Source organism: Hoplias malabaricus, chromosome 1 (genome assembly GCF_029633855.1).
Source record: "Hoplias malabaricus isolate fHopMal1 chromosome 1, fHopMal1.hap1, whole genome shotgun sequence".
Taxonomy (NCBI): Eukaryota; Metazoa; Chordata; class Actinopteri; order Characiformes; family Erythrinidae; genus Hoplias; species Hoplias malabaricus.
The window spans coordinates 9,774,800-10,059,466 of NC_089800.1; the positions used below are offsets into that span (position 1 = coordinate 9,774,800).

At 39.5% G+C, this 284,667-nt stretch overlaps 24 protein-coding genes and 1 long non-coding RNA gene across 39 annotated transcripts in view; 7 read left to right on the top strand and 18 right to left on the bottom strand.

The window, feature by feature from the left end:
* Window positions 1-2,973, bottom strand: part of rnf6 (ring finger protein (C3H2C3 type) 6) — a 7,103-nt gene extending 4,130 nt beyond the window's left edge. The window contains exons 1-4 of the mRNA XM_066646217.1: window positions 2,838-2,973; window positions 1,074-1,229; window positions 748-867; window positions 1-402 (exon numbers count right to left, since the gene is read on the bottom strand). The exon at window positions 1-402 is cut by the window's left edge and continues 4,130 nt beyond it. Coding sequence (XP_066502314.1) covers window positions 1-402; window positions 748-867; window positions 1,074-1,221 — 670 coding nt within the window. The 5' untranslated portion in view covers window positions 1,222-1,229; window positions 2,838-2,973. The remainder of the gene's footprint in view (window positions 403-747; window positions 868-1,073; window positions 1,230-2,837) is intronic.
* Window positions 2,974-4,749: 1,776 nt separating this feature from the next.
* On the top strand, window positions 4,750-15,143 carry cdk8 (cyclin dependent kinase 8). The gene is made up of 13 exons (XM_066676233.1): window positions 4,750-5,934; window positions 10,220-10,295; window positions 10,828-10,938; window positions 11,037-11,177; window positions 11,979-12,036; window positions 12,187-12,318; window positions 12,692-12,835; window positions 12,953-13,022; window positions 13,138-13,210; window positions 13,293-13,390; window positions 13,679-13,757; window positions 13,844-13,999; window positions 14,289-15,143. Exons 1-13 carry the CDS (start codon window positions 5,807-5,809, stop codon window positions 14,412-14,414), a joined length of 1,392 nt encoding a protein of 463 aa, XP_066532330.1. The 5' UTR covers window positions 4,750-5,806; the 3' UTR covers window positions 14,415-15,143.
* A 1,473-nt stretch (window positions 15,144-16,616) lies between these two features.
* wasf3b (WASP family member 3b) lies at window positions 16,617-33,413 on the top strand. 2 transcript variants are annotated; one of them, XM_066646241.1, is made up of 9 exons: window positions 16,617-16,696; window positions 26,044-26,201; window positions 27,658-27,792; window positions 28,312-28,465; window positions 29,330-29,447; window positions 30,107-30,288; window positions 30,528-30,785; window positions 31,209-31,522; window positions 31,653-33,412. In XM_066646241.1, the coding sequence occupies exons 2-9, from the start codon at window positions 26,069-26,071 to the stop codon at window positions 31,808-31,810; spliced, it is 1,452 nt and encodes a 483-aa protein (XP_066502338.1). In that variant the 5' UTR covers window positions 16,617-16,696; window positions 26,044-26,068; the 3' UTR covers window positions 31,811-33,412. The 2 variants fall into 2 exon arrangements, with proteins under 2 accessions (XP_066502338.1, XP_066502346.1); XM_066646249.1 differs by lacking the exon at window positions 16,617-16,696 and adding an exon at window positions 22,862-22,978 and having other exon boundaries at window positions 31,653-33,413.
* Window positions 33,414-34,175: 762 nt separating this feature from the next.
* gpr12 (G protein-coupled receptor 12) lies at window positions 34,176-39,604 on the bottom strand. Its single transcript, XM_066646259.1, has 2 exons — window positions 39,531-39,604; window positions 34,176-37,934 (listed from the first exon to the last, which is right to left on the bottom strand). The coding sequence occupies exon 2, from the start codon at window positions 37,919-37,921 to the stop codon at window positions 36,896-36,898; it is 1,026 nt and encodes a 341-aa protein (XP_066502356.1). The 5' UTR covers window positions 37,922-37,934; window positions 39,531-39,604; the 3' UTR covers window positions 34,176-36,895.
* Window positions 39,605-48,534: 8,930 nt separating this feature from the next.
* usp12a (ubiquitin specific peptidase 12a) lies at window positions 48,535-54,540 on the bottom strand. Its single transcript, XM_066646271.1, has 9 exons — window positions 54,252-54,540; window positions 52,740-52,820; window positions 52,423-52,636; window positions 51,381-51,613; window positions 50,858-50,934; window positions 50,659-50,742; window positions 50,306-50,503; window positions 49,959-50,037; window positions 48,535-49,287 (listed from the first exon to the last, which is right to left on the bottom strand). Exons 1-9 carry the CDS (start codon window positions 54,297-54,299, stop codon window positions 49,186-49,188), a joined length of 1,116 nt encoding a protein of 371 aa, XP_066502368.1. The 5' UTR covers window positions 54,300-54,540; the 3' UTR covers window positions 48,535-49,185.
* Window positions 54,541-60,310: 5,770 nt separating this feature from the next.
* Window positions 60,311-63,062, top strand: rpl21 (ribosomal protein L21). Its single transcript, XM_066646284.1, has 6 exons — window positions 60,311-60,390; window positions 61,423-61,501; window positions 61,612-61,673; window positions 61,853-61,965; window positions 62,340-62,490; window positions 62,939-63,062. Exons 2-6 carry the CDS (start codon window positions 61,435-61,437, stop codon window positions 63,026-63,028), a joined length of 483 nt encoding a protein of 160 aa, XP_066502381.1. The 5' UTR covers window positions 60,311-60,390; window positions 61,423-61,434; the 3' UTR covers window positions 63,029-63,062.
* Window positions 63,063-69,551: 6,489 nt separating this feature from the next.
* gtf3ab (general transcription factor IIIA, b) lies at window positions 69,552-71,828 on the top strand. The gene is made up of 9 exons (XM_066646320.1): window positions 69,552-69,750; window positions 69,952-70,046; window positions 70,117-70,213; window positions 70,455-70,543; window positions 70,616-70,689; window positions 70,768-70,851; window positions 71,019-71,251; window positions 71,354-71,407; window positions 71,483-71,828. The coding sequence occupies exons 1-9, from the start codon at window positions 69,634-69,636 to the stop codon at window positions 71,624-71,626; spliced, it is 987 nt and encodes a 328-aa protein (XP_066502417.1). The 5' UTR covers window positions 69,552-69,633; the 3' UTR covers window positions 71,627-71,828.
* A 409-nt stretch (window positions 71,829-72,237) lies between these two features.
* On the bottom strand, window positions 72,238-94,627 carry lnx2a (ligand of numb-protein X 2a). 2 transcript variants are annotated; one of them, XM_066646298.1, is made up of 11 exons: window positions 94,496-94,627; window positions 89,926-90,448; window positions 85,050-85,273; window positions 84,443-84,583; window positions 83,834-84,033; window positions 82,490-82,867; window positions 81,238-81,405; window positions 79,932-80,109; window positions 79,327-79,552; window positions 73,864-74,022; window positions 72,238-72,716 (listed from the first exon to the last, which is right to left on the bottom strand). In XM_066646298.1, the coding sequence occupies exons 2-11, from the start codon at window positions 90,327-90,329 to the stop codon at window positions 72,581-72,583; spliced, it is 2,214 nt and encodes a 737-aa protein (XP_066502395.1). In that variant the 5' UTR covers window positions 90,330-90,448; window positions 94,496-94,627; the 3' UTR covers window positions 72,238-72,580. The 2 variants fall into 2 exon arrangements, with proteins under 2 accessions (XP_066502395.1, XP_066502405.1); XM_066646308.1 differs by lacking the exon at window positions 94,496-94,627 and adding an exon at window positions 93,289-93,829.
* An 8,977-nt stretch (window positions 94,628-103,604) lies between these two features.
* pdx1 (pancreatic and duodenal homeobox 1) lies at window positions 103,605-107,858 on the top strand. The gene is made up of 2 exons (XM_066645025.1): window positions 103,605-103,992; window positions 107,548-107,858. Exons 1-2 carry the CDS (start codon window positions 103,605-103,607, stop codon window positions 107,856-107,858), a joined length of 699 nt encoding a protein of 232 aa, XP_066501122.1.
* A 7,365-nt stretch (window positions 107,859-115,223) lies between these two features.
* Window positions 115,224-115,845, bottom strand: LOC136701413 (uncharacterized). The gene is made up of 3 exons (XR_010803798.1): window positions 115,779-115,845; window positions 115,545-115,683; window positions 115,224-115,338 (listed from the first exon to the last, which is right to left on the bottom strand). It is a non-coding gene; the product is annotated as an uncharacterized lncRNA (long non-coding RNA).
* A 5,719-nt stretch (window positions 115,846-121,564) lies between these two features.
* On the bottom strand, window positions 121,565-123,779 carry urad (ureidoimidazoline (2-oxo-4-hydroxy-4-carboxy-5-) decarboxylase). The gene is made up of 2 exons (XM_066644644.1): window positions 123,582-123,779; window positions 121,565-122,515 (listed from the first exon to the last, which is right to left on the bottom strand). The coding sequence occupies exons 1-2, from the start codon at window positions 123,754-123,756 to the stop codon at window positions 122,169-122,171; spliced, it is 522 nt and encodes a 173-aa protein (XP_066500741.1). The 5' UTR covers window positions 123,757-123,779; the 3' UTR covers window positions 121,565-122,168.
* Window positions 123,780-124,050: 271 nt separating this feature from the next.
* Window positions 124,051-137,530, bottom strand: flt3 (fms related receptor tyrosine kinase 3). 3 transcript variants are annotated; one of them, XM_066678268.1, is made up of 24 exons: window positions 137,456-137,530; window positions 137,113-137,198; window positions 136,152-136,285; window positions 134,742-134,863; window positions 134,150-134,270; window positions 133,368-133,516; window positions 132,721-132,857; window positions 132,487-132,625; window positions 132,103-132,280; window positions 131,925-132,022; window positions 131,649-131,754; window positions 131,178-131,365; window positions 130,970-131,067; window positions 130,595-130,727; window positions 130,388-130,492; window positions 129,771-129,881; window positions 129,378-129,534; window positions 129,122-129,216; window positions 128,439-128,545; window positions 127,207-127,329; window positions 126,759-126,870; window positions 126,426-126,525; window positions 126,028-126,133; window positions 124,051-125,477 (listed from the first exon to the last, which is right to left on the bottom strand). In XM_066678268.1, the coding sequence occupies exons 1-24, from the start codon at window positions 137,487-137,489 to the stop codon at window positions 125,289-125,291; spliced, it is 2,928 nt and encodes a 975-aa protein (XP_066534365.1). In that variant the 5' UTR covers window positions 137,490-137,530; the 3' UTR covers window positions 124,051-125,288. The 3 variants fall into 3 exon arrangements, with proteins under 3 accessions (XP_066534365.1, XP_066534361.1, XP_066534370.1); XM_066678264.1 differs by having other exon boundaries at window positions 129,122-129,219; XM_066678273.1 differs by lacking the exons at window positions 137,113-137,198; window positions 137,456-137,530 and having other exon boundaries at window positions 129,122-129,219; window positions 136,189-136,247.
* Window positions 137,531-138,899: 1,369 nt separating this feature from the next.
* Window positions 138,900-156,745, top strand: pan3 (poly(A) specific ribonuclease subunit PAN3). Its single transcript, XM_066646409.1, has 18 exons — window positions 138,900-139,556; window positions 140,947-141,068; window positions 143,009-143,081; window positions 143,166-143,236; window positions 143,775-143,919; window positions 144,454-144,680; window positions 144,770-144,874; window positions 146,479-146,536; window positions 147,250-147,411; window positions 147,686-147,802; window positions 147,899-148,000; window positions 150,422-150,587; window positions 151,571-151,658; window positions 151,759-151,898; window positions 152,668-152,797; window positions 153,669-153,733; window positions 154,258-154,396; window positions 154,811-156,745. The coding sequence occupies exons 1-18, from the start codon at window positions 139,220-139,222 to the stop codon at window positions 154,949-154,951; spliced, it is 2,388 nt and encodes a 795-aa protein (XP_066502506.1). The 5' UTR covers window positions 138,900-139,219; the 3' UTR covers window positions 154,952-156,745.
* A 285-nt stretch (window positions 156,746-157,030) lies between these two features.
* flt1 (fms related receptor tyrosine kinase 1) lies at window positions 157,031-189,372 on the bottom strand. Of its 4 annotated transcripts, XM_066646347.1 has the most exons (31): window positions 189,304-189,372; window positions 188,505-188,712; window positions 184,248-184,335; window positions 183,772-183,983; window positions 182,334-182,458; window positions 179,609-179,771; window positions 179,359-179,495; window positions 179,043-179,214; window positions 178,814-178,931; window positions 178,400-178,569; window positions 177,934-178,081; window positions 172,619-172,736; window positions 171,929-172,037; window positions 170,981-171,280; window positions 169,447-169,593; window positions 168,598-168,729; window positions 165,005-165,108; window positions 164,723-164,858; window positions 164,483-164,587; window positions 164,129-164,242; window positions 163,685-163,773; window positions 162,767-162,905; window positions 162,442-162,539; window positions 160,281-160,403; window positions 160,054-160,165; window positions 159,725-159,824; window positions 159,478-159,583; window positions 159,136-159,230; window positions 158,974-159,040; window positions 158,729-158,820; window positions 157,031-158,287 (listed from the first exon to the last, which is right to left on the bottom strand). In XM_066646347.1, the coding sequence occupies exons 2-31, from the start codon at window positions 188,560-188,562 to the stop codon at window positions 158,104-158,106; spliced, it is 3,861 nt and encodes a 1,286-aa protein (XP_066502444.1). In that variant the 5' UTR covers window positions 188,563-188,712; window positions 189,304-189,372; the 3' UTR covers window positions 157,031-158,103. The 4 variants fall into 4 exon arrangements, with proteins under 4 accessions (XP_066502444.1, XP_066502437.1, XP_066502461.1 ...); XM_066646340.1 differs by lacking the exon at window positions 189,304-189,372 and having other exon boundaries at window positions 188,505-188,775; XM_066646364.1 differs by lacking the exons at window positions 157,031-158,287; window positions 158,729-158,820; window positions 158,974-159,040; ... (16 more) ...; window positions 172,619-172,736; window positions 189,304-189,372 and adding an exon at window positions 174,459-175,982 and having other exon boundaries at window positions 188,505-188,775.
* An 841-nt stretch (window positions 189,373-190,213) lies between these two features.
* LOC136668697 (suppressor of tumorigenicity 14 protein homolog) lies at window positions 190,214-203,109 on the bottom strand. 2 transcript variants are annotated; one of them, XM_066646375.1, is made up of 19 exons: window positions 202,974-203,109; window positions 201,524-201,704; window positions 201,161-201,288; window positions 198,694-198,761; window positions 198,259-198,452; window positions 197,994-198,104; window positions 197,682-197,901; window positions 196,964-197,106; window positions 196,760-196,857; window positions 196,454-196,563; window positions 195,803-195,936; window positions 195,366-195,470; window positions 195,046-195,156; window positions 194,400-194,513; window positions 194,089-194,208; window positions 193,228-193,411; window positions 192,625-192,896; window positions 191,434-191,570; window positions 190,214-191,096 (listed from the first exon to the last, which is right to left on the bottom strand). In XM_066646375.1, exons 1-19 carry the CDS (start codon window positions 203,058-203,060, stop codon window positions 190,929-190,931), a joined length of 2,685 nt encoding a protein of 894 aa, XP_066502472.1. In that variant the 5' UTR covers window positions 203,061-203,109; the 3' UTR covers window positions 190,214-190,928. The 2 variants fall into 2 exon arrangements, with proteins under 2 accessions (XP_066502472.1, XP_066502477.1); XM_066646380.1 differs by lacking the exons at window positions 201,161-201,288; window positions 201,524-201,704; window positions 202,974-203,109 and having other exon boundaries at window positions 198,259-198,447; window positions 198,694-198,751.
* A 1,754-nt stretch (window positions 203,110-204,863) lies between these two features.
* tmprss7 (transmembrane serine protease 7) lies at window positions 204,864-218,437 on the bottom strand. Of its 2 annotated transcripts, none has more exons than XM_066646390.1 (19): window positions 218,394-218,437; window positions 217,908-218,077; window positions 216,293-216,494; window positions 215,789-215,919; window positions 215,626-215,693; window positions 215,151-215,344; window positions 213,876-213,911; window positions 213,540-213,768; window positions 212,256-212,380; window positions 212,065-212,177; window positions 211,465-211,571; window positions 211,187-211,323; window positions 209,579-209,686; window positions 209,100-209,207; window positions 208,670-208,786; window positions 207,116-207,314; window positions 206,564-206,832; window positions 205,693-205,829; window positions 204,864-205,149 (listed from the first exon to the last, which is right to left on the bottom strand). In XM_066646390.1, exons 2-19 carry the CDS (start codon window positions 217,980-217,982, stop codon window positions 204,985-204,987), a joined length of 2,520 nt encoding a protein of 839 aa, XP_066502487.1. In that variant the 5' UTR covers window positions 217,983-218,077; window positions 218,394-218,437; the 3' UTR covers window positions 204,864-204,984. The 2 variants fall into 2 exon arrangements, with proteins under 2 accessions (XP_066502487.1, XP_066502494.1); XM_066646397.1 differs by having other exon boundaries at window positions 218,278-218,396.
* A 1,618-nt stretch (window positions 218,438-220,055) lies between these two features.
* spata13 (spermatogenesis associated 13) lies at window positions 220,056-242,227 on the bottom strand. Of its 3 annotated transcripts, XM_066646434.1 has the most exons (15): window positions 241,990-242,227; window positions 241,824-241,912; window positions 234,782-236,314; window positions 232,632-232,673; window positions 231,424-231,882; window positions 228,401-228,545; window positions 227,885-228,009; window positions 227,307-227,486; window positions 225,753-225,938; window positions 225,024-225,203; window positions 223,531-223,763; window positions 222,242-222,371; window positions 221,527-221,899; window positions 221,218-221,292; window positions 220,056-221,100 (listed from the first exon to the last, which is right to left on the bottom strand). In XM_066646434.1, exons 2-15 carry the CDS (start codon window positions 241,830-241,832, stop codon window positions 220,919-220,921), a joined length of 3,852 nt encoding a protein of 1,283 aa, XP_066502531.1. In that variant the 5' UTR covers window positions 241,833-241,912; window positions 241,990-242,227; the 3' UTR covers window positions 220,056-220,918. The 3 variants fall into 3 exon arrangements, with proteins under 3 accessions (XP_066502531.1, XP_066502524.1, XP_066502517.1); XM_066646427.1 differs by having other exon boundaries at window positions 241,824-242,227; XM_066646420.1 differs by lacking the exons at window positions 241,824-241,912; window positions 241,990-242,227 and adding an exon at window positions 237,569-237,671.
* Window positions 242,228-242,857: 630 nt separating this feature from the next.
* On the bottom strand, window positions 242,858-245,497 carry c1qtnf9 (C1q and TNF related 9). Its single transcript, XM_066646465.1, has 3 exons — window positions 245,305-245,497; window positions 244,218-244,280; window positions 242,858-243,627 (listed from the first exon to the last, which is right to left on the bottom strand). The coding sequence occupies exons 1-3, from the start codon at window positions 245,495-245,497 to the stop codon at window positions 242,858-242,860; spliced, it is 1,026 nt and encodes a 341-aa protein (XP_066502562.1).
* A 1,777-nt stretch (window positions 245,498-247,274) lies between these two features.
* On the bottom strand, window positions 247,275-249,865 carry tagln3b (transgelin 3b). The gene is made up of 5 exons (XM_066685339.1): window positions 249,787-249,865; window positions 248,543-248,763; window positions 247,939-248,113; window positions 247,724-247,826; window positions 247,275-247,575 (listed from the first exon to the last, which is right to left on the bottom strand). The coding sequence occupies exons 2-5, from the start codon at window positions 248,720-248,722 to the stop codon at window positions 247,434-247,436; spliced, it is 600 nt and encodes a 199-aa protein (XP_066541436.1). The 5' UTR covers window positions 248,723-248,763; window positions 249,787-249,865; the 3' UTR covers window positions 247,275-247,433.
* A 1,775-nt stretch (window positions 249,866-251,640) lies between these two features.
* abhd10b (abhydrolase domain containing 10, depalmitoylase b) lies at window positions 251,641-254,220 on the bottom strand. Its single transcript, XM_066686440.1, has 5 exons — window positions 254,106-254,220; window positions 253,216-253,399; window positions 252,925-253,036; window positions 252,473-252,610; window positions 251,641-252,311 (listed from the first exon to the last, which is right to left on the bottom strand). The coding sequence occupies exons 1-5, from the start codon at window positions 254,197-254,199 to the stop codon at window positions 251,970-251,972; spliced, it is 870 nt and encodes a 289-aa protein (XP_066542537.1). The 5' UTR covers window positions 254,200-254,220; the 3' UTR covers window positions 251,641-251,969.
* Window positions 254,221-255,803: 1,583 nt separating this feature from the next.
* LOC136668756 (acyl-coenzyme A thioesterase 9, mitochondrial-like) lies at window positions 255,804-265,869 on the bottom strand. 2 transcript variants are annotated; one of them, XM_066646444.1, is made up of 16 exons: window positions 265,748-265,869; window positions 264,457-264,545; window positions 263,898-263,924; window positions 262,972-263,017; window positions 262,594-262,764; window positions 262,293-262,330; window positions 262,105-262,188; window positions 261,906-262,009; window positions 261,318-261,391; window positions 260,615-260,682; window positions 260,407-260,518; window positions 260,205-260,295; window positions 259,212-259,297; window positions 258,975-259,062; window positions 257,939-258,089; window positions 255,804-257,836 (listed from the first exon to the last, which is right to left on the bottom strand). In XM_066646444.1, exons 1-16 carry the CDS (start codon window positions 265,759-265,761, stop codon window positions 257,778-257,780), a joined length of 1,302 nt encoding a protein of 433 aa, XP_066502541.1. In that variant the 5' UTR covers window positions 265,762-265,869; the 3' UTR covers window positions 255,804-257,777. The 2 variants fall into 2 exon arrangements, with proteins under 2 accessions (XP_066502541.1, XP_066502552.1); XM_066646455.1 differs by lacking the exon at window positions 263,898-263,924.
* A 972-nt stretch (window positions 265,870-266,841) lies between these two features.
* sat1b (spermidine/spermine N1-acetyltransferase 1b) lies at window positions 266,842-269,541 on the top strand. Its single transcript, XM_066677874.1, has 6 exons — window positions 266,842-267,091; window positions 267,451-267,502; window positions 267,630-267,713; window positions 268,404-268,505; window positions 268,744-268,784; window positions 269,122-269,541. Exons 1-6 carry the CDS (start codon window positions 267,026-267,028, stop codon window positions 269,290-269,292), a joined length of 516 nt encoding a protein of 171 aa, XP_066533971.1. The 5' UTR covers window positions 266,842-267,025; the 3' UTR covers window positions 269,293-269,541.
* Window positions 269,542-271,802: 2,261 nt separating this feature from the next.
* apoob (apolipoprotein O, b) lies at window positions 271,803-277,092 on the bottom strand. Of its 3 annotated transcripts, XM_066678108.1 has the most exons (9): window positions 276,946-277,091; window positions 276,180-276,284; window positions 275,862-275,981; window positions 275,660-275,692; window positions 275,517-275,571; window positions 274,756-274,851; window positions 274,513-274,604; window positions 273,960-274,080; window positions 271,805-273,276 (listed from the first exon to the last, which is right to left on the bottom strand). In XM_066678108.1, exons 1-8 carry the CDS (start codon window positions 276,970-276,972, stop codon window positions 273,997-273,999), a joined length of 612 nt encoding a protein of 203 aa, XP_066534205.1. In that variant the 5' UTR covers window positions 276,973-277,091; the 3' UTR covers window positions 271,805-273,276; window positions 273,960-273,996. The 3 variants fall into 3 exon arrangements, with proteins under 3 accessions (XP_066534206.1, XP_066534205.1, XP_066534204.1); XM_066678107.1 differs by having other exon boundaries at window positions 271,807-274,080; XM_066678109.1 differs by lacking the exon at window positions 274,756-274,851 and having other exon boundaries at window positions 271,803-274,080; window positions 276,946-277,092.
* Window positions 277,093-277,441: 349 nt separating this feature from the next.
* On the bottom strand, window positions 277,442-278,836 carry LOC136710731 (arylamine N-acetyltransferase, pineal gland isozyme NAT-3-like). The gene has a single exon (XM_066686517.1). The coding sequence runs from the start codon at window positions 278,446-278,448 to the stop codon at window positions 277,597-277,599; it is 852 nt and encodes a 283-aa protein (XP_066542614.1). The 5' UTR covers window positions 278,449-278,836; the 3' UTR covers window positions 277,442-277,596.
* A 5,509-nt stretch (window positions 278,837-284,345) lies between these two features.
* Window positions 284,346-284,667, bottom strand: part of cul1b (cullin 1b) — an 18,563-nt gene continuing 18,241 nt past the window's right edge. The window contains exon 22 of the mRNA XM_066676245.1: window positions 284,346-284,667. This exon is cut by the window's right edge and continues 354 nt beyond it. The gene's annotated coding sequence lies outside the window, so the exon portion shown is untranslated.

A 284,667-nucleotide genomic window follows, 5' to 3' on the forward strand; every position in this document is an offset into this window, starting at 1 on the left:
GAGGCGTTATTGGGGGAGTTGTGCTGCTGCGTGTACGCCGAGCCTGAGCTCTTCTTCCTAGGGTGGGTCGGGTCGTAGAATAAGGGGCTGGATGTGGGGCTGAATATGGCACAGTCCTCTGGGGCACACGTATAGATGCAGAAGCTCGTGGAGGAGGAGGCACAGGGAGTTCGACAGGATCGGATGCGTCACTGTGCTCTCCAGGCTCAGGCTGCTCGTGATTAATGTTGATTTCCAAGCTGAAACGGAACTCTCCACTATTTGGGTTTGTGCGGCTGACGGCGCGCCAAGTCTGGTTGCCACTCTGTCCGCTGCGGGTGGCGTTACCTGTGCGGCGAAAAGTGTTCAACCACTCCAGCAGTGAGTCTCCGTTAGTACTTTCTGCACCTGGCTCAGCAGCCCCTGCAACACACACACACACAAAAGTGACTTTTTTTTGCCCAAAATAATGAAATGTGAAGTCAATCACTGAACCTAATTTTTGCAAAATTTTATCTACTGTTTAACTGGATAATTGATTAAGCTATCAATCCTTACTTAAAGAATAAATCAAACTACATTTTGTCCTTTGCTATTTCTTCTTGCTTTATCCCCTTTATGGATCTCAACTGCTGTATTTGCTTAAGTAACTTAGAGACACTAAGTACTCTAAGTTGAATTATCATGTCCAAACTTTCACAAATCCTGTCCTTTAATGGTTTACAAATGTTAAAAGAATGCACCCTAGAAACTAGCAATGAGACTTACCACTGCTGCCCTCTTGTCCTGTCTCGCTGCTCTGAGGACGCGATTCAGAGCGGGGCTGGGAAGACACACGTTCTTTTGCCCCATCCAGACGTTGCCTCAGCTCCTCAGCTGTGACTTCACCTACACATAAGTGAATGAAGCCACCATCCAAATATTAACATATGTAGCAATGTCTTTTAATGAGGATTTAACCACTTAAATGGGTGCTTTAAGCACAGGTTTATAATAGTGAATTCAGTACAGTAGCTTATTAATCTTGACCAGGAGACCAGAAAGGTATCCAGCTATCACAACGTCTGTAGCAGTGTGCATGAGTATGAAATTACCAGGTGTGCCCAGGAGGTTGCTGTCTCTCATGAGCCGATACTCCTCCTCGCTCAGTTCATTGATGAAATGATAGTAAGCCTCCTCCCGCCGAAGACGCTCTGCCTGACGGCGACGTTCATCTCGCCCGCCGGGAGGGTCCATCGCCATGGAAACCGCTTTTTTCAGTCATCCCACAAACAGAAAAGCATAATGTTACTGCCAATCTAAGTGCACTTATCTGCCCATGACTGTGAGTAAAATTTAGGTTTCAAAGCCTTATATTTATGAGAACCTAAACTAATATTTTTTAAGATACTGATCATGGCAATGTGTGGGTGATCCTCATAAAACTACCACATATCTCTAGAATAAAAGCCAATAAACATATATACACAAATACATAATTTTCTTGCAGCTGATATTTAGTCTGTCTGAAGAAGAATGCTTGCTGCTAAGTTTCTTCTCAATGCCCACAGCCACCACATGGGTTTGTTAAATGTGGGCAGTTTACCTGATTTAACTCAATTAATTAGTTAAAACAGGTCTTAAATAGTACCTTTGATTAATAATGGCCTTTCTCAAGGAAACTCTTCAAAAGAGTGACATGCAAAATCACTACTTTTTCATATATTATTATCAACTATAACACATGCATAATACCACATCAATTACATCTGTATGTGTGATTTTGACACATTTACGGAAAAACAAATTTCTAAATAATAAACGAATTAACCAAATGAACATAAATCAATCAAGCCTTAATGTAAACCAAAAGGTTATTGCACATGTTAAGATACATCAGAGGACATAATCCTGTGGACACTGTGTTTCTAAATTTTAAACATTTCGAGTTTATATAAAATCAGTGCTTATTGTATCTTATTTAAAGGTCATCCCCATCCATCTATCAGACCACTAATAGAGAGGCAGTGTGTGACATTTTTTGACAACTGCAATGGATCCTACATGGCTCTATGTGCAGAGCTAGGAAAAGTCTAGAAGCTGAAGATGAGGCAGCATTATTCACTCTGAACACAACACACTGCTGACACAAAAAAAAAACAATTCCTTAACGTCATTAGAACATTAAGTCTTATACAGTCACCATTAAACAGAGCCTGCAACACAAAATGTACGCCATAACAAATGCTAGTCAGTCTAAATAACATTAACAAGTCCTTAAAGCTTCATTCTCATCAAAACGACACAAGTTTGACCACAGCGGTGTATGAAGTATTAAAAATCGCTGTTCTGTTTCTACAGTTTTACTGTCTGTGTTATAACACACGGTAGGCCGGGGCGAAGAATGCAAAGCAAGGCAAAGCAAGCGGAGCAACACGCTGACGTCGCCAGACCCGTGAACCAATCCGCGAGCGAGCAGCGATAGTTGACAAGTCCGCTGGCCAATCATAAGCCTCCGAAGGCGGGCAATGAGAAAGAAAAGTCGAGGCAACTGAGACACAATGAAGAGGCGCCGACTTCTCCGTTAAAACGTTGACAAAACGACGTTTTAGGCCCGACATCAAAATGTCGCCCCACTTTCGTAAGTAGACCGCAGACGAAGTCGAATAGCGAGCTGTCAGTCTTTCTGCGCAGCGCGATTTGTTGGTGTCGACAGATAGCCGCCGCGCTAACCGACGGAGAAGGAAAAAGCACTTTAGACATGCGTTTCATCACAAACGGAGCTCAGCGTAGAAACCCAGCTCAGAACGGCAGACACGCCGAGGCGCTTTTGGCGAGAAAATGCATCTCTGAGGAAGCCCAGGTGGTTATTTCAGTACCTGAAACAGCAGCTGGAATATGGACGGGTCTCTGCTCCTCTCCGCTCTGATTACAATGTAGTTAAGATGGGACCAAAACGGAGCCACACTCACTGCCATCCGGACGGAAACCTCCAGCTTCAGCAACACACGTTCCTCCCCACAGTCCACACATTGCATCATCTTTAATTTAGGATCCAGTCCTGGATTAAACATGTAAAGTCCCATCCTTATTCATCAAAATCACTTACAATTTAAAGTTATAAAAAAAATTATAATAATATATAAAAACTAAAATTCAATAAAGCCTTAAAAGTTACTTAGCTGTAACTCTAACTCTGTAAACCTTCTTCATTCAGTCAAACTGAATGAAATTAGTCCCCAACTAGACAACCCCACCACACAAAATTTCAAGAGTGGTTCCTTAGGTTTGTGACATAAGAAACCCTAGCTATCTAAATCTGCTTGTCTGTTTCTTCTCATCACTGCAGATTAAAAATGGAAATGCCATGGTGCTGATTGCTTATTTCAGGTACAATGTCTTCTAGGATATAAAAACTTGGTTTGCATTTGAGGATGTCTTTAAATCCAACATATCAACATTTACATGACAAAATGGGAGATTCAAAAAACAAGGCAAATAAACAGAAAGAAAGAAACAAACAAAAAATATATGAATTAATCAAATGGGTTGATTCTGTCAAGTGTTAACAATTAAAAAACTTGTCTTATATTTATTTATGTTTAATTTCAATTTAAGATTAATAAATACAGAGCCCTACTGATGAGGTGTGTGATATTTACATTTTTCATTCATTTCCATACCCCAAGTATTATTTGCATTGTGTTCCCACTCTTTATTGGTTCTCGTGTATTTTTAAGACATCCCCATACCTTAATAAAGTTGTTTAATAAGAAAGACATAATTAAGTCTTTCTCACATATTTTGAAGGAGTGTGATCAGTAGGACTCCATGGGAAATGTTTTCTCAGTGTCTCCCCCACTCCCCACCATTGCTTGTCCTCAATTACTCATGTAAGTAGCTGATCTTTAATATGGACATTTTTGTAATGTAATACATATTAATAAAACAAACAAAGAAACAAAAACATTAATATACATAGTCCATATGCACTACAGAGTGTGACTGTTGACATAGCTTCTTCACTGAAATGTGTGATAGATAAGGTCAGGGCCATGACTGTATGATCAGAAGACAATTCATTTGTGATACACTGGTTGCTGCCATGAATCAGTAAGATGTGAGAATGAGGAAAGCTGAGTTCACCATTCCAGTGGTGATATCAAGAAAAATAAGTGGTTCCCATGCTTTACTAAGTAGTGGCAATTAAAGATGTTCAAATGGATTGTCTCATATTATATTCTCAACTTGCTAAATTGTGTCTTTGACTTTCTTTTCCCCATGCCTTACTCATTCATAGTAATGCATTCATTTTAATAAATAAAGCATATCAGCAGCACTGCACTGTAAAATTATCATGTAATAACTGCATGCAATATATTGTTTAAATTACTACATCTTTCATCCACTTTTCATTATTTTTGTCTTTTTTTATATTTTTGGAGCACTTATATGACTATATGACTTCCAGACAAACACCACGAGTATTTTCTCTTAAAGTTGGTGGGTAAGATCATTTAATATGGTGTGAAGTTTAATTTTTACATTCTAAATGCTTTATGAAGGTGATGACGTTTAGAAGAATGAGATTTAATTTCCTAATGTTGGTTTTGTGAAGAGTTAACATCCACGTGGTGCCTCCACAAAGCACCAGTCTTTTCATTAGTGATTAGAGATTCGATTCAGTACAACGAACCGATTCTTTGAAGTTGTCAATTTAATTGAGTGGCCTGATTCAGCGATTCCTTCGCTAATCTTAATCTTATCCCTTCCACATTCAAAGTGACATATATCGAGCGTTAGACTTAGATTTGGCGAGTAATGCTTAGAAATGGTCTACTATAACATTTATTTCCATTGGATTATATGTAGTAAAATCAATTAAGTGCAGTAATTGATTAGGAGCCCACATATGGCCATCACAGACGTATCATTTGGTTGCTGGATCATTATCAGAGCTGCAGTGACCGACTTGGTGGCGGTGTGTTAGTGTATGTTTTGGTGAGTGAATCAGACACAGCAGGGCTGCTGCAGTTTTTAAACACTTTCTACACAGTGTCAAATCTAGGTACATCTACATTGGATGCCCACTTTGTGAATGTAAAATCAGAGATAGTAGCACATGTGCTACAGAATTTGTGTTGGTCGTCGTCATCCGTGGACACGCTGTTAGAGGTGTTCAAAAACTTTATAGCACTGCTGTGTCTGATCCACTCGTATAAGCACACCTTATCCACCACCACGTCACGGTCACTATAGTGTTGAGATTAATGCGCCAACCAAATAACACCTGCCCTTTTCTATTGAAGAAAATGGGCTAAAAGTATTCAGAGCAATATATAGCATACATGTTATAACTGTAGAACCACAAAGTGCTCCTGTATGGGCAGTGGAGCTGAGAGAATGGGCAATGAGTGTAGTATTTAGCTGATAGATGTATACGATGTGTGAGACGAGATCTATCGCGAATTGCTTATTACAATGTTAAATGGATTCCTTGTAAAGAGTCGATTTACGGGAACCGATTCGCAGACGAGTCAAAAGTCGCTAGTTTTCATCTGAGCGACGGTTTTGCGACACTGCCGTACGCAGCTCTCCCGAGTGAGATACCGGCTGCGAGAGAATAAATAAACGGGATTTATTTCCACAGCAGGAAAACATATGGTGTTTCCCACCGTTAAAGCACGTTAAAGACACACCATTCCCCCGTATTCCCGCCGCCGGAGGTAAATGAGGCGTGAGGGCGGGCGGCTGAGTGAGTGAGCAGCGCTCGGAGAAAAGTTGCAGTGAAAAAAGGAGAAAACCCCCCGCACAGATCGTAAAAACCAGCCGAAATACAGCCGGGAACATGGACTATGACTTTAAAGTCAAGCTGACCGGAGAGAGGGAGCGTGTGGAGGACTTGTTCGAGTATGAGGGCTGTAAAGTGGGGCGAGGGACATACGGTCATGTTTACAAAGCCAAGAGGAAAGACGGGTGAGTCTCAGGCCTTCACACCCTGCCTCCTCTCTCTCTGTCTGCCTGTCTCTTTCTCGCTCTCTCAAGTTTTTCTCTGTCTTTTATTCTGTTTCTCATTATCTCTGTCGTTCTCCCTCTTTCTGTCTCTGTCTGTCGCTCTCTCTTTGTCTCCTGTCTTTCTGTCTCTGATTCGGTCTCAGTCTGTCTCATTTTTTGTTCTGTCTTTGCATGTCCCTCTCTCCATCCCTCTGTCTCTTTATCTTTTTCTTCTGTCTTTCTGTCTCTGATTCTGTCTCATTTTCTGTTGTGTTCTCTCTCTCTCTCTCTCTCTGACTGTCTCAAATATCTTAATTAAAAAGATAAATAAAAATACACAGACTGCAGGATTCTCCAGTTCACTCCAGTAGTGAGATCAGTCTGATGTCAGAGTTGTATCTGGGGGTATTAAGTGCAGTGAAGTCCTGCTCGGATTGTACAGTAAATGCCCCTTCCATCTCTAAGGTGTTGTAAACTTGTCAGTTTCCTTTGCATACAACTCTTTTTTTTCTACCCTTATTTCTTGTAGCTCCTGTAAATTCTTGTAGCTCTTTTAGCGTTCCTACAAAACATAGGATTTCCCAAGTGAATCAGTGAATCTACAAGTATAATCAGTGTGGTGTAAATTTATGTTGCCTCTTAGCATTTGATATTAATGAAAATTAAATCCCCCTCTGCAAACCAGTCTCATCTCAAATTTTTTTATTGTAGGATATTTCCAAGGTATTAAAGCCTAAAAATCCCCTCATGCATTAAAAGCAAAAATGGCTTAAATGTAACACTGTACATTTGTCTTTATTCAGTACACACTGATATATGAATGTGTCATTAGTCCACAACCCTCCACCACTTGACTGTAGCTTGGAATCCCCACACTGCAAGTTATTGGGATTGGTTCTTTAGGTTTATGAAGTATGAATACGTCTTCAGGTGCATGAACAGAACAACATACTGATATGACAACAAGGTAAAAACGTTGTTTGTTTGGATTTTTAAAAATAATTAAAAAAATCCACTTTCGGTGGTTTTTCAGTTGTGTGCTGTCTGGTTGCAGCATGTGCATTCCAGTGGTCAAATTAGTGCAATGTCAGCAGTATAAGCAGTGATGCTGCTATAGAGACTACAAAAGTATTTTCTGACTGTCTGTGCTGATAACAAGTTGGGTTTTGTGTTTTTTTTTCTGCTCCCACTTCAGCGGTTTGTTTTAAAATGTCTCATTGGTTTTTAGGTTTCATAGCTGTGAAAGCATTGGCTTTCTCTGGTGTCAATGGTATTGTTAACTTGTTGCTGAGACTTTGTAATGCATAGCTGTAAGAAAAAAAGGAGGTTTCATAATTTCAGTCCATTTATTGGTGTTATTGCTGCAATTAGCTGCATTGCACTGGCCTTCTGGTGCACCTCTGGCTGTTAGAGGTTCAGTTTATGCACTCTGTGTGTCCTTGTGCAGCTCAAATGAAGTTGTTGAGACAATAACAATGTCTCTGTCCCCATCTGGTCTCCTGGTGGCAGTATATGATATTTCAGTAGTTTCTTTAAAAGTAGGATTATCAACCCTAAGTTCACCCCTTCAAGCAAATGATTTTCTATTTTGAATGTCAACATTCATAAAGGTAATGATCTAAAATATTACTGAACTCCCCATACAGGCGGTCGGAGACCTTGCTGATGGCTAGTGCTAATCCTGAGGTGCTTCGGTGATGACTTGTGAGTGCTTGGAGTGTTTCCATTAGTGACAGATATCTTGTCATCCACCCTCAGTGAAAATGACAAGAGAAACCATCTGAATTGACACATACTGGATCAGTGTTTGATGTTTTGTATCCATTGTTATTATTCAAACCAACATAAGACCGTACATACATGTACAAGCATGTATGCTGTAGTGTGCAACAGGCTGATGATTGTACAATGTAGAAAGTGGATTGAGTTATAAGGAGACTTAGTATGCCTCTTGATAATTCATAATTAATAAATGATGTCATATGATCAGATCAATGCATGCAGTCAATCATTAGTGCACAACAATTACTGTAGTTGTCACATACCCCCAAGTTTCTGCGCCCAGTGGTTCCGGGTGTGCTCTGGACCCACTTTGGCCCTGAACTATATAAAGTGGTAACAGAGAATCAATAAATAGTTTAGGTTAGGATTAGGCATAATATAATGTAGACATTTTCTCCATGAACTGGAAAGTGGAGTGTCTCTAGGGTCACAATTTCCAACTGCGTCAGCAAAGACAACACTGTTCTGACCCAGTGAATGCTTTGCTTTTATTTGATTCATTTGATGGGTTTATATAACCTGTCACAGGTTTAAAACCCCCTCAGACTATTGTTTTCGCAGTCCAGGGTAGGAGATAATATATTTTAGGGGACAGTTTTTTCCTCAGTCTATTAAGATTCATGGCATATACACAATACATTTATTTAAAAATATCCCAGCGAATGTCATTATAATATTATCAAGTGTTCCAAACTGCTGAATATTGTCGACTCTGTTCTGTTGGAAATGTATGTTGGATGAATTAGGAGAGAGGTGAGCAATGTGCCAGAATATATCACAGTCCTTGAAGGCATTTCATGCGAAATACATAGAACAACTGTTTTTTTTAGCAGTCTACATCCTTTCAGACCCAAAATACTGAGGACACAGCTGTATTTTTTTCAGTTGTGCAAGAGTGGATTTTTTTTGTTGTGTCTCTTAAAAATGAAAGCTTTAAGTGATGGGGAGAGTTTATTGCTCTGCAGTAATTACAGTTAAACAGGACTGATTATTTCTGTTCCCTTTCTTAACTTCCCAGAAATACTAATCATACCATTTACTGCAGTATTGACCATCTCTGTGATACTGTCATTTGCCATAGCTTCTGTTGGAAGCTGGCAGTCCATCATTCTGTCTACAGAGGAGCACGTTCACACTTGGAGGTCAAGGTCAGCGGGTGGGCAAGTTAAATATGGGGGTGTTACTGCCCTTTGCACCTGGTTATTTTGGACAGGTTTTTAGACCCTCATATATACTCATCATTGCTTCCTCAGTCAACTTTGCACAGTTCCACACACGATGAAATGCTACTGATCAGCCCATGAGTTGATTTGGTTTTGAGGCAGCATTGCTCCGTCCAAAGCTCGGCCATTAAAAGTCCAGACAGCCTGGCGGCCGGAGACTCATTAAGACTCTTAAGAGTTTAAAGATGTTTTTGTTCACCACAGGAGCTGCCTGTTTACAGCTAATTTGTTCTACTGCAATTGGATTGGTCCCCAGGACATAACACTAAGGGCCATTTCTGCTTGGGCCACATCTCTGCACAGATTACCTTGCCACCAAGTCTGGGCATCTTTTGCTGTCATGGGGTGGTTTGTCATCCACTGCCTATGAAAAGAACTATGGGGCAGCCTAACAAATTTTAACTTATCTTTTTCATATATAGTGAGGTTTGCGGAAACAGTTCTGGGTGCAGCTAGCAGCTCTGGGTCGTAAGCTTAATAAAGAAAAATATCAGTGTTCAGCAACATGTAATAAAAATCATCAATTTTTGCTTTGCTGGCTTATGTACAAGGTTATATCCAGCAACCATTTATTTTATGATTCTTTTTAAATGACAAAAATTCAATACGTCTTGCATCATAAAATGCTGACTTTTGCTGCCTGTTTTTTAAATCTCTTTGGCTCTGGCACTGTTTCACCAGCAGGCAGGAAAATATCAGTGTTTCAACCCCTCTCCCACCTCCTCACATATAGTCAACAAAAATACTTATCTAGCTTACAGACCCTCCCAGAATTACATCATGGCACCACATGCTGACTTGTTATCATATTCAAAAATGTACATAGGGAGAATTGACGTTAAGAGTGTAGTAGTGGTCCAACCTGTTACTAATGCTTTATTTGAGCAAATTATTGTAGAACAGACATTGTTAACGTATTTATTTTATTTTTTTATAAAAAGCATTCTTTTTTACAGATGCAGACTGTAATCTTTGCCAATGTGTCTTTGAAACAATCCCCAAAGATTTCACAACTCCATATGATAAGAAGTTGCTCAGATTTTAGTATTGAATTACTTAAGTACTAATAATTCCGATTAAACTGGGGCATCATTATTGGAAAATAGCGATGGAAACCTGTACTATTTCTGTTTGAAGGGCTTGAGACATACTCTTGGTGCCTTCCTGTAAGCCATCTACACTTCTGTTGTAGCTAAAGCCTGTTTTTTGGGGCCTTGGTAGTGTAAGCCAGTGATAACTGAGGCCCTATTCTCCGTTTGCAGGAAGGATGATAAAGACTACGCACTGAAGCAGATTGAAGGCACAGGGATCTCAATGTCTGCATGCAGAGAGATAGCTGTAAGTTTTGTTTTACGTATTCAGCATGTGGACATGTGGGGGCTTTACAGGGCTTTACACAGTTTCAGAGCCTATATTATGAATGGGTGATTCAGTGCAAGTAAATAGTTCTTGTATTTTGAATGTGTCTACTTCTTGATTCGTCATTAGTTGTCATGATGTAGTTATGTGCCACTGCACTAATTTTGCAATACTTATAACAAAGTTTATTTCCAAATTTTTGAGTGTACGAGCAGTGTATGAATGAGTTATGCTGTAATTATGGTACATTTTTTTAGCTTAGTAAGGTCTGCATTTCTTAAAATGATTAGATTATTGTACAGCATTTGCTTAAAAAATGTGTATAACTAAGTGGCATAACTAGAAGCTGAATGATAAGCCTACAAATTAAGGGGATTAAATATTTGTAATGGTATTAAATGATGATTTTTGAGATGTTTTAAGGAATATATAACATAGAGATTTGGCATAAAAATCTGCCTGATCAATATATCTGAACGTCACTAAATGTATGTATGTTTGTTGCCTGCAGCTTCTTCGTGAACTGAAGCACCCTAATGTGATTTCACTACAGAAGGTTTTCCTGTCACATGCAGATCGCAAAGTGTGGCTTCTTTTTGATTACGCAGAGCATGACCTCTGGGTAAGAACACGCACATACAGACAGACAGCCACACTATACTGGTTTCCTGGATGACCCTGCTCTGTGTCTGTGTGTGTCTGTGTGTATGCACCCTTTAGCACATCATCAAGTTCCACAGAGCCTCCAAAGCCAATAAAAAACCTCTGCAGCTTCCGCGAGGGATGGTGAAGTCTCTCCTATATCAGATCCTGGATGGCATCCACTACCTGCATGCCAACTGGGTCCTGCACAGAGACCTGGTGAGTGTGTGTGAGAGGGAAAGGGAAAGAGATCTGCTATTAACTGTTCTACTTGCCAAATTCTCTGCTTTTGTTTTGAAATGTTTTGAAAGAAGTGATGATGAATTGCTGGAAATGTGTCAGGAAGGTTGTTAATGTTACTCACTCACCTCATATAATAAATGATCTTGGCCAGAAAAAGTTCTGTGTCTCGTTTTACCCGATTAACTGGAACACTGCTACTGAGAAACAGTTCAAGCAGAAATATTCAGCTTTTGAAACTTAGGTGTTTTTCATGATGAAGGCAAGCCATGCGTTTGATTTAGCAACGGCTGTCATTCTTGCAGTTACTGACAAATTTTTGAGGCAGGCAAATCATCTTAAGGGTTCTTTGGATCTTAAGTCTTAATTTGTCTGAATTGTAATATAAAATAAATTGATCTCAAAACAAAATCTGAACAAGCAGGGAAACGTTTGCTTGATCCACCAATGAATCAGATGCTGTTCTAATGCACAGTATTTCAGTGTCATGACCACATTTGTTATTTCTCTTATCACTATGCAAACTATTTTAACCATTTGCTGAGTATTTATATTGAATATCAAGACAGACATTAAAGGGACTTTTTCGTTCGTTGTATTTTACTTTTGGGCACAGGGTGTGTTATGTCAATCTAAACGAGCCGCTTTTTATTACTCATTTTAAAGAAAAAACTCTCCACCAGTGAGCATTAGTGATGCAAGAGTTTTACTGAAAAGGACCTACATGAGACTAATGAAGTAAAATATTTAAACATAAACCACTTTTTCTTTCCCATCCAGAAACCTGCAAATATATTAGTAATGGGGGAAGGGCCAGAGAGGGGTCGTGTAAAGATTGGTATGACATCAAACATTTCATTCCTTCTATTCTCTGATTAGAAATGATTCTTTTTTAAATTTAAATACAAGTTAATTTAAATACATCTGTGACTTTGACTCCATAGTAATATTGATGTTTCTAAAAATAATAATTTCTTTCTGTTTGTAGCGGATATGGGGTTTGCACGACTCTTTAATTCACCGCTGAAGCCTTTAGCTGATCTGGACCCTGTGGTGGTCACTTTCTGGTACAGAGCACCAGAGCTGCTGTTGGGGGCCAGACATTACACCAAAGCCATCGGTGAGTGTGTTGGTTTTGGTGTCTGTTTGTCATAGTGCTGTGCAATACACTGGTCATAGTGCTGTGTATTGAGTCAGTAGCAGAGCTGGCAATTCCTGGTTGAAGATGTTTACACATAGAAGGAATTTGTGTCTGGTTATACACTTCCTCATAAAGCAGAATAAGAACCCACAGCATATTTGCAGACATGTAGGGAGCTGTTTTGTATATTTCTATGTATGTAAACTATCTCAGATATAGAGGCATTAAAATACATGTATGTATTGTTTATGTATATACATGTTATTGCAGTATTCCACAATGCAGCATAAAATCCCTCAAATCACCAGTGATATTTAAATAAAATGAATCACTCTCCATTGTTTCTGTTCAGATATATGGGCGATCGGCTGCATTTTTGCTGAGCTCCTGACTTCAGAGCCTATATTCCACTGTCGGCAAGAGGACATTAAGACCAGTAACCCATACCATCATGATCAGCTGGACCGCATCTTCAATGTCATGGGCTTCCCTGCAGGTAACCTGGCTTATAGATTGATACTGAATGTTCATAATCCTGTTGAAAACAGCTTATTGCTTATTATTTGCTAGTTATTTGGTCACTTCAAGATTTTAATTTCATTCACGCTACCAGACAAAGACTGGGAGGATATTAAGAAGATGCCAGAACACTCCACGCTGATGAAGGACTTTAGAAGGAACACGTGAGTCTGTGTTTTTCATTGTATAAATAATATTTAAGACTGATTTTAGACATTGACACAATTTTGTATTTGTCTTCTACTTCCTTTTTAACAATGCTTCCTCCATTTGTTGTAGATACACTAACTGCAGCCTTATAAAATACATGGAAAAACATAAAGTCAAACCAGATAGCAAAGCATTCCACTTGGTGAGTTGACCCCAAATCATTTGAATGGTATGACAATTAAAAGTAGAAAACAATTAAATAATTTATCTATTTTTTTTTTTAGCTTCAAAAGCTGCTCACTATGGACCCGATTCGTAGGATTACATCTGAGCAGGCCATGCAGGACCCATACTTTCTAGAGGAACCTTTACCAACCTCAGAGTAAGTAACTTATGCAGGATCAGTTACCTGCCTTTAACTTCAGACCTGAGTTCACAAAACCTGAGCTGGGGTTGGCTCCTCAGATAGAACAGCAGAGTTGAAAAGGTCTCCTTAACCTCACTTGTCCTTTCGAGTGTAATTGGATTCATTGTTTGCCTCTCTGTGTCTTTGTTTGCTGCAAGTTACAGAGCTATGACTCTGTAGCTAAGCTGTTATAAGCAGACTTCTATCCATAATATATTTACTGCACAGTAACACAAACTTTTGAATTTCTTGTTTGCTTCTTAGTGTCTTTGCTGGCTGCCAGATCCCTTACCCCAAGCGAGAATTCCTGACGGAGGAAGAGCCTGAAGATAAAGCAGATAAAGTAGGAAGGTTATCAGTATGTGTTTGAGCGTTTGTCAAAATATGTTTTTATACAGTGGATAATTATACATTTATTTGTTACTGCAGAAGAACCAGCAGCAGCAAGGGAACAACCACACCAATGGGGCGGGACACACAGGTAACCCTGACAACAGCCATGCACAAGGCCCACCTCTGAAGAAGGTGAGAGTGGTTCCGCCCACCACTACCTCAAGTGGCCTGATCATGACCTCAGACTACCAGGTAAGGCATGCCATCTGCAGCTTCTAGGCAAATATGTTATTAAAGAATTGAAAAGGGCAGTTAAACAGTGTTGATACATGGCTTTAGTTGCTAAACAGGGACAGAAAAGAGCTAAAAACTAAAATTAATACCAAAGCTAAAATACATTTTTTATTTGTGCTATTCTATTGACTTAGTATTTAGGTTTCATTATGGCTCAGGATGTATCACATCGTAAAAAGTGGTGCTGGATTAGATGAAAATGTGTGAAAATTATTTGATTGTAGACTGATTTATTTCGATGTTGTAGCGTTCAAATCCACATGCTGCCTACCAGAACCCAGGACCAAGCACATCACTGCCCCAGAGTAGCATGGGCTACTCCTCTACCTCCCAGCAGCCGCCACAGTACTCCCACCAGACCCACCGCTACTGAGCCCGCCCACGCCCTCTTGGGCCCAATTGGGAGAATGTACTGAGGGAGGTGGGCGTGTCCTTGGGACATAACCGCGGCCACCCCTACCCCATGGGCGCTTGTCATGTAGCGTTACCATAGAGACACCGCTGAGACAGTACAGTAACTAAACACAAACTAACTTAACAACGCATCCCATCAGCGTAACAACAGAGCTACAGTGCAACACTATCCTCAGCTGACAAAATGAAACCCAAGAAAAGGAGAAAAAACTGAGGCGGGGAAGAATACATGTTTGTGCCATGGGTCATTGTTGCAGTCTTCACTGAGATTCTGTGACCTTACGAATATAAAAAAAAAAAAGGAAAAAAGATAAACAGCAGAAAAAGAAACAAGCAATCTCACCATGTGGTACTGGACAGCTGCACAAAGAAGGGAGACTGGTTTGGATTCAGGTAGACCTCCCTCCCCTCTATTACAAAAGCAACCCCCCTAACACCAATCCCACCTGCCCTTCATCACTCAAGTCCTACGGCTTCTCCAGGACTAAAGCTGCTATGTGACTGCCAGCAGTGACGGAACGATTGTCCGTCATTCTGTCTGTCTGTGTCTGTCTGTCTGTCTGTTTGTCTGCCCACCCTTACACAGGTCATTGCTGGGGACCGAATTTTCTGTGCTGGAGCTGCTGACTGGAGCATGATGAATGCATCTAGTGCCCCCTGCTGCAGAGCAGTGGTAGTGGCCTCTTGTGGGGGCGGGGGGTGGGGGGCTCTGGGGGGGTTGGGGGATGGGAGGGGAGGGCAGGGGGAGACAAGACAGAAACTTGAGTTTAGTAGTAATAATTTAATGTTTTGGCTTTGTTTTATGTTAGGAAAGTTAAGCAGCTTCCGTTTTTGCTGTGAGAGCAGCGGTTATGTGCAGTGGTTAAGCCTTAGAACTTCTTCATGACAAAAAACAGTTGTGTGGACAGCAGATTGAACATGCATTGTACTGTATTGTAATGAAATATTTTACATGAAGCAAGTATCCTGACAATAAAGTTGGAAATGTTTAAAATGAGATGCTGTAGCTTGTGTCTGTGTGGAGAAATTTTTTTTTTAAATGTGCTGCCAGTTAAAGAAAGCATCTTCAATAATGAATGACCCTCTTCATTTTTTCATTTTTGTGCTTGTGTTAGTGTTACTATGTCCATGGATTCAGCTCTTTTAAACCTTGTTTGACAGGTGGAGGGTCATCTTAAATGTTTTAAGCTACAATGTTTTCCTTCTTAAACATTTTGAAAACTAGCCAACAGAAAAGTAAGACCTCATCTCACCTAAAACACAATTTACCCAATGATTTACCATTATTTTATCAATTATTTACCAATATCAACCTTCTATTGGGACATTTTGGGTAATGGGATTTTAAGGGTGCACACTAAAACTTTTCTTTGGCTAAACTGGAAGGTCATTTGGGATTTACCTCCTTTTAGCCTAAGACTGAATGTGTCCAGAAACAGGCTATGAAAAAGTTTGAATGATCAAATATTCATTACTTTTCATTGTAAAACCTAATGGAGTTATATGAGTTCTGTATTGAGTTAGAAATAATTAATTATTTTATACTCTCTTTGGGACATCTTGGGATGTGCAAGAAAAGGGCTGCTAAATCTATTCCATTTGTTCATGAACAATGTGGATGGTGGTAGTTAGGTAGGGAATTTACTTACTCCTTTATGTTCAGTTATTCCTTGTTTTGGGAAAGATAATTAATTTTATCTTCTTGATTTAGGGCCTGGACAATCTGGCAATGCACAGTGTAGTGGTTTAGAAGCCCTTAATAAGCTTTGATGTTCTGAAATCACAATATGATTTTGTATATGGGGTGTGCAGGACTTATAGAGGAGATATTGGACTTAATGTTTGCACACAGTTTCAGCTACATTTTAAACCGGTTTATATAACAATGAACCGACTTAAGTGGTTTTATCTAGTTATTTAAAATGCCCATGTTTCCATGGGGCGGAAGGGTTCCATAAATACAGTGAAACCGATGAGCTAATACCCGCCTTCCAACAGCGCCCTCTCTTTCACGTCAATCGTTTCGATCTTGCATCTGATTGGAGGAGCCCAAAAGACGTCACGCGATAAATCCGGCTTTCTCGTTTTTGATTGGCGGAGGTCGACGTTAAGCCCTACCCCCGAATGGATTGTTTGGAGTGGTAGGGATTGAAGCGGGACACACAGGATGGCAGCGCGGACCCGAGAGGTTTGTCTGTGGACATGTGGTCGAAGTGAATTTTGAGAGTGAAAACCAGCTTGGTAAGCTATAAAATACATTTATTAATTTATTAATCTAAAATATACATTTAGAAGCTTGGTATGACTGTGAGGTAATTGCACTTCCATGGCTGTTTAAATGCCTGGGATGGCACAGCGTGTGGCATTTGTGTATATTTCTGGATATCTGAGTAATGAGTGCGAAGAGTGAAAACAGAATGTTTAAAATGTCCCCAGTCTTTACTTCATAGCTGAAAATGCTGTAAGGAAAAGTTCCCTACATGTCGAAGCTTCTTAGTAATTTTGGTTCAGAACTAAAGCAGAAATCTGGGTCATACACAGAGAGCATGGTCGACTTTAACATTGATGTGAGCTGACAGCAAAGTGATATCGAATTTGGCCTGTTTTTCATCCTGTGTATAATTACAATACGTTATATACCATGCATGCTTTTTCCACACCTCGTTTTCCTGTCCTTTAAGGGGAATTTCACCATATTTTGTTGAATTGAAGCAAAGAGGCAATTCAGATTTTTCCCCAATGCTTAAAGAATCCACCAATTTAGCCATTTTCTGTCCAAAATTGTCAGTGGTTCAGCAAATCTTTCACCAATTTCTTATGTAATGTTGATGGTATGGGCCTGCCAAGAAAAGGTTTTCTTTAGGGACTGGATATAACTGACGTGTGTGTGTGTGTGTGTGTGTCTTAAAATTGTTAGGTAAAACCTCCTGAAAAAAGTTAAAATAAAAATTGCAGCTTTTTAACTTAATGTAAAGTGCCATGAGTTTCATTTGAGTTTTTGCAACTCACTCTACAGAGAACCTTTCATAACTTTATGGTTATTCCCATATTAACTGTATTTTCACTTTTAAAGACCTGACTCAGGTGTTTGCAGTATATTTATAAGCATTTCCTCTTATAACATAAGGAAGCATTTAGAGACATAAAACACTTTGGTCATCTGGATCCTATCACCACCACAGTAAACACCCCTAGAATCTTTCTAGACCTAACTTTATTTTACACAAAAACTCTGGATTCATGTTCATGTTGTAGGTTCACTGGTTGTTTTGGGCTGTAACTTAAGAGTCATTATTTGTGTTGTAGACATCATGACTCCTGATTCCCTTTACCACTGTGGGGAAAATTGTGGTTTGTAAGTTTCTTAATAATGGCACTTTTCAAATACCTCTACATTCCTTCATAAAGACAGAAGTTATACAGAAATTTGGGAAAGCTGGTAAAATTCCTTTTTTAAAGGACTCATGAAAACTTAGATCGTTCTTAAAGCATAAACATTAGTAGTTGAATTTTATGCACAAATATGTTACCTTTGATTTCTTTAGGGAAGAAATGAGGTTGGAGAGACAGTGTGGAAAGGCTGCATCATGCTCAGAGTTATCTGTGTTGCAATATTGATGGGATTTTATGAGTACTTGACTTATGAATAGGTAATAGCAGCTTTCATACATTCCTCTCTCTCTTATTCCCACTCTCTTTCTCTTTTTTCTCTTTGCTCCTTAATGGAGCTGCTGTGGGAGATGATGCAGAATGAGCATGGCCTACTGCCACACACACAAACACACAGGATAGATGTGATTAAGTTACTGTTGGTGTTAACACCCTAAAGGTTGCAGTTTCCCAGACTTGCCATTTTGCATTCATATCATGTTTGTGCGCTTGTGATGGTGAACCATTTTGGCAGGTTGTGTGAGTCCAAAGCAGTGAAAGAGATGGACTCAAGGCTCAGAGAGGAAGAGGAGGAGGAGGCAGGAGCTCCTTTCTTTTATTTTGAAGAGAACATACAGAGCAAGGGAGTGAGGAAGGGAGGGGTTGAGGAGGTTGGGGGAGGGAATGCTCCTCTGTTGCCGTGTGAACGGGCCACTATTGTCCCGGCAACCTTTCAGAGTGGTTTCCCTGAGGTCCCTGACGCTCACCCATCCCCCACAAACCCCTCTGTCCCGCACACACAACACAAGCCAACTCGCCATCACCGTCCCATCCTGCCCAAACACATACTGCTCTAAAACACACTCCACTTCTCTTCAGTGGCCTACTTTGGGACACACTCGCACACACACATGACACAGGCCACCTCACCGCTACTCTCTTGTCCTGCCAAAACGCATAAGACATAAAAGTTATGGTCCAATTCTCTTCCACAACACACATGATAAAAACCCAAGCAGTCCTGTTCTATGTAAAACATGTCACATAGTGATCAAATACACCCAGGTTAACGCTTCAGCAACCTCATGAAACACATATAGCATTTTTTTACCACAAAAAAAAGAACTTATTCTTGAGTATTACAGCACTGTGAAGCGTTACAATGATTTTGAAGCTGTCATTTTAAGGTAAAAATGCTACCTAGTGTTCTTTAAAGTTTGTTTTCTAAAAGCAACTTAAATAAAGCTAGAAAAGTACCACCTGAAAAAAAAGTTACTTAAGTAATGAATTACTTCTAGAGCTGCACTATAACTTCTTTCTCCATCCAGGGACTGTCAGCACAGTCCAGTTACATTAGGCGGCTGTTGCCCATCATACTTTAGTTACTTTTAGTTGTTAATCTGATTAAACAGATCAATAATAATATTGTCCATTGAGATATTCACTTTGATTTATTGTGATGGTACACTCAAACACACACACACACGCACCTCTGAGTGAAATGCGATGTTGGTCATCATATTGTCTCTCTCAATCAAACTCTTAAGCACATAGAGGCCAATATATCACTGGTGCTTTACTCTTTCTTTAATTCTCTCTCAATCTCTTCTTCTTAGTCCCCCCCTCTCTCTTCTGTTCCTTCCTTTCACTCTCTTTTCTTTTTCCCTTTTCCTTCTCTCTTTTTCTGTCTCCTCTCCCCTCTCTCTGTGTCACGCTCACACAACCTTAATCAAAGTCTTAAGAACAGAAGCTGACATCTCATTCTCTCTCTCTATCTCTGTCTATCTCTCTCTCTATCTCTCTCCCGCTCTCTCACTTGCACACGCTCCAGTGCTCTGGTAATTTCAGTGAGCTGTAAAATAAGAGCGGCTGTGACCACGCTACTGTACACACTGTAGTCACTGTGGAGAAACAAGGCTCTTAATGAACTCTTTCCAGCGCTCGCACAGATTCATACTTCATTACACACTAACAACACAAATGTATGTGTGAGACCTGATTAACCTTTTCTGGCTCTGCCCACAAATGCTTTCTTTCATAATTACTGTTGCAAAGTTGGACGGGCCTAATAGAAGATTGGCTCACATTAAAATGAATGGGAAACGTGTCATTTAATTTTTGACAAGTGTTCTGTTCTTGTTTTTTGAACCAAGAGTTTAATTTTGAAACATAAAGCACAGCTTTCTTCTCTGAAGTTTAAAATTGCTATTGTGGAAATACAAGGTTTAAAAACCTTGAAAACGAAGGTTTGTGAAAACCGCTGTTATAAAACCATGCAAACTCATCATTTCTTTTTACAGTAAATGGTCCTTCTCCATGGAAACAATTCTTTGTGATTTTGAAGGGCCTTTTAAAGTGGCTTTCTGATGTTAGTGTTGCTGCTCAATGGACCACTGTTTGCTCAGAATGTGGTGTTAAGGTCTGAGGCTCTGAGTAGATTTAAGGCCGATAGACTGTGGCCCTTGTTCAGCATTCACTGCTGTGCTGGACTCACCTTACCATATTACACTGACAGATGTACACAAACAGAGAAGGTTGCCGGCTGGCCGCTCACATTGGCATTGGGCCAAGATTCAAGGTTGGGGCATATTGTGGTGGTTTTTTTTGTCATTGGTTATTGTCTTTCTTATATTCTGCAGCCTGTCAGGTTTTTTTTTACCTTGTTAAACTGATGTTAAACTTATGATGGGTTTTCCTCTCTAAAACATTTTTTGATTATGTCCCTGCAGTGTGTGATAAACTGAATACTGACCAATAATATGTTTATTTTCTCAACCATTCCAAAGCCTCATAAATGTGAAGTTGATGGGGGTGGGGCGTGGGTGTGTGAGATGTAGATGAGCTTGTCACCATTGTCCAATTGACCACATGCCTGTTGTTAACCAATGGATGTCTTTGATATTAGAATGGCTTTAAAGTCTTCAGTGGGACGTATATATTTACGTGTGTAGAATATATTACAATCGACAAACTTGATCAGTCCAAAAGTTGTCCCCAGTTGTGTATTCTTTTTGAGAGATCAGGTTTGTTTGTAAATAAGACTGCAGTATGTTCGGATGTGTATTAGCTAAATGTGTTTTGCTGTGAATGTAGGTGGGTTTGTATGGGTGTGTGGGTGGGGGTGCACTGGGGTGTTTGGGGTGTGATTTCAATGTATTGTTCTGGCCCTTGGGGAGGACAGGAAGTGGGAGATGTGACACGGAGAGGAAGAGGATGCTGGGAGCTGGGTGTGGAAGAGCATAACAGGAAGCAGGAAGAGGGGCAGATAAGATGGTCACTGAGATGCCTTGCCTTCATCCCCCTCTCGGCTTCTCTCCCTCATCATCCTGTCTCAACCTCCCACAGCCGATCACGTGCCACATGGCCTCTCAGCTGGCCATTCCCTCCACAGGGGTCAATATTTCACAACCCACAACATTCCTCATCTCATCCAGTTACACCCTGACCACTAGCACCGCAGCTACAGACTCACTGGTTAAAAATACATCACCTACAGAACATTAGAATTAAAATTTGAATTAGAATTAGAACAACAGGTTTGGTTTAATGTTGGTTTAATTGTTTGATCTTGGTGTGTTATACTCTCTGTGTCTGATACATTTATTTTTACCTCATAAAATATTAACGTCTAATTAATAGATTTTTTAATTAAGCCAAATGTTTATGTTCAATTTTTTTTTTTAATTTGTGATTTCATAAATCATTGAATCGGTTCCTATAGAACTGTAATCAGAGAGAAGCTGAAAGAGTGTGATTTGCAATGTTATTTCATGTGTGTTTTGCTAATATATGCACATCGTGTGAATTCCCTAGAACTGGACAGCCATAAGGATGACTGGGATTAGTTTGGCTGTATCTTCTTTTCGTAATGCCCCGTAATCCCAGCGATGTGAGTGTGTTCCTGTCTCCTTGCCAAAGCTGTGCAGGACTGGTGTGTTTACAAATTGCTGAACATGTCCCTGTCACCAGATGTGTGTGTTTGGGTGATGGATTTGTGGGGGCAGTTGTTTTGAAGTGTGACAGAGCTCTCAGGGTTAAAAGGCCACTCTCCTGTGATTGATGTGTGATTGTGAAAGGAGTGGGGAACAGCTGTGAGGTTTGTTAAGCTGTAGCTCGTAAAACCCAATAAACTGGATACTGATGTGTGGAAATGAAAAATCTTGGCTAGACTACAGTTGAAATTGAGGACACATTAAGCACAACACTGAAAAATGGGGTGTGCATGTAAATGTTTAAATATGAAAAACAGTTTATTTATCAAAAATTAAAGTATATTTCAATGTTTATGTATAGATGTTGATATTAAAACCTTCTGAATTTCACTCAGGGGCGGCATGGTGGTGCAGCAGGTAGTGTCGCAGTCACACAGCTCTAGGGACCTTGAGGTTGAAGTTTGAGTCCCGCTCCAGGTCACTGTCTGTGAGGAGTTGGTGGGTTCTCCCTGTGTCCGTGTGGGTTTCCTCTGGGTGCTCCAGTTTCCTCCCACAGTCCAAAAACACACGTTGGTGGGTGGATTGGTGACAAAAAGTGTGAGTGAGTGTGTGTGTTTCCCTGTGAAGGACTGGTGCCCCCTCCAGTGTGTATTCCTATGGAGAGAGATTACTCTCAAAATACTTTACAAATGCGTAAGTGTTAATACACAAATTAAACACAAGTCACAAATATGTTTCACTATTAACAAATGAACACATCCCAATCTGTGTTTCACAGTCTGCAGTTTATACAAATATCACAATTTTATCTTAAAATAAATACATTTGTTTAAATTTACATTGCAAATATTTGTAAAGTCAAAGTTTCGAATTTAAAATTTATTTGTAAAGTGTAGAATCTGCGTTTGTGAATCAAGTCACACATGTGTTTTCTGTGACTTGCATTAGTTTATTTCCTCTCGCGGGTTTTTGGATTGCGAGACTTTCTTTTCGCGTTTCACCCGCTCCAAATACAAATGCAGCCTGATCCACAAATGTGTCCAGCAGCCGAACAAGCCGGATACCCCACGGCTACGAAACATAATATGCGCTTCTCATTGGTCATCACTTGTATTTAGCCAATCAGCAACCAGAGTTAGCTGTCTATCAGTTACTGCGTCAGCCAATGGAGTCGTAGTCCCGCCTACAGGGGGTTGTTTAGCTGCGGCCCTGAGAGCAACAGGTCAGTCCTGAGACACTGGGTAAAACAACAGTGCCACCTAGTTGTAGGTTGTTCGCCTGCTGGTCACATTTGTGGATCAGGCTGCATTTGTATTTGGAGCGGGTGAAACGCGAAAGGAAAGTCTCAAAATCCAAAAACCTGCGAGAGGAAATGAACAAATGCACGTCACGGAAAACACATGAGTGACTTGATTCACTAACGCAGATTCTACAGTTTACAAAAAAATTTAAATTCGAGACTTCGCCTTTACAAATATTTGCAATGTAAATTTAAACAAATGTATTTATTTTCGCATAAAATTGTGATATATCTATGAAAACCAAAAACATGTATTTATGAATGTGACTATATTTGTACAAACTGCAGACTGTGAGACACGGAGTGTGATGTGTTCATTTGTGAACAGTTAAACATATTCGTGATTTGTGTTTTATTTGTGGATTAACATTTACGCATTTGTAAAGTATTTTGAGACTAATCTCTCTCCATATGTTCCCGCCTTGCACCCAATTATTCCAGGTAGACTCTGGACCTACTGCGACCCTGAACTGGATAAGCAACTATAGATAATGTATGAATGAATTAATTAATTTCACCCAGAACTACCTTTTTTCTTTGGGCTGGAAATTATTAAGTAGCTCAAATTCCAGTGTTGTCCCTGGTGTTGGATTCGAAAGCTCTGTGAGCCAGTGGCATTTTGAACAGCCTTGACTAGTGGTTGACACTTGGCATTGAGTGTGTGTGTGTGTGTCTGTCTGTTTTTTTTCTGTCCTAGTTAAAGTTATTTGACAGGTTCACCTTGTACCTAACTGATAAAAAGCAGTTCATCTCTCTCTGAGAAAATATGTCTCCTCTGTATTATCACATAAAGATTATCACACAAAGATTCCTCAAGCCTCTGTCCTGGGATCTCGCTAGTTCATTATCAATTATATTATTATTATTTCAAACTGGATTTCCATTGCTATACACATGACACCCACAAATCAAACATCCATCCAACATCAGAAAGACAAAAAGTCATTTAGAAACATGTGCTGGATGAAACAAAATGTTCTTTTGTTAAGCAGCGATGACTGAGCTTATCCCTATAGGCTCCAAATTCAACCCTCAATAAAGCTGGTTCTTTTACTCCTCTGTTCTAGGCTCTAGCTGTGTCTTCCTCCCTCAGTTCAAAATCTGAACTTTAGCCTTTTCCTTGAACCCACGCTCTCCTTTGTCTGCTCTATTTTAGCTTGCACAATATCTGACCATGCTTTTCTCAATCTGCTGCTGAATCTCTCACTCACACTTTTATCTTTGGCTGACTGGACTATTGCAACCCTGTCAGCATCAGCTCATCTTTCCTTCACAGACTTAAGGTGGTCCAGACTTCTTGTCTCTAAGCTTGTTTTCTCACTCACATCATCACACCACACCCATTCTGCAAAATCTTCACCAGTTTCCTGTAAAGTACATCATTTCAAAATTCTTCTGCTCACATACAAAGCTCTCTACTACCTCACACCTTTTAATCTGTCTGATCTCATTCTCTATAAAACTGCATGAACTCTCGGGTCTGCTTCAGCTTCTTCAATTTTAAAATGTATCTTTATTTTTTTTTTTCTTCTTAGCTTTCAACTTTACAGTCTAAGGTCTTAATTTATCTCCACTTCCATCGTGGCCTGTCCATATTCTCTTTAATGTTCTCAGCTGTATTATTGTACCTTTTTATTATTTGCCTTTTTGATGCCTTTTTTCTGTGTATTATCTGTCAAGCAAAAACAATATTTAGTACATTTTTATAACTAGACATAGTGCTGGGGGCAAATCAATATCACAATTAATTGTACATTTTACCATGATTCCCATTAATTAATTTTTTTTTTTTTTGTATTTTTGACTCATAGTTAAGTGACGAGGCTTGTACTAATAAATATGATTCAGTGTTAAAGCTGGGATATTTTTTCTTATGTTGCTGGGAGCTTGTTCCTCTCATGTTTTCTGAGCACTGTTTATATTTGGTGTGGGATTGTGCTTTGGTCGTTGAAACTGTAACATAGTGTTTACATTTGACTTTGTGTTCAGTGTCGTCTAAATTAAAGTCACAACACAACACGTCCAACTCACAGACACTGTGTTTTTCTTTGGTACGAGCTGCTTGAGTCGCTGCTCGAGTCGCTCGATCTGTCTCTGCGTTTAGGTTGCTTCCATGTGGCAGATAGGGGGCAGAATCACGTGACTACAGCTTCGTAGCTTGGTTTAAAGGGACAGTACATGAACACACAGTGGGGACATAACAGAATAAAAATAATGGGTATAAATGACATAGACAAGATTATGTCGATTAGAAGTTCTGAATGTCGATTTCGATTAATTTCCAATTAATAGCCTTAACTAGATATAACATTTTATCTTTAAAAACTAATGCATGTTACATTTTAGTAACATTATACAGTGTGTGTGCAGATTTGCTACTGTCATTCTTTTTTGCTCACCTCTGTCCAATCCAAATGTATCCGATAATATCATTCATTCATTGTCTGTAACTGCTTATCCAGTTCAGGGTCTACCTGGAATCACTGAGCGCATGAAGGGAACACACCCTGGAGGGGGCGCCAGTCCTTCACAAGGCGACACACTCACACACACATTCACTCACACTCACACCTATAGACACTTTTGAGTCTCCAATCCACCACCTGCCAACATATGTTTTTCTTTTTTTTTTTTTTATTCTGGACTCTAGAAGGAAACCGGAGCACCCGGAGGAAACCCACAGGGCAGGGGGAGAACACACCAAACTCACAGACCTGCTGCGGCACTGTAACGCCCACTCTGATAATATCAGCCCAGTGAAAATACAGATATTTGTGGTTTTAAAGTTTGAAATCATCAACTGCTTTTTGTACTGTATGAACGTTTACCGGTGGAAAAATAGCCACATATTTTACTTTAATTAATATAGTACATATAATGTTAAGAATGTTTTGTAGTTTTTCTCTTAAAGGTTGTGATCTGTCAGTGACATCCTGTGTCTTTTATATGACCTGTGTGGTTTTTTTTTTGGTTTTTTTTACCTCCAGGTGTGTGCGTGTGTGAGGGAGAACCATGCCTCTGGTGAAGAGGAACATCGAGCCCCGGCATCTGTGCCGGGGGGCACTGCCGGAGGGCATTGGAAGTGAGTTAGAGTGTGTGATGAACAACACACTCTCAGCCATCGTCCGCCAGCTCAGCAGCCTCAGTGAGTACACACACACACACATATGGGTGTATATATATGTCATATATAGGTTATTCCTGTGATTAACCCGTACTAATCACCAGTACTAATATTGTGGATTTTTTTCATTATTCAAATTAGACTACTAACCAATCACAGATGTTTTGGGTGCTTGAATGAAAAAAATTGAACTCATCAGCTGCTCTTTACACTGTGTGACCACAGATGAATCAGAAATGAAGGCGCTATTTAAAGATATGTGCTTTGATGTATTGTATTGTCGTTTCTTGACACTGATGAAAGGAATTTAGAGGAGGCCCCCCATTCTGTTAATACAGACAGTGAATATGTATTTGATGTAATACATTCCTTAATGTGCAACGTAATTAGAAATATATGTATCACAAACAAAATAATTCAACTCTCATATTCTAAAAATTAATGGTTAAGGCCTTCCTATAGTGTGTTTGTTTATTTAACTTATCATGTTATACCTTACAACTAAACCATCTGCTTTGCATCATCTCTATATTTAAGTGATTTTTTTAGTGTGTGCTGTAGATGCCTGTAGAGGGCGTGGAGAGGAGAGGAGAGGGACTTTCAGCAGCAGCTGTGTGGGTTAAATATAAATGACTGAGCACAAAGGCTGGGGTTGGAGGGGGCACACAGAGCTCTGTGTGTGTGTGTGTGTGTGTGTGTGTGTGTGTGTGTGTGTGTGTGTGTGTGTGTGTGTGTGTGTGTGTGTGTGTGTGTGTGTGTGTGTGTGTGTTAGAGTATTGTAGTATTTGTAGTATTGGCATTTAAGCCACAGTGTGCTTTGTGTGTATGTCTATATCTTTGTGTGTGTGTGTGTCTGTGTGAGGTCTCACAGGTCATGGCCTGTAGAGAGTCAGGCCATTCTTCCTTCCTGTAAATGTTTTCCCAAGACTGTTCTGCTGCACATTGTTTTATTCTGCTTCCATTGTTGGTTCTGTCATTAATTTCTCTAAATACACGCATGTTCTTTTAATACACACTAGCAGTGTAAATATACATCTGGAACAGGGGCTGGGCAGTGTCTGACATGTCTGTGGACATTATGGCAAGGACCACAATATCATGACGTGTTTCCTCAATTTATAAAATGTATTTTGGTTTATCTTTTCATTTAGTTTATAGATTGAGTATTTAGTTTTTAGTTTGCTTTGATAAGTTGAAACACCAAAAACAATTAGTGGTTCGATGTTTTACAAAACACTATTAGTAAAATCAGGATGAAGCAGTTTCCGAAGATGAATGTGCGAATGCTATCATGTTCATATCATGTTATACACACTGCACTGTACTTAAACAGGACAACAATGCTGTCTTTGTCAAGAACCATGCTGTTGGTCAATGTTGTTAAAGTACTGATAATGACAGCTCAAGAAATACATGTATGTATATGAGATTTAAATGTATGTAACATGAATCTTCCCCTTGTGTTTCTGTGCTGTAGGTAAGCATGCAGAGGATATATTCGGTGAACTTTTTAACGAGGCAAACTTGTTTTATCTGCGTGCGAGTTCCTTGCAGGATCGAATTGACCGCCTGGCCGTCAAGGTCACTCAGCTGGACTCAACAGTGGAGGAGGGTGAGCCTTCTGGGAAGCTAAAGCTGCGGCTCATCACTCAATATATTACACGTCCAGCTCAATATTACGGCTACAGTTACACAGTGTTAGGCCAGTGGTGCTGGACACCAGAGGGAAAAATGCATAGACTAAATTTATTCCCTTCTCTCTCTTCTCTTCTTACTTTTAAGAATTAGCAGCATATTTATTCGACTACTACACCATGCAGTCCTGTGCAAAAGTTTGCACACCCCATGTTTTGTATGTTTTCTAATGTTAATATGTCCTTAGAAGAACGTAGCAGCCATGCAAATAAATTACAGCACCTTTTTGGTCATTCGTGGACATTTCCTACTGTTTTTTTTACTGTATATTTTTGCCCTTTCTAGTTCTCTATTTTTCTTTCAACGAATATTTGTGTTTACTTATGTATATATTCTAAACTCCCTGTTTCTTATTCTGCCTTTGCTCTTGCTCGTTCTATCTTTCTATTAAAGTTTATCTGTCTCTCACTACTTCTCTGTGTTTGTGTGTGTGCAGTCTCTCTTCAGGACATTAACATGAGGAAGGCCTTTAAGAGCTCTACAATTCAGGACCAGCAGGTGGTGTCCAAGAGCAGTGTTCCTAACCCTGTGAAAGAAATGTACAACATAAGCGACAAACCCCCTCCCCTCAACATCCTCTCACCTTACAGGTGTGTCTTACATCTTCCTAACATCCACTCAGTGGTGGTCATATGGTGGTCTCATTCTGTTGATGCATTAAGACTGATGAATATATGGATAAAATTAAACATTGTCTGTGCGGTTGTTATTGTACATTTTACATTATGTGTTCAGTCCAGTTTGTTTTTTTCTAGTTTTCTATACGCTATTAAAATTGTTACACCCTTAGTCCTAGAAAACATTTTCCTTTAGAATATTTGTTCCCAGTGAGGAGACACGTCTCTTGTCCTTCAAAGCCTTCGTCCCCTCCCTGCGTGCAGTTAATTCAGCTAATTCTTAAGTAATCATACTCTTAGATACTTACACACTTGAATGCCACTCTAAAGGAGCCACTTTCAGATTCTTACACTTACATCTGGATCCTGAGAAATGCTTTCATCCTGCTCCTGAGAAATAGCAAAGCCTGAGAGAGTATGGACGATGGAACTCAACATCAGAAAGAATATAGTGCAGCAATGAATATGTAAGCATGGCAAATGTAGTGCATATGCAGGTTGACTCTCAATGCTCTGAATATTCATAAATATTTGATGCATATTTAATGGAGACTGTGGTGGTGACATTGCAGAGGACAAACGTGTTTGTGAATACATGTAAATAAAGAATCTCTCTCAGGACATTTAGAGGAAAATAAACATGTCATGTTTATTACAATGTGTATGTGTGGCTATAAATTCAGTCATTTAGAGACAGATTAAGGTCTGATAGGTTAAACTAAGTTAAACTCTGAACAATCATGTACAAAAACAATGAAATGTGGAGAAGTACAGATGCAAATGAGATCAGGTGCACTACATAATGACTGGCTACTGATATTTTTCTCTCAACTACAGGGATGACAATAAAGAAGGGCTGAAGTTTTACACAGATCCCTCCTACTTCTTCGACTTGTGGAAGGAGAAGATGCTGCAGGACACTGAGGACAAAAGGAAAGAAAAACGAAGGCAGAAGGTTTGGCACATGTCTTTCTGTCACTTCTATCCTCTCATTTCACTTTACTGGTGAATGTTCCTTTCAAATACTGATGTATTATATAAGCCACACACCATTATTTAATAATGCATTTCTAACATTCAACATAACTTACTTTAAAACCCTTTACAGATATTTGAGCTTTGAAATACACTTTAAAAGAATGTGTTTTTAACTTTCAGTTATGCAATAACATTACTAAAACACGTGTTGATAGGTCGATTGGCGACTCAAAAGTGTCCATAGGTTTGAGTGTGTGTGAATGTGTGATTGCACTATAAAGGATTTGTGCCCCCTCCAGAGTGTGTTCCCACCTTGCGCCCAGGTTCTGGACTCTTCGCAACACTGAACTGGATAAGCGGTTATAGACAATGAATGAATGAATGAATGAATGAATAACATCATTTTCCAACAGTTTAAAAAAAAAGAATGAGAGGACAACAGTGGGGAGTTATAGGAATAGCACATAAGTGATTGACTTCAGTCTGAAATTTTGGGTGGTTTCACATGTGAACATATGTGTTGTGTTAATGGCATTTAAAAACAGTGGTATTATTAATGACGTGTTAAAAACACTGTTAATAAAGCATTAACGTTGTTGGCACGAATATTAACACCTCTTATTTGAACTGGCTCAGGAGCAGAGGCGCTGTGTGGATGGCACTCTGCAGAGAGAGGTAAAGAAAGTGCGGAAAGCCCGAAACCGCAGGCAGGAGTGGAACATGATGGCATTTGATAAAGAGCTGAGGCCTGACCACCGACACACCCACTCCCTGCACAGAGGAGTGTCATCTGAAAGCTCTATGTCACCAGAGAACAGGTCAGAGAAAAAACAATAATATAGCACATTATGTATTATCTAATGTGTTATATTATTTTGCATAATCATACCATTATATCAGCTTATGGTGTTAAATTGTCAGCAGGTGGTGAATTGCAGCACTACTCCCATCCAAGCTCTGGCTTCAGAAATGTTAAATACTTGTCTGTATATTTTACAGTGCAGGTTGCATAATAATGGAACTTTAATATTCTCACTGCCTTTTGTATCATTTGTAGGGCCCATGGTCAAGACCACCTGGACCATGGATATCTGACCATGCCCAACCATGCTGGCCACGCCCACACATATTCGGGCCCTCCCCCCAGTATGGCGGCGCTCTCGGCTCATGCTCAGATGGGCATGGAGCAGGATTACAGGGCGGGGTCTATGACCTATCGCTCCGGCACATTGGGTCGCCCACATCAGGCCCCGCCTCCTCCTCCACCCACAGAGACAATGAATGGCTCCATGCCTCTCCCACCTGTGGACTACAGGTTACTCCTTACTGTTTTAAGCTTGTACTGCATGGCTACTATAAACATCTGATTTAAACATTAGAAATATGTGGCTATATATAGAAAATATTTTGTTATGCACAAAATCAATATAAGCCGCTTATTTTATGCAGATTTTTAAAAAATATAAGGTTGTACCTGTTTTAATCGTCGTTAAAATATGCAAAATTGTAATTCCAAACTAATCCCAGGGGTCAGCACCCAGAAATCTATGGACAGTAATGTCTGTGCTGCCACCCTGTGGTGAAAATAGCAGTAGTGACTACAGTGAAATACCTATCACAATGGTCTTTTCAAAAATATGCTTATTTGTTGACAATAAAAAAACATTCTGTTTCAAATGATCTTGTTAAAAAACTTTGCAATTTAATTGGCACTGATATGTTTCATCTGTTTCCACAGTATGAATTACATGAACTCTGCACCACCACCTCCACCAGCAGCTCCTCTCATCCCATCAGCCCAGACAGCCTTTGCCATGCCTCCCATGGGCCAAATGCCACCTCCAGGTCATACAGGACAAATGGGTGCAGGCACAAACTACATCTCACCTGCTGCTCCTTCCTCTGGACCTGTGGCTGCTCCTCCTCCACCAGGACCCCCACCTCCTCCTCCCAGCACCACCCAGTCCATCACTCCCAAACGGCCATCCGTGCCCAATGAGGCCCAGCCCACTAACGATGCTCGCAGCGACCTGCTGGCTGCTATACGTATGGGTAAGATACGTGTCCATAAAGCCAAGCTATATTAAAGATGTTCTTTAAGGAAACAGTCCATAAAATTTTGGTTGAGTAAGAAAATATAAGTACTGTTAAAAATAAGGCACGTTTGTTTATTCTTGTGCAGGCATTCAGCTGAAGAAGGTACAGGAGCAGCAGGAGCAGCAAGCAAAGCGAGAGCCCGTAGGCAATGATGTGGCCACCATTCTGTCCCGCCGCATCGCTGTGGAGTACAGCGACTCTGAAGATGACTCTGAGATAGAGGACAATGACTGGTCTGACTAGAACACATGGGCAAAAACATAGTTCTCATACAGACACGCACACAGCCTCTCTTCCATTTGCATTAACAATACAGTATCTACAGCACCTAGATATAACAAGTGCTTACACGTGTGAATACATCCCACATTATGATGCCTGCCCATAAGTTTAATTAGAGCTTAGATTAATAGCAACTTTTCCTTGATGTAAAGTTTTTTTGTTCTTTTCTAATGATTTTTAACAAAATTGTTGTGAATAGTAATATGGATGTAGTGATTAGTGAATAAGAGTATGGTCATGATGATATGGTCTGATGATCCACACTGGGACCAGTTCGGTGAGGCTGGGGACTGCATGAGAAATAGCTATGCATGGAGAAGTACAGGCTGGAGGTCATTTATTATATACAGCTCACACAAGCACACTGAGGTGACTGATTGCAGTCTCATTGGTAAAGCTCACTCTCCTCTTCTCAATCAGTAACTTTGGAAGCGGAGGTAACTGTGTGGAACGATTGGAAGAGGGTTGGCATGGTGATGAACGTGTGAACTCTGGTCTCATGACAATAAAAAAAAAAAATACAAACAGACTAAAATGAATCACGTTGCATCTGTTCCTGACTGACCGGACCCTCGTCATGGAAAGAAGAGAGAAGAGACTTGCAGGACTTGTGTCTCTATGGAAACAGTACAACTGGGATGCAGATCTCCATGGCAACAGTGGAGCGGAGGTAGTGAGCCGAGCCACACACGCGAGTGAATAAACAAGCAGATGCAGAGAGTTATTTTTAATGCACAGCACATTCTTTTAATACAAAAATTAACAAGATCTCTTAATTCATTATACTAACCAAAGCAATAAAAAGAGAACCACTAACACCTTGGAAAAATATACAACACGTTCACACAAACATCTTACAATGTCTCAGTTGATTAGTGCATGTTGATTATCGTTTTTTAAATAGTATTTTGCAGATAAGTAACTTTGTGCCATTTCTCATCAAAAATAAAGTGCATTTCACAGTTAAGACTACGCATACATCTAAACAAGATGCTGTAACTATTGCACCCGTCCCATTCCTCGGGTCATTCAGGAGGTCTAGGTCAATGCAATTTCAACAGTAGTCCATTCAGCAACTGTATATCACAAAAAAAATTTTGGCTTGTGATCACAAGTCATTATTCAGTCATTACACAATCCATTGTGACATCACAAGTGACTATGCAATTAATTGTGACATCACAGGTCAATCTGCGCAATCAGTTTGTGACATCGCAAGTCAATCTGCAGTTAGCAATTAGTGTATTACAGCGCACAGTCCTCTACAATTGGTTACAGTCCTGCTGAAATCAAAGATACAGTTTGCAAATGTCCACTTACCAAAACATCCTCTGCCTGTTAGGCAGTGAGAACTTGCTTGATGTGATGCCATAATGTGACATATACTCAAGTTTTATATTATTAACATCACAGGTAATATAGCTCTCATCAAACACTAAAGATTTAATATAGGACAGGATCTGACCATCCTCATCCTGACTCTTCAGAAACACTCGTCTCCTTGCCTTACTTCCTTCGTTCATGTATGGACTGCTGTACATTGATCTCCCCCACACAACTCAAGTCAGACACAGATCAGCACTCACGGAGAAAAGGAGGCAAGGACGAGAGGTTATATCGGGTGAGCTGGGTCACTGCCCAAGCTCAATTGTTAGCAAGGAGCACCATGACTATGATGTCACATATCCTCCCCTGTTGTTGCATGCCTTATTTACAGGATCAGCTCAATCGATAGGACACCTTAGCAAATTAACAAGTAATTATTAATCCTTTTAATAATACATTCAGAAGAGGCTGTACAGCGCATCAAAATGCAAGACGGCAATCTCACAAAATTCAGGTGAAAACGAGGCCAAGGAACAAAAAATAGAAACTTTCAATTAATATAACAAAATAAATTCTTCTTCATTAGCTCAAAGAGTTAGCTCCCTTTTTATTTGCTCTGTTTTCACACAGAGACCTGACCAATCAGCACTGATGCTGGTGACATCCTTTTGTTATTAAAATATGGCCACAACTTACTAAGACACTGAAAAGAGACTCTAAAGAATGGGTAAGGCATGGAAATGAGACCATTAAGAGAGTTAAGTCGTGGCGCTTTAGTGAGGTGTCAGTCCCAATGCCTTAGTAAGTTATGAACACTCCTTAGGATTCTGCTTTCACACATTGTAAAGCTGTGGCCCCTCATTATAATATAAGAAAGGATGTCACCACTGAGGCTCCATCACATCGTCACCATAATATCACTACCATTGTTTAGCTCATTTGCAGCTCATTAGAAGAGGTCACTCAGTTCAAAGGTCACATGGGTATGTCATACCTGAAGGCAGAGGGAAGACTGCTAGCCTTTTAACCCCATGCAGGTTTATGGGAAGCAAAGGAGACGCTTCCCACCTGACTACCGCTATGTCCCTTCAGGAGTGTGCCTGTGCACCTCACAGACTAATCACACACGTACATACGCACACACACACACACACACGCACACAAATGCATGCACGCCCACATAACCATGCAACTCACGCGCAACAATACCAGTACACACAACACAGGTTACATGAAAGTGTCAAAGGTTCACAACAGCGAATGCACACTGCTGAGTACATCACATTGAAGGTATTCATTGATACCGGAGCCTAAAACACCTAGGCTGAGCACGGACCCACTTTTCAATTCATTTTCATGGACACGAACATGAGGCAGTGGATTCGTAGTTGCAATTCCAAGGCTTCAGAGAGTCAACCTGTCCAGTTCACATTTTTCAAATGAAGTAGCCCTCAAAGCCCTTGTTCTAGTTTAAGCTGCTTTGATATTTTAGGACATTTCTGAAGATTCAAAAGAATATTGTAGGTGAAAATGGTCACAGCTAACTCTGATTTTCAAGGTGGTCGCTTTGCTGGGTGAGGCTGTTATTGCTGCTAGAGTATTGCTATAATTTGGTGAAACACTCAGGAAGAAGTTATTGCTCACTGATGGAGTCTACGGTGAATGCTTAAATGGATTGTGGGTACTTGGCATCGTAGAATAGGACTTAAAGAAATTGCCAAATCTAATTTTTTTCTGCTTTTCTCTGAAACAGAATGACTGCAAAATTGAAAAAGATGGCAAAAATAACACAACTTAAAGACGGTTGTGTTGCTGAATTATTTCTGTTAGATTTATCTTGTTTTACACTGTGTGCTCCATTCTTTAGTTTAACAGCGCATATTTAATTAAAACAAACCAGCAACAATAGCTCTGGAGTACATCCATGTTTCCACCAAACTAGCTCCATACACATCGTACATAAAAGCAGCTAACCACAAGGTTGCCATATTGTAAAAAGCAGAACATTATCTTCCTCAGCACCTGATGAGTTTCAAAGGAAGACTAATTTCAGAGTATATTTCTGTATTGATGTTGGTTTCGGCCATTTTTATAATTTGGTCATTTGCCTGTTAATATCTTTCTCCCCATGTTTGGAATCATATGCAAATTTCACCAATTAAACTGACACCAATTCTGTTCCTATAATTGAATGCACCCATTTGTATACTGTATGGTCACTGATTCATGATCGTTCGGCAGTAAAGTCACTGCGTAACATGAAAAACAAAAACACATTGTACATTCAGATCTGTCCTCATGTGACTGAATAACTTAACAAATTTGCACACCGTATGCCAGCTGTTTAGCTTTTTGCCCCATCATCTGTGTGCAGAGGTGGATTTAAATTACAGCGCACTTCACAATCAGACCCCAGGTCGTTTCAGCCCTACATTTATGCATGAGGATGCAGATGTAACTGATTAGGTTATAAATCTATTCTCAATAAAGGCATCAGAGGGTGTGGTGTTCGTAGAGTGGCTCTCCTTCTTGGTGAGGGTTATTGTTATTGTTAGCTCTTCATGGTTTTCTGTGCAGGGAGAGCATGCCGTAGGTAAAGGGTTTACAGCGGAAAAACACAAACGAGCCAGTGAGATGAAGCGAGCTGCCCTGCCTGGGTTATTTTTAGCTCTCCATGGTTGCTTGGTTTTCAGCACACGTTCAACATGCAGCAGAGAGACAAGAGGAGTGAGCCCATGCGCCAGTCCTCATTCTCTTTCTCTTTCTCTCTCTCTCTCTCTCTCTCTCTCTCTCTCTCTCTTTCTCTCTCTCACACACACTCTCACTGTCTCGCTTTCTATTTCTTCTTCTTACCTTATTCTCCTATCTCCCTCACTGCCACTGAGGCCAAGTCAAACAGACAAGACCCCATGCTGGACAAAAATTATCTACATATTATATACAGCTGTTTGCCACGAGACACAGACATTTGATTGCTGAGGTCTGCGATAAGGAAAGGTCGCGTGGCAGTGGTTCGAAGAGACATTTACAAGAAGGGGAAGACACTAGGACTCCATGCACCCTCAGGGCGTAGGCTTTAGACCAGTCCTATTTGAGCTGGATTAATTTCATCTGGGCATCTGTCCTGTTATATAGACCAGCATTGCACCACCTTAGCCACACCGGTCACGATGCTGTGTTCTTAGTAGCAGCAGTGTTTTTACCTGTCCACCATTGTGTATACAAACATGTAGTTTTAAAGAAGCTACCTCATCCCTCAACCATCCCTCTGTGTTTTAATCAATAATAGTCCTATTTTATTTCTCAGGATCGTGTGGCAATACCTGTTTATTGACCCAGCTGTGCATCATAATTGTTAATGTGCTTCAGCTGGCGCCATCCAGGCTACGATTTTCAAAATGGATACGGGTGTTATTTGATGAAGCTAAACACACACTTCATCTCACATGAATCAGCCAGTCAAATAACTTTTCACAACAAAAGCCCTCCTGGTAAAACAAATAGTGTGGACTTTCTGAGATTGATATAACCCTAATAAATAAAGTTCTGGTATGACCAGTTTAGACGGGACTTAAAGATGGTGGCAATCACATTACCTCACTCCTCCATGTAAAACTAATCCCATCTAAATAGTAGCTTGAGGTGCTTTTCCCTATGTGGCTGCAGCTCCAAGGCCATGACCACAAACTTCCCAAGACATAAGGTGCCACTGGGCTAGGGTTAGACATCACTAGGCGTCCTGGCTCGTTGAGCCATACTGGCTGGTACACAGCCACAGCAGATCATCCACAGTGCCTTCTGGATCTCCTGGTTACGGAAGGCGTAGATGACAGGGTTGATGACGGAGTTGTAGGTGGCAGGCACCAGCGTGGCATAGGTGTAAAGCGGCGGGTAGGTGTAGTCGGCTACAAGCGAATAGACAGTGAAGGGCATCCAGCACGCAGCAAAAGTGCCCAGGATGATGGCCAGGGTGGAGACACCCTTGCGTGTGGTGACGTAGTGCGGCGTGGCGGCCAGAAAGTGGTGCTGCAAGGCGATCTGATGGGCGTGGCGCATGACGATTTTACAGATTTGCACATAAAGCTGCAGCATGAGGCCGAAGAGCAGCAGGAAGGACACAGACAGAACGGCCACGTTGTTCTTGGTAAGCGGCCACACCACACTGCAGGTGGCCTCCTGACCCAGGCAGTTGACCCCTGTAATGGGCAGAAGGCCTAAACAGAGCGAGACCCCCCACAGCAGCACCAGCATGGCATAGGTGAAAGCAGCCGTGCGCTCAGAGTTGTATGTGAGCGCATAGTACAGAGACAGGTAGCGGTCAATAGTAATGGCCAGCAGGCTGAAGACCGAGGCTGAGAAGGAGGCCACCACAAGCCCCACGGTCAGCAGCTGGGCTGAGTCTGAGCGCAGAAGGTAGGCAAAGGCAAAGTGCAGCACCAGACCCACACCTGCCAACAGGTCTGCCAGAGCCAGGCTCCCAATCAGGAGGAACATGGGAGCCCTCAGAGCAGGGTTCTGCCAGATCACCAGCACCACCAGAGCATTCTCACAGGCGATCAGAGTCCCAGAGGTGCACAGCACTATATCCCAGGGGTTCACCAGCAGCTCACGAGGAGGCTGTGGGGGTAGGATTGCAGCTGGAGGAAATGTCCCGACCGTGATGTTGTCCATACTCCCACCACCGCTGCTGACCCACAGGGGGTCAGGGGTCAACCAGCCAGGGACAATCGATACCTCCTCACTCATTGTACCTCCTGACCTGAAATAACAACATGTACACACAGGGCATACAGCATGAATTTAATAATAATAAATACAATATATGGTTTCATGTAGTTGCATGGCATTTGAAGAGAAAATAAAAGTGATAAGAGAACTGAGGGTTGTAACTAATCTCCAATAATTTTCATGTGCAGGTTTGTCAATGCTGATATATACATTGACATTTGATATATAAAGAAAAACTAGTATGGGCTTTACAAAATGTAATTTACTTCTACTGAGTGCAGTGAAATAAATAAAATCCAGTTATAATTTATTGTAATCGCAATATTCTACAAAATAAACGCTACTATAGAATATCAAAATAACACTTACTGAGTGATTAATCAAATTAATTAACTAAAAATTCACATTCAAGTAATTTAAATAAGATATTTCAAAATTTGCTAAATTAATGTGCAAGATAAAGCAACTGTATTCACCAAAATGATTACATTATTCAGGATATGAATATAGCCTGAAATAAAAAAAACAAAAAAACACTGGGGTCATGTGAAGGCATATTTATATGAGCTGTAATCCATTTATCGATCCCTAATGACATTTCACACTTGCTTATTATGAAAGTGGTTAAAAATTAATACACACCTGAGTTCATAATGAAGAGTAGACAAAAGAATGAGGGTTATCTACAAGAGCAGGGATTCAACTATTCATCTGTATCAAATAAATGTATATATAGTGAGGGTTTTAATGCGATATTCACACCATATTTCAAATAAAAGTCAAATTAACATTGTATGTACTGAGCATATTGACACATCTAAACATGTTGCTTTAAACGTGGCTTGTGAGCTGTATTCATTATCTATGTTGTAAAAGGTTTAGAAATGCTCCTGTTTATGCTTATACAATCTCATAGTTGTAAAAAGAATAGAATTTAATGGAAAATGGGGCGACAATGAACATGCTTTAAAATTATCAATTTTATCATCAGCAATACACTGGTTAATATCATTATGATTGTTATTATCACCACTGTTATCAGTGTTGACATAATTATATTAATCCTAATAATCGTGTGTAATATGTTTACAGTGATAACAGGCCATTTTTCCTCCATTGTTTAACTAACAGTAGGGCCTTTATTACTATTACAATGCATTTTACCTTATGGTGCTGCCTGAGATATTTCACTGAAAGCCAACTCACCAATATCTAAATGTAAAACTAGGAGCCATCTTAACTCTCTTGAGACAGATGGACAATATAACATATATATATATATATATATAGTCCATGATCACATATATTCTTTGTATAAATGGAAAGACTGAAGGCCCTACAAAGCAGGTATAAAGCAAGCATCAATTTGAAAACCAAGTTAAAGCCTCATGTTAAGCCCTGCAGCACTACTACACTGCACCCATGCACAAACATCAGTGTAAGCACCTACAAAATCTGCCTCCATTATTTTAAAGCCTTTCATCTTTTAAAAACCACATATCCGTGAACATTTGTGCTGTTAGTTGAAAAACGCAGCCCCTAATATCCCAGCTCTTATAAACGGATCTATTGCTCTTTTCCTCCAAATCCTCAACTCTTCCAGTTGTCCAGCACCAGTGCACTATACCTTTGTTGGAGAGGTGACCGGTCAGATACGCTCTGTAGCTCGGTGTCTCTCCATCATGCAGTCGTTCCCGTTTCTCTCACACGAGTATCACCGCCGCTGCCGCCTGCAGGAGAGTGGAGGAGGATGGGGGGGATGGGGGTGGGAGGAGGAGGGGTAAAACTACCCTTATCTCCAGTATTGATGGGAAGTTTGAATCGTTTTACTGAACCGATTCTTTCGAACGTTCCTTTGAATGACCGAGTCGTTTTGGTGTCAGGGTTGGCTTCAGTGAAACGAACCGACTCAGTGCCTCCAACCGATTCTCGGTGAATGCAGATAAATGATACATGCACAGAAAGAGGGTTTAGGCTTCAAAAACAAAGACTGGATGAGTACATGAAACTGTCCACATATGAGAGTGTGAAATAGTCCACTGGTGTGGGTGACTGGGTCAACGTGTGAAACTGTCCACAGGTGTGAGTGATGGGGTCCACAGGTATGAGTGTGTGATGCCTTGCTCTAGGGGTGCTCTGCTCAAAGTGTATGGAGATAACACAATAGTTCTGTTAATTTGAAAAAAAAAAAATACTGAAAAAAAAACCCCTGAAATTTAACGTTTAAGTCCTGAGATTGAACTTTGAAAAATCCATCCATTATCTGTAACCGCTTATCCAATTTAGGGTCGCGGGGGGTCCAGAGCCTACCTGGAATCATTGGGCGCAAGGCGGGAATACACCCTGGAGGAGACGCCAGTCCTTCACAGGGCGACACAGACACATTCACTCACACCTACGGACACTTTCGAGTTGCCAATCCACCTGCAACGTGTGTTTTTGGACTGTGGGAGGAAACCGGAGCACCCGGAGGAAACCCACGCGGACACGGGGAGAACACACCAACTCCTCACAGACAGTCACCCGGAGCGGGAATCGAACCCACAACCTCCAGGCCCTTGGAGCTGTGTGACTGCGACACTACCTGCTGCGCCACCGTGCCGCCCCACTTTGAAAAATACTGTATTCAAAATTAAAATAGCATAGGACTAATTTATTTCAATTTATATAGAATTTGGTTTTGCTTCTGGAATTTGTTTTCAATATTTTATTTTCATTTTTCACTTTCATGTATATTTTGATATTTGAAGTCTTATACACACTGAATACAGAGGAAAAACACAGCTACGGAAAGAATTCAATTTAAGCACCATTTAAAATGGAACGAAACATCAGACTAAGAAGCTGGGGAATATGGAGTTATTTATTCAGACTATTTACCTTCTTGCTGCGGATGGAACAAATGCTACCACAAGCTAAGTCCTGTAGGGAAACTAAAGTGTGGCTGTATGGCAAACCATTTTAGCCTAAAATAACACCAGCGATACAAGTCAGTTCTCACTAGTAAAAATTGAATTTTCACTATTAAAAGAGATATTTGTACTAGTAAGTATTGAATTACAGAACTCTCAAATGTAATTAAAGATATCAAAAATTACATTCTTACTAGTGAAGATGAACATTACTATGCAAAGCCATTTTAGCTTTTAATAATTTTTCTTGATATCAAGAATTCAATTTACACATGTGAAAATTCAATTGTTACTAGTAAAAAAAATTTTTCTCTTACAAGTAAGAATCTTACAATTCTCTTACAAGTAAGAATTTAAATTGCTAGTAAGGTTTCAACTGTCACTAGTGCAGTAATTCTTGATATAAAAAATAAAAACTTCACTAGTAAAATTCAATTCTTGATACCAGAAAATAGATTTTCTCTAGTAATATTTAATTTTTTATATAAAAAATCAATTTTACTAGTGAAAATTCTATTTTTACATTTTTACATTTAGTTCAGAACTAGTAAAATTATACATTTCACGTGTAATATTATAGATGTTACCTGTGGGATTAAAAAAAAAAAAATGTTTAAATTGTTTTCACTAATACAATTTGTAGTTGGCCTTTTTACTAAATATGTAATTCTTACCAGTAAAAAAAATAATTCATGCTTCTATTAATTCAATTTTCACTAGTATAAATTCAATTCTTACTAGTATAAATTGAATTTTGCTAGTGGAAATTGAATATTCTTATTAGTAAAAGTTGTTTTTTGATACTAGTTTACTAGTGAAAAGATATTTTTGATTTTTGAAATTGTAATTTTTGATTTCAAGAATTTTTACATGTGAAAATTCAATTTTTGGTATAGAAATGTATGTATTCACTAATAAAAATGTAATTGTTGATATCAGAAATTAAATTTTCACTAGTGACAATGGAATCTTACTAGTAAGATTTTAATTATTACTAGTAAAAATAGCTTTTGAATTTTTCCACATGTGTAAATTGAATTCTTTATATCAAGAAAATACAATTCTTGATATCAAAAAATCTATTTTTACTAATGAAAATTAAATTTACATGCAGTAATTCAATGAGAACTAGTAGAATTTTACATTTTACACGTAACAATACAGGTTTTACTTATGGGATTTAAATTATTACTTTGTAAAAATTGTAGCTGTTATTTTTACTTGTAATTACTTGAATTCATGCTTTTATGAATTACATTTTTACTAGTAAAAATGTCATTCTTCCTAGTATGAATTTATATGTATAGTATTTATTTTTGATATCAAGAACTCATATATAAAATATTCAACACATTCTAGCAAGCGTCTTCATCCTATCTGGTGCTTTCCTTAGAATACATTTCAGTATAAGAGTCACTTATGGTGTGTCTACAATTATTTAGTGGGTACAGCATAATGTACTGGCTCTGTTATATATATAGTTTTGTTTCTGAGCGGCTCTGTGTAGCAGCCTGTTGTTTAGCAGAATGAACGCTGCATTGCTTCTAGTTGGTGAACTAGTGAATAGTGTGTGAACTTATTTTATTTTAGACATTTTGTTTCCTTCTTGTTTAATGGCGGCATTTGCACTTATGCACGATAAGATGCAAAAATCTGAGAAATTCCAGAGATGATTCTAAACTGACCATCACACTCTCTTGATGATCTTTCACCCAGCACTTACCTCACATAGACACCAGCCATTTCCCTCCCATGTCCCTGACATAAATATTCATATGAATCCTCCATGAATAGCAAGCCCTAAAACCTCTAAAATTATAACTAGTACAAATTACTTGATACAGATATCTTGATTGTAATTCATACTAGTCAAATCTAAATTGCAGATATCTAAAATTACATTAGGGCACTATGGAAAGCCATTTTAACTTAAATTATTTTTTCTTGAACAAGAATTCAATTTACATATGTGAAAATTCAATTGTTACTAGTAAAACTATGTTTACTAGTATGAATTTAAGGCTTTCATTTGTCACTAGTGAAAGTATAATTTCTGATATCAACAATACAATTTTTATTAGTTAAAATTTAATTCTTATTAGTGATAATTCAAGAGTTTCCCCATTCATTTTAATGGGGGAAACATTTTTACTGGTAAAAATTCAATTATTGGTATCAGAAATAAAATTTTCACTAGTAAAAATTCAATCCTTGATATCAGAAATAAAATTTTCACTAGTAAAAATTCAATTTTTGATATCAAAATATATATTATTTATACAAAATAAATTTATACAAAATAAATTCTTGGAATCAAAAAAATAAATTTTTTACTAGTAAGAATTACATTTGCACAAGTAGAAATACTAACTACAAGTTATTGATATTGATTTATTGTTATTGTTTTAATTTGATTAATTTGGGGAAACTCTTGAATTATCACTAGTAAGAATTACATTTTTACTAGTAAAAATTGTAATTGTTGGTATTATAAATTAAATTTTCACTAGTAAAATTTCAATTTTTATTTTTATTTTTTTTATTTTTACTAGTGAACATTTCTGAAATCAAGAATTTAATTTTTGCTATTAAATATTAAATTCCTGATATCAGAAATTAAATTTTCACTAGTGACAATTGAATTTTCACATGTGCAAATTGAATTCTTGATATCTAGAAAAAAATTATTAAAAGCTAACTCAATTAGACATATCTTGAATTAGCATTTTTATTAGTCAGATTTAATTATGGATATGTGGAGCAGGACTTCTTACTAGTCAGAAATGCACTGTAGATATCTGAAATTACATTTGTAGTAAAAATATAATTGCAGATATGAGAGGGTGAAATTCAGTGTAAGTCAATGGAGAATTATGACTAGTGATTATGACATTATGGATATTTAGGTGTGTATGCTTACTAGTAAAAATGTGATTATTAATATCTGAAATGGGAGTTGTTACTAGTAAAAACTACATTGGAGAGATCTTGAATTAGAGTTCTTACTAGTAAAACTGGCGTTAGGACTTGTATAGCTGGTATCATTTTAGGCTTGCCATAGTGGCTGTGCTCAGTGCAGTGTGAGTGCTCAGTGATGTTTGCCATTCAACACAGTCAACACTGAGGAAGGTTCTCCGCCTTCTTTGGTATGCTGCAAGTCATTATGCCACACCCCTTTTAGCTGATGTCCCACCTCCCATGGCAGAATAGGGCCAAAAATCAGAAACTGAAAAAAGGATCTGAAAGTGAAATAAGGATCTGTAAAAAAAGATATGAAACTTAAATCTGAAAACATAAAATCTGCAACTTAAAAGTATAAGACGATTATAAACTATATAAAGGTAACAAATCAAAATAAACAATTTATTTAAAAAATTCCAGAAATTAAGTAAAATTCTATTTAAACTGAAGAAAAATCGTCCTATGCTTATTTTAATTTTGAACACCATGTAGTGTTTTTCAAAGTTAAATCTCAAGCTTTGAACTTTCAGTGAACCCAATATGGTGAATGAATGAATGAATTAATTAATTAATGAAAATTACACTTATAATCTGAAATTCAGTTAACAGTTATAGATAGATTGAACACTTCTTGAATCTCTAATTATACAGCTTCTTATCTGTCACATTAAAGTCAGCAGCTATAGTTTGCTAACTCACTAACAGGTAACTTTGACAGGACTACAATTTCAAAATGTAATTCAAATCTCTAAAATACTTATATCTAAATGTATCTTAAAATATGTGAAGATTTAAATGTTTAAGACAAACATAATTCCAATAAATGCTAACAGGTAATTTAGTATATTCTGTGTTTTATGTTGTTACAGTTAGAGGTTAAATTGTGAAAGATTATAATTAGATCTGTATTAGAGATTTTCAGTCTATATAATATACACGTACACATTTCTAATTATAGAGAAAATGTTTATTCAGCGATTGATTCAGCTGGATTTTTTATCGGTTAGATTGATTCACTGAATCGATTCACTGAATCACTGAATTCCAGAAAGGAGTGGTTCACCGTCACCTTGTTGATGATAGACGAAACCGTTGCCATAAACGAGCACACACACACACACACACACACACACTATGGAGATAAGGAAGAGACTCTGCTACTAATATGAAGATTGAAAGTTAGATTACATGCAGTTAATCTCACACACTTATTCTTATATTCTTAACTAAATCCTTATACAATTTCTACAAGTGTTTTTGTTTTGTCTATTATTCATATGACTTCAGCATTCACAATTCTATAGTTATTTTCTTTTAAATATATGTACTCGAATTTTTGTCCCTTACGCTGAGATATGAATAATTTGTACTTAATAGTGCATAGTAGGGGTGGCACGATGGCGCAGCAGGTAGTGTCACAGTCACTCAGCTCTAGGGACCTTGATGTTGTAGGTACAAGTCCCTCTCCGGGTGACTGTCTGTGAGGAGTTTGGTGTGTTCTCCCCATGTCTGCATGGGTTTCCTCCCACAGTCCAAGAACACACGTTGGAAGGTGGATTGGTGACTCAAAGGTGTCCGTAGGTGTGAGTGTGTGAGTGAATGTGTGTGTTTTGCCCTGCAAAGGACTGGCTCCCCTTCCAGGGTGTGTTCCCGCCCAATGATTCCAGGCAGGCTCTGGACCCACAGCTACCCTTAACTGGATAAGCGGTTACAGATAATGAATGAATGCATAGTGTATGGCTGAGTAGTGCATAATGTTGTATAACTTGAGCAGTAGTAAGAAGTATTTGTATTTGAGAATACTCAGAAAAGTACAAATCCATAAAAACTGTAAGTACATGGAAAGAGATGAAGTAGTTATACCAATCTCAACAAACCAGTGCTCTAGGTTTCAGCATGTCATGGTTTTTGTGATGTGTGTGTGTGTGTGTTTGTGCCTAGGCTAGAGCGTTTTTTGCTAAAGTCAAGCATCAGATTGCACCTTCCCTGAAAGTTGCTCACTTCACAACTCCCCTGTGACTGCTATTCTGAGACTGAGCTATTAACAGCCGGCTGATCTGTGTCATCCACTTCTCCCCCACTGTCATCCCACTTTCTCCTCCTTGTCTCCCTCCCCTGAAAGCCTCAGACGCCCTGTGTTTGTCCCCACCCTTCTGTCTGGTTAGACTCCATACGGTGTTGTGTCACAAATCTACATGTTCTCTATCTCTCAGAATGTCTACAGATCAGTACCACCACATAATCTGAATAGGTAGAACAATACCTGTGCCTTAAAACACATATCTTGCTGTGTACCATAAAAAAATTGACTCAAGTGCTCAAGTAAATAAATCAAACAAATTGCATACAGTGCAATGAATTCACTTTGTTTACTGACAAAATTAGGGAAGGCTTTTTACCTTTTTTATAGTCACTACTCAAAAAGGGGACTTCATTAATCAAGAAGAATTACTATTATTGAAATAAATCCTTAAAATTAAGTCATGAAGATGCACACGTTCATAGAGTGCTGTTACATATGAAATTGAAACATTTACAGAAAATTTAAAGTGATAGTGATAGGAAACAGATGACCAAAGCGTTTCATGCCTCAAAGATCTGTCACAGAAAGTCTAACAAGCAGTGAGTTGAGACACGCTGGATCAAGGATGACCAAGGTGAGGCCTTGAGGTTGAGTCATCCGTGGACAAGCCAAAATGTAATTCAGAAAAGAGCCAGCTCTCTATCTATCTGCTGATGCAGACCTGGGACAAAGTGGGTGGAAACTGCAATTGAAACTGAGCTAGAGCACCTCAGTCAAGAACGATGGCCAGACAACAGCATCGTTCTAAAATTTTAAGTGTGGTTCCTTATGCCCTGCAGTCCTCCTCCTAGACTTCAAAGACTGCAAAAATAAAAACCTCAACTCTGGTGGGTCCTCATTTGTTCTTCAAAAATATTGGGTACAAAAGCTGCAGTAGTTCAGTTTTTTTCCTCCAGAGCACTGCATTGTTTATTGTGAGACGTTGCCTTGATGCTGACTGGTTTTTAAGTGCTGACACTTATGTCAAGATGTTTTAAGTATGCTTATATTTTAGGAACAACATGTTCAATGACAATTTGTTTTGTAAAGCTTTTTTTGAGGCGTGTTGTCAGCTTAAGGGCACTCAGAGGGCAGATATGCATGCCCCATTGAATACCAAAATGAAATAGGACCCATCCTCTCACAAGCCAATGTAAATGAGGACTGCAGGAGGACAAGGGTGCAGTCTCAAGTGTGACACTCATTACATATTTCAACCTCAATACTCAGCAATAACATCAGCAATTAGTAAACAGCAACATTTGTGACTAAATTCAGTAATATCAGGGGTGAACAATCACGTGTTTTTATGTTTGCATTTTCAAACATCTAATTTGGTTGATTGCTGGCTTTTATTAGGAAACTTTTTTAAAGAAACACTGGTTATTCATTCATTATCTGTGACTGCTTACCCAGTTTAGGGTCACAGTAGGTCCAGAGTCTCCCTGGAATCATTGGGCGCAAGGCGGGAATACACCCTGGAGGGGGCGCCAGTCCTTCACAGGGCAACACACACACACATTCACTCACACCTACAAACACTTTTGAGTCGCCAATCCACCTACCAACACGTGTTTTTGGACCATGGGAGGAAACCGGAGCACCCGGAGGAAACCCATGCAGACACAAGGAGAACACACTAACTCCTCACAGTCACCCGGAGCGGGAATCGAACCCACAACCTCCAGGCCCCTGGGGCTGTGACTGAGACACTAGCTGCTGCGTCCACCGTGCCGACCAACACTGGTTATATGTTCTTTATATAAATAACTTTAAGCAAAGCTTGCCTTTTGTGGCATGAATGCATGCACTGATAAGAAAAGCACATGTATATGAACATGGAAGTTGGAACATTCAAATGCACGGCATGTTTACAACAAAAATAGTAATACAGATCAGCCAAAATAATACATTCACAAAATTGGAGTGCATACCCCAAAAAAGATATGTAATGAATTAATTAATTCATTCATAGTCTGTAACCGCTTACCCAGTTCAGGGTCGTGGTGGGTCCAGAGCCCACCCAGAATAACTGGGCGCAAGGTGGATACACACACTTGAAGGGGTGCCAGTCCCTTGCAGGGTGACACACACTTTCACTCACACTTATTACTCTACTTACCAACATGCATTTTTGGACTGAGAAACACACGCAGACACAGGGAGAACACACTAAACTCCACAGTCACCCGGAGTGGGATTTGAACACACAACCCTGGGACCTGGAGCTGTGTGACAGCGATTATTATTATAGTATTATTATTATTATTAATAATAATAATAATACTAATAGGGCGGCACGATGGCGCAGCAGCTAGTGTCGCAGTCACACAGCTCCATGGACCTGGAGGTTGTGGGTTTGATTCCCGCTCTGGGTGACTGTCTGTGAGGAGTTGGCGTGTTCTCCCTGTGTCTGCGTGGGTTCCCTCCGGGTGCTCCGGTTTCCTCCCATGGTACAAAAACATGTGTTGGTAGGTGGATTGGCGATTCAAAAGTGTCCGTAGGTGTGAGTGAATGTGTGTGTGTGTGTGTGTTGCCCTGTGAAGGACTGGTGCCCCCTCCAGGGTGTAATCCCACCCTTGCGCCCAATGATTCCAGGTAGGCTCTGGACCCACCACAACCCTGAACTGGATAATGCGCTTACAGATAATGAATGATTAATAATAACAACAATAATCTGGACATATGTACGTACTATACACTTTATTTCTTTTTTCTTTAAAACAGAAAATTATTTCACAGGCCATCTCAAGCAAACCCTCACATTAACCTGCCAACACCTACAAAACTGTATCAAAAGTGCACCATAGTGTTATACATATTTTCAGATTCAATCTTTGTTTTTCACCTATATCAGGAATATTATAATTTCATAATATTTATACAAATACCACTTTGTACAAGGTAGAAATACTTAACCCACAAAGCCCCAGTAATTTTTTATGAGCTTTTAGCCCCTCCCTTCTCTTTAGGACACACCCCTATATCCCCATGCACAAGCCTTTGGTCAAATCAAACTCACAGGCTTTAGAAAGGTCGCAGCATGATTGGACAGTGGACACCTGTCATATCTTACAACCCATTACATTAAACACATTTCTGCTGATGATGACTCTTATCAGTGGGATGAAAACATTCTCACAACGTATACACAACCTTTACATGACGTTCAGACAACCCTGTAAGTGCGCAGTGTCCAGCAGACTTGCGGGGAACTGGGATAAGGAAGAGTGGGTGAGAGGAAGGGTTTGGCAGAGCTGTGCCAACTGAGCTAGCCTGCTCAGTACAGATGCAACAGGCCAGGCCTGTTCCCCACTGTCCATGAAGGGTCACACTTCTGAACAACCTCAGTCTCTGGACTGATAGAAGAGAATGTAGCCCGACTCAGAATTCTTGGAAATTTCAGAGGTAAGTCCATAGAACTCCTCAATTGCCTGGGCGTCAATTTTCTGTGGAGAGACACAAACTATTATCACTCAAAATAAATGCACATGCCATAGTAATTTGAAAAACTGGGACATATCAAGGGTTTAAACTAGGATTTAAGACGTGGGAGAAGTGGGAGAAGACGAAAATTTGGCAACAATCTATTTTCATTTATTTATAGAGTCTTTGGCACCAATATTAAATAATAACTTTTTTTTATATAAAGCTACAGTGTAACTATCATCAGTAATTACACACATTTAAGACCTTTACACTATAAATAGATCATTTACTTAGATAGCACTTTATACAGATTTGTATTTAACATTTACAGCACTTGGCGGACAGGCTTCTCTAGAGTGATTATAATGTAATTTTCTTGATAGCCCATTTAGATTTAAACCTTAGTCTGTTGCATAGTGGACACGGGTTCTTACCCACAACACTACACCAGCTGCTTATATTTTAATAGGGCAGAGGCAGTTGTAGGTGACCAAAGGTTTTCTGTAGTTTAACAAATTAAAATATAAAATTAATTCCATAAAGAATTTGTAAAGTATTTAACATTTTCTATTCAACTCACAGGAGCTCCACTGCTGTTCACACTAGCTCTGCTCTGGTGCATTCTACTCTATTTAACCCCTGTATATACTGACTTCATTACTTGTACACACGATTAGATGATCCAGCTTACCTCTACAATGTCATCATCAAACAGCAACCAGAAGTCATGACTCTTTACAATAGCAATGTAGTGTCCACGATTGGGGCCACTGTAAACACAATCAGACAAAAGAAACAACACATCAGGGAAGAACTACCAGCTGGTTATGGCTCAGAACACTTGAGCCATTCTAGAGGTACACAATGCAGCCCCAAAACACTAGAAATCCTCCCCAAAATTTTGTTTTAACTACAGGTTTGAGGTAATATGAAAAGCTAGACAATTCAAAATTTCCCAGGGGAGGATTTTTAACTACCCTCATATGGTTAAATCACAATTATTTTTCTTTTAAATAATAATTAATAATTCAGGCTAACCTTCCACAATGTACAACCACAGCGACCAGGTCATACAGCCTCTCCGGATTGGTTGCATCTCCGGATGTGTTGAAGAGACGGAGCTCCAAAGGGAAGACCACGCGGTAACTTAGTTTAGTGTAGCGCTGAAGCTGCTCCATGTACTTAAATCTCTTCAGATGCAGGGCTAAGATCATGGGCAGCTTTTTCACCCTCATTCTACATATGAAGATAACCAAACCAAATAGAGACACAAAAATAAAATTCCTTATATTCGCCAAATTTAGTTTTAACATGATCAGGCAGAGCAATGTACAGTTCATTACTGTTCAGTCAAATCTGTTGTAGACTCTTTTCAGAGGAGGAATTCTCACCTTTTGTGTGCCTCCTGTTTACTTCTACATTCCTCACAATAGTATTTGTATTCACTGCAGAGGGTCTCAGTGTTACTAAAGCCCCTATAGAAACAAGTAAAAAAACATAGTTAGCACAGGGCTGGCCAAGACAAGGGGTGTCCTGATATGTGTGTGTGTATATGTGTGTGTGTGTGTGTGTGTGTCCTGAAACACAGACCTGAGGCAGTGTGTGATTGAAGTGTTCTGCTCAACATCAACAGACAAATCCAAGAAGTCCTCATCTTTGCTGCTTATCTGTAGGACATTAAAATAGAAACACAACATAATGATAAAGCCGGTTAATGCCATATGTACTGACTAAATTAGATTTAATTTATTTTAATGGAAAAAACGGTAGTGAACAGAGAGGTATTACACATTTACTAAAAGACTATGTCTACCATAAAGAAAACAGAACTCAATTGGGACAAAATTTGTTGAAAACATGATAGCAGTTTGTATATTTTGTAGGTTTTCTATTTTTGAAGCCACTGTCAACAATTACTTCACTGATTAGTAAAACTATATGTCAAATGACATTTTCTGAGCCAAATATTTGGGTTGTATTTAATTTAAAGTGTTTTAAAATTAAGACATTTCTAGCATATACAAAAAATCTCTTAAATCATACCATACTTAAACAATATGCATTTTCATTGTTTCTGCCAATAAAACTCAGAAATCATGATCAAGGTGATTACCGTCTCACAGGTGAGGCAGCGCGTCTCATTAGTCAGCGTGCCCTGGAAGATCTCGTGGACCCAGGTGGTGGCAGGTGGGGTACTGTTATTCTTCTGGGATTCCAGCGTGCCATTGGCCAGTTTCCCATTCTGTTTGTCCTGCTTCCTCTCCTCCTGGAGTAGGTCAGCAATAGTGTTCAGCAGGTAGTTCAAGAATTCATGTGCATCCTGCTGCATGTAGTTATCAAACAGCTCTGTGGTGGGGAGACATGAGAGGACATTGTTTATAACATACTGCGGCATTGTAATTACAAAACCCAGTGGTTAACCTTGGTTAATAAACCTACACAAAAACAACAAGTAAAAAAATATCTGCCTGCTGCTCTGTGGGGCATTAACACAAACAATATGTTTCCTGGTAATTAAAATAGATGCACCAGAAAAAACTACTCTCTGAGGAGAATCAATACAGAACAGACAAGAAAATGCTTATTGTCGAAAGTACCCCTTCAATACATTTAAGCAGTTTATAAAATTCAAATATTACATATAAATATTACACACACACACACACATATATATATATATATATATATTTAGAGACAGGATTCCTAACAACTAGCCCTAACCCTGGCAGACCACCAGAACTGTCCTCATCAAATAAACATTACATAAAACAAAAGTTTCTCTGAGAAAATCAAGCACTGGGAATACAGACAAATAAATAAATATCACAGATGTTATGTCTGTCCATTGACTCTGAGACAACAACACAGCGCTATGTACTCAACAGACTTTCTAATTAGAAATTAAATATATAAATAGTTGTCTTTGGCTTTTGCACATTACTGTATGTATAAACATTCATGGCCAGAAAAGCCAGATTCTGGAAATAACAAAAGATAACACACTTCATCCATACACAAATCTGCATTTTCGGCATTAAGCACTAATACACAATCAATATACTTTCACTTTAACATGCCTATTTCTAATTCTTGCTTATTCTCCTCACAATTTTTCTCTATAGTTTCATCTCCATCCATTCCCCAGTCTCTCTTACCATTTTCTTTCCGTAGCCTTGTGATGAATTTCTTCGGAGGGATGACTCCCACTTTCCTCTTCTGATTGGCAATGCTGTGGAATAGATCAGCCAGGCAGGTGAGCAGGTTCTCTTTGCGGCGAGGCTGGCTCCTGTATGCCAGAATCTTCTCTCGGAAAGGCCGGCAGAAGTAAAGAGCCTGGAGCACTGAGTTGCAGTAGCAGGTGTTTCCAAACTGCAGGTCAAAACCCACATGTAAACAAAGATCCAAACAGAGCCAAAGGGAAACATATTTAGCACTGTTGAAAGATGGTGGGTGACAAATGTTTATGTCTTACATTGACCAGTCCAAAGTAATGCTCGTTGACAGGGAACTGCTCCGAGCCAATCTCTTTTTCCAAAGCGGAGGCATTGGCGCCCTGTAACACAAACACAAATATAACTGCTTTATGAGAAGGAAAAGCTTTCACCCAATAAAATAGACTCTGCATCCAATATACAGACAGTAAAATGCACTATTAAAATTTTAATTAAAACATGAGGTGCCAGTTTCTCAGACATAGACTTAAACTAGTATTAAACTGAAATGCAAGGCTAATGGTGTTTACTCTTTAGAAAATTCTTACTTAAACAGGAAAATTGGGCCTAAGGAATTAGTGGTACAGTGGCTCTGCACATGTAACATCACACAAAAAAATAACCATCCTTCAGTATCAGCACCAAAATATGAGATGCAGTTATTTACATGACCGAGATTCCTAAAATCTGACTGTAGTGTAAAATTCATCTTCCTATTCTGTGGTCACATTTATGCACCTGTGGTCACAGATTTACTCCGTCAATTACATACATTTCAAAGCATACTACCTTGAAAAAAAAGCCTTGATTTTGAAAACAGTTTTCCCGTAGCATGAAAATATTTTATCATCATTCATTTTATACTATTCAGTCCATAATGTTCCATGGAAACAGAGCTGCAAAAAAGGACATACAGATTTTCTAACCAGCGTCTGTATTGGGCTAATACTGGACTGCAACAAAAGTACTGATTTTTGTGATGTCACAAATATCATATATCCACATCCTCAACCTACAGCAGTTAGCACCACCTATTCACACTGACGTTAAAAGGAGTGTTTCAGCCTAGACAGCTTTATGAATGAAACGCAAAAACAACCACAACCTCATTTACTTACATCACACAGAACCCACTGGGATTAATAAACATTCTGTTTAATTCCAATGGATAAAAGCAGGCTGGAAATTGGCATTGTACAAAAAAAGCATTCCTATTAATTGGGGAAGAAATAAGTGTGTGATTTGGGCCCTTTAAAATGCTAATTGCTGTATCGAAAAGAGCCTGTCAAATTTTGCAGTTATTATGATGTCGGTATGTCGGTTTTACTGTTATCTACTACTACACTGTAGGTAAACGAGAATTATCTCATATCTTTGTCATTTAAACTGACTTTTGAAGAATATATCTCTATCCTGTCATTCAGTTGTCCAACGTAAAGCTAATACAGCTCAAGCTGAGGAGCTAAAACCGCAGAGCAGCGCTTTGCGGTTACTGGGTCAAATAAATCACACACGGATGTAAATTAAGGAACATTTATGAAACTCATTTTGCTGCAAAATCTGAGTATGGTTACGCTTTTCTATGAAAAACATGAGAGGAAAACGTAGTTCGGAGCAGCAAAACCGCACAATCTGGCAACCCAGAAGAGCTGAACACCGTTCTGACCTTTCTTAAAGCCGAAATAGCAACAGCGAACGGTTATGCGGTGAATACTGGATCTCTACAGACCACAGAGAAGAATCGGGCAGAGTTCAATCTAAATTCCACTCACCATGGTACAAAAAGAGGCGAATTTGGAAACTGTCATTAGGATTTCCATTCGCCCAGCGCCATCTTCCACCCAAACGCTGCACCGCGGAGGCGAAGACGACCCGCCAGGTCTTAGTGCTCGAGAGTCAAACGAATAAACAACAACTAAACTCAAAGAGATCGCAATACACAACCAAGAAGCACATAAAAACGACAACTATATACGTCCGTAAGCAGCATATTGTTTTTAAAAGCTCAATCCGTGGCAGTAACTACTGGTATTCAACTCGAAATTCAGATTAAAAACTGATTCGATTCATTTGAATCCCGGCGATTCGATACATTGCTTTACTTTGGAGTCCGCGTCGGGGAAAAAGTCACGTGACAAGCCCGAACAAGGTCTGGGTATTACGTCACAGTCTTCAAACCGTTTGGGTACGTGCAAAGAGATGTTGATTTGTGTTTTTTTTTTTTGGTGGGGGGGTTATATTCTACACATAACTCATATAACTTGGCCTGTCCAGAGGTACACAGGATCACATTCCGATTGCACAATCCTCAGCAATGATCTTAAATTGGCTAACTGAGATATCTTCTGGGATATTCCATGAATCAGGATTTCTAATTTAGCCAGAAAACCGAAACCAAAAATCTGTCTAATTGGAACGCCCCTCTTTTTCTATTGGGCAGCCTTGACCTTGGGCTTGTCTATCTTAAAGAGGGAAACTGCACAACAAATTCTTTAATTAAAATTTAAAATGTTAAATCAACACTATTAGTGTTAAATTAACATTGTGTTAAATTTGAATACCCTTTAACATTGCTAAGATTTACACAGTGACTTTTGGTCTAGGAACAATGGACAGAATAGGAAAGTGGGAAAATGTTTGAAAACTGGAATCTGGTACGGGAATGGCTGTTTTAAAAAATCCCTGAAAATTGATGGGTGCCTGTCCATTAAGCCCCACCCAATGTAGCTTTTCATTTGAGTGTTTTGGTGCTATGAGGTTTTGTTATTGACACTCCCTACCAGTGGTGGACAGTAACAAAGTACTGTACTTAAATAGTTTTTTGTGTATCTGAACATTACTGGAGTATTTCCATTTTGGGCGACTTTTTACTTTAACTCTACTACATTTCAAAGTCAGACATCTTACTTATACTTCACTATGTTCTGAAAATCTGCCGTTCCTTTTGGTTTATGTGTGAACATGTACGTCGTTAGACCTGTTTTTGGGGGCTGTGGATAAATGGTCTTTATATGTCGTCTGCTGGATGCATTGTGCCTGTGAGTCCAGTGAGTCCATGTTTTTGACAGTGTTTTCTCACTTTTCAATTTGTGTTCATAATGTAGAAGTCGTACCCATAATAATTCAAGTCTTTATGATTATATTTTTGAAGTTACATTTGTAAAGAAAAACGCACACAACAGACTTTTGTCTCTTAAATATTTACGTAGGAATATAGATGAGCATGCACACATTTATTTTTGACAGTAATCTTACTCCATATGTGTCCTGGAGAAACTACATTTCAACACATCACAGATAAATTTTTAAATCAAAAATCACATTAGCTATTTTCATATAGATTAACATTAATTAGAGTGTAAGAGAAATATGAGTCCTAAATAAACAATTAATTCTATGAAATTTTGACTGGACATCTGGTAATGTAATGGGAATGGACTGTCTTTCAGACTCTTAGACCAATAAGGTTCTTTATAGATCTTATTGTAATTAATGAACAATTAAAAATAATAATTATTTAAAACTGGTAATACAGCATTTGCAAAATACATGGACAAATTATGCTAAAAGGCTACTGACAGTCCTGATGGCAGTTGAATTAATAAATGTCTGACAACAAAATTCTTTATCTGATTGACTATGGTCGAAAAGGATTTACAAGTACACACTATTCCCCCAGCCTCTGCATTATTTTGATTTCAGAAAGTTGGCAACCCTATGCACACAAGAAAATCTAGTGAGTTTCCTGACAGTGAGTGTAATTTCAAGACAAACTGAAATGCAATAGTTGAAACAGCATTATGCTAGCAGAGGAAACCTGATGATTAATGAATGTAAAGTAAGCCTGCTGAAAAAGCCAGTTAAAATGTTCATGCATTAAACACTGCAGTATTTAGGGCAGACTGAATTGATGTTTATGTCCTATAGTTGTTCATTAATTGTTGTTCAAAACTCGGTTTTGTTTTTCTATCTGTAGATGATTATTCAAAAGCTATTTGTGGCTTTACTTAATCTGTACCTCATCAAAGAAATTTGCTGCTATGAGGCAATTACCCCAGACCCCCTTGGTTGAAGCTTAGCCCCCCTAATCATTAATCACAAGTGACGGCCCTGTTTGTGAATAAAATCCTAATGTGTGAACAAATCTCCCTGCTCTGCACATATCTCAGCGCAACAAGCAGCGGCACCGTTGCTAGGAGACGTACAAACACAGCCTCACTAAAACAACTGAAAATGTTTCTCCACTTGAAACCAAGAAATACCTTTATGAATTAACTAAACGATTTGTAATGTGTAGTATTGGGCTGTTTTGAGTCATCAGTAAATAATATTCATTGATTTACAAGGTTTATGTTTCTGTAGATGTCACAAATCACTCACCGAGTGTGAGAGTCAGCTGAAGATTTATTAAACACAATATGTGAAGCGAGGTGAAAACCACAATAAATACTCCAAAACACAAAAATCAGTACAGAGAGTTAAACAAGTCCAAAAGAAAAAATTTGTATCAGGCAAAAAGACAGAAAAACAAAACCGTTGCCTATTTAAGAAACAGGTATCTCAGAATTGCAGAAATAGCTCAATCTATACTCTGCAACTATGTATACAAAACACAGAGGAACACTATGTAATATTTTACCATAAAATTGCAGCTTCAAAATTATTGTGATGCTTCACTGACCTGTAATAGGGAGAACAGAGCCTCTGTTGTTACCATCAATGGGCCACACTGTTCAATGGTCTGGGCTGTCTCACTGTGTTCACCTATCAGCCCCTGGTGGATCCCATTAGGACGCCAGTTTTTCAACCCCTCCGCTACTCACCTCTGGCACTGTGAGACAACATCTCAGCAGAGCTCCAGCACATGCTGGCAACTGACATAATTAAAAAGGTGGATGCATCACCCTGGATTTCCAACTTGATGGTGTGGATCTAGGAGGCCATTATCCTCAACGGGAGGAAGTTTGTATTTGCTGCAACCACTATTGACTATATGTTGTTCCACCTCTTAGCAAAGGGCATCTACCCTCTTCATTCTAACACGGAGGCCATAGGTCTGATCCCTAAACCCACCACGTCTTCTCAGGTTGCCTCCTTCCTGGATATGATGGCATAATATCTCAGTTTCCTGCCATAGTATTCAACCAGGACAGCCCACCTGTGAAAGCTTTTGAAGCAAGATGAACCCTGGCCCTGGATACGATCCTGCTCAGATGCTGTGCGTTTGGCTGAAAGCCCAATTAACCTCACCACCAATCTTAGCCCACTTCGAGGCAGCCCTACCCTCGTCACATGCGATGCCACGTGCTGATGCATGGTGCTGTCCTGAGACCAGGTACAAAGGGATGTGGAGAGGCCAATCGCTTTGGCCTCTTGTGTGCTCAGAACAGAGGTATTCAGCCGTAGATCGAGAGGCTCTAGCATGTCTTTGGGCACGTGTACGCTGGCACATGTACTTATATGGCCCTGAGTTTTCTCTACAGACGGACCATCAGACACTCACCACCCTTCTGTCCACGTCAGGCACTGGTCACAATCCACTCTGCCTTCGCTGCTGGGCTGACCACCTACAACAGTATAATTACTGCCTGCTATTCACAACAGGCAGAGACAATGTCGTGGTGGACTTTCTATCATGATCAATCCCCAGCTCACCCACTGTATGGAAACCCAACCAAATGAAACTTAGCGAGGCCGTGTCACTGCAAGAGCCTCAAGATGACTCAATGGCCGATCCCATTCTCTTTTAGCTTTCCACATACATCAGACAGGCCTGGCCTCATTCGGTGCCTGCGGAACTGTCTTTGTATTTCAGGGTAATACATGAGTTGTCCAGTTGAAATGACACCTGTGTTCTGAGGGGGCTCTGCACTGTGGTTCAGAGTGTCCTACATGCTTATGTTCTTGCTATGGCCCATGAGGGTCACTTGGGCATAGTCAAGCTCAAACAATGAGTTCACAATGTTCTGTGCTGACCCAACATCGACAAGGAAATTGAATCCCTGGTCAGGGACTGCACCGCCTGTCTCCTCAGAGGAAAAACCAGGGCACCTGTACCCCCCCCCCCCCCCTTTGCAACCACAGAACTGGCTGTCTCGCCCCTGGGAGCATTTGCAACTTGACATTTGCGGTGAGCTACATAGTGTGCCGCACCACCAGCGATTCCTCATTATAACATACAACTTTCATTCAAAGTGGCCGGAGGCAACGCCGGTAGGCAGTGTCACAGCCTAGGCCATAATCAATGTTCTGGACTCGTTGTTTGGTGGATGTCCAACCACACGTGCAGCATGAGTCCTCAGTGTCTCAGGATTTCCCCATCCTGCCTGAGGTTGGGGAACCCGACTCTACTGATGTGGTGGCACAAGAGCCGCACCCAGTCTTCACTCGTTTCATGCCAACAGGCTTGCAGGAGTATGTGACACTTGAGTTCCACACTTGATTTTGGGAAGTGGGGGGGAGGGTTATATCTCACACACACATAAGTTCAACACAGAAGCATAACTTGGGCATAAAACTCAGGAGATAGTAGCCTCTGTTGGTTTGGAGGGCCGCACCTTGGGTGTATATAATACTTGATATAACATCATTTGCATTTAATCTTTGGCCATTTCTGCTGTGTTCATCAGTGTCAGACTAATTAATGACATTCAATTACAAGACTTGGAAACGAAGAGTGGCACTAGAGTCTTTTCACCTACAATGTGTTAAGCATGAGTTTAGTTACAAAAATGATAATAGGATATTGAGCCATAATACGTCATCCATCCATCCATCCATTATCTGTAACCGCTTATCCAATTTAGGGTCGCGGGGGGTCCAGAGCCTACATGGAATCATTGGGCGCAAGGCGGGAACACACCCTGGAGGGGACGCCAGTCCTTCACAGGGCAACACAGACACACACACATTCACACCTACGGACACTTTCGAGTCGCCAATCCACCTGCAACGTGTGTTTTTGGACTGTGGGAGGAAACCGGAGCACCCGGACGAAACCCACGCGGACACGGGGAGAACACACCAACTCCTCACAGACAGTCACCCGGAGCGGGAAACGAACCCACAACCTCCAGGCCCCTGGAGCTGTATATAATACGTCATGGTATTTTTATTTTGATCTTAAGTACATTTGAAGGGAAATACTTTTGTACTTTTACACAAGTGAAAATCTACAATGAGGACATCTACTTTTACTGAAGTAGTTTTACCTTGAGTATCTGTACTTTTATTCAAGTACATGGTTTGTGTACTTTGTCCACCACTGATAATAAGGTGTGGGAATGCAATATTTAATGAGGGAATTACTTAATATGTGAGCATGACTTAATAAGGTGTGGTTACGACTTAATAACGAATGGGAACAAGTTTACAAGACGTGGGAACGCGATTTGTAATTGACATCAAATTGTTCCCTTGCTTATCTCATTGCTATACCCTATTAAATAGTTCCCATGCACTATCGACCAGTGTTGCCACACGTCCTGTTTTTCCCGGGACTGTTCTTTTTTACTGTCTAATTTCACTCACACTCACACACTCACTCACACTCTCTCTCTCTCTCTCTCTCTCTCTCTCTCTCTCTCTCACACACACACACACACCTTAAGTTTTTTGTTTGTTTGTGTGTTTTGTTTTACCATGTTGTATAAAGTCGTTCCCATAGTCGTATAAAGAATAAATATCTCATTCCCACAAATTATTAAGCCGTTAGAGCATACTAAAATACATATTGAAGGGATGTCACCAGCATTCCAGTAATCGTCGTTGAGGTGAACACTGTTGGTTGATTGTTATGGTTTTTTTTTATTCAGGCAATTGGCGCAGACTCCTTTGGTGCTGCACAAGTCACAGCGGCAGGACCCCTTCGTTCTCTTTCTGCACTTACCCGCCATCTTGCGAGTTACCGGGGTAAGGATAGCTCCGGGTTTTCTCTGTAAAACACGTTTTTTTGTACCGTAAATGGGGCCGTGATGGTCTGTATGGGTCGTGTATTTGTTTCTACGGTGTATGGGTTTGTATGGTGCGGGAGGAGTGTATTTTAAACAGTAAATATGGAGTTCGTGCTTTTCGCTATTCGCGTGGCTCACATGTGGCTCCAGCGAGAGGCGAGACCAAGTTGAGGGTTATGCTATAAAACACGGGGAAACGTCTTCAATCGTAGCGACAGTGATGAACCTATATGTTTGGTACACTGCACAGTATATAGAGATTCCTAAAAGGCGACTGTAATATGGATTCGGTGACTCGTTCTGTAACGTTTGACACAGTTTGATTTGGAGTGAGTGTTAGTGTCAGTATAGGCCCGGTTCTAATGTATGTCTGCCTAATACTCACTTTTAATCCCCCATACAATAGGTTTGATCTGATCTTGGTTCCTGCTGATGAATTTGTAAATTAAAACGGTTGTTTGAGCGCACGCATTGCTTCGGCAGCAGGTTTTTGGGGCTGTTCCCCAATGAATGTTGAGTACAGCAGCAATCGATAAGAAAATTATTTAGAAATGGGCGATTATAGTTTAAACAACCAAATTCAGCAGATACTCTGTAAAGATTTAAGTGTTTGAGTGGACAAGGTTTGGAAATGGAAGTTAGCGATATGGTAAACTCTCAATACGTTTCCTCGATGCCCCCTATCTTGCCGCATTAATGAATGGCCAGAAATATGGATGTACAGTTATTTTATAGTGTTTTGAATACAACACTACCTAATCGTGATATTGTATGCTCATCTGCAAGGACACTTCCTAATCATTTTAAGTGTTGACTTCTAATACACCCAGAGGAGCACATTATTTATTATGATGTCCACTTTTTCTTCTTCTTTCTCTGCATGATTAGGACAGACAAAGTAATCCTATACAACTTGCTGTAGAAAATTTGACAACATTTATTTACATGAAATATATGCATATCTGATTATCGATGGTTCTTTCTTATGCAGTAATCAAGCACCATGACGAACACAAGAGGCAAGAGGAGGGGAACCAGGTACATGTTTGCCAAGCCATTCCGCAAGCATGGTGAGTTATTCTTTTAAAAATCAGGATTAAATTTTGCCTTTAGTGAAAGATTGTTTAGCTGATGTAAATCTGTTAGCAGGAAAATGAAAATTTTCTTTTTTCTGCTGCAGGCCCAATTCCTCTGTCCACTTACATGCGTATCTACAAGAAAGGAGATATTGTTGATATCAAGGTGAGCATCTTTTGTGACTGATGTACTCAAAAGCTGAAATTGTGCATACAATCATGATATAAGATTTGATGCATTTAAGTGTAGTTTTCAAATGAACTATTTTAAGCTATCAAGTTATAAAATATGGGAAGTGTTGATCTTGTACTGCTTTGTAACTCTGAAAACATGTATTTTAATAGGGCACAGGAACCGTTCAGAAGGGCATGCCTCATAAGTGTTACCATGGAAAAACGGGACGTGTTTATAATGTCACACAGCATGCTGTGGGCATCATTGTGAACAAGCAGGTCAAGTAAGTATCATTCTGGAATAGCCTTTTAATGGGTGGTCATTGGATGAACTAATTTGTGCAAATTGTAGCATTTTAACTGCAAGGACTTGCTTCTTTCAAGTTTGTACAAGTGTTAACATTTGGTGCTGCAATTTTCAATTTCTTTTTTTTTTTTTTTATGCTTTTACACCCCATTTTCACTTTGCCATGAGGGCATCTCTGTGTCCTTTGTGGTCATTCTTGTGGGGAAAAGCAGTCAACCTTAAGCACCCTGGTCAGACTGCCTCATGTCTACATCAGATTGTCGATAAGGGAACATTTCTTTGAAGTCAGTCTTGAATGACTTCACATGGGAGTTTATTGGAGAATATTGACTTATTCTGTTGTTCTTCAAGGGGCAAGATCCTGGCAAAGAGAATTAATGTGCGCATCGAGCATGTGAAGCACTCCAAGAGCAGAGACAGCTTCCTGCAGCGCGTCAAGGAGAATGAGAAAAGAAAGACGGAGGCCAAGCTGGCCAATACCTGGGTGGAGCTTAAACGTCAGGTAGGGCCAACCTTGTCATAATTTTCTCAACACATCAAGCATCAATGTTTTGCTAACCCAAAAGAGAAGACCAAAGATTTAGGCTTGTCGTGGTCAGTCCCAGTCCAGGAGACCCCTTGTTTGATATCCTTACTTGCGCTCTCTCTCTCTCCAAACGCTTGTGGCTGATGTTCAACAGTTACTAATTTTGTGGAGGGTTGGGGGTAATGTGTGGTAGATTGAAGAACAAGAAAGCAGCAAGTCCCAAATTTTTTATTTTTTTAAACATTGGCTTAATGTATTAAAAATATTGAATTTCTTATTAGGAGTTTTGCAGGAACTTCTGTATGGGCCAAACTGTAAACAGGCTGCTTTGCACTCAGCGCTCTTCTGGTATTTTTGAATACACTAATCCATGTTGGTCACTAATTTTTTTTTTTTCTCTCTCTTGTTTTCTCTATCGTTATAGCCCCAGGCCCCACGTCCAGCCCACTTTGTCAGCACCAAGAACAACGTGCCCCAGCTGCTGGAGCCCATCCCATACGAGTTCATGGCATAAACCTGCTTACAAAATAAAATTGTTTATACACAAAGCCTTTTTTTTCCTTGTGGGTTTTTTATTTTTAAAAACGTTAATATTAAATGATATAGGAAGGTATTAGTACAGATTACAAGAAGGCTTAGAAATTGTAAAAATTGATCAGTTTTGAGGAAACATTTTTACTTTCTTTGGATGTGATTTTGAAGTCTTAGATCTGTGCTCTAAATTTTAAAGAAGAAATGGTGCGGCAAGTACAGAATATGTTCAGTTATCATATACAGTTACCGCTAGAAGCCCCAAATTAAATCTTGTCTAGGGGTAAATTGCATCACATGTACTCATTTTGTTTAGCTGATGGTATAAATAATTTTTTTATATATATATATATTATATAATTTTTTTTTTTGTGGTTAAAACAAAGTATTTTTTTTTTCTTTGAATAATTTCGGACATTGGATGTAAAGAGCCTTCTGGAACTAGTTTGCAGTTTGCCCACTTTTCAGTCTCCTCAGTAACACCAGGTCCTTGTTTTAAACATCAGATAGTTTTGCACGACCCTGGTGAATTTGCTCAGGTATGAAAGTGCTAAGTATGAGGGTTATGTGGAAGAGCTGAAAACGTTTGCTTTTCAGGTTTTTCCCACACGAGATCGTTCAGCATCCAGTGAAGAAGGCAGTATATCGCACTTTGCAGGTTTCTGTAGTGTTCCTCCAGTGTACACTAGGGGGTGGTGTTGGCTTAAGGTTCATGAAGCAGAACGGACGTGAGAATGAATAATGTGCAAGTTATGAACCAGGTACTAGTTTGTCATTTTCCTGAAAGTTCTCGAAATGATGTGCAGAAAAATGCAATGTGGCTTCCAGTCTTTATGTGAAACACTGCTTCCAATTTTGAAATGAACTAATTATGAGATTAAAGTGGCCAATTGTCCAGTTTAGGCGTGCCCCTCCTTTGGTGTGAAAATGGCTGCTTCCTATAAATTTTAACATTAGAATTAGCCAAAATTTGCACTACATAATATGGTCAGTACATCATGAGTAAAGGGGGGGGGGGGGGTGGGGGGATAACAAGGCTCCCTTGCTACACAGTTGGGCGGTTACAAATGAAGAGAAAAAAAGTGGGGTGAGACATGAGAGGTTTAGTACCTCTGTGTTAAGGTTGTATTCTTTATTTTATTAATTTATTTTTTAAGGCTGATTTTCTAATGCTTGCTGATATGCTTGTCTGCTCTTAGTGTGGGCACACTTCACGCACCAACCTCTAAGGGTTTTATGTGTGTGGTGTGTAAGTAAGGCCCACCTTGCTCTGTGTAACCAGAGTGAATGGCTGACTGGATATCTGACAAATGTGTTATCTCATCCCACCTCAGTACTTTACACAATATTTACTTCAATTAGGGCCAGTTTCCTAAGATAGGAGTGAGAAGGGCCTCATGTCATATTCTAACAGCATAATCGCAGTTAGGGAAATAAAGTCCATAATATCCAGCCTTTATTGCAACCAAACTGCTATTGTGTCTCAGAACAATTTAATCCATCCACCTTTACAAAATTTGAACATAAATAATTTAAATGTACAAAACTTAGAATCTGAAAATATGAAATTATAGATGGATTTATTGACAGTTTTTAACAGTTTTCTCAGATTTAATTGTGTTTATTATTTATTTATTTAATTATTATTATTTTTTTGAGTATTTCACATTCACTTGGTTTACACTGTAATCTTTAAGTAGAAACTTTCTTTAATGCAGTTTCAAAGGAATATTTTCAGTTACCATGGATACACTTTTACCACTACATCAAGCTCATATAAGAGAATCTAATGGGCATGTGCAGACATTATCACATGAACAGGATTGTTATTTTTTTTCAGGAAAACTATTGTAAAACAAATCAAAAGGATTGCCCGTTTAATCAGCTGTATACTATAGAGACTTGGATAGAGACTAAGCTTGAAAAGACTGTATTCCTTTAATGTGCTTGACCTGGATTGATTGCTATCATAACATAATTTCTATCATTTCTTCTCCCATAACACACAACTGTGTTCACTGGTTTGTCTCAGACTTTGGTGGACACAAAGGCCTTAGATGATAACGTGTAGGGTCAGTATGTTTGCTGAGAATGTGCAGAAATGACCAGATAACCTCCCCACAGTTTTTGTCTATCCAATCTTTGCAGAGGGCACACGATAGTGTCTCTTATGCTATCATGCTAGTGTTGGTATTTCTGTATATTTAACCCATATAGGTGCAGGTGACTGGGTCTTTTAGAGTCAAAAGCCAATGCAATCCATCAACATGTGACATGTTGGCCAGGTATTGATCAGAGATGTCTAGATGGTGTAAAGATTCAGCTCAGTTGTACTTAACACTTGTTATAACTAAAAAATATGTTTTGAAGGGAAAACAAATGAAACTGGCTTGCAAAATATGGTATACATTTATTTTCCCTCAGTGGGGTTGAAACAACTTAAAGATGATTTAGCCAAATAAAACAATGATAACCAGTAGAGTTTATGCTGTAAAAATGTGCCTTTTGTATATTTCAAATACTTTCACATATTAGTCTACTTGGAGTGGGGCAGTCACACAGCTCCAGGGATCTGGAGTTTGTGGGTTTAAGTCCCCCTCCAGGTGCTCTCGTTTCCTCCCATGGTCCAAAAACACACGTTGGTAGGTGGATTGGCAACTCCAAAAAAGGGTTCATATGTGAGAGTGTGTGTTGCCCTGTGAAGGACTGGCACCTCCTCCAGGGTGTGTTCCTGCCTTGCGCCCAGTGATTCCAGATAGGCCTAAGACCCACCATGACCCTGAACTGGATAAGCGGTTATAGACAATAAATGAATGAGGATCTACTTGGATATCACTGAATGACTGATCCATTTGTGTACGATTCAATATCAGCAGCTTATGGACTGATCTATGCTGTATTGGATAAATACATTTATTTTCGTTTTGAGAAATATCATCTGCAAATCATTTTTAAAATTTTAAAAATATTTAACTGAGTGATCATGACAGCCAATAGTGAACGTGTGAGAAGTGTGTGATGGGGTTTTCTCCCACAGTGGAGCCATAGGTGCTGAGAGGCGCTGACTCATAGCAGTTACTGATTGAATAAAGCAAGAGCAAATAGACTCAGGGGAAGAGGAGAGGTAGAGAGAGAGAGAGAGAAGCAGAGAGGGAGCGAGAGAGGGCGATGGGGAGTGGATGAAAGCAGTCATGCAGTGTGAGCTCCTTAATCATTGCCTGCTTGACACTCACAGATTGAGGCCTTCAAGCAGTGAGGCAGCCATATCGACCTGCCGTTACACATTAACCACCAGGGCAAGCAAACATGCAACATGGCGATAGCAGAGACTAGACATAACGCTGTCTTCTGTCCCTCTGAAAGTTCTTCTGTCTCTCTTAGTCACTACACAGTATGGCTCTATTCAGCCCCACTTCAGTTAAAGATAGCATTACTGACTCCAATTCAGTGTAAGAGTTTTTAACTTGACTAGCCTATATGAGCACAATACTGTCAATATATAAAAACAGAATGGTAACTGGTTATATTTTTGTCAATATTTTCCACAGGAAAATCACCAAGCCATAGCTTTGCATTTGTCCTATGTAAAAACTTTTTAATAACTTTTAGCTGTTAGCATTGAAGCTTTAGCACTAAATTACAGAAGCAAAATCTGGACACACAAGAAGCCTGGATATGTAAGAAAACTGGATATGTCTGATAAATGTGGAAAAGTATATACACTTGCTTTCCATAAAGTTTCCTTTAAATGGCTTACATCCTACTATTATAATCCATATTTTTGTCTTTTTGTAAACTACCTCTGGACAATTGACCTCTGGCTATGTTCAACATTGTGTCTCTTTCAGAAAATTGTATTTCTGAATGATTGAAACACATTTTCTTTTTATTTCAGTTATTATGAGCAAGGCAAAACTGCTGTACGCCTGTAGATGTTTTAAAAAGTTGTAGGTGAAGACAACTTGATTTTCATCACATAACAAAAGCAACTAATCGATTGTTTTTCAGTTTAGTTTCCATATGATTTATGATCCATACATTCTCCTCTGATAATGTCCCTTTAGAGTCTTATCCAGTTGGAAAGGAACTATAAGGTTAATGCTGAGATTTGTCCGAAGCCTAGTTCTACAACAAGTTCTACAACAACAACACATACATGCCATGGCCAGGAGCCAGTGTTTGTCTTTTTTTTATTTGGCTTGTTGTTGGTTATCAGTGCTGACCACGGTCATTCAGATACAGATACAGAGTTTTATTGATCCTGTTCACAGTCAGTGGAAGGGTTGGAAAACTGCAGGGCCGGATGATGAGGAGGAAGGGTGGGGATCAGATAGCAGGATAGTTGACCTCTGTGTTAGCCAGTGTCAGATGAATACAATGTGGGAGTTGGGACTGGAGATGCCACTGAGACCCAGACAGTGGAGTGATGAAACTAATGTACTACATTTTGATTACTCTTCAGCTATATTAGCCTCCTCACTTTCAAATCAGAGAAGCAAAATCTGGACACCAAAGGTTCCTAGCTGATTGACTATACCTGAGTACATCATTAATGTTCCCACACACTTTAAAATGCAGTGTACATTTAAAATTTTGTTTTTGAAAATTGTAATTGCTGTGGTCAGTCAGTATTTCTTTAACTGTTAAGCCCCACCCATTTTCGTTCAAGTTGTGAGGCACACCGCAGCGAACAAATCTGAACAGACAGCCAAAACACAACAGTTTGCTTCATTCTGACATAAAGTGACGTTGGAAAATCTCAAGTGCAAAAAATTACAATTATACAATATGGCAGTTAAAAAAACCCTCAAAAAACATAAGCAATGAAAAAATATGTAGGACATAGGACCTGAATCTACCTATGGGAAGATTAATGGTAACTGTATAACAATGCAATGAGAAGTAATGCTGATTTTAAGGTAACAGGCAGGGCCATTTTGGGACATGGCTTGAAAATGCAAGTAATGGAGCAGCCTTGTTACAAATCAGAGATATCAATAAACTCTGCTGGCCACTGATAAACAATGATTAGTGTCATAAATTCCATGTGTGTGTGTGTGTGTGTGTGTGTGTTTGTGTGTGTGTGTGCGTACGCGTGAGTTTGTGTGCTGTATTATGAGTCGGTCAAGATTGGCAGCCATTCAGACACAGCCTGGAACATTCATACTCGACCAGGAGCCATTTCTGACAGTTTAATACTCTCATCCATCTTTGTCAGACAATCCCAAGGACCTTCATCCCCAATCACACCATTTACAGGCTAGTGACGACTTTGTGGTGCCACCCCTCACAAAGACTACAGAAGGATTTAAAGAGAGGAGAAATCTAATTTTAAACAGGCATTAAATTACAACTTACAAACACACCAGAACACTAGAAAACAATTAAACTGTCCCAAAATTTGAAACTGTTTTCAAATCAACTTTTCAAACACTTTTCTGTTTAATGTTCTACATTTTAAGACAATATTCAAGTAATTAAGTTAGTTTTGTTTTATTGCTGTAAGCTGGTTTTACATCACACAAAATCCTGGTTTCACCCAAACCGGTCCCATCACGGACACTTGAGAGCATCCATTTATTTGTGTGTGTGTGGGGGGGGTATATGTGCTTTTAGGTCCTTTACGTCTTTATTTGCCACACAAAACATGGGAATTTATTTTTTATTTCATCCGAGAACTTACATTTACGTTTCGGCATAGCTGCTCGAGATGAGGGTAGGTTCTCGAGCTTTGCTTGACGTAAACAAGGACTACTGACGTGCAGACTGACCAATTAAATGTTTACAGAGAAGCTTATCTGTAGCTCTACAGTCAGACCGTGCAATCAGAAGATTTTAGGCTACTTCACCACGCCCCCTTCTTACTCAAGCGAACCAATCGGAGTAGGGGAGGGCGGGACTAGTTTGTGAACGAAACGCTTCTCGAAGTTCTATGTAAGCTCTAGAAAAACAAAATCCCGGACGTTTGTGAAAACACTTTTTTTAAGTCTAAAAAAGAGGACATGTCCGGGTAAAAGAGGACGTCTGGTCACTCTAATTTATGACAATCCACAATGGGACCATGTGCCTCATACATACAAGTTACATGGACTTAATTGTTTTATGTATAGAAAAATGAATAGCACCAGTATTGCTATTGAAATACGATTTCTATTATTTTTATTTTATTATTATTATTATTATTATTATTATTATTATTTTTTTTTTTACGAACGATCAACACTATTGCTCTGCCCAGTTATTTTACGTCACGCCAATGGGCGTATCACGGGTGAATCAAAGTTGTTCATGATTATCAATAAGATTAGCCTAAAATCTTTCACACATTTTGAGAGATTTGTTCATAACCTGAAATTCATCACGAATATGTTGATCGACTTTATTTTGTCAGCTCATATTTTCTACGTTTTGCTTGTTTTCGATGTCTGTTCTTCCCCCCGTTGTCCTAATGGTACGATCCACTAACTATAAAAGAAGGGGGAAGCGAAGCTGTCATTTGTAGGGGGAGTAAGGGAAGTATACCAACTGATAGGGAACGTAACAGAAAGCAGACAACGATTAGTTGATCAAAAATAGAGACCCATCAAAATGGGTGAACGATCAAAAGACCCGAATAAGAGCTTTGCGTGTTTGTACTCTGACTGCAAGGCTTCTTTTTCAAAGTCCTGGAAACTGGAGGCTCATTACTGTAAACACACAGGTTTGGTGAGTGAGGGAGTATGAACACAAGGGCAAGGGCTTTAATACACTAAAGGTCTTTTTTCACAAATAATTTTTTTAGGCTGCATTAATGCTATTGTGTGGCTCAAGGTGCATTAGTGCCCAAACATTTGCTTGCACCTGTAATTACCTGGAATGATGCTGAATGATAACTGGATCCTTCTTGGTGTTTTTCTGTTATTTTAGAGACCCTTCGCGTGTGACAACTGCACCAAGAGCTTCTGTACCCGTTACCAGCTGACCCGGCACCAGCTGAGTCACAGTGGAGAGAAGCCTTACCTGTAAGTCCTTGCTGAGTCTCTACTGGTTTGTTTCTTTAGATGCACATTAATGAATATTTTTCACGTGCAGGTGTTCTGTGCCTGGATGTTCAGAGGCCTTTTCCTTGAGCTCCGGTTTAAAGAACCATACAGCAAGGGTGCACCAGCACAAAGAGAGGCACTATGTGGCAAGTAGTCCCTATACCTTGTTACATTCATTTCCAAGCAGGTTGTTTTCAAATGGAATGAAGAAATTCAGTTAAATGTCCAAGTTCAGCTTGAGCGTATGAGTAAATGTATCTGCCTCAGAGTATTTACATGGTTTGCCTTGTTCATTGTAGATCTGAATTTTTTTCACATTTGCTCTTAGATCATTACTTGGTTAACTGTTTTATGCTAATCTGTATTTTCTACTTTATCAATCTGTAGTGTAACTATGAGGGTTGTGGCAAGGAGTTCCGCAAGAACAAACATCTGAAGACTCATCAATGTGAACATTCAAATACACTTCCATACGTGTAAGTCAAAAACCCTTACAGTATGCTTTTGCATCTCTGTTGCCTTTTACCTGCTCTCTCAAACTCTTACAGATGTCATTTTGAGAGCTGTGGAAAGAAGTTTGCTGCCTCCCAAGTTCTTAAAAAGCACGAGAAAGTGCATAATGGTAAATTCCAAAAGGAAAATCTACTTTTAATGAGTATTTTTCTAAATATTAGGATTCATTAATCTTGTGATGTCAAAGGTTATCCATGTGCTGAGGAAGGCTGTCCCTTCAAGGGAAGAACATGGACAGAATATCTGGCTCATAGGAAAGCAGAGCATAGAGGTAAGCAGGAAAAATGGAAAGCAGTAGAAAGTGGCGCGTAAGGGCAATGTCAGTAACGACAAACCTGCTTGAGAGTAAATATGTAGGAATGTCCATCCATGTCATGGCTAATTAACTTTATTTAGGTTAAATTAACATTTTGTTTGCTCCCTTACATGTCTTTACAGAGATCTTGCAGTGTGATTGTTGTAAGAAGGTATTCCATGAAATCTGGTTCTTGAAGAAACATAAACAATTTGTTCACTCTGGTGAACGCCGTATGTTTAAGTGCACCAAAGAGCAGTGTCAGAAAATCTACACCACACACTTCAATCTACAGAACCACGTCCTTCTAGACCATGAGGGCAAGCGATCCTTCATCTGCAGCCACGATGGATGTGGCAAAGCGTTTGCCATGGAAGTGAGTGCTCATCATGCACACCACCTTATTGATGGAGAAAAATGTATGGCTTTTTTTTTTTTAATCAAATCAACCCAGAGTTGAATGTTTTCTATATTTTAGGAGTCTCTGAAACGACATGCGGTAGCTCATGATCCAAAGAAGGAAAAACTGCAGGTAAACATCTTTGAAAAGAATTTGAATATATAGAGTGGGTAGAAATTGTCTAATGCTATGACTATCTATCCCCAGAAAAAGAACAAAATCAAGAAACTTCCAGCAATGACAAAAGTGTCAGATGATTCTGAGCTGTCTACATGTCTGCAGGGTGTTTCTATAAGCAAATCCACATCCCAAAATATGGCCTTGACTGCTCCCAAGAAGGCCACTGAATAGCACTAACCCTTTAGTATTAGTTCTCAGTTTCTGCAGTTGATTTCACCATGCTCAATAAACCCACACTTCTCTGCACCTCTGTCTTGTATGACCTTGAATATTAAGGTGATATTTTATCATTGCTACGTCTGTTGTAAACATGCTAACTACTCCAGCAATATGTCTACAGTGAGACAACTCAAAAACACTGCTCCTGAAAGGGATAGTAGGTACTTCTCTACTAATCCCAGTGTCTGCAGGATAGCTGCTTTATATGTGATGTTTTAATAAACTTAGGGCAGACAAAATCATGGGTTTAATGAAATCAGTAAAGCTGACGCAGAGAAATGTAGTCCACTACAAAGCCCTTGTGGGTTTTATGTATAATTAAAAAAATCTAGCTCCAAAATAGCTACAGAAGTGGGGTGAGGACTTCTAACTTTCAGTGACAGTTAATGTAAGTAGAAGAACACGAAGGACAGCTTTCATGGTTAAATTATGTAGTGAACTAAAAACTAACAATGGAGATAAGATTTTTCTTTGGAGAGACATGTTAAATGTATATATTTTTTGAGACATCATTGAAGACATACACAGGCACTCAAATCTGATAATGCATGTTTTCTGTGGGAAAGAGTTATTTATTAAACACTGTACACATACACTTAAACACTCACTTTCTTCTTCTCTCACATTCACTCACACAACATGTAGAGATAACATATATCTACATATAAAACCCTTGGCAGCACAGACCATTGGCCAGCGGTGTGGAAGGCCTTAAGGCTGCTTTCTTGAGGGGTGTGGCCTCATGGGCATGGCAGGGTTTTCTAAGGCCTGGTTTATTCAGCATTGAGTGAAGCATTCAAGTTCCAGACTCACACTGACAGTATGATGCCTCCGTGGCGGAGAAGAGGACGGACTGATGGACAGGGGACGGGTCAAATGCTGTAGATGAAAGTTTAATCTGTGGCATTATGCCAGGCTGCCAGGCCAGGACACTACTGTTAGTGCCAGGCGGCTGCGCTGCTCCTTCAGCATTGGCACCAGCGCTGAGTGACTCATCCCCGCTGTAGGCAGGCCATTCACCGCCACGATCATGTCTCCACACCTGAGACCAAAGACAAAAACATGACTCAGCATCAGACAATTCAATGACCTGTCAGTGTTTATCAGCAAGAGTGGGAGGTTCATTCAAAAAAAATTTCACCTACAATAGACAACGTAACGTGCACTAAGAGTTTCTCCTCTTCAGGGAAGGTTTTACATTATGGATTAGATGGTATTCAACCACAAGATCATTAGGGAGATTAGCTCTGGATCACAGACATAACTCCAAATTATATATAAAAAAACAGCTTGTGGGTATTTCACAAAGCAGGATTTCTCACTTTAGCCGAATAAGTTTTATAACTTTTTATACTGCTATGTGTCTGTTTGTCCTTTGATGTTTTATTGTTCTGTGTTATAATATTGGTAGCTCTTTGGGTCATTGAAAACTGCTTTATAAGTCACATGTATTATTTTTATTATTATTATAAGCCCAAAGTCAAGCCTATCCAGTAGCAAAAGAGCTTTGGCATGTGCTTGTGGGGCAGTCGTCAACTTTTGTCATTCATTCATTCATTATCTGTAACCACTTATCCAGTTCAGGGTCACGGTGCGTCCAGAGCCTACCTGGAATCATTGGGCGCAAGGCAGGAACACACCCTGGAGGGGACACCAGTCCTTCACAGGGTAACTCAGACACACACACATTTACTCACACCTACGGACACTTTTAAGTCGCCAATCCACCTACCAACGTGTGTTTTTTTTTGACTGTGGGAGGAAACCCACGCGGACACGGGGAGAACACACCACACTCCTCACAGACAGTCACCTGGAGGAAACCCACGCAGACACAGGGAGAACACACCTCACAGACAGTCACCCGGAGCGGGAATCGAACCCACAATCTCCAGGTCCCTGGAGCTGTGTGACTGCCCTTGAACGCTCTTGCTAAATATATATATATATATATATATATATATATATATATATATATATATATATATATATATATATAAAAAGTTGAATTTATAGAAAAAAAACTCAGTATCTTTGAACCAATATATTTTCTCAATGATCTACACATCACTTATGTTAAAAAATTTGCTTATTTTGAATTTTAGTTTCTTCAAACATAAAAAGAAAGTTGGCCAAAGTAATGTATCTAATAAATGTTTGGTAATTGCATTTATGAACTGTTCACTCACTTCAGTCGGCCATCGTAGTAGGCGGGTGTTCCTAAAACAATGGTTTTAATGAAGAAAGCCTGATTGTTGTGGTTCTCTTCATAGCCTCCAACGATGCTGAAGCCCCAGCTGCCAGGGTGACTTCGACGAAGGACAATCTCGTGGCTACTGTGCAGGTAACTGGGCCCCATAACGAGAAAGAGAAAACAATATGGCGTTAGTGTACATTTGTGAAAGAACAAAAAAAGCTCAGGCGTAGTGAAAGAGGCCAAGGAATTTGGGTCGAAGAAAGAGGGGTTTAAATCAGGAAATGAAAGTCAGGTCCACAGATGGACAAAGAAGAAAGGACAGCTGCAGAGGAGGAGGGGAGGAAAGAGGGAAGATTGGATGGAGAGGCTCTGGCACAACGACAAGAGAAGGGAAGGAGACAGAAGGACAGGGAGGAGAGGGGGATGGCGGAAGAGAAAAAGAGAGAGGAGGAGGAGTGAATGAGAGGCGGCGGGGATGGTACTGAAAGCCCTCTGTGTTCCAGTATCAGCTTGAGCACTAGAGAGAGAGGAAGAGTGGGAGAAAGATGGAAAGAATGGGGACAAAAAAGGAGAAAGGGCAAAAACAAACAAATAAGAGAAAGGATAAGGAAGGAAAAGAGGAAAGAATGCTAGAGGGATGCACAGAGATGGGGAGACAAACTTGAAAGCAAAATAGGGAAGTGAGGAAAAAAAAGAAACAAATTAGAAGACAAGACGAAATAAGAGAGGAGTGTGTGTTGGATTATGATTTCACATTATGCCACTTTCAGCTGATGATCCAACAGTACCGGTACCGGAATAATCCCTCTCTACTCTGATCAGAAGTGAACAAATCTCCTTGGGACTTAAGCACAGATTTTATACCAACGTTCCTCTTAGTGCTCTTAATTAAAAAAAATAAAAACAAAAAAACCCTCCACCTCCAGGTTCCTTTTAGTCTGATGGCACTCTGCTGAGGACATGTGACATAAGTAGGTGAACTTAAAACCTGGCACGCTCTGAGCCCAGGCCATGGCACTTTCAGCGGTGCGCAGTTATTTGGATCGCTGTTCTCCAAGGTGAGGTGGCTATTTTCAAGCATCCCTAAGGAGCAATTGTTACTGGTCCAAAAAAAGAAACGCACAGCTCGGAAAGTACATCCTATTAAAGAACTGTCTCTCAGCCACAGATCTGTGCCTGTGTTCCTGCTTTCAGGATCCTTGACTGTACTCTCATTAATCTAATTATTTTCATCACTCTTTTAGCATTCCTTCATTAAAGGAATCAGATTGCGAGAAATGGGATTTACACTCAGCGGCACAAAATGCACTGGTTCTATATTGCTTATGGTTTAACAGTTTTAAATGAATTTGGTTAGTTTTATAAGAATATGAGAACTTCTCCTCCTTGGATCACCACCTTAACGTGGTGGAGGGGTTTGCGTGCCTGCGTGAGCCTAGGAGCTATGTTGTCGGGGGCAATAGCCCCTGGTAGGGTCTCCCAAGGCAAATTGGTCCTAGGTGATGGGCCAGACAAAGAGGGATCCATAAAGATAAAGACACAGATGAAAAAGACAACGAGGACACAGCCTCCCTTGCCCGGAGCAGGGTTACCGGGGCCTCACCCTGGAGCCAGGCCTGGGGGAGGGGCTCCTTGGCGAGCGCCTGGTGGCCGGACTTTCACCTATGGAGTCCGGCCGGGCTTAGCCCGAAGGGGATACATGGGTCCACTCTCCCATGGGCCCACCACCTGTGGGAGAGGTAGTAATCCGGGTCTGGTGCATTGTGGATCGGGTGGTGGTCGGGGTCGGGGGCCCTGGCGTTCCGATCCTCGGTTACTGAAACTGGCTTTTGGAACATGGAACGTAACCTCTCTGGTGGGAAAAGAGCCTGAGCTGGTGCGCGAGGTTGAGAGGTACCGACTAGATATAGTTGGGCTCACCTCGACACACAGTATGGGCTCTGGAACCAATCTCCTCGAGAGGGGCTGGATGCTCTTTCACTCTGGAGTTGCCCAGGGTGAGAGGCGTAAGGCAGGTGTGGGCTTACTCATAGCCCCCCGGCTTAGCGCCTGTACGTTGGGGTTTACCCCAGTGGACGAGAGGGTAATTTCCCTGCGCCTTCGGGTTGGGGAAAGGGCTCTGACTGTTGTTTGTGCTTATGCACCGAACAGCAGTTCAGAGTACCATGCCTTCTTGGGGACCCTAGAGGGAGTGCTGGAGAACACTCATTCTGGGGACTCCATTGTTCTGCTGGGGGACTTCAATGCTCACGTAGGTAATGACAGTGAGACCTGGAGGGGCGTGATTGGGAGGAACGGCCCCGCTGATCTGAACCCGAGTGGTGTTCAGTTATTGGATTTCTGTGCTCGTCACAGTTTGTCCATTACGAACACCATGTTCGAACATAAGGGTGTCCACAAGTACACCTGGCATCAGGACACCCTAGGCCGCATTTCGATGATCGATTTTATAGTCGTATCATCTGACCTGCGGCCATATGTTCTGGACACTCGGGTGAAGAGAGGCGCTGAGCTGTCAACTGATCACTACCTTGTGGTGTGTTGGATCAGATGGCGGGGGAGGATGCCGGACAGACCTGGCAGGCCCAAACGTGTGTTGAGGGTTTGCTGGGAACGTTTGGCAGAGGAACCTGTCAGAAAGATCTTCAACTCCCACATCCGGCAGAGCTTCGACTGCATCCCGGGGGAGGCTGGTAACATTGAGTCCGAGTGGGCCATGTTCCGGACCTCCATTGTTGAGGCGGCTGAACGGAGCTGTGGCTGCAAGGTTGTCGGTGCCTGTCGGGGTGGCAATCCCCGCACTCGGTGGTGGACACCCCGGGTGAGGGGGGCTGTCAAGCTGAAGAAAGAGTCCTATCGAGCCTGGTTGGCTCAGGGGACTCCGGAGGCAGCCGACAGATACCGAGGAGCCAAGCGGCTCGCAGCCTCGGCAGTCGCTGAGGCAAAAACTCGGGTGTGGGAGGAGTTCGGTGAGAACATGGAAAACGACTTTCGGTCGGCTCCGAGAAGTTTCTGGCAAACCGTCAGGCGACTCAGGAGGGGAAAGCAGTTTTCCACCAACACTGTATATGGTGGGGGTGGGGAACTGTTGACCTCGACTGGGGACGTCACCAGACGGTGGAAGGAATACTTCGAGGATCTTCTCAATCCCACCGGCACGTCTTCCGCAGAGGAAGCAGAGCTTGGGGACCCCGGGGGGGGCTCGTCTATCACTGGGGCTGAAGTGGCCAAGGTGGTAGGGAAACACCTTGGTGGTAGGGCCCCGGGGGTGGATGAGGTTCACCCCGGGTTCCTCAAGGCTCTGGATGTTGTGGGGCTGTCCTGGTTGACACGTCTTTGCAACATCGCGTGGACATCGGGGGCAGTGCCTCTGGACTGGCAGACTGGGGTGGTGGTTCCCCTTTTTAAAAAGGGGGATCGGAGGGTGTGTTCCAACTATAGGGGGATCACACTCCTCAGCCTCCCCGGTAAGGTCTATGCGGGGGTACTGGAGAAGAGAGTCCGACCGATAGTTGAACCTCGGATCCAGGAGGAACAATGCGGATTCCGCCCCGGTCGTGGAACACAGGACCAGCTCTTTACCCTCGCTAGGATCCTGGAGGGTGCATGGGAGTTTGCTCAACCAGTCTACATGTGTTTTGTGGATCTGGAGAAGGCATTCGACCGTGTCCCTCGGGGTATTCTGTGGGGGGTGCTCAGGGAGTATGGGGTACTGGGCTCTTTGTTACGAGCTATCCAGTCCCTGTACAAACAGAGCAGGAGTCTGGTTCGTATGGCTGGCAGTAAGTCCGACTGGTTTCCAGTCGGAGTTGGACTCCGTCAGGGCTGCCCGTTGTCACCGGTTCTGTTCACAATTTTTATGGACAGAATTTCTCGGCGTAGCCAAGTGGCGGAGGGTGTCCGGTTTGGTGGTCTCAGGATCCCATGTCTGCTTTTTGCAGATGATGTGGTCTTGTTGGCTTCATCGAGCCGGGACCTCCAGCTCTTGCTGGACCAGTTTGCAGCCGAGTGTGAAGCGGTAGGGATGAGGATCAGTACCTCCAAGTCCGAGTCCATGGTACTCAGTCGGAAAAGGGTGGAGTGCTCTCTCCAGGTTGGAAGTGAGATCCTGCCTCAAGTGGAGGAGTTTAAATACCTCGGGGTCTTGTTCACGAGTGAGGGAAAGATGGAGCGTGAGATTGACAGGCGGATCGGTGCAGCGTCAGCAGTAATGCGGGCTCTGTACCGGTCCGTTGTGGTGAAGAAAGAGCTGAGCAGAAAAGCAAAGCTCTCGATTTACCGGTCAATCTACGTCCCAACCCTCACCTATGGTCACGAGCTTTGGGTAGTGACCGAAAGAACGAGATCGCGGGTACAAGCGGCTGAAATGAGTTTTCTCCGCAGGATGTCTGGACTCTCCCTTAGAGACAGGGTTAGGAGCTCGGACATCCGGGAGAGACTCGGAGTGGAGCCGCTGCTCCTCCACGTCGAGAGGAGCCAGTTGAGATGGTTCGGGCATCTGGTTCGGATGCCTCCTGGACGCCTTCCTGGAGAGGTGTTCCGGGCATGTCCAACGGGGAGGAGGCCCCGGGGCAGACCAAGAACACGCTGGAGAGACTATATGTCTCGACTGGCCTGGGAACGCCTCGGTATACCCCCGGAGGAGCTGGCGTCGGTGGCTGGGGAGAGGGAGGTCTGGGTTTCTTTGCTCCGACTGCTTCCCCCGCGACCCGGATCCGGATAAGCGGTGGATAATGGATGGATGGATGGAATATGAGAACAGCCTTAATCATGTGGTTCTGATGATAATTCTGATAAGTTGGGCACATAATTTTAGCTAGGGTGCAAAACTCATTCATTAATTCATCCATTCATTCACTGTCTGTAACCGCTTTTCCAGTTCAGTGTCTGAAGCCTACATGGAGTCACTGGGTGCAACGTCGGAAAAAAAAAAACCTGGAGGGGGCGCCAGTCCTTCGCAGGCCAACACACACACATTCAAACCTATGGACACTTTTGAGTAGGCAATCCACCTACCGACGCATGCTTTTGGAGTGTGGGAGGAAACACCAAACACTGCACAGACAGTCACCCGGAGCGTGGCTTGAACCCACAACCCCAGGAACCTGGAGCTGTGTGACTGCAACACTACCTGTTACATCATTGTGCCGCCTTAGAATGCAATAACTAAAAAAGGAAATTGCTTTTAATTTGCTGCCGTACGACAGGTCTTGGGATCCTAGGTTTGATCCTTTCCTTGAGTGAACTCATCTTAAGGTCTGTTTTTGGTTTGTTCTCCTGTGTCCCTGAATTCTCAGCTTTCCCTCCCAAATATTAAAATAGTGTGTGTGTGTGAGACCTATGACATTCAATGTCTCAGGGTAGGCTTCAGACCCAGTGTGACCCGAAACAGGATGAAGCAATTATAAAAAATGAATAAATTAATATATTTTCCTAGCTTGTGCTTGATTCTCACCTGGGGAGGCCAAGCCACATGACCCAGGATGGCGACCAGCTGGCGTCATAGTCACTCTCGTGGTGAGGCAGCAGTCCCTCTTCAAGACCTGGCTCATCCACTGTGCTGACCTCCAGCACTCGCAGCTGCACAGAGGAGGAGGCAGCACTGGACTTGAGGGTACCCACTGCTTCACTGTGGCTCAGACAGGTCAAGTCCTGACCATTAATGCTCAGCAGCACATCCCCTGAGTAGAGAATGAAACTAAGACCATTTAGCTAAGATAAACAAACTGACTCAGCAGATTAAGGGAAAAAAAAACAGATACACATAAATCTTTTCACAATACCCCAAATGTTGATTATCTGGAAGAAGCCAGCAAAACCACATTTTATAAGTAAGAATAATAGTAGAATAAATATAGATAACAATATGTTAGAACACGTTTACGTGAGCTTTAAAAGATGACTTCAAATGTTTTGATACATAGAAGGTAATTGTCAGCTATATTAGCTTCATTGCTTTAATTAAAATCTAAAGAAGCAACTTCAGGAATCTGACCGCACTTGGGGTAATGATAAAAACTGTGTAAATTAGATATTTAATCTAATTGTTCTGTCTCTAACCTCGTTTGATTCTGCCGTCCCGCGACAGGCAGCCGTGAGGTTGGACGCTGGTCACAAAGATGGGCAACTCCCCACTTTTACTGCCCCTTCCCCCAGCCACGGTCATCCCCAAAGACTCATGGGGCTCTTTCTTCACAGTGATGTGTTTCTCTTTGCAGGTCACACACTGAGAGAGGTCCTAAAACATACAATGTAAATCTTTCCCAGACCTGAATGTAAACAGAGGGAAATCCTTTTCCTTAAGTGGCATTGATCCTGACTGCGATGGGCTTTCGGAATGTTATTCCTGTTATCCCTGGCGTGTCAGCACTGCCCGTCCACACAGTTGATTACATCATTGATCCGTCCAATAGCAGTAATTAATACTGTGGGCGTAAGTTCCAATAGCTCCTAAAATTGGGGGGTCTTATCTAGGTTTACGATAAAAAACAACTTTGATTAGGAAGTAAATAAATATATTTGTTTTGCTATTTGTTGCATAATTTTTAAAATATAAATTCCATTCTAAATTTCATATATTCTATAATTCATTCATTCATTATCTGTAAGCGTTTATTCATTTCACGGTCACGGTGGGTCCAGTGCCTACCTGGAATCATTGGGCACAAGGCGGGAATACACCCTGGAGGGGGCGCCAGTCCTTCACAGGGCCACACAGAAACACACACACATATTCACACCTACGGACACTTTTGAGTCGCCAATCCACCTACCAACGTGTGTTTTTGGACTGTGAGAGGAAACCGGAGCACCCGGAGGAAACCCACGCGGACGCGGGGAGAACACACCAAACTCCTCACAGACAGTCACCCGGAGCGGGAATCAAACCCACAACCTCCAGGTCCCTGGAGCTATGTGACTGCGACACTACCTGTTGCGCCACCGTGCCGCCCATATTCTATAATGTACTTATATAATAAATATGCCCATTCTCACACTGTAACACAGTACTGTAACATGGTGGAGTTTATATGCCTTCTGCTGGCTGGTTAATTAGATTTATTGGTCATTTAACTAGTAGTTGAAACTGGTATCTACACTGAAAATGATGGAAACAACCTGAAATAGCATCTAATGATTATTTCAATATTGAAGTAATCCATTGAATGTTGATTATTTACCGCAACCCTGAATGGATTAAAAGATGAAAAAGATGATGATGATGTTGAATATTTGATTGCTTAATTAAGGTAACCTTTATGCCTTTTGCTATTTGCTTTAAAATCCCACACTAAAAGCTTAACATTTGAGCAGTACTCAGCATCTACAGAGCAATATAATGTATTATAACTATTTCCTCACTCACCCTGTGGGTGGAGGAGCGAGTGAGTTGTAGACTGGGTGCTGGACTTGGAGCAGCCGTGCGAGGGAGCGGTAGGAAGTGTTCGTGGCACCAGCTCTCGCGACCAGTGTGTACAGCCATGGTCTGCTTGGCTGGTCGGCTGATCAGAAGGTTGACCCTCTCTCCACTAGCCTGGAGGACAACGGACATTTAGCTATCAAGACAACATCAGCAGCTAATTTTAATATACATAAGGTTTAATCATTTAATGCTGAAAGTCTGTAACGGTTGCTTCTAGCGTGCTACTGTCGCTGTGTGCTCCAAGCAGAGAGACAGACAGACTGACAAAGACAGAAGCAGGCCACCCAGTCACCAACCGCATCCAGAACACAGCAAGCAATTCTCAAATCAGATTTAACTTCCCTTCTTTACCTGATCGGATTTGGAAGCTAAGACAAGCAGATCGCATGTGATCTTTTGCCAAACTGGCCTTGCAGCACATAACATAAACATGATCCAAATGAATGCTGTTCATGAGATTTGTATGTAATTTTCGGGGATTAGTCAAATGAAAAGAAAACCTGGCTTGGCAGCTATGAGACTGATGTCTACTGTATTTACGCAGAAAATTTAAGAGCACAACTGCCTAATATCTGTCATTAGTGTAAACAACCCAGGGTCCTTAAATGTCCTGCACATGACATGAACAAGTTAAATCTGCTGCTGGGCTGCAAGTCGATAATGAATTCAGTATTAATCCCATATGCAGGGAAAATGATTTTTTAATTATATAATTTTTCAAAATATTTTAGTTGTTTTGTGACTTATTCTCATAAGTGAAAACTTCAATATAGCAGTTGTATTTCTTAAATACAGCAATGTATTTGTCTGCAGACGTTCTAATTATGTGCTATTTATTTTGAGTTTAATATAATAATAAAAATATAATATAAAATAAATAAATAAAATATGTAATTAAAAAAATGAAAACCACACAAATTTCCCAAAAATGCAATTTTTTTACAATGAAATGTGTCTTCTGCATTTAACCCATCTGTGGCAGTGAACATACACACACACTAGTGCACGGGAACACACACCCAGAGCAGCGGGCAGCCATCCCCGACGCCCGGGGAACATTTGGGGGTTCAGTGCCTTGCTCAAGGGAACTTCTGCCATGGATGTTCCTGGCAGTCCTGGGGATCGAACCGGCAACCTTCCGGTACCAAGCCCGGCCCTTTAACCATTAGGCCACTGCTGCCTGCTTTCTCTGTACCTGTATGATCTGTGCAGCCTGCTCTGGTGTCCCATGTCTGAGGTCATGTTCATTGACGGCAAGGACCCTGTCATTGCTGCGTAGTCTTCCGTCTTTGGAGGCCAGTCCCCCATCCAGCAGGTCCAGTACAAACACACCAGCCTCGTCAGTGCGGCGCACCAATTTGATACCGAGCTGCTCACTGGACTCTCGTTTGTGCAGCGTGATGCGGAGGCTGGCTGGGCTGCCCTCAGGTGAGGGGGGAGCAGGGGGGACCGCGGGAGGTCGGGCTGTACAGCGCCGCTCTCTTAGCACCGTCAGCTGCAGCGTGGCACAGGGACGAGCCAGAGTGGAGCGTGCAAAATTATGAGGCGTGTTACTGATGTCCACATTATTCACCTACACACATGAAAAACAACAGTAGGTAATTAAAAAATCATAATTGAATGTAGAGTTTACATATTTCTTCCTTAAATTCCTTCTGACATATTTAGCATGCTACATATTTTCAATATTAACCTGTTATAGCACAATTTCAAAGTGACAAAACGACTATGTTCATTTTAGTAGTTGTGTAATTCATTCATTCATTCATTATCTGTAACCGCTTATCCAATTCAGGGTCGCGGTGGGTCCAGAGCCTACCTGGAATCATAGGAATACACCCTGGAGGGGGCGCCAGTCCTTCACAGGGCAACACAGACAACACACACATTCAATCACACACTCACACCTACGGACACTTTTTGAGTCGCCAATCCACCTGCAACGTGTGTTTTTGGACCGTGGGAGGAAACTGGAACACCCGGAGGAAACCCACACGGACACGGGGAGAACACACCAACTCCTCACAGACAGTCACCCGGAGCGGTGTGACTGCGACACTACCTGCTGCGCCACCGTGCCACCCTAGTTATGTAATTCTTGTAGTTTAAATGTTAAGGTGGCTCTTACAAATTTTATATATTTGCACTTACAAAGGAACCCAGTTATCAAAATATCTAGACATTGTGTGTTATCTAGCAATTTTTCTGAAGCTATATATAACCACTGAAAATGTCAGGGTTCACACAGTTGGAGTTATTTTATTGTCTAATGAATACAATACAAAGTAAGGAACACAAATTTGTACAATAGCATTTTATGCAGCTCTGAATAATTGTGAAGGTCAGATGGTAAAATGTAGTAGGACAAAGAACAAATATTGCTTTAAATTTAATCCCAACATTTTCTTGCCCTCTCCTTGCATTCAATATTCAAAATAAAATAGGTAACTGAGATTAAACATCAGAAAAACTACATTTAAAAAGCTATTAAGCATCCTAACAGTTTGCAAACCATGAATGCAAATGTACATAGTATTACCTGTAATATTTGGTCACCAGCTAACAGCCTTCCATCCCGAGCGATAACACCATCCCGGTACACTTCTTGGATTACAATATTTATGAGGGGGGTTTCATTTCCCCCAACAATACTGATACCCAACTCTACGTAGGGGTTAGAGCGATGTACCTCAATGGTGGTGATTTCACCTTCAGGCAAAGAGGGCAGCTTCACACATCCTAGGAAAGAGAAACACAGCGTTAATCTTAAATATCACCTACTATCCACAGTATACAATAAAATATTGAGTCTGTATGGATATTACATGGAAAAGAGCAGCGTGGTACATTTAACTTCAAAATAAAAACTTGCAGATGGCTGTAATAAGCAAATGAGCGTCTTAGCAATTGTAATATCTTATATCTTGGCTAATAATAGTATATATAAGATGAATGAAAGTATTCAGCTAAACAAAATTCAATCAATTAATTTTAAATTAGTATTGCAGGCCATTCTTTAACTATCTTTCTTTACTGATTCACAAATGCACATTCTATATCACAGTTAAAATATATAGAGATATGCAAATATGTGCAAATATCTAATAGAACCTAATATGAAACAGAGCAGAAGACAGTTAAATCATACCTTCTTCTGCTGATAAAGGCAAAGACTCAACAAAATCCCAGCCAGAGGAGGCAGAGCTTCCTGTCCGGAGCAAGTGGATGCAGGGGTTACTAAGAGGTCGCTTTACACGGGTTGCTGGGACACACTCCAGACCAAGAACACCTGAAAAAACTGAGCTATGCAATCACACATGCATAAAGTGCCTGACAAAAGTTTGGTGTCATTTTCAGTGTTATACAGAATATAATATTTTTCCACATTTTGACTTTTACACTTTCCTTGTGAGGAAACTAGATTTCAGTTTTTCAAGGAAATCTCATGAGATATTTTTTACATGTCTCCCAAGTTCACTCTTGGATGTATTTTCTTCTTCTCCAGTCCCAGCCTAACTAGGCCTAACTAGGACTAACTAATGTCTGTACAGGACTTATTGCTATTGGAGGAGGGGTTCATTGTTTTGAGCAGAATAATATGGATTAGTCTTTGAGATGCTAAACTACTGAAACCAACAGAGATCACATGCTCATTAGTATCTAGAACATTTTGGTAAAAGGAGGTGGTCAACAAGGTAGTCAAACATTTGACTAGCAGTATATTGCCAGTCATGGTCAGTGCGAAGGTAACTCACTGTCCTCCTCTGTGCTCTCCTCAAAGGCCGGGTTGTCCACTCCAGGCTCATCTGTCCACATGGTGATGCTGCTGCAGGCGTTGGAGCCGACTGGAGGAGACGAGCCGCTCTCCCTCAGCTCTGTCTGTGGAGACTTGGATGGGTCAGTCACCATCGCTCTGTCATCTACACACTCCACCCGTGTAGCCTCCACCACTGCCCTTTGACTCTGAGTCCCGGGACACCTAAACACACACAAACACACATATAAACACTTATTTTTATACAGTGTCATGGTCATGCATATACAAAAAAACATCCAGGAAAAATCCACTTAATTGTTAATGATTTACGGCTAAAAACATTCCCCACAGGAAGCAAACAACTTATTTTTACCATAAGCGCATATGAGATATCCAGTAAATATACATTTTTGTACAACACTTTAAATAATGTTCTTGCATCCACATGCTTGCTTCATCATTTGTTAATTTTGTCAGCAGTAGGACAGATGTGAAGACTAATTAATCTGGGTGCATTCACTACTGTGAATTATTCAGTACCAACAACAAATGTAAAATGTAAGTTATATAAATTTGAACCTGACTATGTGTCCTTGAAATTTTGAGAGCTTAATTAATTAATTATTCAGAAAATTAATACATTAATAACAAAGTGACAAGAGGCTGATTCCAAGAGCTAGAATTTAGTGCTCTCCTCTTATACCATTTAACTCCAAAGAGTCAGTGTAAGGAGTGAGGGAGCACGGTGGGTCCTTGTTCCATTCCCGTAGGCAGGATTTACACTTTTCATTTACTAATAGACACTCGAGTCTCAGTCAATTAATGGAACCGGTTAATTACTCAGTGCAGTGAGTGGCTTATACAGCCACAGTTTATTCTCAACACTTTATGTCACCATATTAAATACAAAATATATATATATGCATGCCAAATAATGTCAGGACCATAAAATACAACAATGGGTTAATAAAAAATGAAAAACACTAAAGCCAATTGTTGGTGTGTAATTCATATCAGTCAATTTCATATCGTTCACCAGCACTGGAACAAAGTCCAGAGTGTGGTGGCAGGTGGTGGAGAGTTTAAAAGCTAATACAGAAGCCACATCATTGGCACATGACACTGTGGAAACATAATCAACATCCTGTTAAATAATTTTTACACCATCATCCAACTTCTCTTCAATGCTTTGAATTCAACAGACTGTTTTGTTACTGTGCCTTTAAGACTGATATATATTAATAGATCTGCCCTGATTGGCTGCCTTGTACTGTGCTCCTTTTATAATAATTAAATTAAATGCAGTCTGAACAATTTCAAACAAATTTCTGTCTGAACAATTGAAACAGATTTCAAATTTTTGCCGCTTAGCTTTCATAAGGGTCTGAGAAGCTTGGTCCCCCAAAACAGGAGCAGGTTCCATGTTATGGCTGCTTTTCTCATTGTGAGTCTGAATAATAGCTGTTTAAACCATTGTTTGCAAATGATCCTAAACAATGTGTTTAAACGTAGTTGGCTAATGCATTCATAGTGAAGGCGGTGTACATGAAACTCAGGATCTTAATCCATTATTGTTTTCAAAAATTCCCTGCTCCTTTGTTCTCTGCATGTTAAACCGAGCTCCTGGTAAATCCTATGTGATTTCTGCGGCCTTGCAGCAACCAGGTCATGATACTATGGCCTCAACCAGAGGGAAAACAAAAACCCCCATGAGCTCACACATCTTGAAACCGGATAATAAAACACAAATTTATAAGGGATCTTTTTATAAGAGCCTTGGCAGATAATTTTACAACCACCAGTAAGTTATTACTTAAATGACATTGTAATTTTACAGTTTTCTGGAAAGTCATTTTTCATGGTGAAGGTTTTGTTTTTTTTGGAATATACATCCTTGAACGTCCACTTGGAAAAGCAAGTCATTTTAATGTCTGCAAACTGAGGAATCTTAAAGGAAGCCTACAGTTTATCCTCAGAGTCTCCCAAATGAATCCAAACTCAGCCACAGACTTTTGGCACAAACCCCTGAGGGATCTGTGCCAGCCACAATGCAAGCCAAACCTAAGCATATCCAAAACCACCACAGCTCAGTTCATGCTGCAGCCCGACTGCTGATCCAGAAAGCCATCCAACTAATCTGACAAACTACTCGTATAAACCACAGGGCCCAGCCAAACCTCATACAAACTTCCAGCGTGATTTTAGCCACTCACCATAGCCCCGGGTTGCCCTTGGCAGTCTCGCAGAAGAAATGGTTGAAAAGATCTCTGGAGTTGAAGTTTCCCAGCATGGCTGCTGAGAAACATGGGCCAACAGGGAGCCAGCACTTGCCGCAGGAGCCACTAATCTGCCGTCACATGACGGAGGGGCAGTAATCCCCTGATGAGATGTCAGATCAGCCCTGGTTTGGCCTCAGCTCGAGAGTAAGCAGCAAGACTGATACCCATTCGCCACTTAAAGACATCGGTGGAGCCCCAGAGCTAAGAATGTTCCCCTCAAACATGTAAGGCAGGAAAATGATGTGATAAATACCGTCACTTTCCAGAGTGTGGGGAATGCTTCTTTGAAACAGAATGACTGCACTGATCATAAACAATTTCCAATATTATGGCAGGGACATCTCTTAGTCAAACATATTTGTCTTTGAATACCTCCATGAAGTGAAGGACAAGCTCCCATCACAACAAACCTGCAGTAAGAAACCAGTGGCAGTAATGTATTATGTATTATGACATCCAACAGTAGATAATATTAAATGACAACATCCTCAAAATCTGGAGAAAATACTGTTACGTCTGTTGCACTATTTTGCTAATTCTTTCAACTGTTAAACCCCCAAAAACTGAAATATCACCTTGTGTATTTGCTATAAAGATCCCTAGCCATGTATATGCATCTGAGACTGAAACTCAAGATTTACTCCCTCCACATGATGCACTACACTCCACTGGACACAAACTTCTGTTTTAGCTGTGTATTAAAATACCCCCTTCAAGGTAAGTGTATGTTATCACACAGCATGTGCACACTCATGTCAGCACTAATGTAGTGGGTGATGTCAACAGCTTAGAGCAAATATCACATCCCTCCTGAGAACTGTGAAAATAGCATCACAGAGGTTGCATAATACTCGTGAATATTTTACAATATCTGTCTTCTGTGCACAGTTAAAGAGTGGAATGGCTCTTTAGAAAACGTGACAAAGCAGATTTCTCTTCTTGCTGCACTGTAATTTAAATATAATACAGTGAATAAAAATGAACACAGTAGCAATAATAATTATCATTAATAATCAGACATTAAATAATAATAGCAGCATTAACAAGAGTGGTGCTGGGATTATATACTAATACAATATGTGCAGTGCACCCTGTAAGGCATCTTTGGGTAGATTTGCAGAGGTGCAATATATAATATAAATGGGATATATCATTATTATTACTTATACAGTCTTGTGCAAACGTCAGAGACTACCATTTACATGTCATTAAGATTGTCACTAAGCTTTCTCTTTTTTTTTTCAACCATTTTCTTATGATCTGAAACATTTTCAGGGATGTTGAGGCCAGTCTATGGCTTGATGAACACCCCTAGCCTCTATGTTAGATTCATTCATTCATTGTCTGAAATCGCTTATCCAATTCAGGGTCGCGGTGTGTCTGGAGCATATCCGGAATCACTGGGCCCAAGGCGGGAACACACCCTGGAGGGGGCACCATTCCTTCACAGGGAGACACACACATTCACTCACACCTATGGACACTTTTAAGTCACCAATCCACCTACCAATGTGTGTTTTTGGACCGTGGCAGGAAACCAGATCACCCGGAGGAAACCCACGCGGACACGGGGAGAACACACCACACTCCTCACAGACAGTCACCCGGAGGAAACCCACACAGACACAGGGAGAACACACCACACTCCTCACAGACAGTCACCCGGAGGAAACCCACGCAGACACAGGGAGAACACACCACACTCCTCACAGACAGTCACCCTGAGGAAACCCACACAGACACGGGGAGAACACACCAAATTCCTCACAGAACGGAGCAGGACTCGAACCCACAACCTCCAGGTCCCTGTAGCTGTGTGACTGCAACACTGCTGGGCCACCGTGCCGCCCTTATGTTAGACTTTCATCTTTTCATGTTAGGTTTAATCTTTTTTGTTTATTTGTCTGCTTCCTTTTCTCAGCCACAGTATTTATATATCCACCTCCTTTCAGATCCATAAGCTGCACTCCAAAATCTAAGCTGCAGGTTTAGAAAGCCACAGTTTCTTTGTCTTTACATCACTGAACGCTGTTATCTAAAGTATGAAGGATTCTTTGGATACAGTTAAGAAATGAAATCTTCTGGCAGAGACATTTGGCGGATGCTTGTCATATTTTTACATCCTTCACTTAACTACAATTAATTGCATAAATGTGTCACAGAGGAAAAGATACACTAAACACTACATTATACACACTGTTATATACATTTGGAAAATAAAGTGTTAGACTTTTTTCTATAAAGGAGTCCAGGGAGAACTGTTGTACAGAGGACCTGTCATTATGAGCATTTATCCTACTGATGACTTGTCCTACTGAGGACCTGTCCTTATGAGGCAGCAGCCTAGGCTTTGCAACACAGCTAGACTTCCCACAGTGAAAGACTGGACAGAAATAGTGCAGCTTAGTTTTGTCCTGTTTCTCAGAGATGAAAGGTCATCTAAGGGGAAATGTTTGATAGTTTGTTCGGCGAGGCAGGGTTGTTAAGAATCCTGTTTTAATAAAAAGTCCACTGACAAATTAACAGAGTACTGTAAGTAGTTATATAACAAATAAGGGACATATGATTTTTACATATAACAGTGTGTGAGAGCACCTGTGTTTGAGATGAGCCTCCAGGTCACAACGTGGCATGCTGAGTGTGCAGGCCGGTGTGAGAGGACAGGTGACCGAGAGTTTGTCCAGCAGTTTGTGCACCAGGATACTGGAGCGTCTGCAGCCGTGCAGCTGCAGCCGAGCCCGGTCCAGAGGACAGAAGTCTCGCTCCTGCAGGAAGCTGCGCAGGCACCTGGCACAGAATGTATGACCACAAGGTGTGTCCAGCGGCTGCACCAGCGGCTGCAGACAGATGTGGCACACCAGGTCATCGTCCACCTCCAGGCGGTAGTTGTACAGGTGATTCTCCCAGGAGCGGTGGATCTGACCACATTCTGGACACAGAGCATCCAGCAGAGCCTCACTGACCACTCCAGCGTCCACACCTTCACCCAGACTGCCCATTGCTTGCAGGCTTCAAATACACACTCGAGTGTTTGTACAAGGGGGCGTCCGACTCATAGGCCTCAGTAGGAGTCAGGCAGAGGACGGCCGCCCCCCAACAGACAGAGCAGCATCCCCCCCTGGAAGAGCAGGAAATTGGATTTGATTAGATATTGATTAAATAATCAGAAACAAGACAGAAAAATTAGACACCAAAACCGATCAGAACAATTAAGTTGAAAATTATGCTTTCATATAACTTCTCTTTTATGGCAGAGAGACAGAGAGAGAGAGAGAGAGAGAGAGAGAGAGAAAGGTTATAATTTCTGATACAGAAACAGGCTCAGTTTGCTTGTGTGTGTGTGTGTGTGTGTGTGTGTGTGTGTGTGAGGTTACTCCTCTATACTAATCTGACAATGTAATCTCTCTCTCTATCACCCACTCGATCCTTCCAATCCACCAGAGAGGGACTTGCACAGGAGAGAGAGAGAGAGAGAGAGAGAGAGAGAGAGAGAGAGAGAGAGAGAGGGAGAGAGAGAGAAGGAGAGAGAGAGAGAGAGAGAGAGAGAGAGAGAGAGAAGGAGAGAGGGAGAGAGAGAGAAGGAGAGAGAGAGAGAAGGAGAGAGAGAGAGAGAGAGAGAGAGAGAGAGAAATTGCACACAAAAGATACTGGATAAAAGAAGACAGAAGAGAAAAAAGAATACAAGGATGTGTAAGAAAGAAAGAAAGAAAGAAAGAAAGAAAGAAAGAAAGAAAGAAAAAGAAAGAAATTATAAATAACAGATAAATAGCAGGCCAGATAATGACAGAGAGGGGAAAGAAGTGAAGAAGACTTTCAGGGAATGAATGAATGAATGAATGAATGAATGAATGAATTCTTCTGGACTAATTGGGAGTGTGAAACTGAAAAAGAGTAAACATTAATACAGCCAGATAAGTCTATCGTTCCACACACATCATTAAATCCTATCTTACAACAAATAAGTAAAGAATAACATATTACTTTGTATTAAACATCTATTTCAGAGTTGAATTAACCCTTTGTCTTAAAATATTTAGAAAATAGGCTGAGTTGCCTGAGTCGGCACCACTTAAAAAACAAGTATGCAGCTAGACAAGTTTTCCCATGCCGTACTCACTCAGGTTGCTGAATTGTGTCAAAACGCTTAAAAAAGGAACACTTGGCAGCAATCTTATCAATGCTTCCGGTCCAGTATTTACATACATACAAGATGAGGTTCATATTTTTTCTTATTTGGGATAGACCTATAAACACATTTGAAATCACTGATAAATATCACATTATTTTTTGAGAGTTTTTAATAGTTTGGTTCAAACAGAGCAAGAACAACATGGTTTCTCAGCTTTATTGTCTACTGTTCATCGCCAAACTTTCATAGGATCCATGAGCTGATTGGCTAGTTGTACCGGAGGGCAAGGCTGTAAACTAATAACATGTCTATGGACAAGTGTGACCTAAAAGTTGTGTGTGTGTGTGTGTGTTCCCTGCCAAGGATGGGTTAAATACAGAGTCCACATTTCATTGTAAGGCTGGGCTATGAATATAAATGCACGTTCCACATTACAAGCGTTCTCATACATTTTTTTAACCAATGGACCATATCCTCCTCTTTTATAATGTCTCTAAATTCTTTCATCTCACAAAGCCTGCAGCCTCAGTTATTCTAACAGAACTAAAGACACTCTTTTTTTAAATAAACATTCGATTCTGTATCCCATTACTGACAATACACGAAATATGGTTTTAAAAATGTTATGGTTTGAAGTTTATCGTAATAATGATACAAGCACTACCTATCACCCATATTTCTCTATAGTGACCAGTAGCCTTCATCTTCTCTATCTCTGAGCTGCTTTCAAGAGGCAGAAAGGACATGTGCTGTGTCTGTGTCTCTCTGACTACCTGTCTCTGTCTCTTTATCTTTGCAGCTGGATATGAATAATTCATGAGGACACAAGGCTCCTCTGTTTGAATAACAAAGCCCTGTCATCATCTCATCACACAAACACACGCGCGCGCGTGCACACACATGAGCAGAGTGTGCTGCAAGTGCACGATGGCCTTGAGCGTGTTTTGAACACCAGCATGGCTCTGCATTGTTGTAAAGGAAGCGCCACCAAATGCACTTAACTCTCGTCCTCTTTTACGCAGAGGATGGCACAGTAAGGGATTCCGTTACATAAGTGAACAGGAACATTTAATGGTTCTTGGGTGAGATCCAGGAGAAATTATTTGTCCTCTTTTTTTTTTGTCTCAGCCAGCACTTTCTTCAGGGAGGATGTGTCTGGATAAAGGCTGAGCAACAGTCACAGCTCCAAGGCCGCTGTGTTCTCCTTGTATCTCTTTGTTTGCCATCAGTCGAGGCTTCTGTGCATAACGTGTCTCTATACATAGTATCACGATACGACCTTGAATTATTGTGCCACACTGTTCTGTCTGTTTTGGATTTTTAACAGACTGCAAAAATCCCCAAAAAAGATCATTCCATTCCTGAGGGCAGCACCTTTGATAAGACATTCCAGTGGAGTATTAACTGTGCCATACTTTCTGGAGCATGGCCTACAGTGAGGAGGAGATTGGAGGTGTTTTGTCTCAGTCAGCAGAAGAAAGAGGACAAGGGTGAGAGTAAGAACGATGTAAAAATAAAAAAGGAAAGACAAAGGACCACATAAGTCGATAAAGTGAAATAAGAAAGAAAGAAAGAAGTAAAGAAAGAAAAAACTGATGGATAGGCAAGTTATGAGAAATAGCAGAGAAAAAGTGAATGAAAAGGGTAAGATAAAAATGGAAAGCTTGGCCAGGCAAGAGAAAAACAGGCTAAGATACAGTAGGAAAGAAAAAAAGTAAGACAGCATGACTGTAGCAGAATGCTTAGTCTGTTCTGAAATATCAATAGATATAAAACTACCAAAAAAGCCACCCTCAATTCCCAGGTAGGTCCTCAATATCAGCACATACCATATGCCACTGTGGTAAAGAACGGCATCTTTGGTGGATGGACTACGGTGATGATGTGAAGATTTAGAGCAATTGTCTTAGTCAGCAGCAGAAAGAGCATCAGAAACACAGCAGGATAATGACGTATGACGTCAGAAGTCCATTGGAGGATGTGGCTGAGTGGGGAATGGAGGATGTGTCGCCAGTCACACAGTCTCCATTCTCCCAAACACACAGTGTCCATTCACCCAAACACACAGTGTCCACGGCATCCATTCCCTTAAACACACAGCCTCCTCTCCTCAGTCATACAATATGTTAGCATCACTGACAAGCTTTATCCTGTTCCACGTCCATGTGCCCAAAACAAATCTTCTAGATATATTATTGTTACTGTTTTACACCTGTCCCTAAACATACAACCTCCATTCCACAACCATTCTTCAATAACACAGCCTCCTTGTGCAATATTTTCTCATCAGTTACAGCATTTTGTCCAATTCACACGTCAGTCCCTTGTAATACATTCTCATAGTGCAACATTTTATTATTACTGACAATGTTTATCTGGGTTAAACATGACAAGCATTCCCCTAAACACCCAACCCCCATTCTTCAATAACAAAGCCTCCTAACGTGATATTGAAGCAATACTGCCAAGCTCTATCCAGTGCAGCCTCTATCCCTTTAAAACACAGCTTCTAAATGCCATATTTTAGCATTACTGACAAGCTATACCCAGTACAGATATCCACTCCCCATCTTAAACAATCCCTTAATCTTACAGCCTTCATTCCCTACCACACAGCCCATTCATCAATAACAAAGCCTCCCAATGTAATAATGTAGCATTACTGACAAGGTTTATCCAGTTCAGCCTCCATTCCTCCCATGCAAATACTCACAGTACCATTATAAATAGACTCCTATAGCAATGTTTTAACAATACTGATAGAATTACTGACAGGCTCTATCCAGATTAGAAATCCCCATCAGATACATTGCCATAAACATATAGCCTCCATTCCCTTAAACATACAATCATCCATGTAGCCTCCATTCTTCAATAACACAAACCCAAATGTAATGAAACTCAATCACCATTCTGCCATTCTTCATTCTCACTTATCAGTTTCAGTTCCCCCTATCAGACATTCTCAATTCTCCCATCACAACCATTGTCATCCTCCAGTCTATCCTACTACTCCTCCTCTTCTCGTCATCATACCTCTTGGTTCTGGCACCAGGTCCCGTCCTCAGTCACATCCACAACCTCAGCGCTCAGCCGCCGCTCCTCCCCTCAGGTCTCCCCCGCTCTGCTGCGTCCGTCTCGGCCATCAGCTCCCATCGGATCCGCTCCTCACCGCTCCGCTCCTCCAGCCCTCTCTCTTCTACAGCGGTGTGCGGTTGAGAAAGAATCGACTCTTTGGATCGACTCTTTATTGAATGTTGAGAACAGACTAATTACTTCTTATTGGTCTACTACTTTTTTCCCCAGGAAAAATGGTTAACTTGTAATGCTGCAGCCTACCATTGCCCACTTCTTCAGATTTGTAAATCTGTAAACGTGTCTGTATTTATATTTTTTTGGTGAACGATACAAAAGCAAATCCTGATTAATCTCCTAATATTTTGATTTTATAAATCACTCAGCCATGTGTATATTCACTTATTACAACTTTGCACACTAGAGACATAAGATAGGAGTTGCACATGTGAACGGGAACTACCATATACAATCTGTTACAAGTTACTGAGTAAAAATGTCTTAGGTTTTCAGTTACTCTCGGGGTGATTCATGTGGAACTACCAATGAACGCAGAGTTTGCACCCAGTTTATTTAAAAATATACTTGGATATTTTTATTTAAAATGAAATGGGAATTGGACTAAAGAACTGCCACTGAATGAAGGGTCTGTTAGTAGTTAAAGAGTCGATTCTTCTAGATGAGTCGAGCTGAGCCAACCGATGCGATGAGCCGAGAAACCTCTATATTTTCAACCTGATTCAAACACGACTTACATGCTTACATTATCTCTCATATCTCATGACATATAAATTTTTAATATTTATATGTGAATTAATGTCATTACTTTTGTGGCAAATTGCATTCAATCCATGTCGCATTTTGACCAAGAGATACAACAGTATACCTATGGGTCCTGATAGGGTCCTCACCACAAGGACATAGTTTGTAGTCCTTTGTAGTCTTTTTTAAGTCTGCAAAAATAGCAGTAACTCGATATAAATTCACGTTTGTTTCGTTCATTCGGTGAATGGATGCGAATGAGGAAAGCCAGTTGGAGAGGTAGGTAGTTTTAAAACACCTCGTTGTGCTTTAAAAGGCTGGTTTTATTTAGAAACTCGGCTTGCAGTGCAAGGCTAAACCGCGTTTACTGGATAGCTTCATTGCTATAACGCAGAGACAATTTGAATTTTCATACGTTAAATTTTACATATATATATAACACAGAATAACGTCTGTAATTTCCCTAAATAGATTTTATATGGTTTGGTCTTTTAAACTGCCTAATTTCTGGTTGTGTAACTATATTCACAAAAATAAATATCAGAGCTTCAATTCTTTCTGAGACATAAATAGTAACGTTAACATTGTCGTTTACTATTCCTTTAAGATTGATCTATGTAAATGACATTTGTTCTGATTGGCTGCCCGGTGTTGCGCTTCATTGTCACGGCTGTCAAGAATAAAACTCTCACATTACAACTTTAGTATTAATATATACGTTTTATTTAGTATTAATATATTTTTGTAGGGCGAATAGGTTAACACATGTAATTGCATCAATTTTTTCTGACGTCACAAAAACAGTGAATTAAGAACAGTTTGGGTTTGTAGTGTAGAAAGTAGAAAAAAGTGTTTCCCTGTGGAGGATCTGTTTACTTATTTTACAAAGAAAATCAACAGAACATGACCTATGCTTAAACTCTTGAAAATAGCTAAAATTAATACAATATATATGTATATAATTTTGACCTAATGTTGTTCCATTTTTGTTGATTTTTTAATGTAATACACTGCTTAATCACAGCAGCTGTTCTTTACATTTTGTTAAAAATAAAATTTTAACAAAGAATAGACAATCAATCAATGGCTCCAAAATTAATTAGAATAAAACCTTTTTACATTGACTTCCATTGAAGTTTAAGGATTTTTTTTCCCATTCTCCTATAAAGTTGCTATTTTTGACATACAACACCAATTCCATTGAAGTTGGGACGTTGTGTAAAACATTAATAAAAATAGAATACGATGATTTGCAAATCCTTTTCAACCTATATTCAATTGAATACACTACAAAGACAAAGGATAAATGAATAAAGGGCAACAAAAGACAGTTGGAAAGTTGGGAAATGCTCAAAAAACACCTGTTTGGAACATGCCACAGTCAGAAAACCAACATTGAATGCACATGACGTTCAATCCCTCAGGCAGCACTACATTAAAAACCGACATCATTCTGTAACGGATATTACCACATGGTAAACCGTTGTCAGTGAACACAGTTTGTCGCTCCATCTACAAGTGCAAGTTAAAACTTTACCATGCAAAGCGAAAGCCATGTATCAACAACACCCAGAAACACCACTGGCTTCTCTGGGCCCGAGTTCATCTGAGATGAACTGACATAAAATGGAAAAGTGTCCTGTGATCTGATGAGTCCACATTTCAAATGGAAATTGGAAATCATGGTTTTCCTTCGGGCCAAAGAGGAAAAGGACTGTCCTGACTGATATCAGCGCAAAGTTCAAAAGCCAGCATCTCTGATGGTATGGTGGTGTGTTAGTGCCTATGACATGGCTAACTTGCACATCTGTGAAGGCACTATTAATGCTGCAAGATACATACAGGTTTTGGAGCAACATATGCTGCCATCCAAGCAATGTCTTTTACATGGGTGTCCCTGCTTATTTCAGTAAGACAACGCCAAGCCACATTCTGCATGTGTTACAACTGCATGGCTTCATAGTAAAAGAGTGTGGGTACTAGACTTGCCTACCTGTAGTCCAGACCTGTCTCCCATTGAAAATGTGTGGCGCATTATGAAGCGCAAAATACAACAACGGAGACAACTGAGTAACTGAAGTTGTACGTCAAGCAAGAAGGGGAATGTATTCCACCTATAAAGCTTCAACAATTAGTGTCCTCAGTTCCCAAACACTTACTGAGTGTTGTTAAAAGGAAAGGTGATGTAACACAGTGGTAAACATGCCCCTGTCCCAACTCTTTAGTGTTGCAGGCCTCAAATTCAAAATGAGTGAAAATTTGCAAAAAAACAAACTTTATTCATTTGAACATTAAATATCTAGTCTTTGTAGTGTATTCAATTGAATATAGGTTGAAAAGGATTTACAAATCATTGTATTCTGTTTTTATTTATGTTTTACACAATGTCCCAACTTCATTGGAATTGGGATTGTACATGTTTTCAATATATTAATACATGTAACCAAGTAAATGTCACCTGCCTCTGGCACTGATGCACTGTGGGGGTATTGTATGTGTAAATAATGGAGTGTGTTCTTGCCACTGAGGCAGATGATACCTCAGGCACCTGTTTCTGAGTTGTAGTCAAAGAGCAGCTGGGGGCCAGTTGTTGATGTCAGTAAGAAGTGATGACTCAGCTGCTCGACCGGGTCAGGGCAGGACACACATATGCCTTCATTTCCTGTTGTCCATTATATTAATACTGTAAAATATATAATGAATGCACTTTCCTTCTGCCAGACGGGCAGTGGAGGAGCTCCTGAAAGAGGCCAGTAGAGCCAGAGTCCGGGCAGAGACCATGGGGCCAGCCGGGTGGTGAGTTAGGACACTTCATCTTATGTCTGCAACCTGTGATTATATTTCTTCCTTTATTTCCATTGTTTAATAATTATCATGAATTTAAGATTATAAACAACTCTTACTAACTATTTGAACAAGGGCACATTGTCAATGATACAAAACACAGGGTAGCACACCTTTTGCAGCGGTCTGTTAAATATGTGTGAATTAGAGTGAGTCTGTGAGTGAGTTACAAGCAAGTTCCATGAGACATTTCACTTGTGGAAAATACAAACTTCACATCTGAAGAATTCAAACTTGCAGACGTTGGAACATTGGGTTTAGCTTTTACTTTTTAGCTCATATATATTTTACTTGATGTCTTGTAGGAGGAAATGCCCACTAGGAAGCACCAATAAACGTTTCCTGCTCAACACACTCCGTTCTTCTGCTGTGGAGCGGCGTTCTGGTGGTTCAGCAGCTTCAGTGAGGAGAGGAGATGAGAGCAGAAGGGACAGAGAGAAACATCGGCACAGTGAGGAGAAAGAACACAAGAAAGGACACGGTAGCTCTCGTTCTCCATCAGACAGACATCACACCACTTCCAGAAGAGCTTTAACTTCCAGAGGCCACTCTCCTCATCAGTCAAACAGGACGAAGTCTCGCTCTCGCTCACCTGATAGAGACCGCGCGGTGGATGGACAATCCAGGGACAGGACTCAAAAAATAAGTTAGAATGTTTTTTTGCAGATGGGATGGAGAGTGGTCTGCTGGGCAGGTGGATGATGGTATAAGTGGCCCATGGACAAATCTTCTCATCTGTCTAGATTGCTGTCTACACTGCAACATGGAATACCTAACTTTTTTTCTGGGTTATTTTTATTAAATTTTTTTTGGGAGGTATTTCCTTTTGAGCCTTTTTGGAAATTTACATTTTTATTGAGTAGTAATAAAATATCTAAAAGCGATTAGAAATAAACAACAAAAATGCAGTTGATGTGCACAAAAGTTATTGTACACTGTAAAAATACCACCTGTTTAATATGACATACACAGGTTCAGTTTAGATGAGTCATTTTGGTTTCATTTTCGGAGTAGCATCAGCTCATTGTGTTCTCTGCAGATGTACATTGCACATTTGCACACATTATAAAAACCAGACTAAGCAAACAGTACCAAAAAATTTGAAATAATTCAGTAATCTTTTGGTTTGTTGGGTTTTTTTATGCTGCATATTATGGTAATTGTGTTTAAAAAAACAATCAAATCGTTCAGTAACCTGATTTAAGCATTCTTTCAGTATTTCGTTAAATAGGCAGTACTTAAATTGTGTTGATGTCAGAAACCCCTGTTTTATAAGCTCTTTATGGGTTTGTTGCAGAATACAATATAAATAAAGTCTTCATATAACAATGCCAGGAGGTACTTAATAGTAATTGTCACAATCACTAATATGATTTTAGGTGGAAGGCAGGTCTTTTGCTGAATTCTTTTAAGAATTGTTTGAAAATAAATAATTACGTGATCATCAAAGATAAACAGAACAACTTTTGTGATCTAAAAGCTGCCCCACTGAGGCTTATTCTTTAAAGATTTGTTCTCTTCTTACAGATTCTGCAACCTCTGTCAGATGATGTGATTTATCACACTGTTATGCTCCTTCCATGGACAACTTTGAATTCAATTTAAAAGTCATTATCATTGCTTTTACATTACTCTCTGTTGCTCATTGTTTGCCCAGGCTTTCGTTGTCGCCACTAGGTAAGCAGGTTTTATCACCTCACACTGACATGGCTTATGTATGTTCTCGTCACACTGACGGAGCGCTTATTGTCTTAAAAGCAGATAAAAAGCTTTCTGCGTATCCCGTCTGCCCACCGTTCAGCTGAAGAATTAAATAAAACCAAGACCTTAGAGAGAAATGGTTTTAGTTCTCAAACCACTTGGTCACCAAATGTCATGTACAAATGACTGTAACAGTAGGTTTATTCGCTACTTTGTAAAATTAATGTTGTTGATTAAAAGTTATAAAAGTATATAAACTCATTTTATAGTATGTGCATTAAGCGGCTATTTCTGAAGTTTTCCAGAATAGAAATAGTTTTTAATTTTTGCTATAATATAAACACTTTTATAGTACAAGTGACTGTTACTAGGACTGCACAGGGAATAGAGGCCAGGTTGGAGTTGTTATAACCACTATGTTGTATCCTGAATCTGGGAAGAAAACTGCTTGTGAAAAGAAAAGTGAACTGTCCCAGTTCTGTTTTCAGTCTTCTAGTGTGTTGGCTCCCTGGGGATAGCTATAAAAAGTTCATACTATAGACAGTCCATGGCTGATACAGATTTGAGGCAGGCCACCATTCTAAGTAAGCATATTTAAATTAAATTACTGTCTGTGAGAGAATTTTTTGTGAGAGTGTTAGTAACATTATAATTAACACACACACACACGTTCTGAGAAGTAACTGGGAAAAAAGCATTGGATTACATTTTTCAAATAATTACCCCCAACTTCAAATAATAGTACTTAAACTTTCACAGTCAACACATGTGAGGCCCATAGAGACAGCCCATCTGGGTACCAGCAAGTTTCAGCTGTTCATCTTGTACATATTCAACCATTGTGAGCCTCACAAAGGTGTGCTGGCTGTGTCTTTTTATACAAATAAATATCATATTTTTTCACAAGTGTAAAAGGCTATTGTTTAGTTAAAACATTGCTTTCAAAGTACAGGCGGTGTAATTACATCCTCAAATATACAGCATGGACTTTAAGGTCAAAATGTGTACCATTTATTTCAAAAAAAGTTTTAAAACAGTCTACATTGATTTTCACATGGGAAATAAACATATACTTTTCTAATGTAACTGCAATACAATATGGTTCAGTTATATTCAACTTAAAATTCTGAAAAATTGAATATTGCCCCTTCATTGGTTAAAGGGGTAGCTTCATAAATCTGAATTTGAATTTGAATAAATCAGAATTTGAATATTAATATTTTAATTCTTTATAAAAACCATATTGAATATTGCTACTTTATAGTCCTTTAAATCCAATTTCATTTTAGAATTCTATTTAAGATGCAATATTAATATTCAAATTCAGATTTGTATTCTTGGTATGCTCCGGACCCACCGCGACCCTGAACTGGATAAGCGGTTACAGGCAATGAATGAAAGAAATTCAGATTTATGACCGCATACGTCTAACTCTGTATAAATCTAAATCCATCCTGAAAAAATGTTTTACGTTTTTTAAATGTTTGAAAAATTTGAAGTGTAATTTGAATATGGAGAGTAGTACTTATATATGTTTATCATTTGTTCATTATGTTCCAGTGCGTTCTGGTACAATTCTCCATTTTCTTTGCATTCTGGGTGACCCTACATTACACATCATTTAAGACCATTAGACCTCTTATAACTTCCATGGATATCCCATCAAACTGCATCTAACTCACGCTTCATAAACCTCATTGTCCGGCTCCAGCATTGTGGCAATCGTCATGGATAACTATTTCCTTCCCTTTCAAAACGAAAGTCATATATAAACACCATTAAGCGTCGTTCCAGGGCCTGGTGTGAGAGGAATGGGTTTGCTCGAACTTTTATGGCTGAGCATGAGAGGCCCATTTAGATATGAGAAAAAGTGCCATGATTGCTTTTGAAGAGGTCCATGCAAACACAGCATTGTATCACAGATGGTCTCGAGGCAGGCAGACACGCTTTTAAAGGCCAAGCGCACTTTCAGTGATTTTCAGACATTGTAATGTTCTTTTCATATGTACCTGTTTTAAGTTATGATATCTTGGAGTTGGAAATGTGATTGCTCAGCACATGCACCTCATGCTGAACGTGTCCAGCCTGGCCTAATTGAGTTCCCTTTCGCACTCCATGATAATTGGTTTACACCGAACATCTTGGCTTTATTTAACTATGAGAGCTTTAGGTTAATGGAGCGCGAGGCAGGCGTGCCTAATGGCAGGTAAACCTTAAGGCACTGGGGAAACGGCGAGAGAGGGAAATGGGCTCTGCTGATTGTTGCCAACATCCATAACACACCCCACATGGGACTGAGTTAAATGGGGCATTTCATGTGTGCATTTTGGGTATCTCGCGCCAGCATACTCGTGACTTGTCCTGCTTTCTTCTAAAACCTTGTTTTACCGTGTTGCAGTGTTTGTTGCGGTTTTTATAATGCTGCTGTACATGTCTTGAATTGATCTGTGCTCCTCCCACAAAATTGCTTACAGAATGTTGTCAGAAGTCCTTTCAACACGCATGATTCTAATTTTCCAGCTTAGGTTTGGAATGACAGCATTTGGCAGACTGACTTATAACTGTAAAAAAGATGCACAGGTAGGCTAAGAAAATTGTGGGAGACTTGCTCAGGGAATGTCATCTCTGTAACATGATGTTCTTGCCCAAGCTGGGAAATGAACCGTAGTGTACCACAGGAGGGGCAGTCAGTGTTATTTTACCACTTCAGTTTATACTACCATGCTATAGACAATAAAAGACAAATTACATAACATTATTTGATAATGTTAGCTAATGTAGAGAACAGTAAAACTCTAAGAAACTAGTGTCTCCTTACAGAGGGACCCCTCATAACATAACATTTTATATATCAGGTTTAATATAATTTCTACACATAAACTCCCACTCTGAACTTAAGAATCCATCCATCCATCCATCCATCCATTATCTGTAACCGCTTATCCAGCTAATTATATTTTTTATTTTAAAAATCCAAGAAAACATAGGTGTAGCTGCTGTCAACATGTAAAGATGAAACATTTACATATACTTGTGTGATAATTTTTTACTGATGTTGACCACTTTGCAACAAATTTTTCAAAGGACACATTTGTGGGCGGAGCTTGGATAGATTCCTGGATCTGTTTGGTCCCACCATTTTGTTGTCATTAAAAATCAAATATACATTCTTACAGCACAAGGAAAATATACAATATATTTGTATACAGATATGAAAACAGCTCTCTGTCTGACTTTTGACTCTAGATTTCCCTTCATCATCTGTTTATATTTAAGGTCCACATCCTGCATGGTTTGTGTTATTACTGTACATCATGGATTATTTCCCTTATCCATGCCTTATTGATAAACCCTACATTACTTTAATGACTTAAATTGATTGATAACATTGTATTTTTTAAGTGTATTACCTATTGCTTAATGAAGGCAGTTCTGACACTATTTTCACTACCTTCTCCTTGTGGAACAGCGGACAGATGTGGGAGGCAACTGCAGGTGTAGCCTCGCTGGTGGTGGGCAAACAGATATGTTTGTTAAAGCCATTGATCTGAACGTGGCCAGCCCTGTTCAATTATTGGCGAAGCGTGGGGCAAACCTGGAGGAAAAAAACACTGCTGTCGGTCTTTTGTGTAAATAGTGACACCAATGGCCAGGTGAAGCAGGGTCACATGGTGCCGTTGGACACACCTGTGAGGGCCTAAAGCGGCACGAGAGCGCACATACAGCACATATCCGTGCACTCAGGGCCAGGCAGTGGGCAGGAATGAATCGGGAGGAGAATTTCTACCCTGGCGGTCAGATCTACAAAGATTCCTGCGCCTACCAGAGACCCCACAGTGAAGACTACAGCCAGAGCCCCCCGCCCTGTCTCTACATGAGCAGGCAGAGCCAGACCCTCTACACCTCACCTTCTCTGACCATCCAGGAGCAGCATAACGTCCAGGATCTATCACCCTACGTTCACACCAGAGAAGATTTGTCCGTGGGCCACTTATACCATCATCCACCTGCCCAGCAGACCACCCTCCAACCCTTTGGAGGTTATGGAGACCCCCTAGAGCTCTGCTCAGATCAGAACAGGTGCCATCTTCCATTCCCATGGATGAAATCCACAAAATCGCATGCACACACATGGAAAGGACAATGGACAGGTAAGCAGTGTACTTTGGCCATTAGCTGCTATTGCACTGTAAATAACAACAGCTCAGTGCAAAGATAACCGTCCAGCTTCCTACAAAGTTCAGTGGAAATAAACAAGACAGCTTACTATTAAGTGCAAAGGTATCATCACAGAATTTTTGACAGAATATGAAATTGCCAGCTGTCCTTTATACTGTGTGTAAAATTTCATGATGAATGCAGCATTAGTAATGTCCCAAAATTAAGTCTTATTTTGATAATGACAATAAGAGTCGCTACTATGTTTAAGCCTTGTTAAGAAAACATTTTTGTAATATTTCACTTACAAATATAAAAAAATGACACTGGCATGTGCAAAGTTTCCTCTTCTGTTTAAAGGTTTCCCTCTGACATTTAAGTTGTGTGGAGGTTTTTTAGAAAAGTTCTTCAAGGAACTGGTCTTGTTCTTCGGCGGAATCACACAACGAACTTGTTTATTTTTTAAGTATAGAATTAAAAGTGCTCAGGTTAAACACTGTAAACTTCCTGTGTGTATTATAATCATAAAAGTGAATTAAATATTTGATACATTGCATTTAATGTGATGGGGTTTACAGTGAAGGGTCTGTAAATGTGTCCCTCGCTTCCTTTCTTCACTCTCATAATTACAGCATGTACCTGTTAATTTCATATAAATTATGGAGTACTCCCATTAAGGCCAAGTAATTATTTTTCCCCCTGGTCCGATCACTCTGTGGTCATACGTTTACAGTGGAAATGGACTTTTTAAAATATTCTACTTTGTTTCAGTTTGTTATAACCTAATTCATGGTCATTCTAAAATAAAGCTTATAATTTGCTCATTATAATTTATAATGCACATTGATTGATATTTGCTAAAAGTTTTTGCTTTATTATTTTTACACGTGACACCTTTTTAAAAAGAATTTGTTTCAACTTTTTAAAGGTCAAGTCTAATTCATAGATTAATAAAGTAAGCCACTGAAATCAAATATTACATTAAAACAATGTCAGTGAAAACACTGAGGAATCTGATTAATTGCAAACAAAAATCAATCTCAATTTGACGTTTGTATATATATTTATTATTATTTTTTTAAATGATAAAAACATAATTTTTAAAGTATTTTTGCTTTAAAAGCAACATGACGAATGCAGTGTTTTTTTTTTTTTTAAAAATCCTTTTTTTATGAATAATGGCTAAACTTATAAATGTGAAATTACGTGTCATTAGTTTTCTTCAGTGTGTTTAACTAAGTAATTTAAAGCTATTGTAAAACAATGTCTCAGACGTCAGGCAGTGCATTTTTAGAGATCAGATTTAATTTATTTCCGTGAGGGAGCTTTTAGAGTCATTAAACTTTTCAGATGCCTGACACAACTGAACTGACTCAGGCATTTGTATACGTACATATACCAATTATTTATTTTCTGTCCCCTGTGTATCATATGAGTTTTAGCAGTGCACCTGTAGTTGAATAATAATTTTGTGATTTTGTTGCCTTTTAAAAGTTTTGTGTGTGTGTGTGTTAAAAATAAAAACAAATCTAATCTAACCACATCTAATTTAGCTTCAACAGCCAAGTCAAAATCACAGACCGACCAATCCCTCAGACTTAAACAGATTTAATAAGTTGCAGGCAGTAGTACCTGAACCTGGACTTATTCTGTTTTATATTTTTTGCAACTGCAGTTAATTAGACATTGCTCATTGAGTGCGTGAGTAACTCTAAATAAATAATATAGCCATTTTACAATATATATTTCTTGGCTTAATTTTCATTAACACATTAAAATTAAGAAAAAAAAAAAAACCCTCCAACAATGAGGATAAAATTGAGAACACTGAAACTCAAACGAGAAACCACTGAATATTATTTTTAAATGATTTTTGTGGACATGTGTATTTTAGTTGTATTGCTTTACAGTAAATCTGGCCTCTGGCTTTATTAGCTACTCAGGGCTGTTGTGCACATAGAGGAGAGGTCCACTGAATTTTACAGTCCCCTGAAGCGCAATCATGAATGGATTAGAAAAAGTTGTGGGCTTTAATGTTCTCATAAAAACAACATGAATACAGTTCATAACAGCATCTGGACAACAGCGAATGGTAGCTGACGTTGCCACAGACACCACTCTAATTATGAGCAAAAACTAAAAAAATCCATAATATGTTTATGCCACACTGTTAATTTAGAAATAGAAATGTCCCCTCAGCTCTATTACCCCACAATCCTTACTTGCCCCTCATGCCTTATTGCTCTTTATCTGTTGCGAGCCCCTTCTAGAGTTCAACTGTTCTACTGCCTAAATATAATTTTTCCATTATACTTTTGCCTTCCATGTTCTGTTGCCCACCATATCCCATAGCCCTTTCTCATCTCATATTCTATCATTCTCTCTGATTCTACCGCACTGTTGCCATGCTTTGTGCTATTTATTTAGATAGACAGATAGATTGTTGCTTTCTCCCACGCTCCTCGTGTTGTTGCCTCCTCCTCCTCATTGTAATCTGTAAACCCTAATGTTCAAAGTAATTAACTAGATTGAGTAAATCTAACCTAAAACATATTGAAAAGTTGACCTCAGTTTAACAATTTGATTATCTTCATCAATTTCTTCTTTTCGAGTTTGTGAAACTTTAAAGTTTTAATTTAGCAGAGTCCTGTTTGTTGTTTTAAGTCAAACTAGCTGTATGTGATTTAAATGTTATGAGTTTGTGGCATGATGTCTGAAATCACAGACGTAGAACTAGTGTGCAGCAATTTTCAGCCAGATGATGGATGGTCTGGGGCCTCGGGCAAGGGCATAGGTTTGTCTTTGACACTGGTGGGGACCTATGAATCTTTGTTGTGCAGTTCACTTCCAAACCAAGTTATTTATAGCTACAGACAATTTAACCTGCTGTATGCTAAAGCCTAGCATTGCCATTAACGTTATTATGATGGACTCATTTGATTAGCGAACTTGATTTTAAGTGACTTAAAAGTTTCTTTGGAAAATAGATCCAAAATAGTTTGACACTCATGTGTCACCCAAGTTTCACATATGACTATGTTTTGGCGCTGCTAACAACCAGCCATAGCTATAGAGTCTAGTGACAGCAGGGAATGTGTTACAGGGAGGTAGGACTCGAGTAGAGAATGTGATTTAACCCTTTCTGTAGTTTTTAATTTTAATTCTATTTATTTATTTATTTTTGGAGGGATCAAATTATTGGCGGGGACAATTGAATAATCGCCGGATATTGGTGGGGACACGTCACTTCCCTCTATGCTGATTCTACGCCCTTGGCCACGGGTCACTGTCAGTGAGAAGTAGGGTGGTTTCCTTCGGGTAGTCTGTTCAGGAGGGTGACCCCTGCCTGGTACCCTGATTTTCTGGGACTGTGTACACACCATGACCCTGAAAATGATGCAGCAGTTACAGAAAATGAATGAATCAACGAACACGTTCTTACATGTTTTTTTTTCCTTAATCTTTATATAAACAATTTATATATATTCTATATACTGATATGACCCCCCAATAACTGCTCCTCCCTTCCGCTATTATCCCTCATGCAGGTGCGTACCCGGTGCAGGTGGAGGAGGAGAATAAACGCACCCGGACGGCGTACACGCGTGCGCAACTGCTGGAGCTCGAGAAGGAGTTTCTGTACAACCGCTACATCTCGCGGCCTCGGCGTGTGGAGCTCGCGCTCACGTTGCGCCTCACTGAGCGCCACATTAAAATCTGGTTCCAGAACCGGCGCATGAAGTGGAAGAAGGAGGAGGAGCGGCGGAGGCGCGCGGACCCTGAACAGGACGCATGCGTCACGTCTGGAGAGCACGAAGAAGAAGAGACTACGCCATCAGCTCCACGAGACCCAGCATAAACACACACACGCGGCCAAAAGTTTGTTCTGCCAGTATATAGTTTTCTGGAAAAGCTTTATACTAGATGTTGGTGCATTCCTCAGGCCAGGAACTGATGTTGGACTATTAGTTTAATCACTCCAGAGAACGCAGTCTTGCTATAGTGCATAATGGCTTTACATACCTCTAGCCGACCCTTGGCACTGGCCATGATGATATTAAAACACCCTTCATTTCTATGAAGATTATACAATCGGTGTATGCACAGCTGCATGTCTGTGTCTTCAATGAGCATACTTAAAAATGGCTTAAGTTACTCATATTTAAGCGGTGTCTAAAAACGTTTGAGTATTTGGTCTTGCCCTAACCTTTACCTCCGTATAACAACAGACCAACAACTAGATCCCAATGTGTTAAGAATTACGTGTCTTCACAGGCATAGCAGCATGACAACTGGCGTTTCTGATACTGTGATGAAGCTGCGCCTCTGCAGTTTGGCCACTAGAGGGGAGCACAATCTCAAAACTTTTATACAGTCGTATCCACTTCATTATTAATCTCTGTATTGTACTTCTGGGTACTGTTTTCGTTATGATCTGCACTTAGACTCCTAGCAAAAAAGAGTTCTCTAGACTGAGCCATTTCACATCATTCTCAACGACTTTAAATTATGAAGAAATTCCCCTTAAAATCTTAAGTCTTAAAGCCCAAATGTGCTGATGACACATATCCTAGGCTTTCAAAAATGATCAAGATTTCTCACAACAGACTAACTTATGTGTTTAATGAATCCCTGTAAGGCATTCCCTATTGTATACTTAGAAAAAAAAACTAAGAAGAGTCAGCTGTAATTTAATTGACAGGTTATTATTACCTGATGCTCCAGGATACCTGAATACAGTGGAGACAGTGGGTTAATGTGCTTTTCCATGCTTTGTGAGTAATTCAGGTTAAACACCTGTGTTGTTTGTGATTGTAGACTTCAGATTCAAACACTTTAATAGCCCAGTTCTGTAAGTTTGGACCACACTGAATGGGATTTACAGATGAAACAGGATGCACATTTTCACAATGTAAAGTAAATATGTATGTATTATTAACAATGTAAATAAAGAGTTTTCACAGTCAACCTGCAGCAGAATCCAGATTTTCTTTCAAAGATTCTCTCTAAAATAAAAGCAATAAAACTGTAAATTTGGAGAAATTGCTGTTTTGTATTTTGCTCTGTATTATTAATATTATTTATATTAAATAATTAATGTTAACTCATAATCATGTGACAATTATAAAAAGCTTTTCAAGCAATTATACATATAATAAAAAGTTTTTTAAGGTTTATTAACAACATGTTCAGATTATTTTCTTCAGGATTGTTGAATGTTCAAAATGTTTTCTGGCGTTTCACAAATAATAATTATTATTTTTTTAATTTTGTAAAGTAAAATGCATAATTATATAATATAAAATATTATATTATATATATAATTATATTATATAAATGCGCCCCTCCCTGGGTCACCACCTTAACGTGGTGGAGGGGTTTGTGTGCCTGCGTGAACCTAGGAGCTGTGTTGTCGGGGGCAATAGCCCCTGGTAGGGTCACCCAAGGCAAATTGGTCCTAGGTGATGGGCCAGACAAAGAGTGATCCATAAAAACCCAGATGGAAACAGGGACACAGCTTCCCTCGCCTGGAGTAGGGTTACCGGGGCCTCACTCTGGAGCCAGGCCTGGGGGAGGGGCTCCTTGGCGAGCGCCTGGTAGCCGGACTTTCACTCATGGGGTCGGGCTCAGCCCAAAGGACCAACATGGGACCACTCTTCCATGGGCCCACCACCTGTGGGAGAGGTAGTAATCCGGGTCTGGTGCATTGTGGATTGGGTGGCAGCCGGGGTTGGGGGCCCTGGCGTTCTGATCCTCGATTACTGAAACTGGCTCTTGGAACATGGAATATAACCTCTCTGGTGGGAAAAGAGCCTGAGCTGGTGCGTGAGGTTGAGAGGTACCGGCTAGATATAGTTGGGCTCACCTCGACACACAGTATGGGGTCTGGAACCAATTTCCTTGAGAGGGGCTGGATGATCTTTTATTCTGGAGTTGCCCAGAGTGAGAGGTGTGTGGCAGGAGTGTGATTACTCATAGCCCCCCGGCTTAGTGCCTGTACATTGGGGTTTACCCCAGTGGACAAGAGAGTAATTTCCCTGCACCTTCGGGTTGGGGAAAGGGCTCTTGACAGTTGTTTGTGCTTATGCACCGAACAGTAATTCAGAGTACCAGGCCTTCTTGGGGACCCTAGAGGGGGTGCTGGAGAGTGGAGGAGTGAAGTACCTCTGTCTTGTTCACGAGTGAGGGAAAGATGGAGCGGGAGATTGACAGGCGGATCGGTGCAGCGTCAGCAGTAATGCGGGCTCTGTACTGGTCTGTTGTGGTGAAGAGAGAGCTGAGCAGAAAAGCAAAGCTCTAAATTTACTGTTCAATCTACGTCCCAACCCTCACCTATGGTCACGAGCTTTGGGTAGTGACCAAAAGAACGAGATCGCGGGTACAAGCAGCTGAAATGATTTTTCTCCGCAAGGTGTCTGGACTTTCTCTTAGAGACAGGGTTAGGAGCTCGGACATCCGGGAGAGACTCGGATTGGAGCCGCTGCTCCTCCACGTCGAGAGGAGCCAGTTGAGGTGGGTCGAGCATCTGGTCCGGATGCCTCCTGGACGCCTTCCTGGTGAGGTGTTCTGGGCATGTCCAACGAGGAGGAGGCCCCGGGGCAGACCAAGAACACGCTGGAGAGACTACATGTCTTGACTGGGAACGCCTCGGTATACCCCCGGAGGAGCTGGAAGCAGTGGCCGGGGAGAGGAAAGTCTGGGTTTCTTTACTCGGACTGCTTCCCCCGCGACCCGGACCCAGATAAGCGGTGGAAAATGGAAAAATTGATGGATTATAAATGTGTAATTTTAGTTTTTTTCTACCAAACACAGATTTGGAGCCTAATTTAGGCGCTAGCTTTCTGGGTTTTTAGAAAGGAATTGCAGTTGTCTGTATAAAATCATTTACAAATGAGTTTTAGTGCAGCACAATGTCACTGTTAAACAGCTTCAGGGTTCAAAAGTGTTCATAGCTGTGAGTGTGTGAGGAAATGAGTGAGTGTGTAATGCCTTGTAGGACTAGCGCCGTATACAGGGTGTGTTCTGGGTAGGCTCCGGACCCACAAAATCCCCATATAAACAGTGTTGTTTATTCTCAGTATTGTGAAGAAGATGCTGAAAAAGACTTCAACACCAACACTGTTCTTTTGTTGCAAAATAATCAGGTTTATTACAATGAAAAGAACAGTATCTTAACAAGCCCCAGTGGACTGCTTGATGAGAGGTTTAGCCAATGCCTTCTGACATTTTCACCCGATCCTTAACTTATATAGGTTGGTTTGTGTCTACATAAGGAAAATGGTATGGCTTTTGTTTACTTCATTTCCTGTTCTAGTAGAGAAAGATAACTTGTAGGGACATCCTATCCTTCTACCTCCAGGAAAGAAGCTTAACCCAACATCCCATTCTCACAAAAACCCTATATAGGCACAAATTTAGAATACCAACATATGGCACACATGAATATATATAATATAATACACTCCAACAGTCACACACTTGCTCCAGTTTCCTCCCACAGTCCAAAAACATTTGTTGCTGGGTGGATTGGCAACTCAAAAGTGTCCCTAGGTGTAAGTGTGTGAGTCTTTGTCTCCCTATAAATGACTGGCGCCCCCTCCAGGATTCTTTAGAATTACAGTTCCCTAATATGATATGTTTTAACCTAAATCTAGAAGATGAAGAATGAAGAAACACCTTTATAGATCCCCTTAGGGAAATCTGCATTTGACTAATCCGTGGCACTGAACACACAAACTAGTGAGCAATTCTTCACACACATTAGGAACAGTGGACACACAAACGAACAGAGCAGGGGGCTGCCAACCAACTCAGTGCCTGGGGAGCAAGCCAGAAATAACAGCAAGAGTTTCTGAAAAAAACTCCTAATGCTACTTTCATATACCTGTGAAATTCTTAACAATGTAAACTGCGCGGAATTAAATAAATCAACAAAAAAAAGAGAAAAGTCTATACAACTTAGCACTGTTGTAATATTATGTCTAGGCAAAGGTGTAGAAATAGTATGGATGAGAGTGGCGTGTCCCTAAACTGATCTGTCAATGTCTCATTAACCCAGAGGTGCTGAAAGGGTTAAGTCACGTTCTCTACTCGAGTCCTACCTCCCTGTAACACATATGGCCAGTGTGATTGGTTGTGTCTTCCTGCTGTCACGTGAGACTATGTAGCTATTTTTGGTTGTTAGCAGTGCCAAAACTGGAAGGAAAACTGTCCAGTCATAAACGAGACTTACTGTGTAAGACTCAGGAGCAACGTTGATGAAACATGGGTGTCAAAAGCGAGTCAGGATGGAAGCAAACAAAGTGGACATGAGCTATTTTTCAAAGGAGCGTGTAAGTCACTTAAAGACAAGTTCGCTAATGAAATGAGTCCATCATAATAATGTTAATGGCAACGCTAGGCTTTGGCGCACTTCATACACCAGGCTAAAATCATCTGTAGCTATGAATATGGTTTGGAAATGAACTACACAACAAACTGCAAAATGTCAGTTCTCTTACAGTAGGGTGACCAGACGTCCTCTTTTACCCGGACATGTCCTCTTTTTTTAGACTTAAAAAAATGTCCGGGCGGAATTTCAGAAACCTCCGGGATTTTGTTTTTCTAGAGCTTACATAGAACTTCGAGAAGCGTTTCTACTCCGATTGGTTCGCTTGAGTGAGAAGGGGGCGTGGTGAAGTAGCCTAAAATCTTCGGATTGGACGGTCTGACTGTAGAGCTACCGTTATTGGTGGATAACCTTCTCTGTAAACATTTAATTGGTCAGTCCCCCGCCATCTCAGGTCTGGTCACTCTATCTTACAGTCTCCCAGAGTAGCATGTCTCACTTCGGTTGAAACTCTCTATGTGAGAGAAAACTGCAGCCTTGTGCAAGGATCTGGATGAAAATGTGTCTTGTTCTTTTATTGACACACTGAGAGAGAGAGAGATGTGTTTTCTGTGATTGTTACCTTGTTGGTTTTGTGGAGATCATGCAGTGCTCCATGTACTTGTGTTATTCAGTTTACAGCTGAAGTAAACTGAAATCTAAAATACTTTTTTGTCAGTTTGCAAATCTTTACAAGGAGGAACTGAGACAGAGAGAGAGAGAGAGAGAGAGAGAGAGAGAGAGAGAGAGAGAGAAAAAGAGAGTAAACTGTACCTTCCTGCGGATGAAGAAGGCCACCATGATGCTGACCAGCACGGCAAAGACAAGCACAGAACAAATCACTATAGGTACCTTGTGGTCCATGAAGTCTGCAACAGAGCATTTCCACTGTAAATAACTTCCAGTCACTGGACATTGTCAAATACACAAATAAAATACTCCTCATTCATATATGTGGATATATGGAACATAAACGTACGTGCTTTCACTAGGATTTCATCACTGCAGTGGAAGCCGTCCAAATTTGTGAGACAGCACTTCACTGAGTGGCCCTTCAGTTCACTGTAGGCTTTAGAGATGTTGATTTTCTTCTGGCAGAACTGGTCTGAATCTGGATATTCTTGTAGACTTATGTCTGTCTCTTTCCACATTGCAGAGTCTGTACACCTTCAAGACATACATTGAGAATAATAAGTTTACACATATTACTCTGGTCACAAATTAACACAACATCTGTTGAGATGTAAATCTTGGCAGCTGTCAAAAATGTAAGTGTTACATTATATCCTCAATTTACTATTACAGTTTTTTTTTTACTTTCCCCATTAACATTTCCCTAAAGAGATATTACACATCTCACATAAGGTAAAGGGAAAAAATTAAGCCCATTTAATCCCTGTAATTTACTTAATTTACCAAAGCCTTTGATTAAAACCTTTTTTTGATTAAAAATATATAAAAAAAATTATTTTTATATCTGTCAACTTACTTTGCCGTTAATGGACAGGTCTTCCAGGACAGGCTGAGAGGTTGTGAGCTGTAGACCTTGCAGGTGACTTGGGCAATGTCTTGGTGTATACTAAACTTAGGAGTGTCTACAAAGGGATTTAGAGAAAATGTCATACGTAGAGGTGTTCCCTCAGTAGGATGAATTCACATGATATTAGAGACAATTCAATTTGATCAAGAGCTGTCTTCTAAAGGCCAAATGTATTCACATGTTCTAACTTTTAAAATATGCTTAAGCAGACATGGTTCTATTGCATATGACGGTATGCCTCAGTAATAAACATCTACCATCTGTTTATGTAAGACAACTTCCTTGTTATTCCCAAGATCCTTGTTATTATAAACTATTCAGTCAGAATTCAAGGTAAAAATTCAAAGGCAAAATTTAATATAAAAGGTGAAGTTTGTTTTATTAGTTTTTCATCCCCGAAAAATATAAAACTGAAAAAGTATTAAAATATCAAAGCATTGGCCCTTTAAGTAAACTTTATTTAAAATGACTGCAGACTATATCCTTAAATTCTGGCATTATCGGTTAATTAGTCGACATGCTGTGTGTGACACTAAACATGTTGAAGATTCATTCATTCATTATCTGTAAGCGCTTATCCAATTCAGGGTCGCGGTGGGTCCAGAGCCTACCTGGAATCATTGGGCGCAAGGCGGGGAATACACCCTGGAGGGGGCGCCAGTCCTTCACAGGACAACACACACACACACACATTCAGTCACACACTCACACCTACGGACACTTTTGAGTCACCAATCCACCTACCAACGTGTGTTTTTGGACTGTGGGAGGAAACCGGAGCACCCGGAGGAAACCCACGCGGACAGGGGGAGAACACACCAACTCCTCACAGACAGTCGCCTGGAGCGGGAATTGAACCCACAACCTCCAGGTCCCTGGAGCTGTGTGACTGCGACACTACCTCATGTTAAAGATATTAGAGACAATTCAATTTGATCAAGAGCTGTCTTCTAAAGGCCAAATGAATTCACATGTTCTAACTTTTAAAATATGCTTAAGCAGACATGGTTCTATTGCATATGACGGTATGCCTCAGTAATAAACATCTACCATCTGTTTATGTAAGACAACTTACTTGTGACACAGACAGACATATTCTTTGTGACCAGCTTTCCACCAGCTTTCAGTTGTATCTGATAGATGCCTGGGTCTGGGTTACACAGTTTAAACGTGCTATAAAACAAGGGAAAAAGCCTCAATTGAGCTGAGTACACTTACAGACCCAGATTTAGAAAGAAGGCTTGTGCACTTACCTGTTCCCCCAGAGTTCTTGTGCGTCGTGGCACTGTATTTTGGTTCCATTTGGTTTAATCCAATGGCACTGCACCTTTGGGTAAGAGCGCACTTGGGCTTGAAAGCAGAATGTTGCTCTCTCTGTCTCCTGAATCCTGATGTTTTCCTTCAGGTCCAGAATTTCAATGAAGTCCCCCTCTGTGAAGAGAAATCCACCAAAAAACATCAGGAATTTACTCTGCACTAATTACCTTGGGGCCACATATCAGTACATAACACAGTTCCATCAGCATCTCAAACAATACAGTGTTCTGATACTACGACAAACACTCAACACAAGGCATTAGGGTTAGAGGTTTATTAAAGGACTGCTCGCTTGAAAAACAGAAAGAGATTTCACTCACCATGAACTTGGAGCTGCATAGCTTTTTTTAGTCCATCCTCACTTTTGCAAACATATTCTCCACTGTCTTGCACACTTACTGATTCGATAGAAAAATACTCAAGCACTGCATTCTCTTCAGTTGTTCTTATTCCACTGAGCTAAATGTGGAGCAGACGAGAATGAGAAAACTCATACAGTAATTTCAGAGACACATAGTCATGTTTTTTAACAATGTGTCCACTCTCCACAGTACCTTTGTATCGTTGAAGTACCATGAGATACGGCCTTTATTTGCACCTTCTTTTCTACATCTACATCGGAGAGCAAGCGACTCTCCAGGGTTCAGCAGAATCAAAGGAGCTTCTGTTTGTGGTAAAGACTTTCCAAGCTCTAAAACGTTAAAGAAAAATAAGAACCATATTGGCATTTATGAAGAGCACCACCGCTTTTTAAAGCACCTTGATGCGAGCAGTTTCCTCTGATGTAGTACTAATAATTGAATTACAAGCCAAGTCCAGTAATCCTAACAATACAATAATCCAAGAATCTGTAAAGTATTTATCAAAACTGAGAGCACAGATTTGTGAAATACCTTGGATAAACATTAGTTATTACTTGGTGGCCAGGTACAATTACCCCCTTTAATCCAAAGTGTCTGTTCAGGACACACACTTCTATAAATTATTGCCTCATTCTTGTTATTGTCACACGTTGCTGAATAGAGTCATTATATTCATAACTGAATAAGACTATAAAAAGAAATTAATGAAAACTGAATATGCATCTTTATAGATAACATTATATATTTATTAGAGTGAGGTGTCTAGTGCATCAGATTATAAATAAGAATAATGGGTGATATGAGACATCCAATTATCAATAGGAATAATGATCTTACCGTAATGAAAAATCTGGGCACATGCGTTTCCCTCCAAATTACTGGCGCAGCAGTGTATGTTTTTATTGGGGCTGTTATATGCATTACGAATGATAACTGTTTTTTCCTTTCCTGAACCTTCTGCTTCTTGTAGATGTTTATAGGAATCCCTTTACAGACACAAATTTTACAACAGAACAGGCACAGCGTTAGTAAATATTAGCACCAAAGCAACAAAGCTAATGGGTTTATTCATCCTTGTTATTAAAAACTATTCAGTCAGAATTCAAGGTAAAAATTCAAAGGCAAAATTTAATATAAAAGGTGAAGTTTGTTTTATTAGTTTTTCATCCCCGAAAAATATAAAACTGAAAAAGTATTAAAATATCAAAGCATTGGCCCTTTAAGTAAACTTTATTTAAAATGACTGCAGACTATATCCTTAAATTCTGGCATTATCGGTTAATTAGTCGACATGCTGTGTGTGACACTAAACATGTTGAAGATTCATTCATTCATTATCTGTAAGCGCTTATCCAATTCAGGGTCGCGGTGGGTCCAGAGCCTACCTGGAATCATTGGGCGCAAGGCGGGGAATACACCCTGGAGGGGGCGCCAGTCCTTCACAGGACAACACACACACACACACATTCAGTCACACACTCACACCTACGGACACTTTTGAGTCACCAATCCACCTACCAACATGTGTTTTTGGACTGTGGGAGGAAACCGGAGCACCCGGAGGAAACCCACGCGGACAGGGGGAGAACACACCAACTCCTCACAGACAGTCGCCTGGAGCGGGAATTGAACCCACAACCTCCAGGTCCCTGGAGCTGTGTGACTGCGACACTACCTCATGTTAAAGATATTAGAGACAATTCAATTTGATCAAGAGCTGTCTTCTAAAGGCCAAATGTATTTAAGTATAGTAGAATTTAGTAAAAATTATTTCCTATTTTCATTTTTATAATTAATTTCTTCAAAGTCTATCTCTTGTTCTATTCAAGGAACAAAGGTTAATACCAAATATCAACAGTAAAGACAGGATATTAACCAACAAATAAATACAACTTTAGGTGCTGACAACAATGACACAGAGTCAAGTTTATAATTAAATATTTCAGTGGAAAAATGAAATAATCATTTACATACCATTTGCTATAGTTTGCGTACCACGTTAGACGTGGTTTTAGGTTTCCCTCTGAGGCACATCTGAAGGCAAAAGACTTTTTTTCTCTCTCTAACACTGTTAGTTGTGGAACAGATGGTTGCCCTAGAAATGGAGACATCATGATTTAAAAAATAAATATAGTGATTTAAAATAATATTTTTTTCCATGTAAAGGAAATGTAGATTATCTGTAAGGGTTTTCAGGGTAAAACATATGATATGATTATGATGATTTAAAATAACTATTGCAATAAATTATATAACTGTGATCTAAATTAATTTACAAACTACCACACATTAGTATTACTGTGGCAATCACATCCAAAATGGCTTTCAAGGTATCTGTACTGGTGATGGTCTACTTGTAGAGCTTAACTGCAGTTACTTCTATTGTGTACATATTTGAACGGATCCGAGGTTAGAAAGATACATGTAGAAAGGGATCAATCTTGAATAACGACAAATACAATTATGTAGAATATGCTCTTTTTATGAAGATTCATAATCTGTGTCTGGTTCTCAGGTGCTGATTTGTAATTCCAGATGTGTAAAGTAGGACAAGCATGTGACTTACGCGGTTCTGGGACTATGCGAACTGAGATGTTTACAGTGTGGTTTGAGTTGCCACAGACAGCAGGGTACACCCCATCCATGTCTCTTTTAAAGCTCTGTACTGGAAGCAAATTGTCTGTTTCTCTGTGAAGAGAATAGGAACATACCACAGCATAAATTACAGTCACACAGAAATTACAGCTACAGAAACAACTACTTAGCCTCCACTCACTAAACAAAAAAAAAAGAACAAATACATACATACATACATACATACCAGTAACTATTATTTTATTACATGTTAGTTATTACAGGTGTCCCTGGGGAAAATTGCTTGGAGAGTACCCCACTTCGTCTTGAATTATTCACTGTGCTAACATCACAAATAATGCTCCATCTTGTTATGGCTGTAGATTAATACTTTCCACTTATAGCAGTAGGAACATTTTCTCACAACAGTACAAGGAAGTTCCCTTCTGGCAGACAGTAGCTGCCTCTCAGTAGTTATTTGCAGATGTCTTTGCTTTTAAAACTGCAGTGTGCTAAGTTGGCAGTTTCAAAAATATTGCACTTCTGTCTTGGTTTGTGTAGGCCTTCTCTTTGTGTAGGCCTTTCTTCTCTGTTTTGATTGCAGGGGCATTTAGTAGAGCAATGTAAAAATGGTTCATGAATAAGGTTGTTAGGGCCCAGTGCCTAGCCTGTTCTGTATAAACTAACAATTTTTTATTTTTACTTTATTTAATAACATTTGTTTTAATGTTTGTACCAATTTGGTTTAAAGCACTACAATTTTAATTTAAGCATTATATAAAAAGTAATCTGTCTTGTAGAATAAAAAAATATTTATACTTTTTTTTTTAAGAATTGATTCTCAGAATGAAAGGTAAGGACCGGAAGAATTAATACATCAGTAATAATCAGGATTTCACCTTGAGCAGCATTAGGATTAAGCCCTACAACATAGCTCTTATAAAACTGCCTAGCAGGGCATATAACTTAGATATTAGAAACAGTATTTTATCATACTTGTATAGTCCTCTGCTAGGTCTTAAAACATTCAACATTCTATTTTAAAGGCTAAGCACCAGCTATATGAAAGTGTCAAACAAATAAATACAGTGGAATTTGAGTTCCTAACTTGTGTTTATTGATAGTCAGAAAACATGTTATTTCTTATTAATTCAAGGAATAAGGTTTAAAAGACGGTTGGGCCCCTCACCCCCCATCCCCCCCCCCCCCCCCCCAAACGGTATTCGGAAACTCTAATAGGCGTCTTGCCTGTGACGTAGACGGTGGACAACACTCTAGAAGTTGCACTTAATTTAATGCAAAATGACGAAAAGGTGTGTTGTTTTTGGCTGCAATCATTCAATGTACAGTGGGACATCTGTGCACAAATGGCCCAAAGGTCACAAAATATCCAGAAAATGGACTAAATTTGTCAACTTTAAACAGGCACTTGGATGGAAAGGACCGTCCGCTCACTCCGTTATCTGTAGCTCATTTCACTGGAGCTTTTCCAACAATATGGGCATGTAAGGAAATCAACGAAAGGTGTTCAAGAGCCTCTGTAACATGGAGGTAAACAGGGTAAGTACATTTACTTCGCCTGTTTTAGTTGGTGTTAGTTAACATTAGCTTGACTTGCTAAATGTGGTGGCTCAAGATTATACCCGGGGGGGTGGGGGGGTAGAAGGAAGGGGGAATTCATATATCTGAAAAAGAATGGACAGCAATATGGAACTGTCAAAGGAAGTCAAGCAGATCTCAGAAATGGATGGAATTTGGGTGGAAATTTGGATTAGATATTTTATTACAACTTCTTAAAAACTGTACTGTGATAGCACTCCCCCCATATGTTGGAGGAGTATCAACGACTAATCAATGACTACTGGAAAGAGATAAATAAAGCCCTACAAGATATTTTAAATGTAACATTATGAGAGCAAGACCATATATCTCAGCTATATACCTCAGAAATGGTTGAAAAAGGTAAAATATTAATGAATATATTGGCTGCAAAAAAGCCCTTCCTAAAAAGTGTTTATTACAAGAGGGTCCAACCTTAAAAACATGGATGGAAATCATAAAAGACATCTATGAAATGGAAAAGATAACTGTGTTTACAAAATGGAACAATTTGACACGTACCTGGAAAAATGGATTAACTATGAATGCGTCCCATTGGCCAAATTCTACTATCACAAACTCCCATTGTGTATGTATTTTATTGTTGTTATTATTATTATTCTTATTGTTCTTTTGTTTTTGTTGTTTGTTTAGTGCTCAAGGGCAGCATGGTGGCGCAGCAGGTAGTGTTGCAGTCACACAGCTCCAGGGACCCGTGTCTCCCTGTGTCTGCATGGGTTTCCTCCGGGTGCTCTGGTTTCCTTCCACGGTGTGATTTTGACACACAACTGAAAAAGTGTCCATACATGTAAGTGTTTGAGTGAATGTGTGTGTGTGTGTGGCTTCCTGTGAAGGACCTGTGCCACCTCCAGGGTGTGATCCTGCCTCGCACCCAGTGATTCTGGGTAGGCTCCAGACCCACAACGACCCTGAATTGGATAAGCGGTTACAGATAATGGATGGATGGAGGGCGAGTTGGGATTATTCAGATAATATGACGTTGCTGAACTTTTGCGCTTTGGCCACTAGAGGGCGGCATGTGCTCAAATATTTTTTCATGCCGTAACGACCACTTTAATAATCAGGGTTTCAAGGCATTTTAACCACTATGGAGCTCTGTGTTTGTGTTATACAGAACACATTAAAAAGACTCTGAGGCTGACCAACTACGAAGGCTAGAGAATGGTTATCCCCAGTTGGTAGTGATACAGTGTTTCCATTTTGGCTAATGTATAACGTTTATATTTATGTGAACGGCTAGTTTTTATGGAGACTCTGAGTCTAAATCTACAAGGGAGGATGTGTAGTGTAGTGAAAGTGAGTGTTGTTTCTATTTTGGCTAAATGTATGACACATTTTAAAATGTATGGGAACCAGATCTCTGATAATGTATCTAATCTTCCTCATCGATTTTATTAATAATAGTTTTTACATATGATTTTGCCCACATTTCTTTGAATCAATTTTTGGCAGGAGAATACATCTTAAGGAAAAACATGTCTTAAATGTACCACTATTTTAGGTTTCTGCATCATGTAAACTGAACCGGTTTGCACAAAAAAGTCAATTCTAAAATGTGTCTATAAAGAAATCTGAGCTTTTAAATTTCTCTACAGTCTGCCATTTCACACCAAACCACTCAATGAAAATTGCTGAGAAAATGCGAAAATTGGGGAATTCTTGAAGGAATGCAACATAATAATTTGACCTTAAAATTACAGCTTCAAATTAATTATGATGCTCCACTGACATATAGTAAGGAGAAATAGAGTCTCTGTTTTTGCTACTTTGGGATCAGCACTGCAAAATCTATATTAGTGTAGGAGCATAGGCCTAGTGTCTGGACCACACTGAAATGGATTTACAGATGAACCTCTTTCATAAAGTATAAATGTGTATATAAATGTGCTTTTATTGGCATTGTACAATAAGATTCTTCCTCAACATTTAACATTTACATGACAGGCAACCAACCACATTGCCTGGGGGGCAGTTGGGGTTTGTTCAAGGGCAGACAGCACTCCCCTTGTCATGGGGATGAACCAGTGACCTCCCGGGCCCAAACCCACAGTGCCAACAATTAGGCCATGGCTCCTCCTAAGTGCATGTAATTATAGTAAATATTGTAAATTTTATTAAAACTTTTAAAAAGTATTTCACAGCTAACCTACAGCACATTATTATTATACATATTTCTTTGAATATAAATCTGCTCTAAAATAACAATAAAAGTGTAAATGTGGAGAAATGCTGTTTTGTCATTTTAATAAAATCAGTGTGTTGTGAACTGATATATATATATATATATATATATACATATACATATATGATATGCCAGAATTATGATACCATCCATAAATTACTATTGGTTTCAATAATTATACACATGATAACATTAGTTATCATATTTTATAGTTTATTGACGCAAGTCCCGTGCTCAGAGTTTGTCTGTAGTATTTGGCGCAGGCGCAGTGAGCAGATCTTTTTCACTTCCTCCACGCCTTGCTCCAGCTCCTGCGCGCGCTCCCTGTTCAACCTATCCCGCAGCTCGCGCCTGATGGAGTCCACGGTGTGCGCGCGAGCACAGATCACGAACGGGAAGCCGAAGCGCTGCCTGTAGCGCGCGCAAAGCTCCAGCAGCATCGCGCGCTCGTCGGAGCCCAAACCGGCCGCGCGCTGCTCGTCCACAGAGTCACGAGTCAGAGACACAGCTGGGAGAGAGAGATCCGGGTGACACCGGAGTATACCCTCTCTACCTGAGAGAGAGAGAGAGAGAGAGAGAGAGAGAGAGAGAGAGTCGGTCAGACAGACAGGAGTAGGGAACAGAGACAGACAGGCAGAAACGAGAGAGAGATGGTATAAAACAAACAACCAAAATAAAAAAAGGGTAGAGACAGACGGTAAAAGGAATGAAAAAAGAGAATAGAAAGTGTCACGGGAAAGAAACAGTGGGGAATAGAAACAGAAAGACCAAGAAAGAAAGGAAAAGGGGGTAAAAAAAAGAAGAGGATATGTACAAAAAGTGGAGAATATAGACAGGATAGAGAGAGAGAAGCTTATAGAAAGAAAAAAAAGACTGTAGCTGGAAAAACACAAAAACGGAGGGGAAAAATAGACAAATACGTGAGACAGGGAGTTTCCAGTTTCATGTCATATCACACTAAAGCAAACTTTGTCACACTTTTACTAAACTTGTGTCAAATTGTTATCTAACGCCTTTTGTGTTAAAAAATAGGTATCTTGATGACATTAAGTTCATCATAAACCAGCCATAACATTATGACCACCTGGTTTCTGCACTCACTACCCATTCTCTCAGCTCCGCTGACCATTCAACTACTCTTGTAGTTGTATAATTACAGACTGTAGTCATCTGTTGTCCTGTTGTCCTGCATACTTTTTTTTTTAAGTTCACTGTTCATTAATGCTCAAAACCCCCAAAGGACCAACACAGAGAGATATGATCTGGGTAGTGGATGAGGCTTCGTTCTACTCCTTCATCAGTGGACACAGGACAATGTTGGCTGGACGTTTCTCATGGTTTGACTATTTTCAATATATTATTGAATATATTGAATATATGCTGAGTATATGGTCACTGGAGCCGATAAAAGGGAAAATGAGTACAGAAACAAAGGTGCAATGTTAATGTTGTGACTGATAAGTGTATGTAAAACGTCAGTCTCTACCATTAGGGAATATTAACATATTATGTGGCAGATAGTTAATTGTATAGATTTACAACCTGAGACAGTGTTTGCTGCTTTTTGTGTATGTTAAATATATGACAGTTTGGTTATTGCTCATGAGCTGTAGGCCTACCTGACTCTGGCAGACAGTCAATGAAGTCAAATATTCGAGTCTCAATCTCCGAGACACCTTTAAATGGACGCTGTGACCATATAGCAGCTGGGATAAGGGGACATTTCTCCACTATGTTGCCAAATATTTCCATAAATTCTTCGTATGTAAGAGCATTCACAGTGCTGATGTCCATAGTGTCACTGTCTCTCACTCAAACTCCAGTGATAAAGGCAGAAGGATACTCCTGGGTTAATGGCCCTAAGGGCACATCATTGTGCAAACACCACAGACAAGACTTTCACCTTTCTGCCCATGTGTCTTGACATTAAAACTAACTGAGGATCACTATTTTTAATACTGAAGAAATAGGTCACATAAATATCAGTGTTATTTTAAATGTCCAAAATATCATAAGGTGCATAGGTATTATGTAAATAACCTGTAAAAAATTAATTAAAATCAACACAGTTCCAATTTGGCAGGCTGTTAACAGTTTATTTAATTGTTCAAAATTTGTTAGAAATTGGACAAAATATAAAAAAATATATTGTAAAACTTATTCCAAATCTATGCAAGAAAGATCATCATTACATCAACATCTATAAAATGTTTGAACAGAAGTGAACAAAAGGTGTGCTGGGAAATAACCCAAAGTTTCCAGGTTTGCAGTGTATAGGATAGATTATTCCAACGTTCAAAATTCAAGTAAAAAATAAAATATAAAAACCAGTATATTTTTAATCATGGACTGCTACAAATTGAATTGAAGGCATACATTAACCTGCAAAAAAAAACTGCATCATACTCCTTAAAAAAATAAGAACTCCCATAAACGCACATATGTATTAAAGTATTACAAGTTTTAAATATAAAGATGACACTGATAAAAAGAAAGTTAGTTTATTTGATTTAATAAGAATGGTGTGAACTTTTCTCAGATAAAAGAGAAATCGCCCTGAGATGCAGAACATGATCCAGTGTATGTTCCCATGCAGTGCTACCCTCTGCTGTATGTTTCAATGCTGTAATGACTAGCCTTGTTCACAGCTCCAGGAATTCTCAAATCAATTTTATAATAAACATATTCTACAATTTAGTGGTGATCATTTTATAGCATTGTTGTTATTGTTTCAAAAGTACAAAAACTGTCACACTTGCATGTGGTTTTCTAGACAGATTAAACTCACACCTAGAATACACTCACTTTCAGAGATCAACAGGCTGATTGATCCAAGAGCAAACTTAATGGTGACACTAAATGTGAATTAATATGACATTACCCTACAGAAAATATGACTATTATAACCATTCAGATTATAGATTGCTTCTAGTAGGAGTTGGCTATGATTAGTGACCAATATTTTCCTGTAGGACATGTTGAAAGGCTTGTAAAAACAGTAACATGTTATTTGTTGAGCTATAAGGATTCTTTATATTGTGATATCTACCACCAGGAAACCATACAATGCAATTATAGATTTCTGGACACCGAACAAAGCCATCTGGCACCAACACAGAACATAAATTATTTATTTGATTTCCTCTGCAGGGAAGGCTAAAATATGTTTCTATAAGGCACGTTAGTTTTTTGTTGAATAGAAAGAATGAAGATAGAACATGTTGTACTATAATATTTGCATTGTAGAAATGAATGAAAAATGAACACACATCCTGAATTGTGCAACATTACATAATTTCTGACTCAGGCTTGAAAAACCCCTGATTTTAAATGAAAGTCTCTGTTTCCTCTGTTTCCTTTTCTGTGAGTGGATCCTCTTCAGTTGCTTCAGCTTTGTAGTATGAGTCCATCTGACAGGTGTTGTCGTCTTTTGCCAATTCAGTGAGTTCCAAACTCACAGGAGTGTTCTTGTATATGGAATCACCATTTTGCTTCCCTCCAACATTGAAGTAGAGCTGGACAAACACAAAGCAAATAACATTTTTCAACTCATTAAGTCATCAAGTCTCAGAAAAGAAGCCTTTTTTGTATTTGTAGTTAATTTTCCACCTGCCTGAGCCACCTAATTTGTAAGATACAGGGACTGCCTTTATTTGTCATTTAAAGCATTTGGGATGGCCAAACAATTAGCAAGATTGTGTAGTTATTTGCTAAACATCACTGGTGTTAATCAGGAATAATATAGTGTGTTTTCTGCACTCACATATTTACACAAAAGGCTACAATTAGCCTCTATGGAGGTTAGCAAATAACATATCATTAGCATTATAGTGAAATATTCACCGTGTAATATTTCTATACATTTTCAACTGATAAATTAAAACACAATTTATGTTTTCTATAGCATTCTGGAGTGCTCAGTAAAAGAGAAATAAAACTTGAATCTTCATAACTGGTTTCATGGCCAGGTTAGATGGATAAATTGCGGTTCTAGTTTATTGGTGTTAAAGGTTCTAGCACTGTACTTTGAACAATCTTTGGTAGTTTGATGCTAGAAATAATTACCTGTTCTTCAACATCATTCAGCTGGTATTCCATAAAAGCCACCAGTTTGGAGAATGAGGGGCGGTCTCTAGGATCCAGACACCAACATTGGCTCATCACCTTGTACCTATCAAACAAACAAACAAACAAAAAAAATCACACCATACATTCAGCAGGATTTTTAATTTGAAATGAAAGTTGATCATCTGAGACATGTTTGGTGTCTGATATTCTGTAGTTTTAATTTTGTGTTGTTTTGTCTTTTCAAATCTAATGTAGCTAAGAAGTACATAATATAGCATTGAGCATATTCAATATATCTGAGATATTCACTAGTCAATATTTACAGATAGTAATGATAATGTAATGTAATGATAATTGTAATGATAGATGTAATGAGTGTGGAAACAGAGACTTACACAGACTCAGAGGCGTAAAAGGGTCTCTCCATCTGGAATCCTCTCTCAATCATTGCATAGAAGTTGTTATCCACTTTTATACCAGGATATGGAGTCACACCTGAGTGGAAGAGTGGGGAGAGGTAATTAATTTTAGTTTTCAGGAAAATATCAAGATCAGAACAAATTTCCATGTCCAGTTTGTTGTTTTCCAGCCCTCTGTTTTTTATCATTTGGAAAAGACTAAGTATAGTAATACTGGATAGTCTGTATGGAAGTTAAAAAAATCTAGTGAATGATTATGACTGTTCTGTAATGTCATGTATAATTTTGTTAAGGGTTAATTATCGGTACCCAGAGAGAATATCTCCCAAAGCAGGATGCCGTAGGCCCAGACGTCACTCTGCATGGTGTACATGCCTTTGAAAATACTCTCAGGTGCCATCCATTTGACTGGTAAACGTGCCTACAACACAAACACAACACAAAGTTACACAATATACCATCATTATGTTAGGAACATTATATGTTTTATTACATTTTACCTTGCAGTTATTTTCAGGGAAATATGTTTTATCATGTTTATATATAAAATGTAGCTTTTATAAAGTTTGAAAAAAAATTCTGACACTTCAATCTACAGTATGAATGTAAACACTGCAAATGCTAGAAAAAGTATAATCACTTGCTTTTCAAACTTATTTTGACTGGTTTATTGTACAGAAATTGTTCCAATAACTATTAATTAATGAATGAAGTACAAATCCACATACTGTACTTTTTAACTAATGAGCATACTTACATTTCCTCTCACCACGTAGTTGGAGTCATTTTCAATATCTCGAGCGAGACCAAAGTCACCAATTTTTACCAGTCTGCCACAGGTCACTAAAATATTTCTAGCTGCCAGATCTCTGTGAATGCACTGAGGGCAAGATTCATTTTCAAAACAAGTTAGGAGAAAGGAGAAGCATTCTGTCAGTTACAACCTATAGTCATCTCAGTACATTGAACTGAGTGAATACAAAATCCTCACATGTAAAATGGAATTATTTATAGCCCACATCCTAAAATAAGTTAAATTACAAGGAGCTCAAGATCATTTATCAGTTAGTGCATTCAGTAACATCTCAAACATCCCACGGTGAAAAAACATTTAAAAGAAACATACAGCTAGAGGAACTGTAGAGAAAAAATTTCGTAATTGTGAGCAAAACTGGAAAATGAAATCATAATATCTTAACCCTTCATCTGGTTGGGTTTGAACAAATATTTTGAGTTCTAGATAATGGCACAGGGAGGATGCACAGTGCAGAAGGGGAAGTGCTAAACAACTAAAGGTCTTTCTGGGAATCATATGCAAACCAAACGACCACATACTGTCAGAATTTACTGTTAAGTCTTTGAAAAGCTGAATGTGTGAATCACATCTTAAAACTTTATGCTCTTCCCCTAACAATGGCTGGAACATTACTAATGAAATTTGTGAAATGAAATGCTTACTTAATCATTATGGCTATAAATGGGTATTTATGCAATGCACTTGGATAAATTTATTATATAAAACAAGAACCTTCTTATGTTTATCTTCCACATAAATAAGTAGACAGCCAATATAACACCCATACAATTCTCAATCTGATACAATCCTGTATCCCTGATAAATGGAGATATTTATAATGCATAAATGTGTATAAATTGCCTATAAATTGCCTGTTGGTTTAGTTTTCTTTTTTTTTTTTTTTGCGATTGTGTGTCTCTCTTCTGTTAACTATTTGTTAAATGAAATTTCTAAAACAAATGATATATATTTAAAAGAAAAGTAGACTTTGAACAGGCTATGTCTGATCAGTCTTTGTGTGAAATTGAGTTAAAATCCTGCTCAACTGGTAGAAAGGGCTTTGACCCCTAAAGAAAATAACTGCTGACTAAACCTCTTGAGATATTTGTTATAACAGGTCTGAATGTTAAATGGAAGATAGAAACATCAACCATCTATTTGAACAAATTATTAAAAAGTTTCCAAAAGCTTACATTTTTGGAGGAAAGGAATTCCATGCCCTTAGCAACTTGATATGAGAAACTCAGTAGGTCACCGTAGGTGATAGTCGGCAGGTCCTCTTCTTCACTTTCAAATATATCTATAAGGGCAAAAGAGCACATAAGGTTTCATAAGGATAAGGATATTTAGTCCAAATTTAGTCCACATTACAGACTGAGCCTACTGTTACACATACAAATTGTCCTATGTTATAAAGGTTAAATCTGTTAGCACAAAAGTAATGTAATTATTTTAAAGTCCATAGTCCATAATGATTATGAGAATGTATTCAATAATTCATGTTCATCAAAATTTAAATGACATATTTCAGCATGTAACAAACCCTTAAATTGATACAAGCTATATAAATGATGAAATGCAAGGTAAACTCATTTAAACTTAAATGAGAATAGTTTTTCACATACAATATCCTTTTACTGAATATATATGACGTTTTCAGTGCAAACATGTAGCAAATGTAAAAAAATATATATTTACTGAAAACTGGTTTAAGGGGAAATGTAGTTTAGGCATTTTGGCTGAGATTAAGTTTAATCTTGGACTATATTCACAATATAGATTCTCTATTGATAGCCAAAGAATCCCATAACTAGGCTTAATCCCGGTACAGAAATGAACTCTAAATGGTAATAGAGGACTCTGTGTCTTTTATTACCTTCAGTTAATTCCATGGTGGTGTAAATGAGTGCATCTTGTTCCTTCATCGCTGGGGCCATGTGCATGTATGAATTGTCTTCCGACTGAACAATCCTGCTATGTATATAGTACAAGGAAACAGCACAGTCTTTAAAGTTAGCTACAGTAACTTCCACCTGCATTTATCCAAATTTAGTTATGTTTCCTCAAATGAACAGTGCATACGCTTCTCGCTGTTGTTTATGCTTTCTGTATAAAAAGGTTAACAGAAAGACCTGGAGTTTCTCTTCCTCTGGAAGTTCTGGTAGAGGCTGCTGAATCTTTCTTTGTCAAAAGCATCTGCCAGATACTTGTAGAAATGCTCTCTTTTGTTTTTCAGGTAGTTCAGGAGGTCTCCATGACAGCAGTATTGAAAGATCAAGTAAATGGGACCTGTCAATCAAATTTAATCATCATGATCACTGCTAATTCTGTTCACCTCTTCACTATCTATCCTTTAATTTGTGTCAGGGCCTATGAAAGGACCAATAGAAATGCTCCAAAATACTATAGAATAACAACTTTTAACAGAAACTTTATTCAAAGTTATAACGTTTTTTTTTCTCTTCTCCTCTAAAATGTCCATTTTGGGAAGCCTGATTATAATTGTTAGTGAATACAGTCCACACCTGAGCCAGTGCATGCCCCCATCAGGTTCACAATGTTGGCATGATGCCCAATATGCGACAGCATCTTCAGTTCCGACATCAGGGCTTCTTTCTCCACTGCCTGGTGCTTGTCTGCACAAAAATACCATCAGACTGAGCAGAAGTTAAAGAAAAGACAAACTGTATACAGCTTTAAGCTTTACAACAAGGTGTGAGTACAAAAATTTAGTGCATGAAACAAAATATTTAAGGCACTGAAACCTCAAAGTAAAATGTGGGAAAAAAGATATTTACACAAGATAATGACAATGTATTGTGTATTGAGTATATAATTTATGGCCACAACGTAACATCATAAGCACAAAAATCAGATCAGAAACTGAATCCACAGAATTTATTCCAAGATAGGCATCAATAAAAGAAGTCAATCACTCTATATGGTCTTCCTTTCATGCTGCATGTGACCACATGGCCTTAATTATATCTTTCCCAGAATTCATTGTAGTTCTCATGCAGATATTTGAGTTAAAGACAATATTCATGCATGGTTACGTTTTGTTTTTGTATGCTGTTTCCTAGTATGAGTGGATCAAAAATGGTTAGTCAATGAAAGGCCAGTATAGTGCCATAAGACTTACCTTTTAGCATTTTCACTGCAACCTGCATAGACACTCCTGGTTTGCTGATGCCATAGGCTGTAGCCTGCACAACCATCCCAAAAGCTCCAGATCCCAGCTCTTTCCCTAATAAAACAAACCATTTGGCATTAATGAAGCCATCCCGCACACTGTGTTACCAATGCTCATCCTCAGCATGAATAGGATTGAACTACTCTGGTTCTTTACCCAGTTCCAGGTTCTCGCGAGGAAACTCCAGTTTCTGGTCATATTTAAAATCCCTGAAGTCAATATAGATGTAATCATTATCAGACGGTCCCACCATTTGAATCATCTGCAGCTGAGGTTTATACCCTGGTTTCTGTGGGAGTTAAATACAATTTAATATAATAGAGATTCCACAGAAATTTGTAATACCAATTCCTAGTAAATGTTCCTTGTTTACTCCTGTGTTGGATAAATCAATTTCTTCAATATTGCAAAAATAAGGCAATCTGTAAACTCAACATTATTACATTATTACGCCTAGTATATTGTAGACATCTATTATATCTAATGAATTCTGCTATTTTTTGGGAAAAAGAGAGACAGAGAGAACTGCACCTTCTTGTGGATGAAATGGACCAGCATGATGAAGATGACCAGCATAACAAAGACAAGCACAGAACAAATCACTATATATTCCCTGAGGTCCATGAAGGCTGCAACAGAGCATTTTCACTGTAAGAAGCTTCCAGTCACTGGACATTGTCAAATACACAAATAAAATACTCCTCATTCATATATGTAGATATAGGGAACATAAACATACGTGCTTTCACTAGGATTTCATCACTGCAGTGGAAGCCGTTCAAATTTGTGAGACAGCACTTCACTGAGTGGCCCTTCAGTTCACTGTAGGCTTTAGAGATGTTGATTTTCTTCTGGCAGAACTGGTCTGAATCTGGATATTCTTGTAGACTTATGTCTGTCTCTTTCCACATTGCAGAGTCTGTACACCTTCAAGACATACATTGAGAATAATAAGTTTACACATATTACTCTGGTCACAAATTAACACAACATCTGTTGAGATGTAAATGGCAGCTGTCAAAAATGTAAGTGTTACATTATATCCTCAATTTGCTATTACAGTTTTTTTTTTTTTTACTTTCCCCATTAACATTTCCCTAAAGAGATATTACACATCTCACATAAGGTAAAGGGAGAAAATTAAGCCCATTTAATCCCTGTAATTTACTTAATTTACCAAAGCCTATTCTTTTTATATCTGTCAACTTACTTTGCCGTTAATGGACAGGTCTTCCAGGACAGGCTGAGAGGTTGTGAGCTGTAGACCTTGCAGGTGACTTGGACAAAGTCTTGGAGTATACTAAACTTAGGAGTGTCTACAAAGGGATTTAGAGAAAATGCCATACTTAGGGGTGTTTCCTCAGTAGGATGAATTCACATGTTATAACTTTTAAAATATGCTTAAGCATACATGTTTCTATTGCATATGACGGTATGCCTCAGTAATAAATAAACATCTACCATCTGTTTATGTAAGACAACTTACTTGTGACACAGACGGACATATTCTTTGTGACCAGCTTTCCACCAGCTTTCAGTTGTATCTGATAGATGCCTGGGTCTGGGTTACACAGTTTAAACGTGCTATAAAACAAGGGAAAAAGCCTCAATTGAGCTGAGTACACTTACAGACCCAGATTTAGAAAGAAGGCTTGTGCACTTACCTGTTCCCCCAGAGTTCTTGTGCGTCGTGGCACTGTACTTTGGTTCCATTTGGTTTAATCCAATGGCACTGCACCTTTGGGTAAGAGCGCACTTGGGCTTGAAAGCAGAATGTTGCTCTCTCTGTCTCCTGAATCCTGATGTTTTCCTTCAGGTCCAGAATTTCAATGAAGTCCCCCTCTGTGAAGAGAAATCCACCAAAAAACATCAGGAATTTACTCTGCACTAATTACCTTGGGGCCACATATCAGTACATAACACAATTCCATCAGCATCTCAAACAATACAGTGTTCTGATACTACGACAAACACTCAACACAAGGCATTAGGGTTAGAGGTTTATTAAAGGACTGCTCGCTTGAAAAACACAAAGAGATTTCACTCACCATGAACTTGGAGCTGCATAGCTTTTTTTAGTCCATCCTCACTTTTGCAAACATATTCTCCACTGTCTTGCACACTTACTGATTCGATAGAAAAATACTCAAGCACTGCATTCTCTTCAGTTGTTCTTATTCCACTGAGCTAAATGTGGAGCAGAAGAGAATGAGAAAACTCATACAGTAATTTCAGAGACACATAGTCATGTTTTTTAACAATGTGTCCACTCTCCACAGTACCTTTGTATCGTTGAAGTACCATGAGATACGGCCTTTATTTGCACCTTCTTTTCTACATCTACATCGGAGAGCAAGCGACTGTCCAGGGTTCACCAGAATCAAAGGAGCTTCTGTTTGTGGTAAAGACTTTCCAAGCTCTAAAATGTTAAAGAAAAATAAGAACCATATTGGCATTTATGAAGAGCACCACCGCTTTTTAAAGCACCTTGATGCGAGCAGTGTCCTCTGGTGTAGTACTAATAATTGAATTACAAGCCAAGTCCAGTAATCCTAAAAATACAATAATCCAAGAATCTGTAAATTATTTATCAAAACTGAGAGCACAGATTTGTGAAATACCTTGGATAAACATTAGTTATTACTTGGTGGCCAGGTACAATTACCCCCTTTAACCCAAAGTATCTGTTCAGGACACACACTTCTATAAATTATTGCCTCATTCTTGTTATTGTCACACATGTTGCTGAATAGAGTCATTATATTCATAACTGAATAAGACTATAAAAAGCAATTAATGAAAACAGAATATGCATCTTTATAGATAACATTATATATTTATTAGAGTGAGGTGTCTAGTGCATCAGATTATAAATAAGAATAATGGGTGATATGAGACATCCAATTATCAATAGGAATAATGATCTTACCGTAATGAAAAATCTGGGCACATGCGTTTCCCTCCAAATTACTGGCGCAGCACTGTATGTTTTTATTGGGGCTGTTATACGCATTACGAATGATAACTGTTTTTTCCTTTCCTGAGCCTTCTGCTTCTTGTAGACGTTTATAGGAATCCCTTTACAGACACAAATTTTACAACAGAACAGGCACAGTGTTAGTAAATATTAGCACCAAAGCAACAAAGCTAATGGGTTTATTCATCCTTGTTATTAAAAACTATTCAGTCAGAATTCAAGGTAAAAATTCAAAGGCAAAATTTAATATAAAAGGTGAAGTTTGTTTTATTAGTTTTTCATCCCAGAAAAATATAAAACTGAAAAAGTATTAAAATATCAAAGCACTGGCCCTTTAAGTAAACTTTATTTAAAATGACTGCAGACTATATCCTTAAATTCTGACATTATCGGTTAATTAGTCGACAGGCTGTGTGTGACACTAAACATGTTAAAGACATTAGAGACAATTCAATTTGATCAAGAGCAGGCTTCTAAAGGCCAAATGTATTTAAGTATAGTATAATGTAGTAAAAATTATTTCCTATTTTCATTTTTATAGTTAGTTTCTTCAACGTCTATCTGTAGTTCTATTCAAGGAACAAAGGTTAATACCAAATATCAACACTAAAGACAGGATATTAACCAACAAATAAGACATCTTATTAGTCCCCTTTAGGTGCTGACAACCATGACACAGAGTCAAGTTTATAATTAAATATTTCAGTGGAAAAATGAAATAATCCTTTACATACCATTTGCTATAGTTTGCGTACCACGTTAGACTTGGTTTTGGGTTTCCCTCTGAGGCACATCTGAAGGCAGCAGAGTTTTTTTCTCTCTCTAACACTGTTAGTTGTGGAACAGATGGTTGCCCTAGAAATGTAGACATCATGATTTTAAAAATAAATATAGTGATTTAAAATAATATTTTTGTCCATGTAAAGGAAATGTAGATTATCTGTAAGGGTTTTCAAGGTAAAACATATGACATGATTAAAATGATTTAAAATAACTATTGCAATAAATTATATAACTGTGATCTGAATTCACTTACAAACTACCACACATTAGTATTACTGTGGCAACCACATCCAAAATGGCTTTCAAGATATCTGTACTGGAGATGGTCTACTTGTAGAGCTTAACTGCAGTTACTTCTATTGTTTACATATTTGAACGAACCCGGGGTTAGAAAGATACATGTAGAAAGGGATCAATCTTGAATAACGACAAATACAATTATGTAGAATATGCTCTTTTTATGAAGATTCATAATCTGTGTCTGGTTCTCAGGTGCTGATTTGTATTTCCAGATGTGTAAAGTAGGACAAGCATGTGACTTACGCTGTTCTGGGACTATGCGAACTGAGATGTTTACAGTGTGGTTTGAATTGCCACAGACTGCAGGGTACACCCCATCCATGTCTCTTTTAAAGCTCTGTACTGGAAGCAAATTGTCTGTTTCTCTGTTAAGGAGACAGGAACATAAAACATATATACATATCAGTATCTATGAGCATCACCAAGAAGGCGTCTTGGAACAGGAATATGTGAAACCACCCTAATCTAATTCATACTTTTTCTTTAATATTTGTTCCAGTGTTGTGCAGAGTTCACACATGATGCTCCGTCTTTTAGTGTTATAGCTGTATATCTGTATATCTTGCTGTATATGTCACACACAGAATAATAAGTCCCTAATCAGGATCCCTGGACATATAACCTGGTTTACTCACACATTCAACAGTGAATTCCCAAAATTGATTTTCTAAAATTCTTATAACATTCAGTAATTCTGAGTGGTTTTATCTACTGTGACGGAGCGTTTAGGTGCATTAACCATTATAGCGCCTGCTTCCTGTACCTACAATTACGTCGCATTTTCTAAAACTGAGCATTTCCTATCAGATTGAGTTTGTATAAATCTGAGCATTTTTATTATGCAGATATTATACCTTTAAAATATACTCAAAAATGTTCTTTAAACAATCAGCCACTGACTGTAAAATGGAAGAATTTATTAAGTATTGTTCAACTATTATATCACTGATAATTTAACCACAGGATTTTACCTTAACACCTGTTATTAAGACAAAGACCTATCTCTGCTCACGTACATTAAAACTGTAGCTGATAGTGATTGTCTACTCTGGAAATTAGCATCAGATTTTCCATAGTCTGCTCAACCCAGAATACAGAACAAATTGTGTCTACTTCAAGATACAACAGAATTTCAAATAAGCGATTGAGGAAAAAATGGGGGATTTCAAATATTGTTTGAGCATCTCCATTATTCTCTGAAATAGTGACAGTACTACCAGAAAGAGTAAGACTGCACCTAGAACGCTTCGAGCTTCAAGTACAGCTCGATTTGACCTGCCATCCCAAAACACACATGGAGGACTAGCGTAAAGACTCTTCTCAGTCCTGGTGCCCAGATGGTGGAACAATCTTCCTCTTGCTATCCGGACAGCGAACTCTCTTAAGGTCTTTGAACACAGACCCATCTCTTTGTTTTTCTTCCTAGGTTTGAGCACTGACTAGATGCTTAGTAGGTTTTATTGTTACTAGGTATCAGCACTGGCACTTGTTCTGGCAGTTGTCTGAGTCCAGAGGGAGTTTGGACAATAACCAAAACACATTCTTTCTGAACACTAAGCACTTTCATGAGTCACTCTGGATAAGAGTGTCTGCTAAATGTGGTAAATGTAAATCTATCAGCAGAAATTAATTTCTCCCCCCAAACTTGCATACCTTTGTAGCCAGAAACATTGTGTAGTAGTTCCTGTACCATTTTCCAAAGAATGAATTTCAACCATCTTCTCAGCATGGACTTCAACCTTCCATGAATCTTGCTGGTATACTTTAAGCAGGATGCACATAACTGTCTGCAGGGAGAAAACACATCTACATGTATTCAAGTAAATACTGTAATCAATCAGTACAGACATTTTACTTCCAGTTAGTGTCCATAAACTACTAAACTTGCATTTTAGTTTCACAGTTGCTACCAAATACACTTAATAATAGGCTGTAAGTTTAAATACACATTACTTATTTTTCAATGTCAGGAAAAAAGACAGAAAATTAAGTTTTAGCAAATACATGTTAAATATGTCAGTACTGTAGTGTGTGCATTTTTGCCCTTTTTGCAAATTCTGTTCAGTTTTTTAGACAAATATATCAGGATTTTTTCCATACCTCCAAATTTCAGGCTTACATGTTGGTTGCATTATATGATGTCTGCATATAATCCCAAACACATATCATCATGAATATACTGAATACTTAAAGAAATGTATAAAGCACAATTGTCTTTATATATAACAGAGAAGTGAAAAAGGTATAGTAATTTTTAATGCAGTTGTGGTACCACACTTCTGCCTTTGCTGTTAAAATGGTGGTTCTGCTTTTAACACTTGGTTATTTTTATGACCTAATTTACAATTCAGAAAATTTTACTTGTCAGAATACTGGAACAGCTCCTCGGGCTTTCAGTGCCGGAAACTTTTTACATTAGGCTATTGTCTGAGCTTTGTTTATTAAGACCATCCAGTAGACTTTTGCTAAATGTATATCTACTCAAACAAGGTGTCTCACTCTCACTGACACTTTGGCAAAAAATAAATAAATAAATAATAAAAAAATGAATAAAAACCATATCGAAAAACAAACATGATGATAACTGATGCAATTAATTAAAAAAAGAATTTACTGGTTCATTGGAGACACAGGCCGGAACATCCTCGTTCTTCGACCCATCACTGCAGACAAGTGCAATCCACTGCAGTACGATAAACACTGTGGTGCAAAAGAAGCAATGAAAAGAACTGATATTTTATACAAATCAAGAAAAGCCTGTAAGAATGGTAGGTAAGAGTTGTAGGTCTTCATCACCACCATCATCAGAATCATAAGAAACACCAATACAAGGCAAATATGTTTATTCTCATTTTGTAATAATAGAAATAATAGAATAATAATACATGTCAGATATGAGCATATATCAGTCAGTTAAATAAGTAGATTTAAGAAATTTCTGTTTTTGGTTTACTTACCCACAAAAACGATATATTTTCTTAACTGCATCATTTAAGCACATTACAGTAAACTAGAGCCGCACTCTGGTCTAGCTAAGCTGAAATGAGATGTGGAGAGGAGAGAGCCCTTAAGACCTTCGGGACCACATGACCCTCTCTCTCTCTCTCGCTTCTCTCGTGGTTTCCTCTCAAAGGTGACAATTTTTGTAGCAACAGCAAGATAGCTTGAAACAAAGCCTTTTATTTGCGTAAAATATTGTGTACATGGTTACACTTCATGCCTTGTTTATAACATTAAACCATCAGAATCAGCAAGAAACCAAATGCAACCTAAATTGATTCCACTCAATATTTTTTAAATTTTAAGTTATTAATACTTTTGCATTGTGCCATTAATTTTAATGAAACATCAATTTTTCATTTGTAGCAATTAAAATTGACTTATGTGCTCAATTTGGAAGCATAAATATTTTGTACTTTCTGCTACATATCTTGAACATATTATTGTAGGTAATTAGCTCTAATGTTTATGTCATTGTCATTGTGGGGCAACAAGCAGTGTTGCTGTCCTAGGATTGTGGGTTTGAACCCTGCTCCGGGTGGGTTAATGTCTGTGAGGAGTTTGGTGTGTTCTCCCCGTGTCTGTGTGGGTTTCCTCTGGGTGCTTGTGTTTCCTGTAACAGTCCAAAAACACACTTTGGTAGATGGATTCTCTACTCAAATTTGTCCATGTGTGAAGTGGGAATGTGTGAGTGTGTTTTGCCATGTGAAGGACTGATGCCTACCTGTAGGATTTGTCCCTGCCTTGTGATTGCATGTGGGCTCTGGACCCAACATGACCCTGAACTAGATAGACAGTTGCAAGCAATCAATTAATGAATAATTGACTAAATTATCTATGCTGCAGTTAAACCCTCTTGTATCTCATGCGTTGATTATTTATGTAGTATTTCTATTTTATTAATGAGTTTTTAAGTAAAACATATTTTTAAAGATTTATTGTAATGTCATAGCAGTGTCTTCAAATAATTCACATCTGAATTTTAAGACAGCAGTTTATTTTTTTTAAATATACATATTATGCAATATTGTTGAACATAAGTTGGAATTAGAATAGATAAAAGAAAAACAAACTGTCATATTTATTGGAGAACTTTGGAAGAGAACATTGGAAGATGTTAACATTAACACAAACTGTGCAGCAACAGATGAGCTACTATCTCTGACTCTACATGGTTGGCCAACAACGTATGAGGGTGTGAGAGAGTGGACAGTGAGTGGGCACTCTGTTTAAAAACTCAATCAACTTTGCTGTGTCCGATCCAATCGTTCCAGCACAACACACACTAAAACCCCCAGCACGTCAGGGTCACTGCTGCGCTGAGAATGGTCGACCACTCAAATTATACCTGTTCTGTGTGGATTTTTTAATGTTCAGCGTTAGTGAAGCTAAAAATCCCCTAGCGACCACTAATACACACTGCAACTGCTCCCATAATACACCGCGAGGCTAGTTAGCGCTTAGCTGAAAACAACAACAGAAACGGCGGCGCTGAATAACAACAACATCAATAATACCAACAACGGCGGCGGTGGCGGGTAGTGGATTTAGCATAACGGCGCATTTAGGCACTTTTGCGGAGCGGAGATGTGCGCCTGAATCGAGTCGGACAGGGCGGTTTTTCACTGCGGAGCAGTGTGCTGAGAGTGTGTTTAAGGGCCCCGGTCTCTCCCCTCTTTCTCCCTGTCTATGGTCGAGGGCATTGCGGCGGCGGTGGTGCCATGAACAGCGGACACCCAGCCTCAGCCGCTCCGCTCGGTGGGGTCGGGATCCCGGGCGTGAAAGTAAAGTTTTGCCGCTATTACGCAAAGGACAAGACCTGCTTTTATGGAGAGGAATGTCAGTTCGTGCATGAGGATCCGTCAGTGCTCGGCGGAGGCGTAGTGGCCGGAGGCGGTGGAGGTGGAGGAAGCCCCGTGCCTTTCTCCATGGCCGGAGGTGGAACGAGCGCAGCCGGTTACACGCTCGGAGGCACCGCAGTGGCCACTGCTGCTTCAGCAAGCGTCCCCAAAAAGAGCGACAGTTTGGGGCCAGCCTTGGAAGGGCAGCTACTGAGCAGTGAGTTCGGGTTGTTATTGTTCATTGGAGGGAAACGGTGCTCGCTTGCAGAAACATTTTATGTTATTATTTGGCATCAAGTTTCCATTTACCAATAATTGAACTGTGAAGATATCTCTCTATACATATGCTGTAACATTATGCGGTACACGACACAGTAAAGAATTGTAAATTACCCTTAAGCTTTAAAAGCCTGTGGAATTTAAGTTTAAACTCGGGAATTGTCAATTCACAAAAAGTAAGGTGCTAACATTACAACTTAAAACTTCAGGTCTAAAACTTAGTCTGCAGTCTGTACTTTGTTCTTCTTTGCACTTAGCACATACTTGATCATATTTTCTGTAACTCTCTCAGGTGAAAAGTGAGACCTAAAGCCAGAATAGCCAAAATGTTTTATCCAAGAGGCCACAGGGCCTAAAATGTTTATTCGACGGTTTGGACCCAAGGGGCCTTGTTCAGAAATCAAGGTCGGGGATTCAAGGCCTACTTCCCTCCCAAAACAACAACAATACAGCGCTTAGTTTTCTGTTGACCACGGGGAAACGGAGGGAAGTCGCTGGAAATGGAGGTCAAAGGAAGCTTCAGTTTATTATTTGCTGTGCTTTTTTTTAATCGAAAGATGCTTAAGCTGGATTCAAAAGTAATAGAATTTCCCGTTCCACCTTAAATGCTGCAGCCTACTGGCGGTACGGAAAGTTCAAACAAGCTGGCTTTGGCTTTTTAAGCCCGACCAAGAAGGAAATGATCTGGTATTGTGGAGTTTTGCGTAGTAGGCTGACACATTCTCTGTTCAGAAAATACATGAACTTGCTGAATCAAATGCTGCACCGTTTAAGGTGGAACAGATGATTTTGACCAGTCAGTGAGTTTTTTCCCCCCCAAGAGTTTCTTTAAACGATGATGATGAGTATATTTTTTTAACCTTAATTATTAACCCGTAGTCTTAATTTTTGTTTCCTGCGACTCTGACTGATACAGGTGTTCATGGCAAAGATATCAATATACACAGCCATTGGAACAATTTTTTGTGTTTCAAAAACCACTGTACACCTTACAGAGTTAAAAATAATTTATTATGAACAATAGCCTTTGTCATATATCACTGATGTTGAGGTTATAAACATTGGACTAGCTTTGAGTGCTGAGGCAAAATAGGTTACTGACTGGAGGAGGAGATGGTGGGAGATGTTGGAGAACTGTCATCAGCAACAGGAGACTGAGGTTACTGTTACAGGACTGTAACAAGATGTAACACCTGATGTTGATGTCACTGGTTCAAGTTTATGGTGAGACTCGTGTATCCACCCTCATGGAGAACTGATCTAGTGATGTCTAGTTAATGGATCTTTTTTTTTTTTTTTTTTTTTTTTTTTTCTGTCTTGCATTTCAGTCCCAGGTATGGACAGTGCAGCACTAAGTGATGCAAATCTGACCAACTCCTACTTCAGCAGCAGCTTTATTGGGGTCAATGGGTTTGGGAGTCCAGCAGAGTCCAAGTATTCGATGATGCAGGTGTGTATGGCCTTATTGTATGTTTTTTTTTTTTTTTCTTCCCCTCACCCCATCAGTTTCAAGTCTATAAATATTTAGAGGATATCAATCTACATATGTTCTGTTTTCATTTTTTTTAAGTGCATGTAAATATTAGAAAAATTAGAGAAACTGTGGCATATAAAATCACATACTTGAATTCATTGTGTTGAGAGCAACTTTGCGAATGTGGAAACACAATGTATTTGAATTATTACCCTGAAATTGACCATCTACCTAAAATTAACTTGCTAAACAGTTTCAGTTTAGTCATTGCGACAGACCTATAAAAAGTCCAGATGACATTGAGGAAAGCTAATATATAAATAAAAAAATTATGGAATCACCTTGTTGTTTGCATTTCTGAAACTAGTACCAGCACTAGTCTGAAACTGGAAATAGGTCTGCAGTTAAAAGGGAGTGCTTACAGCACCAACACCTAAACAAGAAAGCTATGGGCTAAAGGAAAGCGATCATAGTGTTTGGTTAATTGACATTCAGTGACATGGTGCATATCTGCATTGGCAAAAATGATGATGTTGAAGGAACATTTCTCTGATGCTGTTCTAATCAAATGTATAAAGATGACTGCCTGTGTAAAGCTGCCTCTACATATTTATGATGCAGCGTTGCATGAAAGGTGAATGACCCAAGGACAAGGCCATCGTTACTTAAACAGTCAGTGCACAGGTGTACACTATATTTTGGTGATGAAGTCATTTTGCAGGATGATAATTTATCTTGCAACAGGTCAAAAGTGATAAACTTTTCTTCAGGATTTGCATTAACTCAGTGACACATCCTGCAAATATAATTATTCCATGATTTAATGTGGAACAAAGTGACATTTATTCAAATAATTTTATTTTATTTGTTTGAGATCATGTTTCATGAAGCCAGAATATTCAGCCATTACATTTTGTTTCACATCTTTGATTTGCTTATTTGCTAAAAAGTAAACGAGATGGGTGAATACCCCCTAAGTGAATCTTTATTTTTGTCAATGTATGTCCTGTAAAAGTACTGTAAAGTGTGCATTAATGCATTGCCAGATGCATTATTTAATTCATAGCCATAGAGCCTTGGTTTTTGTTCACTGTTGTCTTTTTAATTTTTTAAATAAATTATTTTTATAATTATTATTATTTTGAAACATAACACATTACTGTAAAGATGAGTATATTAAAGGAAGTCTGTCCTTGGTCTGCCAAAAAGAATGGCTTGCCTCACAAGCCTGTTTTTAGGTAGTGGTTTGAGGGGAAAAATCCTCTAGAATAAAGAATAAATGTGGAGTCTTTGGCAGAGGGTATTACAGCTGTCCTGAAAAGGGGAAACACAAACCTTACTTCATCATTTTGGCAAGCCATCATAAGGGTTTATAGGTAACACTGTGTCAGAAACCACTGAATTCTTTTGAAACAAATTAAGGAAGGACCTGGGGCATATTTACCTCTTAAAACTGACATATAGATATATATTTAGAGTAAGCATGCAAATGCAGGAGTGGATTATAGGGATTATGAAAAGCTTCTTATAATATAAGTGCAAAGAGGAAAAAAAAACTGATTTTGCCTGTTTATTAATACTGTAAAAGTCCCTCTGAAATCACATAACTAACAGTTGTTTGAGGAGTTAAATATCTTATGTGGTAAATTTTATCTAGCAAGTAACTGTACTGCTTACAGCTTACTTGGTTTATAATTTGGTATTGAAGCATCACTGAAAGATTCTGGACTGTGACACTTTTTTGGTATTAAGCTTTAGTAGTAAACACCTGTTTTTTTTTTTGTTTTTTTTTTATTTTATTTTTTTTATTTATTTATTTATTTTTAAGTAAAAACTGTAATAAAAGTTCTTATTACAGATTATGGGAATGTGCTTGTCAATGCGGACCTCTTTAATTGTGACCTGTATGTGTTCAGAGGATGACCAGCAGCAGCAGCTCCCCAAGCCTTCTTAACGATGGTGCCAAGAACTTCAGCCACAGCGCTCATGGTTAGAGAAAGTCTTTTCCTTGCAGTTGGAGTTGAGTACTGTTTATTGCCTTGTTTGCCCATCACTTTTTTGTATCGTCTGCAGATCCAGTGAATTCCCCCACTTCCTCGCTTTTTAGTGACTTTGGTGCTTTGAGCATAACACAGAGGAGAAAGGTGAGCCAACTGAATGAGAGGCTGTCCTCTTTTTTATATATATATTAAATAATTTATTTATTTTTAAACAAATATGTCAACAATTTTCCACCTCATTAATTCATATATTTATAATGAATTTGTCCAGACAGAACTGAAGTTCCCTATATTTAGTTAAGCAGTTCAATGTGTTGCTTCAGTAGATTTTGTGGTTTTTCCTTGAAATTCACAACTTACTGAGACATTGTATTTAGTGTGGTTCATATACAGTGCTGTGCAAAAGTCAGTTTAAAAATGTGTTTATTTAATTGTCGGTTATAATGAACATTATGAACTTTTATTCATTTGTTGAGAGCATGCTTTGGCTGTTTTCACTGGAAAGTAGTTTTGTAGCATTTGTGGTTATGCAGCACTGCTTTAACATTTTGCTTTTTTGTTTGCAATTTGCAAGCATTCAATTTTGATGAGCCTTGTATTTTATGATGTACAGTTCAGGTACATTTCTATATGAAGTTGTTGTTTAATGAATCTCTGGCTTTGTGTGTGGGTTTCTGAGAAGGCTCCTAATCCAGCAGCCACAGAGTTCATCCCTAAAGGACCTCCTCGTATGGCCAATATGTCTCAGGCAGCCGTGCCCTCGTTTCCTTCACCACTCTTTCCCCACCCCTGTCTTAGTGGCTCTCCTGCAGCTGGTCTTGCTCCTGGTGAGTGATGTTTAAAACCACTCTGTCCTATGCTTAAAGCAAGGACCTCAATTTCTTCTTCCTTCTGGTCTTTGTATGTCTCCCATGTTTACCACATGTGTAAAATGCTGCATTCGTTGGATTTTAGTGTGTCAGTCAGTCAACACTGAAGTTGATTTTGGGGAAATAAATCACTATAATAAGGCACTATAAAATTTATATTATCTGCATGTTTGCATTATACAACACAATACATATGGGACAGTATAGTTAATGTTTAGTTTCAACATAATGGAAGTTTAAGGTTATTAAAGAACAGTGTATACCTTCATAGGGCACCTGTGTGTAATGTTTGTGTTATCAAGCAAAAGAATAAAGGCAATAAGAGGATTAAATCACAGTTTTATCTATATAGTAACTGAAATAAAATTACATTTAGTTAAATCTAGTTGATAGATTACGAATATGAGATTTATAGAAACAATAGTAAGTTACTTTTGAAATTATGTATTAGTCAATCATGGAGAGCTGTTTGTAACTAGGCTTCTTTTACAGGAATGTCGTTGTCTGCTGGATCATCTCCTCTTCACTCCCCCAAAATCACGCCTCACACTTCCCCTGCTCCACGGCGACGTAGTCACACCCCTAACCCCAACCCAGCCAATTACATGGTGCCCACCACTGCAGCCGAACAAGCTGGTGCCCACATCATCCAGAAGGAGACTGTGGGTGGGACCACCTATTTCTACACTGATAACACCCCTGCACCCATGGCTGGAATGGTATAGTCTCTGTTTTTCTGCTGCCCTTTTCTCTTTTTTGTCATATTTACATTAATAATTATGGCCTGTGATACATGTTATTGTTTCAGGTATTTCCAACTTACCACATCTACCCACAAACAGCACCTCATGTGGCATACATGCAGCTCAAAGCCAATGCACCATCCTTTTTTATGGCAGACGAACTTCGACAGGTACTTGCCCATCTCTCTCTTTCTAAACTCTAATGACTCTGAAAGGTATAGAGTTATGGCCAGTCTCCTTCACTTTATAATCTGTTGGCTGATTAAAACATGCACAGATTATTCATAATATTATGACCAACTCCTTGTTTCTATACTCAGTAGTCATTCTCTTAGCTCTACTTGGCATACTGGAGCACTATGTAGATCTACAGTTATAGGTAGTAGTGCATCTTTTGCTCTGCATACTTTGTTTGCTCACTTTCACCTGTCCTTCAACGGTCAGGACCACCACAAATAGCAGGTTTGATTTGGGTAATGTGTCTTTCTCAGTGCTTACAGTACCACTGACGTGGTTGTGTGTTGTGATGATACAAAGGAATCAGGCACAACACTCAACTATATTAAACACACCTACCTCATTGGTTCACCTTGTAGATATAAAGTCTGAAAGAGTAGCTCATATGTTGCTGCACAGTTTGTTGGTCATTCTCTAGTCTATCATTGGTAACATGAGGCTGTTGGATTGATTATTTTGATGTTTAACTATTCTCTGTTCAGCAGTGACATTGACAGGTTTAAAAAAAAAAAAAACTCCAGCAGCACTGCTGTCTGATCCACTCATAACAGCACACCAGTGTCACTGCAACTCTGAGAAGGACCCATCAACCAAATCATACCTGCTCTGTGATGGTCCTGTGGTGTTTCTGACCTTTTGAAGAACAGGGTGAAAAAAGAAAACAATGTATGCAGAGCAAAAGATGGACTGTAGTTTGTAGAACTACAAACTGCTTCTCTATGGTCAGTGGAACTGAGGGAATGGACAGTGAGTGGGGACAAGGAGGGTGTCATTTATAACGACGTGTGTGTGTGTTTTATATTTTGCTGTGGTTCCCAAACACATGCATTTTCCCATCATAACTCTTGATTTATTGTGGAATTGCTGGGACTGAAGAAATTTCTTACACAAACTTGTTGCAACAATGACATTTTATTACACTGTATAAAATACAGTAATCCCTCGCTACTTCACTGGTTTTTTCAAGGGGGCTTATGGCCGCTATATTGTGATATTGAAGGAAAATCTATGAAAGATGAATAGCCAAAAGTATTTTTTTTATTATTTACATGTATTAGACTAGGCCTGTAGGTGACAAAATATATCTATCATTTACAAGTATTTAATACAAGTAGTATCTTACGTACAGTACATGTATTGTTCGTGTCCACATCCGAGTGAAATTTACTTACGCTAAATCACAGCTTTATTAAAGAAACTGGTAGGATATCACATGTAGTTCCAGCTGAAAAACATTATAGAATGACTGTTTAATGCAAAGGATGAGTTGTTAACAGCACAGGGAGGGTTTTAAAAGTCCAAATACACATTAAATACATAAAAATATCTTTCCTCTACTTCGCGGAAATTCGTTTTTCGCGGGTGGTCTTTGGAACCCATCCCCTGCGAAAAACGAGGGATCACTGTATATAAATCCAATTTGTATTTCTGCCATCAAGCTAAAGGTACCCATTTATCCTATGAGGCTGTAGTCGTCTATTCAAATACAGATTTGAGATGACAAGCTGTGTCTAACTCATGTTTCTTCCATACTCAGGAGTTGATAAACAGGCATTTGATAACAATGGCCCAGATTGATCAGTCAGAGAACCCAGGTAAGTCTCTTGACTGTGTTATTTGATATAATTGCTGTTATGAATTGTGACTTGTCCTGATTGTTACTATAGTGTGTGTCTGTGAACAATGTCTGGATTGTGGTCGTTGTCTGTATTCATCTTTTTGTCTAAAAGAAACCACATCCTTTGTCTGGTGTGTGGAAAGGATTCACTTTCTGTTAGAAGTTTTCTACAGTCTTTCTTGGAGCTTATTTAGACATTCTGCAACATGTCTTTATACACACACACACAAAGAAAGACGGATTAGCATAGTCTACTCAGATACATTGTACTTGAGCTTTAAAATGTAATTTTAGCCATGTATGGAGGTCTGACTTTTGCTTTATGCATTCATTTATTTCTGTTCACTTACGCTCTCTTATAATGCTGGGTTTATCACAGAAATTCTGTTTATGTGGAAAGGTGCAATTTCTCACACTAGTTGGCTGTCTCTCCTCCCTTTTAACACCTTTAATTGCTCATTGGCAGCTCACCAGTCACATTTCACACACAGTGACAACAATGGCCTTGTTAATCTGATAAGAGATATAAAATAAACTATTTGATTATTAATTCAAAATAAACATGACAATGTCTCATTCCATTGGTTGAATGGTCACTGCTAGAAAAAAAAGACCCTTCTGTATTATTCAGAGACAACATACATTTTCAAACCGTAAGAGGGGTAATAATAATCTCATTGTTGCATTTAGGAGTTCCATCTGAGGTGGACAGCTATCACAGCCTCTTTCCACTGGAGCCCCTTCCTCCTCCCAACCGCTTACAGAAAACCAGCAATTTCAGTTATATCACTTCCTGTTACAAAGCGGTCAACAGTAAAGATGACTTGCCATACTGCCTCAGGAGGATACATGGTGAGATACAGTATAGGCCACAAAACCACTTTAACTGTTACATAAGACTTCATATTCACAAAGGTTATAAGACATCTCTGCATAAATTTTATCTACACTGATTGGCCATTTTGTGGGAAATGTTATCCTAAAGATTAATATTTTGTATGGTTAGAAAGTGGTCTTTCTGATAACATGTCCAGTGAATAAAAATGCAAAGTACATGTATCTTAATAACTACACTGTATACCCACTGAAGTCAGTTTGGTGCCATTTCTTGTTTATGTGTTATTAGGCTTCAGGCTGGTCAACACAAAGTGCATGATGCTGGTAGACATGTGGAAGAAGATCCAGCACTCCAACGCTGTCACTCTCAGAGAGGTTTTTACCACCAAAGCTTTTGGAGACCACTGTAAGTATATGTGCTTGTAATGCTCATGTAGACATGCTAAAATGACTTTGAATTGGAGAATTAGTTGCTGAATTACTGTTTGTGTATCTCACACAGCATTGGTGTTCTCTTATGATTTCCATGCCGGGGCCGAGACCATGTACAGCAGGCACTTCAACGACCCAACGGCTGACTCTTACTTCACCAAAAGGAAGTGGGGTGAGTTGCTGTTAAATGGTCACAAAAAACAACAGCATTTGCTGACCATATCTGGGTCAGTATTGGTACACAAAGCTTGTAGAGTACTATAATTATTTTTATTATTACTATTTCTCCTACGTCTCCCTGACTTGGTTTCTGTTTCAAACTACTCTAGTGGTATTGATGCAATTTACCTATTAAATCCTTAACGACTGAATACAGGAGTAAGCTAAGTGAAATTGCTTTGGTTTTTCCTGGTGTTTTGATGTGTATTGTTGCCCCTGCCATAGATCCCCTGGTGAATTATGCATTTAAAAGGGGACCATCCACTCTTTTTGAGGTGGAACCCTCTTGCTGCTTCTATTCCTGTATCTGTGTTTTTGAAGACCCTTTGAATTCCAGAGCGTATTGAGAGCTAGACTGCAGCTGTGCGTGTGAAGCGGAGAAAGAGGAAATGGTGGTTGAAACTGCTCCTGCACCAGGTGGAGTCCAGTACCTAAAACTGTGAGATTGATGGGGGAAGCAGTGTTCGGGGCAGCAGTGCAGCTTACTGTTACTGCATGTCACAGCCTTCCCAATGCAGTAGAGCATGACCTACAGCAATATTTTAAAATGTTTTAATTATAATTATTATTTTTTTAAATTAACTTATGTTCCTGAATTTTATCATTTTTTAGCTACCTTATTAACATATGTCATTGCTTCATGCTTGGAAAAAGATCTGGATACATATTTCAGGAGAACTTCAGAAGGTCCTGCGGGCATTACGGCACCCTCTTACAGCAAAGGACAGTACAGTATTGTGAATATATTCTGAGATCTATTCAGTAAAAGTGAATCCATTTAATATACTCTTCACTGTACTGATCTTTTGTTTGCTGCAAGAGGCTTCTGTATTGCCCTAAACACAGACTAAAAGCAACACTTGTAACTTTTTAACAAGTACTCAAACTACTTAAAGAGCAAACTGAGAAGCAGGAAAATTTGATGTGAAAAAGTGCCATGGTGTCTGTAGAAGCTCTTAAATATAGCTATTGTTTTGCTGAACTTGAGTTCAGAGAATTCAAGACCGAAGAGGTGTTTGTGAATAGGGTGATACAGAGAAATGCCTGTTCTGCTCAGACATTGCTTTTTCACTGTTAAGCACTTATTGCAAAAACTTCCTTATGCATCTGAGAGCAATTTTGCTGTAGTGCAATTTGTGTAAACTTTGTAGCAAGACCACAGCAAAGCTGCCTGTTTGGAGTACTGCGTGAAAAGATGGGTCAAAATCACCAAACTCTACTGCTGCAGAGTCAGATTTATGAACTGAGGGAGGCATTTCTAACTGGAGAAATACAATATGCAGCTTACCATCAGACAGGGAATGATGTGCAAAGCTAGTGTACATCTTAATTAACTCAATTTATGAATGCAAGAGAGAGATGAAAACCTTCTTTCTTGCAAATACTTGCAAATATCTTAAAAATAACAAGAATTCACCCAAAGCTTTAGTTTTATGTAAAATAATTTCACAACATTTGAAGATTGATGATGAGATTTTTCTGCTCACACACACCTGACTCAACTCATTTATGAACTGTTTGGTTTAGAGTCCGCACTTTAACAGGGGAATCACAAATCTTTGCTGAACACCAGCCTCCAGATTCAGAGTTGTGCAACCTTTAGCTTATCTGCTGTAGCCCACACGAACACTTTGTCTTAACAGGCACAAGGGCAGTGATTAGACATGAGACAGGATCGTGGCTTAAACATGAAATTCTGTGAATCTCCTTTTGGAGAGCCTTTGGCTGCCAGCTGGGAAAGAGTATACAGCCATCACTAACAGCACAGCCTCAGTTGTGCTTTCATATTCCACAACTTATCTGTGAGCTGAGTTTCTCATGTCTGAGTTACTTTTTTATCTATTTATTTTTTAATGCAAGGGGTTAAAAAAATAAGGTAAATTGACCAGAAACTCCAGCCAGGATACCAAATCAGTTTTCACCTAAACAAGCCCAGGTTTCACAATGACTGTGTTATATTATTAGCAAGCCATAGGCACGTTAGAACGTGTCTAATGTGTAGTTTTAGGTGTTTAGTGTCAGTAGGGTTCTTTCCTTTTTAAAAATGACAGAAACGTGAAAAAATGATCGGGAAACACTGAACTAGAGACTGCAACAGATTGATTGGTTTTTGTGCATTGACAGCTGCACTAAGCATAAAGTGATTCAGATATACCCCTTTTTATCTTTTGATAAAAAATGGATTATTGTGATTACTTTATTATGAATTACAATGGAGGTGTACAGTGTACTCTGCTCCACTTATCAATCTCAGATAGCTAAAGGATGCATAATTAGTTACTACTTTTAAATTAAATTTGTATGAGGTTCTGTGTCGTCCCCACAAATAGATAATATTTTTTATGTATGCATGTTTATGTGTGTGTTCCCCTAGGTCAACATGAGCCCCCACCACCAAGGCAGCATGCCGGTCTGCTGCCTGAGTCTCTAATCTGGGCCTACATTGTTCAGCTAAGTTCAGCGCTGCGCTCCATCCACACCGCTGGTCTGGCCTGCAGGGTCATGGATCCCAGCAAAATTCTAATCACTGGAAAAACCCGGTACACACACGCGCGCGCACACACACCTGCACATAGACACACACAGGAAGATTCCTTTTTTGTGTAAGTTTGAGCCAGGTTGATGCCTTTTAGGCCAGGAATCCAAGAGAGCACACTAAGACTCTCTTTCTGGATACGTGGGATGGCACACATCTTTCCATCACACAAGCCCAGTGCAGGCAAGTTGACAAACGTGTTAGATCTGAGCAGTAGGTAATCTCCAGGATGTTGATGTTTCTTGTCATTTTGCATTAGCTTATTCAGTAAAAAGCAGTGGTTGGGTTTGCATGTCTCAGAGAAAGCATGCACTTGCCTCACTCTCTAAGGTTGGTGGTGTTGTGTGTCACTGGGGGTGTATTAGCTAGATTTTAGGTGGGATTTGATATGGTTAATAATGAGTGAGCTGTTATATTTTTAAATTAGTAAATGTATACATTTCATTTGGTTAAGTAATATATTTAGTAGTATATTAAAGTGATCTGATTTTTTTCTTTAGAAAAATAGTTTATTAAACCTAACAAGGACATTATCTGCAGCACATACCAGAAGAACCCACATTAATTGAGGCTGATGCTATACCTCCTTTTGTTGGATATGATTGCGGAAGTTTCTTCGCTTATATTTAAGCCTTGTTTTCTGTTCCTGAAACAATGATGGTGAGATGATTAATGCTTTATCTAGGATAGGTATATCTATGGCAATACTTTTCATATGCACACACAAATTCGGAGGTGAATGTTTGAGTGTATTCAATGCATTTTTGTATTTGTGGGTCAGGTTGGGACATAAGTCAAATATAGATGTTCGTCTGATGACAGTATTAGTTTTATAAAATTGCCTCACATTACCAGTATATATTAAAATAATCTCATTTTAATTGTGAATACTTTTGTGAATTAATTTGTTTTATTTTGTGGGAAGAAAAAGCATGTCAAGTGTAGATGTTACAAGAAATATCCTAATGTTGTTTATCTCTTTCGTAGGTTACGAGTGAATTGTGTTGGAGTGCTTGATGTCTTAACGTTTGACAGTAGTCAGACCAACCACCTGGCGCTCATGCCGCAGTACCAGGTAAGTCTACATCTACCCTGTGTGTTTGTGTGGTACAACTCACAGTTCTTTATATTACCTCTCCTGAAACTGTGCCAATACGGTTCTCTCTTTTCTCCAGCAAGCCGATCTTATTTCCTTGGGGAAGGTAGTGTTGGCCTTGGCCTGCAACTCTCTGGCTGGCATTCAGAGAGAGAACCTACAGAAAGCCATGGAGCTGGTGTCCATTAACTACTCATCAGACCTCAAGAATCTCATTCTGTATGACATTAATTGCATATTTCTACACATACAGACCTGCAAATACACCACCTCTTCCACCAAAATACACCAACTAAATTGTACATAGTGAATTAGGCACTTAACGGATCTAAGGGTGATGTCTCAAATGGGTTCTCAAACAAGCTTGGTCCTGGACAGCATAGCATTTTGCATTGTAATTTTCCATTGAAAGGTGGAAGGTGGATTTAATGGAAAATCTTGTCTGGTCAAATCAATCCATGTTGATTTGTCCATGATGAAGTAGGAAAATGGTTGAAATGCACTGAAGTCTGGCTTTCAAATATTGGAATTATATATCCTGATCAGTATATACAGATCAGCCTGTAAGATTTCCTCACACTGTTCTCTTAAAGAACATGGGTAAATGTTTTCTTATTGCCTGTAGATGTTTGCTTTGTTATGGTAGATAGTTGTATCTATCATTCTCTAGAAAAGTTTATTCAGACCCCACTAGTTCTAGCAGCAGTTGGCCTATTGAGCAGAATAATGTCGACAGTGCACTTACATGCAATTAAAGAACTCTTCTCTGCTTAAAAATGATGCCCCATACTTAAATAGGATCTGTGGTTAACTGAAAATGCATTTTAGATTATGTTTAAATGCTTAAAAGTTATGTAGTGTGTATGATCCCATGTATTTCTATCTGCAAAAAGATGTGGAGAGATGAGACCCAGTGTTTTTTTATGCTGTAAATTCTCTAGGGTTTATACACATTTTTTCTGCTCCTGTTGTCATATACTTCTTGCAGGTACCTGCTGTCAGATCAGAGTCGTCTGCGTAGTGTCAATGACATCATGCCCATGATTGGAGCCCGCTTCTACACACAGCTTGATGCGTCACAGATGAGGAATGATGTAATTGAGGAAGATCTGGCAAAGGTGAACACTCAGTCAATTAGGCAGCATGCTGTGTTTATTAACGAGTTGTAGGATGGAGCTGGGTTATGTTGAGGCTGCGTGTGAGAAGGTCTTTAGGGGCTGGTTGGCGTGATCTCTAGATATGTTTGTTGTGTGTTGCTGTGTTTGCTTGTGAATGTGTGAAATTCTGAAGGTGTGAAACTGCACACAACTAAAGCAAACACTTTGTTTTCAGAGACATTAAAAGAGTACAGTGAGAAAGCCCGGACCCATGTGGTTAAAAATATGACCTGAAAAGACCTAAAGATACTTGTGAATGAGCAAGCTTCCACAAAAAATGTACCGGTAGTATAGGCTACTTGTGTATAAAGTGGAGAGACTCTGACGCTCAAAATGCCTTTCAGCAAATTGCATTGTATGGATTAACTGTAGCATAATATTAAGTAACAGATTATATAAATTACAGTATGAGCCATGTACAGCCATCAATTGTTATTAAATTAATGATCATTCTTCTGGCCTCTGTGGCCACGTGTCATGAATGCAGTTAAACTACTGCAGGGTTGGGCTGCACTTGTTTCTGTTACCCATGCAGATGATGTCTGTATGTGGTATGTCATATTTACAATCACAGTGACCAAAGTGTCAAATGAAACTGCTGGTGGTTACTTAAAAATCCTTACAATAATAAAGGGAAACGTAAAGCTTTATTGAAAGGTTTGAATCCGTTGTGCCAATAAAGGGAATTAATTGTATTTCCAAATTACTTTGGAAGTATATACAGGAAGGTTTTTTTTTTCTTCTTTTTTTTTTATTTTTATTTTTTCCCAGAAATGAAGCCAACGTGTTGTGTTAATGTAAAACTCTCACCCATTTCTGCTACCATTTGTAGGAGGTGCAGAACGGACGATTATTCCGCCTACTGGCCAAGCTGGGAACCATCAATGAGAGGCCAGAGTAAGTCCTTTATTCCCTTTCTCAACTTTTCACTTCATTATTTAAGCAAGAATGTCTTCTAATGCTAATTCCATGGCCATTCATATTCAGATTAAAGCGTCCTGTAGAGATTTTTTCATTTATCCCTGAGCAGTATCTTGTGCTTGCTTTGACTTTGTGCTTGCTTTGAAATTTTAAGTAGTTTAGTCTTAAGTAAGATAAAACTCCATATTTAGCTTGGTTTTGTCACTGTAGAAAATAAACACATTCAATGATATGCTTCCTCTGTGCTGAAATAGCTTATCGCAGTGGCTATCAGTAGTTCTGCATGGACTCAGAGTTCTTTCTATAACTGACCATTTATCTCTTCCAAATTGGCAAAGTTGACAGTGTACAGAAGCAACACAAACTGTGATTCAGAGTATCATTAATCTGATCTTAAAGTGAAAGATAAAATCTTTTCTCGCTGCTGCCTACACATGCACACAGACACACATGCACCAAATGTACAGAAAATGTTCAGTGTTAAGTTTGAACTGTTGCAGATTTCAAAAGGACCCCACATGGTCAGAGACGGGGGATCGTTACCTACTGAAGCTCTTCAGAGATCACCTCTTCCACCAGGTGACGGAGGCTGGCACACCCTGGATCGACTTGAGCCACATTGTGTCCTGTCTCAATAAGGTGGACCCATTTTTGCTTGTTTTTGGTTATCAAATAGTAATATTATGACCTTGGAGGTACCAAGTCATCTGCATCGAGCATAAATCTCACACTATGTTGGAACCAATTCTAGAGAACATTCTAGCAAACATGCATTGGAAATAAGCATTTTTATCCATGCCAGGACACACATTCCCAATTATAACACTGTATCCAAGAGGATCTCGTAGTTAACTCTGTATTCCTCTCAATCATGAGTGGGGATCAATGAAAGATTACAGGAAAAGTAATATTTATAAATGTTGAGGTATGACTGTGCTTTATTTTAAGCATTGTCAGGAACTAACCAGTCTGAAGACATTAATTTAGTTAATTTTGTGTCCTGGAGCTGTGTCTGTTGATTAAAGTTCTCACACTCTTGTCTTTTGTTCTCAGCTGGATGCTGGGGTCCCGGAGAAGATCAGTTTAGTGTCTCGGGATGAGAAGAGTGTGCTGGTGGTGACGTACTCGGACCTGAAACGATGCTTTGACAGCACCTTCCAGGAACTGCTGGCTGCTGGCAATGGCCCTCTGTAGCGCCCCCACAGGCAAGGGGTGGGACTGCCTGAACCTGAGCACATTGCACTACAGTGATGGACGATGGGCGCAGAATGATGATCTCATGGCCAGGGCGGAGCCAGCTGGTTGTTCACCTCCAGTCAGATACACTGTCCTGTCCAGAAAGGAAGTTTTTTTCTAAAGCATATTTTTTTAGTTTTCATAAACCCACAGCTACCGAATTATGGACTTGTTGACAGCTGTGATGAATTTTTTTAGACTTGGGGAACAAGGATCATGACAAAAAAGAAAAAAGGAAAAAAAGACTTTTCCTGCTTTTATTTTTATTTTCTTGGTTTTTATTTTTCTGTGGAGGATGCACTAAAAATTTTAAGTTTTTGTTTTTGTTCCCTTTTTAAAAAAACAAAAAAAAACAAAAAAAACAAAGTGATTGTGTGTGGTGCCCTCAAGGTGCACCGAGACCTCACACAAAACGGATGGGGACTGGCTTTTCAAAAAAGTGGGTTGTGGTTTTTGTACGTCTCCATTGATTAGGTCTATTTAGGCACTGCAAGTTGGGACTGACCACTTTTGCCACGTATGCTGAACCCTGACCACTTGTCACCTCCAGCCTCACTAGAACAAATTGATGGGTTTGTTGGTGTGGGAAAGGCAAAACGTTATTAAGGCTGACCACTGAGCAAATGTGTGGCAGTCTGGTGTTGTATGTCCCTTAGCCCCCATCAAGTCAGGTGTGATTGAGGGAGAAGTGTTGCTGGTTGGATGGGTGTTGTCCATTAAATTTGGTGGCACTGACAGAGGGGTGCTTACTCCTGTTGCTGGGTATGATTTTATTAATGCAGAATTATGCAACCTCCATTTTGTTTCAAATTTTCATGAATGCTTTTGCAATGTGACAAATTCAGTTTTCAAGAATTAATTGTTTTGTTATCTTTCAGTCAGGCTTTCTGGGTCTGGAAAGGAACCAAAAAACTGGACCACATTAGAAAGGGAACCAGTTCTGCCTCTTTTGTGGAATGTCTCCTCCCTTTAGCCCCTTTTGTGGAGCAACCTGTTTATGCCCAGATCTCACTTTCATGCTTTCATTTCTCTCTATTTTTCTCTACTTCATGTTTCCCCACACCTCTCTGATGGTCTCAAGACTGGACATCATAATGGACTTTGGGAACCAATAGAGATATAATGTGATGTAACTTGCTGGTTCTCTTTGTTGTGCAGTGGTACATGATGGATGCTAGAAGATCATGCTCACCTCTCTGATTTAAAATTGTGGACCAATCCCAGCAGGAGTTCCTGAGAGGGTGGGAATAGAAGGGGGTGTTGTGTTTGATTTAGCCTTTCTAAGGTTTCCTCTTTAAACCTCAAAATCATGTAATTGCAGGTGTGCTGGAAAAAACAAATCTGCCACAGCTTGACATCTAGCGTAGCAAAGTTGGGCAAAGGGGGGATGTTTGTGAGCTTTTTATTTTCTGTTTTTGTTTTTGCACTCAGAGCAGTTTGGAATTCTCTCAGGACGACTCCCGAATAAGCCAATGATTGAATGTGTTTGACCTGTCATTGGTGACCCTTTCCAATCTCTGAGTGGAAGCTAGGCGGAAGTTGAACAGCAGGTTTGGCTGATCCACAGTGGACTGAGATGGGGTCAGGGTGGAGCATGTTACACTGAGCTGATGTGAGGATGCTGTGTTCAGATATTGTACACTTATACCCCCCCCTCCCCTTTCTGTTTTTAGCAAAAAGTGAGTAAACAACTTGGTCAAACCAGTGCCAAGCCCCCTTCAAAAGCACTCTCTAACCAACCCTTACCTAATGTGCCCAGCCACCCCATAGCTGATGTATCATGATTACCCCAGGAATCGCACTCCAGTAAAAATTGTGCTGACCGTCAGACAGACACACACACACACACACACAATCTTAGTACTTTTTATTGCCCTTGTGTTCATTGTCTCACATTTTGCAATATTTGTGTGTACAACAATATTTTAATAAAAAATACAAAACTTTACAAAGTCCTTCAATGTTTTTCATACAGAGTCCAGGTTTGGAATGCAGTGTCTAGTTTTGCATGTTCGATCGAACACAGAAACCAGGCATTCTCTATATTACCCAGACACCGACCATGCCACTTTTCACACTATTTTTATATACTTCTATTTATTCTGCTACTGCTTAATATATTAAATCACCTGATGATAAATGTTTCCTAGAGGCTTCTATTTTATGTGGCCAGTGAGGCATAGATATATACGTACATCTCTAATTGTGCCAAAATCTTCAGTAGTGTTATAGACTGTTCAGCATACTTACTGCTGCAGTTCTGCTAAGGTAGTTGGTGTAAATAAATACAGTCTGGTGTAGACTTCCAGCATACACTTTGGCAACACATCTGTGAAAATTGTGATGCGCTACAGTTAAATCATGCTCCTCACCTACAAAAGCCTGAGGTTGTAGTGCGCTACAGTAGGTAAATAAATGATTTTAGCTGCTCAGTGAATAAAATGAAATAAAGCGATTATGATGATAGGCCAGCCATTTTGTAGAGTTTCTTGTTTTTAAAGATTAAAATTTTTTTTTGAAGTGTATTTAATTCAATTTAAGGGTTTGCAGCCAAGATATTGAGGGTCCTAGTGGAATATTCCTATTGGGGTACTATAAATGAGTGCAAAATCACTTTGCACATGGACTCTGGACCGGTCTTGTGGAGTCATTCAGCACTAAGATGGTTGTGGACAGCAGCAGCTGTGCTGAGACTGGAGCCTGGTGCCATTTTTAGTTGGTGAGAGATGGGTCTCACACAAAGGTGCACTGCTAATACTTGTATGAAAGCTGACAGATGTCCACATGGACTAACACTGTGTAAACTGATGAGGGTAGAGGAAGGATCAGCTATCAGACCAAACTTCCTTTAAGATTAGATTAAATCAATTAAAATTCTAAGGTTTCTGTTTTATATCTCTGCTTAAATAAATAAGAAAAAAGGCAGTTCTGATATGGAATAGTATATGTAAGTTTTTAAATATTTATGGCAAAATTTGCCATTCATTCAGTATATTTAGCGTTGTAGCTTATTTGACCTACCTAAAGCCATTAGTAGATCTGGTCTGACATCTTTGGCATTGCACAGCAGTGAAAGGAAACTGGTTAAGAGCATCTTAGTAGTGAGTGTGTTAGAGAGTGGGGAAGAGGAGTGCAGCATCATAATCAGGAGGAGGAGAACCACCACCTTCAGAATCCAAGTCAGACGGAAAGGTGTTAGCCTCATTGCCTGCTTGAACACAGGAGGCGTTGCTTATACAGGGAAGCACTGGAGTGGGAAGGATCTTGTCTTGACGATGACCCTTGGAGAAGAACCTTTTTTAAAGAGATATCACAATAGAAACATGAGATTGGAAACCATGCTTCAGATGTTTAAAAATACCTCATAATTGAGGCACTAAAAAAACGTTAACTGAATTTCCTGCATTTCCTAAAAATGATTTGGAACATTTAGTTATTCATTCATTGTCTGTAACCGGGTCATTCTGTTCAGGGTCCAAGTGGGTCCGGAGCCTACCTGGAATCACTTGGTGCAAAGCAGGAACACACCCTGGACAGAGCACCAGTCCATCACAGGACTTGGGTTTTACTTATTTATGGATATTTACCTTGATTAATTTTATGTGACATGTATTACAGTGTGTTATAATCTTATAAAATTCATGAATAAGAACAGAATATTTTAAATTCACAGGCTTTAGCAAAAAGAAAAACAGTTTCCAGTTTAATCTAGTATGTCCAGGCCCATGCACTCACATAGTAAACTTCTTGGACTTGAACTTGTCGCTCCATTTCAGATGAATTAACTCTTCAGAGGGGAGAACCATGCCACTGTCAGACTGGTAATCCTGAAGAAGTGAAAGTGAAGAATGAATCTACAAAATACAGTCAAATGAACCTCTCGATGCATTCTGAAGTTGTGCACGTGTTTCAAAATTAATGAGTAAATCTGAAACCCCTGTATTGCACTTCAGTGCTGTCGGGTTTATTAAGAAACATACATCTGGAACTTCTCTGTTGAGATCTTCTTCAAAAGTGGTGATAGTTTCAATTCTGGCATTTACGTAGCTGCAACAGAAGAGAAAATGCAATGCCCATGATTCACTTGTCTGGGAATTTCAATGCACCTTCCCAGATGCCTTTGTAAATGAGGGTAGATTTACCTTGGGTTTCCTTGGTGTAAGTCTTTGTGGTCCAGATGCTGTCTGCCACTCTCTTCAGACAGAACTGTTTTCAAGGGAATGTAATCTTTTCCATCCTGAATAAAACATTTGAATTCTTAGGCATTCACATTAAGAACTGAATTAATTTCATTGTATTTACTTAGAAGTATTTTCTTTGATTATTAAGTTAATAATATTCTCACATCAACAGATATTGGTCACTCAGCCATTGTAATGTTTTTATATGTAATTTCTAAACAATAAGATAATAAAAGGGCCCAAGGAAAAGGGTGTAGAGGGAAAGTTTAATAAAAAACGAGGTACGTTGGGAGAAAAGTGTACCTGCTGGACACGATCCTGCAGCAAGTCTCCCAATGTGCTGACGAGTGCAGTGAATGTGGGTCTGTCTGCAGGGTTTTTCTCCCAACAAGCTAGCATGGTGTTGTAGCTAAAAAAATGAATGTTCATATTTTCATCACCAAAATGGAGGACAGTCACTCCTTCTGTTTCTCAGATTTGTCAAACATCTATTCATTCATGTTTGATGACATTTTCCTCCAAAGTCTTTGAAGCCTCTTTATTTACTCACATTTCAGGTGTGCTGTACTCTGGAGCACGCATTCGAGTGCCTTGTTTCAGTCTATGGCAAAACTCTTCGTCCATGCTGAGCCCTGGATACGGAGACGCTCCTAGATTGCATGGAAATCAGAATCAAGTCACTGAGAGGATTTTAAGGCATTAGTTTCATTCCAAAATGCTGTATAATCATTTGGGATATATATAGATTTGAAGATTAAGTGCTATGGTATAATGAGAAAAAAAATACAGCACAGGTTACAGATTCCTTGCAGATATTTTATCTATGTGTATCATCTGCTTAAATCACTTGATTGGGATAATGCTGAGAATCCTCATTACCAAGTGAGAAGATCTCCCAAAGTAGAACTCCGAATGACCAGACATCGCTCTGAGAGGTGAAAACCTTGTCAAAGATTGATTCTGGGGACATCCATTTCAGTGGTAAGCGGGACTGCAAAGTACAATGAAGAGAAGAATTTTGTGACTTACTAATTAAAGAATAGTTTTCTTTTATGCTGCTCTTTCCTGCAGGCAGTGGTAATCGCAGGTTGCAGGTCTGTACTTACATCCCCTTTGCGCACATAGTCAAGATCTTTGTAAAGATCCCGAGCCAGGCCAAAGTCACAGATCTTCACCACGTTATTTTCAGACAACAAGATGTTCCGAGCTGCAAGATCTCTATGTATACACTGTCACACACACACACACACACACACACACACACACACACACACACACACACACACACACACACACACACCCATCAATTAAAACAACATAAAAAAACCACAAAAATATTTGTATACTTTTATAAAGAACCAAAAAGTAACTGAAATACTGAAATGTAAACCTGCTAATTTATAACCTCACATATTTTCCAACACCATAAAGAAAATATAGCTAGAGTTTCTGAAATATAAGTGTTTTCTAAAAGAATTTTGGGCATATCTCTCTATGCAGAGACATATTTCATAACTAACATGAGTTTCTGCATGAATACTAAGCATATTATAGAACAACCCATAAATGCAGTAACTGGTAAGGCTATGTTTTCTTTAATTTAATATTTAAAAAATATTCCATCAAAAATGCAAGGTGACTTTTCTGCTTCATTTTGACAGAAAGTATTTTTTATGTTATTTATTATTATTATTTTTTTTAACCAAAGTGTGGAGTGAATTTTGTGTCAAAAGTTCTACAAAAGCAAAAATAAATCCGCAAGAGCCGAAAGTGTATATTGTAAATGTAAAACAGAAAAAATATATCAAAAGTATATTTTTGAAAGGCACTTGGTTGCCGTATTACTCTTTGCAGTTATTTGATGCTGATTTTGTTTGTATTTTGCCAGTTTTTGTTTCATAATTTTTTTTCCAAGTAAGGTCTTTTGCTTCTGGAATCTCTCTTTGCTTCTGCTTCGTTTTTTTTTTTTGCTTCTGAGTTTTGAAACAAATTTCACGTCTTAGAAGAAGGCGTTCACTTTGAATCTCCATTGGTCAATGATCCGGCGCTCTAAACCGCCACTGGGAGCTTAGCCACGCCCACCCCGCCAGCTTTCAAGGGTTTTCAAACATGGCGGAATGAGTATTTTTTTAGTACACAGCAGCAGGTAAACTGAATTTTCGCATTTAAAACTTGATGCAAATGTTACAAATAATTGCTAAATGACTTGTATATATTGTAGATGCTCATATTTTGTCATTACATCAGTGATTTCACTAGAATGGTCATGTAAAACTGTACAATAAAAATATTTTATTTGAATAATTTTCCAAAATGTATGATGTAAATAAAGAGAACTTTAATCCCTGTGGAAAAGCTCATTACGCCATGTTTGAAAATGCTTGAAAGCTGGTGGCGTGGGCGTGGCTAGGTCCCAGAGGTAGTTTCAGAGCACCCAATCATTGACCAATGGAGATTCAAGGTGAACGCCTTCTTCAAAGACCCTCCCACATATGAAATTTGTTTCAAAACTCAGAAGGAAACCCCCCCCCCCAAATAAAAATAAAATAATGACAGCAAAGACTAGCAAAATGCAAAGAAAGCTAAGTATCAAATACCAGCAAGGAGTAAAAAGGCAACCAAATATCTTTATATTTTTTTATGTGATATATTTTTCCTGTTTTGCATTCACATATATGTGCTTTCTGCTCTTAATTCTAAAAATTTTGCTTGCATATTAATTTTTGCTTTTGACACAAAATTCACTCCACATAAAAGATGCATTTTTTTAAGGATAAATCTATAACTTTTTAACATCTGCATGTGATTGAAAAATCTTTTAAAATGGTCCAAGCAGGTAAGTCATTTTCTTGTGTAAAAATGTAAAGTGATATTTATGCTTATTTTGATATTTCTCTGAATTTTGATGTGACATTTTCTGCTGATTTTGAGAAAAATAAAGGAAATTTCAGTAAATGTTTCGTGTAAAACATTAAATGTCATTTCCATCGTGTCTCAATATACTGAATATATTACATCATGCACATACATTTTTAGAATGATTCAAAATTTTTTTCCATGAAAATGAAAAGGATTTTTAAAAATCCACATGATGCTAAGGCCTTGTGCATTCTGACCAGTTGTAAAAGAGATTTGCTTCCTCAGACTGAGCTGTAACATTTCCCACTGAATTAGAAGAAAACAGAGTGAGGTACAGGGCAATTTTTGGTTTGTTATTAAAAAGTACACCCAAAGAAACACATACACATACACACACAAATGCTGTACCTTGCATGAGGCAAGGAACTCCATGCCTCTGGCCACCTGGAAACTGTAGGAGATAAGATCCTCCAGAAGCAGAGGAGTGTTACTGGTGGAGTGAGTTGCTACAAGGAAAATTGGTGATAAGAAGTTGAATTAGAACTGAAATAGTCTTCTTCAATGGATATAGCACATCCACGTTTTTCATATTCACTAACATACAGACTGACATAACTCAAGGATCTAAATGATTCATTAAATTTAAATGATAGGAACTACATATTTAAATTTGACCTTGAATGTTATTGAATTGAATTGTTTTAGCTGGCTTAAGGAGATTAAATTTTCTCACCACTGTCCTCCCCGCATCTCTCTACTTTTTTCTCACCGCTGGGATCACACTGGCTACTGGACACACTCTCCACATGGCTCTTGTTCTCGTCTTCCTTTCTACTGTCCTGTCCTCCATTTACCAGAGACAGACCTCCAAACTAGCGAGAAAAAATAACCTGACTTCATTAACAATGAAAGGCGTATTTAGAAAGGTTTTACCATGTTGTTGGAAGTCATGTAATTTTCTAAATATGACTGAATGTATTGCCATAATATATATATATATATAAAGCAGACATTTTTTTCCAAAAAGCCCCTCATTAATAAAGGATCCACAAGTCTCTAACTTATCTCCAAAATGTTTTTTTTTCTTTCCATTTATAATGTGTTCATATGTTACTCACAAGTAAATATTCTTTTGACAGTTCTTGTTAGAAAAACATCTGAGGCAAAAAATAGAGTTTGTTTTTATAATTTGGCAGAACTCAAAGAACTGAAATTGTTGGTCGAAGGTTGTGTAAATCGATAGAGAGAGATAGAGAGATGAGAAGAGATGCATGGTCAAAGGCTGTGTTTTTTTGGACAGGAAAAGAAAGAGATGGGCCTCTTTTTAGGGAGTTATCAGTGTGGGTGTGGATTTAAGAGCAGACCAGAAGTGAAAGACCGTTGTGCTGGAAACAGAGGTGTTTGTGGTAAACAGAAAGCGAGGCATTTCAGAGGGAAATGAGAACAGGATGTAAAAAAAAAAAAAATCATGACGCCAGACCCTGTTAGGTCTGTCCACTTAATAAACACGCTCATCTGACACTAGGCTATATCAGGCAGAGATAGGAAGGATGTAACGCATGAAGCAGACAGTGACCCACATGCGTCTAAATAACAACTAAGCTGAGAAGGTTTGAGTGTGAAATGGATGTTTAATAAATGTAAAAATCACCCTGTTTAAAATAAACACGTCCCGTTTGCTCTTCAGGTACGCAGAGAGGTTGCCATGCTTGCAGAATTCCACAATTACCATAAGAGGCCCTGAGGAATTATGCACATAAACACATTCAATTTGTCACAATTATTACACTACTGTCCAAAAATTCCCAGAAGTCAGAAATATTTGGTAAATTGTTTCAGTGTTTTTATACTTATATATTATATTTAATTTTCATTTCAGGAATTAACAGAGAGCTTAGGTACCCACTATTATGTCTTCAAAAACATTCAGAGTGAGATAAATCATTAAGCTAAAGTGACACAGACAGGACAGGCCTGATATATTCAAATGTGTTGTTTTTATGACATTACAAAAAGAATGAATAGAACACCAGCTGCTTTGGTAACTTGCTCAGTATTATTGTTCGTTATTAAGTAAATACCAAGAAACACAAACCTCCTGGTCGTGTGCAGGCCCCGAGCAGATTGACCACATTAAGGTGATGTCCAATATGGTTAAGAATTTTCAGCTCCGTCATTAGGGCCTTGTACTCACTGGGTGTGGCGCCCTCTGTTGGAGAACCAATAAATCTTAGCAATTTGTCTTTGCTGTGATTTTACTGGTCAGGTACACTGTGAAAACATTCGGTTTCCCCCTTCTTTAACATGAGTGCTATTCTGTAAATATCTATAATGTGGTAATGTAATACAATCTTAGACACCAAAAAGACAGAGCTGATTATAATGACACATAATTTAAAATGATTTTGATTTAAAAACACAGATGTTGTCACTAGGGGGTTGTATATACCTTTCAGCATTTTAACTGCTACAGTGGTACAGCTTGTTGAGTTTCCAATGCCAAAAGCTGAAGCCTGCATAACTTTGCCAAATGCTCCTCGTCCCAATGGCTTTTCTGAAAAGACGGTATACGTCGTTATATACTCAGACATCTTCTCATATCTTTCATTGGTAGATATTGTGCTTTGTCTATTTTATATATAATTATATTTCACCAAAATTGACTGAAATCATTAAAATAATAACATACCTAGCTGAAGACGCTCCCGTGGGAACTCCCACTTCTCAGGGTCATACTGTAGCCTGTCACATTGCTCGTCCAGAGGCCCCTGCCCTGGGTGCAGGATGATTGGCAGGTACTCTGTTTTACTATTCACAGATCTTGGCTGAGGGAGACACACATTAAACAAATAAATCACTCTAATCTCAATGTTTGAAGGTAAATGACGAAAACTGTTCTTGACAAAAAGCTGGATATTACAAACTGACAGTTGCCTGTATGAAAGTAATTTTATTTTACACTGTTTCTCACCTGTTTGAGCTTCCGGATGAGGAGGGTAAGGAGTAGCCAGAAGAGTGTAGCCACCACACAAGTGCAGGCCAGAGTTGGGATCTCCAGAGAGAAAGACTCAGAGTCTACAAACACACTTCAGTTTCAGAAAACAGTAGCAAGCCACAATAGGATAGGTGATTATTTTTAAATTTACTAATGGCTAGGGTGTGTGTGTGTGTGTGTGTGTGTGTGTGTGTGAGAGAGAGAGAGCTGTCTATGTTCACGACTGTCCACAGGGGGCGCTCCTATCTCATTAGTTTCACCGTCCAATTTTTGTTCTCTCTTTTCTCAAAGACGTAGAAATAACTAAACAATTTACTGTTAGCAAACCAGAGGCTTTCCGTAGGAAATCAAAAAAGGAGACAGTTTCCTTCCTAACCCATTAGAACACACAAACACAAGATGTAACTTTTCAGAGAGAGAGAGAGAGAGAGAGAGAGAGAGTGAGACAGAGAGAGAGAGTGAGAGAGAGAGAGAGAGACTCACTAGAACTGGGTGGAGCAGGTGATAATGAGTCCTGGCAAAAAATTAAGGGTGTAATGCTATTGTGCAATAATATGTAGTATATTTTCAGGTACATATTTACTAGCTCTGATTTAGTCTCAAAGTCAGCGTTTTATAAATGTCTATGTACAATCTGTGTTAGGAATACAAGAAATGTAAAGCTTGTTTGAACCTTTGGAATTCAACAAATTTATCATAAATGCTTTGGAAATGTTTGATTTTTTTAAATAATAAATTGAATATAAAGATATGAATCTTTTACCAATGCTCATCTGTAGGAAGAACATCAAACATAATAAATGTCAGAGAGATGCATGTATTAATTACATCCTTAACTAAACCAAATGTTACTTAAAACATAGAAATAGCTATAGTACCTTCAGGGAGGGTTTCCCTTGTTTTGGGCCATTTTCCACATGTTGTGAACGTACAATACCAATCAAAAGTTTGGACATCATCTCATTAATTTTTTTTTCTTTTCTACATTGCAAATGAATATGGAAGACATTAAAACTATGAAGGAACACATTTGGAATTATGTAGTTAACAAAAAAGTGTTAAACAAACCAGAATGTTTTTTACTTTAGATTCTTCAAAGTAGTCACCAGTTAGTATCGCAGTCACACAGCTCCAGGGTCCTGGAGGTTGTGGGTTCGATTCCCGCTCCAGGTGACTGTCTATGAGGAGTGTGGTGTGTTCTCCCTGTGTCCATGTAGGTTTCCTCCGGGTGACTTTATGAGGAGTGTGGTGTGTTCTCCCTGTGTCTGCGTGGGTTTCCTCCGGGTGACTGTCTGTGAGGAGTATGGTGTGTTCTCCCTGTGTCTGCGTGGGTTTCCTCCGGATGACTGACTGTGAGGAGTGTGGTGTGTTCTCCCTGTGTCCGCGTGGGTTTCCTCCAGGTGACTGTCTGTGAGGAGTGTGGTGTGTTCTCCCTGTGTTCGCATGGGTTTCCTCCGGGTGACTGTGTGAGGAGTGTGGTGTGTTCTCTCTGTGTCCGCGAGGGTTTCCTCTGGGTGACTGTGAGGAGTGTGGTGTGTTCTCCCTGTGTTTGCTTGGGTTTCCTGACTCAAAAGTATCCGTAGGTGTGAGTGCGTGAGTGAATATGTGAGTTTATTTCACCCTGTGAAGGACTGGTGCCCCCTCCTCCAGGGTGTGTTCCTGCCTTGCGCCCAATAATTTCAGGTAGGCTCCGGACCCACCATGACCCTGAACTGGATAAGTGGTTACACACGTATGGAGTCAAAAAAAGGTCAAAAATATTTTGAGTTTGTAAAACAATACTCACAAATGTAGCAGATTTTGTAACTGCGTTTGAGCAACTACATATACTACATACACGTAAAACTACAGCAACTACATACACGTAAAACGTGTGGATTTTTCCACCTCATTCAAAAACTCTTACTGTCACATTTGGAACCTTAAAAGGGTTTGCTCTTGCACATTTTAAGCCGTTTAAGAAGGTACTGATTCACACATTACATTACACATCCAATACATTTGTGGATTTTAGTTTTACGTGTATGTTGTTGCTCAAATGCAGTTACAAAGTCCATTACATTTGTGAGTATTGTTTCACAAACTCAAAATCTTTTTGACCCTGTTTTGACTCCATACACACAATGACTGAATGAAGGAATGAAAGTAGTCACCTTTTGCTTTGATGACACAATCTTGCCGTTCTCTCAGTCAGCTTCATGAGTTCGTCACCTGGAATCTTTTTCAGCGAACAGCTGTGGCCTCATCAAGAGTTAATTTGTAGAACTGCTTGTCTTTTTAATGTGTTTGAGACCATAACTTGTGCAGAGGTAGGGGCTGGTACACAGTTCTATACAGTGAATAGCCCTATTCCACCAATGCTTAATGAGAAGATGTGTCCTAACTTTTGACTGGTACTGTATGTGACTTTACACTGCAAGGTTGCACTGTTGAATCGCTTACTGACATAATCACTCAAAACCCAAGACATATTTCTGCCTAAGAACCATAACTGAACCTGCTTTATACTTAGACATATACATATACATGTACAGGCCTCAACATTCTTAGTATTACTTTAGTCTTAGTCTCTACTTAAATACATGATTAATGATAATGATTATTAAATTCCAAGCAATGACTCGGCTCCTCTCTGTACGGTAAAACCACTTTGATGAGATAAACATCCTTATGCATGTTTTGGCACTGATTTGGTATCTTCTGAGCTCTGATTAATTTATTCTCATTTTACAAAGTTAAATGGAATCTATTTATAGCCTTCTCCATCCAAATATTTTCCATGGAATTTATTCTAAAAACCCTTCCCTTAGTGGTCTGCTTCCACGGTAAACACTGCAGTCACCCCCTCATTCTTAAAATTACTTGGTTTAGAGCCAACTCTGAAAGAGTACACACTTAATGGTGGTTTCTACCATGGAGTTCTATAGTAAAGAAAATGTTTTTTATAGAACCCTGAACACTCAAATATTTTTCATGAATGAAGTGGTCTTTGCATCATGAACCCATAAATCATGCAAAAAGTTCTTTGCATGTTCAGGGTTCTATATAGAGCCATTTACTTTACCAAAAACCATTGAAGAACCATCATTTTTAAGTGTGTACCATAAACTTTGACTTTAAAAAACCTTTACAAACCTTATTATTATTATTATTATTATTATTATTATCAAATATCTTATTACTGACATTGTCTTCCCCATAGTGGCCACTCCACACTGTCAGCTATATATAAAATAATATATAAAAAGGATATAATTTTTTGGTCTAAGAGGCAGCATTTACCTTCCATTAAACAATGAAATTGTTTCCATGAAAACAAACCTGTCACTTCTCAAAAGATTTGTGGTGTCCTCTCAAGTTCAACTGTTGGCTGCTATTTGGACAATTTCAACAAGTATCTGGGCCAATCATTTGCCAGTTTTCAGGCCAGTATTTCATCAATACAAATTGATATAAATATCTTTGTACTACACTATTGAAAATCAGTGTAACAGAGTTTTTAGGTGCACGGATGTAGTTTTCGAACATTTAAGGATCAAATCTCATTATATTTGCTTTATTAATCTTACTTTCAACTGAAATGTAGGCAGAGCTCTCAACGGATCCTTTCTCATTGGTGGCCTCACAAGTATATAACCCCTGATCCTCAACAGTGATTCGGTCAATGTGAAGCATCCCCTCTTCTGGGGCCAGCATGATACCTGGATACAGAATTCATAAAATATATAAACATTCATTATATAAACACAGTACCATTTTCTACAGCTAATGAAAAGGTGTTCAACTGTGTTTGGAAAGTCACTGATAATAATGTTCAAAAAACCTAAATTAATTGTTGACTAGGGCGGCACGGTGGCGCAGCAGGTAGGTGTCGCAGTCACACAGCTCCAGGGACCTGGAGGTTGTGGGTTCGATTCCCGCTCCGGATGACTGTCTGTGAGGAGTTGGTGTGTTCTCCTCGTGTCCGCGTGGGTTTCCTCCGGGTGCTCCGGTTTCCTCCCACAGTCCAAAAACACGTGTTGGTAGGTGGATTGGCGAATCAAAAGTGTGTGAGTGAATGTGTGTCTGTGTTGCCCTGTGAGGGACTGGCACCCCCTCCAGGGTGTATTCCCGCCTTGCGCCCAATGATTCCAGGTAGGCTCTGGACCCACCCACCGCGACCCTGAACTGGATAAACAGTTACAGATAATAATGAATGAATGAATAATTGTTGACTATTTTCAAACATAATGTAATACATGTTTTAATTTTTAATATATACAAAACTAGTGTCAATTTCACAAGTTCCACACCCCTGGGAAAACCTATACCATGCTCTTTTTTGTACTTTTTAAATTCCTTAATTATTTTACAAGCTCCTTATGTGCTAGGTGAGGTGTGTAAAGTACATTTAATAATAATAGTAATTTCAGTCTTACCAGACATCTGCTTGAGTCTCCTGTGGTCTTTGTACCATGTGACGAGTGGATGTGGGACCCCATGAACTGAGCACTGCAGAGTGACAGAACTGCTTACATTGACGCTGCAATCTGTGAGGTTCTGCAGCAGTACCGGAGCCTCCAGGACTGCAGAGGGAGACAAGAAGCCACAGAGGTCCAGCAATACAGCCATGAAATTTCACTTGTCTTTAAAAAAGCATATCCACCAATTCAAATGTATTTCACAGTTATGTCTCTAGAGAGGAGGCATTGATGTCACCAAGGGCAACTTGCACAAGTAGCCAATTTTTAACAAGCCATTGAGTGATTTGTGCAACAGAGACTGCCACTGGTGAGGGTATATACAGAGCGTAAGCAGTATTTCTTTCAGTGCATATTGTGCCCTGGCCACTGGAGACTTGCCACTACTGACAACTTTCTGTAGTCACATTTAGCCATCATTTTACTAAACCACTACTTCCGTGACAGCTGGCTGTAGGCGGTTCTAGCTGCCTAATTGGGACATGGTCATACATTCTTTCATCATTGTGGCTTGTGTAAAGAATGTTTTGATACACACAAAGCATTTTGTTCATCGTTTTTCCCCCTACTAAATGACTTCCTCATTTGTGCATAGGTTTCTCTCTTGAAACCTTTTTGTAACAAAATGCCAAATGCTAGTAGGACAAGGGCATTAAAAAAGGTGCCATATGACAAGCTGTTGTGAATATTTTCCTCCCGGACACAATTGAGTATTGTCTCTTTCCTTGTGCAATGACAGTTGCTGATTGGTTGATTGTTCTAGGCCCATGTGAAGTGCTGTGTAGATGGGACACAATGGGAAGTAGCATTGTGTGTTCTTCCTCCTGTCCAGCTCCCATTCCCACGTGAAAGAGGTGCTGCATAACACAGCCATGGAGGGAGGGACAACAGGAAGCTTAGGGATTAGGTTCTCAAAGACCCTTCTAATATTCTTTCTTTCTTTCTTTCTAACATTCATTTCCCACCTCCCTGCTCTCTTGTATTTGTATGAGTCTGTTAGCACATCCTCTTATGACTCATAGTTCTGCCTGCGGGTTATTTTTGTTTGTGTGTGTTGTTGTGAAATGCCCAGAATTCTCACAAATAGCTGTCATTTTTTTTCTAGTCCAACTGACTTTCGTGTACATACAATGAGAAACAAATTCATGCTTCAGATCATCATATCTAAAACTTTAAAATAAAATTTTTGAACAAACGTATGAGGCAAAGGTGTAACAACGAAACCATGCAGTTGGCACAGTGTTGATTGTGAGCTACATTAACCCCAAAGACTTCCACCCAAATACCAAACATTCAGCCACCTGGGTAATCATGGCTGATTAACTGCACTTGGGTAAAAAAAGTATAAATATGACATTGAGACCATTAGCTTTAAATTCAACATTAACATATTCATTTAATACGTGTTTAGATAAGTGTTTAAATTGTGAAGACATTTTAAAAGGACACTCTTTAACGGTCCTGAATCATGAGCAGTGACCCAAGTACACACCTGTGATTTTCACTAGTGTATCTCGGTGAACTTCCTCTCCTGTGAGCAGGTTTCTGGCAGAGCAGCGGTACGTCCCAGAGTGCTTTGCAGTCAGATTCCTCAGCAGCTGGCGTGAAGTGAGTGAAAACTCTCCTACGGTCAGTTGCCCGTCCAGTAATGGTACTAGCGCTGTAGAGCTATTGGTCACTCTGTACCATGACACATTTGCGTACAGGTGCTTATTGGCTGTACAGGACAGGTGAACGTCACCACCCTCTCTTGGTTCGTTCTCCACCGAGACGCTAAAGCCTCCTGGGACATCTGTGATTGGAGGGATTGAAAAGAAGGAGTTTTAGAGCAATCTCCAGCACTCGTACCAACACTAGTATTCTGGGGCTGGCTGCAGCACAGACCCTTAACAGAGACATAAACAAAAGCACGGCTGCAAAGTACAAACACTTTGGAGTGTTGATCAAGCTTGATATTTTTTCCCTAACCTTTGATGACAATGTTGAATAGCTATTGTCAGAAAAAGTAGCAGGAGAACCCCCCACAAAAAGCCCTTTTATTTACTTTAGCTATTTGAAATTTCCCGTGGAAACCGCTCGAGGTTTTCCTGATGGAAGATAATGTTTATCTTTCCTGACCACCACCAGGACTCTCCAAATAAAGCGCGTTAGGCAGCACAGGGAAGTGGGCCGATAAGGCCCACAGGTTCCTGTCCCCTACAACCCCACTTCCCAACCTATTCAGTAACTATAGCAACCGTCCTCATTCCAGCCACATCCACTGCAAAAGGTTTAAGCGTATCCGGAAAGCCATCCACACACAGAAGGTGAAGGGGCCTGGCGATGCTAATGGACTGTAGCTTTTTAATAGCCATTCAATATCTTTTGACTTTTTAAATGCCACTCCTGAAATTCAGACCAATGTGTGACATCCAGTGCAAGTGTGGGAAGCTAAAACTACCTGTAACATAGAAACGAATGTCCAGTTCATCTCTTCCCATGGAGTTAGAAGCAACACAGCGAAAGATGCCAGATATTAATGCTTTGCCGACTGTTAAAATACCTATAGTCTGGAGGCACACACACACACACACACACACACAAACACACACATTTGCATAGTACAGACATTAAACAAAAATATAAATGATTTTAAATACATTATAGGGTGCAAGGAATTAAAACGAACGCAGCCTTATAGTTAATATTTCTAGAGTAGTTAATAGAATAGTTATTATTAACTTTCTTCTGATTAATATTATTTCACACCCAATATGTTTCCCAGCTAAAATTAACTTAAAACACACACACACTGAATGAGTGCTTAAGTAAAAAGGCTTAAGCATATGTTGAAAGCGACTCTCACACACACAAAATGTTAAGATGAAACCTGAAGTATTATTGGTGCTACTGTTTTTTTTTTTAACTCAGCCATGACGCAGTTTTGTACATATTAATTATGACCCTCCTCCAGGTTTCCTCTCTTCTTTAGGAAACAACAATTATTTGAATCGTTCTGTAGCTTTGTTTAATCACGGACATGTACAAATAAAGGTAGGACATAATTGTCCTCCTTTGTATCCCTTTGTGCCCATGAGCATCCATCAAAACATCTCCCCTCCCATATATATTTACTCATTTGTCAGCTTACCTTATTCTTCCCTTGTAGTATTTCCTGTCTGTGGCTGATGCTCAGGATAGGATTGTGGGTGGACGTGACCGCTGTAGGCTCATTCACTACCGTCCAGGAGGAGGAAGCCAACTCACAGCTTAGAGTTACAGACAGAGAGACACAGAAAGAGGAAGAGAGAGGGACAGGCTTTAGTTCAGCTGTATTTATAATAGTGATGTCACATCACACAGGTGTGTGACACAGCTGCAGCAGTAAAAGGGAATACCGGAAACTTCCCATCATCATGACTGTTCCCTAGGGAATTTCAATTCTTCATGAATACAGTTCATTGACAAAGATCATCAAAGTTGTAAGGGAAAGTGTGGTGGTTTTAGAATGCCATTAATGCCTTGTCTTCAGTTATGAGGGATTAATTGTGTCCTTTTTTTAAAAATGCAGTTCGTACGTGTCGATGTGAGGTTGTTTGTGTGTTTCTGTTGCTGTTTGTGGTGTATATTTAGGACACTGTGTTACTTGACAAAGTTGTCTTGTTCTTTAATTAGCAGTGTCCACTGCTTGGACGTGGCGTTTCTGTTGTCTCCGGCGAGTAAACTTCCTCTCCCTCCTAAATCATCCGCCATCCACAATTCTGCATTCCCACAAATTCTGCTTTCGGCCCATGCCAAAGCCCTCTTGTCTTTGTGATGTCTGGTTATGGAGGGATTCAGGTTGGTAATTTCCTCACATAAACAATTCTTAATTCTGGAGATGAATTGGGTTTGGAAGTGTGAATAATCTTCATTCAAATGTGCATATCAAATATATAGCATGAATATATTTATTTTCAGAAGAAATAAGCTGGAATTAAAAGCAATGGGGTTGGTGTAACCAATTTTATTCGAAAGGAAGTGATGCATACATCTCAATAAAAATTTTACTAAAATATTTTTGAGTATGAAGAAGTCACCAAACTGCTAAATTCCAGTGCTGAATATAACTGCAGTACAGCTTTATTAAAGTACTAAAGTCTTAATGTACAAATGGTGCTATGCAATGGGTGAAAAAGACAAGAGTATTTCCACTCTTAAATCTCTGGGTCACACATATTGTACTGCCACAATGTTCTACCACAAAGAACATTATTATTTTGCTGAATCAAAATGAAATATACTTTAAATATATTATCGTTTACTACAATAGCTATAAATAGTGTTTTTGTTGTTTACTAAACTTACTGTCCATGTCTAAATCAGGTACAGGTAAATGAGGTAGAGTGATGTTCTGTGGCACTAGATTAAGACAGCCTGGGCAGCGTAAGGGTGTCCTGTGGTGCTGGGCATGAATGCGTGATTGTGCACCATATCCCCCAAGCTCTCCCCACCCTCATGTCCCGTTCCTTTCCCCTCCCTGGCTCTGACTCCTCACTCTCTCCCTGATTGCTCTTCCTCTTGGCAGAGATAGTGAGTGCCCGTCTCCTGTGCTCCAGTGTTCCACCCTGATCATGACACAAGCACACACCACTCCTCTCTCTCACACACACACACACAAGCCACTCTCCCACGCCTCCCAGGAAACACACACACACACAAACACACTCACACAAAATCTGCTTCCCACATCACACATTTGCTTTTCCCTTTATCATCCTCAAAAAGATACTCTCATCCATGCTTCTCACACCCACACTCACAAACTGATGTGTGCCTGCGTACAGTACTAAGAAAATCAGGGCACAGAGAATTGTAATGTACAGAAGCTATCCATATCCTGTAGAAGACATCCAGGAGAACGTAATAAAAACATTTGCCGAAACCAAATAATACAAATATTACACATAAATTCAAGCAAATATTTTTAATATAAAAACACATACATTTGATATAACACAGATTTTAAACATTTATGAGCCTTCTTACACATTTGGCAATTACTGGCCATATGTAACCATAAGTAAGTTAGTTGTATAAAATTATTAAATATTAGATTCATATATTACTCATAGAAAATCTGTATAAAAAAAAGGATAAATCACACTGGGACAGACCCGTAAAAGTGAAAAACCTGTTAGACAGACAACAAATGGGTACATCACACACACACACACACACATTCAAACAATTTCACTCAAACAGACATTCCTTCAGGACAAAAACATGGCAAAAGTAATACTCAGTATTGCCATGATTAGAGAAGGTTCAAAATAGAGTGACACAAATTGACATAGGATGACAGCAGTCAGGTATTTCTGGCCCATAAAGCCCTACACAGCAGGCGCTCTGGGCCACCTCTAGTATTATTCTGGATGTGATTGCAAATTCCAAATGATGAGTGCACATGTTCACCTCTCTCCTGGGACTCACACTGACAAATTGATCCAAAAACATAATCATATATGAACTGAACTCACAGCTTTTGTGGATGTTAGAACTACAAAACAGAAAGGTTTGAGATTGGAGACAGGCATGGTTCATACATCCATTATAGTACCACTCTAGGACACAAAAAAAAGCAAAAGCAGCTCCAGAAAAGGTGGTGGGCAGTGAATAGTTGGAATTGCACTTTCTTCTGGCTCAAAAATGTCAGAGAGAAACAGTAATAAAAAAAATCTCCAGGTGAAGGTGGGAAGAAGGAATTAGAAAGCAGTTCCAGGGAACGCAGATGAGGCCCCTTCATCCTGACTGCTTCTCATCTTTATCCCATGGGGGCAGGGGTCATGTTGGTGTATCCCAGCATGCAGGTCCATCTCATTGAAGCAGCTGCCATGGAAACAGTCCAGACTCTCTCAGCTGGTTGCCATTGGCCTGTAGGTTGTTTGTGTTGGAGGACAGTGAAACTGGTGTGGATCAAATTTGAAGGAAGGTTGAACAGTGCATATGTGGGGATAAAATGCTCAATGGAGGTTGTGGGGTTCTTGGGGATAGTTACAGTGGCAGGGGTCAGCTTTGAATAGCTCGGTGGTTGAGCACCTTGAACATTGCATGGGTAAGAGTTCAATGGAAAGGGGAGAGGAGGAAGGTGAAGATGCAGGTTTGTGAGTTGTTGGAGGTTGTTGAAGGTGTTGGAGGGGTTGGGGTAAGGGTGGAGGCTGTGAGGGGATGAGGGCCTCTCAAGAATAGATCAAGCCCTTGAGGAAGCGGCCTGTGCCACGTTTGAAGACGCAGGGACAATCACGCTGCTGGGAAGCCGACTCGCGTCGGGAGGAAGCCAAACAACGAGAGGAAAAGCGCTCTGATTTTTGCACAGGAAGCCCGTCTGCACCTCCTGGCCAGCTGAGATAAGAGCGCTGCCGTTCCCATGGCCGAGGCGCGGGTCCGTCCGAGCACTCAGGGAGGCCCGTCCCGGCCCCCACAGCGCTGCTCTCCCTGCGCCTCCTCCGCCTCAGCGTCAGGCCAGCCGCGAAAGGCTGCTACAAAGAATAAGGGCCTCAGTCAGGAGCCTGTGATCAGCTCGCAATAACACTCTCAAACACCACTTTCCATTTACCAAATTACATATGTTCACATCCACTATTATACGCCATACTATTTACCCATTTAAGAAATGCATGTTTACACACAGTGAATGATGACTGTCAGTGTATATATACATGCCATCAGTAAGCTTTATGAATTATAATAATAATAAAAATATGTCAACATATTTTATATGTGGATATGAAGAACACATTATAATTTGTTGGTAAGTTACAAGTCTGTTAAGAAATGAAAATCTATTTAGTAAAATTAGCTAAATTTAAGACTTGTTATGTATAATAAATTGGTCTTAAAATTAATACCTTGTTTTGCTTAAATTTTGGGGGATAAAGGATGCTGTTATATAAATATATAGATATATTTATCCTGCTAAGCTGAGTAAGGCTCACATGTACTTTATTGTATCAGGCTATTTTGAGGTCCATGCAAGTGCCTTTTTTTATTTCATTGATATTTAATTTCCAGCTTTTCAGGAAGTGAGATTCAATTGCATGCCCAAAGCATGAGCCAAGACAAAGGTCCCCAGTCTCTGCTCTCAATAGTTGTTATGGCAATGTGATAAGGCAATGCTGAAATGATCTTTCCTTTTGCCAGACAAACAGAAAAAGTATGCATGAGAGGGCATTTAAATAATGTACATTAATGAGACCAGACATTTGGACAGACATTTGGCTCAGATGCAAAATGAGGGGAGTATGTAGAAGGAGCTTGACCCATGGACCTTTCTATTAGGATGTGTGTGTGTGTGTGTATGTGTGTGCGTGCGTGGTTGTGTGTTTCTATGTATGTGCAAGTAAGAATGGGAGTTTCTCGCATGTTCTCTTGTGAATACTGCTGGCTTGGCTTTTCTCATGAGAATGCAGAATACTTTGTGTGTCATGCATTAGAAAGAGGATGGCAGGATGCGCCTGAGCAATCAGAATAACAAACAGGCCGCATTCTGCACGGGAAGTTCATTAAATCATAGCGTTTGATTTAGAAACCAACAAATCGTGCTTGTAAGCACGGAAGTGGCCTCTTTTGAAGTGTTTTTTTTCTGCGCTTTTAACTCTGGGTTACACTGAGTTCTATGACTGTACCAGGCACACATTCATTCAAATGCGCGCGCACATACACACACAAACACACACACACACACACACACACAACATGTATTCCTACAGAAATGAATAGACATACACATGAAAGACCTTCTTAAACATCTGTTCTGGAAGCTAAGAGGAAGCCCTGTCTGAACACATGCTGAAATAGACAAAACATGTCTCAGTTCACAAACAGGCACATACATAAGACACTACTCCTATAGACAAGGGCAAAAATAAACTAATCATGCACAATATGTGAGTATAGTGTCCAAAGTGGCTTCATTTTAGTCGCTACTATTTATATATCAAACAGAAATGACAGGGCTGAGCAGGATATTACATAATATCAAAAAAGGAGGTCTCAGCTGGTCTAGTGCCGGAAAAGCGAACCATGCAAAATTACAATCGTCTACCTGCTTCTCTGTGTGGACATGTATAGGATATAGAAGCAATCACTTATTACTTCTCATATTAGCATATGTGCTTGTGCATGCTATTTTACATGCACCAGAAAAAATAATCAAAAACAAGTATTATAACAAAGAATAAATATAACATAATAATTAGGGACTTTGGCCCATGGTCTTTAATCATTTTTTAATAATGGTTTTTAATATAATTACATTTTATAATGATAATTAAAAAGAAACTATTAAAGTAAACTATTTGGATCCAACATCTTCTAAATATGTGCTGACCTGCGATACCTGGTTCCTTTCCTCTTTCTTATGTATATGTCACCTGAATTTCATATGTTGATCACAGGTTTATTAGCTCAGACTGGTGAGGTACTTACAGGTCTTTAGGAGGGCAGGGATACCAGAGCCATTGGATCCGAGGTAGTGGGACACCATGAGATGTACAGCGGAGGGCTTGCCTGCTGCTCCGCGGAACAGTGCCTGGGTCCTGCACTGCCACAGCTTTCTCTCCAATTCGAGGCTTCACTGTGAATGAGACCACCGGGAGAGTAAGTTCAGTAAGCTCATCAAATGTGATGATATTTCTTAAACACTTCCTCACACTAGCTAAATCTCCCTGTCACATGTGCCTGCCATGCTGAGAAAAACATTTTCTTTTGGCTTTACACACATTGAAATATAAAAAAAAATAAAAAACAAGAAATGTGAAAAATCAACCATGTAGTATGCATTTACATATTTAATTTACATTGCATACCAAAATATATTCACTGTTGTTTCATAGTTTATTGCAGTCTGAAACAGATAATATAAGGATAAAACAGAAAGAGCTAACTAGCTTACCATTTACCACAAGTGTGAGGGTGATGTTCTGGTAAAGTTGGAACCGCTGGATGCCAGTGAGGATGGTGTAGGTCCCTGCATCCTCCTCGGCAACATCTCGAATTACAAGGGAATATCCATCCACATGATATCGTGAACATCGCTCAGCTGCCACCTGGCCATCCTTTAGCCTGGACATTGATTATACAAAAAATAATAAATTACAACTAAGATCAGATTTTATTGATCTCTGTAACATTTTGAAACCCTAACATGAGTACAGTATTTCATTACATTTATTTTGTGTGTATATGGCTTGTGATGTCTACTTCTACAGATTCAGTACATAAAATGCATTTTAAATCAATGAATATAATTTTTGATATTCTAGTTGTACACTTTCTTGAACTCACTCCAATTTCTGAAACTTCTTACCAGATAACCTCAGGTTCAGGGAAAGCTCGTAATTTGGGGGACAGGCGGAACAATTTCTGTCCTGCATTAGCCTGTACCACTGGGCCATCCCTGTGCTTTAGCCTGATGAAAGGCTGGTCTGAAAAGCCAAAAACCCAGAGGACCATCAGAAATACTTAGAGAAATGCAAACATAAGGCTCAAGTTTTTTTTTAATTGAAGTAGCAGGTAAAAAGAATTCTAAAACTTACCATACACCACAACTGAAGTGTTTGCTTGTCTGTGTGCTGGACCACTTGCCACATGGCATGTATAAACACCTTTATTAATCTTGCGCAGTTTATCGATAGTAAGAACACTATAGAAGACCATGTTGGTTCTGCTCTTCATAATACGCTTAGTGATTGAGGTTGTGCTATTGACCTAAAGGCAGAAAGAACACAGATCATTAGGGAGTGATCATGCACAAAGATTAACGTCAATGAATTATTTCAAATTGATTATCATTTTACACAACGGCTTGGATCTTTTTACTGGATGCCTTTTTCTGCGATGGCTACAACGAACCTGTCCAGGAAAAATCCAATTGATGGACACCCTAGCGTTCCACTCAGCTGTAACGGTGCAGTTCAAGGACAGCATCTCTCCCTGGAGAGCCTGAACCAAGCCTGTGCTGTTCAAATAGACATCCTGAATCCTGTTCACTAGAGACCCAAGGATCAAAAGATGAAATAGTAGTTAGATTAAAGTAAAGGGCACATATTATATTTTTTTATTATTTTACAGTGTATGAATCAAACCAGTTCTGTTGTCATACCTGGTCTGTGTGTCAAGAACTTATTGGTGTATGTAGTCCCATTGATAATAGTCTCACAGTAGAAAAGGCCAATGTAGAAATACGTGGGGCTGTGGATGACAAAGCCCTTTCTGCTCTTCCAAATGATGTTCCTCTGATCAGAGCCAAGTTTTTGTCTAGGAAACTGCAATGATTAAAAAGTGAATCAGTCAACTGAAGCAAGAAATCCTTTGTAAACGACACCTAAAACATTACTGTAAATAGAAATAAAAAAAGGAGACACTGTTTAAAAAAAATACATAATGAATACTGTAAATACTGTCATTTTTAATCATGTTAAACTATATATATATATATATATATATATATATATATATATATATATATATATATATATATAAAAAAGGATCAAATTTTATCCAGGTTAAATAACGGTACACTGACAAGCAGAAATTCTTGGAGAGTTGTGTTATGATTTTGTTTTCTTCCATGTTCATCAGAGGAAATGTTTACTAGAGGTGCTCTGACAGATTGGAAGTGTCCGGCCCATTCTCTTGGGATCAGGTGTACGCCTCCTGCCCTGTGTGGACAGGTCAAACACCCCCTCCCTGCACAGCATGAGGGTGTTAGGTAAGCCTTTTTCCACACACTCTCAATCAAGCCTTATATACAGCTAATGTCTCATGCTTATGTCTTTCTTTATAAATTATTCCATAAGATGGTTGCCCCCAAGCTAGACCTTGTACAGTGGCTGAGAAGGTTGAGGATGTGGAAACGTGACTGCAGTCCATCTCCTCACATCCTGTTACTACAGGATATAGACACTGCGGCTGGGGCCTTTAGGTCAACCTCTGGAAGGGCCCTTCTGGCCACTTTCACAGCTTCTGCGAGAGCACAGCCCCCCAGGGTATTGTTCCCCCATGTGAGAGGTGCGACATTAAAGATACTTGGCTGAGTGTAAAAAAAAAAAAAATCTTTCCGGAAGAAAACACTCTTGCGGTGTGTAACTGTCCAAGTTTGTGTAGGGTGGAGACAGTTTTGTATTTTTAGACTGATTACCTTTGTGCATAGGGTCAAGCGGGACGTAAACAGAGCAAAACTGAAATTCAACGCAAATCTTTTTCGGGCCAAAGGGAGGAGAGGAATGTCATATCGATGGCATATCCCCAAACAGCTCCCATCCTGAAAGTGTAGCCAAAGGCAGCGCAAGGGGAACTGGTCGTTTTGCTCTTTTCCTCTTCCTGTCCTCATATGAAACTCATCCTGAAACACTTTGAACGTTTTTATAAACTCTCAGGGGCTTCAAAAACCATATATGGCCTGTTATGATTCCCCCAGCGGTCCATTTAAGCCTAATATCCTTAACAATTTTACTACCACAGAATCAATCACAATGTGATTCAGTCATTCCAATGAACACCTAAAAAATGGCCACCAGATGTGAATCACATCAGCCTGCATGTGGCAGACAGCATTTCCCCAGGTAGAAGGGCATGGGGAGGGGGGCACTTTGACCCCCATGTCCTGTCTCCATCTCCTGGGCTGAACACAGTGCCAACAGGACGGAGGAAGTCGGGGGCGCCGGTCTCTCTCCGCCCGTTGGCGTAAGACAGGTATCTGTGTCACGGAGGTCTGTAAAGGATCCTGCTATATACATAAACACACACACCCACTTGAACACGTCCGCACTCACGCAAACAGGTCTGATGAACCGCTAAGTACACGGATGATGGACAGATCTGTGAATAAAGCTGGAGATCATTGGTTGCTTGATCTCCATGAAAATGAATCAAATACATAAATTAATTTTTCAAAAAGTAATTTTGACTATATTTTACTTTAAAAATGCTGACACTAACCTAACACTTATGTTTGACTGAAAGAGGCAGCTAAAATTTTGAAAAAGTTTTGAACGTTGTTGCACTGTGCGTGCTGAAAGGGATGAGACATAGTGACTACAACTTTCTGGAATTAAATGGGCTTTTTATTATTTTTTAATAACAGCCAAAGTAAAAAAAAAAAACCCTCTTGAATTTCAGTCAGACGTTGCTCCTAACATAAGGTCCAGGTTGCACCAAGCAGTTTGGAAATTTTACAATTCACATTTCATAACCACTAATAAAATGAGAATATTTACATATTATATATATTTTTAGATCAAATCCATATATTAAAATATTTCTGAATAAAAGTCCTAGTGCAGAAATACATTTTATTGTTTTGCCTGTCCTAATACACTTGATTAAACTCAGGAAAGTTAATTTAATGAGTAGGAAAAAAAGAGCAAGGATAGCACCTAAGTGAGCAGGATAGTAGTTTCCTCAGTTAGACTGGTGTAGCAGGGGTGGAATATGGACAAGAAGAATTATCAGTCAGTTAGGATTACTGTGATGAACAAGGGTGGAGCAGACTCCTTTAATGAGAGGGACCAGAACAGAAGATAAGGTCCATGTCAAAGGAAGAATGGTATTGTGATATGTATTAGTTTCCAGCAGCTGCTGGGTTAGATAATGAAGGTGGAGCAGTCTTCAAGAAGACATATTAATCACATCAGCATCTGAATCTACTGTGTGACACTGCGCTTAAAGATAAAGAGGGATAAAGGTTAAATCAATCAGTCTTAACCAAAAGTAACAGTCACAGAAAACCTAAGTACGGTTCTCTGTACAACAACAAAAAAACCCTTTTACATTTACATATGTGATATCAGCTTGTATGATTAAGATGCCAAAAGTCGTGTACTCACTTTGAACAATGAGACATTTGTGTCTGGGTTTGTGACTCTGCAGGGAAAAACTAAGTGTTCTCCTTCCTTCATGTAGACCACGTCTGGGATCTCTTTCTGCACCTTCACAAATGGCTGCTGGCTATCTGAAACCCAAACACTGAGTTCAGGAAAAAACAGATAAACAGCCCATTGGACACACTCACACTCATACACAGATACTTACAAATGCGTGCGCGTAGACACAGACACAGATACACAGGCATACATGCAAACACGCACACACACACAAACACACGCGCGTACACGCACACACACTCACACATACACGCGTACACTCACACACACTCACACATACACGCGTACACTCACACACACACACACACAAATTGACTGCAGACAACAATTTGGAGTCAGCAAGAAGCAGACAAAAAGATTGTTTGCTATTTATCAAAAGGCTTTCTTGCATTTTCTTCGCTGCTGCAACCTTCTTGTGGCATTGAAAGGACTGGGTGTTGCTTGCTCCATTGTTTGTAACTGTAGCATTATTAAAGGAAAGAAAAAAAATCTCTGAACATTTTAACAAAAGTACCCCAAGGACTGTGGGATACAGGGCTTCCTCGATGTGCTTTGATTCCATATAAAGGAGGGAGGGACAGTCTTAATGGACATGGTCACAAGAGCAACTGATGGCCCCCAGGGGCCTTGTTTGCTGACCAGGGGCCGTACCCACTGACCCTGGGGCCCAAGCTCCTATCTAGACTCCACTGCCCCTTCGCAGTGGACAAACTCAACAATCAGTGCATACTGGGATATAGCTTTAACACATTTATGTCTCTAGTAAGGTTTTAATTATTAACTACAAAAAAAACTACATAATGTAATAAATGTGAAAATAAAACTAATAAATTTCAGTTTAACATATTTGAATAAACCAAAAACAAATTGTTACATATAACCCTCAACATCCACATGTCACACGCTTAGCTTTAATTAGCCAAGAAGACATCCCTTCTCCATTTGTCTGTCCCTCAAAAGCCTGCACTATGAATACCACAGGATGCTGTGTAAGAGGCTGAGAGAGATAGATAACGCTGGTGCCCTGGGAAAGGCTGCCCAGAAGCTGAGCTTTTTGACAGCTGAGGCTATTTTTGTCCCTCTCTAAGGTGGCACGTAAATTAAAGTTATAGGTTATATATAGACTCAAAGTGGGGGGATGGACTATACTGCAAGGGAAAAAAGGCAGGCAGAAACTGCCAAACACACACTTAGTAGGATGTATTGCTCTGGGGAAAAATGGTGTTTAGATATTATTGGCTTGCCTCTGCTTCCTGTTTGGCCTTAAAAAATAGAAGTGGTCATTGAGAAGGCCAGCCATTGAAAGAGGGCTTGAATTAAAGAGTTGCATTATTTTGAGTATTCCCATACTTAGATATGAAGAGCATGTGAAGTTTCTTACCTGTGATGTAGACATAGATGGAGGTCTGTTTGTTCTTAGTGTTGCTGTAGCGGCAGCGGTATGAGCCTGTATGCTGAGCTAATGCAGGGCTGAGAATCAGGTGGCTGCAGTACAGCTTTTGATGTTTGCCACAGCGAGACTCATACTTTTTGACACCAGGATAGTTTTTGGGCACTCCGGAGGGGAGATGCCATTCCAACCCCCATCGACCCCTAAAACAACAATGTTTCATTTTACTGTGCACCAATCCATGCTTCCAACAAATAAAATAACTTTCAAACTCCACCATCAAAACACATCACTGCTTCTTATATTATCACTGCCACTTTAAACAGTACATCTAAATGCTTTGTCAAGAAGTCACTTTCCATTTTGCAGGAAGCTAAACAACAAGTCATGTTTTCAGTCAATAAACACTTTGAAGTCCAGCTGCATAATATGTGCACCTGGACCTTATGAGAGACTGGTTTGCGCACCTGCAGTTCAGCTGCAGCGTCTGGTTCTTCTCCAAGACGAGATGTCGATCATTCACATCCAGAACTGGAGTGCTGAACTTTCTATCATCTGTCATAATGAAAAGGAAACATGCATCACTTGTTAACATACCAGTCACATAAAAGCCCATGGTCATTTACTGACCACATGTCAACCAGCATTACTTAAGGTAACTTGACCAAAAAGAAAAAAAAAAAAAGAAGAAAATGCTATTCTCCTAAAACATATATAAGATTTTTTTAACCTAAAACAGTGGAACCATGATGTGGGCTACACCTCTGCAAATGCACAGTCTGTTTGCAGGTCTTGTGGACAGTTCGACCTATAATATGTAGACAAAGCCATTGCTACAGTTGCAGAGTTTCTGCACTGAAACAGACTTCTACTATAACCTCACGATATTATGTGGTCCCTGGTCACAATGCGTTCCCAAACCCTTCCTAAACACTTCCTGGACTGGAGAGTTACTATAGGGACTATTGTTGGCTCCTTTCACCATTGTCTAAGCCAAACTCACAGCATCATTTCCTTGCCACTATTCACACATGGCGTGTGGGCCATTTGCCCGTACATTAAGCTACTGTTGAAATTGAAAGAAGGAAGCTGGGTCAATTAGTCCAGGCTTTCTCAGCTCCAGGAATGGAGACACATTGCCCCGCTCAGTTTAGTGTTTCCCCTGCACTAACAACATCTGATCTGGCTTATCAGCAAATAATCAAGCTCTTCTAGAGCTGAGAACGGTTTACTGAGCCACGGACATCACATTGTGTCAAAATGTTTTGTGGAAAAGTACAAGGTGAAAAAAAAAAAGTAAGACGTTGCGTGAGTAGTGAGAACCGAGTTCACAATGTCATACCGCTTAGACTTAGGCCCACACATACTAAACAATGGAAATTTCTAAAAATACATTTCCCATATGGTTTCACGCCAAATTGTCTTCACTTTTGTAATCAGAGACTGATGTAATAATGTATTTCACGCCAGAGTTTACATATGGTAACTAAGGCTAAAAGGTACACTAACAAAGTGTTTTGAAACGTAAGAGATTATTAAATGGCCATGTAAGAAAATAGTGGCCTTGGGTGGGATTTTTGGAAGGGTAGGGCAAGGGAAGTGGTGGTGTTGAGATGCAAGATATGAGCGCTTTAAGGAACTGCGTCATTCAACGTGTCTTACCCTATGATTAAAAAAGATGATTAAAGCAAGGCTTGTTTTTCATTATGGTTGACGTTAGATAAGATTGCAGTGTTGGATTCAGATAGATACTAAAAATCTGAAACAATTTTATCCTGATCAGAGTCACAGTGGGTCCATCATCAGGTGCTAAGCAGGAACACACCCTGGACAGGAATCCAGGCCTCACACTCGCCCAGTGATTCACACACCTGTGGGTAATTTCACAGAGCGAATCCACATATCAAAATGGTTTTTTTTTGGGGTTGTGGGATAAACCCAGGGTAGACCCTCCAGCTGTGTGGAAGTGACACTCCTTGTAGAGCCAGTGTGGACATAACTGGCTGTATGCTTTGGGCTCTCAATTAAATCTCATAATAGCTTATCAGAAATGTCTGTAATTTATTTATTGTGTTTATTAACATGGACTTTGGGCATGACCGTCAGAACTGGACAACAGAACAGTTAAAAGAAGATGGTCTGGTCTCATAAATATATTCTTTTATATCAGGTGGACAGCTCAGTGCGTGCGCTTTGCTTACCTGGCCAAAAGATGGCAACAGGGTGCACTATGGGGAAAAGGCAAGCTGACAAAAGCAGCATCCTACCGCAGAACATACCAGAATTAAAGGGTCTGCTGTTGATGTCTTGGTGCAGGGTTCTCAGGACACCTTAAAGATGTCTTTGGGAGTCCATGCCTTGATGTATTGTGTTGTGTCAATAATTGCCTTAAATTGTACTGCCCCCCAAAGATTCTGTATGGGCTTCATTCCCCGATCAGGATGAAGTGGTTACAAAAGGAATGAATGAATGAATGTACTCCTGTTAATTCCTCTGTAAAATCATAGTGTTTTTTGTTGTTCTTATGTCAGCAAAGATTCAGACAGCACAACGATAGGTACCATTCATACATTTTCTGTAACACTTTATCCTCTTCATGATCGCAGTGGGTCTGGGACTGCTCAGAATCACTGGACACAAGGCAGGAACACTCCCAGGAGAAAGGCGGCAGTCCATAATAGTGTATCTCACGTTCACACATTCACTCACACGTATGGACACATTTGAATAGCCAATCCACCTATCAGTATGTGTGCTTGGACTGGGGAGAAATCCTGAGCACCCAGAGGAAATCCATGCAGACACAGGGAGAACAGACTAAACCAGTCATAGACAGTGACCCAAGGTAGGGTTAAACCCACAACTCCAGGTCTCTGTGTGACCACAGAACCACCTGTTGTGCAACTATGCTACAGTACTGAGCACAACCAGATATAGCTTTTTATAGATTTATAGATACAGCTATAAATATTTTACGTTAAAATGGCAATAATAAAAACAAAATAAAAACAAAAAACAACAACCCCAGGTGTGGGCAGTACTGTGTTTGGGAGACAGCCTCTCAAATGGCAATTAAAACCTGTCATTAGTTAAATTAATTAATACTCTAATGTTTTAAGACTATTTTCTGTGTTCGCCGGAATACAGGTGGGAGATTATCAACACCAAACATTTCCCACCTCATTTCCTCTTGTGTGTGCTTTAGCTCTAAGCTGCTGATTGGGGCTTCCTGCGCACTCCAAAGTTTCCTGGAGCTGGTCATGACCCAGCAGAGGACTCTTTTATACCACAACTTCTATTTCATAAAGTGATCAGTGCTCAGGAAACAACGCCCTGTTCAATCCAGCCAAACACCCCAAACCACAGAGATGGGTAGACCGTTCTCCAACAAACATGTGGTTATTACATAAAACAAAGATTAAAGTAGTAGAAGAAAAATTACCAAAAAAAAAATTTGTTAATGAATAAATAAATAAATAATATTAGGTAAAAAATAGTCCTCTCCATAGAACTGTAGATGCACATCTAAGTGTATCATCTGTGATTTCCGAGGCTCTATTATTCTCTGTTTTCAGGATTTTTAAAATCTAAAATAAACTCCAAATTGCTCAGAACTGAATTACCAACCCCTGCCCAAAAGGGATTTAACGATTTTATACTAAACACACTGTAATACAGATTAATTACCTTCCAAATATTATTGTAACATGGTAGAATTTCCAGTATAAATGCAATAAAATTCTACTTAAATACACGTAACTGAAAGTATTTTCTAATACCCTTCACATCCACATCCTCAGAAATATTTTCACAAACTGCACAGTGCAAAATTCTCAGGTTCCTCATGAAATGGTTAAAAATGATAATGTCTTCAATAAGTGCATTTTTGCTCATAGCACACCACATAACATTAATAGTACAAAATTAATTTAAAAAACCTATTTCTCATTCTCACAAATATAGTTGAGGTATTAGAAGAACAGAAGTTTGTTTCCAGATTATTCCTTGATACACTCCACTAACGCACTGATTTGTTCACAGTCATCAGCAGCTTTTCTGATTTAATTTAAGTGAAGTAATGATTAAATTACACTACACAAATAGGTAACTGCAAAATAACAACAGCATGTCATACTCATACCTCCAGCATACATACAATCAGTACTTGTATTATTCTCATTTACATCTGTTCTAACATTAGTGTTCTTCTAAGAAAGAAGGGTTTTTTTCAAAGATTTATTTTTAGTTTAAGAACTGAAATAATGGTTGTGTGATTTAAAAAATATGAACACACATTAGCAATGCTTTAAGCTTTTTTTGATCAGAACCACATACCATTACCATGTTAACCTCACTGAAGTGACTCAGAAATTCTGCATAAGATCATTATGCACCTGCTACTGAACTGTGCATAAAGAGAATAGAGTAGGTACAATTTCAATGAGATTGCTTTCAGGTTAGTGCCCATCAAGGCTGATTGAAAGAACAAGCCTGTATGAAGAGTAAGATGTGTATCATTTATTATGTAGTGTGTTAATGTTTATACTGTGTGCATACGTGACACTCAGCAAGTACTAACATTCCAAACCTATTACAAAACAGTCGTTTAGTAGGAAGTGAAAGCTTTTAGCCACGACGCTAAAACACTTTAAGTTTAAAAACATTTAAAACATAGTTTTTGGGGTCCATCTCTCTGAAGTCCCATTGGGATGCAGTGCTCTTACCTTGGGCCAGTGTTTGGCTGGACAGTCCACACAGCATCAACAAAAAGAGCTGCAGCATGACGTGAGTGGACAGCAGAGGATCCTCTTTGTGGGGGAAAAAAGTTGAGTGAAGGCACACAATGCTCCAGGTGATCAGTGATGGGGAGAGAGCAGCAATGTGCAGTAATATTTAGTAAAGAGGCTGACTGCTCCTCCTTCACTGTGTGTCCTGTGGGTGGAAAAAGGACTGAGCTGCTGACCGTCCTGTAGAAGTGGAAAAAAATGCAGGAACTCCACATGCACTCTTGTCCATTGTGGCCATGGGCTGGGATTTATTCAGTTCACACGGCCGGAGGGAGTGCGCAGGGCTATGGGGGCGTGCTGGGGGCGCGCACTCAGACCACAAAATGCCATCAATTTTACTTATCTTTCAGTGTATTTGTCACATATTTTATTTATGTGGAGTGAATATTAGTTATGAGGTGAATCATATCATCACTCTTCAAATTACTGTACTTACAGTTCGTAAACCTACATGACAATACAAAGTAATTACAATGTTCTCTTAAAAAAATGGTCTCGTGTTGTAGAAGAACCACCTTGGGTTCTTTAAGAGTCAGGTTTGATAAAGAGGTTTGAGTGTGAACAGCCTTAAAACTGTAAGGTTCTCATTTAATGTTTCAATTTAAATTTAAGCTGTCTTTACTTTACACACGGAGCTTTTTACAATTTTAACACTCTTCAACTCCTCTACCCATTGAAACCCATTGAATTTTTTTTTTCGTCAGTGTTTTTTCTGTGTCTGTCTGTGATCACAAACCTTTCTGACACCAGTTCTTCAACATTTCTGGGTAATTCAAACTCTGTCAGCTTCTACAGAGCAAAGCACTCTGAATGACATTAACAAGTCCCTGAATAATGCAGAAATAAAACAAGGTTCAAGGTTGGAATTTCCATTTAAGCTTTAGAGACCTATCAATGTTTTCAGACATTAGATTACCACTATATTAACTACTTTACATTAATATTAGTTTCATACTTGCTAGAAGAAATTATAATGATAAATGATAAACCTGCAGTTTAAAGGGTTATAAAATGTGGAGGACATCACTAAGTAAGTTCAAAGCACTGTCCTACCCTGACAAGGTCAAATAAATGGCCTCATGTACAATAATCAAACCTCATTATTAGTGCCAACAAACTTAAAGACGTTCAGGAAAAGGAAGAGAAGTGAAACTGATGTCAAGTTTAGAAATAAGGAAAAGTTGTGGATGAACCATGGTATAGTCCCAAACTGTGAAAAGGAAACTGATTAGAGGAACACATTTTATCAATCGGCACTATTAATAATATGCTAAAAGAAGGAAGCCTTGATATATGAAGGAAAAATATATTATGTTTCTTAAAATGTGTTAGTGTATATTACTATTGGAACTATATGTTGGTAAATAACAGTATATGCCTTATTTGAACGAACAAGAAGAAAAGAAAGATGCATACTAGACTCCAAGACATTCACAATGAATATCATTTTAAATTTGTTATTTAAGCTGTGTTTAGAGTCTCTGTTGTAGACACCCAATTGTAACGCCTTCCCTTTTCTCATTTTTGAACTATAGCAATTGAACTATAATAAAAATACATATATGCAATTCAAACAACCACAAATTACAGAGTCAGTTTAACATAGCACCTCTGTTTAATATAATTCTAATATTTTATATGTCTAATATAAATGGTCACTGTTTATTCGGCTGTGATATAGACACCAGGGTGTTGGAGATATAGACAATAAAGTGGAACTAATGCCTACCAGTGTCAAGACTGGCAATGTGGTGTCTCACATAGGGGGCACTGGAGGAAGTAATGAAACATGAAATAATCAAATGGGGAAAAAAATAAAATGTATATATATATATATATGGAGCTTAAAACTGATCATGATTCCTTGACATACAATCAGTTTCACAGTGTGTTAATATGGCATTTATCAACTGAACAATATACAATGGTGCACCTGTAAGGGGTAAATCAATCTAGAATTATTATTCAAGGCATTATTATGTATACATGTATGATACTAGTGACTCAGCACCTGCCAAATATACGAACAGAAACAATCTCACCAGGAGAACTCTTTCCACTTCTTACATTCTTCAAACTGATTGTCTAAGCACTAAACTAAAATGTCCATTAGTCAAGGCCTTGGACTGTCTGGGTTGAGGTTTGCATGTCCTGGATTAATGGCAGGCTTTCTGGATAGATGTACGGAGCGGACATGTGGGCAGTGGTTAAACAGGTGATGTGGCCTGGTGGGTTCTGTTGTAGAAAACATTCTGAAGCTCGCTGTATCACAATGCACCATGGGGGCTGGGTTGATGCCAGTGAAGAACAACAGAGCGTGTGCAAATCATGATGTTACGATCCAAGCTGTGAGTGCATGTGTCACACCTGGCCTTTAGTCTGCTGGTGGATCCAGTCTGTGAACTTGATGACCTGTGTGTAAACCCCAGGCCGGTTCTGCCGGGCACAGCCCTCTCCCCAGCTCACAATGCCGGCCAGAAACCACCTCCGCCCTCGCTCCAGACACACCAGGGGTCCTCCAGAGTCTCCCTGTGAACAAACAAATAAACAGACAAATAAACACACTCAAATCAAAACAATATTGACAATAAGGCAATGGTTCGGCCAAAAACTTTACCCTTAATCCAAATGTACCTCATCAAGACATTGTTGGTGTCTGACATTTACTTCCTCAGCTAGAATAACAAGTAACAGATTATTATATCCATCAATGTGCAACGTGCAAACTTCATGTTTAAATCATCACACACTTGCCTCTAAAGGCAACAAGCTGTTAGGTAAAGGCATATGTTGCAGCCACAGTGCAATTAATCCATGCTTCTCAGCACATACAATAACACAGACAGCATAACAAGTGGAAACTCACTTGACAGGCATCGACCCCTCCTTGTATATTTCCTGCACAGATCATTCTGGGAGTGACTGCATCATCGTACATTTTGTTGCAAGTTTTATGATTGATGATGCTGACGGTGGCCTCTTGCAGCAACGTGGCGAGCTCACCTGAAAGCAGAGTTAGACCTGTTTCTAATGTCTCTCACTCTTTCTGACCAGAAGGGGGCAGGACAGGGACTTTAATGGAAGAAGTGTAACAGCACTGGGATTATATTTGAAAGAAGTTCCTGTGCTACAAGTTTATACAGCAGAAATTATTTGTAACAATATAAAATGCTGATGTTTTCTGAATGACTAACAGAGCTGTGGATAATACAAAATTAACTGAGAAAGCTGCAGAACACTGATGAAAATGTTACCATAAAAGTCCCTTTATTTTCTAAAGGTCAGATCCTAACTGTAGCTAAAAACTTATTTTTTATACCAGAAAAACTTATATAATATATAAATAATACAGTTTAAAGTACAAGGTCAAAACACACCCAGCAAAGAGTACCAGGGCATCACACACACACACACACACGCACACAAATATGGGGCATCTGTGGCCTAATGGTTAGAGGACCGGTCCCCAGGGAACATCCATGGCTGAAGTGTCCCTGAGCAAGGCACTGAACACCCAAACGCTTCCCGGGCGCCTGGGATGGTTGCCCTATGCTCTGGGTGTGTGTTCACAGCCCCTGGTGTACTAGTATGTGTATGTTCACTGCCACAGATGGGTTAAATGCAGAAGACATATATCTCTGCATGTAGTACAATGACATATAATCGCACATTATATTATATATTTCTGGAAAGATTCACACAGCCAGTTCACCTATCAACACATGTTGTTGGACTGTGCGACTGAACTGGAGCACTCGGAGTACACCGATGCAGACATGGGGCGAACACACCAAACTCCTGAGGCATGGATTGAACCCACAACCCCAGAAACCTGGAGCTGTGTGGCAGTAACACTACCTGCAGTGCCGCTGAGACATCCTACCCTCTGATATAAAGTTTTTAAATATGTCATCCTACACTGTTTGAATATTTATAGCATCATTCTTCATCTTTCACTTTCTGCTGATCATCATGAATTGCCTGAGTCACAGACACATGATTAATGAATAATAATGACACAATAATGACTGTTGAATACCACAGAGGGAGTGGTTACCTTCTTCGGTAAGGACTCCCCAGCCGGTGACGAAGCAGCTTGTTCCAGACGTGAAGGCGTGGGAGGGAGCAGGGACGCAGACAGGCTGGATCAGTTCATTAAAGAACACAGGAGCGCTGAGCTCCAATAAAGCAATGTCATAGTCTGAGGTGAATTGATCATACTGAGTATGCTGGACGATGCGACGGATCTGCCGAGTAGCTGCTGCATTACTGGCAGTGTTCATCACCCTCATGCCCATGTAGGCCCTCCAAGCACGAGCATCTGAGTATCTACATGTGTAAAGGAGAAAACACGTACACACAAGAAGTGGCTTGAGTGTCTATACTGCCATTAGGCTGACAAAGGCACCAATTACTTAATGCAGAGGTGTGAATAATTGTTAAACTTGGTGGTGTGTAAAAACCCTATTTTTCATCAGATATTTTTGGTTTCTCAGAATAAGAGAGATCCATTTAAATGTTTAAGCATATGTAAAACATTTTTTCATATCCTTAGTGTGAAATAAATCATAGCCACATTGAAAGGTTAAATATACTTATACTGAGTATATTGATTTGACTAGATACATAACTAACAAAAAGGAGAAATTGGGCCACCCACTTGATTGCGTCGGAATCCTGGAAGCAGTGGGCGGCCGAGAGAAGCCAGCGGGTTCCCACCAGAGAGGCTCCACACACATGACCATAGCGCTCCATCTGCAGACTGACCTGCCATGGCCATGAGCCAGTCTGAGCATCTGAGCCCCCCACAATCTTTGCCCTTTTCCTTGGCCGAATCCCACAGCCTGTTTGAGACGCAGCAGTAAATACTACAGACAGCCATGGCAAATCCAGGTAAACTTTATTCATAAAACAGTGTTAAAACAGCCAGTTATCACATGTACGGTAGATTATTATGATAATAATATCTACCATGTTGCTCGCTGAAAACAAATGGCAATTCTGTCTAAAAGTGTACAGTAAAACACAAAGGGATACACAGCGAAAACTCAAAAAATTGCGGAAGAACCCTATTTCAAATAAAAAGAATAGGCCTGGTTTGTGTGAGCATATGATCCATTTTTTCCATTTTTTTTGTTTACTACATTTGAACACAGCAGCTATCCCTGACACTGTGTAAAAGAGAAAAGCTCCAAAATTACATTTTTATTATCTTTTTCATTGACATCAATTGAATATTAAAAATGTTTGTTTCCTATGTATTTCCAATTTTGGAAATATATGTTTCTCACTGGACAGCGACAATATGTGTGTGTGTGTGTGTGTGTGTATGTACCAGGAATATATCATAAGGAAGGGATCAAAACTCTTCTTTGTGGAGACTACAAGCTGGTGTTACATTTTATTGCAGTAATTTATTATTTATTAAGACATAATTTAAGGTTAGGTTTGGGGATATTTCCAAATGAATTGAAGTCTATGTAATGGCCCCACAATGCAAAGCAGTTCATAAGATGCTCACCACAGCGCAACTCATCCGAGCCGTCCTTGCAGTCTTTGATGCCATCACACTCTGGATTCACCTTATTAATACACTTCCCATTTGCACATTTATAGGATGTCAGTGAACAGCCCTTATGAACTATACATATGAAACAAATAGGAGATTAAACATCAGTACTCAGCATGGATAAATAGACATGACATACTGATGCAGTGTGGAAAATTTAAGCTTCATATACAGCTGAACATGGATTAATAACACAGCATAATAATAAGGTCCTAAAATGTTCAGATTATTTCTAAATAGGAGTTTTTAGGTACAGTACTCACATGCTCTTGTGCAGTTGAGCTCGTCACTGCGGTCCTTGCAGTCTATGATTCCATCGCACATGGCAGACTTGGGTAAGCATATTTTATTTGGGCAAATGTGGTGGCATTTACCTGCTGAAAAGTGAACAGATTCAGAGGACACGTAAGATACATGTAAAAGAAATCACTCAGAAGACAATCACAGGCCAGTTTTGACACATCCTCCTGCCATGTAGCTACAGCAGTGTAAAAAGAACATGTAAAGAAACATTAAATAGTTTCTCATTTACTTTAAAAGTAAGGCCAAATCATGTTTTGTTTTTGAAGTTAGCTTCATTAGCTTTGTGCTGGAGCGAAGGTGGATTGGCGACTCCAAAGTGTCCGTAGGTGTGAGTGTGTGTCGCCCCGGGGAAGGACTGGTGCCCCCTCCACGACCCACCATGACCATGAACTGGATAAGTTCTTACAGACAATGAATGAATGAATTGATAGCTACTTTTACTTTGCGTTGCAGCATCAGTACAAAGCTTAGGAAGTAAAGCTTAGATATGAAATACATCTAGACTAATTACACTGGGATAAGAAACAAGTTTAAATTACTTTTAACTGAACTTCGGTTGCAGCTATTAATCCTTTGCATGTTTGTGGACAATATATATGTTCTTACCACAATTAGATTCCTCACTGCTGTCTCCACAAGTTATGTGTAGGTTACACTGGCTTCCATGTGGTCTACACTGTCCACTCCCACAGTATACCTCCCCTGGTTTGCATATAGCTGCAGAGAAACCCAAAACAGAAGAGCCTAAGTGTACAGTGATGATAAAAGCTACAAATCCGACCTCTATACTGTCACAACTAACTTAACATATTCAGACTTATGTTCCACTGCAGAAAGTTACATCCAAGTAATGAATACAATAAAAAGTCACACTCTCCACCTCTGCCCATTTGGATTAAGCATGGTGCAAGTTACGTTGCACTTACAACACTTTGCCTCATCTCGGCCATCTGCACAGTCCTTCTCTCCATCACACACTTTTCTCAAAGGAATACAGCGTCCGTCTCCACAGCGGAACTGTCTCGGGCACGCTGCGTTGCAAACAAACACACACACACACACAAACACACACTCAGACTGCTGACACTAAATTACATGCACTGGTAGTCTGCTAAAAGATTGTAACTGTACACTTGACCTTTAATGGCCCAGAAACGTTACAAAGCATCTGGGCCAAGACAAACAACAAACAGCGCCCAAGACGCCACGCACAACAGGGCTACGGCACAAAGGTATTTGGACAAGACAAAAGCCCAGGCACATTCACTTCACAAAACAAAGGCACTTTTACTACATAAAGTCCAAACATTGTCATACTTTCAGCAGTAGACAGTGGGAAAACACAAAAAGACAGTGTGCTCACTGCTCTCTGGGGAAAAGGCCCTGTAGACCAGATAAAAGCCCTTGTGAGTTAAGGACTCGTCTGAGTGAAAGTGTAGTAAAACCGGAGATGAGTAGATCCTCTTCCTGCTGCTGTCCCCAATCGGATTACACAACCTGAGGATGGAAAAAAAGCGGTCATCATTACACACATCAGTGCATGACTATAACTACATCTCAACATTTTCAGTAGTGTGTAGGAGTGTGTAGGGAGGAACATGAATATTGAAGAACCATTTCAAATATGTCTGGTGATACATGTACAGTTAGTGTCTGGTGACTAAAGTTTTATGTCAGCTCATATGTGTCCTTTCACATAAATGCGAGTCCTGTGCTGTGATTGGAGAGCCTCAGATGAGGAGACATTTTAAAGTCATTGCACATTGTGTAAGATGGAGCACAAAATCAGAATATCTCAGTTGACTGAGTGGTCTTGTTTCAAAGTGTGTGGGCTGGTAGAAAATCCCAATCTTCAAATCAAAGCTTTAAATATTTTAAATTAAATATATAAAGAAAAATAATAATAATTAAAATTTCACACATTGACACATCACTGAAACCACCTTTAGGCTCCTTTATATTTAAGAGTGTGGAAACGATGACGGAGATCAAGCTGTAAGTAGTGGTCACTCACTTGACACCACCAATTTCCAGCCAGTCTTTCTCACAGCTGCTTGAAGCGGGAGAATCCTGAATGTCCAGCATCACAATGGTTATGGAGAGCAGGTAGCCTGGCAACGGAGCCTGAAAGAGAAACCAGACTCAGCGGCTTCAAAGGATGCACTCGGCACAAAGGAGTGGCCTGCCCCTTCGGCCACCACCTCAAAGAGGGTGCATCACCCCCCCACTTTCCCCACCCCTCGTCCTGTCTTATATGTGTGTGCCCTAACACTGAGGAGGAGAATCAGGACATGGGAAAACCTTCTGGGCCTCAGCTCACCCTGATCTTCCAGTTGCAGTCCACATTCGGAGGGTAGTAAGCTGGATAGTAAGGAGAAACCACAGAGCCATTCCAAGCGGAGAGGAAGCCACCGCATTCTGAAGATAAAGAAACAACAACACAGATATAAGCTTTGGAATAGATCATTTATACTTGTTCAGCCATAGGTTAAACACTTGGTTAATGTCAGTGTAAAACCCGCACCAGCTTTTGGTATAGCCTGGAAGTAAGCCTTGAAGATGGCTCCATGTCTCTGTCGACTGAAGGAAAATGTGACCAGCATGACATTTCCAGACGATGTAAGTTTCATAACAGGAGATGATCCAGACAACGGCAAACCACACCACCTAAGAACGGACACACATTTGCCCAATTTATTAGTGAATATGGCTACTTTAATGTGCACACACTGTGGATACAGATGTTTTTTTTAATTGGACACATAGAGCTTGAATATTTTTTATAGAAACTGAACACTCTGGAGCACCCATACCCCCAAGGCCCTCTGCTCAATGCCAAGCACAGACTAAAAGGTCATTGTGCTTAGGAGCGTTGGAAATGTAAAGACGCAACATAGAACACCTTTGGGATGAGCTGGAGTGGCATTTGGGATTCAGAACTAATCATCCTGACTTCACTAATGCATTAAAAATGCACACAGTTCCTCCAGCAATGTTTCAACACCTAGTTTAATGCCTTTCCATAGGGGTAGAGCCTGTTTCTGTAGCACACAGGGACAGACTACATATTAAAGTTTTCCATTTAGAAGATATTCTTCAGCCACATAATGTATATTTAGTTGTTGAAGATTCTGTGTAATTCTTTATTGAATTGGGAATTGAGTAAGTGCAGGATGGTGTCAAATTTTCAACAGCAAAATATGAAAACATACAGATTAATGAAAGTAAAATGAAACCCAAACCTGGCAATGATCTTATTCTGTAAAGGCAGAAGGAAGTCATATGCAGAAAGTTTATTGGCTGAGCAGCTCCCTGGTGTTGCTCCCTGCAGAGTAACTATGTCCAGCCGAACAACGTGTCCAGAGGGCACTCTCAGCCTCCATTGGTAATAGGGCTTCTTCGGGCTCACCAGGCTCAGTGTGCGATTGTTCCCATATTTGGCATAGAGGTCAAAAGACATGGCTGCATGATGAGTAAGGAATTAAATGCACGTAAATCAAAAAAGCTTTACAACTCAGTGTATCTCTAGAGCAGGAATAATGAGAAAGCTTTACCCTGAAGTCCAAGCTGCCACTTGCCACTCTGTAAAGAGTTTGGATTCTTTATCTTATCTGCCTTGTCGTCAGAGTCATCGTCTTCATCATCACTATCGTCCAGGTTCAGTCCTGCAGGTTAGCAATGGGCCCAAACATATCAAAACAAAGATACATTACAGGGCTTGTGATTTGAAGTGCACTCCTTGGGTAAAATAATCAATCTTTCTGCATTCCATATAAAACAACACAGAAAACTGTGGTCCATGTAATTCAGAGAGCTCACCCAATAGCCTCAGTGTGTCTTCATTGTTCTCCAGGTAGTACTGTTCCTCCAGGCGGCTGTGCAGCACCTTGTTGGAACCAGGAAGACGACGCTGCATCCAAGCAGGCTTCCCTCTCTGGAGCTCCTTTGCAACTGCAGCCGACGGAGCAGAAAACTTGCTCCAGAAGTACACATTCAGTCCATTCACTCCTTCACTGTCAGCATTGAGACACATTTACACAGGCTGCAGAGTTAAGAGATGTTCCATTGGGAATAGAACAGGTGTTAAGCTAGTCACTCTGAAGCTCAATGACTCATCTTGACATTATATACACCTAAAGCAAGCAGATTTATGCATTCATAGTAGCTGTTTAATATAAATTAATGACATTAATTACTAAATTATAAAACTGTATTCAAGAGGGTTAGCTGCAAGCAGTTCTGGAGAATTCTCACCTAAATGCAACAATTTCTGTGCGTCGGTAATATGACCTCCAGGGCGACGACCCGTACAACTCTGAGAACTTGGAATCACAGCAAGGAACGAATCATTCCACCACCCAAACACATCCACAGTGTAAGAAAAAAGAAGAAAATGTCATTGCAAAATAATATATATTATAATATATTCAGTAAAAAATTATATTTTTACCTATAAAAAAAACCCTAAATTTAAAAATAAATAAACAGAACCAGTATAGTGAATTGCAAACTTTCTTCTCATAACATTTCAATGAATAACATACATTTGTTATTATATTAAAACTATGGCTTTCTGCATATGCCATCATGTGACTCTGTGTTGAGCTGTTAGCAAGCAATGAGGGCTGAAATGTGAGGAGAGAAAAAAAATTCACGTCTCTCCATAAAAACAGATAACATGACCAGGACAAACGAAGGCTCACTGTGCAGTGTTTAGCCATACATGCAATTTTCTCAGACAACCTGAGACTTTGGGACATTATTGCACTTTCTAAAGTCCAGCATCACACTTACATCAAAACTGCAGGGGTAATGACATCACAAGACAAGGTGTGACATCAGTAGACCAGGCTGGAGCTGCAGCCCTGGCACAAAAGGCCCTGTTCTTGTGCGATTGGCTTTGAGCAACAGGAGCTGTGGGCAACAAGAGCTCCATTGTGTGAGCCTCTGTGTCACAGTAAAGCGCAGGGTGGCGAGGGGCAGACAGTAAGTTCACACTTACCTTTAATAATCAGGGGCACACTCTCACAAACACTCTCCATTCACTCACAACAAAAACCATTATTGCAAGGACTACAAGCACATTCAGGGCAATTAGTACACAGGCTTGGAATGATGGAATGTGTTCTTGGCCTGTTGCCTCACCTGAGATAAACCTCTGAGCTTCAAACCTTCCTCCTTTCATTCACTGCATATTCTGACCTTCTTTGGCCTCCTAACCTCAATCTCTCATTCCATTCATTCACTTTCATTACCTTTGTACATATTCTGATTTGATGTCTATTCAATCTGTCTCACTCACTCTCTCAAAAACTCCCTCTCTTTCAAACTTCCAGCTTCTTTTGGTCTCCCTCTGACTCTCTATCTTCCAGTCAGACTCGTTTTCCAATAACCTTCTCTCCAAAAACACTTTTTCCTTCGCTGTTCATTCAATCTCTCTCACACACACCCTCTCTCTCTCTCTGGCCTTCTCTCTGTCCTGTGGTCTACCTTTCCTCTCTCGTCAGGCTGTGATCCTCTCAGCGCTCAGGTACAGAGCATCTGATTGTGTGAGGAAGCGCACAGACAATGTTTTTATTGAGGCTTTGCTCTTCCTCTCACTCTGTTGGCTGGGCCGCTGTGCCTTTCACAAATGGCGTTCTTGTCCTGGACTCTGAAAGACTGAGCTCCCCAGGGACCAGCTCTCAGCACGATGAGGGGCTCTGGTTACAACTGTGCTTTACATTCAGAGGGCCACAGAGCGGCCGAGAGCCCAGAGCCCCACCCCTCCCTGCTTTACATCTAAAATAAAGAACCATGGCCGAGAGGTCAAGGGCCTGCAGATCTGGCTGACTTCTCCGTCCGAAAGTGCTGAGGGCAAACCTCGTCCTAGAGTGCTCTCTGGAGGGCGGCAACATTCCAGAGAGACCACAGTCACTCTCTGGCAAACCTCAGGCACTGTTACGTACACTGTATGCCCAAAAAGGTGGCTGGACACCTGCTTATCTAAAAGCAATTGGTGCCATTTATGCAGTTCTTTTTTTTTTTGAAGATTTTTACTTTTAGTGAAACTGACACCTAGGAAAACATAGATAACTGCAGGTTGTGTCATTTGCTGGGACCTTAAAAGAATAATAAGGTTCATTTCCTTGCAATCATTAATATCCTAATATGACATATTTCTAAATGAATCAGATCAAGTCAAATATTTTATTTTATTAAGTAAAAATATAAAATGTATATCATTGACCTGAGAATTTTACTCAACTAAAATATCCTTAGTGAAGTCAAGTGGTGATGTCGGAGGATAAGTTCCGGTTCACAAACTCCATTACAACTTGCCCCAAACTCTATTACCCCAGAGAACACACGCCTCATGCTCCACAGTCCACCATCCAGTGGGGTTCTATGACTCTCTATCTGATGTTTAGCAGTGTGCATGCTTGAAGGACATGGATAAAACCTAGATAAGCTCAATTCAAGTCAATTGAATTTCACCTTATAAAAGCCACTGAATTATGTCTTAAGGTCAGTACAGGTGAGGAGAACTGCCCGACAGCGTCATCATAAATTAATTCCTTTTGATTTAATTTACTTACATACACTAAGCACACATTATGGACATAGAGTGAAATTTGGCCATTGGTCATATTTATAATTCCTGATAAAATCTTTAGTTTAGTTTTTAAGTTCTAATGTAGTTAAGTTCCTCCGTTTATATGTGATGTATCTGTGTGCTTACGTAGTGGATGAGTGCCTGAGACTGCATATGGAACTGGAGAGTGGACGGGTCAGCCAGCTCCGGTGTGAAGCTGAGGTTGGAAAACTCCACACTGCCTCCCAGGAAGAACACAGAGGGAGAAGTAGAGGCTGCAGAGGCAAAGCATTGAGCAGTAAAATAAGCACACCACTGATTAACGCAGCTGAAAGATTGACCTGTGCTCATTGTCGTCTGCCAATTACGCCATACATTGACGAAAGTTTCCTAACCAGCTTCTCCTGCACTAATAAAGAATCAAACTGGCATGTTTTCTTTGGAAGGCCGCGGAGGAGCATACCTGATCATAATCTCTGCATTCCTCCACAGCAGAGGGGCTTAACTTACATGTAAAAAAGTGGAGAGTCAGCGCTACAGCGGTGGAAAGTGGGATGAGGGGGGCAGCTCCCAGTGCCCACCTCCTCCATGCCCTGAAGGTGGCTCTCTTGTCCCCTGGCCTCTTGATGTCTGACCCAGCCTGAGTCTCACTTTTAAAGGAGACTGGTGACTTGATGGGATCCTTTACGTCCTACCACAGAGTCAGAGTAATGCATCAGAGTTAGAGTAATCCATCTACATTAAATACAGTCAGATAAATGTTAGGCTGCAATGATTGATTATATGAATAATCAGGTAACCTTCATATTATTTTACAATTGACCATTAAAGTACAAAAGTTTAAAAATGGACTGAATCATAACACACCATGCTTATCTTTTTAAATACTGCAAAGAAGGTATTTCAAAAGTCTTTCCTTAAGAAATACAATAATAAATTGCCGAAATAAAATCATTCCAAAGGTGTAGTCATTATTCATTAAATGAACACTATGCAATACTTTACCTTAAACTTACAACTTCAAAATCACTGTAATGATTCACTTACATGTGAGAGGAAATAAAAAGCCTCTGTCATTGCTACTCAGGACTCAGCATTGCATAAACTGCATTATGTAACTTCTTTGGGGGTGGGGGGACAGGAAAAACTGAACTACACTAGGGGGAGTCCCAGGAGCAAAAAAACTAAATCTTACCTAGTGTTCCTTAAATTTACTCATGTAATGTATCTAAAGAATAGCTCAAACAAATGTATTACTTAAAATCATTAAAAAAATAATTAAATACATTAAAAAAAAAAAAAAAAACACTGCCTAGGGTTTGAGATATTAGTTTATTTTCACAATAAAGTGATTGGCCTAAAACACATTTTTAAGAGGCATGACATATATTTGCTCGTATATCTCTCATATTTCATATTGAATAATTCCATGTGACATAAAGTATCAGCAGACATTAGGTTTTGAAGCTTGGCTGCATCACAGTTGTCTACAGAACTCTGTTCTGGCTTCTGTGGCCACCTGCATCACTTCGGAGCATATTTAACCGGGAAGGCATTCAGACATCCAGGTGGGATTTCCCTATGGAATTTGCACAAAAAGTAAGCAATGGGTCTGGTTTCCCACGGCCCCTCTCAGGGGGGTCACTACTCCATCACTCCAACATTTTACACTTTGATAGGCACTTTCAAGAATGTTAAACCAAGCAGACAGAATAACAAGGGTTCAGGAGCAAGGCATTGCTCCTTATCTTACTGAGAATCAGTATGTATGGGGTAAGTTTCCACCTGAGGGTCACATAAGCATAGGCCTGGATACACTGCCTCACAAATCAAAATGTATCTATGCATTGGAATTATAACCACTCGACTATATTGCATACTGACCCCGTCCATTTCAAGCACTAAGTTTGTAGGTCCTTCTCCATTGCAGCCCCATCCACAGTCCTCTGCTTGTTCTTACCTGTACAGGTGAGTTTGCAGGTGAGCACCGTGTCTGTCCTGAAACGCTGTAAATCTCGCAACTCGTGTTTTTGGGGAAAGTCCTCATGGCCTGATCGTTGGTGTATTACCTGTCCGCGAGCCCCCCGCGTGCTGACCGTCCTGAGCGGCTTGGAGCGACGAGCGGTCAGTGAACGAATATTTGAACCGTTTGAATCGACTCTTTAAACAAATCTGTTAAACGAGTCACGTTCCGCAAATCGAGTCCGTTCAAAACGATGGTTATAGATCGACTGGAAAGACTGTTTGATTTCTTTACCTGATCTATAATAATACGGTAACGTTTCGTAATTACAAGGTGACATAATTTTAAAAGATACACAAGACTAAATAATGGCTACTATTTAATTAAGCAATTATTTCGTAAAATGGCCATAAAATATCTCATTCCCTCACTTTATCATTTGCTTTGTATGTGCTACTTTAATTTGAAGGGATGTCACCAGCAATATGGAGTTTTTTTGTGACAATATTAAGTAATTAAATGAATGAATAATTAAGTAATTAAAAGGACAATTAATTAATGAAATGTTTTATTCACTAATTACATTTTGAAATAAAAGCTTAAATATTTTAATTGCTTTATTTAAATAATTTAACTAAATATTTTTTATATTTATATTTTATGTTCCTTGCAGCCTTGCACTATGAAATAATGAAATCTGTCAACGTCATCCATCATCCGTCAGTGGGTAATCCAAACGGTCCTAACGGTTTTCCTCAGAATGAGCGGGAGAGCTTTGATTTGAAAAGTTGATGCTGTGATTGGTCAGTGCTGATCTTCAAATCATGTTCCTCCTTTAATGTTTGGCACACGTTTCAAACAGCGTAAATACTGTGTATTATATATTTATCCACCTGTCCCATAGCCCATGTACCAACCCTTATATCAAAAGTCATATCAAAGTCAATCTCAAATGTTATATTTCAAAAAACTTCACAAATATAAATATATACTACTTAAAGGATATGTTGTATGATTCCAATATATGTATATGTATGTATATGTGTGTATTTTGTTTTACAGAAAGCACACGAGAAATCCAAAATTTTACTAAACATTGCTGCATGAGTTTTCATTAATAAAAGTAATAGCACAGCCAGTTCAAGAGTTGGTTCACTTACCTGAATCAAAGATTCGGTTCAGTGACTGAATCGAATTTTCCATCACTGCTGGTTCTGCTGTACAGGACCCATCATGCACTGCGGCACAAAGGGTCCACTATAAACACACAGCCATCCGTGTGAGGAGAATTGTGGGCAAACTTTAACTAGCGTGCGCGTCTGAGTCCCACAATAGCTGGCCTGATGTTCTGAGATCAGCGATGCCCGTCATTAAATTGATAGTGGATAATAACCGGTCACTGTGCAATGACATGTAAAAGCAGCCTGTACCTGATATGCTTCTTTAAACAAACAGCAATGTGAATTTAATATTGGGTCCTTTGTTTACTCCCCGGCATCGACTTACGAATCAGTGGAGCATATACAGCTAGGACAAAGAGTAGCTAATGCCGCTTTGTGTTTCATACCACTTTGATTATAACTTGAGCACTTGTGCACTTCAAGATTTGCCTGTTAATCTGGATTGTGAATTCAAGCATTCGACATAAGGTCTTCAGTATATCCGACTAAGCAGTGGCCTTATGACTACATGTTTAAACATAGTATCATGAATACTAAATAAAGTCTACAATCACAGTCACGAACCCTCTGTTTGATTGCTCATTCCAAACCATTTTCCCCGTAGCCACAGAATGCAACTCTCACCTGTAGCACAAAGCAGGAAGAGGATGTCACAGATGATCCCCAGATAATTCATGTTTAAACATGGTATTTATTATAACTCCATACTTCATTACATTAGAAACTTAAAAGACATCCTATGTACAGTGGTTAGGGTGAGGTCTGTTGAATAACAGGATTCATTTTACATAGTGAAAATTCTTGGCTCCGTTTGTTAAGGTTAAATATCAGTTGTTAGTGTGGTTGTTGATCCAGGAGATGAACTTGGCCACCCTGGTGTACACTCCAGGGAAATTGGGTCTGCCACAGCCTGAGCCCCAGCTCACAATCCCCGTGAGAAACCAGCGTCCACCCTCTGACAACTGGCATGACAGAGGACCACCTGAGTCCCCCTGGAGTCAGAGAAGAATAAATGAAAGCATTAAGGACATTGTCCACTTCAGTAAAGGATATTACAGTGTTCACCAACTCAAACAGCTGTAAAAGGACAGAGGAATGTTTTGCAAAAAAGCATTTTTATTTTTGGCCTTTATGAAAGATTTGATTATTATAACAGTGACTTCTGAAAGTCTTAAAAAATGTATAGTTTTATTTAAGTTACAATATGTCAGCTTTGTTTAGCTGCAAAGTAAAGTGTAGCTTATTTTGAATTCTCCTAGCAAGGCATACTGTATCTTACACCACACTGACATGTTGTTACAACATTAATGAAGACCAGGATGCAGTTTTAACAGGCTGAGGAATGTTTTGAGGATATATTCATGTTAAAGATTTGGGTGACCTCTAGTGTTTGTTAGCAATGTTATAATCTAGAACTAAATTATGGAAGCAAAATCTGGCTTAATGATCACATCAGGGACAGACAGAAAACTGTCAAACTATTCTTATAATATATTTGCAGGTGTGGGTGATTTGCAAAAATGTGAAGGACTCACCCGACAGGCATCTTGCTCTCCGCTGGACACTCCTGCACATAGCATACGAGGCGACACAGGGCCATACGTCCTCTTACACTCACTCTGACTCATCAAACTGACTTTGGCCTTCTGCAACACCGAGGGAAGCACTTTATCTGGGAAGAATGTACAGGAAAGGTGATCACTTCATGCTAAATGCTGACAAGTAACAACAGAGCGATTAAATTAGACCTACACTAATCATTTGGATATGACTCTATCTATCTATCTATCTATCGTTACACTTATATAGCGCCTTTCTAAATACCCAAGGACGCTTTACAATCCACACTGCTCAGAACACTCAATCAAAAAAACTGGTGAGAAGCAGCAGCCAAACGCACACAGCGTACTCTCGACCAGGAACGACTGTCCACCTGGAGGACTGCATCGGGCACTAGGGTTTCACCCAGGACAGCGTGCCAATCCATATCTGGGCTCACACACATTCACTCACACATACACACTCATTCACTCACACACCAGGACAGTTATTAGACAGAAGCCAATTCACCTACCCTCCACGTTTTTTGGACTGTGGGAGGAAACCCACGCAGACACGGGGAGAACATGGAAACTCCACCCAGATGGGACTTGAACCCAAGATCCCAGCGCTGGGAGGCAAACGTGCTAACCACTAAGCCACCGTGCCGCCACCCCTACCCTCCACGTTTTTTGGACTGTGGGAGGAAACCCACGCAGACACGGGGAGAACATGGAAACTCCACCCAGATGGGACTTGAACCCAAGATCCCAGCGCTGGGAGGCAAACGTGCTAACCACTAAGCCACCGTGCCGCCACATTGATTCTGTGTCAGTAATGATGTTATTTGTGTTGTGTGTCTCTCACCCTGCTCTGCGCGGTAACCCCAGCCAGTGACCCAGCAGCGGTGTCCATCACTGAAGCTCTGTGAGGCAGCAGGCAGGCATATGGGCTGAATGTACGGCGTCAAGATGCTGGGCCAGGCTTTCTTCAGCTGCAGCAGCGCAATATCATAGTCAAAGTTGCGAGCATTGTAGTACTCATGCACCACAATGCGTTGGATTTCAGCCACGTGCTTGGCACTGCCCTGGGTCAACATTCCCATATGGGCCATCCACTGACGGGCATCTGACAGTCTGGAGAGGTCAAAAACTTAATGATGTGTTTATATAACATACCCAAGTACTGAAATTAAAATATTGAATTACAAAGTGTTTGAAAAACCCATTTCAAAAAAGTGTTTGAATCAGTTTGTGAAATAAAAGCTACTATTGCATTTAATGCTAAATGTCCACATCAAAGTAGAGCAGACTGAGGTCACCTGTATATAAACATCTTGTTAATGTAATACGATAAGCCGCTTAGATGTTATGTCCATGGCTTTTATTTGGAATAATGTTGACCTGGTCATGATCTCACCTCTCTCTGCTAAAGCAGTGTGCAGCAGAGACGAGCCATTCACTGGTGATAACAGAGGCTCCACAGTACAGACTACCAGAGAAATGAAGACTGACTTGCCAAGGCCACTCCCCTTCCACAGAATTGACTCCGCCTACCACCCGCTCCTTAGGATGAGTGCTGTCTATCACACGTTTAACAAGGGAGGGTTGACCACATGCTGCAACACACAACAAACAGTTTCAGCCAGACGTCACCAAGGAAAAGAGGTAAAATGTATTCTATAAAAGCAATATGCATTTCTTTAAAAGGTAATAAACATAAATGTATAGTAAAGTAGGACACAGCCAGCTGAAATGAGCTCTTTGCCTAGAATTGTACATAACTCCAATGAAAAAGCTCAAACAATCAAACAGGTATCACCCACAGATGTGTTCAGAATAGGACAATACACAGCATGTCAATAGAGAAAGTAAGTGCCGATTAAGGTGACCAGAAAAATAAAAATGTTCGATGTAATATGACACTGTTAAATAAGTTTACTGATTCATGTGTAATCTGCAATGTGCCAATTGTCTAGATGGCTAGCTCTTAATGTTGAACATGTCACCTTAGCTATCATCACAGCAATTGCCCCACCGAGGTATGTGGCAGTACTGCCACTTCCATAAAAATACAACTGGCAATAACCTGGCATAAAAAACTGCCCTTATTCCCTTTGTTTGCAACTACTGAAGCATAACATATAAGTGTTCAAATCCACTGAATATTTGACTCCTAGTAGTTGATGCTAAACTTGAGCTTGAAAAAGCAAACTCGAAATGTGTGGTTGAACAAGTCATAAATTTGAACTGTCAAACTGTGTGCTGTTTTTAAAACCCATGCATGTGCATTCACCTCAAAACAGTTGGGGTACGCTCAAATAATTAAAAAATGCTCAAATTGCCATGATCAAGTGATTATGTAATAATAGAGGCAGATCTCCCGTGTGTGTGAGTGTGTGTCTGTGTAATTTAGAGAAGCCCAGTGCTGAGTCTAGACTCAGAGAGAGCTTAAGAGCTCAGACTCATTAAAGTCAGAGAGGCCTTTGCTACAGAGCATGAGCAGCAATCAAAACCCAGTCTGTTCACATCAGCCCCCCATAACACCACCACCTACACACACCACAATTACCAAAGAGAGGTCAAGCATCACGGGAGGGGATCATAATAACACGTTTACAGACAAACACAACAATCGGTTGCACCAGTAATTGATCTTGTCATAAATTATGTAAGTTGGCCTCTTTCCAAGGAGGATATATGAGTGATCAAACATTTTCTCCAGCCATTATACTGACACCTAGTGTCCTGGATGTATTGGTGACTCTGTACTAAACTTGTTTAAAACTTGGGCACCCCCATGTGGGAGACCTGCTCTATGGATCATAGACCAATTCATTCAGGGACTATGAAGCAAACTGAATCTTTATCTCCAGCAATTTGCACTTTATTAAAAAATTAAAAAATAAATTTTACTACCATTTGGTAGTAAAAAAAGACATATAGTGCCTTTAAAGTCCAGGTCATAACTCACCGCAGTCCTTCTCATCACTGTGGTCAAGACAGTCCGGGACTCCATCACATTTTGCATTCTTCTTCAGGATACAGGCTCCACTTCTGCACTGATATCGGATCCCTGAACAACTCGTCTCTAAAGAATATCAACCTGACTGTCAGTCCAGCAGCTCTGTTCCTGCTAAAACGTGAGTAGACTGAGCAATCAATCTGATATGGCAGTTTTTTATTTCGGTGTTACAAAGCTCTCTTAGATTACTGGATGAATGAACAGTTAGGAGTTAATAAAGTCAGTTGTGAACATGTTTGAGTGCAGCTTATGAAGTTTGGTGTGGTTCTGGGCTCATGTTTACCATGGAACATTAATAACAGAATATTCCTTATTTAACTCTTCACTACACTCAGTATGAAATCCACTTGTTTGTGTGTAGAAAATAAGGATATTTTACCTTGAGTGCAGTTTATCTCATCTCTGCCGTTGGGGCAGTCTTTCTCACCATTGCAAATATACAAAGGGTGTAGAGGGGAGGAGCCTACACAATTTTTGATTGGGTTTGCTGCAAAATAAAGCATATTCATTGGTTTATTGGTTTGGATGTACAATAATCTGAAGTCTTTTCTACAGATTTCTCATAAGGAAAGTAATTCAAGCATTCAGGTTTCAAAAGTTTGAGATCAGAAAAAGCTTACACTAAATTACACACTGAGCAGTTTTTAAATTTAAACTGCTGTTGTATTTTGTATTTTTTAGTACTCTGTTAATATAATAATAAGTATAATAATACAAGTAGTAATAATACTAACAATAATATAGTTATTACTAAATATTAAAAGTAGTAATAATAATAACTATTAGTAATCTTTATTGCTGAAAAAATGTTCCTTTTTAATTAAGCAGAGAATGATGCAAAGCAGAATATGTACATACAGCAGAAGACTTCGTCACTCTCGTCCTGACAGTCGTCCAGGCCATCACAGCGCCTCTCTTTCTCCACACAAAGCCCCGTAGAGCACAAGAAGTGACCCTCAGGACATGCTGATGGACATTGATGAATTCAGTCATATATAACCAATGATGTCAGAATTCACAGCTATTGTGCTGTGCAAGTTGAACTGAACTACAAAAAAACTAAGAGAAAACTAGGAAGAACATCTGAACTAAAAAACCAAAACTGAACAGAGAATATTCAATCAATTTCTAAGACTGAACCAGTGTTTCCAACGTAGCGACTTTGTCAATATATTTTAGTAAGTATTCAGAACCCTCTAGCGACTTTTTTTCTTTCAAAAAAGCGACTAGCAAACAAATCTACACAGCAGATTCACCAGTGTTAAATCAACACTAGTAGTGTTAAATTAACACTGAGAGTGTTGACAAGTTTACATTTTTACACTAATGATGTTGATTTAACACGGGTTAATTTGCTGTGTAGTGATTTTTTCTGGTGTTACTGAAGACTTTTGGAGACTTGAATGTGAACGCACATATCGTTCTGCATTTACTGTACTCAATGCACAAAGCCCCTCTCCTGTCCCAAAGCACTCACAGGTGGTCAGTCTCCCAATAGCTGCAATCAGAGCAGAGAGGAGAGCCACAACCTTACAAACTGCAGGTGAATCGTGCATGCCCAAAGCCGCCTGGCTTACAGAGGAGGATGTAAAAGTTTTTTCAGTGTGACACTACAATAAAGCACTACATTTGACTCAGAGTCTCAGTCTCGGCCAGCACGGTGTGGACATTAGATTTGGAACTTGACATATTTCAGTGATAAATACAACAAACCAAGAATCAACAGAAAGGGCAGTCACACAGCTCCAGGAACTCCCACAGTCCAAAAACACACGTTGGTAGTTGGATTGGCAACTGAAACGTGTCTGTGTGTGTGTGTGTGTGTGTGTGTGTGTGTGTGTGTGAGTGAATGTGTGTGTGTGTCGCCCTGTGAAGGACTGGTGCCTCCTCCAGGGTGTGTTCCTGCCTTGCGCCCAATGATACTGGGTAGCCTCCGGACCCACCACAACCCTAAACTGAATAAGCGGTTACAATGAATGAATCAATCAATAGAAGTAAGTTAAGTTGTAGTTCTAAACAAATTTAGGGTGTTTTTTACTCACTTTTTGTGTCTCCCATGATGTTATTCCTCTCTTCTACAGCGTCAATTACAAATTGACAATTATGCAAATTGGGCAATGAAGTCATTTAGCGACAGCCAATAGCAGCTTTCCTTACTGAGGTGTTGGCAACACTTGACTGAACTTTGGAGGTTGTTTACAACCTACTCTTCATACCAAAGAATGTATGTTCATGAAATTGAATTTGTTGGTGAACAACAAAAATAATATCACACGGCTGTTTTTATTGTAAAAAAAAAAAACTTTTGCAGCTGTTTTTCCTTATGTGATTCAAAAAAGGAAAATCAAGCAAATCTGGAAATTTTCTAGTAGGGGATATTAGCTTAAATGTAAACGTGAAATCCAGTCTATATTACTAATATTTTGCTTTGTATCATATTTTGACAGGGGTCAGCATTGTTCTTACGTTGGCTGGTGTTGTAGATACTGTAGGTGGCGCTGAATGGCTGCTCAGCACTGCGGGAACTGCAGCGAAATACCACCTCCACACTTCGCTCAGGAATACGGAAGACTGTCATGTGACTCACATAGGTGCCACAATATCTGTAGAATTCAACGAGGAGAAAATATGCCTCTATTCTTCAGTGTGTGTATCAGCTCAAAACAAAATATATGCGTATGATTTGTCATAATTATGCCAATAGTTGTTATGTATTTAACATGTATAGGAACATAAGATCTTACAAGACCTCGTTGACCTTCCACCATCCGTGTTCACACGGGGTCAAGTCTTTTGGAGAGAGGATGTAGTTCTGAAACTTCAGAGCTACTCCCAGGGCACTATTTGGGGTCTGTAACATCACCACAGTCACAAAGAACTTTGATTATATGATTGTGATATTGGCCTTTGCAATATTGATAATGCAGATTGAAATGAGCCCAAACTACAGAACAATGTGTCTAAAAATAAACAAAGAAGTCTTACTTTAGTGGTTTAGAGGCCTAGTTTTCAAGAAGTTTGATTAAGTTTCTTATTTCCTATTTCCCAAAAAACGGGGGCTAATTCAAAATATTAAGCCAAAGATTTTTGGTGCATTATACTTTGTTCCCTGCAGATGTGATTTTTTTTAAAACTTGCTTACTTATACATGGCATAGAAAAAATGCCAAAATCTGTGGTTGGCATTTTGAAGTCAAACTATTCAGTAAATTCAGTCAAACATTGTTTTTCAAAAGTGTATGTCACAGGGCAGTGCATGCTTACATTAAAACACACCAGACCCTCTGATGAGGCTAGTGCATCTGTAGCTATTTGATCTAACAAACACACAACGTGACAAAATACCTGCAGCTTCCAAGTGCAGGAGCACACAGAGGGCAGGAGGCTGGGGTAAAATGGGCTGGTAATTTCTCCTGCTTCAGTAGGAGATGCTGGCATCCCAATCACACTCACACACTCTATTGTAAAAGGAAATAGATCAGCAATGACAGAGAAAATGATGCATCACCATATTATTTACACACTCTCACACTTACCTTGCTCAGTGATGGCCTGGAAAAATCCTCTGAAGCTCTTGTTTCCCTGAGCAAGTCTAAAGGAGAGCAGCATGACGTTGGAGGTGGACACGAGGGAGAATGGAACTCGCACTGATTCACATTGTCTGGAGAGAAAAACAGACTGGATCTAGTCAACCATCCTATACTCGGTGCAGTGGTCACCAACCTTTTTATGTACAAGATCACCTTTTGAAATCTGAACAAATGAAAGATCTACCAGCGTAAAGGCCAGGCTCAGACTACGTAAAAGACAAAGCTGTGTATGTCCCCATCTCCTACAAATACAAAAAATTTAACTGTTTACTTACTTCATTAATGTACAGCTGAGTGTTGACTGCTGTGGCAGTGCCTGAGGCTGTCTGTAAGAGCTAAAGAAGTGTTCTGACATGTTGTGCTGCCTATTGATTACTATCCTATAGCAGCTCTGCACATGCAGACCCACGATTTTTAATGTTTTCATGTGTTTTTCAAGGGAAATCTCCAATTATACAATCTTAGCCTACTGTCATTTGCTTTTGCATTTCAAAACTGTACATACTCTGTGAGGAGTGTGGTGTGTTCTCCCCGTGTCCGTGTGGGTTTCCTCCGGGTGCTCCGGTTTACTCCCACAGTCCAAAAAAACACGTTGGTAGGTGAATTGGCGACTCAAAAGTGTCCGTAGGTGTGAGTGTGTGAGTGAATGTGTGTGTGTCTGTGTTGCCCTGTGAAGGACTGGCGCCCCCTCCAGGGTGTATTCCCACCTTGCGCCCAATGATCAATGATTCCAGGTAGGCTCTGGACCCACCGTGACCCTGAACTGGATAAGGGTTACAGATAATGAATGAATGAACTGTACACACTGAAACAAATGTTCAATCAATGTATTATTACAGTAATTACCTTTAATTACCTTATCTTTGCCCTCATAAGGGGATTTAGACTGTCCATATCTCTTGCGTATATTTCTGTTGGGAGCATTTTCTGATACACTTCTTTTAATACACCTTTTATTTAGGCAGTACACTATGTTACTTATCAAAGTACACATTTCCCCAAGGTAGCACAACCTGACAGAACACCGGCGTATAGTGTGACTCTCGCTGTGTTGTAATTTGTAATTGGTGTAATATCTCCTGTTTGTAAACTGAAACTCTCAGCGTGGCTGTGTTTGGTTTCAAAAGGTTTGTGTTGTTTAAATAAATCATTTTAGATTTACTAACAGTGTCACTGATGCAAAGCACCACTCAAAATTTTAGTTGCAGTTCCAAGTTTTATACTGCTGACCTGTGCAGTATCTTGACTCTCATGGGCAGCAGAGCATCATACACTGTGAGGGCATCATATATGCAGTCCGTGGGCTCTATGCTCAGACTGGATACTGTGAGACGGATGATGGAACCAGGAGCAGATGTAAGCTTGATGGTGCAGCTCAGACCACCCCATGAGGAGAAAACATTCAGAGGAACCATCACGTCAGGTAGACCTGCATACAGCTTATCCACACACTCCGAGCCTGAGAAACAACAGACACAACCTTCAAGCTTCGAAACACCTGACAAAAGACCAGTAAGCTGTTAAAAGAATTAGTCTAGTTGTTGTGTGGCATTAGATATAGTTTACCTGTTGCAGTAGAGGTGTAGTCTGAGCGAAGTGCAACTAAAGAGAAAAAAGTATTACTTGGGAAAGAAGTGTTTTTTTTGGCATTACAATGATAAAATATTTTTTTATATTTACTGAACATTGGATACATTACACCACAACCCTGAACTGCGGTTACAGATAATGCATGAATTCGACTTGATGCAGTCTTCCTCGATACCAGACAGTCAAGCTTCTCCCACAACAGCTGAATAGTGTTCAGATCCAGAGACTGTGCTGGCCACTCCATTGCAGCCAGAATTCTGGCTGACTCCTTATATTAAACATTTAAATATTGCTAAAACATTTTGGAGGTGCGTTTGGGGTCATTATCCTGTCGCAGGATGAAATTGGCCCCAATCAAGCATTGTCCACAGGGTATGACATGGCTTTAAAAAAATCTTTTGGTAGCCTTCCTTCTTCAAAGTCCCTTCAACTCTATATAAATCTTCTATTTTACCACCTCCAAAGCATCCCCAGACCATCACACTGTCTCCACAATGCTTGATCGATGGCATTAAGCATGGGTCTTGCATCTTTTCATTGTTTCTGCGGCTCATAAATGATCTTCTATTTGATCCAAACTTGGACTCATCTGTACACAACACCTTCTTTCAACCTTCCACTGTCCATTGTCTTTTCTCCTGGGCCCATCGTAGTCTTCTCTTTTTATTGGCTGGTCTGAGGTTTGGCTTTTTCTGGGCAACTCTGCCATGAAGTACAGCATCCTGAAGTCGCCTCTTCATTGCTGATGCTGACACTGGTATTTGGAGGTTTCAATTTAGTGCAGCTGTCAGTTGACAACCAGTGAGGTGTCTTTGTCTCCAACTGCATACTTTAAGGTATTTATCTTCTAGTACAGTTGTGCATCAGGGCCTCCCATGTCTTTTTCCCATGTCCTTATTAGAGCCAGTTTGTGCTACTCTCTGAAGGGAGTAGCTAACAGCATGGTAAGGTATTTTCAGCTTCTTTGCAATATCTCGCATTGGAGTAGCCTTCCTTTCTTAACACAACAATGGACTGACAGGTCTCTAAAGAAAGTTGTTTCTTTCTGGCCATTTTGAGAGTGTAAGCAAGCAAACAAATGCTGATGCCTCAGACACTAAACTAACCTAATATATATATATATATATATATATATATATATATATACACATACTATCTATATATATATATATATATATACTGTATATATAGACACACACACACAAGTCATGAAATAAAACCATAATCTCAGACAGGTATTGCTCACCCTACCATTGATGAGGATGGAGTCGATGTCCACAGGGAGACCCAGAAGAAAACCTACAGAAGATCTGTTCTTCAGAGAAGTGAGCACCGAGTCTTTGAGGATGGCACTCACACATTCCTCACACACTGTGGGGGCCTTCAGCCTCGGCACAACAAATATCATCCAGAAATGCACAAGCACTCCACCTTTGTCACTGTTACTGATGAGAGAATGATGAAAATAAAAAACATGCACAAAACTAAGCTTTAAAAACATACACATTCAAAATGATCTAAGAAACAATGGCATAATTTAAAGGAGCACTCAGTCATTTTAGCATCCAGAAGTAGCAAACAATTCGCATCAGATGGAGGAACAAACTTCTGTGCAGTCCCAGAATGAACCAGTTTATGCTCCCACAATCATTTGAGGGAATGACTGATTGCTGCTTTAATGAACTGAATGACTATACCTATATTGCAGCGGATCGTGATGAATTACCTGAGGTCAGAAATGACGGTGTGTTTGTAGAGTTTGGACACTGATGATGACCTATATACACTGCTAACCTTGGTTGGAAATAATTACATTAATTCATATCAACTTGTAAATTACATGTACACAATTAAATTAATTACAGTAAGTGAAATGTTAAATCACATACCACATGCTGGATCTGATTTGCCATGGAAACAAATTCACTGGAGTCTGCATGCCGGTACTCCGGAATAAACTCCACATTGGGAACACGAAACATACCAGCAAAGTACACTCCACTGTTGCTTTCCCTCCGAACTGTCAACAGGGTAAAGGCAATAAATGCCATAAGTTAATTTCTCAGTTAGCCACGTTGTTCTTTACACATACAACACATACAGCACTTCACAATTTTTTTAGGAAACTGAGCATGTTATTAAAATAATTAGACAAAAATATTTTGTTGCCTTTTTTTGGAAATTAGCAAATTTATGCTAAACATAAATGTATGGAACATGTTGTTAAACATGAGTGAAAAAGTGAGTTTGTGGGTGAGTAAGTGGGTGCAAAATGTGAATTAGTGAGTGTGTGCAAGGGTGAATGAATTTCATGAAGTGCTTTGAATCAAAAAATCACATGAGAAAGTTTCTTTAAACTGTCGTATCTGTGTGTACATATGTACTACACTTACATGTGAAATACCACAAGAGTGACCACATAATTATCACAACAACGAACACCACCGCTGTTATGATGAGAACCAGATGCTGCAGGTTCTCTAGTCGTTTCCACTTCTTCAGCTTCTTTGTTTTCTTCCTGTGTCTGTTATATTTTCTGCACAATTTATTCAGCATGGCATCCACTGTGGCCACCTCTACTGACACATCAGCCACCTGAAACCATGACGGAAAACCAACATGTCACCTAAAACCTTCACTTTGTTTCCTTCTGCAGACATTTCTGGGCAACTGCTGGCATTTCTGTGAAGTGTGTGGGTGCATTACTTTGTATGTGTGTATTTCACATAAACACAATTAGTGTTAACCTAGCTAGTTAGCAAAACCGCTAATTAGCCAAATTAGTTAAGTTTGTGCACAAAAAAATGAGCAAAAAAGAAACGTGAATTACAAATAATTGGTGGTTTAATTGTTGTTCAAAAGTATATGTCACAGGGCAGTGCATTCGTACATTAAAATTAAAATATACAATGATTTATGAGGTGACTTCTAATTACGTATTTACTAAGGTTTTCCTATAGGGCTCTTACAGTAAAATAGTGCTAAATGGCAACCAATAAACCAGCTCCTATTAGTCAATAAAACCATCAGGTTCTAATAGTCTTTTTCAGCAGGAACTTTGCTAGATTTAGCATTCCCTGTTTACCAAAGCATATTATGGTGTGTGCAGGAACTGAGAGGTTGGAGATTAGATTAAAGATAACTGTTCCGGCGGGCAGTTTCTTATCACTCTCGGATATCAGTGCCACCACTGGTTAGAGTTACTCATTCATCCCAAACACACTCTGAAAGAGATCCAATTAGGTTACAATGCCTTCTACTAACTGGGTTCAGACTGAGCTCAAGTGTTCATGTGAATGAAAGGGGTGGTTAGTATATTTCTCTTTAGGGACCCCTCCCTCTGAATGTCTCAAGACCATCTTGTTTTTTTATGCCAGGACTGTGTATAGCATGTATAATGGTTAGTTATGACCCTTGACCCCTTTGGGAAGGCTTTCCATTAGTTCCTGAAATTAATGCCAAAACTAGTGGATGTAGCTCGCTCTTCCCAGAGAACACAATTCCCCTGCTACACAGCTTTTGTTTTTTTTGCTATAGTTTGCATACTGTTTTATATACTGATTATATCTCATCTTCTGCAGTGTAGGGAAGCTGACGTTTAGCTGTAGCTGTTGAAAAATAGCGAAGAGCTGAGGCCTGGTGTCTGAGCTCATGTGTTCAGACTCACATTCATTATTTACACCATGTCATCCCAAATTACACGTGTTACTTACAGACGATGAGAAAGCAGATGGCAGCATGATTCTTACAAACAAGCAAAAAGTCCCCTGTTCTAAAAGTTTTAGGAAGCTCTGTGGAACAGTGGAACTGTGTTCTAAGTGATGGAGCTCCTGCCAATGGGGTTTGTTAGAGTAAGTTCTGTAACCCCAAATTAATTAATGTTAATACCTGTGTTTCTTGTGGCTGCATGCCATCAAATACAAACAGAAATGTTCCGACAGCTAAGACCGAGGAAAGCGGCAACAAATTCACATTAAATTACCCAATGCAGTGTCTTTTTTCACTCACACTCGCGCTATCCTCGCGCACCGTGGATGCGTCGTCCTCGCTGCCCGAGCCGCTCTCCTCGCGCGCCGTCTCCATAGCATCTGCACATTCCTCGCGCGCGCTCGTGTCAAGATTAATCGAATGTAGCGCAATTGAAGGGCCGTCGGTTCTGCGCGCTGTTACCTGCCGTTCTGGACATTATCAGAGAGAGAGACAGAGCGTGTGTGAGTGAAATAGAGAGAGGGAGAGAGCAATTTGCCTGTGTAATTTTATCCGCTAAGGCCCTCTCGCTGCTCCCGTTACACTTGATATACCTTTAGTTTGTGTTGAAACAGTATCATCCGAATAAAACGAGAAAAATCACAAGTTCCTTGCACAGTTTCCTACCCACCTCCAAAATTTACATAGTGAAGTTTCTGCAATGCTGAGCCTGGAGTAGCAAATACAGGGGGGCTCTATTTTCCCTATTACAGCTCAGTGAATCGTCGCATCTTAATGTGCACTTACCCGGCAACTACCGTGTTTCTTCACGTGTTTTAAGGTGTAAGTTTCCGTGTTTTGAAGTGTATTTACCTAGGGTGACCAGATCTGAGATGGTGAAAAAGAGGACACGTCTACTGACGTGCAGACTGACCAATTAAATGTTTACAGAGAAGGTTATCGACCAATAACGGTAGCTCTACAGTCAGACCGTCCAATCAGAAGATTTTAGGCTACTTCCCCGCGCGCCCTTCTCACTCAAGCGAACCAATCGGAGTAGGGGAGGGCGGGACTAGTTTGTGAACGAAAACGCTTCTCGAAATTATATGTAAACTCTAGAAAAACAAAATCCCAGACGTTTGTGAAATTCCACCCGGACATTTTTTAAGTCGAAAAAAGAGGACATGTCCGGGTAAAAGAGGACGTTCACCCTAATTTACCGGATAGTTACCATGTACCGTCCCATAACTTCCTTACGCAGTAAATCTAAAACACTAGCAAAGTAGCCCACGTTTTTACGAGTACTTCCCCGACACTAACAATGCATCTTCTCTCATTTTAAAGTGTATTTACCTGCTATTAACAATGTACCTTCCCATAACCTCAGTACATCTAAAATACTTACTTATGTGTACTTCCCTGACACTTACAGTGAATCTTCTCATCGTATTAGAAAAATGTAGCTGGTACTTCCAGTGTACCATCCCATAACGTGCAGATTAAGATAAATATGAATCATTCATTCATACACTGTCTTTAACCTCTTATCCTGTTCAGGGTCGCGGTGGGTCCAGAGCCTACCATTAATCACTCACACCCTGGAGTAGCGGCAGCCCATCACAGGGTGAAACACACTCACACCTATGCACACTTTTGAGTAGCCAATCCATCTATGCTTTCGGTGGGAGGAAACCTGAGCACCCTGAAGAACAAACCAAACTACTCACAGACAGTCACCCAAAGAGTGGGACTTGAACCCACAACCCCAGGATCCTGGTGCTGTATGACTGCGACACTACCAGCTGCGCCACCGTGCCACGTAGTATGGTAGTTGTGTTGCACTATTTGCAGAAATACATCATTTGTGGCTCCTGGTAGAAATGTGTTTGTTTTTCTAGCTCCTTGTTCCTGATAGGTAGGTTGGCCACTTCTGTACTAGCATCACTGATATTACAGTAATAAGGAGGCTATTATAAATGTCAGACAAAAATATACATCCTCCACCAGTCCTAAGGGGGTATCATGTTGGCTCCATGTGATCTTAAACTTGGCTTAAAATTACCTTTATTTCATATGACCCTGCTTAATAAAGGACATACAGATTTTCAGTGTCTAACCCTGTAGAACTCAGGGTGTAAATATATGATCATCTGAAAGTCATAATATGGTGTTTTGCTTTATGTTGTTAACTTGTTCAACTTTTTCACGTACAACACACTTAAACCTGTTATGAAAGTCTCCTCCACCTCCTTCACATTAGCGTGAATTCCCACTCTCTGCCTGTGCTGCACTAATTTTATGAATCTGATGCCCAAAGAGCACAGTGACTGCAAACTACCTCAGTGCAATTAAAAGTTGGTGTACCTGTCCTAAGAGCTACCCAGAGATTCAGTAGACGAACCCATCACTCACCAACAGGGCCCCATCAAACAACTATGGCCACAAACTCACTTATTCGTACAAGTGTTTATTATTTACAGAACATAAATCATGATTTTGTTAGTGTACTGGTCAGAGTTGTCTAAACAGAAATCTAAAAAGGTTCCAGCCTTAAATAAGGACATACAATTCTATAATAAAAGGCATATAGCTTGATGAATACACATCATTGTCTTCAAAATGTTTTTCATATTTTGATGCTGTGAACAGGACGGTGGGGAAATAAACACCAACAGAAGCAGAACACTTACCATATCAGCAACACACAGAAAATAAGAAATTAACACTTGGCACCAAGGCTTAGAGCCTCTGTTGTTTACCCTTCACTTCACACACACACTACTGTGCAAATGTTACAGACTACATTCATAAGTTCAACAGTTGTAATCTTTTCATCCATGTACTTTTTCCTAATATTGTTTATTGATATCGCCACATCTTTTCAGACCCATATCATTGTCATAACACAGTGGAAAAGGGATACAAACACGTATAGAATGGCAGAGAAAGAGTGGAGGTATTGTAGAGTCGAAGGAGTCTCGTTCTCTCTGTGGAAAATCACTTTTTTCCTTTGATGTTTCTTATGTAAGTGGATTATCTTATGTGTCATCGCCTCACATATTTTTCTGAACTATTAATATGTTGTATTTTTTGACCATTTTGACTTCCCCATTCATACATTTGGCACAGCACTGCATATGAAGAGAGAATGTATGAAGGGTTTTCATTTTTCAGCAGGTCTTATAAGTACTTACAGGCACTTAAACACATAAACATGTACATACACACACACAAGTCCAACATTTTGCACTCCCACTCTCTGACTTTCATTGTTTGCTTCAGAGGCTCGGGAGAGGCTTCTTCATGTCACCAGTGTAAATTTGTCATAGATCTCATTTTCTGAAAAGGGCCGTGCGTGTGAAATTGTACCACAAATGGGAAGGTTTTCGCTTTGGTTCTGCTAAAGAGAAGACCTGCTGCTGGGGGACACTGGTTGGAACAGTAACGTGGCGCTGATGGAGCGGGTGTAAGGGCTGATGATGAAGAGGGACTGGATGACTGGAATAATTTATGTCTAGAAAAAAAGAAAAGAAAAAAAAATCTTACATACACATTGGATATTAGTTCACTTCCAACTGTAACATTAATGTCAGTGGTACTATTACATCAAATTAATATACAAAAGACTTACTTTTTAGCTTGCCTTGCTTTGATTTTCTGGCATTGTGAATTGCTTGTTTCCTTTGTGTATCACTAATCTCCATCCCTGTAAGAGACAATGAGCCAGTTGATTACTTCATTAGTAGTATGATGACAAGCCTAAACCTACAAAGAATTCTGTATTTCTTTCAAGAAAAAGGCTAAATCAAATGTCTATTGTTTTTACAAAACTAAACATAGCAGCGGCAGCTGTTCCATTACAGATATGGAAGGCATTTACTAACATTAGGTTAATGTATCTCTATGTACTTTCTCCCTCTGTTCATTCTCCCAGACTCACCGATCTCCTGGTCCTCCTTCACACGTTTGCGCTCACGGGAGAAAGCCTGAAGCCAGCGCTGTTTGTCCTGAGCTTTCCTGCAGCACAGAACACACAGCACCTCTAGATTTTCTGAGTGTCGCAGGGCAAAGGCATTTCGGAGAGAACCCAGCTCAGAATGCCGTCCATCTGGAAGGTCCACTGGCTCCACATGGTCAGTGCTTAAACGGCCTCGGTAATGCAGCAGGTCTCGTCGCAGAACGTCTTTCTTACAGAAAACTAGCTGGTGATCAAACAGGAAAAAGCTCCGCTGCTGAGTCTTTCCAGCCCGCACTACTCGAGTCAGCTCACCTGAGTGGATCAGCTCTGAGCTCTGCGATAAAACATCTTCACCCTAAAGAAAGCAAACAAGACACACACACACACACACCAATAAATGGTTAGCAGCCCAGAGCACACACTATATATCTCACAATGTTTCAGCAGAGAAAGAGCAGATGCTAACAACAAAAACAAATTGGGGAAACTAAATATAATGCCAAGCAGAGTATACAGCTGAACTCTTCACATTAAAATCTTGAGTTTCCAGTTCTGGATTTTGTTCTGAGGTTGGAAGAACACTTGGTGGCCAATCAGTTTAATCAAGAGTTCAATCAAACCCCAGCCATAAAAAAAACAGAAACTGGACCCAAGATTTCAATTCCTCCAACACATATTTTTAGCTGAGATAACTCACCTCCCAATCTAAGATTGCCACCTGCCAGTGAGCGATAGTGTCAATACTCTCCAGCCTTCTTTTCCTCTCATTGATCAGACTGGCCACATTCTTCATTGCTTCATGTGCATTGCACACACATTCATAGTCACTAAAGCAAGCATACAACCAACTCTTATATAGAGGCACATAGCATTCTTCAGAAAATAAATTAATGCACTTGATTTACAATTCCATATGAGTGGAAAAAAATGGCGGCCATTAGAGCAAAAAAACTTTATATTTATAAGGCCAGGGTTAGGGTAAAGGTCAATTTCTCATGGCAACATTAACTATCAACATTGAATAAGTTTGTATAAACAAGGGAGTACTGGATATTTCTTAATACCTTATAGCAGGGATAATTAATTAAAATAAATTAAATTAATTATCAGTTAGAGAAAATGTTCTCAGGCCAAGGTCTGGAACATAATGTATAAATAGCCTTGAACATTGTTGCAGCCTTGTAGATATAGCAATGTTTTATGTAGTTAACATATGAATGTCAAATTAAATTATACTTTTAATTACATTTTAATATATTTCAACAAACTGTATAAATGATTATAAATAACAAATATTTTATACAATATATCCTTTGCTCATATGAAGTAAAAATTACAAATAAAAGATTGATTTTGAAAAATAAATATTTAAATAAAGTCCCTAATGTCTTTCCTTGTAGTTGCAGTTCACTTTACTGTTTTTCCAAAGCCAGCAATCTGATTGGCTCTTATTGCCAGAGCACGGGTGTGACTTTATCCATTAACAGCAAGCTGATTGGCTCTTTATGCTGAAGGATGGGACTTTCTCATAATGCTGAACATGGATTCTATTCATGGATAATTTCAACCTGTAATCATTCCCTTCTTATTAAAGTTTCTGGTTTTACCTCACACAACAATGTTGTTCCCAAAGTGTCACAAAAAACTTCACATCCCTTGGGCTATTTTTACTAGCCCCAGGACAGTGGTGACTGGTGCCCTGCCCTGTGTGTTACGCATTGGAGTCACAACACTCATCATAATGCACAGATCTGATTGGTTGAGTAGTATCACATGTACTATACCAAAATACATGTGCTAAAACTGAACCATAATGACTAGAAGAGTCACACCACCTAAAACAAACACTCTGTTAAAAATTAAACAGCTCTTAATAGTTTATCTGTTACAGGTCCAGGTCTGGACAGGACAGTGTCTGGGTCTGTCTATTCCTGACCACCCACCTTATAGTATTTCTGCCTATATTGTGTAGTTCTAGTCTGTTACCTATGGTCTTTAGGTGTGTATTTGAGTAGCTCTCCCAGTTGAAGAGGGTATTTGCAGATTTTCTGGACAGGTGTAAGCAGGAAACCAGCGATGGAGATGTCGATCATCTGCTGCAGAAGGCGACAGGCTTCAAAGAAATGTTTGTACCGTCCCTGCTTCATCAGACGCTGCAACTCTGCACATGCTGCTGGGTGTGTGTTACAGTATTCTGAGTATATAGAGAAACCTTCACCCTGATAGAGAGAGACAGGGAATTGTGTGAATGTAAGAAACATTTAATTACACCCTTAAGAGGGTAGATTTACACTCTTAAGGCAGATTTATACTTGTGCATTTACTCAACGTAGAGTCTACACTGTAGGCTACTCAAGAGCCCTATGGCATTGTGAGCGTTTATTCAGGTGCTTCTCAATAAATTCGAATACAATCAAAAAGTTTTTTTTCAGTAGTTCAATTCAAGAGTTTCAATTTTTGAATTCATTCATTCATTATCTGTAACCGCTTATCCAGTTCAGGGTCGCGGTGGGTCCAGAGCCTACCTGGAATCATTGGGCGCAAGGCAGGAACACACCCTGGAGGGGGCACCAGTCCTTCACAGGGCAACACACACACACGGACACTTTTGAGTCACCAATCCACCTACTAACGTGTGTTTTTGCACTGTGGGAGGAAACCAGAGCACCCGGAGGAAACCCACGCGGACACGTGGAGAACACACGACACTCCTCACAGTCCCCCGGAGCGGGAATTGAACCCACAATCTCCAGGTCCCTGGAGCTGTGTGACTGCGCCACTACCTGCTGCACCACCGTGCCTCCCAATTTTTTAATTGAATTACTGAAATAAATTTTTGTTTTTTTGTTGCAGTACACAATGTAGTGGTGTAGTAGGATTACATTTATACATCTTTAAAGTGCACAATTTTGGGAGTAGGTTGTTGTTTGGGACAGAGCATAGTTTACATGAGGTGTCAGGAAAAAAACAAATACAAAGCCGTCAGATTTTTCCTGCACAGTCCCGCTTCTTGTAATTTTTTGTCTGAAACGTCCGTATTTTTCCTTTGTTCAACATTTTGATTCATCCCTGATGTCCAAACCATGTCTGACGAAATCTCTCGCTATGAATTGGCTGCTGTCTGCATCTCTGTGTGTGGAGTTCATGTTCCTGTACTTCTTTAGTTTAACATAAACAATGTCCGTTCGACTACTGACCAATCAAAGTTATGGCTGTCTGCATCAACACGACATAATTACATTTCTGAGAGGTGCATGTCAGGATTTGCATTGATGCATTGCCTATGGCATAGTTCATGGCAAAAGTATAAATTGGGCTTTACTCTGTTATTTAGCCAGCAACACCCTTAACCTTTAAGCAACTGCTTGAAATACATCATGCATTAGTTTGTCATGATGCAAAATGTCAAAAATGGAGACACAAGCTGTTTAAATATGTGTTTGTGTATTGTGTATACATGGGATGAGTAAGCAGCCCACCTGCTGAAGGAAGCAGGACCCTATCTCACTCAGATGAGGCTGTTCTTTGTTGTATTTCTTTTCTAGATCCTTAAGGAACTTTCGCTGGAACTTGTAGATTTCTTCAATGTTGCTAAAGATGGTCTTAAGCTGAGCTTCCGTGAACATACCCGGGTGTTTCCTGCACTGACGGATATACCCCTACAAACACAAGAGAAGATGAAAAATTATAAACCTGGCACAGCCCTGGCAATGAAGTAGCCATGTAATAGTGGTGATAGTAGTTTCCACCACTGATCCTTACAGTCATTTCAAGTATTAAGTCAGTAGAGGGCAGCACTGGGCAGTAAATGTGCTGACAGATACAGACAGACTTCCATATATAAATTAAGCCAAACTCGATCTGGTGAAAAAATGTCTTTATGAAAAAAAACACTATTCTTTTTGGGGGTCTGAAACCCACAAAGTCACATACTGTGAAATAAGACCCCCTAGTCAGATTATTTTGGTCTGCCTAAATCAGCGAAGCTTTTTCTCTTCACTGATGGACTTTCATGTTAAAGTTAGTTGTGTTGTTTGTTCCTTGTAGCATTTTGACCAAAAAGCATGTTACAGACATTTCATTAAACCCTCAACAGTATTCACTTGTGGAAAAGGAATATATATATATATGTGTGTGTGTGTGTTTTTATATATATATATACACACATACACACACAATTTCTGTGATATACCGATGTGGAGACACACCTCGCAGATGTCTCTCAGGTGTTTGATGTAGACCCGCTCCGTGTTCATAATTTCCTGCACCACGTTGGCCCTCATCTGCTCTCTGTGCTCAGAGTTCTGGTTACGGGGGTCTTTAGAAAGTGGCTCCTCCTGATCCAGAGAACTCTCCACACTTTCACTGCCTGAATCCTCTTGATTCACACGCACCTTCAAGACAAAACCAGACCATTGTGTTAAAACCAAATTTTAACAGTACGGGTGCTGAAATGGGATAATTTCTGGAATGTTATAAAAGAAAGAAAAGTGTTACAGGTAACTGTAACTTAAATGTGCACTAATGTGCAAACAGACAAATATACCTCCACACGTTTTTGCCTATGTTTACTACTGTGTAATAATAGGTTTAATATTTAAAAAAATAATTATTAATTGCACCAAAACAATCTAAATGAATAATGGTGAGGTCTGAAATTGAATCATTCCCAAATGACTCATTATTGAGTTAAAGATGGTCACACCCTTACTTAGCAGTGAAATTAATTACTATTATTTGGTAAGACTGTATACGAATCTTTTAACCCTATAAAGCCAAACGCATCAAATATGATACATGATTTTTAGAGGTGGCTCTTTAATCATCAACTAATGAAGAGAAATACAGAACCAAACTTCCATCCTTTTGATGATAAAGATGAGTGTGGGAGGTCTGCTGAATGACCTCATACATCAAGCCAAGTTTCAGACAGTAACAGAAACAACTGAAGTTTCTCTAAATATGGAAACACAGTTGTGCAGATCAACAAAAAGAGCCTTTGTGGTTTTTGTGTTTTATTACGACCAGCATATGAAATGTAAAAAGGTCAGAATGAAGAATATTACTTTTAGGTCAAGGACCTCTGTAGCAGTGCTTCTCATCAGTTAAATGTTACGTTTACCTTAGAAGCTCTGAAGAACACAGACAATAATTTGATATCGATTGTTTAATTAAAATGAATGAAAATGAAGAAAGAAACTGTAAAAAAAAGTCTAAAGAACTGTTTTTATTCAGAAATTATAAGATCCAAAATGTATAAATGAACAACATTTAGATTTTTAATTAAGGGGCCACATAATGTGTGATTTTCAAAAAAATCTGTTTTATAGTATTATTATTTAATGTGTCAGGCTTTAAAGGGTTAAGGAATCAAGCTTTAGTGTTTTTGCATGAATGAAAACAAACTAATTTTTATTAACCTTTGACAAATCTTCTGTGATTCCATTAAATAAACACTAAGAACTTATCAATGAAAACCTGCTGATTTACACGACACAACTCAGAGACAGAATGTACAGTACCACCTAACCAAGTACCTATAGAAAGATCACAGTTCCCAGGGTCCCCCTCCCACAACAGCTGCCAATCAACACCTGTAACCATGGAGACGCTCCCACAATGCCCTCTTAACCGAGCGCAGCAGCTATTCAGGCTGAGTTTCCAAGGCTTACTGTGGCTGCCGCACTGAGCTGTGTTTGAGAAAGGCTTTGTTTCATACAAATTACTCTAGGGGGTCCAAGTATAGCCTATTCGACACTTACCCTCACAAAGCTTGAAGGGAACCAGGCCTCGCGCTCACCCACCATCCCCCACCACCAGTCCTTCTCCTGGGCATCCAGCACCCGGATAACGTCCCCAGCCTTAAAGGCCAACTCCTGTTCACCCATCGTGACGTTGTCCCACAAGGCTTCAGCGTACACAGCATGACCTGCCATGATGTCCTGCACCATGAACAGAATGGAAGACTGATTAGTGAGACTTTTCCATTTAAAATAGTACTACACAAAAACAGACATTTGTCATAACAGTAAGAACAGACATATAGGCGCACACAATACAAGCTTCAAACGAGAAAAAACAAAACAAAAAATATCTTGAATCGTAATTTGCAGCCAACTACAGTAAAGACTTTTACAGGTCTTATAAATCCTGCTTGTGTTTAAAAGAAACAGTCAGGAAAGGCATAGTGTTTCACAAACCACAATTTGAACCACAATATCTCAGCAAGGATTTCAGGCATTTCACCCACACATATATACCAGCTATGCATAATATAATCAAAATGCACAGGGAATCTGGAGAATTTTGTGGGTTAATGACAAAGGCAAAAATCACTGACCTGGTTGAGAGTTGACAGGTCGACTTCTGGCTGCAGGTACGGTGTTCCTTCATTAAGCTCCTCAAAACTACCATCTTCTTCACTCACACTGTCTTCCTGTCCCGTACAGCCATCTGAGTTTCTATCTGCACAACACATACACACACTCCATCACATAAAGTAACAGTTCTGTGAAAAATAACCAAAATAACAATTTCTGATGCTAAATGTAATTGATCATCCTCGACATCTATACAGGAGTTATATATAACATATCCGGTTTATATCAGGATATGGGATATAAACAGGCAGAGGGGTTGCTGCAACCGCAGATTTCTTGTTTTTTAAGCTTCAATTCTAAAAAAAGAATGTAAAAAATAATTTGACAGTAGTAAAACCTGCATTGTTCACAAAATGCACTATGTACCATGTTATATATTGTGCACTGTGACAATGCCTTGAAGTACTGATATATTTTTGCCATATCGCTCACCAAGCGTACATATCAGCCTCACAGGCACAAACACACAAACTCACCACTGAGGATTCTGTGTATTTGGCGCCGGCCTACCCTGTCCAGACCGGTGGGGGTACTCTGGGAAAAAACGCAGGGACGCAGACGGGCAGACAGAGCTTTGTATGGAGGAACACCACGAGAGGGCACAGGAGGCCGAGGGACAGGCTACAATACAGAGACATTACAGACTTTAAAAGCATTCGCCATGATTTATGTTCAGAGAGAAAGTTCAATGACAGTTCTGAAAAGGGCAGTGACCCAAGAAAGAGTAAATATGGCTTTCTGCCCTGATCTGCATACATATCCGTGAAAGTCTATGGAGAGAGATTAGTCTCAAAATACTTGACAAATGCTTAAATGTAAGTCCACAAATTAAACACAAGTCACATATATGTTTCACTATTCACAAATAAATATATCCCAATTTATATGTCACGGTCTGCAGTGTGTACAAATACAGTTACATTTGTTAATACATGTTTTTCGTTTTCATCATTTTAAGTGAAAACCGTAAATGTCTTATTTGACTTGAAACACATGACTGTAAGTTTAAAAAAGTTATATTTGCTTATTAATATTATCCTGCAAGACAATAGTACTTAGAACAAAGTATTCTAACTCATACTTTAACCTATAAACATTAAAATTTCATCTTTAAACCTTTACATTTCAGCTAGGATTAAAAATAACCTATTACTAAATATATGCTTTCTGTGGTACTGTAATATGCCAATAAGCCTTTTGATTAAATATGGTATAGAGACCAATAGTTTACTTAATTAGTTATTTTACACTTTACAATGTTAACAAACTCTTAAGGGTTCGGTTTTGCTGTGTCTTGTACATTTTCTCCAACACGCCGTAGGTGCGCAGAGAATTGTGTTTAACTGAGGGCCACGAAGGATACGTCTGTTGTGTCCTTCAAGTCGCTTTGAACGTAAAGCTGCATTTCTCGGCTGTATACGAAGGATCCTTCACATTGGAACAGCCTTGTTTGACGTAGCGGGCTAGAAATGCAACCGAGCTCAGCCGCAGCCTAGCCAATCTATGGAATGCACCGTCTGGCTGCTGATTGGCTAAATAAAATTGATGACCAATTAGAAGCGCATTCTCTGTTTACATGGAGTAACTGCCCCTTCCTCCGGCGGAGGGAGAGCAGCATCTGTCTCTCTGAAACAAATGACCCGTCTTACAAGTGAAACCTCAAAAAAATGGAACATCCGTATCAGTCCAATATGCAACATGGCTTTTAGTGTCCAAATATGATGGTTTTAAAATATTTTATTTGACAACCCTAATCTGCAGTGAAATTAGGGAAGTTCTGCTGGATTCAACGTCAAATATATTTATTTTCACATAAAATGATGACACATATATTAATTCATTCATTCATTATCTGTAACCGCTTATCCAGTTCAGGGTCATGGTGGGTCCAGAGCCTACCCGGAATCATTGGGTGCAAGGCGGGAATACACCCTGGAGGGGGCGCCAGTCCTTCACAGGGCAACACAGACACACATTCACACAGTCACTCATACACTCACACCTACGGACACTTTTGAGTCACCAATCCACCTACCAACGTGTGTCTTTGGACTGTGGGAGAAAACCAGAGCACCCGGAGGAAACCCACGCGGACACACCACATTTCACAGTCAGTCACCCGGAGCGGGAATCGAACACACAACCTCCAGGTCCCTGGAGCTGTGTGACTGCGACACTACTTGCTGCTCCACGGTGCCCCCCATGATACATATATGAAAACCAAAATTTTATTTATGAATTTAATTGTATTTGTACATTTGTAATGCAGAATGTGAGACACAGATTGGGATATATTTATTTGTGAACAGTGAAACATATTTGTGGCTTGTGTTAAATTTGTGGATTAACATTTATGCATTTGTCACATATTTTGAGACTAATCTTTCTCCATACAATTTTTAATAAGTCTTTTTTTAAACTATGTGATTCTGTTTAATTTCCTAAAACCTAAAGTACAATTTGCCCTGCTGTTGAATGTAAGATTATTGTAAGGAAAATCAGAGATAATTTATTACACACTGAAGAAATATTCTGACTGCCATATCAGTGAGAATATTTTTTTTACCTTTACTTCCTAACAGATCATTTTATTGTTTTTCCTACATCAGTGTTAATAGCATGAGTAAATGGAAGTGACACATTATACGTCATAAAGCCTGGGCTGCATTTTCCTGATTTGTTTTCTTGCAAGCCATTATGACTCAGACCAATACTGGAGCTGCTTTTCCTGTTGGAAGCTTGTAAATACAGTAATTCTGGATTGACCTGAATGCACCAAAAGAGCTCAGGAAATGCCTAATCAGTGGATCTACGATGTCACAAGCTCAAAATGCAATATTAACAGCGAAGAAGAACATGATGTACTACTATCTACGGATAATAATCAACATGTACGCAACTCATCAAGTATTTAAGGTGATTTTCAGGCCCTGAAGCCAGAAATCTAAAATTGATTGGGACAAACGAAATCTTAACTGGGCAGACTACTTTATAAGTCAACGAAACATGAGAACTTAATGAATCTAAAAAAATTAATCTACTGTTGGTAGAAAGAAATATCAGCAAAAACAAAGCCAAAAATAAGCTAAAATCACTGCAGTGTTTCTGCAACCTAATTTCTAAATTCTATCTGCTGCTTCTGTAGTTTATGGTTCTTTATGGACACGAACACCAATGTTTTCACATTTACCCATGGACCATTTTCAGGCATCAACACGTATAAGACCTTTTCTCATGGGCATTTCTCTAATATTTATATGTTAGGTTACAGAATATTAATGAATGAATTTATTAATTAATTAATGCTTTGCGATCATTTGATACCAGGCACCACTTGATTGCTACAGATAACAGACATAGTTTAGTTACAGAATTCATGACAGGAAAGTGCAATATTGTCTGTTGTAATGGATGATCCAGTATAGATGCAGCACATAGATATGTAGAATAAAACAGTATTCCTTTAACTAAACAGAGCTACAAGTGAAAATAGGCTTACAGAGGGCAGACTATCAGGATCTTCCTTCTCGTCAGGAGATGCAAATAAATCCACGCCTCCAATAACTGAGATTGGCCGCCTCTTCATTTCCAAATGTCCAATCACATTGCCATTTTCTTGCCGGCTCCTGTCAGTGTATCCACCACTGTTGTTGTGGTCCTCCTGAGAAGTGTATTCCACATCTTCCCCTTGAAGTTCCACCTCCTCCTCAGGGATACAGTACTTCCTGCAAATCAGTTGGCCGTAGTCCGATATTGGTCGAGGTCTGGATCTACCTCCTCTCCGCATGGGCACAGAGGAGATGGGCATGTTACTGCCACAGGATGGCGAGGTTGGTGTGGTTGCCATAGGTGACTCTGAGGCACAGGTGGGTGTGTCAGCAGGACTAGCGAAGGCAGAATTGCTGATTTTCTCATCATTTAGCTTTAGATATTCTGTGGCTACATCTTCTGATGCCGCCTGGAAGAGAGAGGCAATGTGTGTTAGACTTGAACTATAACAATTATATAAATATATGACAATGAACATTTTCACCCTCCATATGCAAAGAAGTTACTAAGTTCTACATCGACATTACAAAGCCTTATATGAACACTTACATTTTCCCTGATTGGACCTCTAATATTATGTGATAACTCATAATGATGTATATTTCTGTTTCGACGACTTTCTTTTGCATGACCTTCAGTATTTTCTTATGTACATGTGTTTTTATGTAACAAATATAGATTGCGATAATTACTCTAGCGTCTAATAATCATTTCTAATAAAACTGTAAATGTACAGGCCAAACAAATAGAAATAAGCATATTTTGCAATTTATTAGCAGTGAAACTAATTAAAATCCCGTGTTTACATTACAGAGTCATTAGCAGTTCCAATGGTGTAATGAAGTGTTTTTGTTTGCACATTCATGAGTCAGCACGAGATTGGTTATAAAAGCGGGAAACTGATGACTATCAGTTTCAGGGAATAGAAAGCTTTTATTTTAAAAAGCAATCTTTATTTTAATACGCTTTTAAGTACATAAAAAGATACAGCAAAACAAATCTATCCTGTTCCAACTTGTTCAGTACTCAATACAGATGGCTTAGCTGTATTACTGTGTGATCTTTGATAAGACTGTACTGCACTAGACAATGTTTAGAGCTCACAAGAGAAAAATAATTAATAAATATATAAATAAATAAATTCTTAGAGCTGCTTACCTCTAGATTTTCAGTCTCTCTCTCTGGAGTCTTCCAGATGCACTGAAACGGCACACAGTGTATCAGCACCATAGTGACACACATCAACATATACACTTCTAAACACAAGCAAACAAAAGTGTCATCAGTGTCCTCAGGGCTGTTCTCTAAGACATGGTAGGCACTTGTGAACTGTGCATGTATGTGTCTGAGTGCAATGCCTGTACCGGTTTAGCGCGGATCTTGGACTTTGACCCCTAAGCAGGGGACTAGGGGAGGGAGCCTGGGCTGATAAATGTCCAGCCCCAGGTCTGAGAGCTGTGCTTTAGCAACTTCACTAATCACGAATTATAAATATTAGCTGATCATTAACTCTTCAAGCTTTCTCTCAGAAGCAAGACAGCTAAGCCATCCATGTGATGCTCTGAATGTCTACAGCCATAATTCCCACTTTTCGCATAATGGCCTCTTGTCTATGGAGGGTTTTTGTGACAATATTTTATGTTTCATTTAATAATAAAATCTTAAAATTAATTTATTAAAAATTTAATTAAATCTTAAATAATAAAATGTGCATTTTGAATATTAATATATTATTTAAATAATTTAATTACTTATTTATATATTTATTTCATGCACCTTGCAGCCTTGCATTATGAAATAATTCAATCTTTCAACATCAGCCATCATTGGTCAGTGGGCGGGCCTAACTGATTGAGTAGATTGCGCAGTAAGGCAAGACAGACTGATCACGTATATTGGATTGAAAGATCCTAGCATTAACCAACAGCAGGCTATCAACGAGACTGGATCAAAGTTAGGCCCACCCACTGACGAATGATGGATGATGTTGACACATTTAATTATTTCATAGTGCAAGGCTGCAAGGAGCATGAAATACATATATAAATAGTTAAATAATTAAATTATTTAAACAATACAATTTTAAAAAATACTTAAAATGCACATTTAAAAAACAATTATTTAAATGAAACTTTTAATTAATTAATTCTCCTTTTAATTAATTAATTCTTTATACATTTTATTTGATAATTGATTGTCACAAAAAACCATATATTTCCACTCCAGTAAGTGGTTATTAGGGCTGTGCCATACCGTACTGCGCCGCTGATAACCTCTTAGACTGCTTACATTTTCTTTCTCCATTTGCTGTACTGCAATGTATATATGCCATAATTTATATGACCTGCTGAGATTTGTTCAGCCCTTTAGTGGAAAAAAGACCATTCAGCCCAATGAGATGAGTGGAAAGGCTTGATAGAAGGGACTTCCAGCCAATCAGTTGGGCTTAGCACTGCTCATTTATAATGCTGTGTAAACCAGGCCAATATTCCGCAAAGGTGCTGGCACCACATGTAGGTTTGCTCTGTCAGAAGGTTCAATAATCTGACTCTGACGTAAGCTCTAATCTGCCCATATACTTCATTCAATACAATCTGTCTTGACTGCCACTTATCATTTGCAATAGCAAAGGTCAATGTCACTAAATTGACACCATCTAATCAGTGACCTCGAATTTAATCACTGTGTTTCACCATTTTACACAAGCAATCAAGGTTTTTTTTTTTTAAATGTTGTCCATTGCAAGCTGTCTTGGTATTAAGCTCTAAAAATGACAAGAATGAAGAGCACACTGTGCTGAACACACATAAAAGCAGATGATCTGTGTTCAGTTACATGTACTACACTTTTCAGTGTGATGTTTGAGGAATCCACATATGAAATATTACTTTACAACAGATGAAATACAAATTAGACAGATGTCAAGAATAAAAAACAATTTTTACTCTAATAAACATGGCCACAACAAACAATGGCAGTGCTCTGTTGCTTTAATTATAATAGATGTTTCTAGCCTGACAATATGAACTTGCATTAACAAAGATAGATATTAGCTACTGCTGGCCAAAATGTGAGTGCAAACAGGAAACTGCAGCTTGAGTATTATAATGAAATACTTCTGGACTTTAATATGAACTACATACTCCAAGAGTTAATTAGGAAGTGGTGTCAGGAAAAGCTGCACATCCATTAATTTGTGGATTAATCTTCAGGTAATGAATTTAAATGGATAATTTTCTGACACATAAGTAACAAAGATGTGTCATAGTGAACTGAAATTCTATAATAATGTATACATATTGCCTTACCTCTAGGTTTACTTTAATGCTGTTCAGTGCAGGTTCCTGGCTGGGGCTCAGGCAGTGCTCATGTTGAAGGGGCTCATTATTCACATTCTGCTGCTCTTCCACAATTCTGCACTTCACTGTGGGAGGGCTACTAGGGATAGGCAAAGATGAATATGATGATGACACTGGGAGCTGATCATAGGAACCAGTGAACTGTGCTTTGGGGCTGGACTGGGCCATGATTTTGTCATAGCTAATGTGGATGGTCACTGAGGGGGTGGGATTTATGTCAGAGGTATGTTGATGAACGTCAGCCTGTACTTTCTGCCTGTCGGATACCTGGACATGTGCTGGTGCAGGCCTGCGTTGACGCTCACTAGCAGGGACACAGGGGATCCTGCGGGAGTACTCGTCATGGAGCTGGCTGAGACTTGACTGTGTGGCTTTGGGGGTGGGGCCAGGGCTTGCCCTGCGATTGGCTGAAAGATCTGTTAAACTGCCAACAAGTTTCAGCATTTGTCCCTTCATTCCCAAGGGGCTTTTATGTTGACCCATGCCCCGTTCTCTCATGTCTACAGAAGAAGCGCTAGCTGCTCTTTGTATATTTTGGGTGCCAAAAACTTTGGGGCTCTGAGGCTGAGCTGAGGGGCCTTTACGTTTGAAAGGACTCCTTACAACATGCAAGTTATCAGCGCTTTTGCTAAGTCCGCCTAAAGCCTTAACATTCTCCTGGACTTCAAGAATTACATCCTTTCCGAGGGGTTCCACAGAGCTACAAGGATGGCAAGGAGAAGCAGGTCCTTGAGCATTAGGACTATTTGGCTGCTTGGTGCCACTGTCCAACAACGAGATACGTCCTGCTCCATAAGCCCTTCGTATACTCCTTGAGAAGTGAGAGTTCCTCTGTAGACCTTCACCCTCTTCCTCGTAATCATCCTCCTCGTTTAAAACACTCTGACCATTCGTGACTGTTGGCATCTCCTTAGATTCACTCTGACTGCCTATAGCAACATGACCAAGATCTCGCTTGGTTACCAAAAAACCATTGCCATCCTCAGTGGTTATGGAGGAGAAGTCTTTCTCTTGGCTAGTTCCCATTGCACTGCCTCTGTTCTGAATGCCCTGGAGCACAGAAGAGCGGAGCTTTTTGAAGGAACCCATAACCCGGAGACCTGAGAGGCCAGGCCAAGCCTGTGGGCCACTGGCTGGGCCTCGAAGAGGAGTCTGTTCTGGGGCTGCCAAGCCAACCTTGTGCTGGGAAGAAAAAATACGCACTATTCTGGTGGGGCATGGCTTGTGCTGTCCATTAGTGATAACAGAGCTAGACCATGGCTGAGAGTTTTGTCCATTGAGTCCACGTTTCTCAAAGCAAGTCTCAGTGAGAACAGGCCTCACCTGGGCTCCACAGCTGGTAGCTGAATTCATCAATTTCTCCATGTGGAAAGAACTGCAGATAGACCTCCCTGAGGCTTCAGGGTCATCATCATGACAGCCATGTGATGGATAACACAGAGTGGCTTCACTAAGAGACGAATCTCCGTCTGATAGAGATGCCTGCAAGATGAGAGGACACAAAATACAATAAATAAAATTCTGAAACAAAATATCATGATTGCTTGTACAGTTGCACTCCATATACCTACTTTTAACCATGGACATCAGTAGTTCAATAACATGTGACAAACACCAGACAAAGCTGATATTATCTACGATGACTTTAACACAAAGATTTAGTAAGTCTTCCAGTGACAACAAATAATGTAATAACCACAAATGATACACTACTCCAGCATTAATAGAGATAGCATAGGCAACAATAGCAGTTACATGAATAAGTAAATAATGAATAAATAAATTATGAACTGTTCTTTACAACTTGAAACAAGTTATTTATAGGTCATGTTACCCTCTTGTGTGCAATGGCCATCATGCCTGTGGATTACATGTATAAATTTGGCCCTTTCCTGCTATGAATGAATTGTGAATGTGGTCCTTTTATAGGCTGTAAAAGAGGGCAGTGTATAGTATGCTTAGGTAACTTCAAGGGCAGGTTAATGTTGTCGTAAGTCAGTGGTTGCTTTAAAATATCTGCTAGTTTAAGGGATGTGGACCTTGTTGAATACTATGAAAAAAGTGCCCCAGTGTAAGGGTGTCATAGCCTGGTGCAGAGTAGGCTTTGATGAAAGGTTTTCTTAAGCATGACTAAGCAATAAAAAAAAGCACTAATCCATTGTGATTAATGCAACAAATTGCCTGGTTTTCTCCAGAATTATACTGTGAGAATGAGGCTTCTGGAGGAGGGGGTGAGGGTCCGACTAAGGAGGCTGATCTACTTTAACTCCTTCGCTCTATCCCATTGCATCCCCTCTTAGTGGAATAATGAGACAAGCATGCTCTTAGGCCAGATCGATCAGCATTGTTAAACCAATTCTAATTGATTCTAATTCATCAGATTTCCAGGCGAGATTAGTGCAAATTGACTTTGAGTCTGTTTCTATATCAGATCCAAGAAACTGTATTTATTCATATATATATATATATATATATATATATATATATATATATACATATATATATATATATATACATATACAAATCTCTCTAAAGATAGTAGAATAAACTCTCAACTCAAGCTGAGACACTTCTGCTCTGTAGCACCTCGTTATAACAAGCTATGAGGAAGGAACTGACATCTGACCCTTTGTTTGCCTACTGCTTTAAAAGAATGCAATTAAAGTTTACTCCCTAGAACCTCCTAGATCTGCCAACATGGGCAGCACTTTCCAGAGACTTGAGGCTTAACACTACCTCTCTCTTTGGTTTCCTTGGCTCCATGCTCGCATGATAAACGTAGTAGTGGAGTTAATTAAGAGCTCAGAGAGAGCTCCCCCGCACGGCTACCAGCTGGAGCCTAGCTCAGATTAAACTCCCTGAGACAAGGGCGCACACAGAGAGAGAGAGAGAGAGAGAGAGAGAGAGAGAGAGAGAGAGAGAGAGAGAAAACTTACTAGAGGCTGCACAATACAGACAAAATACTCTGCTAGTTACATCACAACATACTCAACGTAAGATCTTAAGAGTGACATAACATTACATAATTTTATATAACTAATACATCTTGAAAATATCAAAAAACTACATTTCAGATTAATTTGAAAGCCTATGCTAGTTTTTTTTTTTGTCTCAAAATATACAGAAGGGGACAGCTTAGTGAAGAATTTTGTATATATTTTTTAATTTACACAGCAATGCCAAACTCCAAATAAACCAACAGGACACCATGCCTCACTGCAACACAATCTCAAAGTATGGTTTAATAATCATCATAACATGAGCCCTTGCAATGAAGGAGATATGTGAATCTGGTTTGTAAACACCTCTTAAAGGAAATGTTCATGTGTGCAATTGAAAAACACTTTTTATAAAATTCTGAGGATGATTCCTCATCATTTACCAGCTCTCCAGCCTGTTTGCATGCTCGAAACTGCCCTAATTTGTTTACGAAACCCCAGTTTTAGTAAATGGTTAAAAAAAATCTCTCTCTCTCTCTCTCTCTATACAAACAACTATTTTTTTTCCCTCAAACATACTGTTCCACATTAAAAGGCAGAGCCTCTGAACATAAACAAACCAGTGAAAACAGCATTTCCTCCACAATTGTAGATGCCCCCCCTTTAAGTCTGAAATGACATTGTTTGATACCCTCTTTCTAAAATAAAGCAGTCAATAAAGCGTATATTCTCTTTATTAGGTTATATGTTTCATATATATTTTTACATTACATAAACTCAAAAACATATGCTGAACAAACTCTATCTCCAGTGCCAAAGCTGGACAAGCCGGCTACTAAAAAAAAAAATAAAAAAAATAAACGGAAATGGCTGATATATTGTCCTTTGTTGTCCAAGTGATGGTGATACGTTTGCCAACAGGAATGATACCTTTTACTAGTGACAACCCAGAGACAAATGTATTACACTAGTCAGCTATGCAAAGACCATAGCAATAACTGACCATACCAGTTCTAGTTATCTTTCTAGATGAACCAGTCACTCCAGGCAGCCACATGAGTAAGAAAAGATGCAGTCTATGCTGCACTCAAGATGAACTAGAATGTGACAATTATGAGAAAGAAAACAACCTGTTAGTGATTGTCAGCCTAATCTCTGTTTGTCACACCTGTATCTTCAGCACATTCTCAGCAGATGGTATTACAAGTTTGTTTGGTGTCAATGAGCTTCCTGTGGCAAGAACAGCAAAGAGTCTAAAAACAGTTGTTCATGGTAATTGACCATGAAGAGGCAGAAGACAAAAAATGCTTCAGCATGCCATTAAAACCATCAGATGAAGCTGAATGCCAAAGCTGAAGTAAGTGCATTGCCATTTTTAAACAGAGCTGAATACATTTTGACTCACTGTTGTGCAGTCTCTCCATCAGCTTCCAGACACATAGTTTGTTCATGTTCACAAGTTAACTCCGCAAGCTGAAAAATACTCTGTTAAACTCTGACCCACAAGCAAACATGTGCACCACTCCCAGACCTAATCTGATTATGTGGACATTAATAAGAGTCTGCACTTCCATTCATATATCTGTATGACACAAACATGAGCGCCTAGAGTAACAGACATCACATGCAGAATAAATACCCCTTTTTAGATGGATGTTGAGCAGAAACAGCACTTGTCAGCAGTGAAATCTAATGTGGTTTATTCCTCTCTTTTGCCGACTGACACTGCATACTATTTTATGACCCACATACATTGTTTTTTGGGCAGGTGAAACAGAAAACCCACTTTGATAATGAAAACACACCCTGCTGCAGGCGTGGGAAGCTTAGTAACACTACCATTGACTCATTCATTCATTTACACTCAAGTTGAACTAGGGTGGTCTTCATTTGGCCTCTAGCTAGAAACAAAACCCATCTTAACACAACTGCTGACAAAGGATATTTATATTTATATTAAGGCACTGAGGGAAGTACCTAAAAGACTAGACACACAAAAGTGTTACATCATATGTATGTAAACTTTCTCCTAGTACATTCCTCAAGGCTATCTTCTAATCTGGGAAAGGTTGAATGCTAGCTCTTGCAGCATTACTGTGAGGAAATGACTGCATTCAGCCATGATCTTTAGTGAGGTTACGTACTGATATTGAATGACTAGTTCTGAATCACAAAAGCCACTCTAACTCATCCAAAATGTACTGAATGAACCTCCAACAATGCTTTGGGCTCTCTGTCCCTCCTGGGCATGACGGCCTTAGACTGAGGTCTCTGGAGTCTTTTGCTGCGGACAATGCTTTTCTAAAGAGTATATACGAGCTGTATGTTCACTTGACCATTCAATATTTACGAAAGAAACCTTCAGTCACTCAGAGGATTGATGTTAAGTGGTGGATTGCAGAGAAGGGCTGTCTGGATACATTATACATAATGTACATAGGCAACAATAAAACACTTTGACTAAACTTTTTTTTTTAAAACTGCATCTTGAGAAATACTGACTGTAGCTAGTAGTCAGATAAAAGGGTTATTTCTCTCTGGAAGACAAATACAGCATACGAATGTGAAAATAGTACAAGTGAATTTACTGTCACTTTCAAACAATGAAAAGCCTGCCATCTACAGCTACAGGAATGAGGATGTGTGTGGTAATAGGGTGGTTCAGCATTGAGTGGGAGGAAAAAGGCCAGCTTTAAGTTATGGCTTTCTGGACTATGGAGACACAGAGTAAGAAATAAAATTCCTCAGAGAAATTCTCTTTGAGATAAAGCAGCCCCCTCCCCTTAAGTATGGAGGAGAACATCCCATTAGCAATATGCTGACCTGAGGTAGGAAAAAAAATGTTTTGCAAGAGTCTACAGTGAGGACCAATGTAAATTAATGCAGCATTTATAAGATTTATATGAATGAGATACTGTAGTGTACAAATGTCAGGGACCATTTGTCTATTTATGCATCCTCTAGTCAAAACAACCACTAAGTATGAGATATGATTAGTATTTACAAAAAAGTGTGTTTACGAGAAGGCAAATGCTAATTTATTTTAAAAAGACTCCTAATGATGTCACAAACACACTATGTACTTAACAGATTCTGTGAGTTATCAGTTCAATGTTTCCTGTTTTCCCCCTGATTCTGAAACAATGAACCATATAAACTTAATGGTTGTTTTGACTAAAAAAGGGAAATAAACAAATGACGACTTGTCTGTAGATTTTTTCTAAACATTTAAAAAATCTTGTACTTCTGCATCTGAGAAGTAACATTTTCTAAAGCTTCCAGTCCACATTCACTAGTTACAAACTAAAAGTTGAAAGTCCAGTCACATGCAAGCTGTGATGGGTATCAAATGGCAAATACAGAGGTCATAAAAAGATGGATTTTATGCCCAGACAGAGCACTAAATATCCACCATCATGCAACATTTGGTTATGTTTGTAGTTCAGCACTCTGAACTGAAATTCTTGTCAGAATCCGAGCTTTTTGGGACAGACATTGGAACCGTTTTAACGCAGAAATTCTCAGTCGTGGCGCTGACTGCTTATTCCACCCATAATAAGTATTTTTGCGTGTAACAACTCCACGTGGATTACACGCTTGACTTTACCCGGAGGAGGTCTTTAATTTGCCTTACTAAGATATGGTCATACCATAGGGTCACATTAATCCACGCAAAATTTATTTATGTATTTATAATCACGAAAAGAAACCGTTTCCGGTGTATTTGTGGATTTACTTTAAACTCTATAACCCTCTTTATGGGCGACCTTACCCGCCCCCACAAACCTCTAAAGTCTGACAGTCCGTCACTATAACAACCACGGGGGCTTTAGGGGCAGAAACAAACACAATACCACCCCTCCTTGAAGATACCCCTCCTCCTCCTCCTCCTCCTCTCCTTTAGCCAGCAAGCTTTCCGAGCAACCGACCAAGCATTAGGGAGACTAAAACACCCAACACTGGAGTAAAGTATGGTTATTTTTCTGTTCCACATAAAATGGTGTAGGTTAATAAAACTCATTTTACATATCAAAAACTAAACTCCAACCTACCTTTCTCATACTTATCTTGATAAATTGAGCGTCTTCACATCAGCAGCGTGCTTTTGCCATTCCTGTATTAGCCACTGAACACGTTTATCCTTCGGGGAAACAGTACAAGGTCCAGATGAGGTAAACTGTTCATCCCACAAAAAAAAACTGAAGAAAACGAACCTACATTTTGAAAACGAGCTCAGGTCTATGCCCAGACAATAATGTGCCAAGTAAATTGTCACATGAACATTTAATAGAGTCGCTGAACAGTTAAAGTCCCAAAGAATCTGTGAAGCAAAGGGGTAAAGCCTTAACGCGGTGAACTTTCGGTCGCTGCCGTTTTCCTCTCAGAGAAATGAAGTGGAAAAGTTCGTTGCTTCTCCAACAGAGACCCTTCCAGTGCCATAGCAGCGTGAGACGCCTCGCTATTGGTCAGCATCGCTGCACTTGTTGCCGAAGAGTTCCGCGCTGTGATTGGCTTATTTGGTCTCGCCTTCTGCGTTGTTATTGGCTACGACTACGACGAACCCATACTCTGCACGATGACTGGATGGAACTTCATATTTCTTTGTACTCCGCTGTTTATTTTGTTTACTGCATAATTATGCTATTGGTTATAATCTGTATTTTATTCAAGGCTTTCTATTTTTAAGGTCACTGTATGCTGACTGTGAAAGCATTGAAGGTGCTAATGAATAGCAATATATAACAAAACATATGTTTTATTGCTTTTAAATATATAAATACAAACACAGATAGAACGAGAAATGTATTAATTTATTAAGTGTAAATAATACAAGATACACAGATAGAGTGAGAAATGTATTGATTTATTAAGTGTAAATAACACAAGATACGCAGATAGAACAAGAAATGTATTAATTTATTAAGTGTAAATAACACAAGTATAATTGTAAAGATTTTTCCATGTTTAACATTCTTATTTGCCATGTAGTTTCACACTGACTGACATATCAGTCTTTAAAATGAATTGATTTGAATGTTGAAACATTTTAATAAGTTGCATTAGATCAAAATAAGTTTTGTTTCTGTCAATCAGCAAAGAGAAGGAAGCCAGAAAAAGTTGTGTCATCATCATCATCAGCATAGAGTCCATTGAAGTAATCTCCTCCAACCACCTGAAGCCATACCTTGTCTCCAACCTCCAGGTAAATCACAGTGCCCCCAGAAGCCTGGTCCTCATTGTTCTGGTAGTAGTCCATGGTGTAAATGACACTCGCACCGTTCTTCATGAGCACCACTCTAACATTTCTGGAGAAGACTGTGATGTGGTAGGTGAAGTAATAAGTACCGGCGATGGCACAGGTGAAGCGACCTGTCTCAGGGTCATAGTGATTCTGCCGATTGTAGATGATTTTATCAAAGCGAATGGGAATGCTACCGGCGGGTAGTTTGGTTTGCACCGTCAGCGCCACAGAGAAGGCACTTTTGGGTATTTCAGGCATTTCTCCTTTAGGCCCCTGCTCTCCAGGGTCACCTTTTGACCCCTTGTCACCACGGTAGCCAATACTGCCCTTGTGACCTGGAGGACCAAGATCACCCTTAACACCAGGTCTCCCAGGAGGCCCTATAGGCCCCATGAAGCCTTTCTCTCCTTGGTATCCAATGATTCCCTGAGGCCCTTCAGGCCCCTGAGGCCCCACATCCCCTTTAATACCCTGAGGTCCCGGTAGTCCCCTCTCTCCCTTCACACCTTTAAGACCAAGTGGCCCAGGGAAGCCTTGGGGCCCCATCTTACCAGGTGAACCTCTCTCTCCGTTCTCCCCGCGGCGTCCTTTAACCCCTTCTATTCCTGGAGCACCTGCAAAGCCACAGAAATTCCTGTCATATTGAGTGTATCACTATATTCAAATGCCTTTTAAAGAACTTGTGATCTGGAAAACACTTGTGCTAACAAGGAGAAACATTGTAACTAAAGGGATACTCTTTTTTTTCATCCTAATACAAATCTGATTTGTATGCAGCTTAAATTTGATTATCATTATGCAATTTATTTTACTTAAAAAGAACAGAATACCTCCTGACTTAAAACGGATTTTTTAACATTGTTAATTTATGTCACTAATCACATTAACTGACATTCATCTTCTCACAGTGTTATTGTCCTGAAGCCTTCAATTAAAATGTAATGACTCTACAATACCATTTCAATAAAAAAAAGTACTCATAGTTTTTTTTTTTTTTTTAAATATGGCACTGCAGGTCATTATGTCCGTTCTTACTATTATTATTTTTGACAGTTCCCCCTTCCCAATCACAGATGAAAATTAGTTAAATATGTCCATAATATACCTTTAGTCTGCAATATTATTTCTCACAACTATAATGCTGTTTAAGAAGTACTGCATGTAATAAACCAAATTTAAGCATAAAAATGATCAGAGATTTGACCAGGTTCTCCTTTGTCTCCCTTTGCACCATCCTTCCCTGCCGCTCCACATGTTCCAATATCACCTTTGAAAAGATAAAAAGAGTAATTTGTTCAGAAGTGTTAAATCAGAATCATTTTTCGTTCTTCTCTGTATTGTATTAAGACTGTGAATGTAGCTTAATTATTATCTGAACCCATACCTGGTTTCCAAAGGTGCCAGAAGTTAAAAATCCTTTCAAGAATATCAGCTACCCTGACATCTTTGAGGGAGGTTTGGGGAGATGAAAGATTCTAGGCAGTTGAAATGAATTCCTGGGAAGGAATTTTATTTATTTTACTTTTGCCACAGCAGTCTACATACACTTTATTTCAGACATATTCTGTTGGTGAATAAGAGTTTCACTTTTATAAATAATGGTGTTAGCAACATTTTGCAGGCTGCAGACACACATTTAAAGACATCCTCAAGGAAAAAGCAAGTGTTTGTTAGTCCTTGTAAGCATGTCCATCTGGTGTTATTTATAAACCAGAAGACAGATCATGAATTAAAAATCGCCAGTGAGATTCATGGCAGAGCATTTATGCTTTAAAACTGCAGTGTTCCACAAACAGTTTCAAAAACACAAATTAAGACAGCCTCACAAACCTGAGGAGCCATTTTCATCAACTTGTGGAGCAGGGCTTTTGACCCTCCAGGTGAGTGGTGAAGGGATAAGTGGAGATAGAGACAGGGACTAATTTCATATTTGTAGACCAATGCATGCTGACAGAAGACAAAGGTGTAGAGTTATGTCTAAATCACTTTTAAAGCAATATATTATTTATAAATTAATATTTCTTATAATTACTTATTTGATACTAAAATGTACTTGTAAATATGTATTCTGAGCTGGTTGCAGTAACTGGAGGACTGACTTTTAACTCTTAAACATTAGCGAAATTTGGCAAAAGTAGAAACTCCACTCTAGGATTTCATTACAAATGCCTGGGATCACTAATAATCTCAAACCTCTGAGGTGTCAGTGCAGTTGAAACAATATTCTGGGTTCAAATTTTACCTGATATCCAGATCTCAAAACATATCGTATAAGGTTCTTTTTTTTTCACCTGGATCTCCTTTGTCCCCTTTGGCCCCATCTCGACCATCACGACCTGGTACTCCGTTGTGTCCCGGGTTTCCAGGTATTCCGGGGTGTCCATATGCACAGCCCTCGTTCTTTTCATTCTTTCCAGAAGCATCTTTCTCTGCATGGACCACTGCTAACAGGAGGACTATTAATAAATACCTGGAAAATAACATTATCTGCACTAGATATAAACTGCAGAATCCACTTAGGACCAGACTTTAAAACACTTCAGCAGTCTGTTTACACAATGCAGAGATGTAAAAACATCTGCGACTTGAGATGCTAATGACATAATTTCATTTTGAAAGGCAATCTATTGGTCAGACTGCAGTTAGACGGGTTAATTATTTGGAGCAGGTTTGTCACACTTCACCTGAGTTCTCCTTGGGAAAGCAGGCCCGTGGCATATTAGGTTTTTAGATAATGAACAACTAGGAATGTTCTTGCAGATCCACCAATGTGACCAACAAACAACTTAGACACAGTACAGTACAGCCTCTCTCGTCCAACTCTGATAGAATGTAACACTGTTAATTTTGTTGCTATGCTATGGACTAGGTTTGGAACAAATACTGAACAGCATCTAGATGATTAATCAGGTTGAATAAAAGTTAATAAATTTGGTAATACTGAGGTCCTAGTATTTCATTGTGGTACACCATTTTGTGTGTGTTTCACATAAGGGCTGTAGTGTTAAGATATCTGTACAAAATGTATGTCCATTGGCAATGATCCCATTACTCGGACTGTTTTATGAATACTGTAGCCCAGAGCTCATAAAACAATTAGCTTAAGTGCACAGTAGACTATTACTATGCACTCACTTCATAGAGATTACTGGCTTTAAACCAGTTCATGCGTGGTTAACTATTTAAATTAATTTCTGCTTCAGTGCTAAATAGCAATGCCAATGGCAAAGGTAAATCAAATTACAGCAGTGACCCCATATATAATACTGCTCCCATTAATATTGACCTTTTCCTCTTATATGCCATGGCCATAAAAAGACCTAGCATCTCATCTCTACATTGTCTAACATTTACTAAATCACTGTCGCTTAAGACCGGTGTAGTATAGTGTTAAACACTTTCCTGAGTTCCATAGAAACAAACAGTTAAACAAGTAACTATATTATTATTTACTATTTCAAGTCTCATATCTGTCGAATAAAGCCCAGAAATGAAGAACCAAATGTTCACATGAAAAGACAATTACGCTTAAACAGCTAAAAGCAAATGCAATAATTATGGAAGGAGACAATGGGGGAGTTAGAGAGACCAATCTCTCATCTATCAATCAACCTGACAATGCTTAGCGATCAATACGGCTACCCTCCTACTTCGTAGACAGGTATCAGGGGTGGCAAAAGTAAAAAGTCTAAATAAAAAAAAAAAATAATAATAGTAAACATCCTCTCCTGGCTTCTGCAATCCTCAGAGCGGCATCTAAGCTGTCAGCACAGTTGAAACAAAATTCTGGGAAGGATTTTTACTTTCTGTACCTGAATTTACCAGCTCCCAGGCAACCATCTCATGCAATCCCAATAAAAGTCCTTAGGCAAAACCCTCTTACTGCTACATTTGCTGCCCTCTTTAATAAAATACAGCTGTAAATTGCAAATGACAAATAAGTACACGGAGAATTAGAATTTATTCAACATTGACATAACATCAGCAAAACATGATAAATGCATCACAAACAATAACTACATAATTATGTAATAAAAAATTATTACAGATCTTTTTCGACAAAGTAGCTGTAATGATGAAAATATTACAAATAACAACAATAATTTTTAATACTGACTGTATGTAGAGAAAGTTATAGCTTTTTATTTAATACAGGAATATTAGACACAACAATATAGTAATTACTATTAATAAATATACTAAAATAAATAATAAATGGCATACATTAGGCATGCTGATAATTTATTTATTCAATTTCCAGTACTTGGCCTCTGACACGGAAAGTGCTCTACCTCTATGACTGACTCCATCCTCTGAGGGCCACAGAGGTGACTGAAGTAGATTCTGTGCAGGCTGGGGATGAGCGAGAGTTTAAGGTCTTCTGGGTGTTTGAGGCAGTATCTCAGAATGTAAGGCTTGTTTACATGATCTGGCGGTGCATGCCATACCCGGTCATGCCAGCCTGGGACGCACCCTGGTTACTGCCCATCTGCAGACCAATTAGGTTCTGACCTTGCCGCAGTTGCTCCTCAGAAAATTCCCGCCGATTGCCCTGAGACTTCCTGTTAGCAGAGATCAAAGAGGTTCAGGATTTAGAATTCACACCACAGCGAGATATCAAGGCTCCCCTGTAGGTACAATTCAACAGGATTTAGCATCATAGTTTGAATTTTCTCTGTTTAGAAAACTCAAAAGCACTGGGCTGCTAACCTGTGGAACCAGTCTCGGTTGCCACGGTAATGTCCGTCATCCTTAGTGAGAGCCACACTGCCCAAAGCCATTAGAGTTCGCTGGACAGCAGCCATGTCCTTTCCTACAGTTAAGAGAAGCCACAACAATAGAGGTGGTGGTCCTTTACCAACATTACCAGAAGGTCAGTTTGTGAGAGCTGGTGACAGAGTAGTCAGATAATCATTTAATCCTACCTTCCCATAAATCAACAGTCTGAAAGATATCTGTGGTGATGACGCCATAGGCCTCAGCTGCCTGAAGGAACTGGGAGATTTTTTCCATCTGCTTGAAGGCCATTTGAGTTTCCTGGATCTTCTTAATGGGCTCCTTCCCCCGCGGGTACAGACTATTAATGAGTCTACAGAGGATCTGTAAAGAGTAGAGAGAATCATAGAGCAACAGGGATTATAATACCATATCACATCATAACATATCTCAATTACAGCACCTTTAGCCAGCTGGTTGAATTCAATGTTTGCTGTAGATTGTTTAAAATACAGTTTGCACAATTTGCAAATAACATGATGCTGAGATTTATCAAACTTGAACATATTCTTCACCCATCTTTCAAATCAATCATTTTCAGAGCCTATGTACATTTTAGTACCCCTTCTGTGATGGCGATGGGGTGGGCTAAAGCTTACATTGAGGTTGGTTAAATCAATGTATCTCATTCTCAGTATTTGTGTAATGCTAATTTATAAAAACATAAATGGTAATGTTGATTGGGCTCATGGGCTACAATTTGGGAAGACATGTTTAAGAGCCTGAGTAAAATGAGTCAGTGCATTAACTCACAGTGCCATCCATGAGCCAGTTTTGGAAGTTCTGCTTCCCTGGCTGTGGTTTCTCCAGGTTTCCTCCACACTGTACAATGATCCAGTCCACCAGCCGAGCCTCCAGGTCAGGATCGTATTTCTGCTCAATTTTTTCCTGCACCTCACGACTCAGTCCGTAACTGGGGCCTCTGTTCGCCATGGTCTCACAGCTTTTCTTATTACTCCCAAACAGGCTCTTATCTGAAGACATAATTCCATTATAACAGGCATTTAAAATCACAAAGTCACTACTGTCTGTCATAATAGTCCCTTAAATTTAGTTTTTGAAATGAATTAACTTTAGTGTGAGTAGGTGGGACTAATGTGCTGTTGGCTGATAGGTGTATACATGTAAATACACACAAAGTATTGGTGGTGGATGTGGTTTATTTTTTATATGGACTGTACAGACTACATGGTGAACATTTTTGAAAATTTAACACTGTTTACATACTATAAAATTATTCCCACCCCAAAAATGAAGAGCAATTTAGGTTTTAATGATAGGGACATTTAAAAGGAGAGATTAGAAAGCAGCCCCCTCCAGGGTGTATTCCTGCCTTGCGCCCAATGATTCCAGGTAGGCTCTGGACCCACCGCGACCCTGAATTGGATAAGCGCTTACAGATAATGGATGGATGGATGGATGAATGAACATTAGAAAGCATATGGACCACTCTCAAAATAGCCATGTTAAAAACACCAGGTGGGTCCATATAATAATAGAACTTTTGCCCAGTTAATACTGTGTAAACACAACCACGAGTCTAGTCACATTTAACCCAAGATGTAACACCTAACAACACCTAATGACATGGCACAGAATATGTGCATATAAAACACACTCTTAATAAACATGAATATTTCCTTAAACAATAATCTGTGACGTAAACAACGTCAGACACTAAAGCAGACCCAGGCTTGGTACAGTCCTGAATGTCAGTTTAATAGAAGGGCTCGTTGCCTTTGGTATGTCAAAACAGGGTGTGGTTCACATTCACTCAGGTCATTTACTTTAAAGCATTAGAGCACGAGTTCAATAAATCCATATAGCTTCAGCCCTTCAAACATGTACCAATAGACAAGCATACATATCAAACATCCCCTAATCCGCTCTAATAAATCATTAAAAGACCTTCGTTCATAAAGTCTATATGGCAAAGTACACACTCCACTATACTCCCATGTTCAACAGTAAGATTAGAAATGTGTAATCACGCTTACCTCTAGCAGATGTGCTCGAGGACCTCAGCTGTAGAACTCTGTGTCTTCTCTCCTGTACAAGCTGTCTGAAGATGCTGAAGTGGAGCATCCATGCAGCTGAGGACGGGGCGGGGCTCTCATGCACTCTCTTGGACAAGGGGGCAGTTATATACACACACACGTCACAGGGAGGTCTCAAGAGACACACCAATGCGACAGTGTGACAGACTCATCAAGAAAAGTGCTGAGCCATATGCTAACATCAACACTGGTTTCATACTGGTTTATACACGCAGATAGAAAATATTTAAGATTGGTCAATACCGTGTCCATATCAAAATATGAGTATCACATAACAATATTGATTTAATAAATGATATCGGTAGATACATTTTATGTCCAACAGCTTTGTTTACACCTTTAAAATGTGATTTCCACTACTTTAATATGGCCCACCTTACTATAGTTTGTACAGTCTGCACAGAAAAGCATTGAATAATATAGGATACAAACTTGATAACAAATAATATAGGATCCAAACATGAGCTGAACCATGCCCAATGCCACATGTAGGCTAGAGGAGTGATGGAACCCCATTAATACAATTAGGATGGTGCGCAACGTCTTCATAGAAGAGTACAAGTGTTTATATTTGCGAACAGAGGTAAATACCGTACTAATCACTTCATTTCAGAGGAACAATTTGCCAAGCTTTTGTCCTTAAACATTTGGCCACATAGTATATATATTAGCATTTAATTAATGTGTGTGAATCCACTACAATACTTTGCACCTTCCAGCCCCATAACATGCCATGACATTTATAAACAGCATGAGATATTAAACACTAGCCACAATTTGAAATTTTGAATGATAGCATTTGTAAAAAGCAAATGTCAGGAGGCATGTACCAAGAGCATTTAAGAAAAGAAAAAAAGAGTCCATTCAAATCTATGCCCGCATCTGTAATGATGAGCCAGGCCCTGTCCCAATTAGATTATAACCATTAGTGCTGTCCATAGAGGCAGCAGCTTCTATTCAACACAGTACTCTGCTGTACAATGCTTGACGTAGAAGATTAGAAGCAATTCACCATCAGATTTTCTTTCAGAAGAACTTGTATTTAATGACTAAACCGAAAGCTGACATTGATGTTTAAATCATTTTGACTGATTAATGGAAAAAGATAAATTGCTCTAAAATACTACTGTATGGATACATCAATAGAACGTGTGCATTCCAGCATTAAGCCTGTGTTAGTGCAGAGCTGAGTGATTGTGTGTGGTGGGTGACCAGCTGAAAGGTCACTCTGGTAGTTAGACAGAGTGAGATCACAGCTGGAAGCTGAGCTCTGGGCTCTAGTCATATGTTAATAAACAACCAAGTGATTCCTGGAGCAGGAGGCTCAGTACTTCCATCATACACTCAAAAGTGTGGGTAGTTTAGAATAAAAGGTCAGCTGTGATATATGTGCTACTGTGAGTAAATGTAGGTGAAGGGTGGGCTAATTTAACTGCAATAACACTGAAAAAATACTTTTATTAATTTCAAGAAAGCTTTTTAAAAAACGAAATATCTCTGCATTCATGTTTATTTGCTTATATATTTGTTGGCCATGTAATCTTATGTACTTAAAATGACTATTCTTACATGTACCTGATGTCTTCAGTTCTGTCAGCCTTGTAGAATGTTAGCATTGAACAAAACTCATTCATTCATTCATTCATACATACATACATATTTCTGTAAACACTTCACCCTGAGCAGGATAATGGTGGGTACAGAGCCAACCCAGAATCACTGAGCACAGGCAGGAACACACACAAGGCAATAAATGAAATTTAAATATATATTTATTTATTAATTTCTATGTGGTTAGAAAGGCACAGGAGAGAACACAATATGGAAGCAGACCAGGAAAGTAGCACTGTCAAAAAAGTAGCAGCTTTTTATCAGAGGGCTGAGCTACACAGCACGGAGAAGTAAACAGAAATTAGTTTAAAAAAAAGAGGAAATAAACACTGTGAAGGCACAGAGGGACCAGGTTTTAAGGTTCGGTGTTTTCACGAGTCCTGACTCCCACCCCCCATCTTTTCCTTGCCATCGCAGCATCACATCATTGAGGACTGTCTGGCAGAGAGGGTTTGGCAAAAGGAACCAGGACCAGGAACATGCTGTTTGGCATTAAAATGGTGTTGCTTTGCTCATGCCATGGTGGTCAGCTTGTCTATGAGATCGTCAATAGTGTAGACCATGAGCTTGATGTCGTCTTTCTCTCTCATTGTGTGTTGACCATGGCGGCGGAGAATGACGTCCACGTCTGAGCTCAAAACACGCTCAGCCACCTGCATGGAGATGTGCCAGGGCACATCCTCATCCTTAAGCCCGTGGATCAGGCGCACGGGGCAGGTGATTGGGATAGGGCTCTGAAGGATGCAGTGGTTCTCTGCCTCCTTCAGAAAGTCCATACTCACTGTGTACACACCCTCCTCGTTGCTCTTGGTTGGGATTGTCCACATGCCCTTTTCTTCAAACTCCTTCCTTGCCTGATATCAGAGGAAAAACAAATATGTTAGTAACTCGTGTATTGACCTGTCACAAGGTCCACACTTGTGTAGATTTGCTTTGAGTGAACACTGTCATTCTATATTCAAAATCTTGTATGTGGATGAATACTACTTGTTTCATCTGAACTTCTTACAGTTACCTCTAGAGGAAGTGATTTAAAGGCTGTAACAAAGTGATCAGCTGCGGTCGAGATCCCAACCAAGGCTTTTGTCTTCTCAGGTCGAGCAATAGCAGCAAGCAGCATCAGCCAGCCCCCCATACCAGAGCCCACCAAGATCTACAAACAAACAGTATGAGGGAAAACATGCTGATAGTTTCAAAATGAACTAACACGCACAGCATTACAGCACAAAAAGTAGTGTTTAAAAGATAGATTCAGGAAAGTTATATTCAAACATCAGAACCTTATGCATGAAATGGTTTATGAAAGTAGCAGCTGTTAGGACACAACACATTAAAAATAAACATAATTTCCAAATAATTAAATTTCCTAACAACACCAAATAACTGCCCTCTTGTGGTCACTGAAGGTGATTATATCAAGGACAAATTGAGTGATATTTAGGAGAATATAAAATTATTAGTTTTTACCTGAGGTCCATCAGCAACTTCATCTAACATAAAGAGAACATCCTTTTTCCAGGTTCCAATAGTTCCCTCTGAAAAAACTCCTTCAGAAGCTCCATGGCCTGTGTAATCAAACCTAAAAAAAAAGCAACAATTCATTGACACTTTACTGGTTATTAATAATTCTATGTACTGCATATTAAAGAGGAAACTGACTACTATGTAGCTTACTATGTAGTGAAGTAATTAAGTAATTAAGTGCTATGTAATGAAGTAATTACCTGGAAAATGCATACAATATTTCCACATATTTACCTTAGATAGGAATGGCCTAATGACTTGCAGAAGTCCTGCAATGCTTCTGATTTCTGACCACTCATATTCGAGCCATATCCAGGCAAGAACACCACACCAGGACTCTTCCCTTTTACTCTGCGATAGGCGAGCTTTGGTAAGTCTGGCCGTGAAATATACTGTACACTAGACTTCTGTCTGACCCCTGCAAAAGAAAGCAAAACTGGTTTTATGTACATTTACGGTTTTACAAACTAATTCCACACATTAAAAGGCCTGAAGCTTATGTTTTACATTTTATGTTTTCCCAAGCTCAATTTATGACATTTGTGTGCTTGCATGTTTTTGGTACAGGACTGGCAATTATGATTAATTCATAAATGCCTGCCCCTGTTTTATGCCTTTTACTTAATCCGAAATGTGAAGTAGGTCAGCTTTTCATCATCCTTTTATACATACTTCCCAAATACCTTCTGCCTTTTACATTATGTTAAAAAACCATATTGGATGGACTAAATAAAAGAGTTCAAATTATCTGGAATGTACGTATACTATCTTTAAAAACGCAGTTCATCCTTGGTATTACACCTACAGTTCAACTCAGCTAAAGATAAATACAACTGCACACAAAACAGTGATTATTCCCTGCCACACCCCTCAATGGTTGGAAATGGACTTCACCAGTTTATTTCAATTTTCCGTTCCACCTTAAGTGGCACTACAGTTTCTTTCTGACAACAGTTGACTGGCTTATTTGCCACAAATTTACTGCAGAACCACTTAAGGTGGAACGGAAAATTAGAAAACGCAGCTGCAACTCCATCCCCATTTTATCCTGATTTACAGAGAACGTGGCACATAACCTCTCAATCCTGTCTACAGCAGCTTCCAGTGAGATAAATCGTTCTCACCGTGTAAAACCATTGGCGAAATAAGCCGCACTGCTCCATTATTTACTGTCTGAAAAAATCGCGTTCCCCAGTGTAACAGCGCCACCGCAGCCATAATACTCCTGCCTGATTCAAATATCGCGAGACCTGTAAGGTTGCCATGTCCTGCCGGAAATTGTTTTCGGTTGCCAGTACAGTATTATTTACATCAGTGGAGAAAAACTTTGATGTTAGTCTTATTTCACTGGCTTGAAAGTCACTTTCTGACTCACATATTCATTCAGGATTTCGAATTTTACCACAAGACACCCCAATTCTGACATACTCGCTCAAGTTTAGGAATTCTAACCCACATCAAGGGACAAGTGGGTGTTATTGTGCTTTGCGTCAATAAAACTTTGAGTCCTTGTTTTTGCATGCATACTAAATAAGTCTACAATTATATATATATATATATATATATATATATATATATATATGTAACATTTTACATAATGTTTGGTAGTTAATAGGTAACCATGCAGGGACTGAGAAGGAACTAATTATTACTGCTGTATTAACTCTAAAATCACTCCTATCCTATTAACTACCAAGTAGTATGGATTAATTACTCAGTAGGTGATAGTGAACTAATTGTTATGGTAGTTCATTATTAAGTAAACAATAATTACTGAATCTTAAATAATTCCTGGAGAACTGATTATTATTAATTATGGCTCCATCAGAGTAACTACTAATTAACCACTGGTAGCATCAACATTTTACATGCCACCTGCAGAACTATAATCTAAAAAAGTTCTCCCAAAATTTGCTCCTTTGAAGTCTTCCAGATGATATGGTCAAACAAGGTCTCAAAAATATATTTGGTTCATTGTATGTTGTGTCCTACCTCCTTATTGTTTGAGAAATACTTCCAAATGTACATGTCATTTTTGTTAGTGAATTAGATGTCACTGTGTTGTTACATGGTAGTTATCAGTTATTGTGGTATGAACTAAGTGTTACTGTGTTCTTCACTGAGAGTTAATGATGATCAGGAACAGTATTATAAAGTGATACATAACTCATTATTAATGAACAGGGTGTTACTGTGTTCTTCATTAGGAGTTAATGATGATCAGGAACAGTATTATAAAGTGATTCACACTATCTCATTAATACTAAACAGTGTGTTACTGTGTTCTTCATTAGGAGTTGATGGTGATCAGGAACAGGAACAGTATTATAGTGATACATAACTCATTATTAATGAACAGGTTGTGAGAATAAGTCATTCTCCAGGGGTAAGTCTCAGTAATTGTTTACTTAATAATGAACTACCTTATCCATTAGTTCACTATTACCTACTGAGTAATTAATCAGTACTCCTTGGTAGTTAATAGGAGTGATTTAAGTGTTAATACAGCACTAATCATTAGTTCCTGCTTAGACCTATTACCTATTAACTACTAAACAATATTGTAAGGTGTTACCCAAAATTTATTCAAGTAATAGGACTGAGCATCAAACTGCAATATTATTTCTCCCTTGTTTTGTTTGGGTAATGTTACCATGCACCCTTTTTAATTTACTTTCCTGACTAAATGTCAAAAAAAAAAAAGAAAGAATGAATTTAGTTAACTTTCAGGGGTCCATCATTAGCATTCCTTCAACACTCACTGCCAAACAGTACAACACACTTTATGGACATTTTTGAGTAAACTTTATTAAGAAGCATTTAAAAATGTAAGAAATATACTAAAAGATGGATACTTGTTGTGCGTTTTAAAAGAAAGAGAAGGCTAGGTTTGTTCAGTCATGCAAAATTTGGTGTATACGTACAAAATACAAGGTTTATAACAACATAAACTCCGGCCCTCAAGCATATTGCACGTTTTGGTTTAGAACAGAGAAAAAATTAATTTGAGGATGTTCTTACTGCTGCTAGGGGGACCCACTGGGCCATAGGTAAACTAGATATAAGGCTTGTTCGAGATGAACTGCGCCTCGCCTTGGTTGTCAGTGAGAGTAGCCGGTTGCAGTTGGGTGGGGGAGGCATGAAAGAGCCGTCAACATAGACACTAGTTACTTGCAGCCCATGTGAGCTCTTGCAGATCTAACAGCATTTCATGCCATGAATTACATCCCCAATTCCAATGAAGTGTAAAACATATATAAAAACAGAATAGGATGATTTGCAAATCCTTTTCAACTTATATTCTACTGAATACACTACAAAGACAAGATATTTAATGTTCAGATATATAATCTTTATTGTTTTCCAGACCTCTCTCCCATTGAAAATGTGTGGCGCATTATGAAGCACAAAATACGACAACGGAGACCCCGGACTGTTGAGCAACTGAAGTTGTACGTCAAGCAAGAATGGGAATGTATTCCACATACAAAGCTTCAACAATTAGTGTCCTCAGTTCCCAAAAAATTATTGAGTGTTGTTAAAAGGAATGGTGATGTAACACAATGGTAAACATGCCAATGTCCCAACTTTTTTGGTATGTGTTGCAGGCCTCAAATTCAAAATGAGTGAATATTTGCAAAAAAATAAAATAAAATAAAATAAAATAAAATAAAATAAAATAAAGATTGTCCGTTTGTGCATTAAATATCTTGTCTTTGTAGTGTATTCAACGGAATATAGGTTGAAAAGGATTTGTAAATCATCGTATTCAGTTTATATTTATGTTTTACACAACGTCCCAACTTCATTGGAATTGGAGTTGTACATCATATGCACAATCATCATCATCATCATCATTTTCTTCTCCGCTTCTCCATTTCAGGGTCGCGGTGCATATGCACAATGATAAAGTAAATTAACTCACTAATGAGACATGACATTTTTACTGTACATACAGGGTCTTTGAAAGATAATTGAGATCTGCAAAACTAACCGCCATGCACTGCACAGAACCAGAACGCGATTGGGCTGCTCGGTTGGATGAAGTCGAACAAGCCTATAAAGTCTTATTTAAAGAGTAATTTACAAGTCTCCAAAAATTAAATATACATTTGAAATATACAGATAAGACACATTTACAACTGTCATTAACAGATCTATTTAGGACGACAGTGTAGAAGATGTGAAACAAAAATGAACTAATTAGTTAAAAGACATTAAATTACCTATAATTTCTCCAAGTGTTGTAACAAGAAAACCCAAATATTAAACCCATTTGCCCAATCTGAGAACCAGGGTTGTCAAGAGCTGGAGAATGGGCAAATTGTGCAAGAACCTTGCTGATTTCGTAGTGCCAGTCATCCACCTGTAACCCAGAAGCCCATGGTCAAAGCATTTACTTTTAAACATAATTGTGTATATTAAACAGAAAACATTTCAGATCAAACATGCTCTCACACAAATATAGAATAATAATTCTTAAAAACTGATATATTTAAAACGGAAGCCCATTCATAAATTGTTCTCACACATAAATACTGCATATAATAATTGTCCTTTTACAAAGTCCTACACATATTCATCTTCTAAATATAACTGTATAAATTAAGCCACCTGGTTTAATATCAAAAAACATCTTCATCCCCAAGAATATTCAGAAAACAAAAATTAACAAGTCAGTTTCAGGTTTCTGTAAAAATAGTAAAACTGAAAGGTGGAGTTATAAGGCTTGGGTGACAATGTAAAAGTTGTGACACTGCATTGTGATCTTGTTTTATGGCCAGATCTCATCATCTTCATTGGCCCTTCATCGTCTCATTAAAGTGCCTTTTCCCATCCAGGTACAGCATGGACTCTAAAGAGGGACAGAAGAAGAGAAAATACAACTTAAAGCTCCACATCAGTCATTAGTTTAACCTCATTATCGTGGCAGATTCTAAAAACAGAGAAATCTGACCTCCGTAGCTCTGTGGCACAACAGCTGGAACAGACATCTCTACTCTGAACGTGAAGTGGAAGACGTTGGTGGTGCTGTGCTGTCGGGTCAAAGGGTCAAGTACCTCAGTGTGAACTCTGACCTGGACGTGCTCCCCCTCTGTGTAACACACCTGACAAAATAAAAAGCATCATGGGCATTTATCCAGCATCATGGGTAGCGTTTGGGGTACTCCATCCATCCATTATCTGTAACCACTTATCCAATTTTAGGGTCGCGGGGGGTCCAGAGCCTACCTGGAATTATCGGGCGCAAGGCGGGAATACACCCTGGAGGGGACGCCAGTCCTTCACAGGGCAACACAGACACACACACATTCACTCACACCTACGGACACTTTCGAGTCGCCAATCCACCTGCAACATGTGTTTTTGGACTGTGGGAGGAAACCGGAGCACCCGGAGGAAACCCACGCGGACACGGGGAGAACACACCAACTCCTCACAGACAGTCACCTTGAGCTGGAATCGAACCCACAACCTTCAGGCCCCTGGAGCTGTGTGACTGCGACACTACCTGCTGCGCCACCATGCCGCCCCGTTTGGGGGGAAAATAAAATAGAAATAAAAACACACATTTGTGATTTGTAAATACAAACAAATGTAAAATTTGAAGACTATATCTCTCTCTAAAAAACATTTTGGGACAGAGGCATGTTTACCAATAATTTGGGAACTAAGGACACTAACGCTTAAAGCTTTGCAAGTGTAATTATGTGCATTCTTGCTTGATACAAGACCTGCAACCCATCTTTTCTGGAAATGTGATTTATAGGTAGATAAAATTGAATATGCAAACTGCCACACTGATTAGACCTTCAGGAAGTCAACTGAAGGCCTAATATGATTAAAAACCTTACTGAGAGTGTACAAATATTTTCACTGAAGGTATAAACATAGACAATGTCATGTTAAAACAACACAACTGTCAAACTGCCATTCATGTCTTTGGAGTAAATATGGGCAGATTCATCTGCTAGGTCAGTGTCAGCTCCTACCTGTGAAGACAGAAGCAGCAGGGACCCGATCTCTACTGGCTTCTGGAAGAGGATATCATCTACAGCAACCAGAATCGGTCTATAGCCACTGTGATGAATGCAGTCAAACACGTTTATGAGTAAAGGCAAGATTGCATAAAAATAAATGTATGTGACATGTACATTTATATAAACACAGTTGCTTGTATCTATATAAACACAGCTGCTTAAAATAACGCCAATGCAAATAGAACTTACGCAAAAGCACAGGCATTGGCCCAACCCAGCTCATACGCCTTTCTCATCAGAAAGCCTCCAAATATACGATTGAAGATGTTCCTTTCCTGTATTTTGAATACAAGCAAAAACACACTCATAGGCATTATTAAAATTTTAAATAAGTCGTCATTATTCATTCATTCATTATCTGTAACCCTTAAACAATACAGGGTCACGGTGGGTCCAGAGCCTACCTGGAATCATTGGGCGCAAGGCAGGAATACACCCTGGAGGGAGTGCCAGTCCTTCACAGGGCAAAACAGACACACACACACATTCACTCACACACTCACACCTACGGACACTTTTGAGTTGCCAATCCACCTACTAACGTGTGTTTTTTTTTTGGACTGTGGGAGGAAACAGGAGCACCCGGAGGAAACCCACGTGGACACGGGGAGAAGTCATCATTATGCCATAATCTTTTTAGTATTATTAGCTTACTGTTATATTACTCTCAATTATTATAATATTAATTCATTCATCTATTCATTGTCTGTAACCGCTTATCCAGGTCAGGATCACGGTGGGTCCAGAGCCTACCTGGAATCACTGGGCGCAAGGTAGGAACACACCCAGGTGTTGGTGCCAGTCCTTTACAGGGCGACACACACTCACACATTCACTCACACCTATGGACACTTTTGAGTTGCCAATCCACCTACCGACGTGTGTTTTTGAAACTGAGCACCCGGAGGAAACCCACACGGACACTGGGAGAACACACCAAACTCCTCACAGACAGTCACCCGGAGCGGGAATCAAACCCACAGCCTCCAGGTCCCTGGAGCTGTGTGACTGTTACACTACCTGCTGCGCCATTGTGCCGCCCAATTTTTATAATATATAACTATTAATTTGAATTGCTTGTATAGTACCTTGACTGGTATGTGTGGGTTTTAACTGTGGCTAATAAGTAAACCTGTGTTAATTAAATGACCTATTTTCATTCTCATTTCATTGTTACCCCACCTGTGGATGGCATATTTCCAGCCCCTTCATTTTGGCATCCTCCATCCACACAGAATTCGGAGGAAGGATTCGACTCCGGAAGCTGACTGTTCTACATCAACATTTGATAAAGGTTAATTAAAAAAAAATTACAATAAGTGTAGGATACTGCATGACATGGACCTGAATCATATCTTATTCTGTGAATAAATCTTGTTTTTACTTGGAGTCGAGAGTGTTGAGGAACAAGTTGTGGACGATCGTCCTCTCATCGGCTGTTGGCGCCACCTTCAGTAAAGAGGCTGTGCTCAGGTCCACACGCCTTTTCTTGTTAACTGGTAGAAACAGAGTGTTAAGATTAGGACAATTAGCTATTACAATAATCACAGTAAATTGATATGAGACAGTAAACACAACCTAAAAGGCCTTACTTTCTCCTTGCTGAAAAATCTTCTCCTCCTCTGGCCCCTCTAATTTCAGTGGATTTACAAAAGCTGCCCTATAAGTAAACAAAAAAATATGCTTCTAACTAAAGGGAGCTCTGTAATGAAGGAAACCTTGGTTAACATGGGTAAAAAGGGTCATGAAATATGTCATTGTGGCTAAATAGTTCAATCTCATGCTGAATTTATGAAATCTAAACATGAAAGACTCATGTATCATTTACTGGCAAACTAAATATAACTAAAACAAGTTCCCGTTTAAATTAATGAATCATTCCATTGTCTGAAACCGCTTATCCAGTCCAGGGTCGCGTTGGGTCCGGAGCCTACACGGTATCACTGGGCGCAAGGTGGGAACACACCCTGGAGGGGGTGCTAGTGCTTAGCAGGGCAACACACTCTCACATTCACTCACACCTAGGGACAATTTAGAGTCGCCCAAACCACTTGCCAAAGTGTGTTTTTGGATCATGGAAGGAAACCTGAGCACCGGGAGGAAACCAGCACTGACACTGGGAGAACACACCAGACTCCTCACAGACAGTCACCCGAAGCGGGACTTGAACCCACAACCCCAGGACCCTGGAGCTGTGTGACTGTTACACTACCTGCTGCTTTGTAACAGCCAATATTATGAAAATGTGTGATATGACGTGTCAAACTGATCTATTCTAAACTTTTGCTGTGTTACCTTTTGTTCTCTGGATCTCGAGCCACCATTACAAATGTAGCATCTAACACTGGACTGTACGCTCCATCATGGAACTAGAAAACAGGGATAATTAACAGCAATGGTTACCATTACTTTAATAGATGTTATCGGAAACTCTTATCAAGAATAATTGACAATTTTAAAATCATGTTACTGATGAAGGAGAATGCAGTGTTAGGAGTGTTCCTGCCTGAGCTGGTGATCAAACCCTAGATCCTCTGTCACGTGGAAGGCAGTGTTGTTACTACACTATTACCTAATAATTAAATAATAGCTAAGGGCCATGCTGTGATTACATTGGTAAATATTGTGACTGGGATATCCTTTGCAGTTAGCTAAGGACACAGTTAAAAGATATAAATGTACATTTTTTTTCATTGAACAATCAAAGAATATGATTCATCCAAAAAATCAATCAATCAAGGAGCATCTCTATATAATCAGCACTATCCTGGTACACATTCACTGATTAGTTAAAGGCCTACTTGCATATTTCAGACATCTGTGATATGATCATCTTCAAAAGTGTATAAATCTGTGACACATTGTGCTCAATACGCAGAGTACCTGAGTCATGTGCATCTTGGCCTCAATTGAGCTCTTGCCAACCCATGTCACATGACCTGTGAACTTGATGTCACAGTCTGGGTAGATTATGTTCTTTCTCATGTCTAGGAAACAACGATTACGGTAAGATTCCCATGAATAAATAACCAATATTAACCTTCATAACAATACAAACAATACACTGTAATTATGGGGTTACCAATTTTGTCCACTAGGGCTGTGACAATGGAAAGTGGGGATCTCTGCAGCTCTTTATTCCATGTGTGTGAGTAACAGATGAGAACTATGGAAACAAGTGAGATTAAATATGGGACATGTCAGACAGAGGCACATTATACTGAGTATTGTGTATTCATCCATAATCAACAAGCGTGGAAACTGTATTACCTGCTAAACTATCAAGGTCCTCCAAAATTCGACCAAACCTTTCAGTAAAAAAGGAGTAAAAAAGGAGAACATCAAAATTTTAGAAAAATGTTCCATAAAACAGACAGATTTAGTTCTGGAATCTGATGAGCTGAGCCACATACAAATACTTTTTGTGTTGTATTATACTGTTACAATATGCTTAGAAATATTATTACCCTTAAATATTTCATACATACCTCAAACCCTCACTTATATGAATATATAATCTAAAATTAAATTAGCAACATTAATTACTAGTCGCCGTTTTTTTGGGTGGTACCTGACAGTATTGTGGTAATTGAGATATTTCTCTCTGAGAGACGGCTGCGTTCCCAGAGGAAGATGAACCTCGATCGCGCTGTCTTTCATCGTTTTTGCGGGCAGATCGTTTTGACAGGTAGCGAGGTGTTTACTCAGTAAAGCTCTCTCTGTCATGGCCTGCTGGTGGTCTCTGCATAAGGAACACATTCAAAAATGAGCATCCATATGCTGTGCAAAATTCACTAACTTAATTTTAAACAAATTTAAAAACATATTCATAGTGATGACAAGTTTTTAGCACAGCAGTGGCTGTAATAGCATAGTGAGCAACACTGCTGAATATAGTATTTCAAATCACATTGATGCTCTTAATGACAGAAACTGTTGTGATGCCTACTTCCAGTTTGTCGAAGCTCCTACAATCTGCCTCAGCCTGTTGCGCACTGTAGAAGAGAAAGGATGAAACAAATCACAGTCAATCAATCACAAACAAGGCATTACAATGTTACTGGTGTGCTGCCTGCTAAAGAAGAGCATTTTCTCATATTGTCTCAAACAATGCAAATGGGGCACTCACGCACACACACACACACACACACACACACCCAAACACACACACACACACACACACACCCAAACACACACACACACACACACACACACACACACACACACACACACACACACACAGAGATTTACTTTGATTCAAATGCAAGCAAGCTGCCTAAAAGTTAATGTAACTGTCATAAACAAACATTATGTATCTGAAATTGTAATTTTATAGGAGAATGGCACATGCTGCTCACTATAATGTACATTAAATATAACAAGACTTTATTTCTTATGAACAGTATCTCAGTCTGTGACTGTGGTCATAAACTAAATAGTTATTAATATGATATTAAACAAGAAGGTTTAACACATACAAATGTGGGACTATGAGCCATGAGGAAATCCCAAGGCCTTCAAATAACTGCATTACTGGGACAATATGATTAAGTGCCTACATTCAGCATATGCATTTAGCAAAGGTATGGAATCAATACAAGCTTTACAATTCATATTTAAAGCCAAAGAGTTAAAACCATAAGTAGGAAATCCAGCTGGCATGGAAAATGAATTTTTGCACAGTGTTTTTGGGGGAAAATATGAAATAAATATGAAATAAAACAAGACTCAAGAAAAAAGACTGATGAATTGTTAATGAAGCCACATGCAGATAGAGAAATAGGATTTTCTGGGTTCTTTTGTGCCTCCAGAGTTCATTAAGAACAAAAATTAGACAGAAAAGGTAAATTATACTTAATTTTACCAACAACACACCATTGGTCACAAGCAAGTGTGAGTTTCCTGTGGGGATACACACAACTAGGTCAAAAACACTAAATAGGCAGCGTAATATAATAATAATCATTTCAATACAGTGGTCTTTTTTTCCACGGCTGGAGGACACCTTTCTTATAGAGTGGAGTTCTTCCATTGGCTTTAAAGTGTGTGTATCATGTGTGAAAATCTGTGGAAGGTAGCACTCCCCCAGAAGTGGAATCAAGAACCACTGCTTTATAAGAGGATTTTAAATTATTTTCTCATTTTTTAAGTGTATATGGCAGAGAAAAACTGTATTTTTTATCTTAGCTGCCAAAAACAAGGACATGTTTGTAGTGAGCAAAAGATGGGGAGAAAATCATACACAAATACCGATGTAATTCAGGTTTAAAATTTATAAAAATGCATTATGTTTTAAATTAAAAAAGCCAACATTAGACAACAGATGCATTTTGGCCAACAGACTATATTTGGGATAGGGAGAATTGTGTAAACAGTGAGCAAATTTTTGTAATATGCCTGTGCTGTTTTTCTAGATGAGTTTTTATCGACTTACCTTCAGCCATGTCAGGAGCTTTCCCCTGCAGACAGACTGGACCCAGAGAAAATGCTCTGGATGTGACGGCTGTGGCTTTCTTTAAGATCCTAATAAAATCAAAAATTGACACCAACAATTCAGAAATCATCGCTAAATTAAGTGTACATTTTTTAAAGCACGATTACATGCTAGAAATTCCTGTTGAATATGTGACTTGTGGAATACAGCAGATATTATTCAGAATAATTTAAAAAGAACATATCTCAGTGCAAAATTACAAAGAATGGGGTTTCATATAGGGTGACCAGTTCTTTTTTAATTCATCCGAGAACTTACATTTACGTTTCGGCATAGCTGCTGGAGATGAGGGTAGGTACATGAGCTTTGCCTGACGTAAACAAGGACTACTGACGTGCAGACTGACCAATTAAATGTTTACAGAGAAGGTTATCGACCAATAACTGTAGCGCTACAGTCAGACCGACCAATCAGAAGATTTTAGGCTACTTCACCACGCCCCCATTCTCACGCAAGCGAACCAATCGGAGTAGAGGAGGGCGGGACTAGTTTGTGAACGAAAGGCTTCTCGAAGTTCTATGTAAGCTCTAGAAAAACAAAACAATTCCGCCCGGACATTTTTTTAAGCCTAAAAAAAGGACATGTCCGGGTAAAAGAGGACGTCTGGTCACCCTAGTTCCATAGTCCATTGTACATAACACTGTGAAAAGATGTGGTATGGCAGATATCTGTCTAGGGCAAGGCTGAAAACCACTCCTAAATGAGTGAGACCCATGAGCCCTCAAATGGTTTTGCATGAGAAATAGTGAGGCTGCTGTAATAAACACAGCTTCGTGTGCTCGGGACTACTTATGAAACAGTTGTTACTCAGCACAGTCTGTTGCTGCATAAAGACATGCTGCAAATATTTCAGAGCTGAGGCTGTTCAGATCAACAGTATTGAATTAATGTAATAATCTATGGCTCTATGCTTTGGGTAACGAAGGGTATTGTTTTTTATGACATATTAAAACATTTATGTAGCTATACTGAACTGTGACATGTCATTTTCTAAATAAACTGTATTATATTTTAGTAATACTGAATGTTATTTTTATGTCGAGCATGCTCTTGGGGCATGCTTTTAATGTCTTTTTTCTTTGCAGACACATTTTGTTTAAATGTACTCTCAGCGTAACACAAGCTGCATCCCAGTTCGGGGAGTACCCCAGGCAGGCTCACAAGGGTACATTGATGTTACCTCCAAAATCTGAAGCAGAGACAGACAACAGAAATAACAGATAGGCTTTACCTTTGAGGAAACATGTTCTTTGGTGTTTGGCTAAGAAAGCCGTTCTGTAAGTCTAAAAAAGGGAATTAATTCAGCCTCTTTTACTAACAGCACGCTGCTGCGTGACCAAGCCCTTCCTGATGTACGGGCGTTGGAAAATATCTACCGTAATAACACTACTATATGCTCATATATCCACTCTTTAAGGGCAATGCAATCGAGTTTTCGAAATTTCTGAAGAATTCAGTTACTGTGATTTATATTAAGACATTCAGAGCTGTTTAGCATCAGTCATTGCAAAGAAACGTATATACACAGATTTCTTTACTGTGTTGGAAATGGGAACCAGACGTCATGATGCCTACAAAATTACGAGTGAACCTACACCAGAGTAACAATGGTAAATAGCAACAAATCTGGATAAATATATTTGGGCAAAAATCTTTGACTTTCATGTGGTAATTTTCTGCTTTTAGGGACATGAAACAATTAGAGGGTATTCCCCCGTGCAGGATTAATTACTTAGTCAAATAATTTAATCCCAAAATTAAGATTGTCCTCAACTATTTTCCTATTGCACAGGCTTTCTCCGCTGTGACAAAACCAGGTTTTCTATCATATATTTATATAATATAATACTAATATATATATATATATATATATATATATATATATATATATATATATATAATTGTATTATTATTTTTTTTATGGGCAATGTAAGTGTTCATACAAGGTGTACAAGCTTTACAAGGTGTACACTGTTTATGGATTTTCTGTCACACAGAGTAACAGTCAAAATCCAAAAATAGACTGCTCCAAGCGGCTGCTGGATTTATAAATTAACTGGACAAGCCCAGAGTTGAGGAATGTCCACTAGGACTGTACCTCAGCTCTATTCCTACAGTACGCGTCCGAGGCTTAAATTATCTGGCTAAACTGAGAAACACTGCTTTGTTTATGCTTCGAAAAAAAAAAAAACGGACAGAAAAGCACGTGACTAAAGAAAACAGTACGTCCTGGCGCAATCGAGAAGCGTGCTTTCCTATTGGTGGGAAATATAAATCCTTGACTCGCTAGGCCCCGCCCCCGAGGCTGGTATAAATGCTGCGTGTGGAACAATAGCTGTAGCAGAAGAGCGCGAGCCGGAGAGCTGCTGCATGTGAGCTCTACAGCGCCGTCAACAACCCACAGCGAGAGCGGAGGACACACTCCTGCGAGGCGGATGAAGAAACAGCTTTTGCTTCTCTTCACTTACAGAGGACTCGTCAGGAAAGGGAAGAAAAGTAAAAGAAGAAAATGGCTAACTTTATCTTACGCAAAGCCGAGCCCAAAGACGTGCCTGACATACTGCGACTCATAAAGGCGAGTCTTTTGTCTAATTACACGGTTTTAACCGTCACATCTGTTCACAACACTAGTCATCAAACCTACGTATAACCGATACAACTTAAAATTGTAGGTTTGGGTGTTCTTTCAAAGTTAAATAACTATATACACACACACACCTTTCTCTGTCATATATATGTAGCTTGTCTTTAAAGCAATTTTTGAATAAAATAAAGAAGAATGTAGACAGAATTTCCACTATGTTTGGTGTCTTCATATATTTTCTCATTTTGCAACCATTATATTCTTTGAGCAGCCCTGTCTACAGTTTTGAGTCATGGAAAAAGTGGATGATTATAAATAAACAAGCCACTTGTATGCGCCCCTATTTACAGGAACTTGCGAGATACGAGGAAATGGAGGACCAAGTAATACTGACTGAGAAAGGTGAGATACCCTTTAGTAAAACGAGCAAGCACCGTCCACGTCTTCTTATGGAAAATTCCATTTTCAGACTTTGCTGTTCTGTTGACCAACTATGACACAGTATCCTCTGGATGAAATGTGTGTGCAGATCTGCTTGAGGATGGCTTTGGTGATCATCCTTTCTACCACTGTGTTGTGGCTGAAGTCCCAACCGAGCTCCAGAAAGTTGAAGGTATGCCAATCTAACCCTCCCCCTACTCATTTACGTGGTGTTGTTTTTTTTCATTTTGCTCCATATATTCTCAGCGGCAAGTGGATGAAAACAGTATTAAAAAAAGAAAAGAATAAGCATGATATATTTTGTGATTGTAGATAAGTACCTTTCTAAATAAATATAACCAAATTAGTTCATAACTTGTTATTTTAATAACTGCCCTAGTTCTGTATATCTCTTCTAGTACTGTAGTACTGCCCCCTAGAGGGTCCAGGTTGTTTTTCAGTGAGTTCCTATGTATTTTTCTACATATGGAATCCATTTTATAGATGTAGTGATCTACATCTACACTACAGGAGTCTTAACGGACTGCTTACAGTTGTACATTGGCACTAGTTGTGGATCATGCACTCAAGTAATGGGTGGGCAACAGGACAATATTTTTGTTATTTGGTCACATCTCAGTATGACTTTGAACATACTGTGGATAACATCAGTAGCTTTATTATAATTACTGCGAGTTCACTGCATATAATCCATTGTATGTATGCAAATTGTAGCTGCTTTATTTGAATTTATTATTATACGACTGTGCTCTTTTTTGCATGGTCAAGATGGTCAGTTTAGGAAATGCCTCACAAAATATGTCTAACTATCTGGGACAGTATTCAGTGTTCACTACATACGTGTATGACACTTTTTATGCAGGTTATTCTGTCATTGGCTTTGCCATGTACTATTTCACCTATGACCCATGGATTGGAAAGCTGCTCTACCTTGAGGACTTTTTTGTAATGAGAGAATACAGGGGTGAGTACTGGCTGTAAGTGATCACATTTGGCGCTTTTCCAAAGCATGGCACCTGCTCGACTCAACTCTACTTGGCTTTACTCTAACTAAAACGTACCCGCTTTCGGTGACCAGGTACCAGATTGGCCTAGTGGGAAAAACAAAAAGTTGAGTGGGTAGGTACCACGCAGTGGAAACCCCCGTTGGTTGTTGAGGTTCTTCATGTGTGATGCCCGCTCAACATCTTTCTTCTCGGTAGGGTTGGGAATTGGATCCGAAATCCTGAAAAACCTCAGTGAGGTAAAGACACAGCCACTTCTTTCCACATATGGTTTTAAGAAAAATGTAAATTTACCATGTGAAATATGCTTTCTGGGATGTACCGATTACATTTTATTGTAATTGTATTATTACTATTAATCACATGTGGGCTTAAACCAGAATCAGGCTGTCGCGTATAAAATATATAAATAGCCATCACTGGCTGGTGGAAACGTGAAGTGGGGCGTGTTTAGCAGTTGTGGTAAGCTTATCGGGTGTTCAAGTTCCAGTGATAAATTAAGAAATTCACAAGTGTAAACACTCCATATATCACTTTCATTTCATGCAGACTAGAATTGTTTGGTTTTGTTTGCAGACTGCGGTGAAGACTCGCTGCAGCAGCATGCACTTCATTGTGGCAGAGACTAACCAAGCTTCCATCAATTTCTACAAGAGGCGTGGGGCCTCAGACCTCTCTCTGGAGGAGGGCTGGCGTCTTTTCAGGATTGATAAGCAGAATCTGATGAAGCTCTCAGCGGAGGAGTGAGCTGGCCCTGAGTCCCAGAGTCTACGGAGAAGCTGAGAAGACAGGACATTGCCACCTTTCTCAGTCCAAAATGTTTGATTAACATTCAGCACATTCAGCATTCAGCAAACTAATCTACCATTAATCTAGCATGTTCATTTGACTGAATATATTGTAGTTTATTTTGTAGTGCTCTGTATATGTTTACTTAATATTTTTAATGTATTGTCAGGTAACTATTTTAAACAATAAATATATCGAAGCATGTGTGCTTTTCATTTGGAGACATCAAGAAAGAAAAACAAGGGCAGCCATGGCTAATGATTACAGAAGAGGGCTTAGGACTGAAAGGTCGTTGGTTCAATTCCCAATTTGAAAATTGGGGGAGGTGAGAGTGAAGGAACAGCACTGTCCTCTCTCAATCCATGGCTGCTCTGGGTGTGTGTTCACAACCCCTAGTGCACTAGTGTGTGTGCATGTTCACTGCCACAGATGACTAAAATGCGAAAGACACATTTCATTATACGTTGTACAATGACACACAATTGCACATTTCAGTATAAGAGCAGGTAGGGCGATTATTTTGGGGCTCAAAGGTCAGTACAGATTAGTTTTAGTCAAGAATTTATCAAACAAAAGGCTAATAAAGTGTTTGCTTAGTGTTTAGAGTTTGATAGGCTTGGTGGATAATAATTCAGTAATTTATAAATCCAAGATTGGTGTTTATTCTGCTATGAACCATATAAAGTGGAGATATTACACTGTCCACTTTTATAAGACACACTTGACTAGTTTGTTCACCTAGATACAGTGTCTGATACTTCATCTCTTTCTACAGTTTGTGTTGATCATCTTCTAGTCCTGCATCAATGGTCATAGAATGCTGTTGGCTGGATGTTTGTAGTTGGACTATTGTCAATCCAGCACACTGCAGAGCTTTAAAAAATCTAAATTATATATTACAGCCACCAAAAGGGAGATTAAAATAACGTGACTAGACACATTTTGTATTTAAAAAACACTTGGAACCACTAAGTTATTTTTATGCTACAAAGAACAGCCCTTAGAGTGAACCTAGAGAAATGCTTGTCTGACAGCTGTCTAAATGTGCCCCGCACTCTTATGCTGCCAGCTTTCTTTGTAAAATGTCAAATTTGCATGACTGAGAAACACAACCATAGCATCAAGCTTTTTAGCTAAGTTTAAGTGGGGAAAACTCCCACTGGATCAAATAGTTATACAAAAATGTTCCAGCACAACATACAGCAGTAATGATGAAACTTTCAACACACCTAGAACCATCCCTGGGGTATGTTATGGGCCCTGGAATAGTTATTTATGACAGAAGTTTCCAGTGGATTTCTGTTTGGGAAGAAAAAGTGTGTTAACAAGAGCAGGCTTATCTGTGAGATACAGCTGAAAGGAAATTCAGACAAGAAAAATGATTGCTAACAGGATACAGCCTCAGACTAAAGTGGTCAAGAGCCAGGGGTGACAGCCTGTGACTAACTGTATGATTATCATGAATATTTATTAACCAGCAGGCAAATCAGCAAAATCTTTTATCCTAGCTGCCGATAGCCGATAAAGCCCAACTGGTGACAAAAGCAGCTGAAGTACAAATAAATAAACATTACCCAATCCTGGTAAAACAGGGTTCAAATACTTGTTCCTGTGTGCAGTCAGGAATATAGTCAGGGAGCCAAAATCATCCCCAGGTCATGGTTTGGAAAGTGCAATGTTTGTTTTTTGGGGTTATGAATTCTCAGAAGCTAGACACTGCATCACTGCCATCAGACTCTTTGGACAGGTTCCCAGACAAAAGCCCAATCTGACAGTAACACACAGATTAAAGCATCTACATTTGCAAAGAATATTTAGACTATGATGGCAAGGTGCAATTGTGAGATGACCTCTTTTGACCTTCTTTAAAAGAAAATAAACTTTTCAAAAATTTCAGTGGCATCATCTGGTCATTCTTGCCGCAGTTCTGTTTCTGCAGTGAAGATGCATTTTGATGGCAGACACTCCCCAATGACCACAGATCACTGAGGGAAAAAAAAACATTTTAGTCTCTGGCCTGAAACGTGTCAGAGGACGACATCCAACAGGTGAAACCCTATATTTGTCAGAATTTACAGTTCACTGCACTGACAGGAGTTATGTTCATTTTACTGAGCTGTGTTCCAAATATAACCTTCAAAACACAACACTATTTCAAATTCGCCAGCTCAGTCTGTCATTCCCAAGTCTCCCTCCAGACGTTTCACTTTAAAATGCACTTTCACTTTAAGAGCTCATATCAGGCATTTATCCATTAATTATGTCCATAAACAGAAACGAAGATTACAACTGATATTGTGTGTGTGTGTGTGAGAGAGAGGGAGGTTATTGGGGTAATATAAATATATTTGGGTTTGATCCAATTCAAAGTCCTTCCATTTATTTAAGAACAGGATATCTTTAATGTAAATGGTGATAAAGTACAATAAGTGTAATACAGCTGTTACAGACATGACGCATGCCCCAAGACTGTCACGCATGGACCACATTCAGATGATGGTCCATTACTCCAGAGAACATAGTTATAAGCTCAATTCTGTCGCAGTTCTTTTTTTTTGTAAACCCCTCTAGCCAATGCTTGGGCATTTTTCTTCCTCCCTTTACTATTTTGTAGAAATGCATTCTACTAAGATCCTGCAAGCAGTATGTGCACAACTGAATGCCAATATTGTCCACAATGGGTGCACCTTAAAGTAGTTGATTGCAATAATTTTAAAAATTGTCTACAAATATTTGGATATGGCGTAGGTGGCATAACTGCACTTTTGCTGGTTTTCAATTGAAGTATGTCATAAAGGGTTATTTACCATGGTTTTGGGTCAAGGACCTTCATTTTGACCCAAAACAATCACCAACCCATACTGTTTGTACAAGGATCTCAGGTGAGAAACTGACTACAGACTACAGTCAATATGCCCCATAAAAACAAACATCTCGAAGCATAGTATTACTGTTTCATAAGTTTAAGTTATTAACTTACTTTTATGGTTTGCCCTAGTGTTGCTGTATACATATTTTCCAGAAAGTTCTTGAGCTGAACTTTAACCTGTCATGCATATGGGTCTTAGCATAATAACAGACACTTACAGCTTTCCGTCGAGTTATTGATTAACGGTAAGAGACAGCGAACACAAGGGGATACAGGGTAAGGCTTTTATTTTTATTTCTGCAAATCATTTTTTTTATTTTGTGCACAAAATCTGCAACATATATTTGGCACTAATATTAAATTATAAATAAGTGTCTCTCAACCAGGGTAACCAACAATGATCAATTTGGGAACTGCCTCAGACTTTATTTAAATGGTCGTCTATAGAAATGCAAACTCTACCATATATACAAACTAGAATTTTATCCATTTACAGAATTGATTCCCTTTTTTTCGTTATCACCGAGATGTTCCTAAGACATAAATATACGTTTGATCCTCTTTGTTACTGTCTAGACGGATGCTGTTATTGATTGGCTGAAGTGACCAGATTACAACACTTATGTAACCTTTATATTGCTGGAATGATTTATCAATGGCAAAAGTTCTAGCAAATGAGGGCCTGACCTAGACTCGTCCTACACCTGATTCTTATCAGATTCCACTGTAAAGAAGAAACCTACTAATAAAACAGATGGATAAATACAGCAAAAAACTGTTTAAAAAAAAAAAAAAAAAGAAAAAAGCATACTACCGTTGAAAGGCTGGGAGACTCAGGTTTGAATTACATTAGCTCAGTTTGGTTGAGGATATTGGCCAACTTCATGTTTTTCAACATTATTTACATTGTTTTGAGGCAATACATTGTGAAATATTAAACAGAAACCACTGTTTCCACAGTTTCTGCTCTAAATACTGGCCTATCTGTCAAAACACTGAAAATATCTTAGTATCCAAGTATGATGTGGCCTTCAAACAGACACTGAAAGATCAGGAATGTGAAAGTGCTGGAACTGTATGGGAAATGTTTGGGGAAAAAATATAATCATTGTTTGATGAGCACAGTAGGTACATTTCTTTTCAAAATGTTTATCTGGACATCTCACAGATGCACTCAGAAACAACTAACCACAATGTAACAAAGAATAAATAAACATTCACCTATAAAGATCAAATAATGAAATTGACGTATCACACAAAAAATACTGTCAGAACTGTCAAGAAATCAATACACCTTCCATTATTTTATAATCTTAAAACTGTTACAAATTAATAAAATTAAAACTGTGATACAAATATCAAGGTATTATAATGACAACAGTAGAGGAACACAAACAATAGAGGAGACGAATACTTTTTGAATACGTTTTGAATGACAATTGTGGACACAGAACTCCATCCATATGATGAATGCACAGAAGTGCTGAAACTGTCAGAAATGTCCTTGAATTGTAAGTGACTCTCTAAATATCAATCAGTAAAAAAAACCTCTGATTTCATCTGCTGGAATAAACATACAGCAAATGGCATAGTTTGCAGAACCTTTGCATAATGCATGCACTACATCATTCTGCATCACCTCGCGCTGTAAATGTTTGACTCTTAGATCAATAAACCAAGCAGTGTTTTTTTGTTTATGACTTAAAGGTACATTATTGAGATCATAGTGCATTAGAGGCATACATATAACACTTACGACTGTCCACTTCACTTCTCCCATGGATCTTCTCATCCTAGCCTGATGATTTTCCCTTCCAAAGGCCTTCTAAAAGTACACGACCCTGTGAACCCCAGCTGGATATCTGATCTTTGCCCATCTGGAAATAAAAAAGAAAATGGAAATATATATATATATATAAACTTTTAATATATTTCATAAAACAAAAAACCTCATAACTTTATTTAAACTGAGCACAGATTCAGAAGTAATGGTAAATTAGGTTTCTTTTTCCACACAATGGCCACAGGCTCCACCAGCAGACCTTTGGAGCTGGTTAAATAAACACACTGACCAACTGTAAAGCTCTGTTGTCTACATTTGACACATGGATGAATCTACTTACTTTGTATTGCTCTGCTGGATAATGGAAAAATTCTCAAAATAACAGACTCCACCCACTTTTTTCCACATGAGGTCATCCCTCAGAACAAGTGCAGGAAGGAAATGCTGGTTATTCTAGAGCGCACTTCACAGCTTGAACTTCCTAGAGGATCATTAAACAGACATGCATATATATATATGAACTTGCCTTAGTTAGAGAAGCAGTGTATTGTGGGTAGAAAAGGGAGGCACTCAGAGTCATTAGCCCAGCTGGAAATAACAGCCTTTTCACCCTACAGCCTGAAAAACACACCTGTCTGTTTAACCAACAGTCCATATACAAAACACAAGGCACCACAGAATTTCACAATAATCATATATATATATATATATATATATATATATATATATATATATATATATATATATATATATATATATATATATATACCTTTTGCAAGGTAAAGTCCAAGGATTCCAGAGAAACCCACAACACCAACACTTGGGTAGAACTCAGATGGAGGCTCATTGAGGAACTCATAAGTGTCTGAAATGGTATAATGTATTATAAATTAATGTGGGAAGGTGAAAGTCTGAGACAAACAGAGCATTATGTTTTAGCATGTATAATGCTAACAGTCTTCAGAATTTGTAGTATTTTAAATAAGTACTGTAACATCTAGACTCCGTGAACAATAGCTGGGGAAAATAACATTAAGGACATTTCATCACATTACTGCTTAAACAGTGTGAGAGTGATGAGAGACTTTGGTGTGTCAGGGTTGCAGTTTTTATGAGTCTGAAACTTAAAATACATCCCTGTTGACCTGCTCTTCTTGTAGGTTATGTACACACTGCAAAATTCCTCTGTCAGTTTTGTTTGAATGTTACTCTCTGATAACATTTTTAGTAGGTTAAGTCTATCCCCACCCTTGTCAGTAAAATGTTAGCTTGAGAGTAACATGGATGCAAAACACAATAGAAAGTCTACTGTTCAATCTAATCAAAAAAGGGTGCTATGAAAGCAGAAAATAAAGTCTTTAACTTGTTAAATTTAATATATGTTATTTTTAAAAGTCAGGACCATTTACATTGATTGACAATTTACAATGTAGAGATAATCTGGGATTAATTGAAATAAATTAGATAAAGAACAGAGCTATGAGTTTTTGACATGACAACAACAATATATTAGAGGTTAGATGTTTTTACCTTTTACAGTTTGTACGGTTGCATCAAAACCAGGTTCAATGTTCTTACAAAATGTCTGGACATGTAAAAAAAAGTATGAGATGTTGGACAACAGCAGATCATCAAAAATCTATCACCAAATCAAGAATTGATTTCCAAAATACCTCAGCTTTGTCCAGGGCATATGACATCTTATCCTAAAGAGGGATAAAAACAAATAAGGTACTGATCAGAACTGATTTATGTTTGCAAAAAAATAAAAATCACATACAGCAATTGAAAATTAATTAATATGTTTGATTCTTTGCTTTATTAAACCTCTTTCACAGCTGTTGTAGCTGTGTCTCAATGCAGAATGGCATTTACCTGGCACCACACCATGTATGGCTCTGCTGATTTCCTCAGTGATGTTACACCCTGCTCCACTTGGCCAACCTCTGGTTCGACATACTTCCCTTGTGAGTTTGGGGTGGTATAGAGGGAAAGCTGAAAGACAGAGATTCAGCCTAACCTTCAGTTTTCTCTGGAAGGGTGTATAAAAAAATGAGAAAACTCGGAATTGCTCTGTTAACATCGTAACCACTTGAAGTCAGTAGAATATCAAAGCTGGCCCATATTAAGGTGTGACACCCATAGATTACATGGTGCTACCTAATGATTAAAGTTTCTGTAATGAAAAATTACCTCATCTACTCTTAGTGCAAAATCACTTTCCTTAGTTTCACTGTCAGCAAAAACTGATCCTGACACAGGGTAAAGAGAGCCAGACACTACCACTGGCGATGCCAACTGCAACACAGAGAAAAGCACAATTTTACATTGATAAACTCACACAAAAGGACATTTAAAATGATATGTAAGGTGAGTGACCAGGTAACCCCACCAACCAAAATGTAATCTTTTATTTACATTAAGACACCTCTTAAAATTCATGGTGTTTATTTTGTTAAAATGTCTATGTGATATTTTTCATGAGTGAGGAGTTTTAGGGGTTAGATCAACAGATGGAATACACTCTGTAACTACAGAGCTTCAAAGTGCACCTTTATGGTCAATGGAGCTTAGAACATGGAGAATAATGTAGATTTTTCACAAATTAAGCGTTTTTTTTCCGGCATCTGAATATATTCTGAAATCATGGACTGAAATTGCAACAACATTGATGCGAGAAATTAATTTTAAAGACACATTAACCTTTTTTTAAACACAAAGCCGATGTTGGCCCCGCAGCTTCTTGTTAGAACGCTTTATTCCACCTTAAAGATATGTTTCCATCAGTTAAGCCACTTAAGGTGGAATTCGTAGAATGAGCTGGCGTTTTCAGCAGAATCAGCTTTTGGACCAAGACTGTTATATTCCAGCTGTGATAGAAATAATGCAGCCACACTGTGATAATACAGTTAAAACAGGCGGGTTTACAACCGTGCAGCCTCCTGTTTATATTATTTACCTTCGCCATTCTCCCAAAACTCAACATCCCACCTGCCTCTTATTCCTCAGGGGAAAAAAAACACTGCTACGGAAAGCCAAAGGCTACAAACATCCCCTCTATCAGAAAAGCGTTTAGAAAATATTCTGACACTGAAAAACATCCGGATCTGTGTACTGTGGTCCTTCAAATGATAAAAGCCCACTTCCAGCCCAATAAGAGAAATACACACTCACATAAACCCATCAGCCATAATATTAAAGTCACTTCCTTGTTTTTCATATTAAAATTTTGTCTAATTAGTATCAAAAGGCTTGCTGTCTACTAATTTTTTACTAGTTTTACTCTTTCGAAGCATGTTATATGTAAATGATTTCTAATGTGACCGGCTGTCCCATTCAACACAATGTAATTAGAAACTCCATATAGCTTCAGTAATAAAGGGTTAGAACTGAGTGCTAGATAATAAAACATCCTAAAATCAAAATAAGATCATTTATTAATTCATATTTTCAGGTTATATCTGGCATGTTCAGAATTTAGAAGACAAATGTATTGTTCCCATAATCCTTCATCAAAGTGTACACATTTAAGACAATAATACAATACAATTTGTAGCCATTGATTACAGTTTGGGCACAGATTAATGTATAATCAATAATATAATCAACTTCAATACATGACTGGTGGGGGCACAATGTCAACATCTTTTGGGGTGAATGGTGAGGGAAGCACTATTCCAAACTTGTCCCTTAGAAGTTCAGTAATTTCTTCATCTGTGAGGTCTGTTTCGGTTTTTTCAGGCTGTCCCTCCTCAGCTGATAAGCTGGTGATAATCAGTTTACGGCCTATGATGGTAACTCTTCCATTTGGTAAGAGCAGGGAGCAAAGGGATTTGCAGAAGAAGATGGAGCTGATGGAACTCTGGTGGTAATCACACATGGCTCTGAAATCATCCCTCTGACATGGGGTGAGGGTGAATTTGTACAATGCATTCCATGCTGTGTCCTCTTTTGTGATCTTTACACAGTCATTGTCCAAGAGTACTTCCATGAATATGACATTATCCTCAGTACGAAGGCGATACACTCCATGACTCTGTTTTTGGGGTTGGTCCGTCTCTAGAGAAAGAGGGAGCTGAAACCCTGACCCAAAGCCCACATCACAGAGCCATCTGTGCCCATTGAGGTTCACCAGCATGATAAAGTGGTCAAATGGTGGGCCATAGGCCTTGGTAAAGCGGTTCTTCACCTGAGCAGAAAGAATATGTACATCAAACCCCAGCTTGCTCAAAAGCCAAGAGAAAAGGCCATTGTTTTCAAAGCAAAACCCCCCTCTCCTTTTTAAAACTATTTTCTCATACAGTAGAGGAAGGTCAAGGTGGACCTTGTCCCCCATGTGAATGGACAGGTTCTCAAAAGGAACCGTAAACAAGTGCTGGAGGTGCAGAAGTTTCAAAGTCGCCAGATTTGGAGAACAGGGAAAAGAGCAGCCAATACGAGTTAAATATTTCTCAACGTCCATTTTTCTGAAGAGAAACCGACAAAAAAATAACAAAATAAATAAAATAAATACAAAAATAAAAAAGACCGAATAGTCTTATATCCTCCGAATTTTAGATTTTACTGGGTAAAGAAAAAACTTCCTGCTTCAGGCTAACGACAAAACCTTAGCCTGCGAAAACGCTAACGAAAAAATAAAGCGCTGAAGAAGTGTTAAATCAGTATCAGTTTAATCTCAGGCTAATCGGCAAACCGATCAGTTCGTAAGACGACAGTATTGTGCTGTTTAAGCAAGGGTGGCTGAGTCTGTTAACTCCCACAACCTTTGTCGTTATGTGTGTGTAAGTGTCCTCTTGTTTTTGTACACTTTCCGGCACGTTGTCCAGGAAACGAGAAAAAAAATACACTAGCAAGCACATTTCGCTCCACTGGCGTAAAACGTTGGCACACTACTGACTGTAGACCACTCAGAAAACTGTCCTGTGTACAGGATCCAGGATCTAACTAATTTTTAATCTCTTCAAAGAGAAATTCACAGAGACTTTTATTGTGGAAAACAAAACAAATATTACCAACAACTATATGACAGACATAATAATGTGTATGCCTTATATAAAATTATCATGGTGAAAATGTTGACACTGTGCTGAATTAAAATGATTTATTAGTCTAAATTATAGAGAATAATAAAATAACCCAATGAAGGAAAAACAATACATTATATTGCGAATGGAAAAGTGCTGAAATGTGCCATTTTGTCTAAAATTCTGTTTAATCACCGGTAGGTTATATATGTGTGTGTGTGTGTGTGTTTTACATGAGTACAAATTACACATTACCCAATAAACCATCTCACAAATCTTTACAAGCATCCATTTATAAATATGTAGAATAGCACCATGCCTATGAACTGTGTCGTATGACCCAGTCTGAGATATGAGCTCTTTAGAATTCTGTTTAAATCAGACTGGACTCATGACCAAGGAGACCACCGCTGCTGACCACCTGACAGCTGTCCTGTGTGAGCTGGGAATATTTACAGGGATCAACTTTAAAGAAAAACGCCTGGTTATCTGCAAACAGAAAGCGAAAGTGATGGAAAGAGCGGTCAGTAAACAGCCAGAAGGTGGAGCCATTATAAAGTTAAAGCAATGGCTGTAGACAACAGTGTTCTAAACGAGAAAACGCATTGAACTATAAAGTGACCTTATACCTTCTTTAAGCGCTGTAGAGTTACTGGTGCCCACATTCTTCCACTCATTTACATACCAGTATAAATCAAATAGCTGAATGTTAGCAGCGGGGAAACACCAAAACGGAGGCTCACATACAGGCCCCTGCAGTATATATATTTCAAGCATATTGATTTGTTTTGTATGTGAAAATTAATTATAGCTGAATTATACCTGGGGTGGCATGGTGGCGCAGCAGGTAGTGTCGTAGTCACACAGCTCCAGGGGCCTGGAGGTTGTGGGTTCGATTCCTGCTCCAGGTGACTGTGAGGAGTTGGTGTGTTCTCCCCGTGTCCGCGTGGATTTCCTCCGAGTGCTCCGGTTTTCTCCCACAGTCCAAAAGCACACATTGGTAGGTGGATTGGCGACTTAAAAGTGTCCATAGGTGTGAGTGAATGTGTGTGTGTCTGTGTTTCCCTGTGAAGGACTGGCGCCCCCTCCAGGGTGTATTCCTGCCTTGTGCCCAATGATTCCAGGTAGGCTCTGGATCCACTGCGACCCTGAATTGGATAAGCGGATAATGAATGAATGAATGAATTACTCCTCAAAGTTGAGTGAATTGGTCCATTCAATCAGCTCATCCACCTCCAGATTCCAGAATAGTGTCGGGCCCGTGCTCCTGGACTGTCTCATCATGCCCTGAGCTGAGTGCTCCACCAGCTCTGCAGTTTCTCTCTGATTTGTGCGAGCATAAAGAGCTCCATCTTCATGCCTGCACACAGGAGAATGAATGTCAACTTTGCATAAACATCCAATAAAATTAGCCCTTAAATGATTTTGGTCAAACAATGGAGGAATACAATTTAGATTTTTTTATTCTAAAAATTATTATAGATTCTGAAAATTCCAAAATTGATGGTTTTTAAATTGTCACATTTAGGTTGGTGCAGTGGTGTATTTCATATTACAGTAAACATATCCAGTCCAGATATGCCATTTCTGACACAACCTTCCTCTGGGTACACTTACATTTTTTTCATCCTCTCAATTTTGCGGATATTCTTTTTTCGCTCAACATCTTGCTGTCTGCGGATTTTGCAGTGATGGAATTCAAACTTTTTGTTATGGGTGTTTTGAGAGATGGGGTCTCCAAAAAGGCAAAACTTTTAATAGAAATAATGAAGTTACTTACACAGATAATTTAAAAAAAATGTATTTCACCTTTATTTCACAAGGCAAGTCATTAAGAACAACTTATTTACAATGGCAGCCTGGCAAAAGGCAAAGCTTTTTTTTAATGACACAAAGCTATATACAACAAAAACAACAGACAGCAAAAGCAAGGGAATCCAAAAAACAGAATAAAAGACATCCACTACTAAGATGAGGATGAGTAATGACATTAGTGAGTATCCATGTAACAATTATGGCCAATTTACTGAAGAGTAATAAGGTAATTCAGTATGCAGTGGTCATTAGGGTGTCCAGATCTGAGATGGTGAAAAAGAGGACGGGAGGGGGGGGGGTGATGAGGTCACGCCCCTCGCTGCCGTTGTATGCTTAGCTGAACCAATGTTCCGTTGTATGCTTAGCTGAACCTATGTGTGCTTTTAGGTCCTTTACACCTTTATTTGCTACACATGGGAAAACATGGGAATTTCTTTTTTAATTCATCCGTGAACTTACGTTACGTTTCGGCATAGCTGCTCGAGATGAGGGTGGGTACATGAGCTTTGCCTGAAGTAAAGAAGAACTACTGACGTGCAGACTGACCAATTAAATATTTACAAAAAAGGTTATCGACCAATAACGGTAGCTCTACAGTCAGACCGTCCAATCAGAAGATTTTAGGCTACTTCACCACGCCCCCTTCTCACTCAAGCGAACTAATCGGAGTAGAGGAGGGCGGGACTAGTTTGTGAACGAAACGCTTCTCGAAGTTCTATGTAAGCTCTAGAAAAACAAAATCCCGGACGTTTGTGAAATTCCGCCCGGACATTTTTTAAGTCTAAAAAAGAGGACATGTCCGGGGAAAAGAGGACGTCTGGTCACCCTAGTGGTCATTGATAATTGAGATCTTATGTCTGTTCTCAGTAGTTGAGGAGTTAAAATGGCTTTAGTAAGAGCTCTTATAGATCAAGAAGCAACTTAAAAATGGCATGTAGTATGTATTGGTTTCAATGACCTTTATTTTTAATTGGCTTGTCTGTCAGGAATGCTGGATCGTCACTGAAAAACACTGTTGATTTCTGGTATTTTGCGGCATCTCTATTGGTGGAAACAGTCTTCCCATAATGCAGCGCACCCTAAATCTGATGCACATTTTCACCCTAGCTGATAATTTTGAAAAAAAAAAAAAAATAGCATATTTTACCAAACCAGCCAATCAGCAAAATTAATTCAAATAAGTCTTTATATGCCTTGTGAAATGACTAGGGGTCTCAATGATGGTGAAGATGAAAAAAATTCAGATGCTTAAAAAATTTCTACCCCGATAGTAAAAACTAGTTCCACAGACTAAGTATCAGCAGAACACAGACTCTTCTTATAAACCGTTTCTTAAAAACTGAGCTTACTCTTTCTGTATTCGGTTAGTGTGGTGTTCCTCAAGCCGGGAACGCATTCTCATTGAGGTCTTCCTCCTGGAGGACAGTATATCGTCCCCAGTTCAGAGGAACACCTCATTCTCCTTCAGGCACCTTCAGAACCAGTGATGAGGTAAATTTGGGCTGACCAACTAGCATCTCCTGCTACGTTGGGTGGAGCATACCAGCAGTGAATAAAATAAAATGACCCCCCACGTCAGGAACGTAATTTTGTTAGCTGGGTAAATCCTCATTGTGGAACTGACTGAGTGTTTTTCTTATTGGACATATCTGACTTCAAGTTAGCCGGCTAAACAGAACCTCGGCGGTATTCAACAAAGCTTATTAAATTAAACAATCTTCAACTTACATATATCTAACAGGAGAAGGGCTGAAATACGTCTCTTGCACATTACTCAAGTCTTGTTTTCTAACCAACTGTTCTAGCGCGTGGCACAGCCCCCATTCACTAGAAACTAACACTGATATTGGAACTTTAGCTGGTTAAATCTAATTTTTCGAGCTCCTGAAAGTGCTACTACAACAGAAGTGTCCAGGACTCACCTTCTGGCCTTTGTTTACATACTGAAAGCTGCAGGTTTCCTCAGGACTGGCCGCTGTGGACGATTCCCTCCATTTAATCACGGCCACGTCATCACAATAATCAATTAAACTGATCGGTAATCTTCTCGATCAATTCCAGCTCCAACATCGACAGTTCAGTACTTGTCGGTGTTTACAGATGACATTCAGAGTTAGCTTGATAAATTAAGTCTAAAGTGGGAGTTATACAAATCCTGCTTTGTGGAGTAGCTCCCGGGATTGCAGTTAGCTACTTAAAGGAACATTACGCGATATTTTGACTTTGAAATTGCATCTTTAAATCCATTGTGATGGAATACTGGACTGTAACAGGAAGAGCAGGGCCTTGGTTTTTGCTACTCTGGGATCAGCACTGCAGAAACTGCACTATGTAATTTTGGAGGAGGGTAGGAACCCCGCCCCTTTGATTTCAGTACAATACTGTAAAAATGAATTGCTAGAGCGAGCCCAGGCGCAAAATCTTAACCTGGTGTTCCTTTAAGCCTAAAATGAGTACAGTCCAATAGAAAAGTCCCTCGGATCTTTACTATTGGTAACAGTTGGCTAAATGGAGAAATCCTGTTTTGTAGAAAACCCCCAGGATATCATCAGCTGGAAAATTAAAGCCCCCTGTCTCTCATTCTATTGGTTAGGTTTGAAGTAGAAAATTATCCAACATTTCTTCTGGACTGAAGTGCTGCAGTATATAATAATTGTATTATTATATAAATAAATATACATATATAATAATTCTTATTATTATTATAACATCCCAAAGAGCTTGGATGCTGCTCCATCTCTCCAGAGAACACAGCTCAGTCTGGAAATGAAGTCTTTTATATTGAAATGAAGGTCTGTATTTTTTACCTTATCTTGAGTAACTGAATAAGAGTAAAAATATTCCAGCTCACATCAGGTACTAATCCTCTGAAGTTGTATGTAGAGTAGTGAATACATCAAATAACAGTATTTCCTACCCATATATAGTCAATCATTCATTCTTCAGTAAACACTTCATCCTGATCAGGGTGGTGGGTCTGTTGCCCGCCTGGAATCACTGGACATAAGGCAGGAACACACACCCAGTCGCTCACTCACACTGGTGCAACGTCACACAGTCCATCTATCTAACATGCTTGGACTGTGCGAGGAAAACAGAGTATATGGAGAAAACCCACACAGGCACAGGTAGAACACACCACACCCAGAGACCCTGGAGCTGAGGGGCAGTAGCCACTGCTCCTTTCCTCTGAGAGGAGCTAGTTGAGTTGTATCGGGTGTTTTTTTTACCCCTGGATGCCTCCTGCTGGAGGTCTACCGGGCACGGCCAACGGAGAGGAAGCCCCAGGGTAGATGGGAGGGATTATACCTCTTGGTTGGCCCAGGGACACACAAGGGTCTCTCTGGAGGAGCTACTCCTGAATCTGGACTAAGTGAAAAAGATGGTGATGAGGAGGATGTCTTTTACGTAAGGCTTTTTTTTCCCCCCAGAGGAGTTGACTTTCCCCGCAGCTGTTTATCTTCCTGTTGAAAAGAGCACATAAATGTCTTAAAGAAAATTTTAAATTTTATTCATGACATTTATAAAACAAACCACACTATACAAATGATGTTCCTGGAGCAGATAAAGGCTGGTAACACAGATCTACAAGGGCCAGTTTGACACGATTATATTCTGAGTGCTGCCAAAATCCATAAATTAAGTTTTCGTTGCTCTTAAACGATTTTTATTTATTTTTTAAAATTATTTTTGCAACCAACAGTCTGTAAAGTCAATGTCAGTTCAGTCCAACAAAGTCATTTGATTTACTGTGATTAAATTAAATCAGCTATTCTTTTTTTCTGTTGTTTAGATGATAGGCAGTAGCATGCAACCCCCGACGCTGGGTCTGACTATGGTAA

Bases quoted from the DNA above. Each gene is read 5' to 3' on its own strand.
- usp12a (XM_066646271.1), bottom strand. From the start codon at position 54,299: ATGGAAATCCTAATGACAGTTTCCAAATTCGCCTCTTTTTGTACCATG. The intron at 52,821-54,251 runs GTGAGTGGAATT...TTTGTGTTACAG, and splicing joins TCGCCTCTTTTTGTACCATG to GGCGCCAATGCCTCCGCTTT. The intron at 50,504-50,658 runs GTGAGAATTCCT...CTTCATATGTAG, and splicing joins AAACAGGAGGCACACAAAAG to AATGAGGGTGAAAAAGCTGC.
- gpr12 (XM_066646259.1), bottom strand. From the start codon at position 37,921: ATGAGTGAGGAGGTATCGATTGTCCCTGGCTGGTTGACCCCTGACCCC.
- rpl21 (XM_066646284.1), top strand. From the start codon at position 61,435: ATGACGAACACAAGAGGCAAGAGGAGGGGAACCAGGTACATGTTTGCC. The intron at 61,502-61,611 runs GTGAGTTATTCT...TTTCTGCTGCAG, and splicing joins CAAGCCATTCCGCAAGCATG to GCCCAATTCCTCTGTCCACT. The intron at 62,491-62,938 runs GTAGGGCCAACC...CTATCGTTATAG, and splicing joins GGGTGGAGCTTAAACGTCAG to CCCCAGGCCCCACGTCCAGC.
- urad (XM_066644644.1), bottom strand. From the start codon at position 123,756: ATGGACATCAGCACTGTGAATGCTCTTACATACGAAGAATTTATGGAA. The intron at 122,516-123,581 runs GTAGGCCTACAG...TCTCTCTCTCAG, and splicing joins TGACTGTCTGCCAGAGTCAG to GTAGAGAGGGTATACTCCGG.
- spata13 (XM_066646420.1), bottom strand. From the start codon at position 237,595: ATGGAGCCAAGGAAACCAAAGAGAGAG. The intron at 228,546-231,423 runs GTAAGCCTATTT...TCTGTATTGTAG, and splicing joins ATCCTGATAGTCTGCCCTCT to CCTGTCCCTCGGCCTCCTGT. The intron at 227,487-227,884 runs GTCAGTGATTTT...TTCATGGTGCAG, and splicing joins ACCTGTCAACTCTCAACCAG to GACATCATGGCAGGTCATGC.
- tagln3b (XM_066685339.1), bottom strand. From the start codon at position 248,722: ATGGCGAACAGAGGCCCCAGTTACGGACTGAGTCGTGAGGTGCAGGAA. The intron at 248,114-248,542 runs GTGAGTTAATGC...TACTCTTTACAG, and splicing joins ACTGGCTCATGGATGGCACT to ATCCTCTGTAGACTCATTAA. The intron at 247,576-247,723 runs GTTAGCAGCCCA...CTCTGCTAACAG, and splicing joins AACCGAGACTGGTTCCACAG to GAAGTCTCAGGGCAATCGGC.
- gtf3ab (XM_066646320.1), top strand. From the start codon at position 69,634: ATGGGTGAACGATCAAAAGACCCGAATAAGAGCTTTGCGTGTTTGTAC. The intron at 69,751-69,951 runs GTGAGTGAGGGA...CTGTTATTTTAG, and splicing joins ACTGTAAACACACAGGTTTG to AGACCCTTCGCGTGTGACAA. The intron at 70,214-70,454 runs GCAAGTAGTCCC...ATCAATCTGTAG, and splicing joins ACAAAGAGAGGCACTATGTG to TGTAACTATGAGGGTTGTGG.
- cdk8 (XM_066676233.1), top strand. From the start codon at position 5,807: ATGGACTATGACTTTAAAGTCAAGCTGACCGGAGAGAGGGAGCGTGTG. The intron at 10,939-11,036 runs GTAAGAACACGC...TGCACCCTTTAG, and splicing joins ACGCAGAGCATGACCTCTGG to CACATCATCAAGTTCCACAG. The intron at 12,836-12,952 runs GTAACCTGGCTT...TCACGCTACCAG, and splicing joins TGTCATGGGCTTCCCTGCAG to ACAAAGACTGGGAGGATATT.
- sat1b (XM_066677874.1), top strand. From the start codon at position 267,026: ATGGCTAACTTTATCTTACGCAAAGCCGAGCCCAAAGACGTGCCTGAC. The intron at 267,092-267,450 runs GCGAGTCTTTTG...CCCTATTTACAG, and splicing joins ACATACTGCGACTCATAAAG to GAACTTGCGAGATACGAGGA. The intron at 267,503-267,629 runs GTGAGATACCCT...ATGTGTGTGCAG, and splicing joins AGTAATACTGACTGAGAAAG to ATCTGCTTGAGGATGGCTTT.
- lnx2a (XM_066646298.1), bottom strand. From the start codon at position 90,329: ATGGGCAGTCTGGGTGAAGGTGTGGACGCTGGAGTGGTCAGTGAGGCT. The intron at 74,023-79,326 runs GTGAGAATCAAG...TATGGGGCCCAG, and splicing joins ATGTGGCTTGGCCTCCCCAG to TTACCTGCACAGTAGCCACG. The intron at 72,717-73,863 runs GTGAGTGAACAG...CTTTGGTCTCAG, and splicing joins TACTACGATGGCCGACTGAA to GTGTGGAGACATGATCGTGG.
- apoob (XM_066678108.1), bottom strand. From the start codon at position 276,972: ATGTTGAGTTTTGGGAGAATGGCGAAG. The intron at 275,982-276,179 runs GTAATTTTTCAT...TCTGTCTTTCAG, and splicing joins TTGCACTAAGAGTAGATGAG to CTTTCCCTCTATACCACCCC. The intron at 275,693-275,861 runs GTAAATGCCATT...ATCCCTCTTTAG, and splicing joins CATACATGGTGTGGTGCCAG to GATAAGATGTCATATGCCCT.
- LOC136668697 (XM_066646375.1), bottom strand. From the start codon at position 203,060: ATGAGGACTTTCCCCAAAAACACGAGTTGCGAGATTTACAGCGTTTCA. The intron at 197,107-197,681 runs GTTTGGGTTTCA...GTCCGTTCTTAG, and splicing joins CAGAATAAGATCATTGCCAG to GTGGTGTGGTTTGCCGTTGT. The intron at 192,897-193,227 runs GTGGGTGGCCCA...TTACACATGTAG, and splicing joins CAGGATTCCGACGCAATCAA to ATACTCAGATGCTCGTGCTT.
- abhd10b (XM_066686440.1), bottom strand. From the start codon at position 254,199: ATGGCTGCGGTGGCGCTGTTACACTGGGGAACGCGATTTTTTCAGACA. The intron at 253,400-254,105 runs GTGAGAACGATT...TTTCTTTTGCAG, and splicing joins TTCGCCAATGGTTTTACACG to GGGTCAGACAGAAGTCTAGT. The intron at 253,037-253,215 runs GTAAATATGTGG...CTTTTTTTTTAG, and splicing joins TTAGGCCATTCCTATCTAAG to GTTTGATTACACAGGCCATG.
- flt1 (XM_066646347.1), bottom strand. From the start codon at position 188,562: ATGCTGCAGCTCTTTTTGTTGATGCTGTGTGGACTGTCCAGCCAAACA. The intron at 178,570-178,813 runs GTAAGAAGTTTC...ATCAATGTCCAG, and splicing joins CCTGAACCTGAGGTTATCTG to GCTAAAGGATGGCCAGGTGG. The intron at 159,825-160,053 runs GTAATGAGGATT...CATGCAATCTAG, and splicing joins TTGGGAGATCTTCTCACTTG to GAGCGTCTCCGTATCCAGGG.
- flt3 (XM_066678264.1), bottom strand. From the start codon at position 137,489: ATGATGCAGTTAAGAAAATATATCGTTTTTGTGG. The intron at 133,517-134,149 runs GTATGTAAAGGA...GTGTCTGTAAAG, and splicing joins TACGCAAACTATAGCAAATG to GGATTCCTATAAACGTCTAC. The intron at 126,526-126,758 runs GTACCGATAATT...TCTTCCACTCAG, and splicing joins TTGGGAGATATTCTCTCTGG to GTGTGACTCCATATCCTGGT.
- LOC136710731 (XM_066686517.1), bottom strand. From the start codon at position 278,448: ATGGACGTTGAGAAATATTTAACTCGTATTGGCTGCTCTTTTCCCTGT.
- pdx1 (XM_066645025.1), top strand. From the start codon at position 103,605: ATGAATCGGGAGGAGAATTTCTACCCTGGCGGTCAGATCTACAAAGAT. The intron at 103,993-107,547 runs GTAAGCAGTGTA...TCCCTCATGCAG, and splicing joins ATGGAAAGGACAATGGACAG to GTGCGTACCCGGTGCAGGTG.
- pan3 (XM_066646409.1), top strand. From the start codon at position 139,220: ATGAACAGCGGACACCCAGCCTCAGCCGCTCCGCTCGGTGGGGTCGGG. The intron at 151,899-152,667 runs GTATGACATTAA...TACTTCTTGCAG, and splicing joins GACCTCAAGAATCTCATTCT to GTACCTGCTGTCAGATCAGA. The intron at 154,397-154,810 runs GTGGACCCATTT...TTTTGTTCTCAG, and splicing joins TTGTGTCCTGTCTCAATAAG to CTGGATGCTGGGGTCCCGGA.
- wasf3b (XM_066646241.1), top strand. From the start codon at position 26,069: ATGCCTCTGGTGAAGAGGAACATCGAGCCCCGGCATCTGTGCCGGGGG. The intron at 26,202-27,657 runs GTGAGTACACAC...TCTGTGCTGTAG, and splicing joins CCGCCAGCTCAGCAGCCTCA to GTAAGCATGCAGAGGATATA. The intron at 29,448-30,106 runs GTTTGGCACATG...GAACTGGCTCAG, and splicing joins AAGAAAAACGAAGGCAGAAG to GAGCAGAGGCGCTGTGTGGA.
- c1qtnf9 (XM_066646465.1), bottom strand. From the start codon at position 245,497: ATGTTATTTTCCAGGTATTTATTAATAGTCCTCCTGTTAGCAGTGGTC. The intron at 244,281-245,304 runs GTGAAAAAAAAA...ATCTTTTCAAAG, and splicing joins AGGGGACAAAGGAGATCCAG to GTGATATTGGAACATGTGGA. The intron at 243,628-244,217 runs GTCAAATCTCTG...GTGGCTTTGCAG, and splicing joins GGGAGACAAAGGAGAACCTG to GTGCTCCAGGAATAGAAGGG.
- LOC136668756 (XM_066646444.1), bottom strand. The intron at 260,683-261,317 runs GTAACACAGCAA...GTTTACTTATAG, and splicing joins CGAGATCCAGAGAACAAAAG to GGCAGCTTTTGTAAATCCAC. The intron at 259,298-260,204 runs GTGGGGTAACAA...TTCAAAATACAG, and splicing joins TGGAAATATGCCATCCACAG to GAAAGGAACATCTTCAATCG.
- tmprss7 (XM_066646390.1), bottom strand. From the start codon at position 217,982: ATGGAGACGGCGCGCGAGGAGAGCGGCTCGGGCAGCGAGGACGACGCA. The intron at 212,178-212,255 runs GTAAGTGTGAGA...CTTTTACAATAG, and splicing joins CCAGGCCATCACTGAGCAAG to AGTGTGTGAGTGTGATTGGG. The intron at 206,833-207,115 runs GTGAGATCATGA...TGACCTCTCCAG, and splicing joins CACTGCTTTAGCAGAGAGAG to ACTGTCAGATGCCCGTCAGT.